Here is a 269,325-nt window from a genome sequence, read left to right as displayed (position 1 = left end):
AGGAGGAACTTTACCTGAACTGCAAAACCATCAGATCATCCGACCTGTCTTGACATCCAGCTTTATCCATGTATTTATATAATGTCTATTTTTTTTTTTAATCCCATTTACTGTCAAATGAGGGAAGATCTGAATTTCATTGCTTTTCCCTTTTCCACCTCCATCCCACCTCGCTGGCTGCCGGTGGTCCAGCAGTGTCCAGCAGTGTCCAGCATGGCCACAGTGATCTGGCAAGGATCCAGCAGTGTCCGGCATGGCCGTGGTGATCCGGCAGGGATCCATTCAGTGTCCACTGCTGGTTCCTGCAGGTGCCAAGGCAGAGCTGGGCCGACGCCTCCAGGGTTGGTTTTGGGGGTCTCCAGCAGCCGCCTCCGATGTCTCGCAGCAAAACCCCACAAACCCCGATGTTTACGGTGACAATACTTGAAAAGCCTGGATGCTGGGAGAGCAGATTGTTGTTGCTTTTCTGCTGGATGTGCGGAGTCCTTGGGCACAGGCTCCCTCTGGGTCTCTCCACCAGCGTTTGCCGCCTCACCCAGGGCCAGGACTTGCATTTCCACTGGCAAAGGGAGAGAAATCTCTGCTCCAGGGCAAGAGCAAACCTTAACCAGCACCCCCGGGCCAGCCAGCTCTGCTGTCGTGTCTCTGTGTTGGCGTCTCGTTGTTCTCTTCAGTTCCTTGCTGGCCCCCACAGCACATGTTCCTGTGGCCAGTGACAGGCAAATGTTTGTGAGTGTTATTTCTTTCAAAGACACCAAAGCTTATGTGTGTCCCTTTGTAGAGTGCCAGGAGGGGAAGGAATGCTGTAAATATTTCTCTCTGTAGTAAATATTGATGCGTGTGCAGGCTGCAGTGGGGAGGGCAGGGAGAGGAGGCCTAATGGAAATACAAGTGTTGGCTGCAGGAGCTTGGGAATGGCAGCAAAATAATTCCTGGTGTCTGCCCAGGCGGTGTCACACCAGACTGGGACCTTCCTTTGCAGCCAGTGTGTGTCGAAGGAAAATCCATTTCCATATCCATCCCCCTCCTCCACCATTCCTGCCTGGAGGAGCCCAGCAGGGCTCCCAGAGAGCTGCTGGCTTTTGGTGTCCTGCAGTCCAGCGCCAGACGAGGGGAGAAGCATGTAGAGAAATACTCAGGAAACATGGTTTAATTACCATTCAGTAAAAGCCATGCCAAGTCCACTTTCTTTTGGTAATCCACTTCTGTGAGTCTCTCTGAAAAGCAGAAAATACTGATGATAATAATCAACCTTGTGCAATAAGTTCTTGACATTTACAGCAGCCTGAGCACTGGATTTACTGAGACAGGGGGAGAGTGGCAGAAGCAGAGACTGAGAGGCAGAGCGGGGTTCCTACTGCCTGTTATCCCAGAGTTCCCTTCGCAGGGATCCTGCTCCTGCACAGTGAATCCCATTTCTAAGGCAGATAATGTGCAAAAGTCCTACTAAAGGTCAGGCACTGCGGAGCCCAGCACTGGGAATGTCACTGGAGCCCTCCCCAGGCTGGCCTGCTCTTTGCTGCAGGTACCACAGGACATGGCAGAGATTCAGGCTTCGAAATCCTGCAGGTTTTTGCTGGTTCTGTTCCTACTGTTCACAGGGAGGGATTTCCAGATCTGTTCTAGCTGTGATTGTTGGTTTGGGTTCACCAAATGCTCATGGTACTCTGAAACCCAAAGACAGCACTCCAAAAAGTTCCCAAACAGTTTCCAAACACCTCTGGGTATCAGTCTGGGGAGTTATCTCTGCAGGACTCACAAAATACGAGTACAGCCCAAAGCAAAGGCCTGGCTGTGCATCACCTGGGCCTCATGACCGTGTCCCTGCCCACCAGCCCTCGGGGTGCTCCTCTCTGCCTCTCTTTGAGAGGCTTTTTGTAGCCCTTTTAATCCTGCTTTCCTCCTCCTGCTCTCCACCTTGTGGCCAGGAGCACCCTGCAAGTCAAGGTTTTGTCATTCCCCACTCCCCTGTATTTTCTCAGCAGAAGTGGAGGTCCCCAAACACCCCCTGGATTCTCTGGGAGAATGTTAAGGAGAAAAGGGGACAACTGAGATGATCTTCTGTGCTGTGGGAAGATTAGAGCAGAGAGAAAAAAGGGGAAGCAGCAGGAACACTTTGCAAACCCATAAACTCTTACACTTCTGACTGAATTCCCACCTCTTCCATCATCTGGAAAAGCTTTAGGAGGATGGCAGAGGGAACAGCACAGCCCTGGCTGGAAGGGTGGCCTAGAAATACATTGCCAAGTATCTACTCACGGTGGTTGACATTAATTATGGATCTTTACAGGCAATTATATGGATTGAAGCAACATATCTCCCTGGGGCAAAGCTGGGAATCTCTTGCCCTGCTTGCATCTGACATTTCCATTCCTCCTTTGGGAAGAGGAAGCTTCAGATCTCAAAATGGCATTTTCATTGCACTCGCAGCAAACTGGACTCAAGGTTTGGTCAGGAGGGGGCACTTGCCTTAGATGAAACGATTTCACATCCCTCTCATTGCCCCCTTCCTCCTGCAAGGCCGCTCGGTGTTTGGAGTCTCCAGTTCACTCCGTTTCAGGTATTCCGACATCAAAGTGGGAGACGTCACTTTCCGGAATCTCTCTGCTGGTGTCACCGCTTGAATAATTCCGTTTAATCTTCCGCTCATGAGCTATCAAAGCACCCACTCCGAGGGGGAGCGAGGTGCTAATCAAACGCTTCTCCTCCTTGAAAGCCTTTATTAAAACCCCACACTCGAGAGTGGAACTCGCAGGCAAGGCTGGCCCCGCTGTGGAGCTGCAGCCACCAAAGCTTGGAGGATGTGGACAGCGAGTGGGCCACGCTTTGCCATAGAGGATGGATTCAAGGGAGGCAGGAGGGATCAGCACGGCCGAAGCGCTGCCAGCCCTGTGAAATCCAGCATGGATATCCATGGAAACCCTGGATATCCTGTCTGCAGCTGAGTGAGGACCCACCGTGGGGACCAGCGCTGAGAAACAAAACTGCTGCCACGGCCTCGCTGCATCCCAGCAGCATTCCAGGTGTGGAATTTCAGGTTTACCCCTGAAGGGTGGCCGTGGGGACAGCGGTGCCTCCCCGCAGGGCTCGGGGCTGTGACACGCTGGGGACGGCGAGCACAGCCACTCGCCGCGGTGCCAACAGAGACCTTCATCACAGCAGTGCCTTCCACACACTGTCTTAAAATCCTGGTGGCCCATCCCCACGTCAGTGTTCCCTCCTACCTTCCACTGGACTCCACAAGAAATGTCACAATGTGGGAAACGGTTTGGGTGGGCACGTGGAGGGCAAAGGCAAAATGGGGTCGCGTTCGGCACGCTGCTGGCTCTGAGCTCCTCGTGGGAGTCTTTGCGTGTTTAAGTCTGTGGGGAAAAAGGGTCAGAGCATCCTCTCCTCCCGTGGGCACAGCCTCCAAACAAGGTCTCATTCCCAGAAGTCCCACAGAGCCAGCAGGGATGAGGAAGGCCAGGTTGGCAAAGGGCAGAGCAGCTCCTGGCACGGTCCCTGTGCTGCTCCAAAGCCTCGAGCCCATTCCCTGGCAGCAGCCCAGCCACGTTCTCCTGTCACTGGCTGTTCTCCATCCAGTTTCCTGCACTGTCAGAGCTCACCTGTCACAGGGACTCAGCTCCCCAAACTAAACGAGACTAAAATAGACCTGACTCGAATAAGCTGGGCCGTCAGGGAGAGTTGGCGTGTGACTGTGCCCTGGAGAGAAGAAAAAATTTTCTGAGGAGGGTGAATAACTGACATCAAAGATGCGTTAAAATGCCACAGAGCTTCAGCCATCCTACTCCAGAATCACGTTTGCACCAGGAATTGCAAGGCAATAGTGCAGGGAGCTGTGACATTGTACAGAGTTGTGTGCGAGGAAGAGCTCGGAGCACAGTCCCGTCCTCGGTGAACGTCTGCAGTGAAAACACCCAGCCCGGACCCAAAACCAGAGACCAGTGGGTCAGAGGCTGAGGGCAAAGCACTGGTGACAGCTCTGAGGCCACCTGCACGGACAGGATGGTTTGATTTTATCCATGAGACATTCAGCAGGGAAATAATTGGAGTGAGAGGCCCGTGTGCGCTGAGAAGGCGCCGCTGGGCATCCGCTGAGCTGAGCAATTTCAGTGCAGTTTCGTCGGTTTAGTTTTGCAGGGGAAGAGGATGGGAGCCTTTGAAATTATTTTGATTGCCTGGAAGGCTTTGTGCAAAGCCCCTTCACCCTCAAAATTCAGGTGTTCTGGGCAGGCCATGGAGCAGCAGCCGGAGCCCCAGCTGCGGGTGGTGCCTGGTGCCTTCCTGGCTCCTGGAAGAAAGCTGGGGGTCTGTGGTGCGTGCCCTGCACCCCGGGGTGCTCTGCTGGGTGCTGGGACCGTGCTGGGGTCAGAGATGGGGAGGTGGAAGGGTGGGGCAGTGGAAGATGGCAGAGCCCGACTGCTCCTTGCTGGAAAAGCTTCTCCAGTCCCACCGGGGCGTCTGTGCCCATGTTGCTGAGGTGGCACCCGGAGGTGGTGTGGCCGTGCCGTGAGCATGGCAGTGTCCCTGTGCTTGTTCTTTCAGATCCCCCTTAGTCCCCGTGTTTCCCATCCCTCTCCTTCCTTTGTAACCGTGGAATAAAATCCTGGGAAAATTGACCTTTCTGCAGCGCTGTGGAACAGGCTCCAAAGGCCCGCAGGGTCCATCCGATTGCACGGACAATACCCCAAATATCCCAAACCCCCTGGGCCTCCCAAGGCTGCCAAATCAAACACGAGATCTCCTGTATGGCCTTTCCTTTGGGATTTTTAATACCTCTCTTTCGAATAAGCTTGGAAGTTTATGCAACAGCTTCTCCAGCCGCCGCTTCCATCCCATGGACTGGGCACACACAGGTGGAGCCGTGGGGAGGGAAAGGAGCTGATGTTGCCGCGTTATTTCACAGTTCAGGAGATAATGCAGTAAAATGTCCTTCTCTTACTGATGAGCTGTGGTGTTGATGGCACCTTGGGGGCCGCTAGGAGAGGCAGCAAGGGGAAGGGAATGTACAGGTACTAAAGCTTCTGGAGTCCCCCAGAAACGTCACAGAATGTAGAGGTATCAGCCATGGAACAGATTCTGATTTCTTCTTCCCCTTCTCCTTACAAACCAACCCCCACCAGTTTTAGGGGATTTGTGTATTGGCAGGAACAAGGAATTGATTTGTATCTGTGCCCATTCCACCGTGGCTCCTCCCCTCCCCGTTATACTTGACACACTGGAGTTCTGTATTATATTTTTTTTTAAGATGATTGTCTGTTTTTTGTTGTTTTTACAAGTGTTGTGGAAAAAAAAAAAGCAAATGTAAGAAAGTTTAAGTATTTAAAAATGTTCCAAGGAAATAAAAGGGGGTTTTGTTATTATTCTAATATATTATTGTGTACCTATTGTAAATATGAAACACTCCTATTTTGCAAGCCAAGGACTCACTTTGTACTGTTGTTATATATAAATAAAGTTTACTGGTTAAAAAAGCCCTCCTGAGTGGCTCCTTATTTTCCAACATGTGCTGTGGGGCATTTATTGTGTGAGGAATATTTATTTACTGAATCCCAGCAGCAAGAAATGGGTGAGTGGAAATCCCAGAGGAAGGGACCTTAAAACCCATCCAGTGCCACCCCTGCCATGGGCAGGGACACCTCCCACTGTCCCAGGCTGCTCCAAGCCCTGTCCAGCCTGGCCTTGGACACTTCCAGGGATGGAGCATCTGGAAATGACCCCTGAATGGTGAAAATGGGGTGCAGCTGGGCTGGATGGGGGTCCCCAGCCCTTGCAGACAGGAGCAGCCCTTAGGGACTGTGAAATTCCAGTTATTTCCGCTCCAGCTGGAGCAGGAGCAGCAAACCCTGCTCACAAATAAAAGGCCTGGGTGAGTTCTTCACGTTTCCCCTCTCTGAGATGCTCCTTCCTTGAGGTGAAACGCTTTTGCTTCCATTTCATAAATTCAAGCCAACATCTCAGCAAACGCTGAGAGGCATCTGCTGAGTAGCAGGAATCAGCGAGTGACTTCTCCAGCAGCTGTCTGTCAACTTTAATGACCAATATGGTCGCAATTACAGCAGTGAACTTTCTCTAACAGCCCAAAATTACTCTGGATGATGATAAGTGACAGAAAAATGGAGACCCTTAAGGAAGCATTAAAGAAGAAACATGTGGATACGGAACAGGAGGGCTCACTGCTTTTTCTGGAGGATCTCAAGGGGTTGGTTTTTTTCTTTTCTGAATTAGGTACTAAAAGGGTAAATCTAAGCCAGAAGGGGAAGGCCTGGCACACCGTGGGTCACAGCAGGGAGTGCAGTGCTGCCCCGAGGTGTGGTTTTTATGGACATTTGACTCTAAATCCGCTTGTTTTAGTGGGGGGCCGATGGGGAGATGGGAAGCTGCTCCGGTTTGAGGGGGAATGCAAATCCATCGTGTCAGAGCAGCACTCTGCTCCTCAGGCAGGTCATTCCAGCTTATTTCCCTCAAACTGAGACCAAAGCTTGACATGGACCTCAGGGGGGCAGTTTGGCCACATCCTGCCAACTCCCACTTGAAACCAGCAGATTTTAACCTCCCCAGATGGATCCCACGGGCTCTGCTGCTGGAAGCCCTGGACCCATTCCAGTGCTGTGACCACCCAACGTGGAGTGGAGTTTTCACATGATTTGTGAATTAGGGAATAAAAAAGAAGACTCTTGTTTTTCACCTGTGCCTTGGGTAAGTCTAAAGTTAAAGAATGAAATAGGAACTGAGGTTCTCAGATCTTTCCTACGGGCTGGGGGAGTTGGATTTTGCGTTTTACCTTCAGAGATGCTGATCCTGTGCTGGTTTACCAGCGGCCACTGTGCTGTAGGAAAGACCCTGGAGGCAGGACAGCAGCTGCCAGGGAAATCTCCACTCCCAGTGCACCCTTTGGGAGATTATTGACTCCTTCAGCTCAGCAAAGGAGAAAGAAATTCCAACATGAATCGACAGCATCGACCGTGGGGTCATTTGTATTTATCTGCACCTTGTTAATAGATGTAATAAGGATACTCAATTAAAAATTACATTTTATCTGGCATGCACTTCACAGGGCTTTATTGGCACTGACAAGGTCAAGTGATGCTTAGAAAAGGTTATATAAAATGCAGATGGCTTGGATGCCTTCATCATCCCCCACGTCCAGTGAAGAGCCGCAGCGTGGAAAGAATCAGGAGAAGAGCAGGTTTGGATCTTCCACGGGAAGTTTGGGGGTCCCAGCACTGAAACAGCAGCAAAATATCCTGGAGCTTCCCCTCATCCCCCATTTTGTCGCTGCCACCCCGTGCATCCCCTTGGCCAGCTTAGATTTCACCTTCTGAGCGTGTGGGACCGTCCTGTTGGTTAATCACTGTCACTCTGCAGATTGTGCAGCAGATTTTGGACATCCCGGTGCTGGCTTTTCCAGCCTGGTTATCAGGGCGAGCTAATGGAGGTGACACTTCCAATTATCAAATACAGTCGTGGTATTAATTTTGACCTGTTTAAATTTCAGCATCTTTTCCCTTCTGCGAGTGCTTAGCTAGAGGGTGACATAGAATTGGATGGAATCAGACAGTGATCTCAGACTGGCAATAACGGCCACAAAAATCTCCTGCTTTTTATTTATGCAGGGTCTGGTTATATTTAAGTGGCCAACTCATTTGTAATGGAAATTTAATTCCGTGTCATTGGACACTTCACTGCTTAAAATGAAGCAGATCACTGAAACCCACATTAAATCCCCTCCTCTCAACTCCAGACTCTCTCCAGGGGACATTTGGGGACCCCCTCGCCTGCTGGGGCTATAAAAATTATAATTTAATTAAAATTTAAAGGTAATAATAATAAAATATAAAACACATTACCCCAGGTGCCAGGTCAACCTGGAACCTGCAAAATACTGATGTTGTCCCAGTCTGACATCAACGTGATGAAAACTCATTAATTAATTTAGAGATCATCCCAAAGAGAGATCTTGTCTGTGCTCCAGTATATTGACAGGTTTGTGCAGGCAAGTGTACATAAAATAATGTGAAAGTATAAAAACAAAATATAAAGTAGATGTAGAGCATAATCCAATATGAGCTTGTCTCTGTCTATTTGGATCAAGAGTACACCCCGAGGTTCATGTTAAACTTAAAATTACAAATATTTATGCCAAAACAAAGGGTTTGTTTTTACTCCTAAATAATACTTAGGAAGATGGGAACCATTCAGGCTTTATTGTCACTTCATAATTAACTCCAGTGAAGGAATCTAATTACAAATGTTCAATGCTGCTCCGGGGCAATGTGTGTAGGAAAAGGGAAGGAGGATGGTCAGGCTTAAACAACTCAGGTAAAGATGAACTCCGTGGTAATATTTGATAATTAAGAATGTCTCTATCAGCTTGTCTGGCCATTAATGAATTGGGCTGTTCTTTTCACATTTGATTACTGGAGCTTTATGATGCCTGCTCGCCTTTATTGCTCCTGGGAATGGGCTTCTCTGTGGGCTGAGCACCAGGAATAACGTTAGAGAATGGGTTGGGTTGGAAGAGACCTTAAAATTCATCCAGTGCCACCCCTGCCACGGGCAGGGGCACCTTCCACTGTCCCAGGCTGCTCCAAGCCCCATCCAGCTTGGCCTTGGACACTGCCAGGGATCCAGGGGCACCCACAGCTCTTCTGGGCACCTGTGCCACGGTGTTGGGAGATTTAATTGTATTTTGAGAGCCTCAGCTGAAAGGCACCAGGGATTAAAACATTCCTTAGTCCTGCTGGGTGCCAGGGCTGGACACACGGACCCCTGATGTTAAAGTGTGGGAGGATGGCCGGGGGTCTGTGGGACGCCGGGCAGAGCTGCTGGAGCTGGCTCTGGACGCACGGAGCCCTGGTGCTGAGGCGCAGGTGGGTGGCAGAGCTGCCGGGTGATGCCAGGCCTGCCGGGGCTGGCTGGCTCCGCACGGCTGGAATTGTCATTCCGCTCAGCCGCCGCCGCCTGCCTGCAGAGGAGAAAGCGTTTTCTCTTTTGTTCGCACTCAATTAGGCTGAGCTTTGAGGAGAAGATAGAAATGCTTAAAAGTTCCTCTTTTTTGCCGTGTTCAGCCTTCACAAAGGGAAGTGTCGGGATGATCTCAGGGGGAGAGGCGCTCTCCACGCGTTTTTCAGGATTCTTTTGACGTTCATTTGATTTTTGCAGCGGGAACCTGCAATGTCTCTGAGCTCCCCACAAAGGCATCGCCTCGGGCTGTACAGGGGTTTATAGGCTGGGTCACGGACCTCATGCATATTTTATTTGTGCTCAAATGGCATCTTAGCCTTTGACAAGCCCGGGTCAGCGTGCCAGCACCCTTCTGGGAGGGACATGGCTCAAGGCAAGTCACACGGAACAAATGCACCAAACAAACAGATCAAGCACCAGAGATGCTCCAATCCACTCTGGGAGGGAACTCAAGGGATTGCTCTGTGCGTGGCCTGGCCTGTTTGCCTGCACAGGGAGAAGCAGGAGGATGGCCTGATGTTTCCAGAGGGTTGGGAGCGAGGAATGACGGCCCTGGGCAGCATCTCTTACCATGCTGAAGGATGGAATTCCCCTCACCTGCTGTAGATGAGTAAAAGAGATCCGTGTTTCTAGAAGGCCTCGCACCCTCTGGAGATGCCGTAATTCCCTGTACTCCTGTGGGAGCAGGAGCTGCTGGAGCTCGGTGTGTACTGGCACAGGGGAGGGTGTAGGAAATGTGTCCGCAGTGGCCTCAGCGCTGTGCTAATTGCAGGTCTCAAACAAACACCTCATTTCCACACACACACTAATGAATTGGCTGCCTTTTGATGGGGAGCTGTGGAGTGGGGAGCTCTGCGGGGAGCTCCCAAGGCTGCACCTCTGAAAAAAGGCAGAATTCCCTCCCTCCATCTGCAGAGGAGCTGCTGGTGGGGAGCCAATGCCCCCAGTGCACGAGCTGGAGGATTAGCAGGCTGGTAATGGATATGGGTAGAGTAATAATCTGTGGAGTGATTAATATGGAGATGATTTTTGGATTAATAAGGATGCAGCAGAGCTGTCTGCTCAGGAAAGATGTTTGCACTCTGCAGCTTGAACGCGGTGACCGTTACCTTAATGCTGTGATTAAATCCACGTTTAAGACACCTCATTAAATTAGAGTGTAAGAGTGAATTCTTATAACCCACAGCAGGAAATGTATTCTGGCCTGGTGGGTGAAGAATGCCAGAAGATCCCTGGAGCACCTCTGGGAATGTCTGACAGCTGCCAGCCCCGCACCCTGCACTGCTCCCGAGTGTTTGGCTGTCATCACCTTCACCTCAGTTTGGAACTCTGCCCTCCAGCAGGGATCCTGACCGTGGTCACACGGCCACAGTCACCCCTCTGCAGCTGCGTTACCTTCAGTGAACTCGGTTCAGCTGCAGAACGAGTCTTGAGCAGGAAAATCCACTGCGAACCACGGGTGTGGGGCTCCTGCCATGCTCTGAAGTGCACCGAGCTTTCCCACCTCTGCTGAGCCCTGAAAACGAGGGGTTCTCACTTCAAAAAGGGCTTAAACGTACAGGTGGATCCCTGACCTGTCTGCAAAGCACTGACCTAGAAGGGAAGGAGACTTTCAAGCGCTTTATGACCTCCCCTGCAGCTCGAAGCTCAGCTCACGTCCCCCTCAGTTGCCTTTCACTGCTCTGGGGATGAAAGCAGCCTTTGGCAGAGGGGATTGGAGAACCGAGGCACTGCAGATCCTCTCCTTCCAGCCCAGGCAAACGCTGCTCCGACCCTGCGGGGACGGGAGGGGACCCTGGCAGCCAGGGCCACCCCTGCCCACGTGTGTGCCCAGGCCCGCGTGCCCTGTGCGTGTTTGTAAAACAATCTCTTTCATTTTCCGCCTGGTTTAATTTTCTGCAGATCGCAGCTGCTCCTTGCCCAGAGCTCCTCAGCACATTTGCACAGGTTCCCGTTTCCATACGGGAGGGCTTTTCAATCCCTCCTCGCCGTGTGTTTCAGGGATAAACCCTCCGAAATACCGCGCCTGCCTGGGACAGGGAATGGGGTGTGGGATGCACGGACGGCACACCCGATGGCACAGCCCGGGGTTGTTGTGGCTGCCCTGTGGAGGAGGATTTCATGGGGGTTCGCTCTTCACTTGTTTTTGCTTTAACTCACTGGCTTTGTGTTTATCAAGCCCGAGCCGAGGTGCTTGAGGATTAATTGATGCTCGCCGCTGAGCGAGGCTCATTAAGCAGCAGCTTTGGGGTGCAAGTGGCCGCTCGCAGAGGCTGTAATGAGCAGGACAAGAGCTCCCGGACTGGAACTTCTCTCCCCCAGCATCTGTTACCACAATTACGGCCCCGGAACCACGGGAGCAGCCACCAGCACGCACAAAAGAGCCTCATTAGAACGAACGGCTCCGGCCACCGCCTCCCGCGGGGGGAACGGCGGGGATTTCTCGGGGAGCAGCACCCTGCAGTGGGTTAATCACGGGTGTTTGGGGAGCCTTTCCTGCCGCAGAACCTCGCACATCCCCGCGGCAAACTGGGCAGGGAACGGCTCTGCTTAAATCAGCGGCGGAACCTCGGGGTGTGGGGCGGAGGGGGGGCTGGCAGGGGGCTCCCCCCGGGCTGGGGCGGTGGGTACAGCAATTAGTGTCCTATTGTGATTAATATGGTGCAATTTGTGCGTGTGCTGTAATTACAGGGACAATTTATGCACGCAGTTGATGATAGCGGAGCTCGATTGCTGCGGGTCCCGGCTCCCCAGGGCACAGCTCCGTCCCCCAGGGGCGATGCCCGGTCCGTGCCCCCCGCCGTGGGACACCGGCCCTGTGACCGCCCCCGGGGCGCTGCCAGGGCGAGGAAGCGGTGCAGGGGATGCAGGAGGTGCTGGGGATGCTCCGGTCCCGCCGCTCCGGCTGCCATCTGGTGGCTTCCCAGGGATTGTTTTTCCCTGGATGCGCAGCTCCTGGAGCAGCTCCCGTGGACTCTGAGCTGGGGTAGGAGAGGAGCGCTGGCCAGGCTTTGGACGGGTGACAAGGATTTGCACTGGGTGGGGAGTGATACGGGATTTATTTCGGATTTATCTCAGTTTGCTTTATTAAAGCACTTTTCTGATATTGTTTGGCTCAACTTTTCCCTGTTTATGCCCCGAAAGTGCTCCTGACCCCGGGCACACAGACTCTGGCGTCAGCCCTGTCTGTCCAGCTCGGAAGATGCCGGTGATGACCTCGAGGGCAAGGGGTTTGGAATAATGATCTGCGATGTCCTCTCTTCCCAACCCAGCTGGGAGCTCGGATCCTGATTTGTAGCAGAGCAAATGGTAAACAAAACAACAAAAAAAAAACCCCCAACAATCCTGATCTATGTGCAGAGGCAGCGGGCTGTAAATGTAAAATGTAAATGTAAAATATCTGAAAGCTTGTCCTCACAGTGTCACCCTGCAGCTGGGACAAGGCTCTGTGCTGTTCTGCTTCTGAGGTTTAAGGCTTTTGCCTCATCTGGAAAAGAAGGATAAAATTAAGTGAGAACCTATGAACTCAGTGGGATGGTTCTCACCCCAGAGTGCTTTAGGGACTGAGGATCAGCCCTTTGAGTTGCCCTGATGCTCTGCAATGCAGGATCTGGGCTACAACGGACAGCAAGGGCTGAATTTTGGAGGTGTGACCCCGCTCCAGATGGGATGGGAGCCCCTCAGAGCACAGCCACGACCCTGCAAGGACCAGCTGCTGCTGTGGCAGAAAGAAACCCGTGAAATAAACGGGATAAAATGCATTTTAGCCACTCCATGGGCTGCCCTGAGTGTGCTCTGCTCAGGTGAGTGATGGGAGCCTCCCTCTTGAGTCTGAAACCCCCCAAATTCCCTGGAGGAAACATTCCCCCCGAAAGCACAAGGATCCTGCTCCCACCTGGCTCCGAGGTGCTGTTAACAGAGGCTCTGGAAGGCACAGACATCAGAATAAATGTGACCCTCTTGAAGATGGCTGATGATGCAAAGGTCAAAAGAAATGACTGACGAGGAGAAAAGTACATGCTAATATTTCTCCAAGAGGAGGAAGAATTGCACATAATGGGTGTAATATTCAGAGCGAGAGAGAGCACAGTCTGGTGACTGATGCCAGCATTTTAAAGGCACTTAAGCCTTAAATTTCCCCTTGACAAAAGTTATGTCACGTCACTCTTGCGCTGACACGGGCTATGGGGGAAGTGTCACAAAAACAGAGCCGGAGGAGAGGAGTGCCAGGGAAAACAGCAGGAGCAGAGGGTGAGCGCAGCTCTTCCCACCTGCTCCTTGGGAAGGATCCCCCTGAAAGGTGTGCTCAGCACAGCTCTGGGCACTCAGATTGAGCCTGTGCAGGTTTTTTGTTGTCCTTTGTCCGACAAGAAAGAGCCCCAAATTCCCCTCTCTGCCGCAGCAGCTGGTTTTGATCATTACCAACAGCATCACACCCTCAGCTCGGACATGGCCAAGGGTGGGACTCGTAAATCCTGAGCTTTGCTCCAAGCCCACAGTGTTTGTGTCAGAGTGTTGTGAAACGAGGGCCTGGGGCTGTGAGAAATTCAGGGGTTTAGGCAGAGAAGGGCACAGGGTGCAGGGCGAGGATGCAGCATCCCGAGGGAGCACCAAGCACCTTCCCCAGCACCTCAGCTCCGAGCAGGGAGAAGTTCCTGCACCAAGAAACCCTCGGGATTGATTGATCTCTGAACTGGGCACACAGAAACCCCAACCAGGGCAGTAACCACAGTGATAAACTTTATGCTTCTCTATCACAAAAAATAATTGTTCTGCCTGAGCATCATTATCCTGACATTTTTCTGCTCCTGTGTCTCTCACCGAAAATAAAGGTTCATTTCTGCTGTTATAATGAGCTACACTTTCAATAATTCACAGCGATTTTTTTACTGGGCTTTTTTTTTTAATCTTCATCACAAAGCTATAAAATTTGTGCCACTTTTCCAGGTGTTCCTGGAGGATCAGCAGCAGGAGAAAGGAAGTGCAGATTTGCTGCAGTTCATTTAGTGGGGTTTTCCTGTGCTCTTTTGGAACTACTATTATTATTATTGTTGTTATTATTATTATTATTATTACTATTATTATTATTATTACTATTACTATTTCCAGTGCCTACTACTGAGGGAAGACTTGGGTTCGGAGGAGACTTGGAATGAAATTTGGGCCCCAAAGATGCCCTCCAGGCTGCTGTTTTAGAGACAATATTTTCTATTCCTGATACCTGCAGAAGTCTCTGAAGCAGTGAAATCCTTGCACAACCATTCCAGGCTAAAAAAGTGCCTTTTGCCCCCTCTCCTCCTATTGTTTCTTACCGGGTTTGATGTGTGATAACTCCATGTGTGTAAATATACGTAGTTAATTTTCCATCTGGAAAGTTCTGCCTGTCTTCATGAAGACAATGTGGAACTTCCTTGACATTAATCTGGCAGCATCCCGAGTTATGGTGCTGTTCCTGAATGCTTTCTTCATCTCTATGAAATGATTATTTGACAGAACAGCCATTCAATATTGTTGGAATAATTATTATGCTTGTTTAATACATCAATTTGAGCTGTTATCATGGATTCTTTGAAATGTTGGATAATTACATAAATAATTAGGAAACAGTCTATCAGTGCATTTTAGGGCAAAGCAGAGCTGCTGATCTTTTATACAGACAGGACTCAAACTTGGGGAAGGAGGAGGGAATCCATGGCGCCATGAACTGGTGGCTTTCTGTGTATTCCCCCTGGCTGTTGGCTCCTCCTCATCCTCTTTGTGCCCTCATGGCACCGCACATCCTTAAAATCATGGGGTGATCTGGTTATTTCCACAACTTAAATGTGTTAAAATGGCTTTTCTTAAGCAGAACGGTGCCTTGTGTCCAGTACAAGCCAAGAACTGGGGATTCCGTGGGATTCCATGGCCAACAAAGCCACTCTTGGCCCTTCCCTCTGCCTCTGCTGCTGCCTGGCAGGAATGCAGCACCTCTATTGATCCTCAGTCTCCTGGGGGTTTATTAACACACTGTTAATTAGCACACGAGGCCGAGGGGAGCCCCTTCACCTGCCATTCCCAAACCCATCACCTCCATTTGCACTGGAAAGGGCTTTTTTTCCTTCTTTTTACAGAAGAAACCAGGGATGGGTGTGAAGAGTGGCGTGAGCAATCTGGAGAAAACAGAATTTCTTAATTTGGGAAGGATGGGGAAAGGATGGACCTGTGTCACTTGTGTCACCTGTGTCACTTGTGTCACCTTTGCTGTGCTGGCAGCCCAAGGATGGGCAGGAGAGGCTCTGCTGGATGCTGGAGCTGCAGCCCCAGCTGCCTCAGCTCAGCACATTTAGTGACAATAAATCAGAGGTTTGAATGAGGCTCCTTGAACATCATGGGGAGGATTCGAGTGAAGCTCTGGGTTCTGACTGAATTTTCCTCCCTTTGTTTAAACTCCTCTGCAGTGAGGGGAGGCAGCAGCACCCCCTCAGCTGTGAGACCCCAGCAGCCCTGGCCCCCTCCCCGTTTTGGGGGGGACATCTGGAGCTGTCGGCTGAGCAGCTCCATCACAGCTCCCCTCCGCTGTCACCGGGAGACGCGGCGGAACGAAAACAAAAGACGTGACAAATTTGTCCTTTTCTCTTTTATAATTAACCAAAATATCTCGTTGTGTAGCAAAGCGTGGCTCCTAATTAACAGACAGGCGAGAGGCTATTTTTAAAATCCAGACCCCCAGTAATTATATTTGCAGCAGAGAATGATATTTCAGTCAAACGCGACAGACAGTGAGCCAAGCTCCCATGTGAGGCAATTAATATTTCACACCTGCCAAGCAAATCAGTGGCAGGGAGGAGAGGGGAGGGCGTTGAGGCTGCACTGGGGGGGCCCTGCCTGCTCACAGAACACCAAAAATCCTTCACCTGGCTGTAGGGTGGCCGGTGAAGCAGCTCTGGCTGCTGTTGGGACAAAGAGAGTTGGCCAAAAGGGCCAGCAGGAAACAGAATGGGGAGAGGATGCATGGGAAGGCTGGGCCCTGCTGGAAAGGGGAGAGAAATAACCAGGAACACCCAGAATCCGCCCTGCCCTTCCCAGTACAAAGTTATTTTTCTTCTCCTGGCCCCTGGGGGCTGGAGGACGCCGCTGGCTCGGGCTGCTCTCCTCACCCAGGGCTCTGCTCCACGAGCTCCTCACGGCTGGAGCTGCCCCTCTCCTGTGAGTTGTCCACATCAGTGTGTTCGTTTTCCCTGTTATGCAGACAAAAGCTGTATTTTCCTTCCCACTGTTTGTGCAGCTCAGGATTAATCTGCCCGTTAATGGATAATCTGTCAGCCTTTGGATGCTCTGGAAGCTGGGAGGAGATTCACGGGCGTGTGATGCCATCTGCTTTATCAGGAGGGTTTGGAAACCTGACGTTCGATTTGTTCTGCAGGATTTGACGGTGGATTATTCTCCAGATTCCAAAATAATTAAGGAAATCAAAAAGCAGAAAGAAGGATGACAAGGAGGAGGAAGCAGAGGGAGGGGAGGCAGCTCTCGACCTGTGCTCTGGGTAGGACAGGCTGACAAACCCTGCCTGGGGAGGTTTTCTGTCCTTTGTTCCTGTGCTTGGTAATAAAACTCCACAAGCAGTGGCTGGGGCACCTCAGAGCCAGCAGGGCTGATCCTGGGGAACAGCAGAGACACAATTATCCCTTATTCCTGGGTAATTTTAAAGCTTTTGTGTTTAACGAAGGAGCTGGTCAGGGAAGGGGTTGTGTGGTCCAGAGTTTGCTCTCAAACACTCTGTGCAAGGTGCCCCAGGCACTGCAGCTCTGGAAATTTCCCTTCCAAATTATGGAGGAATCTCGCCCAGGCAGGAGCCTCTATTGACCTCCTGCCACCCTCCTAATGAGAAAAGATGATGGCTACACTCCAGGGGGAGCAAAAGCAAACAAACCTCCTCTCTTCCATAAAAACAAACCTGCAAACCTGTAACAATTAATCTGAGACCGGCCAGGAGAGGTCCCAGGATGGGGTTTGCATTTCCAAGGCTCTCTCTGAAGCACTCCTGGTAAGTGACGGAGCCTCAGCCTGCCCGGATCGATCGTGTGGCCTTTGCCACCCCAGAGCTTTCTCTAAATGATGCGGCGTCACTTCCCATCACCAGCCTCTCCCTGCGATAACAGATGGGGCTGGGGGGAGCTGTGTCCCACAGGATCTCAGAAAAAGTCCTTTTAGGTGGAAAAAACAGTCAGGTCGGAGCATTCCCCATCCCAAACTCCCCGTGTGAATTCCCGCAGTCCTCCCACTGCCCCAGCCAAAGCCACACTGAGCAGCGCTCGTGACCCCGCTGTGGCCACCACGGTGCCATCCTGGGCATGGAGGGGCAGAGGGGCTGTGCCTGGAAAGCTCCTCCTGGCCCTGAAACCCTTCCAGCTGCTCTGGGAGCACCCAGAGTCATCAACCCTCTGTTCCTGCAGGAGGTTCTGTGCCTTGGTCATTTCTAATGCATTTTTTATTCTCTCATAAATGTTTTTTTTTTGCTGTCGATCACCACAGCACTGAGAGGAAAGGTTCGGGATGGTGCCCACCATTTGGGTGCCTTTTCATGGAATCACGGAATTACAGAATTATAGGATGGCCTGGGTGGGAAGGGACATTAAAGCTCATCCCATCCCACCCCCTGCCATGGGCAGGGACACCTTCCACTGTCCCAGGCTGCTCCAAGCCTTGTCCAGCCTGGCCTTGGGCACTGCCAGGGATCCAGGGGCAGCCCCAGCTTCTCTGAGCACCCTGTGCCAGGGCCTGCCCACCCTCACAGGGAACAATTTATTCCCAGTATCCCATCCAAACCCACTCTCAGCGCCTCTTCAGTCGGACCCTCTCAACATGAGATAAACTGTAATTTGTGGGGTAAAACAGCACTATGATTTTAAACAGCAATTCTGTGGGATGTTCCCATTTAATGTGACTGTCCTGCGAGTCCCACCTCCTCCTGAGCTGCCCCTCGCTCCCCTTCCCAGGAGGTTTCACTGGATACCATCTACTTCCATATGCGCTTTGATTCCCAGTGATCCTGGAAGCTTTTTGTTCTATTATTCACTGTCGGTCTGTGTTGTCTGCGCTTATTATGAGCCATCAGAAGGTACCTGGGAGTCTGCAGCCTTCCCAGCCACTTCTATTGTACAAACACATCAATAAATAAGTGGTGTCTGAATTTAGCTGTGAGCTCGTAACTGTTAGCAGAGCCCTGTCATTTTTTCAGGTCATCTGGCACTGCAGTTAAAATAGTTTTGCTGTTGCACCCTTCTCTTCAGGAGAAAACCAAAGAAGTGGCTCTTAGATTTCTATTTCTTTTTTATTTATCACTCCTAAGAACAAGGACAGACTTCAAACTCCAGACAAAAGGAGGTTTGGAATGCAGGCCCTGGCGGTTTCCAGAGCAGTGGGTCAGGAGCAGCAGGAGTTGGTAATGACCGAGGATGCTCCCGTCCCCGTATTTGAACAATTCCTCCTTTGAAAAATGGAAAGCCTCGTCCCTCTGGGACCTCATTTCCCAGGTAGAAAACAGCAGCACTTTATTACCAGCAATTGCCAGGGTGGAGACAAGAGCCCTTTGCAGCCCCGTTCCCCTGGCGCTGCTGGGGCTGCCTTTCATCGCTGCCTCTGACGAGTTCTGCGTCTCCGATGCTCCAGCAACACCTGGCACTAATCTGGTGTTTACTCAGAGGAAAAGCCATCCCTTCATTTCCTAATTACAGTTTTGGTTTCTCCCTGAGAAGCGCCACCAAAGTTGGGGGTTTTTTTAGGCTGTACTTCCTTTGCATGGATTACAGCTGGAGGGGGGATCTCCCTGGAAACAAAGGCAGTTCAACTGAGATTTTTTTCTCTAATTCCCTGGGCAGAAGGGATGCTCAGCAGGATCCAGCCAGGCTTCTGGCAAGTGTAAGCTTGGGATCAACAAGGCAACCCATCAGGTGGTTGTGTTTGAAGTGTATTTGTAAAGACAATAAATGAAACACATCAAAGCAGCCAATGGGAGATATTTTTTCACCAAAAGTTTGGTCAAGAATTGGAAAAGGTGACCCAGGGTGGAGTCCCCCATCCCTGGAGGGATTTATAAGATGTGTGGATGTGGCACCTGGGGACATGGCTGGGAGCAGCAGTGCTGGGGAATGTTGGACTCGATGATCTCAAAGCTCTTTTCCAGCCTAAACGATTCCACGATCCCATCATTGCCCTTAAAACGAACAACGCCGCAAACAGCATTTATCTGGAATTCAATTTTAAATTAAACATCTCATCTATCTCGGATTCTGCTCTCTTGGGCCATCAACACGATGGACTTGCTGCAGCCCTGGCAGTGGGTGGAGAGCCCCAGCCGTGAGCCCAGCTCACACGTTCCTGTGACATCCACAAACGGGAGAAATAAATTGCAATTAGCGGGCTGCAGATCCGGCTGGAGGAGCCAATCTTCGCCCTGAATTACGAGACTTAGGCTTTAATGATTTTTATTGGTGTTTTGTGGTGCTGCTGTTTGTTACAGTGAAGCACTTGGGAGGGGGCAGCAATGGAAAGCACTCAGTGAAATCAGGTTAATGAGACTCTGCCACTGATGGATGGGGACAGGAATGTGACCGCTCCAGCTCTGTCCTGTCCTCTCTGTTCTCACATTCCTGCAGCTCCTTGCTGCTCCTGGTATATTCAACTGATTTTGGTACATTCAAACTAATGGGGAAATTTCCAGAAAAATTTTAACAGAACAGTTTTTGAGAATATCTTGGTACCTCAACACACTGAGAGTAGCTGCCTGAAATCACACTTCGTGCATGTGATGGCAGACAGGGATTCAGCTGCATCCCACAGAGATGGGTAATTCACTTATTTACTCTTCCCAAGGGATTATCATAAAATTCCAGACTGGTTTGGGTTGGAAGGAACCTTAAAAACCCCCGGGTTCCACCCCTGCCATGAGCAGGGACACTTTCCTCTATCTCAGGTTGCTCCAAGCCCTGTCCAGCCTGGCCTTGGACACTTCCAGGGACGGGATAGCAATTAAAATATTGGGTTTAGAATTAAAAAACATATATATATATATATATGGGTTTGGGTCTTTTTAAAATTTTTTTAACTTGAGCAAATTCTTGTCTCTTCATAACCCTTCCAACTGCATTTAACTGTGCCCTGCTATTTATCACCCTCTTGCACAGCTACTACTCACCCACTTACACAGAGCAGAGTCATTTCTCTGGGAGAAACAGCTGGAAAAACCCCTCAGAATCCCAGACTCTTGCTCTGCAGATCACACATTTTATTCCAAAAAAGCTCTTGGAAATCTTAAAAAAAAAAAAGGCAGAAAAAGAAGAAAGATGCATGGCTGCTGCAACTCTAACACGCTGTTAATAAAAGTGGTCTATTAAAACAAATTGCTCGGTATGATCATTCTGCTAAAATCAATATCTTCAAATAATAAAGCACATATGAAGTGCACACACGACTGCAGCCCGGCAAACCATCTGCTGGGGAGATTGCTGAGGAGTTTTATGCCTGAAACTTTTACTCCAAGACTGTTGGTTCAAATCTAATCAAGGCAACGCTCATTTACTGCCTTCTGTGTGCTCAGTGCTTTGTGGGCTATTCCCAGGTCTTTAATCCCGGTTTAAGGGGCAGGCTGCGATGTAAATCAAGGCACTTAAGTGTTTTTCCATGAAACTCTTCCCCAGAGGAATATTTTCCTGCAGCAATACCGGAGGTGGAACGAGTCAGGAGGAATTGCCTCGAAAAACAAGGCGAGAAGGGGCAAACCCAGCAGCCTGCAGGGAGCAGATGCTTTTCCCAGCCGCAGGAACGGGAGTTTGGGTGGGAAGAAAGGAATTCTGGCACAGGATGGGCACGGAGCCGGGAGATGCTGGGCCGGAGCTGCTGGCGTGACCTGGAAACAGTTGGTAGCACATGGAGCAGCACAGGCAGGAAACCACACCGGCTGCCCCAGCTCCAGTGCTAAATAAAGCCCTTTGTTGTCTTGGAAAGGAATCCCTCCTGGATTTGAGACGGGAAGAAGGAGGTCTGTGGAGATGATATCTGCCCGTGCCAGAGCTCTGCTCCCAGCGCGGCAGACGCGGCAGCAGAGGGACCGAGAAAATCCAACAACAGCCAGGAAACTCATCTAAAAACCCCCTCAAATTGGGCTTTTGGCACTGTGAGAGGACAGGCTCTCACTGCAGTCCTCGGAATGCCTGGAGGAGGAAAAAAAAGGAGGATTCAGGGAGATGTTTTAGCACCTTCCAGCATCCCCAGCACCCTCCTGTGTGGGAGGGCAGCGTGCCCAGGGCAGTGCCAGGGCTCTTCAGGACACTCTGGTGCAGAAATTGAGGCCACAACCTCTCCAGAGCCGCCTTCCCACAAAGGATGCCCTGGCAGGAGGCTCAGGATGGAGTTTCTGAAGCCCCACTGAAGGAAGCATTTCCTGCCCCAAGAGTTACAATACAATGATGTCACCGTGCAAATCCCAGCACAATCAAACAAATGGATGACAAGTTCTTCAGGAAATCACGATAAGGATGATACTACCAGGGCAGCTTTGGAGCTCTTTGCCCTTTCTTGGATGAATCCCATCAGTTCATTACTCAGGAACTGCCTGCTCAGAGCAGAGTTTGTGTCCTCCTGCAGGGACAGGAGCTGCCCTCGCTCAGCCCTGGGCAGGATTTGGTGCTGCAGCTCCTGCTAGCCCAGAGCAGATGTGATCCCAACAGCATTAATGAGGAGAAATAACCCAAACTCCACTAAATCCCATTTTATTTGCGGCTTCACGCTCTGCTCTGGCTGTCCACCATTCCCAAAAGCTGGATCTCCTCCTGCAGTGTCTCCTCCTCCTCCTGCATCAGCAGATTTTGGGGGCTGAGCGTGCTGGATGTCGAGAGGGGCTGTGGTTTCCAGGGAATGGGGCAGTTTGGTTGCTAAGGCTGAGGGCTGGGATGCAGAACTTGTGTCTTTTGGGGTTTCCCCGCGGCGTGGCCCTGCTCCAAGTGCTTCCACGTGCCTCTGGAAGTGCTGTGAAGAGTTATTACTCACTCCAGTTGAAGCGGGAAGGTTATTAAAATGCTTTGAAACTCGTGAATAGCAACGGGTAGGTGGGTGTAAGGCAGATTTATTTGATGTGATTTTGCACAGAAATAGCCCTCTAACACTGCACATCCTCTGGGTCAGCAGTGCTGGTGCCTTGGGCGGATGGTGGGAAAGGGATTATTTCATCTGTCCGAAATAGTAACTTTCAAGAGGTGAGGAAATGACTACACCGAAACCATTGTGTGCCATCTGCCTGCTAAAATGCTTATAGAAAACATGTTTCCTGGCATATAGCTTCCCAGCCATATGTCTATTGCATCACTCACAATTAAATTAAATCACCCTTAAACACTTGGACAAAATCCCAGCCCACGTGAAGGAGCCTTCATCGCTGCACCGTACGAAATTCGGACACTTGATCCCGTAAATGTTTGGTTGGAAGGGGCTCAGGCGTTGTTAACCTGATACAGCTGACGCTGAGTGCTGTGAGATAATTCAAGGGCATGTTCCTTGTTGTGGTCTTTCAACTCCTGGCTATAAAAACGTGTCAGGGCTCTGAGAGAAAGGAAATAATTCTGCGGGATTCGCTTGCAGCACGCTCGAGTCACTTTAATCAGGTTTGAACGGAGGGTTGTATCCATGAGAAAAGGTGTTGTCTCCCACTCATGGAATAAACAGAAATAACTGAAGGGCCTGGTCACAGCTGGATATTTGGGATGTTTAGGATGTGCTCGGAGGTGTGTACACAGAAACTTCCAACAACAAAGCCTGGCCTGCTCCGTGCTAGGCTGGGTCAGCTTTTTGTCAGCTGTGGGGGGAAGGAGGCTCCCGCTGCCACCACCCCGTGCTGTGTGTCCAGCACAGCAATTCCTGGGCTACAGGAATGATCAGGCTCAAAAACCTGAGTGGTTGGATGCATTGATGGATGGATGGATGGATGAAAGCATCCCTAGATTTGCCCACAGAAGTCCCGTGGGGACAGTGCATTCAGTTAAAGAATAATCTTAATAAGTCACTTATTTTGTGGTTTTGTGGCTCTTCCTTTGAGGAAATGTTGGATTTCCCTGTGCTTAGCTGAGCCACTATCCCAGGAGGAGCTCTGTGGGATGGTCTGACATGGACAGTGCATAATTAGGAACGAAATTCCACATCTTTGACACAGGGAATGACGTTCCAATCCAAACCAGCTTCCACTGGAAACCAAACCCACGAGCTTCCCGTGCGCGGTGTCTGCCAGACCCGGTCACAGCCTATTTTTAGTGCAGCTCTCTATTTTCAATCTGGTTTTGAAAGGTGAAACAAGCCCAGCAGCCAGGCCCGGATGATCCCGGTGGTTTCTTTCATCCCGAAGTAACCTGGGCTATGGAAGGTGTCCCTGTCCATGGCACGGGTGGAATGGGATGATCTTTAATGTCCCTTCCAACCCAAACCATCCCATGGTTCTAGCAGTCTGATTTTCAGTAGTGTTATTCAACCCAAATTCTCATTTTCATAGACAAAAACATATCTGTTATTTAAATAAGACTCTTGTCTCACTCTGCCTTTCACATTTCATCTCTGAATTCATTTTCTGGGCTGATATGCAATGTAAAACCTGGTTACACACTGAGTCAGGCGCTTCCCAATGTGCGTCCGTGTGTCTGAGGGAGGAAAAAAGGGAAAATTCTTGGTGGGAGCTGTTGCAGTCAGCAGGGCCGTGCCCACACTGAGGTTTTAGACCACGTTTCACTGGGGTGTTTTGGCCTTTAATAGAGCTGTGTGTCTCTGTCAGTCAGTAATGGATTACTGAACATAATAGAAATCTTTATATAGATGTTGGAGCCCTTTGCTGAGCTACAGATGTTTCCTTCCAAGAAACATTTTCCTGCCACGGAATCACAGAATGCTTTGAGTTGGAAGGGACATTTAAACACCATCTCATCCAACTCCTGTACTATGCTAAAAGCAAAAGCTACTGGAATTCTGTCCTACAATAAATGTGGAAATATTGTTTGAGGATTTCTTTGTAGGTAACACCATCTTAACCCTTTTTTTGGTGTCTTTTAATCCTTTTCTGGCTGTAGCCAAATGATGGCCATCCCTGCCCAAGGCAGGGACTTGGAATGAGTTTTGGGTCTCTTAAAACCCAAACCAGTTTCTGTGATTCTGTGATTGTAGAAGTGTTACAGGAGCATCCACAAAATGATAATCATGGAGTAAGAGCTTCCTCATCCTTCTTTCCACAGCTTTTTTTCCTGTCCACCTCATTTTTCAATTTCCTGTTCCCAATGACTCCTTTAATCACCTCATCATCCAGCTGTAAAAGAAAAGATGGAATTAAGACTGAACTGGAGCTGAGTTTCCCAAGTGTTCATCTTTTTTTTTTAATACCCAAAGGCCAAATTTTGAATTCCAGTCTGGTTTGGGATATCAAGGATCATCTCATTCCACCCCCTGCCATGGGCAGGAACACCTTCCACTCCCCCAGGTTGTTCCAAATCCCATCCAACCTGGCCTGGAACATTCCGGGGATGGACATCCCCATGTGAGGACACAGAGCATCCCTCACCCTGCCCTTCCAGAGCTGGTCTCATGTGTGTCTGCAGGGCAATCACTGCAGAACCAGAGAGCCAAGTTTCCCACTTGGTGAGGCCCAGCCTGGTAATAAAACTGCAGTCGGAGTTCCTGTGCTGCCTGCAGGGTTCCCACAGAGCAGTCCTAATGAGCTCGGGGAAGTTATTGCTCTCCTGTCCCTCTCCTGCTCCAGGTTCAACGCCAAAGCTTTTGCCTGTGGGTTTTTCTCTGCCCCAGACCTTCTCTAACCCACCTCAGCCGTGCTCCCTGTTTGACTGGAGTCAATTTAGTGCACCTAATGGAGTTACTTCTCTTCAGGTCAGTGATGATTTCGCATCCTTGAGTTCCTTGCTTAATTTGCTGAGAAAATTTCTGATTCTGAAGCCCATTTTCAGCATTCCCCCGTTTTCCACGGTGCTGGGACCCCGCTCAGGGCTTGCTGGGCTGGAGCTGGGGCTTCTCCACGTCCCTGCTCTCCTCGGGCTGTGTTTGCTTTGCTTTGAGGGAAGCTCAGCTGCAGGCTCGGCTGCAATCCCTGCATCCAGCTGGATCAGGCTGTGTCCCTGCCTTCCCTCGGACAGGAAAGCAGCAGCTCTCAGGAAAGAGTTAATCCCGGCGAGCCTTTGGGATCCTTTGCTGGGGAGAGGGCTGATCTTTTGTTTGTTTTGAAGCTGCTGGCAGGAAAGTGGGGAGGAGAAAATTACCTAAGTGATAGTGAGGTTGCCACGAACTATATAAAACTGGGAAATCAAAGCGGAGAAACTCCACCTCGCAGTTCTGAACCACAAGCACAACCCCTGAAGAGAAACCCACCCCACAAGTGAGTGAACTCAAAGGCTTGAACTCCAACCAAGCTGCATGAGCTCAGAGCTGCTGCGGGACTGAGAAGCCCGGCGCTGTCCCGGCCGGATCCCGCTGCCCCGGGAGCAGGGAGCGCAGCTCTCGGCAGCTTTCCCAGCCATGCAGTGGGGGCAGCTCCTGTGCATCGCCGCCTGCCTGGTGCAGCTGGCTGGTGAGTATTGATGCCCCAAACCCGCGGGTCACACGAGGCACCGGTGCGTGGGGCAGCTCCTGGGAGCAGCAGCTCGGTGGGGGGAAGATGCTTCTCCGGGAGTTTGGGATTGCAGTTCCACCCAAAAACCCTGCGGTGACATTTTACGGAGCATCAGCAACCCGGCCAGCACGCTCACAGCCATGTGCTGCGGAGAAAACTCGCAGCTGCTCTGAAAAGGACAGGAATCAGGATCTAAACTCCCTACAAAATTCTGGATAACGTGAGGGGATGGGAGTGCAGCAGGCAGAGTGCAGCCACAGCTCGAGCTGTCTCTCAGCCTGTGCTGGTGTAAATGAGCCACACTCCTGTTTTGTGGTTGGAACTAAACATTTGCTGAAAATCAAATGAATCTCCATAAATATTAAAATCTCCTATTGCAGCTCTTCAAATATTCATCACATGGAGCAATGAATAACAGCACCGAGATTTTCTCGAGGTACTACTTTTTAAAGGGTTATATTTTAGGGAAATATTATCATTTTTGTCCCAAACCCAACAACCATGAGGTAATAAAAAAGGACTAAAAAAGTGAAGCAGCACTCTGTGTGTTGCCTGGTGTGCTGGGACAGGAGCCAGGAGCCTGCGGGTGTCTCCTCAAATGTAATTTTTTCTTACTCACACGAATGTGAGCGACGAGATCCATTGCAGGAATTCGCTGGGTTTTGTTCTCCTGTTCCACAGAGCTCCTTTCATGTTCCCCAGGCTGCCCAGGTAAATGGCTCACCTGAGATGCCAGCTGACTCTCCAGTCTGTGTTAATTTTACAGGAATTGAAAAAACAACCAATTTTATTTAAGGGAAATGACATTCAGGACTGTGTGGTTGGGCTGAACTGAGCCAGGGTGTGACAAAGGTGTGAGGCAAACTCTGAGTTTCAAACCTTGAGTTCCTTGTACGAAGCAAAAGTGATGGAAAAGTGATAAAAAGCTTGGGTTTTGGAAGGACAAAGCTGCTGGGCAGCAGGCGCTTTAATGCTGCACAATGTCCTTGCACAGCCCCTGCCCAGCACTCCTGCAGGATATTCCTGGCTGGGAGGTGGAGGAGGTTGATTTTTCCTCCGGCAGCTCATCCTTGGGGCTCTGCTTGTTCCTCAGCTCCGTGGGGAATCCCAGAGAATCCATCAAAGGCTCCAGTTGTGCAACTCCCATGGAAATCCCAATTCTGTGGGTTTGGGCTCAAGTTGCTCCTGGCAGCGCTGCTGAGGGTGGGAGCAGCGGCCTCCTCCTACTCCCAGGACACCTTCAGCTAAAGCCACGTGTTTTATGGGAAAAAAACCCCTTGTGCCACACTGGGGCAGGGGCAGGAGTCCTACAAATGCTGCTGTGGATGTGGTGTGGGGAGGATGGAGTCTGGGTTCCAGGATCTGGAGCCAGGAGCAGCCTCGTCCAACCCCACAGGAGCAAATTCCCTGGGAAACCCAACCTCAAAGGCAGCAAATCCCCTGTAAATGCTCATTCTGGCCTTTGCCTGGTTCTTTGGGGTCCTTCCTGAGTTTCAGGGAGCAAGGAAGAGGTTTACACCCATCCCTGGTCTGCAGAGTGGGCTGCTGTTCCCAGACCCTCCCAAACTCCTGGGAGGATGCTGTGAGCAGCTTGTGTTGGAAAATTGGGGATGGATAAACCACAAGGAGAGCTGTCCTGTGCTTGGCTCAGAGTGAACATGGAAAAGGGAGTACGGACTGTATCTGTACCCAGTGAAAACACTTTATTTCTTTTACTTCACCTTTTATCTTTCTTTTTTGTTTATTTTTCATTCATCTCCCCCAAACTTGATTTTTAGAAAAATCTCTTTTCTTGCCATTTTCCAGCACTCTCTCTTTCCTCCACTCCTTTTGCATCACTTATGGAAGTTCTGAATATCAGGAAAGGAAAAAGAGACTTTAAAACTTCCAGCTGCTCGAGTTTAACATCCTTTAGAGGCTGCTGCTCCAGCCAGGAGAAATCTCAACCCCCGGGAAGGTGCCGGGCTCCCAGGCTGCACGAGAGGCCCCAGTCCCAAGGAAAGCCTTGGAGCAACAGCTGGGCTTTGGTGTGGCAGCTCGGGGGGCTCCCCCAGCCCCCGCCCCCGGCCCCACACCCACATCCTGTCTGGGAGAAGGAAAAGGCGGAGGGAAGGGATTTTTATCAGATATTTCCAGAGGGAAGAGGGCTCCACCCGCTTGAATTCCTGCCACATGGCTGAGAGCTGTGGAGATGGAAAGGCATGAGTAATGCCGGCTGGAGCCCTTGGAGGGGCTGCTGCGGGAGCCGGGGCTGGCTCCGGCTCCAGGACTCGGCATCCCACGCTTCCACAACTCCTCTCCTGCCTCCCGTGCTTCCAGAACTCCTCTCCTACATCCCAGGGTCCTGCACCCTCCTGTCCTGCATCCCGTGGTTCCATACCCTCCTCTCCTACATCCCAGGGTCCTGCACCCTCCTGTCCTGCATCTCGTGGCTCCCCACCCTCCTCTGCAGCCTCGGGATCGGCAGTGCCCTTGTGCCAGCCCGGGGCATCCCTTTGCCGTAGCCCCTGGAGCTCCTGGAGCGCTCAGGGAGCTTGGGAATAAACTCTGTTAAAGACAGAGCTGGAGGAGCTCCCCTGGCTTTGGTTTGTGTGTCAGCTGCCCAACGAGCCGAAGGTTGAGCACAAGAACAGAAGGTTGAGCACAAGGTTTGCCAGAGGTTGACAAGAGATCTGAGGCAGGATCAGTACAGGAGCTGCAGGTCCTGCCTGGAGATTCCCAGTGGGATTCACCTCCCCCGGTTTCTTTGCTGTGGGTACAGGATTGGGCTCCAGTGGTGGAAACTTTCCTCCTCTTAACTGAACCTTTTCCACTGCAGAGCTGTTTTGTGGCCCTGGCTTAGTGCTCAGGGATGGGCCTTGGAGCAAGTTTAACATTTATATCATTGCCTTTTCTTTATTCCATCTAAGATCCTTCCTAAGCCCCGTTATTAAAAGATCTTTAAAAAATAATTTACTTTTTAAACCCAGGTGGGTGAACACAACGGGTGCTGTGAAGTGCAATTTTCTTTCCCATCTCTGCATGGTTTTGCTCCTGCACGTGCTTGCACCGCCAGGTGGAGGTTTCTCCCAGGTTAATAAATAGCTTGGCTTAAACTCTAAACCCTCAATCCTAACAAATTGACGAAGTTTAATAAAGCCATTAAAAATGGATGGTGCAATAAATAACCCTCTTTAGCTGAGCACCACGTGGATTATCCAGCCCACATCTGGATCATTATTTATCTCATGAGCCCAAAGATTTCAAAAACTCATCCATGTTCTGTGGAAGAGCCCCTGCACATGCTCCAGGAAAGGCAAGAAAAAGAAATCCAGAGTGACAGCTCCTCTCCCAAATTACACCAAGCAACAGCCAGGCTTCCGTTTCAATATTCAGTGCTGAAAAGGCTTTGATTAGAAATACCCCTGGTGCTTTACAAACATCTGGAAGAGTTCAGAGGTGCTTGGGTGGCTGTGGCACTCGGGGAGGTCAAGCCCAGGCGCTGCATTGTTCTGCCGATGTGAAGCTTCCTGCTCATGGCCATGAAAACACGGAGCTGTGCGTAAAGCCTGGCTTTAGCTCTGTGCTGCTCGTTATTCTGGGCACGCAGTCCTGCCTCCTGCTTTTGATTTGTTAAAAGTCGTCAGGAAAACGTGGTGATTTAATCAGTTGGAACTGAATTGTCTTGGAGAAGAAGGAACTTCTCTCCCTGAAATAAAAGCTGTGCCAGAACCTGAATTCCAGCTCCAGACACCTGCACCGAGCCCTCAGCAGGGCCCCCCCAGAGCAGCTGCAGCCCAGGATGGGGTGGGATGGGATGGGATGGGATGGGATGGGATGGGATGGGATGGGATGGGATGGGGTGGGATGGGGTGGGATGGGGTGGGATGGGGTGGGATGGGGTGGGATGGGGTGGGATGGGGTGGGATGGGATGGGCAGCACCAGTGTGGGCAGCCCCACAGGTCCAGTCTGGAGCCCACATTTCCCCTCTGGCCCAGCCTCCCACGGCAGGACCATCGGAGCAGCTCTGCCCCTGTCACCCACGGCCAAAACAAACCCCAGTTACCTCAGGCTTTGCTCTTCACAAACCCTTCAGGCTCTGTGGACCTGACCCATGACGCAGAACAGCTCCTGCCAGGCCCATCCCAGTGCCCAGTCTCACAGTGCCTGGTGCCGTTTCCCTGGCAGCAGGTCCCGCCCGGAGCCGGCGCCGGCGGCTGCTCAGGACCTGCCAGAGCTGCTCCATCTCTCAGGGTGGTTTTGGAGGATGAAGTAACTTTTCTTGGAGCTGGGGCTCCCCTGGGCAGAACTACAAATGAAACAACACATTCTGTATGATTTTCTCTTTAGTGCCTGGATTAGAATCTTAAACACCAAGAGCCCTGGGGTAGAGGCTGACGCTGTTTGTTAAAAGTGGGAATAGATCTTAGGGAGAGAGGAGGTTAAGGAATGGGGAGAAATGCATTTTCACTGACTCATATAGCTCATTTCAGAAGGACAAGCTGCAAGTGTCATCTCTGTAACACAGCAGGAAGCAATATATAAACTTTAGGTTAGAACAGCAAACCACTCTCCAAACATTCTGCTTTACCTCCAAAGATGTTTTCGCTCATGAGTCAGGGCTGATCCCAAGCCAGTGGGAATGTTTCTATTTACTTTGAGATTGTGCCTGCAACTGTAAATCCAACTTATCTATCCTGAGGCACACAAGTGATCTCTTCCAAGGCTTGATTCTTTCCTTCCAGGATTATAAACCCAAACTACTATGAAATCCAGCTTTGTGCAGCTTTGTGCATCCACCAGTGAGCTGAGGATGGGGTGGGTTAGGGTAGGAACGAGCCTGTCCTTCTCCTCCTGAGAGCCCTGGAGCCCCTGCAAGGGCTGCACCAGAGTCTGGTGCTCACCCAGATGAAAAGTTTCATCCCTGAGCCTCTCTCCTGCCAGTTCAGGGCAAGAAAAAGCCAATTTGTAAGAGCAGCTAAACCTTTCCTGCTTTCCCACAGAGGCTCAGGGCTGGGCTGCGGGTTCAGCAGCCCCTAAGAGCTTCCTCTTCCCTCAGGCTGCGCTGCTGGGAGCCCGACAGCCACCTCCACACCGGCAGCCACCCCCACACCGGCAGCCACCCCCCCACCGGCAGCCCCCCCCACACCGGCAGCCACGGGCGTGAGGACGAGGGACACCAGCGGTGGGACAGCCAGCGGAGCCACCAATGCCACCACAGCCACCAGAGATGCCAGCAGTGCCAAACCTACATCTGGTAACCCCTTCCCTTGTTCCCCCCGTGATTCCCAGTAGCGTTTGTGTTAATAATTAGATTTATTAAGTGCACAGGCCCTGTGCTGCTGCTGGCTGTGGCAAATCAGTGCTGTACCTCAGTCACCGCGATGCCACCGAGCTCAGAGGGTTTAAGCTTTCTCCTGTGTACTTCTCTTTGCATTTCTACCAAGCTCAAGCCACAGTCGGGTCCGTGGCCACCAGCCTCACATCATCAGGGGTCAGTGGGCAGCTGAGCACGAGCCCCCAGCCCAACCCAGCCCCCACATCCCCGCCGGGCACCTCCCTGGAGGCACATGGGAGCTCGGGGGTCCCCACAACCCAGAGCCCCCTGACACAGCCCAGGGACCAGGCAGAAACCTCGGGCTCTGTGGCGGCCGGGACGAACTCTGCAGCCACCTCGGAGCATCCTCCTGTGCCAGCTGCCACCACAGCCCTGCACGCAGCCAGGGACAGCCCCAAGGTGAGGATGGACTGGGTGCCGTGGGCTGGGGGACCACGGGGAGGTTGGATTGTCCCCCAGCCCCCAGCAGGGCACTGATAGCACCCCTATTCTCCTTTCCAGCCTCCCTCCCCTGCCATCACCTGCCACAGTGCCAGGGACGAGGGTGACACTGGAGCCATCTGCCTGCAGCTCAACCAGTCCAGCACCTGCGTGAGTGGCCCGCGCGTCTCCAGGCGGGGAACGTGCAGCGGGACGGGGCTGCGAGGGTCCTGCAGCGGTGGGGGCACCCCGCACTCCTGGGGGGGCTGTTCGGGGTGGGCAGCGCCCATCGGTTACCCCTGGGCAGAGCAGCCGAGCTGTGCCAGGCTGGGGCAGGAGGGGACGGTCCCAGGAGGGTCCCAAAGGGGTGCATCCCAAAGGGATCACAGCAGTTCCAGGGGAAATACAACCTCCCCGTTGCATAAATCCTCCCTTTTTTTAGTGATTGAGCTCTGGGGTCAGCCCAGCTTCTAAAGCATCTCCCATCGTGTCTGACAGGAAGCTGCCTTTGTTCTTCTTCTTCCTCTTCCCTGTTGGGAACAAAAGTGCCTTTTTTTGTCTTGCCAAGTGCCTTAGGAAAGAAAATAGGGCACTGCAAGGAGCTGCTCAGTGTCCCCATCAACTCCTGAGGGAATCCCAGGCTCTCTGTGACCGTCCTTGGCCTTGTGCACCAAAAATGAGGCATTTGTAACAGCAGAGGGGGGTCTGCTGTGGGTGCGAGGAAGAAACCTTTCCCACTGGAGGCACGGAGGGTGGATGGTGCTGGGTCTTGCGAGACAGCAACGCCCTGGGTGTGAAATACATATAAAATATATCACTTTGGTTTTGGCACTGAGCCACACTGCTGCCGCTTAGGGTGAGTGAGTCTCACTTGGCTTTCCTCTGCAGATGAGTGGTTAAATGGCATTTAGGCTCGTTCCTGTTTACAGCGACTGCGCTCGAGCAGGAATCCACAGGGAAACTCCTGCGGGAGCCCGTGATTCCGATCTCAGATGCCATCTAGTGGGCTCCGATCCCTTCTGGGCACAGGGTTTGTGCATCCCGCGCATACAGCACACCCAGAGCATCCTACAGAGTCATAGCTCACATACCCCGAACTCTCCCTCCACGTGAAACAACCCAAACACCCCCAATTCCCACCGTGTTTTTTCTGGGAGCTCCCACCCCGCAGCAGAGCCCTGCCCTCAGTAACCCCGGGGTGGGAGCAGGCGGCTCGGGCTGGAGCTGGGAACCAGATAAGAGCAGTCCTAGAGCGGAGCAGCCAGGAGGGACCGTGTGTCCCTCTCTCCTGCTGGCCTTTCCCGAGGCAAATGAGCAATCAGCTGGCACCCGGCGCCGCTAATTGCAAAGGGAAACTCTGACACTCCGATGAGTTCTTTCCACAGCACAGAAAGGAAAATACACACTTGGGTCTCTTGTTCCATCTTGGCCTTCCTCCCCCCGAGCCAAGCTCTATAGAAACAGCTGAAAATGATTTGTTTGTTGTTCTCCCGTGGATGAGTTTCTGCATTTTCGAGCGCATTTTCGGGGGACGGAGGGACCCGAGCACGGTCCTGTGGCAGCTCCGGGGCAGAGGGAGGAGGGCACAGGACCGTGGGGTTCTCCTCTTGTGCAGCCCCAGTGGTGGGATTCAGCCCCGGGCAGGGGCAGCACAGGGCTCAGGGAAGCTGCCTCTGTCTCTCGGGGTGGGCACGGCCACTGTCCCAGCTGGGAGGGTGTCGGGGAGCCTGATAAGGGTTTTAGCAGCACTGGGCTCTGTCTGCAAGCCTGGCTGTGGCTGAAAATAGCCCCGAGGAGAAAGCCTTTCCTGTCTGAGGCCTGCAAAGCCTGCAGCTCCTCACTCCTCTTCCTCTTCCACCCCAGAGTCAGTTCAGCTCTAAAATGTGAGAAATTTGTGGTTTTTTACCTAGCCTTTGATCAGCAACCTAGCAAAAACATTGAAGACATTTCCTAAACAGGAAGGCTCAATGCTTCTTTGTTATTTGCCTCCTTTCCCAGCCCCTGCCTGCGACTCTGAAACAATAGGGCTCTTCAGTTGTTCCAGCCCAAAAACTGGGGAGACTTGCCATGAGATTCAGATCCTAAATTTAGCTTCGTTTAAATGCCATTTTCAAGAGTTGCTAATAATATCTCCATTTAATTTATTCTCGTTGAGACACGAGAAACGAGCACCTCCACCTCCAAGGTGTTGGGGCTCTGGGCAGTGCTGGAGCGGGACAGGAGGGTCTGACACCCAGCTCAGCTTTGCAGGGCACAGAGGAGACACCAAAACTCACATGGGACAGCACAGCACCTCCACCAGCATGGCTGAGGCAGAGAATTGCTCGGTTTGGTTGTTTAATGTCTGTCCTTTCTGAAAATTTTGCAGGAACACTTTTTAGAGAGGAAGGGATCGGATTTATGGCAAGCACTGTGTGAAAATGGAACCTACACCGTGGACTCCTCCTGCGAGATCAAACTCATTCCATCCAGCCTGGACAGGGACTGTTTGCTCCTCATCCTCAGAGGAGAGAAAGGTCAGTGGAAGCGATTCCTTGGCTGTGATCCATGGATAATGACCCTGTTGTGGGCAATGGGACAGGGATTCCTTGTGGGAAGGGCTGTGAGACAGATCCTGGGAGGAGAAACCTCTCTGCAATTCTGCTCTTTCTTCTGGGGTCCTGCTGCATCCCTGGAGCCATGGAACTGCCTCCAGGAGCAACCTTGGCTCCTCTGTGCACATCCGGGCTCTTTGGTGTGCCATGAGCTGCAGAGTGTGTGATTGATGCATGGAATGTACGTACCTAATGTGTGTCATGTGTGTCATGTGCTCTCCCGTTTCCAACCTTGCAGATCCTGACAAACTGCTGAACATGCTCCAGAAGTCTCACTGGGAAAAGGTAAATCCCTTAAGCAAATTCAGCTGCAAAACATGCCTGGCCCAAGTGGCTGGAGAGATGAGAGTTTTACATCAGTTGAGGCTGGGGGAGATGCTGACACTTGGGCCTGCCTCCAGTTTGGAGGTGCCTGAGGAGCGTAGAGATCCCTGGCAGTGTCCAAGGCCAGGCTGGACATTGGGGCTTGGAGCAGCCTGGGACAGTGGGAGGTGTCCCTGCCCATGGCAGGGGTGGCACTGGATGAGCTTTAAGGTCCTTTCCAACCCAAACCAGCCTGGGGTTCTGTGGTAGGAGCCAACCACCTGTGAGGCTGTGATGCAGCACAAGAGAACCAACACAACCCATGGGGGCAGAAATGCTTGAACTGGTTCTGTGAAACACTGCAGCATTTTCTTAGCAAAGGTTTAGACCTCATCAACAACTCTCAGGATGCAACTGGCACTCGGCTCCTTCCAAGGACCAGGCTGACATAAATGAATTCCTCCTCCCAGCGCTCCGCTGAGGCTGCTGCTGGCTCGTGGGGCTGAGCCCGGGTGTCTCTCAGGGTGTAAATTCAGAGCTGCAGCACACAGAGAGAGCTCAGCCGTGCACACAGGCACTCTAAACCCCGGGGTGTGCTCCAGAGGACAAAAGTTCCCTGTGCCACAGGACACTCCAGGCTGGGAATGAGGCTGTGAGGACGTGAGGGCTGCCAGGGCTGGGGCAGGGCTGGGGCAGCAAAGCCCAGCTTTGTTTTCGTGCGCTTTCCCAAGGAGGTGAGGAGCAGCATTGTTTGAAGCCTGTGCAGCAGATGCAAATGTTTCCTGTTTGTCCCACTCCCGGCTCTCTTTGGTGTTTGTTTTTTTTTTTTTTTCCCCCAGTTTGGAATAGAATCCCTTAAAAAGGAGAGCGCGAGGGGCCGCCGGGACTCTTCTCAGAAGACCCTGATTGCCCTGGTCACATCTGGGCTGCTGCTGGCGTTCCTGGGCCTGGCCGGATATTTCCTGATGAGGCGGCGCAGCTGGAGCCCCGCGGGAGAGAGGCTGGTCAGTGCTTACAGGTGGCAGAGCTGCAGGTAGAGAGGAGCCTGGAGCACAGAGGGGTCTGGGGGGACACAAGGGGCTCTGCAGCCACCCCCGTGTGTGTCCCCAGCTCATGGGACAGCCCAGCCCCGCGTTGGGGCCGAGTCTGGGACAGCCTGGGTGAGGCAAGGGGCAGGGGCACTGCACAGGGTGAGGGGAAACCTCTCCTGCCTTCCAAAACCAGCTCCTGCAGCAGCACCGCCCCTTTCTCGCACGTACTTCAGGTCTAACACTTATTTCTGCTCAGCAGCAAGAACTCATCCAGCAAGAGTCACCCTGCAGAGCCACTGAAACCCTAAGAATCTGTCATTAAAAGTGATGCCCTTTAATTTCCGCTCCTTGTTTGAGTCCCGTGTCTGTACCTGTGCTGTAATAAAGGCTGTTCCTCCCCATCAGCCATGGTAATAAAACATATCCAGAAAGAAAGAGGCAGAAATTTCCTATTTCCATTCTCCCCCATTCTCTCTCCAGGCAGGCTGACCCTGAGGGCTCCTCCCCACCAGTGACTTTTGTGTCCTGGGAGGCCATCAGGGTATTTCCTGATCAGAAAGGAGCTCCCAGAACACACAGCTGGGAAATGCCTGTGTCAGAGGCAGGGACACTGCCTCCTGTCCCTGATGGAAACCCCTGGCAGTGCCAGTCCTGATTCCAGGCGAGACGTGTCCAGCCCTCCCATGGAAAAGGGGCTGAGTGAACACCAGCCAGGAGAGTGCTGAGGAAATTCCAGCTGGGAATTGCCACCCCGGATCACCAGTGCCCATTCCAAGGCTGCATAACATCTGGGGAGTTCTTGTGAGAGGATGGAGGCAGCTCTGGGTGGCCCTGGACCCTCCAGAGGCAGCTGCTCTTCACGGCAGTAGCATCACCCAGCCCTGCAGAGGTGAAGCTCGGCACCCCTGCTGCACCTGGCACCAAGCTCTGCACCTCAGAGGAAGGGGAAGGGAAGAAAAAGAGACAATTTCCATCATTTCTATTCAATGGTGCTTCTTGCTTGGCCAAAGCGGCCAGCAGAGGTTCTGTCGCAGCGCCAGGTCAGCTCCAAAACCTGGTTAGGAGAAAACACCAAGCCCCAACAGCTTCTCTTTCAGGTGCAGGAGGAAAAGCTGCAGCACCTGGGTGGTTTTCTTCCTCCACATGGGTTCAGGCCCTCTGCTCCCCTTCTTCTGAGCTGTGGCTGTTTGACCCTCCTGCCTGGGGACTGTGGGCAGCCCCTGCCCCCAAACCAGCCGCCCTTTCCCTCCCCTGACTGTGTCCCTTGTGTCCCTGCCCAGGCTGAAGACCCCTATTACACGGAGAACGGCAGCCAGGGGAACACGATGCTGATGTCGCCCTCCCAGGAGCCAGCAGAGCTGCAGGAGAAGCCAAACCTCCCAAACCTCAACGGGGGCACCCAGGAGAACGGGACAGGCCAGGCGTCCTCCAAGAACAGCCACTCAGCCCGGCAGCACAGCCCCGCTGACACCGAGATGTGACCGGGCCCAGAGTCCCCACGGGAGCCACCAGGGCAGCGGAGGGACAGGGCAGGGCAGGAGATTTCTGTGGACAGATAGGGAATTGCAGACCTTCTGTATTGTTATTATTGTCTCTGTGAAGAACTTCAAAATCAGCCTAAAGCACATTGAGGGCCAGAGCTGCCAAAGAACAACTTCTCTGCCTCTGCCTCCTCCTCCTCCTCCCACTGACCACACAAGACACTTTTTTGCAGCTGTTCTGTGCTTTTGTTGTTAGAAGAACATCAGGACAAGTGCGAGTGCCCTTAGCCCTCCGCAGCTTTTAAGCAGAGGCAGAGTCTGACTCCAAGCAGCCCGAATTTCTGGTAGCAATATGTTAGGCTGACTAAAGTAGTTAAGTTGGGATTGCAGTGACAAAAGCCTCTCAGGTTTCAGATAGTTTGGGTTAACAGAGTTGTTTATAATCTCATCTTTATGTTTAAGTGCAGGACTTCTCCCTCTTCTAAGGCCATCAGGCATTTAACCCCCTTCCGGTGCTTTAGGCTCCTGTCCTATTTCCTACTCCAGCAGAATTTGCTGAAGCTCTGTAAAACTTTCCACATGGAATTGAAGGCTGGAATGTCAATAGGCCTCAACCTTGTTTCTTTGTGAATCCTACCAGAACTGTGTCCTGTAGCTGTTTTAGAGGAAAAATCCTTCCCCGGCCTCCTCTTGTCAGGGGCTGGGGGTTTGTGACGAGGCAGAGCCAGCAATTTATCCCTTGAGTGAGATGGAGAACTCTGGATAGGGCCATGGGGCTCTGTGGGAGCTGGCACCTGGGGCAGGAATTTGGGAATGAGAGGTGCCAAAGGGCTCCCAGAAGGATGAGTGGGAAATAAAATCCCAGCTCTGCAGTGGGTATTCCTCTCCCTGCAGCAGCAGCAAGTACACTAACAAGGAGCAGGATTTTCACTTTGGGAAGCACCAAATCCCAGGAGCAGGAGCAGGAGCAGGAGCAGGAGCAGGAGCAGGAGCAGGTCTGACCTCTCTCTGTGCTGATCCTGCTCCCGAGGGAAGCACTGCTGCAGCCACATCGAGCTCCCAGCAGCTCGGTGGGAGCCAGGGACCCACGGCAGGTTTGTTCCCCATCCCAAGCACATTTTTAGGGAGCCAAAGCCCTGATTATGCCAGCCCTGTGCTGCTGGTGCCAGACCAGGAGGGGTGGTAGTTCAACACGAACACCAACAGCCACCTCCACACCCAAAATAAGCCCAAAAATGGCCCTTGAAGCTGATCCACCCTCTCATGAGTGAATTCATCCCAACCTTTCCTCAGTGCTGAACACCTGAGGGGAGGGGTTTTTTCTGGTACAGCGTTCAAAGCAATGACAGCAACGTCCGTCACCACCTGGGGCTGGTTTTTTGTGGGGGCAAGAGTCGCTTAAACACAATTAAAATATTCCAGGCTGTTTGCTTTGGTGTGACTTGCTTCTCCCACATCTCATTGTAAATAATCCCCGTTGAAAAAGAAAAATAATGAAGTGCTAAAAACCGGCTTCTGCGTTATGTCCTTGGAAAAGCAGCGTGTTTATCCCTCCGGGATGTGTGGCTCTGGCTGCTGCCAGCAGGAGGGGAGGACAACGCCTCACAAAGAGGTTCTTTCCTAGCAGAAATCCCATGACTAAAGGCTCTGGTTTGCTCTGAGCACATTCCCCCTCTCCTGACAAACACGAGTGGCATGCAGCAGACTATTACACCTCGTTTGTTTGATTCGGTTTTTTGATGTTTGAGACACCCAGTTAAATCCTGGAAAAGTAAGTGAGACTCCAGAGCGTTGTGCAGGGCTGGGGCTGACCTGACAGCAGGGAAGCTGCACCAGGGCAGGCTCAGGGTGGACAGCAGCAGGAATTTTTCTATGGAAAGGGCGGTCAGGCCTTGGCAGGGGCTGCCCAGGGAGGTTTGGAGTGCCCATCCCTGGAGGTGTCCAGGGACGTGGCACTCCGAGCTCTGGGCTGGGGACAAAGTGGGCATCGGGCACAGGGTGGAATCGATGATCCTGGGGGGATTTTCCAGCCTAAAGGATTCTGTGGGAATGCAGGGAATGCAGCCCTTTAGTGCCTTCTCCCGTGGTGATGCTCGAGCTGCCCTGAAGGCAGGAGCTTTGGGAATGGGGATCTTTCCTGATTCCCTCTCCTCCCTGCGATGTCTGACCCTTCCCAGTGCTGACTGCCTGGCACAGGCACACCAGGAACTGCTCAGGGGACACTGCCCGGCCACTGACTCCTGTTTTGCTGTGTTTTGGGGCAGTCTGACCTCTGGCAGCCCGGCTGGAGGGGGAACAGATGCAGGAAAACGAAATCACTTTCCCAGGGAAAGCTCTTCCAGAGGCTTGATTAGAGCTGGGAGGTGGGACAGGGAGCTGGGGCCGGCTTCTCTCGGGGCAGTTGTTTATCTAATCAGCACTGTATCAAGGGCTGGAGATCTAATCAAACGTCAGGTGCACTTTTCACAGCTCAGGGTATGTCCTAAAGCCAGGCAGGGACAATAAAGTTACAGTCAAGTGCTCTGGCAAAACAAAAGGTTCCTCCAAAGCCTCCAGATTGAGGGAAATGCAGGGAGCAGGCAGCGGAGCAGGGCTGGTGCTGAGCCAGCGGAAAAGGCTGGAAAAGGCTGCACTTCCAGCTCAGGAAGTTTTTTGCCTGTGTGTAAACACAGCCAGGCTCAGCCCTGGCCCGGCCAAAAAGGTTTTTATTATTATTCCTTCCTTATCAGCCCCCTTGCATTCCTTCCTTGCCCCCTCCTCTCACCATCCCCTGCAGCCTCACAGCTGCTTTTTGAGCCATTTTGGGGGGTCTGAATCCATTTCAGCTTCCAACAGCAGCCTGATTTCCCATAAATGTGGTTCAAGGTTGATGCAAGTGCTGCTCCCTGGTTCATGAGCTCAGGTTCTGCTCCCACACAATCTTCAGCTGGTGGGGAGCCTCATATTGAAAGGGATGCTCTAGAGGAAAATAATTGGGATGAAAACATCCTCTGGGGAAGGATGGTGGGGAATACAAGGCGTTAAATACAAATACAAACACCAACACAAGTACAAATACAAATATAAATAATATAAATGTAAGTGCAACACTGCCATTAAATGCCAGGTCCATTTCCCAGCCTGGAACAGAAGCAGGAGCTCTGCCACCCACCCAAGCAGCCCCCAAATCCTTCTGCAGGCTGACATCAAAGATTTTTCCAGAAATGAAGGAACACCTTCCTGTCTGAACTACCTCAAAATTCTACCGTGAGTTGAAGGTGGCTTACTCTGCGCATTGCTGAAGCCAAACTTATGAAAGCAAGCAAGTTTTAATTAATTCTTATTAACCACATCCCTCGGTTGGATGTTCCATCCCGCTCACAGTAAAACCAGCACACCCCTCCCAGGTGAGCACTGCACCATCACAGCCAAGCAGCCGATGCTGGGGCGGGGGAGAGCAGCTCCTGCCTCTAATTGCTGTCACTAATTTCCCGTTCGGTGAAGCGGAGGGAGGTCAGAGCCCCGGTTTCGCGCACGCCGAGGATCCTGCAGGGCTCTGAGGAGGCACATTTGTACTCCAATGCTGCTATCTGCTGGCTGTGCTCTGCCAGAACGTTCAGGACTGGGCTCTAGAGGGCAGCTGGAACTCGGGGAATGGTGCCCAGGCAGAAGCAGCTCCCAAAAAATGGGTTCTGCCCCAGCACAGCGCCCGCGGTGCTGCAACCCAGCCCCGGGCTCAGTGGGACGATGGAATTACGGAAGAATGCTTTGAACAGCGGGACTTGGAGCCCATATTCCAGGAAAGGCGAACAGCCACAGTGACATTTCTAACGTGGATTTCACATCAATTTCTTCCCCATCCGATTGCTCAGGGCCGGGTCCTGCCAAACTCCTGTGGGAGTTCTCCCATTTTTGCTGCTCCATCCCCTGCAAGGCCACGCAGGATTTTTGGTCTGAGACAGGGAATTTGGTGGCACAGGAAGGCTCTGGTGACATCCAGTGTCCCACCTCAGGGGGCTGATGGAGAAGAAGATGGAGACGCATCAGTGGGGCCGGGACATCCCTGAAATCTGAGCCAGGGATGCAGCAGTGCCCTGGGCTCAGTCCCTCTAAGCGCCAGCTTTGAGCCAGGCTAAACCTCTGTCACCATCAGATTGCCAAAAAGACGTTTCCCAGAGCTGGAAAAGGGTGATGATCAAGCTCATTTCTTTTTTTCCCTCGTCTTCCAGCCATGGTGGAGGACCTGGCAGCGCTGGGTTAATGGTCAGACTTGATCTTAGAGGTCTTTTCCAGCCTTAATACTTCCATGATTCTGTCTTTGCTTTCAAGGTAAAAGAACAGCATCTGTGTAGAGCTTTTCCATGCCAGGAAAAAAAAAATTCAGCTCTTTGCATTACAGGCACTTCCCATGTGTTTGGAGCCTTTAATCTTGGCCTTCAGATCCATTTAATTTGCCGCTGTTTTGATTTGTAGTAACAGACGTAAATGAGATTATCCATCCCTCGAGATCGACTTTCGAAGGCAAATGCTGAGGAATTGGGGTCTAAAAACATTTTAATGTGCTGCAAACCCCGAGATGGGCAGAGGTCAGGGAGAGCCAGGACTGAGGTCCCAAAGGTCCCAGGCCGTGCCAGCAGGACCGTAGGGGGGTGCAGAGCTGTCCCCGTGTTCCCAGACTCCTCGTTCCTGAAGGACCCACGGGGCAGGAAGAAACACTTTCACAGCATGCAAAGAACATCCTGAGTGCTGTGGGGCTGGAAATTTTCTTTATTAACTTCAAAAAAGACAAGGATGGGTGAGCCTGGGGTGCTGGTTTTGGGTCGGTGTGGAGTCACACGCAGGAATTCCCTTGGGTTAAGATCTTCCTATTGAAAATTCTTTGTGTTTTTCTTCTGGAGGAAAAAAAAAACCAAACCGACAAACCACCACAATTTTGAGTAGTTTTGCTGTTAATTTTCTAACGGCAACTTCTGGTGTTGGGGAAAATGGGTTCCACTCCTGGTTCCACTGCTCTGACTGCAGAGAAACAAAGGTCTGAAAAGTCCTGTCCCGTTTTGTCCCGCGTAAGACACAGATGCCCCAAGGGCTCCTACGTAGGAAATTCATTCTCAAGTTACTTTTTTTTTATTCCTATAAATTAAGCAGTACATAACCCTTCTGACTCTTAGTTATTTGTTTGCTATTTCTGGTTCTTTTAATTTTTTTTTCCTACATATTTTTTTAATCTTCATGTTTGCATCTTCCTTCTTTCCTTATCTCCTGCTGCCCCAGAGGCTTATTGCTGCTTTGGCAACATGCTAACATGTTTAGGAATGATAAGACGTCTAATTAATCGTTTAATTAGCAGTACAAGGTCTTAATAGCTTATTAAAGGAAATACATTCAGAAAATTCTTTTCCTCTCCTTGCGCTGGTACAATATAATTTACCAGCAAATGATAAAACAGTTTGAAACGTTCAGATTCTAGAGAGGGAAGTGGGGCTGGGTTGGTGATTTCACGGGGGATTTTGCACTGCTAATGCCATTATTTTGTTGTTGTTGTTTTAAAACAATTTAAGAGATTAACAAAAGCGATTGGGAAGGAGCAGGCAGTGCAGGCAGGAGCCTGAGAGAGGAATTAGACACAACTGCTTTCCCTGTTCGTGCTTATAAACAAGTCCTGGGGAAGGCAAACTTGCTCTTTAAGAGGCTCTGGCTGAAATGTCAGGTCGCGGTCGGAGCCGGGGCAGCGCAGTCTCCTCCCGCTCCTTTGCCACTAAATTACTTTAAAATCATTATTTTAAACATCCTTAGCTCATAAACTCCAGCAGAGTCTGGCCCACCTCTAGACCCTGTGGCTGCCTCTTGCTCTCGGCAGTGAGAACCGCAGCGGTGAGAAATCCTGCGGTGAGAAATCCTGCTGGGACTGAGCCGAGGGAAACCAGAGCGCGCCGCCGCAGCTCGGATTCCCCGGGCCGCCGTGTTTTTCCTCTGACCCACACAAAGATTTCTTTCTAAATTTATCACAGCGTTCATCGGCAGTCCCACTTAGTGCAGATTAGGAGGCTGGGCAGGCAGGGCCCATCGGAATGAGGGCAGGGGAGCCTGGAAAACCACGCGGGGCAGGTGCAGCCGCATCCCCGCTCCCCCAGATTCGCCGCTCCCCCAGATCCCCTGGTGCACAGGATCCCTCCCGGCGGCCGGAATGCTGCTCACCATGGCAGCGCCCCACCTCCCGGCTGGGTCCAGGGAGGTTTTGCCGGTCCCTGGAGGCCCCAGCGCTGGCACCGCTGGGGAATTTCCACTGGGCTGCGGAATTCTGGCGGCGCTGCGCAGGGCGCGGAGGTGAAGCAGCACTTGGGGAAGGCTGGAGCGGGGCTTTGTGCAGCACCCCCGAGCAGCTGAGCATCCGTCCGCCTCCCCAGAGCTCTCGCGTCTCCCCGGTCTGTACCTGCACATCCTGCCCACCTTTGCGGTGGGCGGCCGGGGGACCGGAGCTGTGGGTTTGTGCCCCGAGAAGCCCCGCGGTGGGGACACAGACGGGTGCTGCGGTGGGTGCCGGCTGATTCTAGCTGCGCACTTTGCAGAGATGAAGCCCTGCCCAGGGAGTCTGAGCCGTGTTTGGAATCACGCAGGGAAATTATGCCGTTCCGAGGATGGCATAATTGGGAGAACGCTTGACTAGCGCAATTTTCTTGTGTGCCCGTCAGCAAATCACTTAATGTGTGCTGTGCCAGGTTTCCCAGCCGTTAAATGGGGAATGATTATCCCACTGCTTCCTAAGAGGGAGTGAGGATAATACCCACTAATGACTGTGGAGGTCCTGGAAGGTGGTCCTGGAGATGTGCAGTGGCACACGCAGGGGCTGCAGCCCTGCAAGGAACACGCAGCACTTCAAGCCCGACAGTCAGGCATTTATTTCTCCTCATGCTGCTTTTTTTTTTTTTTTTTTTTAATTGAGGAAAATCCCGAAATAGATTCGTGTGTTTGTGCCGGCTTTTCAAAGACTTCGCTGTCATCCCCTGGGATGGGACATCCCAGCTCCGATGGGGAAGAAGAGGAAAATGCCGGGGGAAGGCAGCTCGGGGTGGGTCTGGAGCGGACTCCTCACTCCTCCTCCGCTCCCCCGGGCCGGCCCCGGGATCTCGCTGCCTCCTGGGAATTGTAGTCGCTGCGGGGTGACCTTGGCCCCGCCGCCGCCGCCTCCTCTGCGAGGGATCCCGGAGGGCCGGGGGGCCCCGCCGCCTCCAGCGCCCCCGGCCCGCCCCAGCTCGAAGCGGCCCCCCGGCAGCGGGCCCGGGCCGGGGATGCTGCGCCAGGCGAGTACCGCGGGCGCGGAGCGGGGGGATCGGGGCCGCCGGGGCCGGGCACGGCCCGAGCGCAGTCCGCGCTCATCCCGCGCACATCGCGCTGTATCTCCGCGCACATCGCGCGCACATCGCGCTGTATCTCCGCGCACATCGCGCGCACATCGCGCTGTATCTCCGCGCTCATCCCGCGCACATCGCGCTGCATCCCCGCGCACATACCGCGCACATCGCGCTGTATCCCCGCTGCATCCCCGCGCACATCCCGCCGCTCCGCTCGCATCCCGCCGCAGCCCCGCCGCCGCCCCGCGCACATCCCCGCGCACCTCCCGCCGCATCCCCGCGCACATCCCCGCGCACATCCTGCTGAATCCCCGCGCACATCCTGCTGAGCCCGCGCCGCCGCCCCGCGCACATCCCCGCGCACATCCCGCGCACATCCCCGCGCACATCCCCGCACACATCCCGCGCACATCCTGCTGAATCCCCGCGCACATCCCCGCGCACATCCCGCGCACCTCCCGCGCACATCCCCGCGCACATCCCCGCGCACATCCTGCTGAATCCCCGAGCACATCCCCGCGCACATCCTGCTGAATCCCCGCGCACATCCCGCCGCAGCCCCGCCGCGGCCCCGCGCCGCCCGCGCGCATCCCCTGCCTGCATCCCGCCACGCTTATCCCCTTCTCATCCCCTGCATCCCCCCATGCTCATCCCTTGCTCGCTCCCCACTCCCGCCCGTCCCTCCCGCTTGTCCCCCTGCTCCTCGCTCGGACCGGGACCCCCCCGCCGCAGCCCCGGGCCCGAGGCGAGTGCGGCCGCGGCCGGGGGAGGGACTCGCGTGGGACGCGGCAAGGCCTCCCCTCTCCAGAGTGATGAGGATGATTTAAAATCGTGATAATGTTGATAATGACGATGATTACTATACTAATATCAATAGGAGCAACAATAAATAGGAATCATAATAAATAGGAATACTAGCAAGGATAGTAATAATAACGATAATGATGATGATAATAATAACGGTGATAATGCTAGTTATCATAATGCTAATAATATTATAATTCTGTTACATTCAAATAAAAGCTTATATAATATAATAATAATAATAATAATAATAAATAATTTGTTACATTTAAATAGAAGGATCCACAGGATAAAATCTTAGGCAACTCTGCCCAGGCTCCCTCCTTCCCAGTGGATAAGTGGGAATGACAGCCCGAGGCCAAATGGGAACATCAGGTGGAATTTAAGGGGTCTCTCATTTCCACGGGGGTGGAATGAGCTCCTTTACAGCTTCGTATTTTCCCTGCTTTTCTATTTAGCGATAATTGCTCCACACAGCATTGTAACTCCCATGCCATGCGTTGTTATGTTCTTGCTCCTTTTTTTCCCCTCCCAGAATATACGATGCAGTTTCTGTTTGTGGACTGTTTTAATAGCAAGGTGGCTGAGACAAAGTTTACTCAATAAACTTGCTGTTCCCCTTGAGCAGCTTTAGCTTAGATAAACGGGCTTTAAAGTCCCGGTCTAGCGTGGGACTAAGACTGTTTACCATTCATCATTGTTAGTTAATTGCTGTTTGCTTAAATATTTAGTTTGGATTAAGTTCTTTTATGCTCTTTTCTTAAAAAATAATAAATAAAGGTGTGTTTAGCAATGTGGTAAAAGGCTTTTTAGAAGGCTTTTTAAAGACACTGCAGGGGGGAAGCTCCATAAAGCTCTTTTTTTATATTTTGCATTTAAATTTTCTTATTTGTAGTCTGCTGTGTTGTTATATTTGTAATTAGCCAGGCTGAAGCAGCAAGGGCATTTCACTGTTCTCTGCAGTGGCTGCAGACAGTTTTATTCCTTATTTCAAAGAGAAGAACCCATTGAACCATGGAATATCCCGAGTTGGAAGGGACCCACAGGACCATCAGGTCCTGCTCCTGGCTCTGCACAGGACAGCCCCAAATACAGTTCTCAGCAGGGTTTAAAGCCACCAAATCCAGCTCGAGGCCTGCAGGTGGATTGGTTTCCTGTAAGAGGACAGCTGGAAAGGCAGTTTTGGGAAAGGCAGTTTTGGGAAAGGCACCGAGGAGGGATTCACAGCCCTGTGAGGTGTTAATGAGCCTCAGGATGAGGAGCTGAGTGCCGGGGTTCAGCCCCACAGCAGCTCTTTGCTCTCAGGTACCAGGTCCTGCTCCCTGCAGAGGTGAACGAGCAGGAGGAGCCGCTGGGGACAGAGGGGGGAGGCGTGGCAGAGAGCAGCAGATCAGTGCCTGCTGGAAAGGGCCTTTTTTGGTTCAAACTCCCGTGTTCCAAAGCAGCAGTGACCCAGTCGTTACGTAAACACGGGTTTAATTTTGGAACTTTAATATTTAACGGGTTAGGTTTCCTCCGCTTGCTCTCACACAGTGCCCAGCTGACAAAATGCTTCTCACCCACATTGTCGGTCACTAAAGACGTGTCCTGTGCTGGGTTCGTGTCCACTTGAGTGAATATTTGGTTTGGGGATAATTCTGTGTCTCAGTACTGCTCTGTCAGGCTGGGGCAGGGGTTTATAAGGTGCCATCACCACGGGTGGCTCCTCTGAGCTCTGCTCTGCCATGACCAGGGAGGACAAGGAACACCAAAGGGTTTTTCTGCACTCAGTGACCCTTCTGCACAGGCCAGTGAAGGTACCACAGGCGTCTCCCGGGAGGGGACAGAAGCTCTGCCTGTCCCCTGCTGCCAAGGGCAGTGGTGGTTTCTCAGCTGCGGTCCAGCCCTTCAGCCTTGACTGGGCTGTTCCAAAACCAGCAGAGAAGTCAGAGGAACAGGAAGCAAATTGCATTAGGAGTGCTTTGAAGGAAGGAGTTTCCATGGAGATGGGGAGCCGGGTGGGTTTATTTCGGGTTATTAGGAGGCAGCGGGTCCTTCCCAAACGAACCTGTGTGGTCTCCATCCCATGACTTCTGCCTTTCCTTCTTGCTGAGCTGTGTTGGCTTTGGTGGTTCCCTCCCTGCCATCCTCTCCAGTCGTGGAATGGCTGCAGCTCCAGCTTGGAAATACCCCTGGACCACTCTGAGCATTCCCTCCCAATGCCAGTGGGATGGATTTCCCTGTCTCATGTCTGCGAAAGGGATTTGGAATCACAGAAAGGTTTGGGTTGGAAAGGACCTTAAAACTCACCTTGTTCCACCCCCTGCCGTGGGCCGGGACACCTTCCCCTCTCCCAGGTTGCTCCAGGCCTCATCCAGCCTGGCCTTGGACACTTCCAGGGATTTACAAGAGGAAGCTTTTGTTCTCTGTGCTGCAGGAATTACATTGGTATTCTGGGAAAGAAATATTTGCCTTTAAACTGCCATGTAGCATTTCCCTTTTGTTGCCAATACTTTCTTACCTGGGTGGGTCTCCAGGGCAGTGGCCCTGCCACCTCATTCCCAGCCAGCTGCCGTTTCCATAAAGCACTGGGAGAGGGAATAATGGAGACTTTGCACCCTTTAAAAATGATTTAATGGTGCATTTCTCAGCGCTGGCTACGCTGGGCTGTGAAATGGGTAGGAACTGTTTGGGTACGGCCTGAAACTCGTCCCTGCTGTGTTTACCTGGCCTCCCACAGGTGCTCTGTGACCACAGCCCGTCACGCTGCGTGCCCAGCACAGTTTGTCACGTAACTGGAATGATGCAAACACGGGAATTAGCCCTGCCCTGCTGGGGCTGCACAAATCCATGCTGCCAGGAGCCTGCCTTTGCCCCACAGAGAACACCCAGGGAGGAGCCCCCAGGCATGGCAGGAGCTGCAGCCCTTCCCAGCCAGCTCTCCCTGTACTGCTGAGTAACGCCGTGTCCAGCACTCGGCGTGTCCGCTGAGGCTTGGTGGGCTTGGGGTTTTTTAACCCATCCCTTTGAACCTACAAATTCTGAATTTAATCAGATCATTTTCCCCCAGCCACTGCACATCAGCAGCTCCTTCCTCTGCTCCTCACCCTTTTCCCATGGATGTGCCTCAATGACTTTCTGTCATCTCCGCATACTCAATTTTTCAAAATGTTTGCAGAATTCTCAAGAACCTCCCAAAATCCTGGCCTGGTTATTTATGTAGATTTGGGCACTTCAGTTCTCATTGGTGAATGCTCCTCCTACAGCAGCTCTCCTCTTGGACAGCCTCATTGTAACCTCCCTGTTCCGAGGCAGGGATGGCTTTAGATACCCCAGATTCCATCCCTGGGGCTGCTGGGTTTGGTGTCAAGGCCGTGCAGAGCCAAACGCTCCCCTGGACCCTCCTGCAGCAGGGAGGGGAAGGAGTGCTCCATCTCCAGCAGAGGAGCTGCAGGTGTCCAGAACAGCCTTCCAAAAAGCATCTGTTACATCTCACCAGGGAATTCTAAGGAGAGAGGCTGGAAAGCAAACTCCTGGGAATGCCAGAGCTCCTGAGGAAGGCTGGGATGCAGGGCTCGGGCATTCTTGGCTCACTGCTGGCACATCCGATGGCTTTGTTTCCTCCTGCCACACCCCGTCTGCCTCCCTCCATCCCCCCGAGCTCCTCTCCCCCACCTGGGATGACTGCAGTGGGGCAGCCGAGATGCCAGGAGACACATTCCTGAGCATTTCCCGTTCCACAGACTCTCTGATGAATATCCTGGACCTTTCACGCTGCCATAGATGCACCAAACATCCTCCAGACGTGCTCTTGTCCCCTGCCCCGTGGCAGAACCAGCCCAGCCAGGTCCCTGGGGACGCTGCTGTCCCCCGGAGCTGTGCTGTGCCCATCTTCCTGGCACACCCCGTTGCCAAGGAGCCGACGGTGCTGGGCTTCTCCAGAATTCCCGTTCATCCCCAGCTTCCTCCCCCACCTGCCACTCGGCCTCTGCCACCCCGGCACTGGGAACAGGGACGCTGCAAACGCCGCCTCGCTGTGCTGGGACGTGCTCGTGGAGGATCCCGGGGACGGAGCAGGGTGTTACTACCGGGGGGTGCCAGGCACCTCTGCGAGATAGCTCAGGTTGCCATGGTTACAGGTGGAAAACTGGGCTATGGGTTACCTCGGGCCAGTGGCGCACGGAGCAGAGCATCTCGTGGCGTTTGGGGACACCTGAGCCAGCCTGAGCCGGGCTGGCGGCCACCAGAACCCCCTGAGCCCCCAAAGTACAGCTGAAAACTTCCCCAAACTTCCCAGGCAGGAGTGGCTGTGGGCAGCAGCCCCAGGGATGGCATCGGGCTGGGGCAGAGCAGCCTCCTGTGAGACCCTGGCAGAAGGAGCCAGTCCCAGCCCTGGGGCCTTTGGTCACTTCTGGGTGGTATTTGGGCACCCCACATTTGGGCATCCCAAATTTTAAGGCTGCAACCTGGTCCAGTGGAATATGTCCCTGCCCATGGAATGAGAAGAGCTTTAAAGTCCCAACCCAGACCATTCCATGATAATTTATTCTTATTTTCTTGGGTTTGTTTTGTTTTTTTGTTTTTTTTTTTGATAATTTGTTCTTATTTTCTTGGGTTTTTGGGAAGGGCTAGTATTAGATGCCAGCTTAGAGGCTTAAACCCAGTCCTTGCCATTCCTCAGGTGCTGGCCCTTCCTGCAGGATGAACAAGAATCCTCAGCTTTCCCTTCCCCTTTCAAGGAGTAAAACAGGCTGGGAAGGAGCTGGTTTATGTGAGGTTTTTTAAAGAGAAAAATAATTGGCAGGAACATGAGCAAAGCTGAAAGTATTTTCATCTGTTTTGGTTTGTAATGTTTAATGTTTTGGTTTCTACTTTACGAATTATACAAAGGAATCACTCAAAACAAAGTTCTCCCATTCTGGTAAGGGAAAAAAAATCTGTGGTGGGACTAATGAGATTAATGAGAATTGGCTAAGAAAGAAAAAATCCAAAATATCTTGAAAAATAACAATATCCATTTTTTCTTAGGAAAAAAAATGGAAACGTTCATTCTCTAATTGAGCTTTGTTTGCAAAATAATTCCAGGCTGGGAAGAGTAATCAACTCGTGCATAAAAATACTGTTTCAAGATTAATTTTTATTTTATTAATGGTAGCTTGGGTTTTAGAAATTACTGGTGGTTTTCAAATTATTTTTGCTATGGAAGTACAAAATAACTATCCTAAATTTGTGGGCCCTTGTTTTATGAAAGGCTATGGAGAGAACTGATCAAGAAAACACATTAAAAAAAAAAAAACTTGGCAGTTTGAGGCCAAAACAGCTGTGAAAGGATCCTCTCCTTGCCCCCTCTTTTTTCCAAGTATTTTAAAAGATAACAGCTTAGAACTCCTTATTTTTAGAAGCCTCTAGAAGGCTCAGCTGAGACCCAGAGGCCACAGTGGCTCAGCGCTGTACAAGCAAATTATTTAGGCCAGTTTATCCCCGGCCAAAATAATTTACAATCCCAGTTTCCAGGCTGAGACAAGAGGCAGAGAGAAACCTCAGCCAGCGCTGCCAGCACCAATCCCAGCAGGAACAGCAGAACGCCCCGGTCAGCGCCGGCGCCGGCGCACCCAGCCAAGCTGATGAATATGATAATCCCAAATATGATAATTTTCGGTAATAAAAAGCACTTCAGGATTTTTTTTTTTTTCTTTCCCCCAGATCAGTATAAATCATTCGTGGCAGCGAGGTTCTCGTTCTGGGCGTTCCCCTGGCAGCCGGGGCTGGGCGAGGAGCCGGAGCTGCTCCGTGTGTCTGGCAGCTCCCGGGCGCCCGTGGGTGCTGAGCCGGGGTGGGAGCGGGGCTGCAGCGGCTCGGATGAATCACGGCACATTTCCCAATCCCTGCCGTGCTTGGAAAAGCAGCCACGCCAGGCAGGGCTGGCAGACACACACGGGCAGTGGGATGTGCCCTCCCACCCGCAGGCAGCTCCAAGCCAGGCCCGGGGCTCTGTGCGCACCTTGCGGAGGGCACGGGGAGCAGGGATGCTCCCGGGCACGGGCTGCTGCTGGCCCAGCACGGTGCTGAACAGGCTGCTCGGGAATGCCTGAACAGATTCTTTCCCTGTTTGTTCATTTCCCAATTGGAAAATGTTGCTTTGTTACATTACAAGGTTGGCGGAACTTTTAATGGGAGGTTTTTGTGTACCCAGGGTGCAACTCCAGGGAGCCGGGAGCTGACAGCAGGAGGGACAAGCAGCACTGCGGGACAGCCAGAAACTCTGCTCCAGCATCAGCTGGGCTGCAGGAGACTGGGACTCTGCGGGACTGTCTTCTGGGGAATCAAACAGGGCTGTGCAGGGGAATTCCTGTCAGCTCGGGGGAGTGCCCAGCAGCCCACAGGTACCAACAGCTCTGCACTGAGTCTTTCTCATTTAATTGAAAACAAAAAAAGCCAAATCCTGGATCTGCATTTCAGTGCAGAACCCTAAAAATGTAAATTGAAATCTTTTCTGATCAGCTCTAAGCAGAAATACCGTTCCCCCCAGCACACCCAAACCCTCCTCCCCACTCAGAGCAACCTGCCAGCCCTGGACATGGGCCTGTCTCTCTCAGGGCTGTGTCCCGGCCTTCACCAGGACTTTCAGTTTTTATTTAAAACATCCCACCACGCTCAGTTGGACATTTAAATGAAACCCATGCTGTTCCCCCTGTGCCTGCAGGAGTTGTTCCTCAGGTAAATCCAAGACACTGAAGTTTGATTTCTGACACGGAAACTAAAAGAAACCCCAGAACATTCACTCCTGGTGTCTGATTAAACAGAACTAAGTTGTTATAGCTGAAGGGATATATTTTCTGGCTAAATATTTAAATAGGTAATTAATATCCATCCCTTTGGTGGGAAAAGAGTTGTTTGCCAGAGTTTCCTAGACTGAACAGGACAAATAAACTTACCAGGGTTTGGAAAACAGAGGCTTAAATCTCTTTATTTCACACTAAACATTTTGTGACGCTGCTCATGAGGAGCAGTCGCCTCCGAGTGCGAACGTTGTCCCGGAGGAAATAAAACCAGCAGGGATTTCTGGCACAGCCCCGCTGCGGGGCTTTAACCAGAGCCTGGCACGGGCCACGCTCAGCGAGCCGGGAGGGAGGGAGGGAGGGAGGTGCCGGGGGTTCGATCTTTAACCAGGGAGCCGCAGCCCTGCCCTGCAGAGGTTTGGGTCAGCGGCAGAGCAATTTGCAGCAGGGAGCGGAGTTAAGCCGTGCTGGGCAGCTGGGGCCGGAGCCAGGGCCGGCAGGCGGGGACGCTGCTGTCACTGTCACTGTCACCGTCACCGTCACCGTCACCCCCCGCGCCCCTGGCTTATGCAAGAACGGGCACCGAGTGCCCCCGGCCCCGCTGCGGCCACCCGGGCACCGAGCCCCTCTCCATTCACCGCCTCCTGTGCCCACGGGAGACGGGAAACCTGGGAAAAGCAGAAGTGTGGCTGTAATTGGGATTAATCTATTTTTAGCAGGCTGTCTGCTGCCCTGTCCACGCTCCAGCTGAGCTGTTTAATTCTGTCCAGCTCGACTCTTTCTGCAGTGGCACCCAGGACTGATTTTTCTTTTATTACAAACCTTGAATTTGTTTGGGTTTTGGTTTGGTTGGGTTTTTTTTTTTTTTTCATTCCATTGTTATTTTTTGTTTTGTTTTTCCAAAAACCCTTTCCCCCTCCCCCTTCCCCCCCCCCCATATAATAACTGGAAAATCCACACTAAAGTAATACAAAGGTTGCTGTATTAAAAAAAAAAAAAAAAATAGAAGGAAAAAAAAGTTATACAACGTTTACTATCGTTATTATTCATTTTACTATGGAGTTTGGAAACCTCGTCATAGATCAGGAATGTGTTGTACCCTGCACTGCACAAACAGCACAGAAGGAAAATTGCCTCTTACAAGCGATATTGGATAAAAACACGCAGTGATACCGAAAGGATTTTTGTTAAATAGCAGCAGGACAAGATGTTAAAGCCATCTCTGAGCGCCTCTCCATTCACTGGCCCCGCATTTAAATACCTGCCGAGCGTTCCTTTAACCTATTATGAGGTATTTGCAAAGGGAACTTCAAGATTAGCGCTTCGGAAACCACCCTGGAACACGGCTGGACCGACATCAAGAGACTCCTCCGGCCGCGCTGCCCGGCCCGGCAATGTTCGCCTTTTCCAAATACTCCTGGCCCGCTCCAGAGCGGCCCTGGGGACGCCCTGGCCAGGGGAGCGGTGCCTTTAGCAGAGCATGGGGCGGCGTGGGGGCTGGTTGGGGTTTTCCTCCCGTGGGCGGTCCGCGGCCTCGGGATTGGGAAGATGCTCCGCAGGGAAAACCAGGCTGCCCTGCCAAAGCTCCCCCTGCAAACCCAGCCCGGGGCCGGTTCTGCTCGGGGCACGGGCAGGGCGAGCTTGAATCCTGCCCACCGCACCTCTGCCCCCGCCCGGGGCTGGGGTGACTCACGGAGCTCCGGGTGCTGAGCCGGAGCGTGGCTATTTCCGTGCTCCCCCTGCAATCCCCGCTCCTCCGGCTGCGCTGTCAGGCACCTCAGCACCCCCGCCGCCTCTATTCTTAGCAGCTAATAGCTGAAATAATTCCTTTTGTCTCCGCGCTGCCGGCTCCTTGGATCGGGAGCTGAGTGAAAGCTGCCCCCACAGCCGCTCCCAGGGCTGCAGGAGCGGCCGGGGGTCCCGGGGGTGAGCGCAGTGCCCTGTGCCAGCCAGGAATTCTGGCGAGGGCTGAGGATCCCAAATACCCCGACCCCCGACTTCAACACAGGCCATTAAGCTGGGCTTTGAAGCAGCTGGGATGTTAATGTGGTGCCGCCACCTCTTTGAAAAGGATCCTGGCTCTTCCAGCTGGGAGTTTCCTAGACTTCACCGGAAAAATTCCATGTTTTCAGGGGGAGGGCCAGGTTTTCACCTTCAGGCTCCCATTTCAGTGCCTGCTCTGTGGCGTGGGCTCGGTTTGCACCGAGAATGCGAACGCTCCATGCAAATGTGGCTCCCCAATGCCAGCACAGCCGTGCCAACACATCCCCGACAGTGCCCGGGAACGATCCCACACCTCTGGCAGTGGCGGCTTCTGATCTCGACACCAGCTGCTCCTCACAATTCCCTTGAACCACCTCCCAAAGAGGACTGTGGACCCCCCACCCCGCTCTTTGGGGACTGTCAGCTGTGCACACCCAAACAGATGCACGGAATCGGCTTTAAAACTGTTTGGGAAGGGGTTTATTGCTCTTTATCTGCCTGCTGCTCTTCCTCCTGCTGCTTGGGACCCCAGGGAGAGCAACAGAGTGTTCCAAGTGGGACAGGGTGCCCAGAGCAGCTGTGGCTGCCCCTGGATCCCTGGCAGTGTCCAAGGCCAGGTTGGACGGGGCTGGGAGCAGCCTGGGACAGTGGGAGGTGTCCCTGCCCATGGCAGGAGTGGGACTGGATGGACTGGATGTCCCTTCCAACCCAAACCACTCTGTGATTCTATGGGCCGGTAAAGAAAGGACTCACTGGCCATTTCTCTAGAATGCACTAAAGAAGCTTGTCTGGAAAACAATAAACCTTCTGGAAAAAACTAAACCTAAATGTTTGTTGTGACTCTGCACCTCACCGAGGTTGTGTTTGGTAAGGATGAGGTATCACTGACAAACTCAACAAGACCTACCCCACATCAGCACTTGAAAAACATGTTATTCTGAATTTTAAAGCAGCTTTTAGGCCTCTGGGGTGGTAAAGTGAAGAAACTTTTCCACTGCCCTGTCCACCTTTGCCCGATTCTTTGCTCCTTCCATTCGTGCCCAGCCACTCCCGAGGGGATGTGCCAAGACTCCCCTTCTGTGGCTCCCGAGGTCGAGGGGTTACAGATTTACAGCTGCCCAGACTTGCTCCGTCCCGGGCAGGAATTCGTTTGGCATCAACGAGGCCTTTGGATTATTTATCTCAGCCTTTCAGTTAAACAGGAACATGCCCTGATTTTAACAATCGTGCTTCCTGAGCTGGGGGAAGGTGTGGCCGATGGCATTTAAACCGAAACCCGAGCCAAGGCTTCCCCGGCAGGAAGCTGGAAGTGCGGGCAGGACCACGAGGGTTTCCTTCAGCACTCAAAATACCCAGGGCCTTCCTCAGGTTATTTTAGCACCCCCAGCAGCAATAATGATGTGCACGAGGGCGAGATTTGGGCCATGTCAGACTCCATATGTTGTTGCTATTAAGGTCATCGTAGCGTGAGAGCAGAAAATCGACGGGAGACGCTGGAGAACTGAGGATGAGCCTTTAGGTACAGCCTGGCACAGAAGCAGAGCAAGCCCAAACTTCCTCTGGAAGCTGAGGAAACGCTCCCTGGTGGTGCTGAGGGAACTTTTTTCCGTGGTGCTGAGGGAACTGTCAATGACAGCCTGGAGGGTCAATCCCCTCCCTCCCTCCTCAAAAAATTGTATTTTTCCCCAGACATCCAGCCCAAACCATCCCGGTTGCAAGTTGTGAAATCTTGTTAATGTCTAGCACAATAAAAACTCTTTATTTTATTAATCAGCACTGTAAGCACTCGGGGCCCAGCTGTGATCGGCCATGGGGTCACCCCCAGTTTTGGAAGGGATTCCAACCCTGCACTGATCTCCCCTGCCTCCCTCTGACCACAGCCATGGATTATTCCCACTTCCCAAGCCTGCTTTCTAGCCCAGGACTTTGCACCCTCATAGGCAGCTCTTACAAAACCAAACCTCTGCCTCCTACTTTCAAAGTCTGGAAGGAAAAGAAAAAAAGCTAAGAAAAAAAAAAACCAAACCAGTACCAACACATGGAAATGGGCTCCAGTTAAACCAGAGAAGCAGCCTAGATTTTTATTGTGGAACCATGGCCTCTATTTCCTTACAGAAAATGTCAAATCCTGCCCAAGAGTGTCAGAAGATGACTTTATGTTTTAGGCCTCATCACTCAGTTCAGAGGGCCAAAGTTTTCCCAAGATTTCTTACACAGCAGATTGTTTCCCAGTGCAGACAGCTCTGAGTTCTTCTTGGGAGCCTGAGTGCCACCAGCAAGTACTCAGAGCCAGGTAAAGATAGAAACATTCCAGGGCTGCTGATTTTCAAACGAAAGCAAACCATAAAATAAATGCCACAATTCCCCTGAAAGCCACCAGAACAAGTCACTTGAAATAAATCAAAGCTGGCTTCACCTTCTTAATGCACCACGGGCCTGACAAAAGCGGTGTGAGCTGAAAGCATCAGTGAACTGCCCCATTTCTGAGGCTCTGAGTGTTTCATCTGGCTCTGGTGTTTCATCTCGCTCTGTCATGTTCGGAGCTCCGTGGATCTCGAGGTGGCCTCTGCCTGCCTGCACAGTGTGCTGCAAACCACCGGGGAAAAGCGGGAACGCGGAAAATCCGCCCTGGCCCTGCGTGCTGGGGCTCCTGGGAGAACTGGGGGTGACCACAGCAGCGCAGGCAGCTCCACATCTCAGCTCACCCCGGCCTGCCTGGGCGGGGATGACTCATTTCAGGAGCCTGTGCTCGCTTCGAGCCATTAAGGAAGGAGTTAATCCCTGCAGCTTTGGCCACAGAGTGGATGTGTAAGGCCTGAAGTCCCATGGGCTCGATTGCATAAGAAACCATGTATTGTGGCATTTAGTTGATCATGCACTACTTCTTCTGGTCACATGGAGGCTTGATTTCCCCTTGCATCAGCTACTACAGACTTTACATTTCTCGTACTGGTGTCTGTTCGGTTACCGGGGTCATCCCCTTCACCCCACAGCAGAGCCTGTGCTGCTCACCCAGCCCTGATCCACGGGATCTCACTCTGGTTTTTGTAGGATCCTATCAGAGGAACCGGGCACTTGTAATTTTTCTCATTTGTGTCTGTGCGTAACAGGTGTCATTTTCAGCGTAGTACAGACAAATCCCAAAATAGCTCAGGCTCTTCAGACGCGGCGAGGAGAAAAAACCGTGGTTACTTCAGCTTTGGTTGTAGTGAAAAACCCAACGCTCGCAGCCGGCTCTGAAGTCGGAATTAAAATGGCAGACGGAGGTGGGGAGCAGGGATCTCTCTGTATTCCGTGCTTCCTGACGGACTGCTCCTCGCTGCTCCGTGTGTGCACATGAACTCCCTCACACAGCGCTGCCTCCCCATCAGCTTCCCTGATTCCCAGGAGCTGCACCTACCACGGATCCTCCTCCACACTTCCCGGTGCCGGCAGAGCTCTGCTTCCCCTCCTGCCGGAGGCACCGGAGTTAATCGAGGGATTTGGGGGACAGAGGCAAGGAGAGAGCGTGCAGCTGCAAAAGGCTCCTTGCCTGGGGATGATGCCTGCTGTGCTGAAATGCAGAGCTGCTTGCGGACTGTCTTTGTCAGGGATTATTGGATTCTGGTGACTCCAGGAACGCAGTTATTAGTTCCCCTGCCTACGCCGAGCGTTTTGAATCTGTGTGTGTGATAACACTTATTAATACTGCTCAGATTAAGAAGATCCTATGGCTTTCCAGCACTTTCAGCACCTTATCTCACACCAGGCATCTGCCCAGCAGCTGAACCACGCTCAGATCAATGTCCTGTGGCCAGCAGAGCAGGGGCTTGTGGGGCCAGCAGTAGCCTCATGCCCAGAAGTCCTGTGTTTGTTCACAGCAGCAGCTCCTCTTAAGCTGCCTTGTGCTCCAGGGGATCTGTCTGCTGAGGATTTGCAGGACGTGGGCCTAAAATATTTTATTTCAGGAAGTCAAGCAGTGGTTCCTGTCACCGAAACAGTTAATCAGAAAGCACCAACTCTCTACTGCAACGTGTGTGTGCGTGCGTGTGTTTTTGTTTTTTAGAGCCAGCAAGATTTGCTTTGGTTTCTTTAAAGCAGAAAACACCAGAAAAGTTGGCTGTGGTTTCAGCTGCTATCGCTTGAGATTTGTACTGCTGACTACCAATCCTAAAAGAGTTAACCTGGCAAGTATGACTCAGAAGCAGAGAAGTGGATGCGAGGCTGAGAGCCGGGGAGGAAGCGCAGAAACAGAGGTGAGGAACAGAATAATTGCCAAAAAAAGGTGCAGAGTCCAGGAGCGACGTTCCCTCCGATCTGCCTGGCCCTGGCACCGCTGGCACGGGCTCCCTGGAAAGCTGCAGTTCCGCTCTTATAACACAAGGAGCAGGCTGGAGAATTTAGAGCTGCGTCACAGAGCTCAGCGAGAGAGTGAGAGAGCAAGCTCCGTCGATAGGTCTACCAGCAACAGCCCTGCTGCAGCAAGAGGGGAGAGAGGCAGCAAGAGAGGCAGAGAGGGCTCCAGGAAGAGAAGTGGCACCAACACCACGGACTGGGCTCCTGCCACCATCCACTGTCATTTGCACCTTGTTCTCGGGCTCGCTTGGTGTAGGAGGCTTCGCCCATTGACGATGCTGGAGACCCGGCGCGCTTAATCCCGCGGGGAGGGAGAGTGGGCAGACACCGAAAGGGTTAACGGGAAGGAAATTTCTGGAACCTTCTCTTCTGCGGCGCTCCAGAGCGAGCGGAGGGCTGAGGACTGCGCAGATGGTGCACGGGCACAGCTCTTCGGTCCGGTTCGTCTCCCTCACGTACGTACCCTTTGATCAGGATGGGGCTGGAGCTGCAGCTACGTATTTGGATTATTTGCAGGGCGTCCCTCTCCCCCGGCGTCCGTAAGTTCGGATCCCAAAGTGCCTTTATTATTATTTTGGCTGGGTAGGATTGCTCTGTTCTGCGTCAGAGCTGTTTTCTCAATGGAGCGACGGCACAGGTTGTACTAATGTCACTCTTGCCGGCATTGCTGTACTGCAGAGGAGGGTAGTAGTCGTGGGGGAGAGATGACAACTTTGCAAAGACTGCTGTTTTCCTGGTTTGTCTGGGCTTTTTATCCCCCCCCATGTCCCCGGAGGCTGGCATGTCGGCGAGGGGTTGGTGCAGGGGTTAACAGGCACCCTGCGATTCAGAGCTCCGAGGTTTGTCACTGCGTAGTTCGCAAAGTGGCAAACGGTGACGCAGTGATCATTGCAGGGCACGTCGTCCAGTTTTTAAAAGCACTGGGGACAGGTAGACGGGTGCCTTCCAGACGCTTCCACACCAGCTGAAAGGGGTTAAAGATGAGTCGAGCCGGGAAGCGAGCATTTAGGGATTAAATGTCATCATTTTGGCGTTGGAAAGTTGTTTACCTTGCTCTCTCGGTGTCTCCATGCTGGCAGGCGGCCAGCTCACATGTGATAGTCTTCCCTGGACTGCTGCATCATTAACGAGAGCCAGCGCGGGCTCCCATTGGCCGCGGCGGGCGCAGCGCCGGGGCCGCGCCGCCATTGGGCGCGCCGGGGATGGCAGGTGGAGCGCCCGAGCCCATTGGCCGCGCGGGGGGCAGCGCAGCGCAGCGCAGCGCCGGGCCGGGCCGAGGGGAGCCGGGCCGAGCCGGGCCGGGCGGAGGGGAGCCGGGCCGGGCCGGGCCGGGCCGGGCGGAGGGGAGGGGAGCCGGGCCGAGCCGGGCGGAGGGGAGCCGGGCCGAGCCGGGCGGAGGGGAGCCGGGCCGAGCCGGGCGGAGGGGAGGGGAGCTGGGCCGAGCCGGGCGGAGGGGAGGGGAGCTGGGCCGAGCCGAGCGGAGGGGAGCCGGGCCGGGCCGGGCCGAGCGGAGGGGAGGGGAGGGGAGCCGAGCGGAGCGGAGCCGGGCCGAGCCGAGCAGAGGGGAGCCGAGCCGGGCCGAGCCGAGCGGAGGGGAGCCGAGCCGAGCCGAGCTGAGCCGAGCCCGCGGCGGGCACCAGCTGCTGCCTGCTCCCTACTCCCTATTCCCTGCCTGCTCCTAATTCCCTGCCTGCTCCCTGCTCCCTGTTCCCTGCCTGCTCCCTGTTCCCTGCCTGCTCCCTGCTCCTCATTCCCTGCCTGCTCCCTGTTCCCTGCCTGCTCCCTGCTCCTCATTCCCTGCCTGTTCCCTGTTCCCTATTCCCTATTCCCTGCCTGCTCCCTGCTCCCTATCCCCTGCCTGCTCCCTGTTCCCTGCTCCTCATTCCCTGCCTGCTCCCTGTTCACTCCCTGTTCCCAATTCCCTGCCCGCTCCCTGCTCCCTGCTCCCTGCCTGCTTGTGTCAACCAGAGCGGCCGAGCGGCGCGGCAGGCACCGGCTACTGCCCTGCTCCCTATTCCCTGCCTGCTTCCTATTCCTTGCCTGCTTGTGTCAACCAGAGCAGCCGTGTGGCACAGCCAGCACCGTGCTTCTGCCCACTGCTCCCTGCCTGTCCCCTGCTCCCTGCCTGTCCCCTGCTCCCTGCCTGTCCCCTGCTCACTGCCCGCAGGTGTCAAATGGGAGCGTTCATCCAGCGCTGCAAGCACCGGTGGCTGCCCCTGCCCTGCTCCTTGTTCCCTGCTCCCTGCCTGCAGGTGTCAAATCTTAACATTGATCCCAGCACTCCGAGTATCTGCCTGCTGCTCCCTGCCTGCTCCTTGTCTGTTCCCTGCCTGCTTCTGCCTGTTCCCTAACCTCCCTGCCCATTCCCTGGCCTGCTCCCTGTCTGCTTCCTGCCCAATCCCTGCCCAATCCCTGCCTGCTCCCAGCTCCCTGCCCACTGCTCCCTTCCCACTCCTGCTACCTGCCCTCTGCCCACCATTCCCTGCCTGCCACTCCCTGCCCGCTGCCCACCACCCGCTGCTCGCTCCGTTCCCACCTCGGATCCCAGGATGCCAGGCGTCCCTCGGGCAGCAGGCAGGACAGGAGCTGGTCACTGCTGGGTGTGCTGGGTGCAGCCCTTCGCCCACGGGTACTGCTGGGACATCTTGTTTCCCTGTCCAGTCGCGATGATGACGATGACGTGTCAGAGCTGCAGCTCACGGGGCAGGGGAAAGTACTGGGGTTCAGGGCTTTTCTCCTTGCTTCCTTCTCCCTTGTGAGGTGCTGGAGTGTTGGCAGCACTGTGAACAAGCAGCTTGGGGCAGGGATTGCACCTGGAAATTATGTTGTGGGAATAGTCAAAAGAAGTGAAAACGACTCCTGCCCAAACTCAGCTTTTGCTTGCACAAGTGTGAGTTTGCCAGAGGCTCAGTAACATCACAGAGAGATGGAGACTGCCCTCAGTGATGGGTCTGCAAAGACTTGCAAAGGAGAGAACAGCATTAGAAAGCAAGGACTGAAGGACTGGTTAAGGATGAATGGGAGACTGAGGGCAGAGAGCAGCTCCAGAGAGAGGATGAGGAAGTGAAGGGGAGAACACTTTTCCCTCTTAACCATTTACTATACTATTTTTTCACCTCTCTTCTTAAAGCGACCAGCAGTGAAGATGGCAACTCTGCCTGGAAGTGCTGAGGACACAACCAGCCTTGAGCTTGGTCCTTCTGGCCGAGGAAGTCTCCCGATTATGCAGTGGAGTGGTAACTTTGCTTTCTCATACGACAGGGACCATTATTCCATAGCCTTTCATCATTCCAAAGCTTACCCAAGTTTCAGGATGTGCTAGCAGGAGTGTTTAATCTCTCTTACTCACTGGCTGACATCTCCACTGTCAGGGTTGGTTGGTTAGCAACAACCGCTGGGCTCAGCACCGGCTCGGGCACCGCACGGCCGCCGTCCCCATCACCTGGGCTGCAGCCCGGCCTGTGCAGGGTGGTCTGGGAGACAGGGAGACAGGGAAGGGCTGGATTTACACCCCGAACGGAATTTCGGTGGTTTGGTCGCGAAGGCCGCAGGCGCTGCGGATTTTTCCCGACTCCGTCCTTTGCGCAGGGCCGCCATTTCCAACGGCAGTGCGGTGCAGGGACAGGGAGGGAAGAACCCAACAGACTCTACGTGCCACTCCCCACTTTCTTTCCCTCTTTCCCATCTCCATCTTTCCTCCTTCCCCTCCTTCTGTGCCCGATTCCATAGGGAATTTCAGCCTCTTACTGCAGTCATCACAACCCCTCCTGACTCACTGAGCCTTCACTGGCTGTAGCTGGCTCCCTCGGAGCATCCTCACGTCCTGCAGCGCCAAATCCGCAGAGCAGGGGAACAACGGGAACAACAGGAACAGCAGCGATGACGGTGGTCCCTGCAGCCAGACAGACAGGCATAAATACTCCCACACCCACGAGAACAGGCCCAGGCAGCTGTAGAGGGGGTTCTGTACGGCCAGGAGCTGGACAAAGGCACGATGCTGGGTTGTGTGGATGATGGGTGGGTCGAGTCTGTTTTCCCCAGCATTGGTTGCATGGACAACTCTTTGTGGTTTTCCCCAGCACAGCTGTGGGGTAGAGAACCCCTTAATTTGTAAAGCTAGTGTTGTTTCATGGCTTTCAAGGAGGTGCCACTGGCTGCTGAGTGTGTTCAGTGTAGGGATGCATTTGGTTTAGTTCCTTTTTCCACCGTGTTTTGGCCACAGCGATGGTTTAACTGTGCCTAACCGCAGGGAGGGTAAGGAGACGGATAAAAGAGGAGTTATTTCAATGTTAAACTCCAATGTAAATCTCATTACTCAGGAATTGAGGTTACTGTCAGCAGGTAAATCTGTGGGTCTGGCAGGAAACAAGGCTAAGAAGGGGACAGGGCATATTTCTGTAGGACAGCAGTGATGGTGTGCACAGGGATGGCACTGTCACCGCGAGCTGTACCTGGGTAACTGTTCCATAATCGTTCTCTGCAGAGTGCCGCAAAAGGACTGGGGAAAGCTGTGATTTCTCCCTCCCTCCGACACTCGTGTGTGACACTGTGAGAGCTGATTCATTTTCCTCTATCTGGGTTTCCCTGCTCTGGGGAGTGGGGTTTGCTCTGCCTCGGCCTTGGTGCAGCATCGTGACGCAGCGCTCGGTACCGCGCCGACAAAACACACGCAGTTTTCTCGGGCGTTCTGACCGCTCAGGGACCGCAGGATTCGGGGAAGGAAGGGCAGGATTTCACATGCCCATGATATAAATTTAAAAGCATTACCTCTGCTTCTCTGCTAGCGGAGGAAGGCTCTGTGAGGGACGAGACAGCCATGATCTCCTCCTGCACTTGTTTTGCCGATGGTCATGTTACATCTGTGACGCAGACGAATTTTGCTGTTGGTCCCTGTCGGTGCTTTAGGGAGTGGAGCTGATGAGGGCACAAGCTTGAATATGGTTAGAAACATTCACTTCATATCGATGTCAAAGTTCAAAGCACACCTGGAGGGTCAGGAGTATCAGATCCACCTACTGACCCCCCCAAATGGTGGAGGAATTCGGATGAGCCACAGCAGCCCTGGCCATTTTGCTGCTCGCAGAGCAGGCTCGGAGCCTGCAGCGCTGCTGCTGTTCATTTCCATGTTATACAAATACAGCGTTGGGCTCTGTGTCAGGAGCTTTCTGATGCTGTGAGAAGCTTAAAGTCTACAAGCAAATGTTTTTCTTTTCTTATTTGGGAACATTCATTAAAATGTCTAAATGCCAAGTGTTCTACCCTCTCTCCTCTGACAAATCTCTCCCAGACCTATCCAGAAAATTCAGTGCTGCTGCGTAGGATTTTTAAAACTTTATCATGGTGTTTTCTTACAGTTTAATATGGGTGTGGCTAGGGAGGAGAGTAAGATTTAATTTGGTTGAATATCTCAAATGCTGATGTTAATGGACAAGGATGTAGGCAAGAGACAGGAGTTGTCCACATCCTCTTTATCTCTGTATATAGATAGCCCCAAGCCCAGGCTGTGAGGAAAAAGAAGGGAATACTCTATCCCATTCCCACCCACCCAAACAATTTTGGTGCAAAGGCAGCAGTAGAAAAGGCCCAGCTGGAATGTCACAAAATGGTTCCCCCAGCACTCAGAGATGCCAGTGCCATTTATCCTGGCACGGCTCCGAGAGCGGCACTGCGAGCCGCCTGCTGCAAGGTCATTCCCCTGACTCATGGTCAGCAACCAGTTGGTTCAGGAACTCCCAATCCACTTCTCTTGCAATTGTGCCCATGCCTGAACCTGGAGGGGAGGCTTGAAAATTAACATTACTGCAGTAGTGGGGGCACTGACTCCAAAAGTCCATAAAAATCCTGTGTCTCTGAAAGGTTTTAAAATCCGTATCTGTAATTTGTTTCTTTGCTAGCTCCAAATACTTTGCACTACCTCCCTCCTATCCCCCTTTTCCCCCAAGACTTCCTCTGGACTGCTGGGAATCAGGAGTGGCGTGTATTTAAGGACTCACAGTCTGTTCTAGGGAAAAAAACCTCGGTGTGTATTTGCATTTCTGTAGCTGCCAGGTGGACCCTGCAGGCTCCCTGTCGAGCCAGGGGTGTCTCTCAGGTGCTTTCAGTTTCAGCTACCTCAGCTCAGGAGCTGTCTTGTCCCCTCCCAGGTTTCCCCATTTTTCCCTGGTGTTCCTATTTGTCCATGTCACTCATATTTTCTGTTGTCTCAGGACAACATCAGCCATGGATATGCTTAGGGCTGGCTCTGGATGTCTCAGCCACACAGGCAGCAGTGGAGTGATTAATGCCTCTGAGCAAAATAACTTACTTAGTCCCCAAAGTTCAACCTGGGGGCACGTTCTGTGAACAGAGAGGGGCAGGGGGAGCAGTGCAGGCCAAGCAGGGCCTCCCGGAGCTGCCAGCCCACCTCACCAAGCCCCCAGCCGTGGGCAGCCTGACCCTGCTCACCATAAGCCTTCGCCTTCCCCACCATTATTCCCTGGTTTCCAAAGGGACAGAACCTGGCTGCCAATCCCGATGCCAGTGACGACTCCTCGCCCACAGGGAGGCAGATGTGATGGCTCGTCTGCTAAAAACTGAGCCAACACACTGTGATTCAGCCCTCCAGCTTTCCAAGGAAGAGCTATTTCTGAGTGAAGCTCATCTCTTCAGCTCCCCCCACAAATTCTCACGGTGCTCAGGAGTCCAACAGCAGCCACGGGGTTTGCATTTGGATATCCAGCTCAAATGCTTCTTAAACATCGACAGTGGCTCTTGGACACACGGTGATATTCCAGGGATGGAATGGTGGAAATCCTTGGAACAGGGACAAGCCAGCAGCTCGTGTGCTTGGGGGAGTCAGCCAGGAGTGTTTGGTCAGTGCTTTTCTCCAGCTCTTCTGCCAGCTCCTGGTACTGCAGGTAGTGTTGAACTAAAGGCTTGTTTTCAGAGGTCTGGCTTAAAGGCAGGTTGTACTTCAGTGAACATCTTCTGGCTGGGTTTGTTTCCTTCTGCTCCTCACTGGCACAGGACATTCTTTTGTCTCTTGAATGACACAGAAGAAAAATATGGCTTCCCTTGCCATTACCTAGAGGAGCTGCAGCGGTGGTGTTGGGGGAACACCATGTTCCTGAACTGACTGCACAAATCACAACAATCATCTCCCTGTGAGTGCTTTCAAGCCCTGCAATCAGTACTTTACATTCTAAAGTGATGCTTAGGTACAGAAGTTAGGAATGGAAAATGGCCTTTCTGGTTGCAGCTGCTTAGGTGGATCACTTGTTTGAGTGGAGGGAGTTTTGCAACGGGCTGCTCGCTCAAGCTCTGTAGGGCTGAATTTGATGGGTTTTCATTCCTACTGCCCTTCCCTGACCTCAGCCGTGTAAGGGCGATGCTTCTCTTCCCCTGTGTGAGTTTGCCTGTGAAAGCTGAAATCCTCCAAAGGATCCAGGGCTTCAGCAGTTCCTGTGCCCTCCAAACAGGCTGAGGGTTTGCCCAGGAACTCTCCTGAGAGCAAAGGCGGGGGAGAACTGGATGACTCCAGGCAGGCCAAAGCAATTTCAGATGAGCAGGGGGGGATCACAAGACGGGGAACTGCAGCACTAATATTTAAGCACACCTCTGATGGCCACCATGCTAAAACAGACACTGCTGAGTGCTCTGACAGATTCCCCTTAACAGGAATTGAAATCAGTGACTCAAATCAAGCAGGCCTGACAGTCCCATTGCTCTGAGTTAAAAGGGACACAAGGCTCCACAGGCTTTTACCCCGATTCTGTCCCAGTGTTCAGCCTGCCTTGGGGTTTTAGACACAGAGTTTTTAATTCCATTTGTACTGCAGTTCTAAGGCTGCAAGAGGAGGACTGAAGGAATAGGCTACGTTCCATTCAGGATTGCAATGTGCAGTTTTTATTGCAGTCTTTATAAGCAACAAAAAAAACCTCCATTATGTTTTAAACTCATGAGGGAGGTACCTGGTTTTGCTGCCCACAGCAGCAGTGGCATCTCCAGAGCCATCTCTTAGGCACAAATATCAATTTTCCTAAGCAGTGCAGCACCTACTCTGCCTTTCCTCAGCCCAGGCCCGTGCTGCTGACACACCAAGTGTTCCAGGCTGAGCACTGGCTCCAAGTGCAAGTCAGAGCACATTTGTCCATAGCTGACCCACGCAGCACCAGACCTGCACAACAAAGAGATGCAGTTACAGGCTCCCCACGCCGAGGAGGCTTTTTTAGAAACCTTAGAAGTTCACTCATTTCCATTCCCCTTACAGGTCACCACTTGTACTGTCACACCCCTTGTCCTGCACCTGGCCTTGAGCTGATTCATTCCTTCACTGGGAGGATGATGCACCGAGCTCAGATCCTCAGCATGTAAAACAGGGATTATTTTCTCCAGGGGAGACCAGAGCCTGATGAACCACGAGTTTCACCCCGTGATGTGAAAATGCAGGAGAAAATTTATGATGCACACTGAGATCTGTTTTGCTCTCTGTAAAAGCCCCAGAACTGCCTTTCTATGCAAAGTGCAGGTTGTGAAAAATCAGGTCTGTGACATCCAGGCTTGCCTTGTTCCTGCAGACTAAAGGTCTCAGGGTAGAGAGGAAGTTCCCCTTCACAGGGAAGGCAGGGATTCCCTTTTTGTCTTTGTCTCCTATGGAATGTATAAAGCAGTGTGAAGTCCACAACAGCCTTTGAGATGTTCCTCTGAAAGAAGCTACAGAACAGCACTGCCACTAAAACATCTGAAAAGGAGGAAAGCCACAGAATGACATTGTACTTTCCCTACTGTTATTTACTGGGAAGTCCAGACCACTGTGACAAAGCCAAGGACAGGGGACAGTACTTGCTGGTTGCCACGCAGCACATGTTTGAGACAAGCACTGCTTCATTTTCTTCCCTGTGAGGGTGGGCAGGCCCTGGCACAGGGTGCCCAGAGCAGCTGGGGCTGCCCCTGGATCCCTGGAAGTGTCCCAGGCCAGGCTGCAGCAGCCTGGGACAGTGGAAGGTGTCCCTGGCCACGGCAGGGGGTTGCCCTGGATGAGCTTTAAGGTCCCTCCCAACCCAAACCATCCTGTCATCCCGTTTTCCTGCCCATGTGCACGTTTCCAGCAGGGTGCTGTGGATCACAGCATCCTGAACCATTCCTTTACTCCTGCCCAGACACACTGAGAGCCTTGGAAAGGAGAGCACAGACAGATGAACCCTTCCCAAAACATGCACCTGCACCTTGGCAAGAAGGGCTGACACCTTCTGAGGAGCTTGTGAAGGCAACAGGACAAACTCCAGGTAGCCTGGAGGAGGGACAGCAGCATCTTAATTATGCTGAAGTGAAACCTGGTTTTATCAAAACTATAAATAATAAATGAGCCGTTGGTCTTCATCTGCTGCATGATATTTCTGGAAAGGTTGGTCTCCTTTGCAGAGGGGAAGATGTGCAGAAGTTTTCAGTCCTTCTAAGTCTCCTGCTTTGACACAAGTTTCCATTTTCAGCAGCACAAAATGAAGTGACATTTCCTCCAACCATTTTTCAAAACCCTAATGAGGATTTCTTTGTAATGCTTCCTACTGAGGCAAGGAAAACCCAAAGCAAACCTCACTCTGAGCCTGTTTCTCAGGGATGCTGCTGTGATTCTGTGATCCGTGCTGCACCTGCCTCTCCTCACCAGCAACTCCTGGTCCAGCTTTTCAGGAGTAAATCTCACCTGATAATAGAGGGTGCCTCATGAATAACTGTGCCAGCACGGCAGGCACTGGGGAGGGAACCTGCTTTCCACTCGTCTTTCACCCTGTTGCCCCAGATAATGGATTTAGAAACACCAGTAAATATCCAGACACGGGAATCTAGTCCAGTTATTTCCCCTTCCTCCACCCCTCTTTCTTGGAAGGACAAGCTCCTCTCTCTCTGAGCTTTCCCTCTGCTGCCTGGGAGTGTGCATTAGGATGGAGGCACTGGAGCAGGTTTTTGGATGTGGTTACAGCAGGAATACGCAGAGTTGCCAAAAACCCAAGGCATCAGTAAGTGAAACTGCCGACTGCAGTTGTGCTTTACTCCATTTCACATCGGCCTCTGCTCCAGCACAGGTCAGACACTTATCCAAGGGTTGATAGCTCCTGAATTATGCATGTGTGGAGCAGTTCAGAGGCTTCACAAGACCCCATCTATTCCCTCTGCTCTGAGCCATGGCCACTGCAGGTTAAGTGCACTGCTCAGCCCTGCTGCAGTTCCAGGAACCATCAGCCACTCATTTCCACACTCTCCTTCCTCAACAACTTCCACTGAACCATTTACAGTTCAATTTATGAACGCTCCCTTTTTGTTCTGACCCACACTCAAGGTACTTCTAATCCCATTTATTTTCATTCTGCCTGCAGAATTTAAAAGCTGTCTCACAAAAATCTGCAAGTCCTCGCTTATTTAAAGCACAGGGACTGGTGACAGAGGAAGCTCTATCAGGATGGTCACATTTCCTTTTCTTGTCACAAAAGCACCTGATCTGCCCTGTACTCTCTGATCAGTGAGTGACAGAAAGCCAGAACACTCTCTGTCTCGGACAGAATGAGGTTTAGAGCCTGGTTTCATCCGCAGTGAAATGGAAAAAGCATTCCTGTACAACACGAGCTTCCCACAGTCACCCCAACAGCATCGTGCTCTGCACCACCACGAAATACAACCTTGATCCCCACTTGCTGGGAAGAGCTTGAGTGCATTCCCCTGGCTAGGGCAGGGAACAACACTCACTGCCAGGCTGGGGCTTTCCTCACCACATACTCAATTTCTCCTACACCAGCTTCAACCATCCGCAAGATGCCACAAGAAAGTGTATCCATAAAGTAGCTAAGCCAAAGGTAACTGTCTTGCTGTCTAATAAAATTAAATAAATGAATTTTTCTCTAGGTACGGTGGAGATGAAGGATTTTCTCCCTCAGCCTGCAGCCATGCACAAGATGTGTCTTCCTCTGGAAGCTGGTTTCACATGGTGGCTTAGATTTTCCCACTTTGTATCTAGCACCATTTGAAATCAGTGTTCTAGGAGCAAGAATTACAGCGTGGGAGGAGACCAAGCACCTGCTCACTTCAACAACATCCTCTGCTCCTCAGATCTGCCCCTTTTCCAAAGGTTATTTTTTTGCCAGCCATCCACTTTGTAACATCATCTGATTTCTAGACACTTCTCCAACCACTGTATGCACGCTCCCAAGCCAGGGCCACGCCAGAACAGCCTCCTGCTCATGTACTTCTGCTTAATAAACAATGGATATGAGTTCAAGTTGTCCAGAGTAAAGTGATCCAGAAGTTGCATGAAAACCAACGTGGTGCTTCTTGCACCTTGACAGGCAGAGTGTGTTTAATATCCAAAAAGTAGGACCAACATTTAATTTACTGCCTCAGAGCAAAAGGATTTCCACTCTCTGCTCGGGGACTCCATCACCACAGGCTTCTCATTCCATAGCTCCCAGAGACTTGCTCTGCAATCACAGACATTCCCTCCAACAATTTGACCTCAGCAGTTAAACACAGAAGTGCCTTCAGCAATCCCAGAATCCCAGAACCCCAGACTGGTTTGGGTTGGAAGGGACCTTAAAGATCATCTTGTTCCAACCCCCTGCCACGGGCATCATGAAGATGCCACACAGCACACACAGAGCCCACTCCTTTTTCTACAGTTATTTTCCAGTTTGCTGCTGGTAACATCCAGCAGGTCTTTCACTTCTCCAGCCCTGCATCCCAACCACTAAAACGAAGTGGAACTCTTTTTGTTTGCCCTCACTGATGTCCAGCGTGTTCCCAGACATGGAAAAGCTGATCCCTGTGCGGATGAAGGTTTGGTCAGAGCACTGAGTAGTCATCTCTAAAGAATGCATAGCTGTCATCTACAAGAGGATCCTTCTCTGAGCCAGGAAAACGTCTCTTACACAGGCTGACCGATTTCTCTTGGTGTTCAGAGTCTCAGTTTTTGTCTAGCACCATTTGAAATCGGTTATGATGTAGGGGGAAAAGCAACAATAGTGGAAAACTTCCTTCCCCCACCCCCCAAGTCATAAACAAACACCATCCAGAGCACAACCTGGCCTCCCAAACACCAGTGGTTTGCTGTTCTCTGACCTGGAGTTCCCCCCACAGGCCGAACATCCTGCACAAAAGGAGGACAGTCAGCATCCCTTTCAAGTAAGGATGGGATGCTTCCACACAGAGAGAGAAGCATCTCTTCAAACATAACTCAGACTCTTCAACTCAAGCAAGCCAGGGCCTGGGTGTGACAGCACGGCCTCCCAACCTTCCGACCACTTCTACTCCATGTGCTGTTTGTTTGCCTTAACCTGTTCTTTACACAGATTTTTTTTTTTTTTTCCCTTTTAAATAAAATTGTGTGCTCTACGCTCCTGGGCTGTGTCTCAGGCAGACAGATCACCTGATTCCCTGCTGGACAACACCTAAGTGCTGCAAGTCTCTTCATTTCAGCCCCCAGCTCCACCTTCCCCACTCTCAGAAGTATTTAGATTCAGAGAATCAGAATGGTTTGGCTTGGAAGGGACCTTAAAATCATCCAGTTCCAAGCCCTGCCATGGGCAGGGTTTAATTTACATTGACCTTAAGCGTGACACTGAGAACCCACCAAGCACTGACACTTTGCACTATTTAACCCTAAACCAGGTGACTCTGGACCTGTTACCAGTAGATGGCAACAACACATCTTTACTCCCTGCAGCCTCTCCCTCAGCACAGAGCTCATGTGTTCACGGCTCTTCAACTTTCAGTTCCAGACTCCAAAATGAAACAATTCACGCAGCACTGAGTTTCAGAAAAACAGCACAGGACTCATAACAATTAGGCCAAATTAATGTGTAGTGTTTAAGTCAGATTCCTAGAATCACGGAGCAGAATCCCAGAATGGTTTGGGTTGGAAGGGACCATAAAGATCATCCCATTCCATGCCCATAGGCAGGGACACCTTCCACCAGAAACTCTGCTTATCCCCTCAATGCTCACTGCAAACCCAGAACTTCATGGTGCACAGTTGTTTAGTCTGGCATCATTTCCACACCAACTCACTTTGAGTGTCACAACCACAAACTGGGAAAGAAATACAGCATATGAGGTTATTTTTTCTATTCCACCCTCTGAAAGGCTTCACTCCATCAGGCAGCTGACTCCACACATGGCTTTGCCATGGAAGTTAAGTACATTTCAAGTGTGAAACTCCTACAATTCCTAAACCTAAACCCACCAAGGCTGTATTCCCTAGGGATTGCATTTGTCACACACTGGACAAAAGGGCCAAAACACCCTCTGGGCTTTGCCTCAAGTGTTCCACCAGAACAGCCCCAGGATCATCTTCCTCTTCTCCATCAACTTTTCACCAAGTTTTTCAGGAGTCAACACTGGAAAGTTTTGGAGGTTCTGGGAAATTCTCTGCAATTCTAAAAGAAAACCCCCAAAGGCTGCTCAGCAAATTAAAACACACCCCCTACACTACCACTGAGTAACTCTGTGCACGAGCTGCAAACTTCAATCTCAGCAGTTACCACCTGATGTTTGGGACATGAGAAATCACCTGGGTAACAATGGGAAAAGAGCTGCTCAGCACCATGATGAATGAAAGACAAACACTTACTGCTAAATAATTTAACATTTTTATTTGCAATATTACAAATCATCGCTAATCTTTACATCCAGAAAGAAGTGCAAAAATACGGCCAACTTTTACAGTGATTTCACTTGCCAGTGAAGTGCATTTCAGTGTGTTTTAGGACATTGCAGATGCCACGCAAAGCAAGCTGAGCTCCTGACCACCACTGCACTCACTCCCAATCACACATCCCAGTGTTTACAAACAACTCTCAAACTCAGATATCAGCCAGGCCACGAACAGCAAATCCTTCTGCAGAGCCAAAGCCCCTTTCTAACAACGACAGCCTATTATGAACTCTAATAATACAACTGCTGGGATTGTCCCAAAAAAGCTCTATAAAGCCCTAAACAGTTCTGTGCCACTCCAACAATCTGATGATGACAGGGAGAGCAGTGCCAAGCAGCCACAGACAAGCCAGAGTCGTTTCAGTGCTGCCTCAGGCATCTGAAGTGAGGCTATTTGGGTTTTCTGCGAAAACTGGTTCTTAGAAGCTGCCTGCATGTTGATAGTGAGATTCATGAAGCTAAAACCGGTTCTAGCTAAGGTCTGGGGTTTGCCAAGGAATTAGAAGTAGCAGTGAGTCTCAACTAATGGCAAACACTGTGGTGGGAGCTCCTGGAGTCAGAATCTGGACTAAAACCTTGATGAACAAACAGCAAACAAGAGACCACCACATCTACCAGCACCTCCACAACTGAGCCAGTCTGGTTTTCCTTTAACCTGAAAAGTGAGTGACAGGGAAAGGCTTCTGCTTCTGAACACGAATGTGATGCTAAATCCAGCCTTTCAGAGCTTGATTTGACATCACAGTCCACAGACAGAGGTTAGAAATGTGGAATATGTGACTTCAAGTAAAAAAGCAAGGATGGGGGAATCACACAGCATCCATTTCTGCCCTTCAAATCAACAGAAGATCTCCAGAACTGACATCAAGATTCCCTAAAAATCAAGCACCCTAAGGAACTTCCACTGTGCTCATGACAGGACATGGCCACCACTGAGCTCTCAGCAGTTCCTTTAATTAGGGAGCTCCTGTCAACAGGCAGGGGATGCCTTTGCTACAGAACCCTTCAGTTTCCTGCTCCAACAAATCCGCTGCAGTATTTGGTGGATTATAGCAAAGAATCAGAAATATACATATATGGCTTTTTTCCTTCTTAAAAGCAAAGGAAAAGCTATAAAACTCTGATTTCAAGGCACACTTTAATTCACTATATATACAACAACCACCTTGGCAAACAAAGAGGTAGAGTATATAAGATCTTGATTGTGATCGTTTCCAAATGACATCGCCTTCAACGGCACCAAACTCTTCAGGGAATGAGCAACAACACATTTCAGAGTACAAAGAAAACAACAGAACCATTTACACCACCTCAACTGCAAAAAGGGACAGGAAGGACAACCAGGTTTGAGTGATCAGAGCTCTACAGGAGAGAGGAGAATACTGGACATCTTCTGAAAGCAAAGAGGTGGCACTGAAGGCAGCAGGCAGCAGCAGCTGGCACTGGGACAGTGACATTCCAGCACTCCCACAGACTCTGGCATGCCACAGGTATTGCCTTTCCCCCAGCTCACATGCACAGAAGGACAATGAGGGGCACAGAAGGCGAAGCAGGATCTATCTGTGTTACCTATATACATACACACTTTTTATCCTATTAAGCATCTCCTCCTGCAGTTCATCAGCAGAGCAAGACACAGCACAAGGAACTCATCGACAGCAACTCACTGCAAGGGCAGTAATTTTGCAGCTCTGACAGGGATATTCCACCACAAAGTCCCTCCCACCCCCCCAACAAGGCCAGTCATGCTTTACACATCTTATATTCGGCAGAACTGGGAGTGCTCTCACGTTTCCTACAAACAAAAAAACAAGTCAAATCAGAGGTTTTAGATTTCAACAGGTTTTACATTTACACTGAAGCACATCCTTAGTTTTATCATTAAAGCAGCAGGTAAAGTCACAAACTGGGTCATTTTTTATCCTCTCTTTCCCAAGCAACTGCTGGACTGAGGAGATTCGAGCTTCATTCAGCTACTGAACTGTTAGGAATGACCCAAGGAGAAGCAGAGCCCTTGATCCAAAGGGATCGTTTCAAGTGATGACTGATATTACCAAAAACTAACACCAGAACAGGTACAGGATTCCCAGAACTCTACCAGCTGCACCCTGAAATTCATTTTCATCACAGTGTGTTGTTTATCTAACCAGAAATGAACTATTATTCTGTGTGGATTTTGATTCTGCACTCCACTAGCAGCAACTTTACAATACTTAAACATTCAAGAATTAAAATTCACAATAACATTCTTATGTATGTCCCAAGTTATTCAAGAACTCCTGTTTTGCTTTACCAAAAAACCCACTCCACACCAAACCTCGGTGCTATTACTCCAAGTCTCTAAAGAGTTCCACATTCCATAAGAAAACTTCCAGACTTTAACAGTGTTTTCACACACCAGACCAGTAATTCCTCGTATCATGTGTAAAGGTAAGATTGGAATGAAGAATTCTGTTCTATCTCCCGATTCCTTTTTTCTCTCCAAAAATAAGCCCAACTAACTCAGAAAATGAATCCTATCTTAATTAGAAACATCTTTCTTCACAGTGAAGATGATATTCCTTAATCTATACATTATTTTAGAAGAAATGCCAAGCTTAATCTTCATATAAAAACTCACCAAAAACACTGAAAATTCACTTGTCCTTTACAAGTCAATAAAATCAAGACTATGCACATGAAAGACCTTTGCATTAAGCTGGAATAAGAGAACCCGTCACCTCCTCAGAATTTATGCAGTGGAGAAAAGCAACACAAAAACACAAGATGCTGGTTCAAAAAATATTTGTAGTTCCAGCTCTGTTAAGGTAGCAACGACAAAATCCTGTCAAGGAACAGTCAAACTGAGCTGTCCTGTCTGCAAAGCGTTCTGTTCAAACAAGGTTTGAAGAGTCAGATTTTGGAAGAGCTTGTCTGACCCTACACAAGTGCAGGAGGAACCCCAACACTCATCACATACATCTCACCACTGGGCTGAGCTTTAGGTTAAAGTACAGGAGAGGACAGCAGCAGCAAACAAGCAACTGTGTTATGATCCTTTTTAGGGCTACAGAACTCTGAATTTGAAAAAGAAATCACCTTTTCATAAGAAGGCTTCAAAAGATCTTGTTAGAACCTTTGTTTATTCTCTTCTAGAAAGCAAAAATGCAGATGAATCAGTAATTGTGAGAGACGTGATCTGGTTTTCTCTGAAGGGATGCACAACTACCTTCAGAGTTGTAGTGTCCAAAGGTGGTTTCCAGCTTCTGATTACAGGGAATTGACTATCAGCTAAGAAAAGTAACTCACCACTGGAATGGGGGCAAACATTCTGCTGAGCATTGAAGGCAATACGCTACTCATTCCTCAAAGACAACACCAAGAAATGGGATTTACAATCACTGGAAGCTCTTACTGAGAGTGCTAGATGATAATTCTTTATGTATTACATCCTGTTCTCCCAAAATGAATGAAAGGTTAAGATATTCTTTCCTACAGGAAGCCAAGGTTCCCAGCTAGCAGGATTCCACACTCCCGAAATTCCAAGTAAACCACAATAAAAAAGACACTTAAGCTGCATTGCAAAAAGTCCAAATGAAGTGGAAAGTTATACCTTTTAAAGATTCAATTAATTCATTTGTGCAGTTTCTTCCATCTCAGCTGGGACATTAGTTTTTAAAATACATGTTTCCTTGCAACTCTCATCAACTGTGTACGAGCTGAACAGCAGAAGGGGAGAAAGGTCTAATTGAATGTCCCATCCAAGTGGCATTTTAAACACAAAAGAAAGAGAGGCCGAGGAAAGATTTGCTGCCATTTGGAGGCTACAAACCAGCAAGGATCAGAGGCCGGAAGCACAACAGCTCACAAAGGCTCAGCTGCATCAGGAACTCAGAACAGTACACAGGGAGATGGAGGCCTTAATGAAAGGAGATTAGATCAGGGTTTTCAGACACGAAAGAGCTTTAACAGTCAGATGTTCACAGAGAGGAAGATAAAGGGAAGCACTGGGCACAATAAGGCTTTTCATGCGGTCAAATATTCAGGAATGTCACATTCTTTAATTTTTGATGATGCTGGTTTAGATCCCTCCTGCTTTCTACACCCTGAGAAGTCTCTCCACGGATGAAGGCAGCAAGTGCTGCCCTGAACTGCCAAGAGCTCTTCTCTGGCCCATCCAGGCTGCAGAATATCCAAGCACTGGATGAAAAGCAGTGGCTCAAAAGCACCAAATTACTCAGCAGCACACTCTGGCCCTTGGACTGATACTGCAGTGCCTGTTCAAAAGACACTAAGGCCAAAATCTCACTGGATATAAACCACCTCCAGGGCTCTCCCTAATCCTCTGTGTGTACTTTATTACGAATAGGAACCACAGGAATCTTCCCACTGGTTTACTTCCTTTAAAGCATCCCTTCCTTTGTTTCATGTCCTCCAGATAAATCCCAACAGATTTTGGTAAAAGGCAACACAGTTTTGATGAGATGCTTATCCCAACATTCCGTGTGTACCACCTAACCTGCTCTGGATTGGGTCAGTGTTTTGTGTTACAAAATATTTCTCTGACAAAAAAGGTTTTTTCCAGAAGATAAAATCAGGTATCACAGCAAAAAGCAATGCACAAAGAGGCATTTAAATCTCCTGCCACCCCTCCATGAAAAACCACACATAAACCCCAGTTGTTCTGAAGATAAAGTTTAAAACACCCTACACGTCTCATTAAAAACAGAACACTAATTGCTTATGCACAAATCTAATATTTTACAGTTGATTTTGCAAGTCTTTAACAAGGGACACCAACACTGGGACTGCAGGAGGAAAAGAAAAACCTGAAAACCTTTTGGCAGCACAAGCCCACACAACCAATGCTCCCCCTGGCTTCAGCAGATAAACTGACATGTTTGAAGCAGATGGACAAAATACTTTCCTCGTCCAGTGGACATTGCCAAACACACACTTAAGAACGGGATTTTTCCTTCCTTGAAATTAGTGCAAGCGTTAATTAGCAGCTTAGCTGAACAGCAGATCCAAACCCAAAGTCAAATACAAGGTTAGGCTTTAGCTTCCATCAGCTGCTGGCAGGAGCTCACACAAAATCAGACATTTGAAAAAGAAAGGGCACACAAAGCTCAAAGAGCTTAAACATCAGCACAGCTTTGGCTCAGTCATTTGGAAATTTGCAATATTAATAAAAAAGGAAGCTTACTCACCCATTCTGTGAGAAGAATTTCTTGTAGACCCAGAAGGCTGCCAGGAGCACCACAATTACCACAATCACTTTAGGAAGAATTAAAAAAAAAAAAAAAAAAAAAAAAAAAAGCCTTAGAGTGATAAAGATCATCTCCAGCTGACAAAAAAGCATCAAAAAATTTTGCAGAAATAGCCTTGTTTTCATCTACAGGTCTACCCCACCTCTACACTCCCCTCAAAAAAACCCCACAACCCAACTAATTTTTGGAATAAGCCATGCAAATTCAATATTTGATGCTTTACTCAAGACTCTGCAAGATAGTTCAGCTCAAAACCAGTGACCACCATGATGGCAAAACCCCACCAGCTCAGGAACACGAAAACAGGAATGACAAGGCCCTAATGTCACTTTTTACGAGTTCATACAAATCTGGGTAACAAATGCAAGGACAGAAGAGGCACTGAACACTCCTGTTCACTGCAGAGTTATTCACTCACACCCCCAGTAAAACCAAGCTCTGAAATCTATCAAAGCTGCCAAGTTGTTGAAAACTGCCTTTGAAATGCGACCTCACCACATGAGAAAATACACATTTCACACTAAATTAAACTAGAATTGCTAAGCAATCTTTTTTTTTGAATCACGCAGCTTTAACCAACACTCCAAAATCACACTGCTGCCGTCCCAAATGACTGGAATCAAAAATGGATTTTCACATAAAAAATATAATTTGTGTGATATTTTGTTAAGGTTTTAGAAAACACTTACCACAGATGATGGCTATAATATATCCACCTAAAAAGACAAGGAATCAGTATCACAAGAGGAACAAAGGTGCTTCTTACCCAAACATTATTATAAAAATATTCACAGAGCTAATTCAAGTCATCAAGCACTTCTGTCAACACAATCTTTGAAGAAGGCCAGTTTAAATCATAACACTGATTTAACTTTAAATACGAATATTGTAATTAATTTCATCCAACCCTATTTTTCACATCAAAATAAAAAAGGAAGTTGCACTAAATTATTTCTCCCGAATATAAAAGGACTGTTCCCGTGGATGTATTTTCACCCTGGTGGAGTTTTTGCAGTCCATACTTACTCAGCTGGCAGGTTGGCACTGCAGGCACCCACTGGTTGTTTCCAATGTACTGAATCTGAGCCTCCCCATGCAAGGTGTACCCTGTGTAACATTCAATGGTAATGAAATCCCCCACAGAGTAGGAAGGTTTTTGTCCAGCTGTTACTCTGCCGTAACTTATGACTGGTGTGGAACCAGAACCTTCAGACACACCTGGAAAGAAAAAGGGGGAGAAAAGAAATTAATAAAAGATGTATTACTGCATGAGACATTTCAAACTTGTCAGTCTGCCCCAGTTTCAGCAATTGTGCATTTCACTCACAGGCACAGTGCTCTAAAGCACCCCAGGAACTCTGCTCCTGACACGTCACGGTCACCTCTGCAGAGCCATCAGGGAAGGAGCAGCCAGCATTGCACCTGACCTGCACAGACTCTCCTTTTCCATAGGCAGCCTTGGCTGGAGTCAGCACCGCGTTCCGGATCTTCGGGGCAGGACACACGTCTGCAGTAACTAACACAGCAATTACAAACAAGTTTAGTGAGAAGAAACTTCAGTAACTCACTCCACACACATACACATTCTCCCATGACAGCACCTCAGTCGTTTAAGTTTACCCTTAATTTTAAGTACAAATATTCCCTTTAGACAACCTCAACATCACCGTAGGTATTCATTAAGGCAATACAACCCTACAGTGTGGCAGCTCAGAAATCTGTACTGGTTCATTATTTCTCTGAGCTCTAGAATAATTTCTAGAAAGTAGGAGCTGAAGAGCTGCATTAAAAAAAAAACACACACAAAGACTTCAATTACTGCAGAAGGATACTACAGCTTTCCTCGTTGTGCAAACTCCTAATTCTCTGTATCCAATCTTTTCTCCTGTATTCCCCACCCTTTCTGCTGTCTTTACCCATGAAATCACTATACCACCACGATGCTCTATTTCAGCTGAAACACTTTCAACACACAACAGAAATCAGAATCTTACAGAAAGTCTTACTTTTCTCACAAGTTGGTTTTGGAGGAACCCAGGTGCTATCTTCTCCACAGGTAATTACCTCTGCTCCAACCAAGAAATAGCCTTGATCACACTCAAACACAACCGCGTCCTTGTAACTGTAGGAAGGTCCAAATCCAGATGTTTTTCTCCCATGTTCAACTCTGGGGTTTTCACATTTGACCACTGACAAGAGGGGAAACATTTGTAAACACAAACATCTGTTAACACTAACGTTGCAACAAACACAACATCCTTTCCCTACTTGCAAATTTCTTTGCAAAAATTGTGTTGCAAAACAACAAAAAAAGTTGTTTTGGAGGGAATCTGTTTGATTCCTACACTTCCACAGTAGCTGTGTTTTTAGGAAAAGGATTCTTCCTTAGCTTTTTACAGTTCCTAACCCGGCTCCGACATCCTTGCCCTTGACACAATTTTTCTGCGGCTACCCAGGATTTGTGGTCTCTCAGGTCCTTCACTTTGGCCTTGTCACTTCAACCAACAAGACACTTACACGGGTATTTTTCAAGCTTTAACTCAAATTTCAGTCATATTCTGTGTCATAATCAATCAATATCCACCATACTGACGTGACCTCCACTGGAACTGCACCAAACTTGGTACCAGAGGATTTGTTTCTTCTTTCCTAGAGGGAAAGTCCATTCTCCCCCCGCTGCTTCCAAAAAAGGGACAAACACTGTAATAAAGAATGAAAAATCCCAACAACCTCTGCATTCTGGAGGTGGTCCACTCCAAACTCCATTGAAGTGTGCATCAGATGTGCAGTGAATCGTGTCTGTGCCAATGAGGGAGAAGGGATCCTGACACCTGTAGGTCACTGAGCTCTGGTACACATAGTCAGCTCTTTCCTCATACCTCCCGTTGGCTATTTCGGGCGGTGGCATACAAGGAATTACTGTAAATAAAGCACAAAAATTGGCCAAACAGGGTTTTGCTGTGTTAGCTGGTTCATTTCAAAGAGCAAGCCTTGCTTTTCAAGTAATTTCATCGAAAATCTGACACAGCTACTTGAAGTCACGCTACAGAACCTCAATTTCAACAAGAAGTTGATTTTAATATGAGATAATTACCACAATAACTGATATTTTTCATCCCTGTTTTACCATTATTTTTTACACTGGAAAGTTGACATCACAGCTGATTTTGTATGAACTACCACCCTCTGAACAGAAAATCCAACACAGCAATGATTTACTTACTTTCACAGTAAGGCAGAAGTCCATTCCAGTCAACACCTTCATTCTTGATAACACAGGTAATCTCCTCATTACCCCGTAATCTGTATCTAGAGAGGTAAAAATTTCGAAAGAGGGGAAAATTAAATCTCTCATTTCTCCAACAAGCACCTAAAAATGGGTTTATAATAATTCTGTTCTGTGATTATGGGGACATAAAGGCTTTGCTGTAATGAGAACAGAATCTCGTTTATTTTGCTGACAGCCTCACTTTGAAAGCAAAACAGAAGCAAATGAGACATCACTAAGGGAACTGTGGAAATCTCACCATTTTCAGATATACTCTCTAATACTAAAGTCCTAAAATTACTAATTCTACAGGAAAAGGAGAAAAAAACCTCCTCAGTGTTTTTGACTTAATTGTTCAACAATGAACGATGATGAATATCTATTTATGCCCTCTGCCACAGGAGCATTAAAAGAAGTCACAAGAGGTAACACTCTAGTTCTGCAGAACCTCCCTAAAAAGCTTCGGGTTGATGCAAAGAGTAATTAAACCAGGGAATCAAAGTAAATTCAGCTGCAATTTCATTTGCTACAGGTAGAATTCAGATTTCGGGTCAGAACTGGAATAGGAAATTTGGGTTTGGTTCAAATCTGGTGTAAACATAAAAAAAAACAAACTAAAAGGATTCATTAACTTCACCAAACACTTACCCTTCTTTACAAGAAAACGTCAATTTTGAACCAAATGTAAGCTCTGTCGCATCAAAATAACCATTTTCCAAGTCTCCTGGGTACTTACATTTTCTCTCTGGGGAGATGAAAAAAAAAAAGAAAAGAAACAAAATCTACATTTTTGTAGTTACATACAAAGACAAAGTCTGTGGCATTTACTGCCCTTACCCGCACCAGCGTTTTCCAAGCTTCTTTTAAAATATGACAAAACCCTCATTCCCACTCACAAACCAACTGAAATTGTTACATATCAGAAGAAAAAAGGGGTACAAAAATCACCTGTACAGAACACGCCCGTGGGTGACCACTGCAAGTCAGCACCACATGTCCAGGTCAGTGACATCCCCGGGACTCTCACGTATCCCGGGCGGCAGCTGAACGACACCTTGCTCCCAACGGGAAAACTCTCCTTGTCCCTGGAGCTCTCGTCGAGCTCTGCGTACTGCAGCCGCTCGGGTCTGGGACACGCGTCTGGAGAGGCAGGAAAAAGCAACACGGCACCTTAGCAACGAGCAGAGAAACACGCCGAGGTGAAACAGCACGGGAGCCAGGCTAAATCAGAAGGCTTTAAGGATATATTTAACTCACTCCCAAATTTTTAATTTGGATTTGAACTGCAGCCAGAGTCCAGCTCTACACGTGTACAGGATACGTCACTTATTGTTTTCTCAAGTTCTTTCGTCATTCTACCCAGATAATGCACTTCCTTCTAGACCACAGTTTTTGTCTATTTGCCTTTTTTATAGTGAAATACACGACTTAACTCACCGCGCACCCTTCTAACTTGCTGCATGAAAAACAAACAAGCCAGCCCCGCTCGCAGAGCTCACCGTCCTTTCTTAAGGAAAAAGGAAAGCGAGTCTAAAGGACAGAGAGCGGAGTTTAAAATCGGCTCCAAGGCCAGTCTGGACGGGGCTTGCAGGAACCTGGTTTAGTGGCAGGTGTCCCTGCCCATGGCAGGGGTAGAACGAGACAGGTTTCGAGGTCCCTCCCAACTAAAACAGTCTCATAATTCTACAATTCGAGCCCGCCCGAAACCGCCCAAACCCTCGTGGTTCCACCGCCGCCCTTAAACCATTTCCTTCCTGCCTCCCCCTCCCTCGCCCCTCCGGGCAGGCCCCGAGGGCCCCTTCAGCACCGCGGGGACCGGAGCGGGGAGCAGGGCACGATCCCCATCCCGATCCCCATCCCCATCCCCATCCCCATCCCTCCTCCCGGCTGCTCCCGGGGGCGGCCCCCGCGGGGGCTCCGCGCCGCGCCCGCCCCTCCGCGCGCCCCTTCCCCACCGGCACCGCCCGCCCGGGGCAGCGAGCGGCCGCCGCTCACCCTGAGCCCGGGCTCCGCCGAGCCGCCACAGCAGCAGCACGGGCGGCAGCAGCAGCGCGGGCACCGGCAGCGGCCGCATCCCGGCAGCGGGACCGGGGCTCCGCTCGGCTCCCCTCAGCTCCGCTCCGCTCCCGGCGGCGGCGGCAGACGCAGCGCGGGGCCGGGTGCGCATGCGCGGCCCGCCCCGCCCGCAGCGCGAGGCGCCATGGCCGCGCCCGCCCTCCGCGGCTCTGTGGGGCCGGGGCACGGCTCGGACACAGCTCGCACATTTGCTCCGGTGCTCGTCCACGTTCCGCAGCCCCGGCTCTCGGTGCCGTTACTGCACGCAGGAGTGCAGGGTTAGGTCGGTTTCCGAGCACAGCCGCGCTGTTGTGATGAGTTAATTTGCACACTAATGGCGCAATCCCGGCTCAGGTCCACGCATGCTCGGGGAGGGCTGTGTTTGACCCGAAAGTGTGGTTTTTAGCAGGATATGTTTGACCCGAAAGTGTGGTTTTTAGCAGGATAATGAACCTAGTCCAGCTGTAGGATACACGGACCCAGATCATCTTGCCAAATTAGCGGTGTACACCTAGACACGTATCAGCACCTTGATTTACTTCATCCTCAAAACGTGTTCACTCGGGGATGTCCTTGGCTAAGGGATGCTCCTGCCTGTTCCAATCATTACATCTCCTTTTTTTATGGATTAGGATCTTAGGTACAAAAAGATCTTCCGCCAAAAAACGCCCTGACTTAAAGTAATCTTGAATATGTGGGCATATTCCACCTTCTAGAACACCCTCAGTGCATTACAGCCCCGGGTGCGAGAAGATCAAACCCTTTCCTGGGCAGCTCAAGGAAAGAGGGGAAAAAATCAAAGTGTATTTAGTTGTGCACCTGCCAAGATCTGAACACCTACGGTGATTAATTAAAAATAACAGCCAGCTCAGGATGGACACCCCTGTGCAGGGCTGCTTGCCTTTGGAAGTTCAAGCCCGTGTGTGGCGGAGCAGCATTAAAATAGAACAGCCACAAAATTTAACAGAACAGCAGAAATTACTTAAAGTTCTAGATAGACCTAGAAGACACAGAATTGTCATCATCAGCTTTTATTAGGTTAAGCATTGGTAAAGGAACACTGCACATAAGCATTTCTGGAAGGAAATAAAGATGTAAATACAGCTGTAATTAAGATATTAATTAACACGTGGTGACTTCCACCCCTGTTTTGGTGGGCACAGGGAGACAGGGAGAGGGGGTTATGGTCAGTACATTACACATGGTTTCTCCCTACCACAGCTTGGGGTTATCCACTTGGTTATCCAGTTTTTTGGGAATAAAGGAAATATTCTTCATCAGGAGCAGTGCACAGAATTCCCTCTGAGGCAGCATCTGCACTGTGTGCAGTCTGAGCCTCATTAGATCCTTACAGAAACTACTGGGAGCAGAAGAGCGTTAAAGATTTACAGTAAAATGCCCTTTTTTTGGCCAAAGAATTCCAGTCTCCACGTGAGCAGCGCTTCCTCGCTGCGGGGAAGGAGCCCAGGGCCCGGTTAGCAGCAGCAGGGACGCCCAGCCTAGGAAAGAGATGATATCCTGGTGTTATCATCAGAGCTTTCCTGTTGTGTAGAGATTCCATCACCACCCAGAGAGGGAGGAGGGGATTTCTGGGAAATGCTTTGTTTCAAAGAAATCACGGAAAAAACCCAAAAGAGCTATTGTTTGCACATGCCTCTTTGTAGGCAAAGTGCTGCCAACACCGTTGGCTGCAACAGATCCACCACAGAAAGTAGATTCACCTGTAAGTAAAAATACCATTGTAGTAAATGTGAAAGCAATAAAAAACCCCCCAAACCCAGTTCAGTATCCTTTTCTGACTCTACTACAGCTTTTTCCATTTTTTTCATCATCTGTGCAAATTAAAAGCAGCTTTATGTCAGCAGCAAGGGCTGGTCTGGAAGTCTGACCTGTGCACACCTTCCATCCAGATTATAGAAAAGGAAAGCCACGCATTGAGGGTGGTGTCGGAAAGAAATAGGATGTTTTAAAGCCCCAATATGTTTAAAACGTCTTTTATTCAGCAAAAGAAATTATTCTATCAGAAGATGGAGGGGAAAGAGGTTTCTACTTAAACGACTGTATTAGGAAAATAGTGACTGAAGGAGACAATGTAGTCAGCAATGTAAACAAGTGACAATGCAGTTATTGCAGCTGTAACTGATATTTTATGTAGAGGAATAGAAATCCATACCTCCTATGGGAGACATGAGCCTTTCTGTTCAGTTGCTGGGTTCAGGGGGGTTCTGCAATTATAGTTTTCATACGTACGATAATAGCTACGTGAAAAAGAAGAGAACAGTGAGTTGCTTTGTAAAAGAACACTCACATTGGTTTCCTTTAGGAAAGAAAAGCTTGACATAAAATGACACAACCACGCCATGGATTCCCAATTCTATCATTTGCGAGCCTAAGCTGAAGGTAAAAAATTAATAAGGCCTAAGCACACTGAGGCAAATATTTCAAGTGTTATCAAGTGTACAAAGCTTGGGACTTGGCAGCAAATGATAGGAACAAACGAGCCTTACCCTTCCTTCTGCTTGGAAATGATTTTCCAGACAACGCCTGCCCCCAGGAGCAGCACAACTGCCGCGGCTGCCACTCCTGAGGGAGAAGAGCCCGGGTTATTTTCACCGTGTGTGTAAAGCACCCGAAATACACAACAGGGTGTGTCTGCCAGGTAAGCAGAGGGAGCCTGTGCCCCTGAGCCACTGACCTCAAATGCAAAATGTTTGTAAGCTGCTTACCTAGGCCCACTGACCCAGACTTGGGGGATGCTGGAGGGAAGGAAAAACAGAAAAATCAGAAGATTGTTCTACCAAAATACAGCATTTCTCAACTGTCCCTAATTGCTTTACCGACAAACTTTTTAGAATCATGGAATGGTTTGGGTTGAAGGGAGTTTAAAGCTCATCCAGTTCCAGTCCCCTGCCATGGGCAGGGACACTTTCCACTATCCCAGGCTGCTCCAAGCCCTGTCCAGCCTGGCCTTGGACACTGCCAGGGATCCAGGGGCAGCCACAGCTTCCCTGTGCCAGGGTCTCACAAGAGACCCTGCTAAGACCCACAACACCAGATTTCTTAAAACCACACCTTTATACACTTCTTTTTAAACGCAGATAGGTATTTGCATGTTTAAAATGCATTTACATGTTTCTGTTTGATCTTTGCTTCGTTCCAGTTCCACTCACTCAGTTTACAGGCTGGCACGGGAGGGTCCCAGCTGAAATCCTCTTGGCACTGGGTGTGACTGATGCCTTCCAGCATGTAACCATCTTCACACTCAAGAGTAATGTTAGTCCCAGAGCGATAAGTATTTCCTTTAATGGCTCTTTTAACACCTTGGATATCCGGGAATTCACATCTGATCTCTGAAATTGGAAGCAATAGAAGGAGGACATTTAGAGGAAACACAAAATACGTGAAACACAGCTGTGGGTTATTTAGGACATTGCTCTTGAGTTCCGAGTGTAGCCAGGAATGAATTCTTATTCCGCAGGATAATTCCTTTCTTTGTGGCTGCAGAAGTGCCTCAATCCCACGTGAGATTCCAAACAACAAAGGAAGCACAGACTCACCTTTGCACTGAGGGAGGGGCTGGCTCCAGGCTCCCGACACCGTGCAGTTGATGAAAGCATTCCCAACCAGCGAATAACCAGGATCGCAGCTGTAGGATACAGCGGCTCCATAGGGAAAGGTGTCAGAGGTGTTGCCTTTGAGCCTCCCATTGCTGATGTTTGGAGGCTGCAGACATTTCACAACTGGAAAGTCAGGGAGAGACAAACAACGGGATGCTGAAGGAGTGACTGGGACATTGTCCCTCTGCAGCCTTGACTGTTCCCTTTGATTTTCTTCCCCTGGACTCAGCAACTCAGACCCCTGTAACTCCAGCAGGCCTTGGAAAGGCTAAAAACTTGAGCTTGTTCTTGTCACACATTCTGTACCCAGATTTAGACCTTCTACAAACCTTCCCCTAAGGCAAGACTTGTTAAATGTCCTTTGTTCTTAGCTCTCTGCAGCCACACACACCTTGGCAGACCGGAGGGGGATGGCTCCAGGCTCCAGATGGTGTGCAAGAAATGGATGCTGTCCCCAGGAGAGAGAAGCCATGCTCACAGATGTAGTTTACAGATGTTCCCGGAGTAAAAACTGCTTTTGCTGGGCCACGGAAAGACCCGTGGGTGATATCTGCAGGCTTGGAGCAGTGCAGCACTGAAAACAGAGATGTGCAGGTCAAAACAGAGCTCAGAGGGGCAAGAGGGAAATCTTGCAGGGAAGGCTGAACGCTCTCTCCCACAGCGCTGACTCCAACAGCCCTGCCCAGCGCTCTGCAAAGTTCCCTCAGAAACGCAGGACAGGTTGGGAGACGGAGTTAGAGATTAGTAAATCAAATCTCGCCTCTTCAGGTGAGAGACCTACCTGGCTTTGTTGTGGTATCAGGATGGTGATAACGTTCTGCCACTCCATCTAGATGCAGCATTAAGAGTTTAAAAATGTGATTGAGCAAATAAAATGCACAAATTGACCTTCATTCCCCATCATCCTGATGTTACGTTTCCAGGAAAAAATTCACTCCTCTCTGATTGTCAGTGTCCTGAAGCTACCAAATTCCTCACTTCCAGGGAATGAAGAGAATGTGGATTATGGATTGCAACTAGCAGTGTGAGAAAGTGCAAATCGTGCCAATACTTACAGCATTACCCAAGCCCTGGCTCATCTCCTGCATGTGAAGAGAGGCATAAATGAAAGGAAAAATTTCTGCTTTCTCATTAAAGTAGTTGGGGCAAACGGGAAAAATAAAAGCAACCTTGGCTTTGGTGAGTGGGCAGGAGGAACCAGGAGGAATGTGCAATCCTGACAAGCCCAAGCGCTGATTCTTACCCTTCTCACAGACAGGTACGGGTGGGTGCCACCTCCTGTCCCCTCGGCACTGGGAGGTGGAGTGGCCCCGCAAGGTGAAGCCCCTGCGGCACTTAAAGGTGACAGAGTCCTTGTAGGTGTAGAGGGACTTAGGGCCAATCACTCTCCCGTTGTGGATCTGTGGGACTGGGCACACCACCCCTGAAAGAGAAATTGCTATTTAGGGATGCAAAGCCTTGTGATGTTGTAGTTAACACATCCTAAAGTCCATTCTCAGTGTGCTCAGAGGAGTTTCACTGGTACTACTTAGAAGCTCAGAAAAGAATTTCAAGAACTGAGGGGTTTTAGTTCTTTCAGGTGCTGTAAGGGTACCACAGTGTTATTTATATAAACATACTTTTGTGCCTATAAACAGAATGGTACAAATACAGTCTAATAAATACATGAAATGGGGTAGAAATCTGTCAGTACTGTCATTCTCACGAATGCTTTACTGTCCCAACTTCGTGCCTTCCAAAGCAATTCCATCTGAAGGAAAGACTAATTGCAATGATCAACCCCTGCAAAACATCCCTGTGCTTTGGGTAACAGTACAGGATTTGGAAGATTCCACTTCAATCTTACTCAAAAACCCTCTCTTCTACTACAAAACACTTTTCTTCCTTGATTTCTTATGTATGCTTGTGAAACAAAAGGGACAAGTCCCTGCAGGCATGTCACAGCTCTCCAGTCTGCATTGCTGTGACAGATCAAAAGCTTACATCTGGAAGATTTTTAGAAGAAACCAAACATGCAAGCATAAAAAAAAAACTGTCCCAGAGGAGTATTATACTTTAATAGTATTATTCCTCTAGTTCTATTTATTTAAAGGAAATGCTTTTTCATTTCAAGGACTTAATTTGGGAATTCTGGCCCCAATCTAGTGGTGACCTACTTACTCTGACAGGTGGGAGGCGAACCAGTCCATGCAACATCTCGTCCCAAAACCTCACATCTCCTGTGGGACTGTCCAACCAGTCTGTACCTGGAGGCACAGAGAGAGAAATATCAGCTCATACCAAGTCCTTCAGCTTGGATTTTGCACTCCCCAGAGGATTCTTTCTGCAGCCTCCTGATTCCAGCTGATCACCAAGGTCCCTCTGCTGGTTTGACACATGGGAATGAAGGACACCAAGTTCCTTCTTCCCAGATCCAGGAGGAGCAACACTGATCCCAAAAACGCTGGGTTAGGTTGGTCAGGTGCTAAATCAGGACCCAACTGATTTCCAAAGGCTGGAGCCTCCTTGCAGCACGGGCTTGATCCCACTCCCAGCTCCTGCTCGAGGCCCTCTGAGAAGGAAAACTGAAACTGGTTTGCAAATTAATCTATTGAGCACATGAGGGAAAAATGAGACAGTTCTCCCTCTCTGGAGCAGGCAACTGTGGCGAAATTAGAACCAAAATTCCAATTCTGGTCTGCTGTGGGAGAACAGATGTGCAGAGGAGCAGGCTCTGATCCTTTACCCAGCACCAAACTCAGACACGGAGTCAGCAAAGGCAGCGTGCGACTCACCCTTCCTCACACGCGTGGCTCACGGTTGACCCAAAAAGGAGATCAGTCAGAACAACAACTCTGCCGTTCTTGGGGGTTTCTGGGTATTTACATTGCTTCCCTGGGAAAGAACAAGGCTGAGTTTAAACTCCTCCCTTGCAGTTGTGTAACACACTATGAGAAGGTATCTTAAGGTTCTGTCCATGCTCTGACACCAATAAAGCTGCGATTTTGAAAAGGCCCAAAGCGGCCCAGACCATGTGACAAGTAAAGCCATGTACAAATCTGTTCTTCAAAAATTGCTCTAAGAAACCCACAAAATAGACAATTTCCAACAAGCAACACCAAACTGATGGAGCTATTCACTTGTACAGAACTCTGGGGCTTCAGACCACGTGTGGTTTTGGAGGCAAGTCAGAGTTTGGGGCATTCTGTGGCGTCTCGAGTGTCCCGGCCGGCAGCTGTAGCGCACAGTGTCTCCAACAGCAAATTTCAGCTGAGTTTTGTATTCCTTGGCTAGCTCAGCAAAGGTGAGGTTTGGAGGTGCACCACAGCCACCTATCAGGGGAGAAAACATAGGGAGAAACGGGGGTGTCAACGACAAAAGTTGTTTTAAAATGCATTTTGGGTATGTACAGATATAAATTTACGTGCAAAATGGGGAAAAAAAGGGGAGGGTGAAGGATTCAGAATTTTGGGAAGGGTGAGGATGAGTCCTACAGGCAGAAACTCCCAGGCTATCCGTAAGTCCAACCTTAGAACTGCAGTGTACCTGCACACTGAGGGACAGGGAGGCTCCAGTTGCCAGAGTCGGTGCAGTAGATGGATGCCGCTCCCAGCAGGCTGTAGCCAGGGTCACAGCTGTAGTTCACAACCATCCCAGCGGGGAACACCTCCAAGTCCTGGCTGTCGTGGTTTCCTTTGTCAATATTTGGAGGTGAAGGGCATTGCAGCACTAAAGAGAGAGGACAAAACAGAACTGAGAAAAGGGCAAGGCCGAGATGCTGGGACAGGCTGGGGAAGTTGGGGTTGTTCAGGCTGGAGAGGAGAAGGCTCTGGGGAGATCTTAGAGGGGCTCCAGGAGAGCTGGAGAGGGACTTTGGACAAGGGTCTGAAGGGACAGGACAAGGGGGATGGCTTCCCAGTGCCAGAGGGCAGGGCTGGATGGGAGATTGGGAAGGAATTCCTCTCTGTGAGGGTGGGGAGACCCTGTGAGGGTGCCCAGAGCTCCTGTGGCTGTGCCGCCCCTGGACATGTTTGGAGCGGCCTGGGATGGTGGAAGGTGTCCATGCCATGGCAGGGGTTGAGATGAGCTGATTTTACACTTCTTTAACCCAGTGTCATAGGAGAAGAGTCACTGTTTTCAGGAGTCTGCCCAAACCCTCCAGAGGAGGGAGCAGTAAAGGAGAAATCACAAGGCTTCATCGCACAACAACTTAAACAAATTAGAAGCATCTGCAAAACTTACGTTTGCAAAACTCCTGGGCTTCAGACCACGTTAGGTTTTCAAGACATGTGATGGTTGGTGATATCTGTGGCTGCTGCACGTATCCAGGCCGACAAGTGTAGTTCACAGTCATCCCAACAGGAAACTCAGTCTGATTTTTATATTCCTCACTTAGCTCAGCAAATAACATCGGTGTTGGTGTGCCACAACCGGCTGCCAAGAAACAAAATGGGCATGAGAACTATGTCCTTGGCTGTGAAATGCAGCTAAAGAGAAACAGGTGCTTTGATAGGCACTGCTGAACTCCAAGTTATTAATATATCTTCTGTGTAGTCTGCATCAAGTAGCACTCAACATGTAAGGACACAGGCACCGATTTATATGCTCTTAAAAAAACCCCTAAATAAAACAATGCCCCCCCAAATATGGCCAGCATGGTGCCTTCACACATCTTTGGGCTGTAGAGCACAGAAATCTTTAATTTCAGTATTTAGAGCACCCAAGCCTGCCTCCTTTTGGGAAACTTGAGCAATGCCACCAGCTTATTCCCAGTGCCACCAAAGTGAACATAGCTCCTGTGTGTGGCTCCCTCTGTACCATGCAATCCTGCAGGCTGGCAAGTTTGCCTGATCCAGGCTGAACCTGGCACGGGACGGATGCTGAGCCCAGCACGGGATGGATGCTGAGCCCAGCACGGGATGGATGCTGAGCCTGGCACGGGATGGATGCTGAGCCTGGCACGGGATGGATGCTGAGCCCGGCACGGGATGGATGCTGAGCCCAGCACGGGATGGATGCTGAGCCCGGCATGGGATGGATGCTGAGCCCGGCATGGGATGGATGCTGAGCCCAGCACGGGATGGATGCTGAGCCTGGCACGGGATGGATGCTGAGCCCAGCACGGGATGGATGCTGAGCCCAGCATGGGATGGATGCTGAGCCCAGCATGGGATGGATGCTGAGCCCGGCACGGGATGGATGCTGAGCCTGGCACGGGATGGATGCTGAGCCCAGCACGGGATGGATGCTGAGCCCGGCACGGGATGGATGCTGAGCCTGGCATGGGACAGATGCTGAGCCCAGCACGGGATGGATGCTGAGCCTGGCACGGGATGGATGCTGAGCCTGGCATGGGATGGATGCTGAGCCCGGCACGGGATGGATGCTGAGCCCGGCACGGGATGGATGCTGAGCCAGCCCCACCTGCGCAGCGTGGATAGGGAAGGCTCCAGTTGCCCCAGGCCGTGCAGAGGATGGAGGGGTCCCCGAGCAGGGAGAAGCCGGGCTGGCAGCTGTAGCTCACGGAGGTGCCGCTGGTGAAATTTGTCCCCGGCTCGGCGCTGAGCGTGGCGTGGGCGATGACGGGGGGCGGCGGGCAGAGCGGCACTGCCGGGGCAGGAGCAGAGAGCAGAGTTTTAGGGATTTTACCTGGAGGTGGATCACCTGTACCACAGCAAAGCCTGTCACACCTGGCTCACCTGGATGGCAGGTGGGGACCGCGGGCACCCAGCGGCTGTCGGGCTGGCACTTGGCCCTGCGGCTGCCCCTCAGCACAAAGCCTGGGTGGCACTGGAAGGTGACGTTGTCCCCAGGGCGGTACACGGCCCTCTGGCCTTCAGCCACCTCTCCATCCTTGATGCTGGGGCTGGTGCAGGTGATCACTGGGAGGGAAAAGCAGCAGAGCTCGGGCTGGGGAAGCAGCTGCCAGAGCTGAGGGGTCCCCTTTGGGTTGGCGAGGTCACAGTTCAGGGGAGGCACTGTGGTCACTGTGATCACTACAGTGATCATCCACCTACTGCAGCGACTCCCTTTCCACTGTGGGTAACAGCATTTACAGCTCACCTTCACACCGGGGGTAAGGGATGCTCCAGGATCCCGATGGCAAACAGGAAACCGTGGTTTTCCCAGTGAGGACGTACCCCGGGTCACAGTAGTACTTCACTGACATTCCAGGGATGAACTCCTTCACACCTTTGCTGTCGTGCTGGCCATTTCTGATATTTGGAGGGGAAGGACACGGCAGCACTGCAAGGAGGGGGAAAAGTCCCAGCTAGCCAAGAGCTGGTACCACAAACTCCCCGTGTAGGGTAAGGCAGCCTTTTAACTTTGTTGTTTCCCATTAACTTCTGCCCAAGAGCTACAAGGGCTGTCACTGAATAGTATTTCCATCCTACCCTTCTCTTACCTTCCAGCTTTCATGTTTTCTGAGCTTATTGACATGAAAATGATAGTTTCTCACAACTTAGGCAGTACAGTGGTTTGTTTCCATCTGTGGCCCTAACAGCTTGCTCTGGTTTTTCTGGGGTTTTGAATGATATCGGGCACCAGCCTGGCTCCTTGGATTTTGAGGATTCACTTAAAGAACCCTCCATTTAACAAGGGTCTGAATCACAGAATCATTTAGGTTGGAGAAGCCCACCACTACCCCATGTGCCCTAGTGCCACATCCACATGTCTTTTAAATCCCTCCAGGGGTGGTGCCAGATGACGCCCACACCTCCCTGGGCAGCCTCTTCCGGGGTTTGAATGGGGATTATGAGGATGGAAGGACAGATATGTGCATGTTTTTCCTTTCCAGTCCTTGAGAGCAGCCCCTTTACCTCCACACAGGGGTTCAGAAATCAGCTCCCACCCTGCCCCTCCTCTGCACTTACGCTTCTCACAGGTGGGGACAGGAGGGTCCCACTTGCCCCCAAACTTGCACTGAGACTCTTGAGAGCCCTTCAAGGCATAACCAAAGTTGCACTCGAAGACAACGATGTCCTCCAGGCTGTAGGTGGTCTCCAACCCAGCCACTTTTCCATTCTCGATCTTCGGCCGGGTGCAGCCAATTGCTGGAAGGGAAGAGCACGAGGATGTGAGGAGCTGGGGATGTGAAACCCATCCTGGCTGTGGAGGGACACTGGGCAGGGACAGCACCTGCTGCTGAGCCTTGCCATCACTGTCACGGGCATTTCAACATTACTGACTCTTGTTCTTACACAAAGTATCATTGTTCAGCTCTTCCTGATCGTTTGAGCTCAGTGGGGACAGAAAGGGAAACCCAGAGAGGCACATGGGGCTCCTCCTGCCCGTGGCACCTCTGGCCTCTGCCTGTCCCTGGAGATTTGATCTGCTGCGATCAAACAAAGAGCCAGGAAGGAGGAAAGAGCCCAGGGACAGTCACACAAACACACCTTGGCAGCGGGGCTGGGGCCGGCTCCAGGTTCCCGCGGCCGTGCAGCGGATGGAGGCGTTCCCGACCAGGGAGTACCCCTCGGTGCAGGTGTACAGCACCACCGAGCCCAGCCCGTGCCTGTCCCCGGGGCTAGCACCGTGCTGCCCGTTGGCGATGCTCGGCGGGGCAGGGCACCTCACCTCTGCCAGGGACAAGGAAAGGCGGGTGAGAAACAGGGACAGGGCAAGGAAAACAGCAAAAATCCAACCTTCTGAAAGCAAAGGAGGGAGACAAGACAAGTGTAAGCAGTCAGGAGAAGGTGATATGTAACTTCTCCAGGACCTTTGCTTAGCTCTGTTCTCAATCAGAGGCCAACATCCTGGGCTTTTAGAGCTTTGACAAAAGTAATACATCAAATTAAAATGTAATGAAGACTGAAGTAATAATTGGACTTCCCCATCAGCATCAAGAAGGAAAAAATGTTACACTAAGGCACTACCCAAATAAGCATTTTATGCCTAGGAAAAAGATAAAAAATGCATTGTAAATTCTTCGAGTTGCTTTGAACACTGACGTTAACTGCTGTGAATAAATATCAGTCGTGTGAGCTGTCGGCGGGTGCAGGTCCCAGCACAGCCGTGGCTGTCCCTTGTGCCGGTGACAGCCCGGGATCGGGGGGCACGCCCAGAGCTGTACCTTGGCACCGCGGCGCTGCCCCGCTCCACGAGCCGCGCTGCCCGTCCGCAGAGCTGCAGGACAGGGAGGCGTCCCCGGCCAGGGACAGCCCCGAGGCACAGCTGTAGGTGACCACGTCCCCGAAGGAGAAGGTGTCCCTGGAGCTCCCGTTGTGTGTCCCGTGGGGGATGGCCGGAGGGGGATCACAGGTGATGCCTGTGGGGAGTACAAGGGGACGTTCAGCGCTGCCCAGGGGCTGCAGGGCACACACACTGCCCAGGAAGGGCACTGATGGAGAGGAAGCCACCTCAGCAGTGACACAATGACCCGAATTCTCCAGGAACGAACTTTGCACGCAAAAAATCACATGTGGGAGGGAAAATCTGTGCCCTCCTGTGAGTCACTTCCTTGCTGCCCGTGTCTGGAGTGCTGGGACCATTCTCACCTCCCTTCCTGTAACCATTGGTGACACAGAGAGAGACTGGCCACACCATTCCTACGAATGCCCCCCGAGAAATACTTACCCACTAATAGGGAGTTTAAAATAGTAATGTTTCCTCCCTGTTTGGACCAGAATAAGTAAAAGACCTTTGAAAACATTTTCAGAAGCATCCACAACAAAATGAAAAGGAAGGATTTTACACATTCAGTGACTTTAGAAATCTTTTGTAATAAAACCTTTGGCTTGAAAGCAGTTCCACATCATCTCACAAACCATCTCCAAGGGCCTGTTGTGGTGGCCTACTTACGTTGGCAGACAGGAGCATCCCCACTCCACGAGACACCTGTGCCAGAGACCTCACAAGTTCTCTGGGAGCCTCCAGCCAACTTGTACCTGGACCACACAGAAGGATTAATTAATTTAACAGTGAGATTTCTTGGCTTGAGATTTCTTTACAACCCTTGCAAGTGGCAGCCAAGAGCTCTGACTTGGGAACTGGGTTGTGTAAAGCTGAAAATCCACTTCACTCTCACCTGGCAGCTGAACTGAAGCAGAGCAAGACTCACCCTTTGTTGCAAGTGTAATTAATTTTGGACCCGAAGAAGAGATCTGTCAGGACAACAGCTCTGCCGTTCGCTGGGTTCCCTGGGTTGGGACACTGCTTCCCTGGAAGGGAACACCAGCCTCTGGTAGCCCTGAGCTGCTGCTCACATCCCAGCCAGGGATGTCACCACAGAGAGCAGGCAAGGAAACCCACAAAGCTGGGAAAACGTGGGAAACCAGCCCAGCCTGACACTGCAGTTTTTCCAGCGCTTGTAGGACGTACTTTTACAGAACTCCAGCGCTGCAGACCACGCCTGGTTCCTGAGGCAGGTGATGGCTGGTGACATCCCCGGGAGCTGGGTGTACCCCGGCCGGCACACGTACTCCACCCTGCTCCCCTCGGGAAACACTGTCTGGTTCCTGTAGGGCTCCTTCAGCTCGGCAAAGCCCAGGCTGGCAGGGGCTCTGCAGCCAGCTGCCAGGAGAGAGAACCAGCCCGGGTGTTAAAGAGCCAAGAAGAGGCAGATTTGGGAGAGCAGGGGATGGCTAACACCCTGTTGGGACACTTGCCCTGCTCGCAGACCGGCACAGGTGGCTCCCAGGCGTTGTTTGGTTGGCACTGGACCTCTCTGTGGCCACGTAGGGCATAGCCCAGGTCACACTCAAAGGTCACGGTGTCCCTGTGTGTGTAGGCAGCCCTGGGAGCCACGATCCTCCCATTCTGGATCTGTGGGACAGGACAACTCGCCACTGAAAAAAGAGAGGTGCAGGTGCTCAGAACAGGCCCTCAGGCAGAGCTGTGCAGCTGAGAAGCCACCAAGGGTTGCAGTTTTAAAACACAAGCCTGAAAATCATTTTCCTAGAGATTATGTTGTGCCTGCACCCAGCAATATCAAGCATCTCCAAGGGGAAAGGGGATCCTGGGACAGCAGGGTGACCCTCCAGCCTCCCCTACTCTGCCTGGCCTCAGCTGCACCTCAGGCCCTGAAAATCCTGGGGCAAGAATTCCAGCTGGCTGGAGTTTCCCAGTCTTTCCCAACATGAAGCAGCAGTGCTGGGAGGATTGCTGGGGGTCCCTGCACCCACAGGCAGCCCAGCCCCACCTCCACACGCCGGCAGGGGCTCGCTCCACACGCCGTTCTTGCCGTCGCGGGTGGTGCAGTGGATGGAGGGCTCCCCGTGCAGCGGGAAGCCGGGGTTGCAGGTGTACTTCACCGAGGTGCCGTAGTGGAACTCGCTCAGCAGCGTGCCCGTGTGCTTCCCGTTGGGGATGTCCGGAGGTGGCATGCAAGGGATGCCTGCAGAGGGGCAGAACAAGGCTTCTCAATTCAACAGCAGCACCAAATGCTGGAAATCCCTCAGTCTGTGGAGCAAAAACACTTGTTCTAAAGATGGAGTACAGTGACCTCCCAGGCAAGACCTTGTTGGCAGCAGGATCCCACCTCCCTGGCAGGGAGAAGGCAGAGCAGTAATCAAACCTCTGTGGAGGAAACACCTGCATGCTTTGTATTTTCTACGCCTTAAGGAATAAGAAAGCAAATACTTGTTTTGCATCACTTGTGTAAAATCCTGGTGCCAAGACATGGAGCAGGCACAGTCCGTGTGTCCCCTGTGGTTCACACCTCCCTGAAGAATCTGGGAAATGTTTTAAGACCCAGAATGTACCAGCAAATGTTTCTTTCTTTGTATGAAACTGTCCCCTAATCGGCCACATTGCTTGACCAGCAGAGAAACACCCAGGTGGAATTGCTGAGGAGCAGCACAGCAGCTCTTGGGTATTCACCAGTGCTTGGAGAGCAGGAGCAAGCCCACAGTTTGGGATTTGGGGATTCACTGCTGTCGCTCCTTAGGACTGACCCTTGGTCTCTGTGGGTCTGACAAAACAACCCCTAAGCTGAACATGTTTTCCCTTCCTCTTCTGCAATGGGTTCGTGGTGTCAGTCAGCAGCAGGATACTCAAGCACTGCTGGAAAAGCTCCAGCTGAGACATTGCTTTCCATAATCCGTTAAGCTTTGGGATCTTGTACCTTTTCCCAGACTGCTTTCTTATGACTTCCAAACCTTCTGATGATTTTCCTGCCCACAGAGCAGAGAAATTGCCTGTGAAAGCTCTGACTGGAAAGATGTGGCAGTCTCTGCTGGAAAATATTTCCCAGATCCATGCAAATCCCCGGAGCCATGAGCTACTTACGCTGACAGAAGGGAACGTCACCGCTCCATGCAACTTGCTCCCCAGCGATCTCACAGCGTCTGCTGGACTGTCCAATTAACCTGTGCCTGGTGTTAAAAGGATTGGTCATTCATCCCAAGCCATTCCATTCGGAGTTATTTCTCCTCCCAGCCACCTGGGATGTGGGATCAGCTCTGCTGGCAGCAGAGCTGTGGCCCTGAAGGAGAGGTTCTTTCCTCCATTTCACAGTATTTGTGTGTACAGACACAACAGCGAGCACCTTCTGTGCTCTGTAGGTACAGAGCCATTTACTGGGAGTGAATGAACAGGAGTTAAAAAAGGGGGCACTTACCTAATCCACCTCTAAAGCAGGACTTACCCTTCCTCACAGCCGTAGACCACTGTAGACCCAAACTGGAGATCTGCCAGGGAAATAATCTTCCCATTCATAGGCTCACGAGGGTGACTGCACTTTTTCCCTGGGGGAGGAAAACACCCTTGTTTTAGGCTCCTGTCTCTCTGTAGCACAGTACAACAGATGTAATTATTCCTCCAGTCACCTGCCCACATTCCCAGTTCCCCCCAACACGGGTTTCTAATAGCAGAGAGTTACATGGCTTTACTAGTCACATATTCAGAATAACATTGAGGTTTTGGCAGCATGGACAGAACCTGGGACCTGTTCCTCCTGCAACAATGGACACTAAATCAAGGAGTTATTCACTTTCACAGAACTCTAGTGCTTCTGACCACACTCCGCTCTCAAGGCATGTAATAGTAGGTGACATTCTTGGGACTTTAGCATATCCAGGGCGGCAAGTGTATTGCACAGTCTTCCCAACAGAAAAATCAATGGCATTTCTATGCTCCGCATTTAGCTCAGCAAACTGTAACCTTGGGGGAGCATCACAAGCACCTATTGAGAGAGAAAAGAGACATGAGGACCAGGCAGGACAGGCACGTCGGGGACAAGAGCACAAAGAGCACTATTAGGAGGAAAGGGGTTTGGTTTGCCTTGCAAAAATGTTTATTTTGGTTAATACAGCCATTAATCAACACAAGATATTTTCCAAAAGGATTGCAGAGGATTAGGTTCTTATTCCCAGGGTAGGCTTAAATCTTCCCCTCAAAGGGTTTAACAACATTTTTTAAATGGGGTTAGGGGACATAAAATAGCAGTGTACCCTGAGGCAGCTACATCATGATTTACCTGGAGACCTGTTTAAGGAGCTCTGATAGTGCAGTGGTCTGTCACACACAGGAGCAGGGGGCTGCCAGCTGCCATCCTCCTGGCAGGACACCCTGGCACTGCCCTGCAGGCTGTACCCATCGTGGCATTGAAATGTCACCGTTTGCCCAGGAGCAGAGAGAAGTCCGTGACCATCGATTTGCCTTCCATTGGCTACGTTTGGATTGATGCAGACAGTCACTGGCAATGAGGGCGTGCAGGAGGAGTCGGAGCAAAAGAAAACACAAAACCACAGGCTGTTAATATTGCAACAACAAACTCAGCGTGATGTCCACACAAACCTCCCCAGCCGTAGGAAGGCTTGACATTAATTGATTCCATTATACACTTTACATGGAATTAACCCTCTTGCAGGATCTGAGAGTTTGTCCCGAGGGGACAGAGCCCGGACTCACCTTCACAGCGAGGGCGGGGCTGGCTCCAGTTCCCCGATGCTCTGCAGGACACAGCGGGATTTCCGACCAGGTAATAGCCGGGATTGCAGGAGTACATTACAGACATTCCAGCGGTAAAAAACGCTTTGCCCTGGCCGTTGTGGTTTCCATTGGCGACCTCCGGAGGCATCGGGCACGGCCGGACTGCGAGAGGGAGATGGGAAATATAGCTCAGCGAAAGAACAGGGAGCAAGGGGAAGGCAGCCAGAGTGATGCTGCACAGATGGGTTAAATCCCTGCCTCATGCCCTGTTCCTGCCCGCAGAGAGCCCCTGCCAGGCAGGGCAGCCCTGGGGAAGCAGCAGCAGCACCCGCACTCACCCCTCTGGCACACGAGCACCGGCGGGTCCCAGGTGCCCCCGGGCTGGCACCGAGCCTCATAGGTGTCCTCTGTGGTGTAACTGGCATCACAGGAAAAGTGGAGAGTGTCTCCAGCTCTGTAGGTGCTCTGCACGTTGTAGACCTTCCCATTCTGCACCTCGGGTACCTGACAGCCGATCGCTGTGGGAACAGTGACAGCAGCCTTCAAACCTCACTGCATGGGCCAGAGCCTGCACACACAGAGCCTCCCCTCTGCTCACTGCCATAAGCTCTGATCCTACAGCACACCCAGCACCCTTCCTGCCAGCCCATCCCGGGAGTGAAGCATCCACACACCTTGACAGCGGGGCAGGGGCCGGCTCCACAGCCCGCTGTCCGTGCAGGTGATGGACACATTCCCGAGCAGCTCAAAGCCCTCCTTGCAGCTGTAGGACACGGTCACTCCCCGGGAAAACTTGTCCGAGGACTGTCCACTGTGCAGCCCATTGGCGATGCTTGGTGGCCGAGGACATGTCACCTCTGCAGAGGGAGGGGAAAAGCTCATGAGAGTTTGGGAGAGGTGATTTCAGAGAGCCAGCTCAGCCCCACTCTCCAGCATGTCAGACTTTGGGAGGACAGAGGGCTCGAACCGCAGGTACTGCCAGGTCCATCCTGACAGCAGCCTTTGGGTTGTCTCTCCTGCGATTTTTCTGAACAGAGAGTATTGAAATGATTCATAAAAACCCAGCTGGTCTCCCCCTAAAAGCTGTGTCCCACCCCATGCCTGTGCCTGGTCCCAGCACTGTCACCATCCAGCTCTCCATGGACATGCTGGAGCCAGGCTGTGACCGGAGCACAGGGAGGACGGTGCTGCCTCTGGATTCATGGATCTTAGCTAATTCTTTAAATATTATAAACCCGTATATTTCATTAAAATGGAATTCAGTCTCTCACTGAAGGTCGCAGTGGCAATGGTGAGGGTGTCCCCTGTGCTCAGAGCCACACTGAGAGTTTGTCCCGAGGGGACAGAGTCCGGACTCACCTTCACAGCGAGGGCGGGGCTGGCTCCAGTTCCCCGATGCTCTGCAGGACACAGCGGGATTTCCGACGAGGATATAGCCGGGATTGCAGGAGTACATTACAGACATCCCCATGGTGAAACCTGCTTTGCCGTGACCGTTGTGGTTTCCATTGGCGACCTCCGGAGGCATCGGGCACGGCCGGACTGCGAGAGGGAGATGGGAAATTTAGCTCAGCGAGAGAGCAGGGAGCAAGGGGAAGGCAGCCAGAGTGATGCTGCACAGATGGGTTAAATCCCAGCAGCACCCACACTCACCCCTCTGGCACACGAGCACCGGCGGGTCCCAGGTGCCCCCGGGCTGGCACCGAGCCTTGTAGGTGTCCTCTGCTGCATAACCAGGCAGACAGTCAAAGTGGAGAGTGTCTCCAGCTCTGTAGGTGCTCTGCACGTTGTAGACCTTCCCATTCTGCACCTCGGGTACCTGACAGCCGATCGCTGTGGGAACAGTGACAGCAGCCTTCAAACCTCACTGCATGGGCCAGAGCCTGCACACACAGAGCCTCCCCTCTGCTCACTGTCGTAAGCTCTGATCCTACAGCACACCCAGCACCCTTCCTGCCAGCCCATCCCGGGAGTGAAGCATCCACACACCTTGACAGCGGGGCAGGGGCCGGCTCCACAGCCCGCTGTCCGTGCAGGTGATGGACACATTCCCGAGCAGCTCAAAGCCCTCCTTGCAGCTGTAGGACACGGTCACTCCCCGGGAAAACTTGTCCGAGGACTGTCCACTGTGCAGCCCATTGGCGATGCTTGGTGGCCGAGGACATGTCACCTCTGCAGAGGGAAAGGAGGAGTCCTGCGGGTGAGCTCTTTGCTGGTTTGGGTGCTGCTGGGCCAGCTTGGGTAAAGTCAGAGTGATATCCCGAATTCTGCTCTGCGTTCCATTTGCTGGATCAAGGCTTTAGTTCTCTAAAGGTGCAGCTGCACCTGGAAGAAATTGCTGGCAGTAATGGCAGTCCCGACAGGACAACGGGCACATCACAGGGTTTGGCAGGGATCCACAAGGACGTGGAAGCAGCAAGAGCAGTGAGAAGCTGTGATTACTTCCCGTTCCTCAGTGAAGGTGAAAATGCCCCACATCTGCCCGGGAGCAGAGTGACAGGAATCCCACCAGGATTCAGATCCTGCCATCCCACGGGGTTAACTTCTCCCCATCCCTCTCGGAGCCCCAGACAGGGCACAGCCATCCCCATGTCCCACCCCAGCGTGTTTCTGTCTCTGCCAGCCACGCTGGCAGCACTTTGGTTGGGAAGGGAAGCCAGGACAGATCCATCCCGGCTCTGCCTTCCCACTGAATCTGAGAGGACAGAAGAGGGAGCTTTCCCCGCGGCCGCCACTGCTCACACCCCCGGGACGCTCACCCTTTTTGCACTGCGGCAGAGGGGGGTTCCACTTGGAGTCAGCTCCGCAGGTGCTGCTGCGGGGGCCCTGCAGGGTGTACCCCGGCTTGCAGGTGAAGGTCACGGTGTCCCGTCTGTTGTAGTAATAGCGGACAGGGTACACCCTCCCATACGGGACCAGTGGGGACCGGCACCGGGCAGCTGGGGAAGGGAAAGGAAATGTTTACCGACACAGCTGCCGGGGGTTCCTACCGTGATGGAGGGCGTCCGTGCAGCCTGGTGCCCGGCAGCAGTGGGGTGCACTGCAGGCTGCAGCTGGGGCGGGGGTCCCTGGGGCTGCAGGACCCTCCCTGTGCTCCTGGGGGACCCCCGCGGCTTCCTCAGCTGCCAAAAATCTGCGTGTCCAGGATCTCATGTCAACCACCCAGCGAGGTCCTGGCCGTTCTGCAGGCTCTGAAGCCCATCCTAAGGGCCCAATCCTGCCCAGGAAAACATTGGCAGGGCAGTCCAGGACCGACCCAACAGCAGTGCAGGGATCTGTGCTGCCAGGAGCACACGGCTGTGCCAGGGAGCTGGGTGGGGGTGCCCAGCCTGGGCTGGGGGTGCCATTCCCAGGCCACGGACGTGTGGCTCTGGTGCTGTCCCAGAGGGTCTCTGTCATCAGCAGAGGAGCTCGGAGGCTCCGTGATGCCGAGCTCCACCTGGGACCGGCGCAGGGCTTCCGTTTTCCCCCGCAGGGAAAAGCACAGGGATCAGCGATGAAGAAGAGGAGGGCCGTGGGAGGAAGGCCCCAGAGGAGCAGAGCTGCTGGTCTGCCTTACCTTGAGCCGCGGACGCGGTGCCGAGGAGCAGAGCGGAGCTGCCCAGCAGGCAGAGGGTGAAGGTGAGCACCATCCCCGGCACAGACGGCGGCTCCCGGGGGCACGGGGCAGATATGGGCATCCCAGTTCCCCCCACTGCCCCCGTGTGCGGAACGAGACGCTGCTGAGGGACTTCCCAGGGCTGTGGGACAGGAACCTGCGGGCTCCCCAGCACACGCAGGCACAGCCAGCACCCCCGGGGAGGCTGCAGGTGCCTCACGCTGCTGCTGCTGCTGCTGGTTTTGGTAAAGGAGGATGCGGAAAGAGGGGTGAAAAAGGGGCGAGTGTGAGCAGAGGCTCTGTAGCTGCCCTGTGCCCACGGTGCAGAGTGTCCTCCCTTAGCAGAAGTGGCCCAAGCTCTGTCCCAGGTCCCCAGGTGGTGGCACCTAAAGGGACACGGCACAATTCAGCTGCCCAGGTATGGGATGGGCAGAGTGGGGCATTCCCTCCTCCCATAAAAATGGGCCCCAAATCCTCCTGACCTGACCCTGGGCTCATCCCTCACCACTGGCAGGAAGAATTAAACTCCCCAGACAGGACTTTGTGCTGAAGGAGCAGCCCCAGCAGCTCCAGCTCCCCACCTCACACAGGTGACACTTTCTGAGCCTAAAACAAACAGCGAGACAAGAACTGCTCAAGTCCTTTTATCCCTTTTATTGACAGAGAGCTTCCAATGCTTACAAATCCAACATTCACACTTCAGAATTGCACTGGGTCGTTTGCACTCAGATTATAAAGTAGAATTATGTACAATTGATTGCAAATACAGTAAATAAACCCTCTCCATGGTAAATCTTGGTGACCACACCTGTAAAGCTCTGTCACAGCATTCACAATTCCTTTCATTTGGTTGTGGGGAGATAATTCCAAGCTGATCCCCAAATCACATGCTAAATCATTTGAAAAAAAAAATCACTTTGGAATATGCAGTAGGAGTAAATGTGCTGGGATTAAAATAGCAAAGCCAAGCACAACCCAGAGCTGTGAGGCTTTAGGTTGTGTCTGGTCCGTTTAGTCACTCCCGTGGCTTATGGTAAGAGAGAAATAAAAATAACCAGCAATGTGCAAGTGCTTGTTCTGCAAGGCTGAAGAAACAGGATCTGCAGTGGCCCTGTGACAGCTGAACAGGACAGTGCTCTGCTGGGAAGGGAGAACTTTGGGGTGTGTTTGGAACCAGGCTGACGTGTGGATGGAAATGGTTATTTGTGGGTTTCCTCCTTATCAGAGGAATGTTCCTGCTAGCAGGAAGGCATTGGGGAAAATGGAGAAACCAAAGGCCTGTAGTAGACACATTTTGGATGGTTCCTGTTCCCAAGTGCGCATCATGAGGAGCTCCCAGATGGGTGATTTACCTCTGCAGCACACAAAACCCCAAACCTCAACATTTTGCTTTACCAGCAGCTAAAATTCTGAGTGTCTCAGGCTTAAACAGTCAAAATTCCACCACTGTGTTGTTTTCCTTCTAAAAAGGAAACCTTCTAATCTTAACTCCAGTTTAGGACACCCCTTCAGCTTATTCAGTGATCCTTTAGCCAGGCTGAGTTACAAGCAGGAAAGGACCCCAATGCCTCAGCATGGCCTTTCCATCAGCCACACAAATCCTGGGCATTTTGTCCACATGGCTCCTCCCTCACCTCTCTCTGTGCTCACACGCCGTCCTCAGCACAGCCACGACTGGGTCAGGTCAGGCAGGATGAAAACAAAGCGCCCAAAAGCTGTGGGGTTGGTGTCCTGTTCCCCACGGAGGACAGGGGATCCCATCAGGGATTTGGCTTGATGTCCATCTGCACCTACTTGGGATCAGAGCAAGAGCCGTCCCCCAGCCCTGCCCTGAGCAGAGCAAGAGCCCAAAATCCTGCTGGACAAGGTGGTGTTCGGTCAAAGGCTGGACTCGATGATCCGGGAGGTCTTTCCCAACCTTGAGCACTGCGTGGCTTTCCGTGCTATCAGTACTCAGAGATAAGGCCGGACTCGCGCATCCTCCTTGGATCAAAGCAAGCACAGATCACTCTCAGGAGGACGTTCCCTGCTGATCCTTCAGCAGGGGCTGCACTTCCCACCTCAGGACACTTCAGGGACCCCCGAGTCCTGACCAGCCCCAGGCCCAGCGTGCCCTCAGTGGTGCTGAGGAGCCCAACACGTGTGGCACCCAAAGCGCAGGGATTTCTCGAGCTCCCTCTCTTGCAGCGTGAAGGCCTTTGGCGTCTCTGTGACTTCACACGGGGATAAGGGCCCTGATTTCTGGGCAGCATGGTGGCAGGGAGCTTCCAAACCACTCCAGCCCCACACAGCACTGCGAGGGTTTCCTGGCTGGGCTTTGCCAGCCGAGGGTGGGCGGTTGCTGCTTCAAGGCCACTTTCACAGGAGGGAAAAGCAGAGCACTGGGAGCACTGGGATCAAGTCCAACGTGTCTACAGGTGCCTTCTCACTGCGCCCCTTCCCTCACCTAGATGTTCATAACCAGCATTGCCAGGAGGAAGGGGAGGATTCCTACAAGACACAAAGAAGAAGTTTCAGTCTTTTCCCTCCCTGGTCCCCTTTAGCTCCCCCTTCCCTTTCGCATCCTGATTTAAAGCACCAACAACACCAAGATGAGCACAGACTGCAGCTTTGAAGCCGATTTCAAGCAGAACACACAGGACACAATAACAAAGGCAGGCAGGAGCTGGGTAAGGGAGGGGCTCAGGAATCCAGAATGTCAGAATATGTTGAGTTGGAAAGACCCACAAAGATCAAGTCCAACCCCTGGCTCTCCACTACTCACCAACAATGATCGTGTTCGCTCCACCTGGAAAGGAAATGAGACAAAACATGAAACTCTGCACCCATCCAGCACAGCAATTCATGAACACAACGTGCAGCGTCTCAGACTGGAGCCAGTGCACATGGAAAACATCAGCAACACACAGAACGGGACCCCTGCACAGCCCAGCTCCACAGGTTAAAAGCCAGATGGATTTATTGCAGGATCTCCCCATGGAATAAATCACTGAGGTGCCCAGTCAGGCCAGAAGAAACATTTCGTAACACCCAATTTCAGCGTTACACCAAACTGAGTGAACAGTTCTCACATCTGATTATCTTCATCTCTCCCTGGTACTGGAGACAGAAAGCTTTCCTCTTGTGAAGGTTTTCCCCCTAATTTCTGCTCTTGCCTTGCTCTTTCTCTTTTGTCAGAATGATTCCTGAATTGTGCAAGAGTATTGCACCTGAGGCCTCCCAGCCTGAGTTAGGATTGAAATGCTGATTTTTACAGCTGGTTGATAAAGAAGCACAGGTAGGAGCAGCCCAAGGCCACCAGCAAGGCAGCTCCACCAGAGCAGTGCCAGCTGCTGTTTAATGACTCTGTGCAGGGATTGTCCCTCTTACAGTATGGAGGTGCTGGATCCCAATCGACTCCATCTCCTGCTACCACACATGTGGCAGAAGACTGCTTCAATTTGTACCTAAGGAAAGAGAAGAAGTTTAGTACTTTGCAGAAGATGACCCAGCAGGGTTTTTCCCCACGCTCCCCACCACTGCACACAGGCAAGGGATTAACCAGAACTGTCCTGCTGTGAAATGGGACCTGGCCACAGCAAAGCCACTGAATGAGGGCGCTCATAGGAGCCAGGCTGGAGCAGCTCAGTGCTGTTTGTCACCCAACACACGTGTGTTGCCACACTGAGGCCCAAAATACAGGGTTTCACTGGAGAATTGCACAGGAGGGATGGTGCTGCCTGTGATCCCAGTCCCAGCCCCCCGAGCCGGTCCCTACTGAGCAGGGATCCACTCACGGAGGGTTGCAGGTGAATGTCACAACTCCTTCAAACGGGAAAGTCTTGGCATTTCCGACCACATTCCCGTGCTCTACCCTGGGAGCAGAGCACTGCTGTCCTGGAGGAAAAGAAAGCAGCACGGGAATTACTTCAAACCCGGAGATGGACACGACCCAAATTTCAGAGGGACATCCCAAGCATGTCCAGACCCCTCCCACAGTCAGGATGGAGATGCTCACGGGTACAGGATGGTGGGTTTGCAGCAGACCAGGATGCGTTCCTCTGACAGGTGACAGCAGAGGAACTTCCAGGCGCTAGCTCGAAGCCCGGCTTGCAGTGATACATCACTTTCGTCCCGAAAGCAGAGCTCTCACCCACTGCCGTTGTTGGGGAGGCAAAAGGGAATTCTGGGGGACGACCACAGCGGACTAAAGGGAGACAAACACAGGGCTGGTTACAGAAGATGCCCAAAGGCCTGGACTAACAACAGTGAACTGCAGCTTTGGAGCACAGAAATAAATTTGTCTGTGCTCACTTTCATCACAGGTTGGCAGAGGTGGTGTCCAGGTGCTGTTTGCATCACAGGTAACAGCGCTGCTGCCTTTCATGGAATAGCCAGGATTGCACTCAAAGCTCACTTGATCTCCATACGTGTACTCAGATCTGAAGCCAGATAACTTTTTCCCATTTGTCACTTCTGGATTTTCACATTTGACTTCTGGAAGTGAAGATAAGACAATAAGAATATTTATTACATTATTACCAGAGATGTGACGCGAGAAGCTTGCTGGGAGAACCACAGAATGGTCTGGGTTGGAAGATTTTCTGGTTCCAACCCTCTGCCATGGGCAGGATGTCACCTACTAGATCAGAACTGTCACTTTGACACGGGCAAGTCCCCAGTGGAGCGAGAGAACAGAGACATCATTAAGAACCTCTGAGCACTTCATTTCTCATTTGCAGAAGCCCTGGGCGTGGGCAGGGAGAGGGAGCTTTCTGTGGGCTGAAGAATCTAGTAAACCAAGCCCTGCCTCTGACCACAACCTGGCAGCCCACTGCTGGGAATCCTTTCAGGCTCAAATCCACCTTCTCCTATTTGGCAGCCCATCAGGAAAGCACATTTAACATTTATTTACCTTTGCATTCAGGGGCTGGACCGCTCCAGACTCCCTGGAAGTTCCTACCACTGTTACAGAAGATTGTGGCTTCTCCAATAAGAGATAAACCTTTGTTGCAGCTGTATCTTACAGCCATGCCAAAGGCAAACTCTTCATTCTCGCTGAGGAGATGTCCATTCTTAATTGCAGGCGGTGGTGGGCAGAGAATAACTGCAGGGGAAGGAAACGGTAAGAAATGAAAGAACATTTCCATCATGTAGGTTTAGCTTTGAGGAAGAGACATCCATAAACCAGTTAAGATCTGCTTACTCTCACAGGATGGAACAGCACTCCAAGAAACTTTCCCATTTCTCACCACACACTCTGCAGACAGTGACCCAACCAGGCGGTACCTGAGGAAAGGAAAGGTGCAATCTCTCTGAAAAAAGTGAAAAACCCTCGGGAGCTTGAGGAAGTTGAAGAGTTTCTAATTGTATTCTCTGGAGGAGGGGAACCCTAGGGTGTAATCAGCTGGCTCTCCTATAAAATATGATTTTGTCAACACCTAAAGAAATGTAATATATGACGAAGTTGAAGGAAATACTTGCAATGGGTGGATACAAACTCACAGGACCACGAGCAGGACCTCCTCTCACCCTGAGTCTGTTCAGTCCCGTCCGTGCAGCAGTACACCCAAACAGGAATTTATCTTCTGAGCAGATTCAGGTGTCACCGCTCTTCCTGAAGGCCTCTCCTTCCCTCTCACCCTGCTCCGGGCATCCCCAGGACACCACAGCCCTTTTTTCCGCAAGCCCTCGGCTACCACACAGGCAGCCTGACTCACCCTGACACACCCCTCAATTACTAATGAGCAGCCACAGGAAACGAGCACAATTCTTTGCAAAGCAGCTAACAAACAACCTGCAAAGTCCACACGAGGGCCCAGAAAATTGTTTGGTTTGACAGCAAATCAGGGGGACAGCCCGACCCCCGTGGTCCCTGATCTGAACACCTGAGAGCCAAGGAGCAGCCCCCAGCACTCAGAGCCTCTGAGTGTCCTCTGGCTGCTGTCACCCAGCCTCGACCCAGCGGCAGCCCGGGGTGACACCTACCCAGCGTGACAGGTGAAGGTCACGGTGGCCCCAAAGAGCAGGTCGGTCCTGGCGTGAAAGTTGCCATTCTCAATGTGCGGTTGCCCGCAGGACTTTCCTGAAAGGACAAGTGCTCGGCATTGGCTTTGCTTTATAGGATCAGAGTGGAATGCAGGTGACAGCAGACGTTCAGTGTCATTGCAGAATAGGTGACCTGATTATCAGGTCCCTGACTGCCCTCAGAGCCAAGTGCCAGCACTTGCAGAAGAGATACAAGATCCACGTTAACTTATGAGGAACTGAAAGAAAAGCAAGTAACAGCAAAGACAGAGCTGAGGACAAGTGAGAAAAAAGTTGGGGTTTATGTGCTTACCCAGAAAGGACAGAGAGAGAACCCATGGGCTCGGGACAAATGTCTTGGTCCATGGGAAAACAGCGTGAAGGGGATGGGAACAGGAAGAGACCCACCCACCCAATTCTGAGCCCTGAAGGGGCTTGGGGTGCTGCAAGGGATGTGCTCTCCCCAGTCCCGGAACCCACTGGTGCAGAAGGCGGAATTCCTCGACCAGGAGTTGGCGAGACAGGTGACATAGGGGGACTGCTCGCCGTTCCTCACGTAGCCCGGGCGGCACCTGTACTTCACCACGGCCCCCTCGGGGTAGGACTGCTCGAGGGGCGTGATCGGCTCCGCAAAGACGATCCTGGGCGGCTGCGAGCAGACACCTGCGGGCAGAAGGGTGATGACGGCGGGGCCGCGCAGCCGCTGCCCCATCCCCGTTTCCCCGCGGGTCCATCCCGCGGAGCCCCATCCCCAAGTCCCCCCGTGTCCAGCCCCTGTCCCCCCGTGTCCCCGCTCACCCGCGGCTCCGGGCAGCGCCAGCAGCAGCGCGCAGAGCCAGCGCAGCGCCATGGCCGGGGCCGCTCCCGGGGCCGCTCCCGGGGCCGGTGCTGGCTCCGCGGGATGCGCAGGGATGCGGAGCGCGGCTCGTTCCGGGACGGGCGGAGGGCGGCTCAGCCACGGATTCCCCTCGCGGCTGTTGCACGAAGAGGCGTTTTTTTCTCCGGCTACGGAGGGAGCTTTGGCTCGGCTGAGCCCCCGGGGCTGCGGGCAGGGTCCCCGGGACGGTCAGCGGGCGCAGCGGCTCCTCCGCCGGTGGCCGCGGCCGCTCCCACACCGGCTCTGGCCGCTCCTACGGCGCTGCCGCTTTATATCATTGGGGAATGGCACCGCTCGACGAGCGAGGAACGGCGAACCAGGGGCGGCTGGCGCTGGGGTCGGGGTTCCTTCCCCCCGCCCCCCGGCCCCTCCTGCCGCACCCGCCCGGTTCCAGGGAAGGAATTTATCCCCGGGCTGCGTAAGCCAGCGTGCAGTACACGCCTTCCCGTAATCAGCTCTCTGAACTCGGGGAGTGTCCGCCTTGGGAAAGTTTCCCGTTCTTCATCCTACCCTTGGGATTCAGCGCGAGGTCACCAAGGTTTCCTTGGAAGAGCCCTTGTCCTCCTGTCACGGTGCTGCACCACCCACACGTGCAGCAAAACATGCAACGCCGGGTGCGTGAATGGCCTGTGCGCTGTAAATCTGGTCACGCTCGGAAAAGCCGGGTGGCCACTGCCTCTCCCTCTCCTCTCAGCAGGACCCCACCTGCCAGCACAACCCCACGGGAATGCTCTGTATTCCAGTACGATAACAAACACAACAGCAGAGTCTGATAAGGGTCTGGCACTTTTGTTTCCCTGTGGCACTGCCCCTATTTCTCCAGAATAACCAAAACCCCAACCCAATCTCCTGCAAACACCGATAAAGCAGAAAGGTAAATGTTTCAGCTTCTGCTTTATCAATATTTTGTCCCCATAGCAAAGCAAAAGGGGAGCACAAGCTGAGCATGGAACACGTAGTTTAATTCTCTGAACACCCCGCTGCAGCTGCAGCCTGGTTTTTTAGGCAGAGAAAATAAAACCAGTGCAGGAACACTCAGGGTCCACCCAGGGAAAAGGTTCTACCTGGGCAGAGCTCACACCTTCCCTGGCACATGCCCAGGTGCTGCCCAGAGTGCACACGGGCTCCCACCCAGCAGTGCTGCCCCACCTCCATCATCGCCATTCTCAGAAAAGGCCAGACATGGGACACCAGTGCAACAACAGCAATTAACTGAGCAGAAGTAATTAATGAACTTGAATACATCCGCCAAAGAATGAGACTGCAAAAGGCTTGATTAGTAACTATGAAATAAACCCCAGAGCCAGGATAGCAGTATTCCTTATTTTACATTCCTTTTATTTACAGAACAGTTTTACTAGAAATACTGTAAATCTTGTACTTCTATCTGCACACTAGGAAAAGAACCCCAGTCAAAAAAAGTAGTTTAAAAATACAAATAAATCACATAAGATTGTGCAAAGAGGAAATTATTTTCCTAGTGGAAAGAAACGTTTACTGACTTTTTGAACTCTGGCTTTAAGAGCTGCAAAAATACTTTGTTCATACAAAAATAAACAAAAAAGTAGGTATTAAACCAACACAGAGCTGGGTTTGAAGTATGTTTGATTTTTCTGCTTCTTTGCCAAGTCAGGTGAAGTCAGACCCTTGACTTCAGGTCTCTTTATTGCACTAAGAACCGAACCCCTGACAGCACCAGGGATCGGTGTCAGAACTCCCCTTCCCTCCTCAGCCGCTGGATTTATCCTGCAACGGGAAACAAGCAGTAATCAGGGCGAGTCCCTCGGCCTGAGGAGGGTTTGTGGAGCCCTGGCCCCCTCCCCAGAGACCCCGGGGTGTTTGGGGTGCCCCGTGCAGCTCCTACCGTCGGGTGCCAGGCGCTGGGGCTGGCACAGGTGAGCGTGGGTGGGCACCGCGCACACGGGGCAGACGTGGCAGCCGGGGCTGTGCAGAGGGACCAGGTGGACCAGGCTCCCCTCCGCGGCCAGGGGACACACAGGGCTGCTGGATGTGTCCCCGTGGACAAGAGACAGGAGCTGCTGGTCCGTGCAGGGAGGGCAGACAGTGCCCCACGGGCTGTGGGGAGAGAGGTGAGGGTGAGTCCCAACGGGATCGTGACAGAACCTGCCCCTCTCCAAAGCACCCTGCACAGGCTCCAGCACCCACAAAAGCTGTTTTCCTTCACAATTTCACTTTTTAAACTCAAATAAGCAGTGATTTAAGAATGCAGATCTGGAACTGCTCCCCCAGGATTGGGGCCCACAGCCAGGCACTCACAAGAATAAATGAAAAAAAAAACCCAAACAAACACAGCAACAAGGAGTTCACACTTCCTAAAGCCAAAGCAAGCAGATGCATGTCAAACCATGTTGGTCTGTTTTCTCCTATGAATTTGCCTCTGTCAGTGGTGACTCTCTTAAGGAAGCTTTGTGAGCCTGAGAGAACACCGGTCTCTCATGGGCAAATGTCAGAAGATAAATAAATAAACTGAGCCAATAGGCTTACCTTGCTCACCTCATCACTGCTCTGGCCCGAAACCTAACCTTGCCACAGGCAAATGAACCATACCCACAAGTGGGAAAAGCCCTGGGCAGTGGGTGAAAAGAGGCTCCTGCTGTAGGGTCTCACTTGGGCTCTTTGCTGCTTAACCAAAACCAGAGCTCCAAAGAACACAAGGCTGAGCCAGGTGAGCACAGCTGAGGGGCACAGGCTGCTTCAGAGACACCCAAGGAAACCCCACAAGCACCATCTGAATAAACCTCACCCGGTTTCACATCTCTCTGCTCGAACAGGCCCCACACTTCTGCCCTGGCACAGGGCTGGGAGCAAATGCCACCAACATTCACACACTGCCACCTATTTCTATTTTAAGTAAAGCAGTGAACTCTCAGTTTTGAGGGCACTGGGCACACACTGCAGTGCTGCTGCTGAGAGGAGCTGGACAGGAGCTGCCTGCACTGGCCACACTCACCCCTTGTCCCGCCACTCCCCCGGTGTCACAGCACTGTTGCCATCCTGGCCAGTGTGGGCACGGAGCCAGCTCTCACAGATGAGACAGATGTGGTCACTGTGGAGAAGAACCATTGAGGATGTGCACTGAGAGCATGGATGTGCCTTCCAGGCCATGCTTCTGGGGCTTGGAGCAGCCTGGGATAGGGGAAGGTGTCCCCGCCCATGGCAGGGGGTGGGAAGGAGATGAGCTTTAAGGTCCCTTCCAACCCAAACCATTCCAGGATTCTCTGATAAGCACAGTTCTACTCCATTCTGAAGTGATTTTTGTCCAGGCCAACTGCGGCAACTGGGTATTTTTAGGTGGAAGACTGACCTTTTGTAGTCCATGGGCTGCTCTGCCTCACTCCACCACGGAGCAGCTTCTCCTGTGCCATCTCCCCTCAGCACATCCACAGCTTTGGCAGGAGAGCTGAATGCAGAGAGAGAGAGAGAGAGAGAGAACAACCTGAGTGTGTGGCTTTCCAAAAACACCTACTGCCCGACAGAGCCACTGCTTTCTAAATATCAAACACTTGCTGCCTCTAAAACAGCAACCACATGAATTCCAACCGCCAAACTCGCTCTCTCCACACAAAGATGCTTTCTCCCCCTTTCCCCTTGTTTTGCTTTCCATGGGCCCATACCAGGGGAGCAGGAGCAAGCCCTTGTTGATGCTGTACCTGGTGCCTGCTGCGCTTGGTCTGTCCCCGTCCCCAATGCTGGGGACCGAGTAGGTGCGGGGTTTTTGGGGCTGGGAGCTCAGCCAGTCCTGGCAGGCGGTGCAGCTGCGGCGCGCGGGCTCCGAGAGAGGGGACAGGTCACCGTGGAGCTGCTCCTCACAGCTGGGACACACGTGGCAATTCCCTGTGTGGCTGTGGATGAGAGATGCAGGGGAAATCCCTCCAGAGAGCAGCCAGCAAAGCCCGAACCCTCCTGTGAGGCAGCCGGCGCCCTTTGGACAGCGGGATGTTCATCGTGGTGTTTGAAAGTCAAAAACTGCTCAGAGATGTTCTGCACGGGTGTGCTCAGCACCAGTGAGACCCCTGGCTGTCGCCAGAAGTCTGACACAAGGTTTTGGGCAGGTGAACAAGCAAACCTACCAAAAATAGTAATTCCAGGGCTTGGGCTGCTTCTTCTCATGCGTTACCTCCGGGCGCATCACTGCATCCCTTCCCTTCATCTCGTGCTTTTGTAAACTCACATCATAAGAGCTGAAGAGACAGAGAGGAGAAAATTTGTAGAAGAAAAAGAAACTTAGCAACACGAAAAGATAGTGCTAAGCATGCAAATGTAATGAAGGTGCAGGGCTTGAAAGGAAATAGTCACTTATCCCTAGGGAAGGTTATGATTTACGAGGGGCAGCTTAGTGTCGCTTACTGCTTCTCACTCTCTTTCCGTCTCATGATGATCCCAGCTAGAATTCCAAGGACTACTGGGGGAACTAACAAAGAAGGGAAAGGGAGAGTGAAATCAACCATTGACTCCAGGTATTTAATAGCAAACAGCTTTGGGGCAGGAAAATGTACTTTCAGTTTTAAGCTACTTACCGATGCAACTCGGAATGAGGATGCTTGCTGGGGAGGGAAACAATGAAATGGGTGTTAAAAATATGAAGCCCAAAATGTGGTGCAATTACAGCAATTAACAGGACTTTTAAGAAATGGAGCTCTTACCCAGCCAGTAAGGGTTGTCTTCCAAAGGTTTGGTTTGGTTTGTCTCTGCTGTGGTTTTAACTAGAGAGAGACAAAGGAAAAGCACTCAAAATGCTGTTTTATGTGGTGCTCAACTCGCACATAATGTACATAATCGCTCAGTGAGGAGGCAACATCACATGGGCAGGGACAGGGACCTCTTGTGACACTCCAGGCCTTATGGACAGAGGGGATTCTGCTGTTCTACTTGGCTTTATTGCCTGGGTGTTGCTGGACACGAGATATAAATCCCTTCTAAGTTCACTCCACCAGCTTTGCAGTCACTGCTGCATTTCACACATGGTTAATTACATTTCTGCCTGTTCCTCTTGAAGGGAAAATGTAAAACCATGCCTGCTTGTGCAAGAAAAACTGCTGGGGACCGGGACGGTTGTGAGGAGAGGGATGAGTGCTCACCCCGGCACTCGGGAGGGGCCCCGCTCCAGGTGCCGTGGGTCCCGTTCTCCGTGGTGCAGCTCAGGGTGTCCTGTCCCACGAGCTCCAGCCCCGGCTCGCACGTGTAGGTTGTGACGGAGCCGAACACAAACTCCTCCGCGCTGTTACCACTGTGCTGCCCGTGGGGGATGGCTGGAGGAGGGGGACAGGAAATAGCTGTGGGAGGAAGAGAAAAGAGTTCAGGAGGTGACCCCTGGGATGCTCTTCTCAGCAGCCTGAGGGGACGCTGCTTCTGTCAGGCTTTCACAGGCAGAAGGCAGCAGTGATGCTCCCGGGGAGTCCCTGCTTTGTGACAGCAGCTCTCCCCTTGTGGGGATGCTGACCTGACTTCACTCAGTGAAGTAAACCAAAAAAGGAGCATTTCTGGGTTGGAATATTTGGTATTTCCAGTCAAGCACTGGGCAACTTCACTTACCCTGACAAGCTGGAAGAGGACTCCAGGCAGCTTTGTTTCCCTGTAGGACACACCTGATGAAAGGTGATGCTCCCTCTAATCTGTACCTGCAGGAGCAAAAGGCACATCCCAAAATCAGCTTGTTGTCACCAGCCAAGAATGTGCCACAAGGGGTGCTGAGGACTCGGTATGGGCAGAGCCCCACGTCCCAGTTCACACCCCAGTGACTCTGGCTACGCAACTGGGATGCAGTGGGCAGCGGCTTCACACTCACCCACGGTCACAAACCACCTTGGCTCTTGCACCCAGCAGGTGATCATCTGCAATAATTTGGCCGTGTTCTGGATTGGCTGGAATACCACAAGATTTCTCTAAAAAAGAGTAAGATTATCCTTAGGACACTGTGAGGCTGGGAAAAACCCCACAGACTTAATTTCCATGGCAGTACGGCAATGTCAAACCAGGCAGTTAATGGCATTTCATGTTAAATGGCATTAGAAAAGAGCAATTTTAAAATACAGATGTGGCACTTGGAACAGAGTGCTGGAGAAAGTGAAATGACACGGAGACACTCACTCTGACACAGCTCAGGAACTTTTGTCCACGTTAAGTTGTCCAAACAGGTGCTGGTGGGGGGCTGGTCTGTGGTGTTTTCATAGCCCAGGCGACAGATGTACCTCACCGTGGTATTAACGGCGTAGAAGTTCTGCCTTTGATCTTGTGGTGATATCCCAGCAAATGGCACGGATGGCGGTCGGGGACAGCTGCCTGGCAGCCACAGAGACAACAGAAACAGAGCAAAAATAACAATATTTAGCTTTCAACTATGAACATAAATCCGAGCGATAACGCACGAGCCTCACTAAGAACGTGGGTGCCCCAAACAGTGCCCTCCTCCCTGGCCTCTTCCACCAGGGAATTCTCTGAGGAGGGAAAGTGCAGCCAATTCTCACTGTAGAAGTTTCCAAGTCCCCAAAGCCAAACCTCCACCCTTGTTTAGCCCTTTGGTCACTCAGTGCTTCGCCCCTGCAGTCCTTCCCCTTTTCCATGTGCTTCCCAAGCTGTTCCTCTATATTTATTAACACACAAATGCCAGCACGGGGCTCCAACAGCCTCGGTGGCGTGTAGGAAAAAAGGGCAGCGAGAGAAGTGGCCAAACCACTTCATCCTGTGTCGCTGCAGATGAGGAAACCCCTGAGGCAGCGATTGCCAAAGCCGTGGATGTTTTCACAAGCAGCCTGCGCCCTCCTTGTGTCAGAGAAAGGGAAACGCTTACGGCCACAGAACTCCAGCAGGCTGGACCACTGGGAATTTGGCAGGCAGCGGATGGTGTCAGAGAGAAAGGGGAGCTTGGTGTAACCCGGGACACAGCTGTAGGTCACCGTGGAGCCCACACTGAAGCTTTCCTGGTGTTTGGTGTCCCCTCGGGGCTCGGCGTGGCTGATATTTGGCAGCGGCCCGCAGTCCCCTGTGGGAAAATAAACGAGGATTTAGCGGGGCTTCTGCTGCTGCTTTTGTAGCCCGGGCTGGGCACACGCAGAGCCTGTGGGAACGGGCGGCACACGGAGCAGGGCACACGGAGCACACCCAGGGGCAGCGCCAGGGGAACACAGACTCGAGGTACGTGGGAACAGAGCACACAAACCCGCACAGAGCACACACGGATGTGGGTATGGGGCACACACGGAGCACACAGAAAACACACGTGGAGCACAGGGAGCACATGGAGCACGCACACAAGGATCACACATATGCACATGGATAACACACGGAGCACACACACAAAAGGATAACACAGGGAGAACACACTCATAAGGATAACACACGCTCCCATGGATAACACACGGAGCACACACTCACAAGGATCACACACGGAGCACACACACTCACAAGGATCACACACACTCCCATGGATCACACACACTCACAAGGATCACACACGGAGCACACACACTCACAAGGATCACACAAGGATCACACACACTCACAAGGATCACGCACGGAGCACACACACTCCCATGGATCACACACACTCCCATGGATCACACACACTCACAAGGATCACACACGGAGCACACACACTCACAAGGATCACGCACGGAGCACACACACTCCCATGGATCACACACACTCCCATGGATCACACACACTCACAAGGATCACACACGGAGCACACACACTCACAAGGATCACGCACGGAGCACACACTCCCATGGATCACGCACGGAGCACACACTCACAAGGATCACACACACTCACAAGGATCACACACGGAGCACACACACTCACAAGGATCACGCACGGAGCACACACACTCCCATGGATCACACACGGAGCACACACACTCCCATGGATCACACACGGAGCACACACACTCCCAAGGATCACGCACGGAGCACACACTCACAAGGATCACACACACTCCCATGGATCACACACGGAGCACACACTCACAAGGATCACACACGGAGCACATACTCACAAGGATCACGCACGGAGCACACACTCACAAGGATCACACATGGAGCACACACTCACAAGGATCACGCACGGAGCACACACTCACAAGGATCACACACGGAGCACATACTCACAAGGATCACACACGGAGCACACACTCACAAGGATCACGCACGGAGCACACACTCACAAGGATCACACATGGAGCACACACTCACAAGGATCACGCACGGAGCACACACTCGCACACCCGAGCGCACGCCCGCGGACGCGCAGAGCGCTCCCGCACCCAGGGAACACCCACCCCCGGCGAGCCGGGCTCCCCGCACACCCCACCCCTCCGCAGGGGCTCACCCCAGGCCGCGGGCAGCAGCAGCAGCAGCAGCAGCGAGCAGCGGCGGCCGGAGCCCATCGCGGCCCCCCGGCACTGCCCGGGCACCGGAGCCACTCCCGCGGGGCTGGTCCGAGCTCCGCAGCCGGAGCCCCCGCCCGCCCCTCCTGGCCAGCTCAGCTCCGGGAAATCTCTGACGAAAGCCGTGTGTGAGGGGGGGAGTGGGACTGGGTGTGGGGAAAACGCGGTGGCCGCGGTGCCCCCTCCACCAGTCACGCCTGGCATCCCAAAGAGCGGCTCTCCGGGAACCCGCTGCCTCAGCAGCTGCTTCTCAGCGTTACTCTGCACCTTCTAAAGGTGAAGACCCCCCTCCTTCCAAAGCTGTCAAGTGCCAAAGGAAAACAAAAGACCCAAAGCAAAAACGGCAGGAAGGGGAATGAGTCCTGCCACGCCGAGGAAAGGGCAGCCAGCAGCAGCCGACCTGCACCTTCCTGCTTCCCTTTGTTATCCAGGAAACAGTGATGTTTCTGCTGAGAAGCTCAAACTTACCTCTTTTACTCTATTTTTTTTAAATTTCCATTTTATTTTCCTTTCCAGTACAATTTCATCCCCAGCAGATGTAACAAAGGCATTTGCAATGAGAGGCAGAGATGTTTTCCTAAGGGAGGAATCCAGCACCTTGGATAACGTATTCCTTTAAAATACTTCCTTGTAAGCACCATGACAAACTACTTGGAGACACCTTGGCTGCGTTTTTACAGTCACTGGCCTGAACGGGGATGGGGGCTGCGTAACGCTGAAGAAATCTGTTAACAGGAAAAAAACCACACCTTAAATTCTGGGGAATTCTCCTGTATTAGCTCAGGGCAGTGACCTTGGCACGGGGCAGGAGATGCTGAAAAGTCTCTGGCAAAGGCTTCGCGTGATGCCGAGCCCCCGCAGGGAGTGGCTCTGCTCACAGAACCAAGGGCTGCAGCTTCAGCTCAGTAAAATCCTCTTGCTAACAGGCTGGACCCTTGAGCCGGGTTGTTTTCCTGCTTGAGGAGGAAACAGGAGACGTCTATACCACCGGCCTGGCTCAGCCCTGCCCCTCTGCACCCACATTTGCTGCCCCTTTTTTGCCCCAGGAACCGGGGGAGCACCGGCTCCTCCCACGCAGCAGCTGAGCCCCACGATAGCAGCTCCGTGCCTGCCCAGCCAGCGAGGGCCACTTGCTTTATCTGGCCCGGACATCCCTCCCTGCATGGCAGGAATCAGGCCAAGCAGCTGCTGGTGGCAGAAGGACACGCACAGGGAGCAGCCTGACCCGAGCTGGTGCAGGGCTGGGGCAGCGGGAGCTGCCAGCAAGAACAGCGCTGGAGCTGCTCCAGGCCTCCCACAGAAACTCAGCCTCAGCTCCCAAAACCCTCTGGGACTGGCCCCTGGGTCTGCATGGGCTGAGCCACAGCTCAGGGGCTGCAGGGCTCAGGCCCAGGGTGGCTGAATGGGATTAAGGGAGGTGTAATTCCAGCTTCCTTTTCCAGACCACTTCCCAGAAACACATTCCCACACATTCCTGCATGGATTTGATTTCCTCCTTTACTACTTTTTTTTTTTTTTTTTTTTGGTATAACTGAGTTTAACTTGCCCTGAATGGCATTTAGAAAATAAATGTTCAGAGTGCTGATAAAGAACTGACTGAACATCAAACCTGAACATTGCCAGGATATACCTAAAAGCTGATTCCTTCCTGAAAAGAGAATAAAATATGACAAGGGAACAGCAGGGAGCTGAATTTACAGACTTTATAAACAACTACCATGTATCACTAAATATAAATAAAAACCCAGAAAGGCTTTGGGAGTTTTAGGTCTTTAAGGACAAAATTGGGGTAGGCAGCCAAAGGAATGAGCATGACATTTCCTGTCCCTCTGTTGCAGGGTGGCAGCACTGGGGAGGATATTTAGGAGCTGTATTTCTGTGTCTGGGAGTGCTTGATGTGCTCACAGCATGACTGAGCTGCCTCCCTCCCTCTGGAAAGCAGAAGTGGCTCCTTTACGTTACGAGATTAGGGATGCCCGGCCCACACGTGGCTTTATCTTCCTGTGGTAGAAACCAAAACTGCAAGGAACTTTGGGGCTGATACAAGAAGCTTTTCCTAAAGGAAGGGCTTAAACCACTCAGGATACAAAGATCAAACCATTTAATAACCGGAGTACCACGGTTTCCTAAAAGAAGTCAGCTCATAACTCTGCAGGACGGGGAAATCCGTGCTTTGCTTTTCAGCCCCACTGGCAGCTGGATCCACGGCTGGAATTCCTGGGAAGTTACGGGAGCAGCTCAGCTCCCCAGGGAGGCTGGGGCTGTATTTAGGGTTTGTTGTGGCGTTGCCAGCGAGCAGAAAACCTGCGGCCCTGGAAACACAGCATCAGGCTGGGCGTGACATAGCCGGGCCCCGGAGGAACTTCTGCCGGAGGTCTGAGCGTTTCTGGGACAACGCAGCCTCTGAAACCCTGGTGGGATGAGCAGGAATCACAGCTGGAGTCACGGTGCTGGAAGGCAACTGCTGTAAGAAAAACGCAGATGGGAGGAGCAAGTATGGAAATCAGCCAGTGCTTGCGGGAGTAACTTCCAATCGATTTCTTGGAATGCTAAAACATCGCCATTAAAAAGTTACATTTTATATGTGGGACAGACCTGACTGAGGTCATCCTTTATCTCAGAGCAAAGTGTAAGAGTCCTGATAAGTGTGACCATTGCATGGGGCACTTTTGGAACGGACGAGGAACAGTTAAAGATTTTCTGACTTTGACCCAAGAGACAAAAGCCAAGGATGGGCAAACTCAGCTTGACCCTGACACCAGAGAAACACTTCTCACCATCCCCCGGTTGGACACTGAGACCCTCCAGCAGGTGTTGTGTCTGCCCTGCTTACAATGACACAATTACAGCTCCCAGCACGTCCCACAGAGCCAACACTCATCCTTTCCTGGATGGAATCATCCTTTGCAGCAGGTGGGGAATCTGGAGGAGCAGCACCTCCGCCGTGTCCAGCTCCTCCTGGCCACCCACGACCTCCCTGTGTGGAACAAGGTTGGCATCAGCACCTCAGAGCAAGGACAGGAGCCCTGGCACTCTCAGGGCTATGTGGTACAAAGTTATCTCTTGCTTTTCAAAAGGCCCAAAAACTGAGTTTAAAAAAAAAAAAGAGCTGTAATAACGTGAGGGCAAGGAAGAATTGATAAATTAAAATGTATTTCAGATGAAGCAAAGCTTTTTTAGAATGGGAGGTCAGTGCAGCCAAAGCTGAGTTGTGAACCAGATGCCCAACCGGCAAAAAATATAAATTATACAGAGAAAACTTACGGAGAACAGAACATGACAAAAACCCCACTCACTTCCATGAAATGATGCAGCTTTGGACCATTTCAAGTTTTGAAAGCAGCCGGGTTGGGGGAGGATCCCCATGTACTTTGGAGGACACATGAATCCTTTGCTGGTCCCAAAATAGGATTTTGGGGATTTGTACAAAGGTAGAACAAATCTGAACTCTGAGGCAGCCCAGCTCCTGCTCACTGAAACAGAAATATGGGGGGAAAAAAAGAAAACTCTGGGTTTTAGGGCTGGGAGTAAGCAGGAAGTGCCACTGATGTCATCATCCCTCCAGGTCTGACCTGGTTTCCTGAAGAAAGAGGAAGACTGGGAGAAGGAAATGGTATTTTGGAGCGCCTTTTGATAGAGGCTGAGCTTCATCTCCCACATGGAAGTTTTCTTAGAGGGCTGGATTCCATTTCCCTGCGGACCTGAGAAAAGGAAATTCATGGGGTGAGCTTCATCGGGTGGCCTTTCGTAGAAATGTGATAGAGGAGAAAAATAAATGGGACTTGATTCAATGTCGAGTCATTTCAACTCACTTTTGGGAGGAGCTGTCCTCTCCATGTCTTGTGCTCCGAGTCTGACAGCTGAGCTTTTCTCTGGGGGACAAAGAGAGAGCATTGCTCGGGGCACTCTGCCTTCCTTGCAGAGACCGCTCCGTCCTTGCTCCAGCACTGCCTTTTCCCCCTTTAAAATTTCCTTACAAGTGACATTTGACACCTCCTGCACCTCATAACCACAGTATTTTAAGCTGATTCATCCTAAATACTGAATTAATAAGAAATACTAAATATATAAATAGTAAATATATAACTATATCAATATTCAATATTCAATATTAAATATTAAATATACAAATTTACAAATTTACAAATTTACAAATCTACAAATCTACAAATCTACAACATACAACATACAACATACAATATACAATATACAATATACAATATTAAACATTAAATATTAAATACTCAATACTCAATATTCAGTATTCAATATTCAATATTCAATATTCAATAGCAATAAATAATGAATAATAATAAATAATATGAATGAAATGATGAAACCACCTTTGCACTGGGGCGCGGCTCCGCTCCAGGCTCCGCTGGTTTTGTCCCTGCTCGTACAACGGATGCTCCCATTCCCGACCAGCTGGAAGTTGGGATCACAGCTGTAGGTCACCGTGGAGTTAAAAGCAAACATTTCAATGCCTTCCCTGTTGTGTCTCCCGTGGCTGATTGGAGGAGGTGGAGGGCAGGTAATTACTGCAGGAGAGAGGGACAATGTATGTGTGCTAAAAGCTTCGGTTTTAATAAAAATACTAAATGTTTGAGTCTAGCTAAGGTTCCTGGAGATAAACTTTGGACAGTGAAGGTGGGTAACCAGCACTAGATGGGTAAAGCACTGCTGCCTGTCTCAATTCTCTCTTGTTTGTCCCTGAAGTGTTTCTCTTCTCACACCTTTCTCCCTCCCACAACACGGCCCCAACAAATAAACAGCAGCTTGCCATGCCCTGGCTCAAGATTCCTGGAAATCTCACCCCATCGCCTTCAGTCATGACAAAAATGTTGATTTTGTGGGAACAAAACTGCTGAAACTGTGTCAGCAGCAGAATGGGCCTTTCTCAGCTGCAGCGTTAGAGACAGATCAGCCACAGAATATCAGCAGAAACAATCCAAAGAGAGGTTCGGACTGGTCATGGGGATGCAGGGTCTGCTGGAGTGAAGTAAAAAGGTTTAATCTCACAATTAAAGATGAATCTCACATTCACAAGTTGGAAGTTCGCTCCATTCAACATCGTTTCCTTTCAGCTGGCACCGGATGAAATTATTCCCAACTAATTTGTACCTAAAATACATGAGGAAAAATTCAGTGTAACTATCCAAAATCTGTGAATATTTCCCACCCACCCCCAGCATGAGTAGGATCAGGAGTGTAAAGCCAGCGGTGATGCTGACACTGCTGGTTACCAGCAGAACTCCTTCCAGGATCTGTGTTAATCTATTTTAGGCGATTCTCTGCTCTGACTCGGCATTTTCCACGGCAGGAATGGGAGAAGCTGGGGCTGGCACAGCTCTCCGGGAATGCCAGACAGCGCCGAGCTGAGGTGTGGATTCCCACACGGATTTGCTGAATCAGAGACTCCGTCCCTGCCGGTTTCCCAGCCCAGCAGTGCTGGGATTGATTCATTCTGCCGCCATCCAGGGCCTTTCCCACGCCGCTGTCACCTCCAGGACGAGGTGACGAGGGTGCAGCTCCCTGCCGAGCACACACAGCACCTCCAAAGGCTGGGGCTCAGCCCTGGCTGCTGCTCGCTGGGATCACTGAACTGGATCTGCCAAACCCCTCGGTGCTGGTGGGGCAGGGCAGGGTCCCCAGTGTCCCCCAGTGCCACCTCCTGCCCAACACCTGCTTTGGGGTGTCAGGTGCAGCTGTTTTGCTGAAGTTTTGCCAGAAAATCAAACACCTGCACATTGTAGGGGCACTTTCTCAGCTGATAAGGTGCTTTCCCCAGAGATCCTGTGGACTTCCCATCCCTGGCAGTGTCCAAGGCCAGGTTGGATGGGGCTTGGAGCCACCTGGGCTAGTGGAAGGTGTCCCTGCCCATGGCAGGGCATGGCACTGGATGGGCTTTAAAGTCTCTTCCAACCCAAACCAGTCTGGGATTCTGGGATTCAGATACATCCTTCATGTACAGCAGGAACCAGTGAGGGGCAACAGGGACCAATCCACATCTAATTAAACTGGTTTCTGCATTGGCTTGCTGGAAGCTCGTGGATCTTGTTCTGACACCTTCCCCATCTCTGAATTACCCTCCTGTGCTAAAGCCCTCAGCATCTGGACATGATGGAAATTATCTGATCTTAATTACATGAGCAACATCATCCCTCCACCCTGCTGTGGATTTCCAAAGTTTCTCTCAACCCCTTTCTCTCAAGAAGGGTGGGACATGCTGTCATTTTCTTTAATTACATCCTGAGGGAGAGAACAAACCCCTCTGCTATGTCTGGAGCTGGGCAGCACAAGCCAGATGATGCCAGGTGCATCCTGCTTGGGAGGGAGGAACACTGGCTGGAGTAGCAAGAACTTGACATTTCAGCTCAGTCCACTGCATTTGGGCCCTGATTGAAAGCAGGCAGCAGCCATGAGTCAGCTCCTGACTGATGGAAACTGTGCTTCACTGCACTTTTCCAGCTGAACTTAACTGGATTTTAAACATCCCCATGTAACTCTTTTTATTCGATACCTCTCAACTATCTTACGCTGAAATATTTTAAATAACTCGTGTTGAAGTCTAGAGTTATCAGCTGAGAGTGCAACCAGCTGGTGCTGCTGGGAATGGACACTTAAAGCTCCTCTGGGTGGCACTTGAAGGAAAAGGTGAATCCTGACCCTGGTCCCCTCCCTCCAGCTGTGTGCCACTCTGCAGCTGTGTCCCAGCCCCGCCCCGCCGTGGCAGTGCCCAGCACTCACCCATCCTCACAGAACACATCCACCCGCGCTCCCAGCTGCAGGTCCGTGAGGGGCCCCATCCTCCCCCCGGGCGGCGCTCCCGGGGTGCCGCAGGACCTCCCTGGGGGACACAAAGAAGGCTGAATGAGGCATCAGACACAGGCTTAGAGGGTTATTCCCAAAGGTTCCAAAGCATTTTAGTCCATGGGCGTCACAGCCGGGCTGGCAGGAGCGAGACTCAGCTGCAGGGGAAGGTGGGGATCCCAAAAGGCTCCACACTCACAGAGGTGTTTCCATCTCAGTGGATTAGGAAGAAGTTGCTTGACTGTGAAAAAATTTTCCTGTCACATCACCAGTCTTAATATTCCATGGGGGTCACCAAGAGGATGCTTTGCCCTCATTTTGAAGTTCAGTGCTAGAATAGCAGATTGGGATTTGTCCCCTGCATGTGCCACGTCCCAGTGAAAACGCCTTTAGGATTGTAAAAAGGTTGGAAAAGACCTGTAAGCTCATCGAGTCCAACCAAACATTCCCTAACATGAAAATCAAACCACATCTGTTTATGCCAGCAGAAAAATAAAGAAAGAACATCACTGATAGTTCTGCTGTTCAGTCTTGAATAGGGATGACAAGGAATATCCACCCAGCTTTGTGCTAATGGGGCTGTTGGGATGATGACAACCAGGCTGCATTTTGGGATGCAGGTTGGGAGCAGCCAAGGCTGCTTTTTTGGGGCATGGGGTGGAGCAGAAATACTCACTCCTGCACAGCTCAGCAGCTTCTGACCACGCCAGGTTCTCGAGGCAAGTGCTGGAGGGGGAGCTCTCCGAGGTGTTCTCGTAGCCGGGCCGGCAGACGTAGCTCACGTTGGTCCCCACAGGGAAGAAATTCCTCCTCTCATCCTCCTTGGACAGGGCAGCAAACCTCAGCCTGGTCGGGGCAGCGCAGCTCCCTGGCGGCCCAGGAAAGCCGGCCTGAAAGAGCTGCCCACCAGGAGCGTGCCAAACACACCCTGGGATCACGGGAATGCTTCTGGAAAGCTCCTGGTGCTCATGGCAGGTTAATTTGGGTTCCTTACCAGGCTGCCAAACTGCTGCAGGCACCAAAGCGGGGATGGAGCGGCGTTAGGAGCCCGGGGAAGGGGTTAGTAGGACATGGGGAGCACATGCACAGGCTGGGGGGGCACAGGACCCCAGCTCCACCCCCCGACTGACCCCTCTCCCAGCCCCCGCGGCCACCAGCGGCTCCGAGGGGCAGCGGCACAGGACAGCGGGTTTGGGGTTTGTCCCTCGGGACAGGGACGGTGCCAGCGCAGCGCAGCCCCAGGAGGGACAGGGATGTCGACCCGGGGCTGTGTTTCAGAGAAAGGAGGGTATTTACGGCCGCAGGGGTCCAGCAGCCTGGACCAGAGGTTGCCGGGCAGGCATTCCGTGGTGTCCGGCAGCCCCGGGATCTTGCGGGCGCCCTCGGCGCAGGTGAACGTCACCCTGGACCCCACCGGGAAGCTGCTGGGGTGCTCATCGCTGGATGGCCTGGAGTGGGTCATGGCAGGAGGGGGCCCACAGTCACCTGTGGCAGGAGAACACCTCCTCAGGTGAGGACCCCCTGCCCTGGCCCCTTCCCCGCCCCAGGAGGGTGGTTGGGATGGCCCAGGTGTCCCCTGTGGGGAAAGCCCCAGCCAGGGCTGGATCTGACAGCACCTAGCCATGGGTTGGTCCCCAGGCTTGGGGCTGGCATCACCCAGCCCCTGAGCAGCCAGGTGGGATCCAGGCAGGTGTCTCTGGTCCTTCCCACGGCCCCGTACTCACCACGAGCCACAGGAATGCTGAGGAGCCCCAGCACGGCCAGGAGCAGCAGAGGGTGACCAGAGGCAGCCCCGCAGGTCAGGGGGTCTGGGTGTCCCCCCCATGCTGGTGCTCCAGCCCTCATTGCAGCAGTTCCTGTGCTCTTCTGCTGAGCACCGCTGCTGCCAAGGGCTGAGTGCAGAGCTGGGAGGAGATGCTCTGCAGCAGGCTCCACCAAGCCTCTGGAGCGTGGAAACCTTCCCAGAACACACACGGAGCTGAAATCTCTGTCAGGAACACGGAGAGCAGCCGGGGTGGGGACAGCTGTCACTCACAGGCTTGGGGAGAGCCTGCTGGTCCTCCTGCCCCATCAGGCTCAAGCCTTTTATTTGTCCTGAGGCTGGCAGTGAGCACTGACCAGCACAGTTTTTCCAAAACTATGTTCCCAGAGGAGGAAGGACTCCGTTCCCGCCCCAGGCTGTGTCCAGGGTAGGAAAACACCTCCTCAGTTATTTGCTGGCAGGTATTACACCACAGATCAGCAGAGTCAGTGAAGCAAAGAAAAGCATTTTCCTTTTTGTTTATTGCCTGACTCATTAGTAATGAGGAACGGGTGTGAGCAGCATATCTGTGTCCTGATTAACCCTGTGACAAGTCCCGTGTGACATCAGCCAGGGCTGCTCAAACACCCTCAGATACACCCAGGATGCAACACCCAGCTTTTACCCACACTTGTGGGTGCCAAGCCTTGCACAGGGAGGAAAAAACCCCTGTCTGCAGTCCCAGGTAAGCTCAGGGTGGAGGGGACCGAGGTGTCACACTGAGAGGGTGCAGCCCTGCTTGTCTGGTGGTCAGAGAGCACTGGAGAGCAGGGATCTCTTCTCATGGCAGAACTCCTCACCTGGGGGTGGAGAAGCACAGGATGCATCCCCAAGCACCTTTCTGTGCCAAATTAGAGACACCACCTCTTCCCTGGCTGTTGTTTAGGCTCTGGTAACAAGTAAAGCGATTTCAGTAACTTCTAAAACACACATCTGGCAGCGATGCTCGTGCAGGAGGTGAAGGCTCCTCCTTCTCCCACCCAGCCTGGGCTGATGCAGCTCCCCGAGCACCTCAGGACTCACCCAGCTGCCAGGGCTCAGCTTTCCCCCAGAACCAGCACTGGATCATGCTGGAAATCTGCCCCATTTACAGCCAACATGACAGATCACAATTCCCCCCCTGGATAAATCCCCGGGAATAAGCACTGCAGCAGAGCCACAGGATCTGATCAGCATTTATTGAGGAACGGGGATTTGCTGCCTGATTCTCTGCACTTACAACTGGTTGAATTCCAACATCTATTCTCAGCATTTGCTCACCAGAAATAGGGATGTGGAGGATGAGACCAACTCAGATGTTTGGCGAGGCCAGGAACCTGTGCCCTGTTTTAAATCCAGGGATGGGGCAACAGCAGCCTTTAGAAATGCACTTCCCATGCACTGCCCTTAGCCAGACAAACAGAAATCAGGAGCTGGATGAGCAGGAAACCAGGAGGTTAAACACTTACTGCACCGCTGTTTCCAGCAGGGTGCAAATGTACACAAACCCCAGCAGAACCTTCAGAGCCAATCTCCGGACTCAGCTTCTCTGGGCTCCGCTCCCATTAGTCTCAGCTTACCACAGTTAAGGCAGTGACTTTAAAAAGCTAAATTTAATCTCTTTCTATGTCTCCTAATATGAAATGTGAAACAATTTATTAGTTAAAGAGGAAATCAAGCTTGCAGGTTAGAGCAAAACCCACTCTGTGCTCTGGCATGTAGCACAGCCTCCCATGCACTGGTGAGTATTTTTCTGGCTCCAGGCATGCAAACATAAACCATAAAATCACCCAGAGCCTACTTAGAGATGCTGCAACTGCACAAACTGTGAGTTCACCGAAGGAAACATGAGGGTTACAGGGGTCCAGTTTTGTTTCAGTTTTTCAGTTCCAGCTCTAGTTTTTTAATCTCCAGGAACAGTTTCTGTATTTCCATCAGAGTTTTCACTTCTTCTACAGGCACACCACATTCAAAGGTCGCTTTCATGTAATGAACCTCTTGACACACATCAGCATCACCTTCTTCAATCTGTTGAACAGGAAAACAAATGCCAGAAAAGCCTGTAAGAATGGACTGGAGCAGAGGGAGAGCCACCCACCCCTCAGCTCCACGGCTGCCCTGTCCCAACAGGGGCTGCATCCTCCTTAGGACCAGAAATTAAAAGCTTTTGAGAAGTTTGAGCAGTTTTCATGTTAGAAATCAGGCAGCATCCACCAGGGGCTCAGCCAGGCTCAGCAACCTGGGGCTCTGAGCACTGGAAAGGTTGAACCATGGCAGGGGTGGAACTGGATGATCTTTAAGGTCCTCCCAAACCCAAACCATTCTGTAATTCTGTGGTACTCACACACTTGGGCAGCGGTGTCCAGCTGCCATCAGGCAAGCACGTGGCGGTCCCAGTGTCTCCCAAAGGCATCATTCCATTGTCTGAAAACTGGTACCCGTGAAGGCACTCAAAAGTGACAGTCTCATTGGTCTGGTACCACTTTCTGCCACCCAAAGGGCTTTTCAGCCTTCCATAGGGAATTCGTGGTTGTGGACACACAACTGAAAGGAAAACCCACATTAGAAGGCAGCTCAGCCAGGGGTCAGTGCCATGGGGACAGAAAAAACCTGGGAGGTTCGGGAAGGCTGAGCAGGTGCAGAGGAGCTTAAATCTGTGGAGCTGTGAAATCAAATGCTAAAGCAAAAATACTTCTCTTCAAGAGGGTGAGGTCAGAGCAGCCCCTGAGAGGTGCTGTGAATTTGTTCTGGATTTGCTGTTTTCTGGCAGCATCTCAGCTCAGGCACCCCCACGATGGGGGTGAACATTTGGCAAGAAGGGAAGGAAGGGAAAGTCCAGGAACTCCTGACCTGTCTTAGAGCCTCCTTTACACACAGCTGTCAATAAAAACTCAACTATTACCTGGAAAACATCAGACTTGGGAAGGTTGTTTCTTCTGCAAAGAGGGGAAGGACGCAGGGAGCCTTGAGGACAGACAGAGCCAGGCAGTGCTGCACCCCAAGCCCTCTGCTCTGCCCCAGCAGGGAGATTTTGGGAGCACCCCTAAATTCCCACCACGTTTGCAGTAGAAGGACACGGTTTCATTCACCCCATACCACAGTTGGTTAGTGAATCCCTGCATCCTCCTGCCGTGGGGGTCTGGGACACTGAACTGAAAGGGAAATGCACATTAAAAAATCAAGGAATGGGAGGAGATGGAGGAGGAAACGCTCACTCACCTGGCTGGCAGGTGGGCACGGGAGGGTCCCAGGTGCCATCGGCCCGGCAGCGGCTCTGGGCAGCGCCACGCAGCCTGAAGCCCTCGTCACAGGAGAAGTGCAGGAGCAGCCCGTAGGGAAAGGTGAACCTCTGCGGGGTCATCCTTCCCCTCTCCACCACGGGCCTGGGGCACCGAACCACTGCGGGACAGAGCAGAGCTGGGAGTGGGGTCTGGCTGCTGCCCTGCCCCAGGGACAGTGGGGACCTGGGCAGAGCTGCTCCTCCCGACCCCCTGATGGCCTCCAGCTGGGAGAACCAGAGTCTGTCACTTCCAAATGGATCATTCCCCCTCCTGTGGAGGAAGCAGCACCTCCTGGCAGCCCTGCTGGCTTTAACCCATTGAGCTAAGTGCTAGCACTGCGCCCAGGGCCTGACCCCATACCCCGACCCCACACAGGTCTAACCACTCACCCCTGCACTCTGGGGCAGGTCTGCTCCATGCCAGGTTCTCCCCATCCTCGGAGGTGCAGTGGATGGATTCGTCCCCGATGAGGGACAGCCCCTCTGAACAGCTGTACTTGACTTCAGAGCCATAGGGGAACTGCTTAACCCCTATGCCAGAGTGCTGCCCGTTGGTGATTTTGGGAGGGGCATCGCAGACTGGGTGAGGGGAAAGGAAAAAGTCAGGTTTTCCTCATTCCATGAGGGAGGCAGAATGCAGGGAGGTAACAGGAGAGGCTGGTTCTCGATGTTCATGCCAAATGCTGCTCTCCCCACAGTCCTCCTTGCCTCTGGCCAGCTTTGGCCCTGGCCCTGCCAGTGTTCCCAGTCTGAACCCAACCCTCAGCATGGCCCCAGCACTGCAGCATCTGTGCCCTCCCCTTCAGCCCTTTCCCCTTCCTTATCCCCTCCTCTTTTCCATGAGAAACTATCCTAAACAAGGTCAGGGAATGGTGAGTATCATAAACACCTTGAAGGGTCCTTTGAGAAACAGCTGCAAGTCCCATTAACCAACGCGTTTAATCAATTTTGGTAGAAGATGGAAATGCTACAGCCCTGCAGTGCTGCGCCTCGGGCACCTCCTCCTCACTCCTCACACGATTTTCTCCCTGCTGTCCCTCCCCACGGATGGAATTCCCCCAGCTCCTGCTGTTCCCACTCACCCCTGTCACAGTAGGGCACGGGGGGTCTCCACATCCCGTCGGACAGGCACTGGACCCTCTCGCTGCCCATGAGCACGTAGCCGTGGTCACACCGGAATTCCACCTGCTGCCCAAAGGTGTATCCCTCTCTCCTGGGGCTGGCCTCTCTCCCGTGGGGGATGACCGGGGTGGGACACTGCACCTCTGAGGGGAACAGCAGCACCAGAGAGGAGAGATTTGCGCAGAGGGACTCCCAGCAGTGGTGCTTCACTGACCCAGCAAAGCTGCCAGGCAGCCTGATAGCGCTGCCAGACACCTCTAACCAGAGCTGGCAGGCTCAGGGGTGGTAATTACAGATTAACAACCATTCCTCTTGGAAGGCAGAAGGATGTGAGCGCCCTGTGATCAGCTATAAATTGTGCTGAGGGGATGGCATGTCATGGCTGCATCCCTGAATCCTTGTCTGAGCGGCCAAATAACCAGGGGGAGCTGCAGCTTTTCCTTTCCAGCCACGCCACCCTTTGAGCAGCGAAGTTATTGCCAGGGAGAGCCAAAGCTTCTCAACAAAGCCCTGCTGGCCCAGCAGCACGAGCAGGGGTTTGAGAACGGTGTCATTAAATCGATGCTTTGTTGGCAAAGCAAAGGAAGTGTGGTACTCACTCTGGCAGAGCCTTGGGACCGAGGACCACGTGAAGTTTTGAAGGCAGGTGGTTGCTGGGGACACTCCAGGGATCAGAGAGAACCCGACTCTGCAGGAGTAGGTCAGCGTGGTCCCAACGAGGAATTCGTGCCGGTGCTGGACGTCGGCGTGCTCCACAGCGGGAGGGTGGGAACACTGCCCTGGGCCAGAGCAGGGGACAGCACAGACCCTCAGCACTGCCCCATGCCAGGGCAGGGGACAGCACAGACCCTCAGCACTGCCCCATGCCAGGGCAGGGGACAGCACAGACCCTCAGCACTTCCCTGAGCCAGGGCAGGGGACAGCACAGACCCTCAGCACTTCCCTGAGCCAGAGCAGGGGACAGCACAGACCCTCAGCACTGCCCCATGCCAGAGCAGGGGACAGCACAGACCCTCAGCACTGCCCCATGCCAGGGCAGGGGACAGCACAGACCCTCCGCACTGGGAGCTTTCCCTTGGTGGAAAACCCCAAAAATAAGTGAGGGACAGCAGCACCCCTGAGCGTGGCTGTGGGGTGTGTGGGGTGAAGGGAAAGGGAAAAACAAAGGGGAAAATTCACCAGAGGATGTGAACTGAGGGGGAATCTTTATTCTCTGCACTTTTGTACCTCGTGGGTGCACCCTGCAGGAGGGGACAGCCCTGCCACGCTTCCCAGGGCGATCCCAGAGGGAATCCTGCCAGCCAGCACCGCTCCTGGTGATGCCCACCCTCCAAGCCCCACTCCAGGTGCTTTTGGGGAATTGGGAGCAGCCGATTGCACCTGGCAAAGGTCGGGAGAGGGAATCTGAGCGTACCTGGGACGCAGGAGGGCACCCGTGGGTACCACCTGCCGTTGAACGTGCACCGCGCCGTGGTGCTGGTGCCCAGCGCCGTGAAGCCGGGGTCACACTCCAGCGTGGCCGTGCTGCCATAGGTGAAGTTCTCTGCAGATCTCAGCTGCCCGTTTGCAATGGAAGGGATGGGACACTGAGCCTCTGGGGATCACCAAAAGAAAGGGGATTTTCAGGGGTGTCCTTACACAATCCCACCACGGTGACCAAGAGTCACGGCAGCTCTGTCTGGGGGGTGAGAGGAGACAAAGCCGTTTAAGGACTGCAGGGATTGAGGCAGAGGGTTTGGGGGTTCATAAACATCCTGAGGAGCCACCGGTAGGACCCCAAACCTGTAGGGTTTCCTTCCCACACAATCAAACACCTTTTCTGCCCTTCCCTTGGAGCCCTTGCTCAGGCAGGGCACAGACAACTCACCTGCACACTCATGTGGGTGACTCCAGGGTACAGCAGCCCCCTCCAGCTTTACAAAAAACAGAGGCTCTACAACAACTGCATAACCTCTGCCACACCTGCACATCACTGATGTCCCCAAAAAACCTCCTCTTTCCATGTCTCCCATGAGAAATATTTGGGGCTTATCACAAATAGCAGAGAAAACAAAACTCCAGCAGCTCTAACTGGGATTTCTTCATGCCTGGCAGTGCTGGCAGGTCACCAAGGCAGAGTTAAAAACATGTTAGGACATCCTGGCTCACATCCAGGTGCAGCAGCATCCCACACCCGCACCGTGCCCAGGCAGTGCCAGCGATGCTGCCTTTGGTGCCATCCCCATGGAAAATATCCTGTACGTGTCTCCTCCAGGCCCCAGATTAATTACTGGCACCTCGTTAGTAATGTTTGGCTTTGGGGAATGGATGGAGAAGCATCAGGAAGTAAAAGCAATAAACATTAAGAATAAAACCAGTGTGCACAGGCGGTGCTGGTGCAGGGAGGTGCGGATGGGCTGGGGAAGTTCCTCGCAAGGTTTGGTTTTAACTGAACCCCCAACTTCCAGACAGAAACTGCTGCTTATTCCCCTTCCCAGAGACATTCATTGCTCAGCAGATTTGCACTTCTCCAGTTCTCAGGTCAGCCTGGGGGATGCCCGGCAATGCCCCTGCTGCCTTGGGCAGCTCTGGAGGGTGCCCCAGGGCTGAGGCATCAGCCTGGGCATCACAGAATCAATCAGAGAATCATGACTGATTAAACTCGGAATGGAAGGGACCTTAAAGCCCATCCAGTGCCACCCCTGCCACGGGCAGGGACACCTTCCACCATCCCAGGGTGCTCAAAGCTCCGTCCAGCCTGGCCCTGGACACTGCCAGGGATCCAGGGGCAGCCACAGCTTCTCTGGGCACCCTGTGCCAGGGCCTCCCCACCCTCCCAGGGAACAATTCCTTCCTAACACCCAATCTAAACCTTCCCTTCTTCACCTTAAACCCATTCCCCCTTTCCCTGTCACTCCATTCCTGGTGAAAAGCCCCTCTCCAGCCTTCAAGGAGCCCCTTCAGGCACTGCAAGGCTCTATGAGCTCTTCCCAAAGCCCTCGTGAAAGGAAAGCAGAGCCCCAGAAGCCGAGAAGCCGAGGAGGGAGGCGAGGACACTCACCCAGAGTCCCCGTGGGCTGCAGCACGAGAATCACCAATGCCAGGAGCTGCCCCAGCCCGAGGAGCCCGGGCATGGTGCGGGATGGGAGCTGCCCTGGGAAGGAGAGATCCTCTCCCCCGAGAGCCTGCCAGGGAAGGGGAAGCAGCAGTGGGAAGTTGGGGACACGCCAGACACGCCACTGACACCACCCCCAGCCCTGCTGACCTGCCCTGGGCAGCGCTGACCACCCTGAGCTCCCCAGCAGGGATGGGCATGGCAGGGGAGGCTGCTCTGCCCCTGCCCTGCTGGGCACACAGGGAGCGAAGGCGTTTTACAGCTAAAAGAGCTCTGCAGCAGCCTGGCCACGTGTGTGAAGCACATTTACCCCCAGGGCAGGCGGGCTGGGGGCTCAGGCTGCTGTGAAAACACCCCCCACACCCCCCTAAGCTCATGGAACAGCATCTCATCAAGCAATATTTATTATATACACTGTATATATTATATATACTTCATATATATTATATAAACGCTTCCCTTTACGAGGGATGGGATGGATTATTGAAACCCAGACAGAGCTGCCGTTACAATTGCAGGTTTATTGTAATCCCTGGTCCCATCACAAGACACGTGGCCCACACAGCGCTTCCCTTTCACTGGATGTTGCAGGAAAAAAAAAATTAAAAATCAGCCATTTCTTTCTTTCTGTACATTTTGATTTGTCCTTGGTGCATGCACGGAGATGTGGCCCTGCTGTGGATCCATCCATCCTGCTCGGGAAGGAAACCTGGCATTTTTGCTTTGCTAGAAGAGAGGCTTTGAGGTTTTCTTGGCCACGAGAAAAGTAACTGGGCAGTGCAGGGGTTGTTCTCACTAGTGAGTGCAGCGTGGGTGAACTGGGCAGCACTGGGAGAGACTGGAGAGGTGCAGCAGCTGGGAGGTGAGTGGCTGTCACCACGTTCCTGTTTGTACCACAAAAATTCTCCTTCCACTCAGTTCCTTCCCAGCTGTGCACTGCCAGTGCAGCAAACAGATCTAAATGTGAAGCTTTAAAAGGCATGAGGTGATCTACAAACTTAACCTGGTGAGCTCTGAAAGGTGACTCACAAGTCACTTTGACTCCTCGTGTGACCAGATCTGTGGCCAATTGCTAAATTCTGTCCTGACTGCTTTAGCATTAGCACAAATTACAAAGTAATAAAAAATCCTCAGTTAGATCATGATTCAACACCCAGGGAATGGTTCTTACAATCCCAGTGCCACCAGTCAGCTGTAGGTGGGGATTTTTAGCTCCTTTTCAAGTTTCTGGATCTCCAGGTAGAGCTTCTGGACTTCCAGCAGCGTTTTCAGGTCTGACAGAGGGATCCCACACTGGAAAGCTGCTTTGTTTTGCAGAATCCTCTCACAGGTATTATGCTTCTTCTTCAAAAGAACAAAAGCAAAGGCAGGGTGAGACTCCAGTGCAGGGTGACAAAGCAACCGCCCCCGTGGAGCTGGAGCAAAGCTATTCCAGGCTGTAAATGGGGCAAGAAACAGGAAAAATGGGGCAGCTGGTGGTACTTACACATGTGGGGGGTGGTGTCCAGGTGCCATCAGCTGAGCAGGTGGTTTTTGAAAGTGTCCCTAAATGCCCATCACGTTTGCAGGTGAAGGACACGGTTTCATTCACCTCATACCAGAGCTTGTTGAAGTGAACCACAGCATCCTCCTGCCTTGGGAGCCTGGGGCACTGAACTGAAAGGGGAAATGCACACAAAAAGTCAAATAATGGGAGGAGATGGAGGAGGAAACACCCTGCAAACTCCCCTTGTGAGCCAGCAGAGCAGCCCCCGGGCTGTGCAGGCGGGGCTGGCACTCACCTGGCTGGCAGGTGGGCACGGGAGGGTCCCAGGTGCCATCGGCCCGGCAGCGGCTCTGGGCAGCGCCGCGCAGCCTGAAGCCCTTGTCACAGGAGAAGTGCAGGAGCAGCCCGTAGGGAAAGGTGAACCTCTGCGGGGTCATCCTTCCCCTCTCCACCACGGGCCTGGGGCACCGAACCACTGCGGGACAGAGCAGAGCTGGGAGTGGGGTCTGGGGACAGAGGTACTGGGGCAGAGCTGCTCCTGCTGCCGCTCTCTGCAGCAGCTTTGTACTCAGATGCAATAGCTGACCCTCAGCCACCTGCAGCAGCCCTCGAGGACACCCTGAGGCGTCCTGGTGTCACACAGGAGCTGCACTGGATCATCCACTCTGGGTTTGGAGCTCCTGGAGCAGGGCTTAACCTGATCCCACACTCACCCCTGCACTCCGGGGCAGGTCCACTCCACGCCAGGTTCTTCCCATCGTCCGAGGTGCAGTAGATGGACTCGTCCCCCACGAGGGACAGCCCCTCTGCACATTTGTAGGTCACGTTGGTGCCGTAGGGGAACACCCTGTCCCTTCTGCCAGAGTGCTGCCCGAAGGAGATTTGTGGAGGCGGCTCACAGACTGCAGAATAAAGGGAGGTGATAAGAAAAGAAATGTGCAGTTATCATCTTCAGGTGAGAATCAAAATCATTTCTGGGCACCCAGTACAAAGTTCCCTTCGTGGTTGGTGTGAGGCAAATTCACAAGAAGCTACTGCCTGGATTCTGGCCTCTTACACCAGCTCAGGGCTCCAGAAATACTGGGATATTTCCAGTAGTGGACTCCCTGCTCCTGGAAGTGTTCAAGAAACACATGGATGTGGCACTGGGGGCTGTGGGTTAGGGCATGGTGGCCTTCGGTCAAAGCCTGGGCCTGATGATGTTGGAGGTATTTTCCAACCTTAATGATTCTGATTCCACCTCCAGGGAGAGGACACCTGGCTCAGCTCCTGTCCCCAGGTGCTGCAGGCAGATCACCCACTGGTGCTGCTCCTCAGCACCGAGGCAGGAGATCCCTTGTCCCTGTGCATCACACGTACCTTTGTCACAAAAGGGCAGCTCAGGCTCCCAGCTCAGATCGGCCCCACAGGTGATGGACTCCGAGCCCCGGAGGGCGTAGCCCTCGTCACACGCCAGCCTCACCTGGGCCCCCACTGTGTAGCCACTCCTGCGATTGTAAACCTCTCTCCCATGAGGGATGTCAGGCTTTGAGCAATGTGGTTCTAGAAATAATGGAAAATAAAGGATGTTGTGTGTTTCCAGATGGGACTCCAGTCACGCTTTCTGTGGAGAAGAGCTCCCAACAAATCTGAACTCTGGGAAGAAAAGTGACCATCACCCAGGTGCAGGGCTCAGGCTCCTCTGTAACCCTAAAGCGTCAGCACAGGGAATTGTCCATGCTCTAATGCTGGCTGCCCTGGGAGGTGGAGCAGGTTTTTCCCTCCTGGCAAGGTTCTCCTGAGCTTTTGTGGATATTGCTGTAGTGCCCCATTGCTGGGTCAGGAGCTGGAGCAGTGTCAGTAATTCATGCTATTGCATTTTCTGCTGGGAGGGAAAATGCGTTGGGAACATCCTCTGCTCCCCAGCCTCGTGTCAGCAAAGCAGCCCCAAACACAAACCACACTCCCTTCCAGCTGGGTAAATGTCTCCCAGGCTTCTCAGGAACCTCCCAAGCCCCTAGAAGCTTCCAACACACCCTGTGCACTCCTCCGGACACCAGCTCCGCCTTGCCAAAACCCTGCCCTTTTTCCATGGGGCAATACAATGGCCCATTGGGATTTTTGCTGCCTGTACATTCCAAGTTAACCCAGGAGAAGTAGATCTGGGGCCACCTGGAGTGGGGAAAAACTCTCCATGGCTTCTAGCACCATCACCCCTCCACTCTGTCCCACCTGGAATGCACTCTGGTACTGCTGGGTCCCAGCTGCCGTCATGGGTACAGCGGAGGGTGATGCTGCTGCCATGGCTCTCGAAAGCAAATCCTTCACTGCACTCCACCTCCAGCCTGTCCCCGTACTCATAAACCTCTTTCACGTGCCATGGGTGCATGGGCTTTCCATTTGGGATGTGTGGATCTGGGCAAAGAATTCCTGGGAAATGCCAAACATCAGCAAGGGTGAAAGTGTGGCAAGGCCAGCGGGGTGACAGGAGGTTTGTTGTAAAGACAAGGACGGATGCCTTGTAGGACACAGACACATCATGACATTAAATCCGCCCCAAAACCATCCCTGGGCTTTCCTGGAGGGTGGAATGTTTGTGGTGCACCCTCCCCTTGGGTAGAACAAGGCACCCTCAACACCAAAACGGATTTTTCCAGAGGCTCAAGGGACTGGAAAGCAGAGCTGGCAAATAAAGCAAAGAAAACGCTGCGGCTGGGGAATAAATCAAAGGAATTCCAGACTCAGCAAAGGCCAAGCTGGGCCCCCGGAGCATCCCCTGTCCCCCAGGCAGTCCCCACGCCACGTGCAGCTCCTTCCCACATTCTGGCAGGTCACAGGGCACTCACTTTCACACGGAGGTGGGGCCGCACTCCACCCAAAATCCGGCAGGCAGGTGACGTTGCGGGTGGTTTCCCCCGCGCTGAACTGGTAGCCCTGCTGGCACTCGTAGGTGACCACGGTGTCCACAGGGAACAGGTTCCCAGCCAGCCTGGCCTTCACAGCATTCCTCACATCGGGGGGGTCATCGCAGCTGCCTGGGGGTGAGACACCAGTTTAGGGACAGTGGTGCATCACGGGGCTTGGCATGGAGGGAATTTGGGTAAAAACCATGGGCTCGCATTTTTCATGGTGGGATGCACTGAACCATCCGAGTTCGGGGAGGGTAAAGAGGGAATGCAGGGCAGACAAATGAAGACATAATTATTTTTTTTTTTTTCTTCTCCAGAAGAGAGACTTCTCACAAGGGTGACAGGAAAAGGGGTAAGGGCCTTAAAAAGAAGGAGGTTGGGTTTAGATCAGATATTGGGAAGAAATTCTTCCCTGTGAGGGTGATGCCCAGAGAAGCTGTGGCCGCCCCATCCCTGGAAGCATCCCAGGCCAGGCTGGAGCAACCTGGGACAGTGGGAGGTGTCCCTACCCACGGCAAGGGGTGGAATAAGATCAGCTCCAAGGTCCCTTCCAACCCCACCCATTCCATGACTGTGTGACTCCGGACTGCATGGCAATTTTCACTGCTGTAACAACGTTTAATTTCCAATCAGGTCCATACTCTCCGAGCAGGGGTGGGTCTCAGGGGCCGCTGTCCCTGCACACTCACTGCGCTGGCAGAGGGGCAGGGGGGGCTCCCAGAGGTCGCTGTCCCTGCAGGTGGAGGCACCGCTGCCGCTGAGGCTGTAGCGGAAGTCGCAGTCGAACACCACCGTGTCCCCGAAGGTGTAGTCGGGCCGGTACCCGCTCAGCAGCTTCCCATTCTCCACTCTGGGCTGCTTGCACGTCACCACTGTGCCAGGGAAAGCACGCAGGGAATCGGCAGTCAGGCTCCAGAGGGGAGATGAGGGTGTTGAAAACGTCCCCATCGCCTTCTGCCACCAAAAAGGCTGGAAACGGCCAGGCCACCCAGCAGGGTGACGGGGTGGGTTTGTTCACCTCGCTCCAGGTCACAGCAGCGGCTTTTAAGGCAAAGCATAAAGAGAACAGGGGGAAGGGAGCAGCAGGTACCCCAGCAGGTCTGGGAATTCTTTGCAGGTGTTCTGTGAGATGGATCACCTGCCCTGTGAGCACAGTAAAATCCCAGTCCCACGTCCCTGCTGACGCGGTGACCGTGAGGGGAGACCCTAATTCCTGTCACAGCTACCAAACTCAGAGGGTCCCATCTGCAATGGGTGATTCAACTGCAGCAGGACGAAGCAGAGGAGGTTCCAAGGGCGGAAACAGCAGAGCAGGAGCAGTGCAGGGGCTGGTGCTGGGACGTGGGAGCAGCTCACCTTTGCATTCCGGAGCTGGGCCACTCCACACACCATTCAGGTTATCCCTGGTTGTGCAGAAAATCGAGGCCTCTCCCACCAGGGAGAAAGATCTCTGCCCCCTCCTGGGGCTGTGGCACCGGTAGGTGACAGATTCCCCGTACACAAAATCATCCTTGTCGATCCCACTGTGCTGCCCATTCTCTATCTCTGGAGGGGGTGCACAGGGAATCGCTGTGGAAGGAGGGAAGATGAGCATGGAAAGGGAGAAGAAGAGAAAAAAATTTAATTCATTTCAAACCAAAGATCTGGCCAGAAAAAAGTGGAAACAGGGGGTGGCAGAAGGGTCAGAAATCAAGGGCAGGTCTTGAGGAGCTGCACACCAGCCCCAAGCTCGGACTGGGCACCGAGGGGGTTTGGGATATCCTGGGCTCAAAAGCAGCTGCATCACTTCCAGAGAGTGAATGAACATTTCTGCAGGAAGGGAAGCACAGATTAAAAATATCTTTCCGGGCTCCACCGTGCACTGAGACACCAAAATCCTCACCAGAGCAACACAATAGCTTCTTTATCCAGCCCCAGTCACATCCCAGATACTGAAAGAATAGATAATTAAGGCACTCTGCTTACCCTGACAGGTGGGGATATCTCTGTTCCATGTAAGAATCCCGTTTCTAACCACACATTCAATCTCAGAGTGTCCAATCAGTCTGTACCTGCGTGAGACAGGAGACAGGGAATTTCTCCACAAACTCACTCCTGAAGTGTTACCCATGACATCACCACCAGGAAGGTTTGGGCTCCTTTGTCAGAATTCCAGCAGATCAGAAATTGGCCAGCAGCGTCATTTTCTCGAGGACACGCTGCCTTTTGACAAAAGCATTTTTTAAATTTAAAAAAAAAGGACACATTCCTAAGGAAAAGCATCTACTTTATCAACTGCTCACAGCTCTGAGCTCAGTATTCATGTCTTTCCTTCAAAAAGACACTGAAACTTTGGGAATGGTTTGGAAAGAGCCAGGAGGGTGAACCTGAGTTTGGGAAGAACTGCCTCAAAGCAGGAGATTAAGACACTCACAGCCAGTCTTAAAGCTCCCAAAGGAAAGCTTAAAAGGTATTTCAGTCAGGGTCTGCAATTACCTCCATGGGGGAGGCTCTGACAGCACAGGCTGTCCTCTTGAGGGGGAAAACTTGGGGGAAAATGGCTGGAGGGGAAGAAGCCCTGTGGCCCAGGTGCTCCTGGCTTACCCAGTGTTGCAGCTGAAGTTCACTTTGGAGCCAAAAGCAAAGCTTTCGGCCAGGACCAGTCTGCCGTTGGCCGGCTCCCCCGGGTAGGTGCACGCCTTGGCTGGGGACAACAGGGCTCCAGTCAGCTCCCAGCTCAGCTTCTTGGCAGGAAAGCCAAAGACTCCCCCAGTTCTGAGCCAGGGGATGGATCAGAGACCTCCAGATCTTCCCTCCAACCCAAAGTTATTCCATGATTCACGATGCTGGCCGGGCCTGCCTCGTGAGCTGCTGCCTCTGGGGTTTGCAGTGACCCGCGACAGCACCTCTTCCCAGCTAAAGGTCAAGTGCTTTGTTAGACCCAAGAGTTCAAAATGCCTGAGCAGAAGGACATGCTTTGAGTCCGCAGTGAAGCACAGCCAGCACCAGAGCTGATTGCAGCTCCTGCCATCACCGCCAGCACCCCGAGGAACAAACCCGGTGCTTTCCATCAGGTCACTCATTGTCACCATCCCAGGGCTCCCTTTGGATCCTGCTCCAACCAAAGGAGCTGACAGCATCAGCAGACAAGAAGAAAAGCCACAGAACCACAGAACGGTTTGGCTTGGAAGGGACCTTAAAGCTCATCTTGTCCAACCCAAGGGCAGGGACCCCTCCCGCGGGAGCAGGGACACCAAGCCCACCCAAACCACACTCACCTATGCAGATGTCACTTGGCCCACTCCACATGCCGTTTGCTCCACAGATCAGGATGTTTCCAGTGCGAGCATTTCTCACAAAGCCCGGCCGGCAGACGAATTCCATCCTGTAGCCGTAGGGGAACAGATGAATGCCCTGGAACTGCTCCTTGGGCTCTGCCGACGGGGAGCGTGGCGGGGCAGGGCAGCGACCTGCGGACACGGACCCCATCAGACACGTGCAGGGGGGTTCCAGGCTGGATTCACTCTGGAGGTCCAGGGGAGGACCCTCAGTGGCCCACAGACTCCTCAAAGCCAGAAGCAAAGAGGAGAAGTGCAGCCTGTGGCTGGGGATGGCTGTGGCTGGCAGGGATCGGGAGGAGCTTCACCCCTCCAGTCCCGCTCCTCACACCTCACCCAGCAGATTCGAGGGCTGGACACAAAATACAGATTAAGCATTTCTTCTCCCTATTTAGTATAGATTATTGCACTTTTTCAGCTGAAATAGTTTTGTATCTGCTTCCCACAGAAAGGGAAAAAAGGGCAAAGGAAGATGGATTCTGATCACAGAGATTTACAGCATCCTTGAAAGGCAAAGGCAATGAGGAAAAGAGAAGGATCCAAGTCTTGTAAAGCCCTGGAGAAGGTTTTCCTTCAGGGGACCTTCGTTTATCCTGATGGACTCATTCACTTACTGTGGACAGTCACAATGAGAGCGGCAGTGAGGAGTGACCCAAGGACAGCAGCACAATTCCTCTGCCTCCTCAGCTCCAGGGCTGACATGTTTATTCCTGCCTGGAGATCCCACAGATGTTACCACATTCTTTTCCTGGGCCAACGTCTGTGAAGACAGCAGAAGGGTATTTAGGGGTATTTATACTCAGGGCAAGCACAGCTCATCTGCCCAGGTCTCATTTCTCCACCCCTGAGCACTTCCTACAGTCCCAGGAGGGGAGCAGGAGCAGGAGCAGGAGCAGGAGGTGAATTTCTTTTCTGGAAACTTAGGGGTAAAACACTTTAGTAATAAATCTCTTGGAAGTAAATTCCTAGTCAGATGAAATCCTGCTGGAGTCACCAGTTCAGTCCCCTAACAATGAATTACCCTGAGGGAGAGAGAGGCATCTAAGCAAAAAGTTCCATCAGTTCTGTGCAAACAGTATTACCTGAGTCAAGCAGTAAAGCTGACAAATCAAACCAAATTGCTTTACAAAATGGAATTTAAGGGCAATTTGCACTCACCTGGCACCCCTAGGGATCAGTAAGAGCCCTCTCTGTGTTATCCAGGGACATCATGAGCCCGAACCCTCCCAAAGCTCTGAAAGCTCCACGTGCCTGCTTTCCTCCTGGAAATGAGGGTCCCCCTCACTGCTCCCTGCCCTAAACCCAACACTCCCCATGGCTGTTTCACTCCTCTGCCTTTCTTCCGACCCTTGTCACACCTCCTGGTTTAATCTGGTTTCATTTACTGCCCTTCGTGCCTGCTGGAGTCGCACAGAAGCTCCAACCCAGGTCCCAAGAGCAGCACTCGGAGCTGCAGGGCTGGGAATTGTCTTACCTGGAGCTGTGGAGGCAGCAGATGGAGAGCCCCGGCGTGTCCAGCACTTGCAGGATGAAACAGGGACTGCTCTCCTCCAGCCCCTCGGGCTCCAGCCCCAGCCAAAGGAGGAGTTTGGAAACGCCCACACGCTCAGATATGGCCCCATGGCGAGAAGCTCCAATTCTGCAGAAAGCAGAGCTGGCCCGTTGACCCATAAATCATTAACTCCTCCCGAGCAAGAAAGAAGGAGTTTATTCCACCCACAGAGCAAAACTCTACAAAACCGAGTGCAACCCAGGCAGATGTTGAAATTGTTTGGTTTTCACGTGTGGAGGTGCCAAGTCTTTGAGATAATCCTCGCTGAGCTGCTCCACTGGGCAGCACCAGCACAGGGAGCTCGGGCACACTGTGGGGTGTCCTCAGCAGAGCTGCTTCACCCCAGGGCATGCCACCAAGAGTTCATCCCCTCTGACCTCAGAACCCCTTGGCCAGCATGCAAAAAGGGGTTTCTTCAGCCAGCTCCACTTAATCCCATTAAAGCAGCAGCAGCTGGAGCTCAGCAGCACCAGAGGTCCCTGGGAGCATCACTTGGAGCTGAACACTGGAGAGGTCCAGAAGGGTTTGGTTGGAAGGGACCTTAAAGCTCAGTTCCATGGAAACCCTGGAATTCTGAACTCTAGAAGCTCCAATAAAAACATCCTTAAAACTGAGGAGAGAAGGGGAACAGCAGTAGGGTTTGAGATTCGCCCTTTTTGACTCCAATTCCCAAACCCAGGGACAGCTGCCCACCCCTGCAGCCCCTCTTCCTCTAAGCACATCCCAGAGACTCCCCGAATTCCCCACCACCTCAGGAAACCAGCACCTGGTGGAGAGTTAGAGCAAACAATGGAAAAGAACAGAGGAAATGATCTGCATTTTTTTAAGTCTCTTTATTGTAAATAAACACTGACAGATATTTATGCTCAAGTGCACAGAGCACACAACACACAGCACAAGCTGACAGACACTGCAGCGTTTTAAACCTAAAAAAAAACAATCAGAAGGCAGCAGAGCAGCAAAGTTAACAAGCAGCTGGGCAAGACCCCTGTCACCAAACCCTACAGACAGAGCTGCAGCCTGTGACCAGCGCCCAGGAGCAGGGGCACAGCAGGGGTGGCACCGGCAGCGGTCACCCAGAGCCCTTCAGAGGGGCACGGGGTGAGGCCTGGGGACAGCCCCCAGGGCAGGTGGCTGCTGGATGTGCTGGTGAAGGTGCCTCTCCTCCCTCAGCAGCTCCTCAGCCCCTTGGCACCCGGGCCAGGCTCTTCCCTGTCACCCAGCCGAGCTGCCGGGAAGGGGACACCCGGCAGAGGTGACAGCTCTGAGGTCACAGCCAGTGCACACAGATCAGCCAGCCAGGCTGGGTTTAACTCTTTTGCCCCATTTTCCAGATTTTCCCACCACTGGCAGCAGAGAGGGAGCAGTTTCAGCCCAAGTGCTCCTTTCTCTCTGCAGTGACACAGAGGGACAGGTCCCACTGAAGGTGACAGCAGCCACCACCACCTTTGCTGCTGGGCACAGAGGGCCAGAGAGTCAGGGGGTCACAGAAACCCCCAACCGTGGGGAAATGCTCAGGAAGGTGCCAGGCCCACATCCACACCTCCAAACCCACCTCCACCTGCCCAGCCCACGCCACTGATGCCACTGACAGCACGAGCTGCTGCTGAGCCTGCTCCACCAAAAACATCTCAAAAACCCCATTGTGCAACGTTTGTTTATTCTGGGGTGTTTGCCCACACAGTGCCAAGGAAATCAGGTGGTTTCAAGGAAATCCCTGGCACAGGGAGCTGCCAGGAGACGCCCGCTGGCAGCACCCCAGCCCTGCACCCCAGCCCTGCACCTCGGAGGGCTCAGCAGGACCCTCAGGGCAATGATCTGCTCCCAAATCTGCTGCTGCTCTGCTCCAGACACGTTTGCTTTAAACCACAAAGCTTTTCAAGGCTAAAATGCAGGAGGAAAAAGCTTTAATCAAAGCACTGAGGCACAAACCCTGCAGAGAAGGACGAAATTCCATCCCACAGCCGAAAAAGGGACCCACTCCATGGGAATAAGGGACCCCCAGCCACTGACCCAAACTGCAAAACACCTGATTTTCAGCAGTGATAAAAAAAAGTCACGACCACCAACACATCAACAGCGACATTCACGAATCCCGGCAGGTAAAGATAGAGATTTTTGTCTCCTTACAATCATTTACTGCTCAGTGATATGAACATAATGAACTCTTCAGCGAGCCACCCCAGCATTTTGTGCGTAAACATCCTACAGTACGTTTTCCACTCCTTTTTTCCACAGAGCAGGAGGGGTTTGGTAGGAGCAGCCGGCCTGACAAGGACGGGGTTGTGCATTCAGAGCATTTTGGAGTGTGACAGCAAGCACTGCCATGGACAGGCTCTAAATCTCTTCCTTCAACATTTAATCTTTTTTTTTTTTTTCCTGGTTGATTTCTAAGCATAAAAACATTTAAAAGTCAAAACCAGACAGCTGCACCCTGGGGGGGAAAGCCAGAGGAGGAAAATTTAAAAAATTCAATTTCTCACCACCAAATTTCACCCCTCTGTGGCACAACTGCTTTAGATCAACACATTCTTCTGCTCCTCTGAAATCCTGAGGGGTCAGGATTAGTGCCTCGGTCCTATCTCAGTTTTATCAAATTACAGCTCTGGGAGTGTTTAAAACAACCAAATTCGAGCTCAAAATGCCCAGGTAAGCCTTGAACTCTGGGGTTGCTGAGCTCCTCCACAGCCAGGGCACAGTTTCCCTGCTGTGGGTATATCCAATGTTAATTCCCACATTTAAAATGAGCAACTTCTGGGGCCCAGAACTGCTCAGAGAAATCCTGGAGTCACCTGGGAACAGCAGGTCCAGAACAGCCTCCTGCTCTGCACCCAAATGTTCCTTTCTTCACCCAACCTGAGGGCCCTGCCCTTATTGCAAGAACAGCTGGAGTGGGGTGAAATGGAGTTTGGCAAAGTGCAAGTCAAGACTTGTGGGAGAGAACTGAAAATTTGGGGTTTTAAGGGATTTAAGGAAAGGACCGAAGTCAGACACAGCCACACGGAGCTGCAGCACCTGTGCCCTAAACTCTAAAACAGCTTAAAACTATGAAAGGCAGCATTGGGAACATTCACAGCTTATTCATAGGCAAGTTAAAAGCTTGTTGAGGGTCTAAAATTTGGTGTATTAAAAAGAAAACTGGTAAAAACCTTGTGCTGCCTGCAAACCCTGCCCAGGAGCACTGCTGGTCCCAGCCACGCTCCCGTTTTCTGGGGTAAGGGATAAAACATCCCCAAAATGCAGGAAAAATGAGCGAGAGGATGAAGTTTAGGTGGGGATGAGAAGCTAAAATAGGGTTTGAGGTGGGATTTAAAGCACTGGGAGCTTCCAGAGAGGGACAGGAGGGTTTATTGCCATCTGTCCCTCACAGGAGGCACCCCGGGGGATGGATGTGCTGACCTGGCAAGTGCAGGGTGTTACATCCAAGCAAAAGCCTCCCCAGGGCAAAGGAAGTGGCTCAGATTGGGGGATTCACACCAGCACTCACGGAGGGAAAGTCAAACTCTACCTGGAGCTCCCTGGACGGCTGAACAACAGAAAAAATTGTGTTTGAACTTGGAAATAACTTGGAAATGGTAATGGAGGAATAAAAGCTCGGGGATTTGGCCTGGAAATGCCTCTTCCAAAGAAAAGCTGCCTCAGTGAGTAAGAACATGATTATTTTGTCCTCCCACTGAGGTTAATTTTGGCACCTGGCCAGGAGGAAAGACGTGGGACACCATTTCAACACCCGGGAATGCGTTGGCTCACGAGCGTTAAAAGCAGCTTGGAAAAATCTCCACAATAAATATTCTCCAGCCTCGTGGACAGACATTGGAGAGAAAAGACACAGACAGGCTCTAAAAACACAGTTCAAGGCGAGTACTGGCTGAGGTGGCTCGTGGCTCACTGTGCTCCAGGGATGCTCCTGTCCCAGCTGCCGGGCTCCTCCCGGCCGTGGAATTCCCAGCCGGATCCCAGGTGAAAGCAGGGACCCCTACACAGCTAAAGTGGCCATTCTCTGCAGAGAAAAGAGAAATAGGAGAGGGTAAAGCAGGAGACAGCTCAGCTCAGCACACTGAGAGGTGAGTTCCAGCTCCACGGAATTGCTCCACACGGCAGCAACCACCTGAGGATTTCCTTCATCACTTCCATCCGAGCACACAAAGACCCATTTGGCTCTTTACATCACCCTTCAACCTCCTGCCAAGCCCCCCTGAAGGGTTCTCCCATTGCAGCCTGAGCCCACACAAGCTCAGAGTGGTGGAGAAGCTCAGGAGTCAGGAGGCAGGTTGGTTACTTGGGGTTGCTCCTTTTTATTTACCTTCTCCATGGGAAATCACACTTCCAGAGCCACCTAAGAACCCTCACAGTGACCATCTTGCATATGAACCACAGTAAATACTCAGAGTTTTGATAAAACTCCCTCCTCTGCCTCACTCAGGGCCCAAGAGACAGCAGGAACACACTCAGACAGTGGACGTGAATGACAGACCCACGATCCAGTGGCCCCTGCAAAATCCCTGTGAGCAGCAACACCACCACACCTTGTCCTGGGCACAGCTGGGACCCTGCCCTGCTCAGCCCCAGCGTGGAGCCATCCCATGTCCTGATCCAGGGATGGAGCAAGCTGGGCTTCAAACACACTTCAGCAGCAGCCAGCACAAGCACGAGCACCAGTAAGCCCAGTAGGAGCCCCTGGATCAGCGGGCTCAGCCCCCACTGAGGCCCCCCAGTCTCAGGTTTTATCCAGCAGAAGATTTCTTCTGCTCCATGAGTTTCTCTTTGCCCAGAGTGGTTTCCATGCAACACGAATCAAGAGAAATCCGACTTACTAACCCCAAAGAGAGCACCCAAAGCTGCTTGCAGTGGTACTCAGAGGCATGCATTTCCCACTGGAGGCTGCAAAGGAAACAGAGAAGCACAGCAGGGCTCAAAGTGCATCTTAAAGGAGATTGAAATAGGAAAAGCAGCAAAGCAAATGAGGGAAGGAGTGAAGCAGCCCCAAAATTTCATGTCAGCCCAGGGCAGGTTTGTGTGGCAGCAGGAGGTGATACAAGGCAGGGACATCACTTGGCTGCAGTAAAAAACTGGGACAAAGAGGGTGTTTGTAACTTTTCCAGTCAGGTTTTAGCCCAGAAGCAAAATCCTACCCAGAATTAACCCCCCTGCCAAAACCCCGTGGCACTGGTGGAAACCTGCCTGTGTGGAGCCTGATTCTGAAAGAGACTGGCACCAGAATTCCAGTTGAACGGGGGGGATTTTTCTGTTTTGGGCTGGTTTCACGGGGTTTTTTTGGCTGGGGTTCTTTCCTTAATCCAATCCAGGATGGATGATCTCCACGCAGAAACAGAGACTCTGCTCAAGATCCTGGGCACGGGCTGGATTTCAGAGAGGACCACGGGGGATAGTGGGGAGGGGGAGCAGAGGGAAGGTACCACCTGGACAGGGACTTCCAGCTGTGGCTGCTCAGCCCCTTCTCGAGCTTCCAGGCATGGCAGAGGCCCCAGCAGGTTGAGGGGTTTGCTGCCCAGGCTGTGGTGCCGCGGGCGCTTTACGCTGTCGGCGCTGGCCCGCGGGGTAAAGCTGTTCCTCCTCATCCTCACAGGGCTCTGCCTGCTGGGGAGGGCGTGCTGATCCCACACAGAGGGAATCACCAGGGATGAAAAGGGGGAACCACAGTTTAAAGCCACGTCACACAGCTCCAGCATCCCTCCCGGAACGTCCCCGCATCGGGCTGCGCCTTCCCCAGCTCTGCACCGGCTTGGGAAGCAACTTAATCCACCTTGGAGACAACTGGGAAGTGCTTTTTCAGCAGTTTTACTTCCCTTTGGGATCCTTGTTTTGCTTAGGTGGCTCTGTTTGGGTTTGGTTTGGGGTTTTCTATTTTGTTTCCTATTTTTTTTTTTCCCTCTGCACGATCCATTGAGGGGGGGAAAAAACCAAACAAATAGAAAACTCTCCCTTCTTCCTCTTTCTGCCCCAAAGCAGTCGTGTTACCCCAGCAAAGCAAAGAACAGAAACAGCCTCCAAGTGGGCAGCAATGATTTCCATGCAGGGATCACAGAGAAGTTGGAAAAGTGATAAATCCCAGGGCTGTTTGGGTTGGAAGGACCTTTAAACATCACCCAATCCAACCCCATGCTGGAAACCACGAGAATCCACACAAATCACACCCAATATCCTCAGTTTGGCATTTGACAGCTCCACAAACCCTCCAGCCACAGCTGCAGGCTCCCAGTTTCCCCAGTCCCTCGGCACAAAAGAATAACCAGATCCCAGCCCAAGAGCTCTTCATAAAATACAACAAAAAGCCTAAATGTACCAAAAACACCTAAAACCAGGTGCATTCAGACTTCCTGTGAGCCAGCAGAGCAGAGCTGGTTTGTGCTCTCTAATTGGGGGCGTTAATTAGAGGCAATCACTGAGGCTTTCCCTGGCAGTCTCTTTGCAAAACAGGGTTTGCAAAAGCAGGGACCTCAAATCTCAGCAACTTGCCCGGGTTTAGCACGGGGTTACAAGGTGGATGGTCAACAGCTATTTAAATAATGGCAGAGAGAGGATTCCAGAAAGAGAAAACTCATCGAGACAAGGAGAAAAATCCACCTTAACCCTTTTGCCAGGTCCTTTTGGAATGATCAGTAAGCATCGACAACAAGCACTGCCCTGAAAACAGAGAACGAGACCTGGAGTTTAAAATCTACGTCCGAAACTTGCCTGCTCTGCTTCCTACAACAGCTCTGAAAAACATTCACCCCCCTGGCCTGGGAAGCACTGATTCAGCCTACAATTAATTCTGCTTTTGGGGGTTATTTCTGAAGAGAATCCTTCTGCTCACTGAAAGCCACCAGCAGTTCTCGGTGTTTAACAGGGTTTGTGACTTATTTTGGAGAAGGGACAGAGCCAGAGGTGTAGCAGCAAAACTTACTGAGTTCAGGGAGGGTTTGTCCCGGTGGGTGTTCACTGCTTCCACATTCAGGGTAATTGTCTCCACTTTACAGCCTTCACCAAAGAGAAAGGGAATTTTATTTAAGCAATTTATTTAAAAAACAGCACAGAAAGTGAACAGGAATACATTTATGATTTTACTTATAAAATACAACACAGCTCATAAACGCACAGTTCACCCTACAAACAGAATTTCTCACTTCACTTTGTGGCTTTAAGCGTGAGAGCACAGCCCTAGGTTATTTGGGCTGCACAGGAAAGCCACTTTTAGCTGCCTGCAGCCCAAGCTTGGAGGCACAGCCTTCCTTACTCACAGGGAAAATCCAATTGTTTACAGGAGAGGCCAGGGCAGAACACCCTGCACCTCCACATCTGCTCCCCCAACACCCCCAACCCTCCAGAACCCTTTTCTATGTTAACCTTTTACACGTTAGCCAGGAAATAACCTGTTTATGTGTCACCAGAAGCTCTTATAGCATGGCCAGGTGCTGCCACACGTGGACACAAACCTGCCCATCACATCCCACACACAAACCGGGCCAGAAATTAAGAATTAAAAGAAAGCAGCCATTTACCGTAGGCAACAGGTGTGAGCTTGAGAATGGTGTGGAGGGGGCAGCGCAGGTAGGGCAGCTCATCTGGGACAGAGAAAGGTGTTATGGGGTCACCTGTGATGCCACAGCCCCCCTGTCCCTCCCCAGCCCCACAGCAGCAGGGATGTCCCTGCCCATCACAGAGGGGTTGGACTAAACCCTCTGAAGGGTCCCTTCAACCCAAAGCATTCTAGGATTGCACAGAAATTGTTCTGGGGACGAGAGCCTGTGGATGGCACCCAGCCATTCAGCCAGGGCAGCAGTGAGCCGCAGAAAATCAAAATACAGGAGCTGGAAGGGAGAGTGGAGCCCACTGATTGCAGCCAGCCTGGAGGGCAGCTGGCTCAGGGCTCCCCAGCACTTGGCAGGGCTGGGTTAAGGGTTGGACTCAACCCTCTAAAAGGGCTTTTCCAACTCAAACAATTCCGTAATTCCTGCCAGAGGAAACCTCTCCAGTGGCACACGGCTGGGAAAGCACCGCAGCAACAGCTGCCACGGGCCCACGGGAGATTCATTCAGAACTGCATTAAAAAGTTCACAAAGTTTGTTAGAAGTTTATGAACTTCACTGGAAGTTTTATTAAGCTCTAGTGCCACTCACTGGAGCTTGCAGCAGACTGGAGCCTTCCAGTCTGTGCAAGAAATCAGCATTTCCCTGGGACAGAGCACTCCTGCCAGCCCTTCTGGGCCACTGAGGCTCTTTAATTCATCAGAAAACCTTTTCTTTACATTAAAAACCAGTCCCCTACACACTCTGCAAGTGCTGCTGCTGCTGAAAACAGATCCAGAAACAGCATTGGAGCAGAAAAGCAGCAGCACATTTGTGTTTGACCCTCAGGGAGCTCCTTGCGCTGCTGCAGCGCAATGGTTAAAGCGTTGCTGAAACGTTTCCTTCCCTCCTTTTTTAAGCAGCTCCTCCCTTGTTAAAAAAAACCCCAAGCAGTCATTACAAGCCTCCCTCCCAAAAACCCTGTGAGGGGAAGGAGGGAGAGGAGCCAGCCCCAGCACCATCCCTGTATTTTTGTACCTGCACTCTTGTCAAGAAAATAAGCCAGGAGGCACCTCATAACTGCCTGGTGGGAGATAACAAGGACGTTGCCTTGCCTTTCCAGCTCCATAATTACCGGCTCCAGGCGCTGGACTAAGTCCTGGTAGGACTGGAAAACCAAACAGGAACTTGTCAAGGGGTTGTGTAAACACGGGGTTAAAGCAGAAGTGGCAATTAGCAGCGTCACATCCAGGGAAATATCAGTTAAAGTAGCAAAATGAGGAGGCTATGGCTGATGTGGTAAAAACAGTAAAACACCCAAAAATAAAACCCACAGCAGAAGGTGAAATGCACTGTCAGAACCCTCAGACCGTGGGAGGGATCGGATTACTGGTAACTCAATGAGTAGAGTCAGAAAAAAACCCAAATAAAATAGTAAATGATTCATTTAAACAGGTTGTGAAGTAAACCCAGAAATGACTCCAGGCCACACCCACGGTAATTTCATTTCCCAGATGGTTTCTCAATGACAATTCAGGCCTGGGGTGCAGAACCCCCTCGGTGTCTGAGGGCAGCATCCAGCAAGTGGCCAAATTAATGGACTGAAAAGCATATCTGCACACCACAGCGAGGGAAATCAATAAGCATTTCCCCCAAAAGGGAATTGGGGATCCTAATGTTTTCAGTTTCTCATACAAATGGCAGAAAAAGTTAAACTGAGTCAAGTCTCTCAATCCCACACGTAAATGTTTGTTTCACTGCACTCTGTATTATTGTATTTTCTTTAGGGTCCTCACCTCCCCTCCAGGATAACGATAAAGGTACTTCTCCTGATCCCTCATGGCAAACTCATCTGGGTACTTGGCTTCGATTTCTGCGTAGGTCATTTCTTCACAGACCCCCTGAGGGAAGGAAAACTGGTTACCACAAACCTTATTTCATCAGAGGGCCAACACCACAACAGGGAGGGAAGGAAAAGCAAGAAGCTGAGACCAGGGATCCCTTTATGGCATGGAAATTTTAGGTGTCGCATCTGACCCAGCCCTGCCCCCAGTGTGGGTACCAGGGTGGTTTGAAGAGGCTGGGCTTTGGTTTTGTCTCAAAACCTGTGTTTGCCAGGGATGAAAAATGAGCCCTCACTTCCCCAGCAACCACCCTGCAATTTCCTGAGAGAATCAGAGTGGAAGCAGCAACCTTTGCCCAGCCAGGAGGGTGTGACAGATGTCTGGGATGTTCAGTGTTATCCTCCTCCTCCACACCAGCTGGACTGTGCCCAGCAAGGCCTGGCAGCTCTGAACACTCTCAGCCCTGTACCAAACCACCCCAAACCTCATCATGACGGCTGACGTCCGTGATACAAGAACATGGCTATAAACCAACAGAAAACAGCCAATTTTATGGTGATTAACTTGGCTTTAAACACTATTCCCACCTAGAAAAGCCGAGGGTTTTAAGCAGCCTTTCACTCACAGCATCGATCTCGTTGAGGATCTTCCACTGCTCGTACAGCACCCCCAGGGACTCGGCCGTCTGGATCGTCCTCTTCAGCTGGCTCGTCCACACCTTCAGATCCACGATCTCCTGCTCCTCGATGAACTTCTTCAGCGCTTGGGAAAACTGGGGAGAAAAGCTCCGGGGAGGTTAGGAGGGGGCAGGGGGAGCCGCAGCTGCTCAGAGCATCGTTCGGGGCCGTGGTGGTCGCGGCAGGATCCGGCTGCGGGGGGGACGCGGAGCCCGGCGCTGCCCCGGCTCACACGGCACAGACCCAGCCCCGGGGGCTGCCGGGCACGTACCTGCTTCCCTCGGGCTGACAGACCAGAGTCCCCACCAATCTTGCCAACAAGGTTATATTCACTCTCACCGTGTCGGCAGAGGTAGATGGTGCGTGGCTGGACATGAATGTTCATTAGGTAATAGACGATTTTACTCTGGATGTAATCCTGGACTCTGTTGACCAGGAACCGCTGGCCCACATTGATCACTTTAATGAAGGAAAGATCTCTGGAGTCAACATAAAATAAGAACACCCACACGACTGGTTTTAAAAACGAGGCACGAGCACCTGCGGGTGTCACCCAGCTATTCCTCTGCCCCTGGCTGCTCCAGCAGGCAGGACGGGCTCTGAACTGCTGTGCTTAAAAATCCTTCCCTGGGAGCATGGGCAGGCCCTGGCACAGGGTGCCCAGAGAAGCTGTGGCTGCCCCTGGATCCCTGGAAGTGCCCAAGGCTGGGCTGGAAGGGGCTTGGAGCAGCCTGGGACAGTGGCAGGTGTCCCTGCCCACGGCTTTTAGAGATGGGCTTTTAGATCCCTTCCAACCCAAGCTATTCTGTGCTCACACTGCAGCACACAGAGAAAAATCCCTTCAAATCAAATCACTTGGGACCTGTGATTCACCTTCACACAGTCACACCTGCGGAGAGCAGAGGTGCTGGAGCATCCTGAGCCCCAGACAGCAAAGCAGCTCCAGTGCCCCAGGACAAAGTGTACCTCGGGGATTTGCTTACTTGTCATTAGCATCGGGGTCCAGAGGCTGGTAGGTGACCTTGTAGCACTCGATCCTCTTCAGGAAGTCGTCCATCACGTTCTCCCGGTGCCTCTCTGGATAGTCGGGGCTGGAAACTTTCACCTCCTGCCCAACAGACAGCGGCGCTTTGTGAGAGTTAAGCAAACTCAAGTGGGAACAAAAGCAGCGATGAATAACATTATTCCCCCCTTCTGAAACAAATCCACATTGTTTAACGCTGCCTTGAGGAAAAACCTGCTCCTGGAGAGGACACAAAGGGCGACTCTTAAGGCACTGAAGTGCTTGGCCCTGACAGACACAGCTGGCTCCAAGCTCTGCCCTCCCTCCCTCGCCAGGACAGCGCTTCAAGGTCACACATTCCCCGGCTCCATTTGATTTCCACATTCTCACATAACGGCATCTCTGGCTTTTAATAAACCTGCAAATCCCAGCTGCTTATTCCCCAGGTGAAACGTGAGAGGGAGGCGTTTGCAGAGATCCCCGAGAGCTCCCGGAGCCTGTGACCTTGCACCAGGCGCCCGAGTTCCCACGGCAGCCGAGCCTGGGAAGAGCAGCACGCACCAGGATATTGGCAGCAATGACCTCTGGATCATCACAGACAGACTCCACGAAAAACACCTACGGAGAAGGCAGGGAAGCACATTTCAGAGTCAAAACTCGAGAGCTCCTGCCCCAGGGAGCTGCAATGCCCTTGGCACAGCGACTACAAATTAAACACACAACTAAGCACTACCTTGAAAGCATTTTCCTTAGCAAAATTTAAGATCAGGTCCCGTCGCTCCCGAGTCGTGTTGGTCGCGTCAAACACCTGGCAGAAGATGAGGAAGGAGCACAGAGCAAGTTTGGCTTAAGACTTTTAAACCAGCCCCAAATCAGGTCCCCAAACACCCCGGGCAGCTTTGAACTGCCCCTGTGTAGAACTGTTTTTAGTGCAGAGGATCTTACAGCTATTTGCCCGCACTCCTCCAAGAGATAAGACTTCACATCTTCCAGGGCCACCAAGGCGCAGCGTCTGCAGGACAGAAATAGGGATGCTCACAGCTGACGGAAAGCATTCCCACAGCAAAGCTCCTGAGCCAGCAGGGAGGGATTCAAACACCTCCCTCCCACCCCTGCACCTTCCTAAGAGCCTCAGAGATCTTAGGGCACCTCTATCTCTAACCTGCTCTGTGACCTGACACTCGCAGCCCCTGAGCTTTGTGCCAGCCCCAAACTCCCACGCCCATCCCTGGCAGGATCCCTGCACAGGCTGTGCTCTTCCCTCCTGCTGCCACAGGCACTCAGCGACTCTGTGCTCCTCAGACACGCAGCCTGCCAAGACCCGAGTGCCCCCAGCCCACCCTGGACCGACTCAGCCCCTGACAGGGACTCACTTGCGGATTTCCATGGCCTCTTTGTTGTCGTGCCTGAAGAAGTCGTAGGACTTGTAGGACTTCACCGCCTCGCGCCGATACACCCCTAAATTAAACACTTTGCACACGAGAGAGGAGGGCGTGAGGCCACGGCCCTGACAGGTGTCACAGCACAGGGCAGGGATGTCCCCACACACACCCCCCCACCTTTGGTGGGCACACCGATCCAGTTGAGATAGCGGGTGAGCTTTTTGGACATGTAGGTCTTGCCCCGCGCGGGCAGCCCGATCATCACGATCAGCGTCGGGGAGTTGGTCATGTAGGAAGCCCATGCTGCAAAAAAAGAAATACAAACACCCCAAAACAGCATCAGTGGCACTGCAGAGCAGAAAGCGAGACCCAGGCCAGCGTCACCGCATCTCCCGGTGGATAAAGCACCTCCGTGCATCCCACAACGGGCTCGCGTTGAGTCCGTGCCGTTAATGAGCTGCTGTGACCACTCTGTGGTCTCCCAGGCGTTGCTAACGAGGCGGACGGGCAGCACCGCTGCTTAATGGGGCTTTTAGCGTTAGAAGCATTTACCGCCCGGGCAGGAGCCGTCAAGGGCGAACGAAAGATGTTTTTAACAAAACGATCACGTTCTCTCAGCAAACAGCCGGAGAAAGCTCCGAAAACGCCCGCGGAGAGGCAGATTTGGGGGGAAAAGCACGGGATGGGGATGGATGCAGCAGCCGGGAGGTTGGAGGCGGGCGGGACAGCGTAACCCCAGGGAGGGAACAGCCAGGGCAGGCAGCAGGACCGGCATCCCCGCCCGGAGCGCGTCCCGCGCGGGATGGACGCGGCTCCGGGGCAAACGCGCGCTTCTCCCCGCGCCGCCCGATCCCCCCGCCGCTACCGACTTCATTTAAGGACACGAAACGCGCATCCTGCCCCGCATCATCCACCCCCCCGGGGCCGCCGTTACTCACAGCACTGCTTCTCGCCGGCCCTGCCCCGCGGAGCCCCGGCGCAGCCCCGCGGCGCCGCCGCCGACATGGCTGCGCGCCGCCGCTCCGCGCCTCGCCGCATGCAAATCGCATGCAAATCGCATGCAAATGCAGGGGGGGAGGTCGCAGCCGGCGGAGCGGGGACGGACACCGGGCCCCGGGCCCCGCACGCGCGGGAAAAGGGGCGCGGCGGGGCGGGAGGGCGGGCGCGCGTCAGGCGCGCGGGGGCGCGCGCTACATGCAAATGAACCGGGCGGCGGTGGGCGGGGCGAGAGGGGGACCGGGGATGAGAGGGGAGCGGAGCTCGCGCCTCCATGCAAATTCAGGCGGGCTATGCAAATGAGATGGGCGGGGCTCGACGGGGAAGGGAGGGGACCGGAGCCCGCCCCGGCAGCTCGCGTTATGCAAAGGACTGGCAGGGGGTGTCCGGTCGTACGCAAATTAGACGGGCGGTATCCCCTTCTTTATGCAAATCAGACGCCCGGCGTGCTGTACGAACGGCGCGGGCGCGGGGGCCCGGCTCTATGCAAATGAGGCCATGCAAATGAACCGGCGCCGCGCGCGCTCCGCCCCCCGCCCCGGGCCGCGCTCTGATTGGCCGCGCGCCGCGGTGACGCCGCGTGCTCTCGCGAGAGCGGGGCGGGCGCGGGCCGGAAGCGGAAGCGGCGGCGGGCGGCGCGGCGGCGGCCCCGAGGATGCTGCGGCTGCGCTGCAAGGCCCGGAGCGGCTCGCACGCGCTGCCGGGGCTGTCGCCGCACTCCCGCCTCCGCGACATGCAGGCCGCGCTCGCCGCGCTCACCGGCGTGCCCGCGCCCGCACAGCGCCTCCTGCACGGCTTCCCGCCGCGCAGCCTCGACCTCAGCGACGGCGAGCGGCGGCTCGGCGAGCTCGGCATCCACTCGGGTGAGGGCCCGGCGCGGGGAGGGGGAGGGCGGGGGGCGGCGCTTTGCGGGCTCTGCTGCCCCGCCGGCTGCTGTTACGTTAATTAAAGAGGCCGTGGCACACACGCCCCTCGTCAGCCGGCGGTCGGGCCGGTTTCTGGTCCCGGGGGAGGCGTCACCGCCCGGCTCGGCGGCGCTTCCTGTTCGCTGCGAGTGCCGGTGGTGCTTTGGCCGCGTCTCGGGGCTCCGGAGGCAGAAGCGAGCGGGGCTGGAGGGGACAGGGACGGCGCCGCGCCAGGTGAGTCCCGCGGGGCCGTTGTGGTGCCAGCGGCTGTTGGCTGGGGCTGTATCCCAGCAGGATACCGAGATGGGGGAAACGGGAGGAGCTGTCAGAGGCCGGGTTGGACGGGGTTTGGAACACCCTGGGGTACTGGAAGGTGTCCCTTCGCGTGGCAGGGGTGGGACTGGGTGATGTTTAAGACCCCGAGCCATTCCATGATTCCATGATTGTCCTCTGTGATCCTCAGCAGTGACAGCACAGCCGTGTTGTTGTGTTGTAGGAGCAGCAGCAGCTTTTAAGTACCCGCTTTATGTCCCTCTCACCTCTCTCTCCTCCTTTCTGGCAGGCGACACTCTCATAGTCGAAGAGGACACATCCAAACCCGAGCCCGACTCGCCTGTGGTCACCAAAAAAACAATGTCCCACCCTGTCAGGGAAGCTGTGCCTGTGCTGGCCAGGAGGGTTGTGCCAGCAGACAATTCCTGCCTGTTCACCAGCGTGTCCTACGTGGTGGAGGGCGGCGTGTACGACCCCGGCTGCGCCCCCGAGATGCGCAGCCTCATCGCCCAGATCGTGGCCAGCGACCCCGAGTCCTACTGCGAGGCCGTCCTGGGCAAAACCAACAGGGAATACTGTGACTGGATCAGGAGGGAGGAGACCTGGGGAGGAGCCATCGAAGTGTCCATCCTGTCCAAGTTCTACCAGTGCGAGATCTGCGTGGTGGACACGCAGACCGTGCGCATCGACCGCTTCGGGGAGGACGCCGGCTACGCCAAGCGCGTGCTGCTCATCTACGACGGCATCCACTACGACCCCCTGGAGCGCCGCGTCCCCGCCTCGGACATTCCCCCCCAGACCATCTTCTCCACCAGCGATGACGTGGTGCTGGCACAAGCCCTGGAGCTGGCGGACGAGGCCAGGAGGAAGAGGCAGTTCACGGATGTGAATCACTTCACCCTGCGCTGCATGGTGTGCCAGAAGGGACTCACGGGGCAGCTGGAGGCCAGGGAGCACGCCAAGGAGACTGGACACACCAACTTCGGGGAGGTGTGAGCTCAGCATGAGGAGGGTGCCATCGACTACCTCACCGCTCCGGAATCAAATTCTGGAGTCCCAGATAAGCTGTTTGTAATCATAAAATTCCGTTCACAGAGCTTGAAAAGCGAATTAACTTAATGGTGGCCAACGCACAGGTTTGGGAATAGGGGACTGGGAGTAGGGATGCTAAGGGATGGCACTTGAGCTGGTGGTGGACAGTGGCAGCCACACCTTGAGTTCATAACCTGCTCTGTGTGTGTGTGTGTGTGTGTGTGTGATCTGAGCAGACAGACACAACCAGGCTTGTCCAACCCACCTCTGAGGTGCTGAATGAATGTCTCTGGACGATTTCAGGGTAATTCAGGGGATGCAAGGCTTTGGGACACACACACATCAGCACCACTTACACTGGGAATTAGGCTCTGCACACAGGAGCAGCTCTCAGAGGGGAAACTGCTCGTGTGGTGCATGATTTGTAATGGAAAGATCAAGTACAATAGCAAAATACAATTTGTAGTGGAAAGAGGATCTCTGAGCTGCCCTGTACCATCAGGAATAGACTGTGTAGTTTGTGTGGAGACAACTTTAGGGAGAGAAATGGCCTCTAAGCTTTAAGGTAGCCTTTAAATTAATGAGTAGATGGATAAGTGTTGAATAAAACTTATTAATCCTCCGTAGGTAGTTTTTAGTTGCTTGAAAAATAACTCTCAACCCCCTGGTGTTTACACTGCATCAGAGCATAGGCATGTTTCCTGGAGTACTTGGGATTCTTCTTCATAAGAGCATTGGAAATTCCTGCAAGAGGGAAGTGAGTAGTTAGGGAAGTGACTTAATTTGCATCTGTTAAATACATTGAATACTTTACTTGAGTAGAGCCAATCACGGCCATGGTGTCACTAAGCTGTTCCAGTTTCCAAATACTGTAAATGAGCACTTTAAGGTTGAGTTCTCACTCTTTGCTGGTAAAAAGTTTTGCCCTCTGAAGGCCAGAGCCAGAAGGGAGGCTTGAAATTTCATCTGCTTTCTGCCTTAATGTGTTTGATTTGTCACCGGTGACTGTGGAGTAGCGAGACTTTCATTGTGATAATGAAGGGTGCAGCTGAATATTCAGAACAAAATAAGCTGGGTGAAGTGCCCCACTCCTTGGACTGTTCAGAATCAGGGAAAATGAAATTGGTTTAATGGGATATCTTACCTCACAGTGGGGCTGTGAAGCTTAACAGCAAGTGCTTTCGAGGGCTTTTAAAAGGTGCTGTAAAGGTGCATATTACTGAAGGGGATTTATGGGGTGTTTTTTTTTTTCTTTGAAATGCCTGCAACACATCCTTGTTTCTTGAATTTTAAAATATCCTTTGCCTGCCATTCTTGTGTTACTGTTTTGAGTGACCTTCCTTGCACTTTTAGAAGGGGGAGCAAGAACGAGCATCTTCGGACTGAGGCAGAAATAAACCCCCTTTCCACGTGGAACCTAAAATCCAGTTTGAAAGGCCTCTGTTTCCTAAGGCACCTGATCAAACCGGTGCAGCAACACCACCTTTTCTGCAAAAATCACATTTCAGGTTCTCAGCGGAGGCTCCCACTTGGATCTTGAAATGCAGAAGGGTTTTACTGAAGAAGGAACATAATTACATAAGTGCTTTGCTGAATTAAGGCATGAATAATTAAACAGAAAGCCTAGAATCGCCAAGAGCACTATGGACCAGGTTTGTTTTTAATTCAGTATTAAAATACACATGAGCACTGTTGGGAGTTTCCTATAGAAAGCCATTTAGCTTCCAGTGTTAAACCCCGCTCTGCTTTTAGCCTCTCATTAGGAAAAGAAGATAAAAACCCCCAAAACCCAGCATTAAACCCAGCCCTGTAGAAGCTGACGCTTAAAAACCTCCAGAAATACCTGACAGTTCAAAGGAACTTGAAGATTACACTGTGTTATAACTACTTGAGCTGAAGTACTGGCTAGGAATGAGACCAAGAGACTGTCGAGCCCCAGGTGTGCTCTCGGCTTTCCCAGGGAAGCAGGGACGTGCCTGGGACAAGGAGCTGATCCTCACCCTTTGCCATCTGTCACATGGACACAATACCTACCTCAGAGAGGTGCACAAGGTGTCTTTGAAACACAAGTGGAAGATCCATATTTATTGTCTGCCTTGACTTTGGGGAGCAACCCTTAGATTTTAGCTTTGTGTCCTGGATGGATTTCTCAAAGTGTGTAAAACCCTTTTTTTTTTTTTTTTTTTTGGTATTTCTCAGTTGCAGTATTTGAAAAAAAAAAAAAAAGAGCTTTATTTAATCCAGAGTGTTGAGCTTTGCTGGATCATGTTTGCATTGGGAATCTGCTAGCAGAGAATCAGTTCCGTTGGAGGGAGGCGCGTCACTATCACTGCTTGGATGTTTTCTTCTGTTGCCTAGAAAATAAAATCTCTTTGGTTAAAAAAAAAAAAAATACCTGTAATTTGTGGTTGTAAAAGAACAAGTCATCTTTGGCACTGACTGTGAGAAAAACTTCTCCTTGTTCTCCTAAACTTTCCCAAACAAAAAGTATCTACATTGTTTAAAATGTAAAGTCTGGATAGATTTAAATTACAACTCCTTTTCTTTTTACAGATTATTCTTAGGGGTGGTTTTTTTAGTACTTTTTAACCAGGATTTTCCTGCCCTTAATGACACAGTCAGGGAATTATCACAAAAATGACATCCTTTAGTGGTGGGATGAATTCTGAATATCAGAATGGGACAAGATGAGCTTCAAGGTCCTTTCCAACCCAAACCATTCTGGGATTCTACGAAATATGACACCTGAGATATCAGGACTGTAAAGAGAGTTTTACATCCCTGCAGAATCTATTATGCATTGAAATATATAAATCATTAAACAGACTTTATTAATATTTGGGTCCAGTGTTACAAAGATCTACTCCGTGGATGCAATAGACTGAAAGACCAGTCTGGGGAGAAAATCAGTAGTAACTGGAATTTCTGAAGGACAAACCTAATTCCTAAGTTCTGGGTGAATCCTATCAAAAGAGCAGTTTCTGGGGAGAGCACTGAGGAAAGGAACATCTTGTTCCACGGTACATCTAAAATCAGCACCTTTCCCTGAGCACAGGCCCAGCAGGGGCCACTTGTGACAGGTTGGGGACAGTCCCCTGTAGCCATCCTGCTCTCCTGGAGACTTGGAGAACATCCCAGCACTGGAACTGGGATCTGTTCTGGGGCAACCAACTCCCTGTGAAACTGAAACCTCTCTGACCCCGCAGTGCTGCCTCTTTGCCCTTCTCCACGTGGGAGGGGACAGGGCTGAGTGAAGAGAGAGCAGAAGTTCTGTGCTGCTGTGCCCCGTGCTGGGGGAGCTTCTGAGAAATCAGACCGACACACGAGTGCTGAATCATCTGTGTTTGGCTGATTTCACTGCAGAACCCGCCCATGGGCCAGCCCTGGGAACCTCTCCCTGGCAAGGAAACTCTCCAGAAGAGGAACTAAAAGTAGTCAGCTTGCTGTTTTGAAAATTGCTGCTGCCACACAATTAAATGTCTGCCTGCATTTTACATCAAACTGCATCCAGCTCTAAGACTGCCGTCAGGCTTGCTCTGAAAAAAAATCCTTCAAGTTGGGTGAAATCACTCCTGCTGTTTCACCTGTCTGAGCACCAGATGTTTCCTGGAGCAGGAATACAACAGAGGAGCTAACAAAATCAGGTTGTCCAGGATTGCAGTGCCCTTGTCTTTTATTTTTAATTAAAGTCTTGAGGAAAGTGTTGGGGAGAAGAGCTTGAGAGCTTGAGAGCTGCCTTCTCATCTCTGGTGTTAATGGTAACCAAGCTATGGGAACACCTCACGTCCCTTCTCTGGCTCTTTTCTGTAAAGCAGAGATAACAAACAGAGCTCCTTGGCCATAGGAAGGTTTAATGACTGCTGTGCAACAGGAGGCATTAACTACGTGGTGCTTTCCATAACTGATTTGTCAGCACCCAGGCTGTACCTGCAATTTGGGCGAAGGAAAGTGCCCAAGAGTTCCACAGAGTCAAATAAACATCCTTACCTTGACAGGAATCTTATCAGTGACGCCATGTGGATGCTTCTCCTTCAGGGCCAGGCCTGAGTCATTTGTGCCCTCGTATTTAGGAACAGGGTGAGGCACAGCAGGGCTGTGAACCTGCCAAAGTCCTTCCAGGGCACTGGGAAGTTCTCTCTGCATCATTTGACTCCTCACATACCCTTCGTGCCATCTGTGTGAAATCACACCTTGTTTTGGGTTGGATCTATTTGTATTTGTTAGAGGGAGAGGAATGTGGAGAAAGAACAGGTTCTTTCTGGGCTTCTGATTCGGAGCAGCTCAAGATTTCTCCTGATGGATCATGACACCTTCCTGACCCACACAGGGCTGCAGGCAGCCAGCTCTGCCTGTTCTACTGCCCAGATTGGAGTCCTGGTGCTGTCAGGACATCCCTGCCCTGTGCTGGTGCTCACTCACACCCTGCTGGCACTGCAATAACAAAATAACCCCAGCTTTGGTTTCCTCCCTCTCTCAGAGCAGCCTCAGCACCAGGCACAACTCTACAAAACCCGCATGGCTCTAAAGCTTCCATTTAAAATTAAAATTAATTCAGAATCAAACCCGCTCCATTAATTAATTTCACATTTAAACTCTTGTTTAAACTGCTGCACCATCCAGCACAACTCCCGAAGCACTGGCACCAATCCTGCCCTCAATCCCTGGCTGTCAGCGCTCCGGCTGCTCCCGACGTGCTGCATCCCCATCCCTCAGCTGCTGCAGGCCAGCGTGGGAGAGCAGGAAGGGCTGGGGCTGGCTGGGGCTGGCAGCAGCCTCTGGTTCGTTGATTTGCTCCCCGGCACGTTCCCTTCTGGAACAGCACTCGGCTGGGCTCAGCACCGCCGGTGGGAGCCTCGACGCTTCCCGGCTCATCTGCTTTCCCTCCATCTTCCTGTGGCTTTCATTAGCTCCACTTCCCTGTTCTGTGGAGCAGGGAACATGTGTGGCAACACAGACTTTTGCTACAAATACAAATCTAAAAAAAATAAAAATCATTGTAGCATAGAAATGTGAATGAATCCCGCAGCTGTGTCAGCCCTGGAAATTCCCTGCAGGGTGTTTGTAGATGTTCAGTGAGCAGCACCTTGTCAAGCAGGTACAAGTCCGTGCTGTGTGTGGGGAATGGCCAAAGTGTTGTTTATCAGCTGGAAAAGCTCTGATTTTAGTAACAGAGCCCGAAGTCAGTCATAAGGAGGCATGGCTGCTGCCTCCCTGCCCTGCAGCACCACCCGGGCTGGGGGTCGGTGTCACCTCTGGGCCCCTCTTTGGAAGAGGCAGCAGAGGTGGTACCCTGGGGCTCAGAGTGGGAGATGCTGCTGAAGGAAATGCCTGGCAGAGTTTCTGAGAAGGTGTCATCAGGGTGAAGATGAGTGTGGTGGGCATCTTGGGGGGCTTTAGCTTTCACCAGAGCTCCAGGAACTGACCTCAAGCTGCCTGGGGAAGGAGTCCCCAGCACTGGAAGGAGCTTGCAGAGGGTTTTGGTGCCAGCAGGGAATGGTGCCAACTGGGGCAAAAGCAGCTGCAGGTCGGGACAGGCAGAAGGAGCCTCGGAGCTGCGCAGACCTGGGCACCCCATCCTGCAGCACGTAAATAAATCTGTGCTGAAGCTTCCCTTCCAAAACACTTTCTGCCTGTCTTCACAACCTCCTTCCTTTGCAGGCAGCAAACTTTTGGCCTCTGGGAAGCTGTGGTGAAATGCAAGTCCCTACCTGTCCTAGCCCAGGCTGTGTTTTCAGAGCCGAGGAGGAGCCCGCTCCTACCCCGAGCTGCGGGATCCCTGCACAAACCACCTGAGAGAAGAAACCTGTTGTGGGTGACGCGTTCCTGGGCGCAAACGCCCAGCCGGGGACGTAATTATTGTGTGCAAGGCTCGGGTCAGGGCTCGGCTCGGCTGCTCCGGTGTCAGCGAGCAGCTATGCGGCAGAACAGGATGTCGGATTAAGGAGTCTCCGGCGAAACCCGTGCCGAGGACAGCAGAGGACAGCAGGGAAGTGAGGGAGCTGGGTGGTACCGAGCAGAGCTGCCCGCAGCTCCCGGGCACTGCCAGCTCACACCCAGCGCTGGCAGCGCAGCAGCCACGACCCAGCGCTCTGGGGCATGGCACGGACGGGTTTTAGGGGCTCAGCCACGCCGTGACCCCAGCCTGGAGCAGGAGGAAAGGTGCCTTGCAGGGCTGCAGGATGAATTTCGCTCGCCCTGGCTGCAGGTGAGGGGCCAGGGATCGCCTGTCAGGACGTACCTGCGAGCAGCCACGGGCCCGGCACAGCCTTATCTGCAGCGGGAGCAGAGTTAATGTGTAACCTGGCTGTGTTTGCTTAGCCCAGAAAAGCAAAGAAGTCCTGGGACAGGCACGGCTGGGACAAGGAATTGGGCAGCACGGAACGACGGACGGCCTGGTAAAAACAACGAAACGGATTAATAATCATTTGTGTTCCTGCTTGTCCTTTGCTTTCTGTGCTTTTCGTGCTGGACGGGCTGCGGGTGAAGGGCTGGGGGGCTCTGGGTACCTGCAGGGCTCTGCTTTGGAGGGGTGAAATGCAGTGGGGGATTCACCAGCGAAGCTGGACGAGGTGGTTTGAAGGTGGTGGTGGTGGTGGAGGAAAGCTGGGGAAAGCTGTGCCCAGGACAGCAAACAGCTCAGGCAGCTGCTGGGGCGCTTCATTCTTGTCCAGAGAGGAGGAAATGCGGATCTGCCACCGTCCCCTTTGCCCCTGAGGTGCGATCCATCCCCTGGGCTGCTCAGGAGCAGGTGCCTGCAAAGGGGGATTTGCTTCGGGTTGTGTTTGGGGTGGCCGGACAAAGCCAGGGGCAGCAGGGGTCCGGCTGCTCTGCCCCAGGCAGCAAAACCGAGGTGTTTTAACCCGGGATGGAGAGCTTGGGGTGGTGCTGGCTGAAAGAAAGTAGCCTCTTGTCTAAAGCAATTAGCATTAATTGCTACCCAGCACCTCTTTGATGGCTCCGTGGGCTTTCAAAGGACAGTTATGAGAACGGCCACAAGAGCTGAGGGACCTGGCCTTTGGATTTAGATTAAAAAAACTTCTTCCAAATATATTTTTAGTGGGGGAAGAGATCAACACCGTTGAAACCCAGCTATAAAACAGCTTTTTGAGTACTGCGTCTTTTAAATCAAATGCTCAGTTGCGTTTTTAATTCGTGGCTCTTACTCACGAAAAGAAGGAACTGAAATCCTTCTGAATCATTAAAACTGGGGAGTTTCAACACTGATTTTTCCCCTTTCCCAAGCTGGATGAGTGTGCTGGAGCTGTAATCACATCAGAGAACTAATGGGCAGGAAAAGGAACTTCTTGTTTCAGAGCAGATCCTCCGCAGCACCCGGCGGGCTCGGGCTGAACTTTGCCTCCCGTGAGCCGGGGCTCGGTGGATGCCAAAGCCTTGGCGGCTGCTTTAGGTCCCTGCAAATGCTGTTTGAATGAGAGGAAATCCATTCTTTAACGGCCTGGTGGTGGTGGGGATCCTCATGGTGGAAATGCCTCCCTGCTGGCCCCAAGCAGCTGCACGCTCAACTTCCAGCAAGGCTTTCACTTCCCCAGGAGGGTTTTGCTGTCTGAAATTTGGGCGGGAGGCAGCCAGGAGCACTGCAACAACCATGGTCAAGCCTCCTGCTACTTAGGAGTCGATATAAATCTATAAATCTAGTTTTGATGTAAATCTAAATTTCACACTGTGGATGTTCAAGTGCACAGCAAAACCCTGCAGAGGCCTGAAGTCTCCCAAGCTCAGCTCTGCTTCCTGACAGCTCAAATCCCTGGCCATGAAGTGATCTGAATTCAAAGAATCCAGGGAACTGCTGTTCCAAAGCCACCACTTACTGCAACGTCATTTAAGCAGTAAATAATGCAAAGCTGAGACTGAAATATTAAAATCCTCCTGCGTGGAAGGATTAGATCTGTCAGGGTGTGGGTGTTGAAATCTGATTTTTGCGGCATATTCCAATTACAGAGGAATTCTTTCAGGGTCTAACGCTCTGAACAAGCAGCCAGTTCTGCTCACTTATCGCTGGATCTAATTCCCTGATCCTGCTACAAGAAATAAAAGCAGCAGTGTGTTCCTGCCTGCAGGTTACAGCACAAAGGGCTCCTCTGTCTTCTGAGGAGCAAATCCTCTCGCGTGGGTCCGTGTGTCTTGGAGGGGGTGTTGGTGTTTGTTTTGCTGCTCCCTTTTGCCTCCACAGCCCAGTTCCCTCCCCAGGAACGGGGTGGTGCATGTGGAGGGAACTAACTGGTGGTGCCAGGAAATTTCGGAAGCTCAGTGCTTTGCATCCATCAGTAATGACACCTTCCGTGGGTGCTCAGCCTCTCTCTGCGGGCAGCAGAGCTCTGTGCAGGGATAACTGTCCCCTGTGCCACGTGGGCCCCTGCCCTGCCCCTGTCACGGTGTTGGAACCCAAGTTCAGGGCGTTTGTCAGGCAGCTGCTGCCACACTGGGATCCCACTGGTGATGGGGGGTCCGGGCTGCATCCAGAGGAGCATCAGGGGGACCCTGCTGTGAGCAGGGGGGACATTGAGGGGCTGCTTGAACCCCCCTGGAGCAGCCTGGGCACAGCCCCAGCCTGCCCTGCTCCCCACGGGCTGCGCCAGCCGTGTGCCCAAACACACCCAGGCGTGCCCCAAAGGCCGGGGACACCTCCCCAGGGCCCCCAAGGAAGGGCGGCAGAGGAAGCTCCTGACAGAGCGAGGATGTGAGTAACCAGCAGCACTTGGGGCCAGCTCGTTCTCAAGTTCAAGCTGCAGGGCTGGCACAGGGTGTGGCGGAGGAAAGAGGTCCCATGAGTCGGGGCTGGGGCTGGTGCTGGGATCTCTGAGGCTGAGCTGGGCTTGCAGCTTCTGCCTTTGCCTTACCCACCCCTCTGAGGTGATTAGAGAGCCACCAACGTGAGCTGGCTGTGCAGAGATGACCCTATTCCAAATTATTTTGGGGAAAACTTCAAAGATTATTTTAAAAAGCCCAGCTGTGCCTTCTCCTGGAGACAGCAGCCTAAGATGGAGCACATTTCCTCCACCCAGCAGCATCAGAGCCTGCCTGTCCTCCCTCCCAGCGTGCTTGAGTCAGCCCCGGGAGAATCTCACAACTTAATGCTTCTCCTTTCTCCAGCCACCAGGGCAGCCCGTGCTATGCCTAGGAAGGAGCTGGGGATGGCTGGCTGCAGCTCCGGCAGCTGTGACAGCATGGTCAGCACGGCTTCCGACCACTCACAGCGGGTGAGTAACCCTGGGGTGCCCGGCCCAGCTCGCCCCTCTGAGCTGAGCAAGGGTTTGGGGCAGATCTCAGTTCAAATCCGCTCTCCATCGGTGCTTCGGGAGCCCCTGGAGGCCCTGAGCCAGCACCAGGACCAGATGAGTTCCTGCCCCAGAGCACTCGCAGCCTTCCCAAGCTGCCACGTGTGTGGCAGCAGCCGGGAGCCTTTGCTGCTGCAGGGTCTGCTCTGGGCCAGGCTGGGATCCGTGCCAGCGGCTCCTGCGCTGCCAGGGGTGCGGGGCAGACCCTTGGGTAACTGGGTCACACTGGCTCCGAGGAGAGTGACTTCACCTGGAGGAGACAGCGAGCTGAGCTCCTCCTGCCTGGCAGAGAGGAATGCCCCAGTTAAGGCAGAGATGAGTGTGGGCCATGGGTGTAGATGTGTCATTTTTCACTATCTCTCCGTTCAAGCTCGTTTGTCTCCCAACGCCGATTCCAAGATTGATGCACTAATTACATCCTGCCTTGCTGGGAGCATAATTGATATGTGTGAGAGCAGCGCTCAGTCCTGGCAGGTTTTCCATTTGATGTATTGCAAACCAGAACCAAACCCTCTGAATGTAATAGGGATGGAAAAACTGGTTGTGATAGTGCACAGTAAAAGATTTGGATAAGGTGCCTCTGCAAAACAACTCCACCTGGGATGATTCCTGCCCCGTGCTTGTTGATCTGATGCACATTCCATCCTGTCCTGCGCTTCATTTTGTTCATGACAGATTGCAGGAATCACCTTGATATCTGATGTTGCAATATCACATCTCCTGGTACTCAAAATACAACAAAAATTAAGCAGCTCTTGCTGAGGTGTGAATGGGAGAACAAGGAGAATTCATCACCTGCACAGAAACCTTCAGTATTTATGGTGTTTTCTAAGCATTCATAGAAGTGTCTGTACCTACAGATCTGTCACCCATCTGCTCACATTTCACAGTAATTTAAAGAACTGAAAGTAAGAGGCCAAGTTCCCAAGTTAAGAATAATCCACCTCCTGACCCACAGAGTAGGGTAATATAAAAAAAGGCTTTAAGTATACATATATTTCCTATTTTAGAGGAGGTTGTCTGGTTTTCTGGAGCTGTAAATACTCATCATTGAACAGCCACTGGCCAAGCAGCTGCCACAGGCTCTCTAAACTACCTAGACATTAAACAGTATAAAGTTATATGTATATAAAAAGTTATATAAAGTTACATATATATATATATATATAAATAAAAGAGAATAAAGTAAACCTCTCTTTCTTACCTGCACTGCTTCATCTTCTTGCTCCAGAGTGACAACAGCTATGACTATTTATCTGTGGAAGAGAAAGAGTGTTTGATGTTCCTAGAAGAAACCATTGGCTCCCTGGATGCAGAGGGAGACAGCGGCGTCTCCACGGACGACACCGACTATGGGGAGCCCTCCAAGCCTAGGAAGGGCCCTGTGCCCCGGGGTAAGCTGGAAACCCTTGTGCAGCTTGGCTGTGCCAAGGGAATGTCCTTGGCAGGGAGGGAGTGCCCTGGGTCGATAAGGCACAGGTGGTCCCCATCACGCTGCAGTAGCCACACGAGTCGGGCACCATCTGTGCCCTCCTGGTTCTCACAGGCGGGTGTGGAGCAAAGGCAGCAGAACCGCGGGGCACAGCATCTGTGCTCGTGGTCTGAATGGGCTCACACAGGCTCACAAGGCTTTGTCAGGCCCAAAGGATCCGGTTTCCCCAGCAGGGATGGATCGGTGGAGTCAGGGGAGCCCTGGGTGCCCGTCCTGAGCCGTGGCTGTGCGGGCCCAGCAGGGGTGAGGGGTGTTCTGTGGCCCTGTGCTGTGCGTGACTTCATCTCCCTCTCTTCCCAGATTTGGGCAATGGGGCTCCAAGCAGAGATCAGCAGTGTGGGGCTGAACAGAGGAGTGGTAAAAGCGTCTCTGCCTCCTCCAGCTCGGCTCCAGCAGCTGCTCTAAGCCCAGGTTATTCCAGTCTCCCGAGGAACAACCCTGCAGCAAATGGAGCTTCTGGCAGCAAAGGAAGTGTCCACACAGTGCCAGCAGGAAAACCTGCACAGGAGGTGCCCAAGGAGGGCAGGCTGGACCAAGCCAACACAGGAAGCCACACGAAGTCCATGATCATCCAACCGCCAGACCCCTTCCAGGATGACCTGGAGTGGTCACGCAGCCCTCGCTCAGATGCCAAAGGGGAGGCGGCCAAGGAGACCAAGACTTGGACTTCGTGGGGCCACGTGGGGAAATCCACATTGGAGGAGGCCCCTCAGGACCACGATGCCAAGCGTGGGCCTCCAACTGCCCCCAAACCACGGAAATTGCCACCAAACATCATCCTGAAAACCAGCAGGAACAGCCCCGTGCCGCTGGCCACGGAGCACAACCAGAAGGTAAAAGCAGCACCTCCACCCTCAGCCGCCTCTCACCCCAGCCCTGCCAGCGACAGCACTGCTGAAAAGGGGAATTCTGGGCACCTCGACCCCAAGGAGAAGGAGAAAGCCCGACGGGAAGCACTGGAGAAGCTGGGACTGTCCCAGGACAGGAGGGAGCCCAGCGCCCACCTCCATCCCCACCCCAGCGAGACGCCGCTCCCCATCCCTGGGCAGCCTGCGGAGGGCTCCGTGCCGGGGATCCGGCAGATGGCCTTCAAATCCAACACCCTGGAGCGCTCCGGGGTGGGGCTGGGCAGCTCCATCAGCAGCACCAAGGAGCAGAATGCCAAGAGCAGCAGCAGCTCCCTGGGCAAGATGTCCTTCATCGAGCGCCTGGCCCCCAGCTTCCTCCGCAGCGGCCGCCCCCGGCCCGCCTCCCTCGGGGCAGGGAAGGACTTTACCGGCCTGAAGGAGCAGGAGGAGCAGGACAAGAGCAGCAAGAGGAGATCCCACCCTCTGCCCAGCTTCCCCAGGCCGCCCCGCTCCGCTGTGAGCGTGAAGATCTCCCCAAAGGGCGCGGCCGACGAGAACCGGCGCGAGGCGCTCAAGAAGTTGGGGCTGCTGAAGGAATAGCTCACGGGGCTGGTGGAAAAGGGGCTTTTCACCCCAAATCCAGCGGCCTTCACTGCCTGGCCTCGGCCATGAGCATTTTCTGCTGCCACCTCCTGCCCCAGAACCTTGGGAGTGCTGTGGGAGCTTCACGCCAAATAAAGGAGCGCCGCGTGTACAGAGTATTTTGTATAGAGCAGATGTATATGAGCTATTTATACAAAGCATCTCTCAGCATGGACGGGGTGGAGTCTCCTGCAAGGGCTTTAATGCATTTGGGGATTCATCAAAACAGGGAAGCCATGGAATTAGGGATTTGGCGTATTTTCAAAGGGGTTGCCTGTGGATAAAGCGTCTCTGGGAAGAACTGCCGGACTTTGCTGCTCCTTTAGGACTTTTTTGGGGGTTTTTTTTATTAATTTTATCACAGCCTCTGAGGCCTGAGCACTCACCTGCCACATGAAACTGCCTCCCAAAACCACCACTGCCTGCTGGAGGGGCTGGAGGGCTGCACAGACATCCCACTGCTTCCTGTGCCATGCTCTGCTCTCCCATCCAGCCCTGACCACCCGAATCCAGCAGCTGGAAGACTTTGAACTGCAGGGAGGGGACAGCTAAGGAGGCAAGAGGCTGTGCTGGTGTCAGATCCAGGAGTGCTGCCAAAATGGGACAGATGCAAAGCTGGGACAGCCCCAACTCCTTCCCTTCTGAGCTGTCCTGGCACCTCTCAGGCCCGGCTGATGCTGCCAACACCTCACTGCTCACCTTGGGGAACAGAGGTGGTTTGTGTTCCTAATAAACCCGTGTGTGATCAGAAAGTGCTGTGTGCTACAGATTTATGTCGCAGTCAGGTAAATCTAAATGCTGGAGTTGTAAAACAAAGAGTTCTGAGACAAAGGATGAGCCAGGTCAGGTCTGTCCCACCTATAACATGGAATCATTTTATCAGCACAGGCAAAGTCTTCCATGGAGCCACCTGGGACAGTGGAAGGTGGCCCTGCCTGTGACAAGGGGTGGAACAAGGAGAGCTTTAAGGTCCTTTCCAACCCAAACTGTTCCATGATTTTGTGATTCCCAGCTCTCCCTGCAAGCCCAAAGAGGGAGTGTGGAATTCCCGGTGCTCCCGTGTTTGCTGGCAGGCTCGAAGCAGCCCGATGTGCAGCCAGGCAGCAGCAGAAGTTCCGCCCAGCCCTGAGCTCCTCGGGCTGGGGACTTTCAAGTGCAAATGGTTGGCTTTAAAGGCAGCAAGAGCACCGTGTAGAGAGGAGATGCCAGGGTAAGCACTGAGTGAAAGGGTCAGCCAAGCTCCTGCCTGGGTGAAAGGTGCATTTTCATCCCTGTGCTCCTCTCCTCTGACCACTCTGTCTCATCCAGGGCTGATTCCAGCTATTTAATGCTCTATCTGACTGCTCAGCACCTGCATGATGCAAGTCCCAAGGGAAATCTCACCTTGTTTATCTACTGAGAAGGGAGGGGAGCATTAAGGACTCTCTCAAAACATTTTTGACCTGAAACAGAACCTAAACATTTCTTAAAACCAGATTGTTTTGGAAACAAAAGGTTTCTCTTCCAGTCCTTGGCTTTAGTCAGAACCATTGTGTGCTGGTGCCATGAAAGCTGAGTTCTGTTCAGATTTCCAAGGAGGAATCTCAAAGATCTTCCAAAGATCGCTTATCAGTCTGTGATGTGGTGATCTTCACAAACAGGAGCTGTGCACGCTGGTATGAAATGGAAACAAAAGAGAATAAATTAAAACAGCCACAGAGCAGCAGGGTCATTCCTCTGGGAATGAACTCCACATTTCTGTGCCTCTCCTGCTGCTGCTGCCAGATCCTCTGGGCTGAATTGCTCACCACGGGCAAGCCCCGTTCCAAGAGCAGGCGTTGCTGTTTAATCCTGCGAAGAGAATACGGAATTTTACCTGCTGGATCTGTCGGTAGCCCTTAGAAACCGAGCTGTTTATGCCCAGGGGCCAGGACCTTATGCAAGAGCAGGCCCGTGACTGTGCCTGGTGCCACCCAGAGCCGAGCCCTGCTGCTGACAGAGGGATCCTGCCCCTGCCCCTGCTCCTGCTCCTGTCCCTGCCCCTGCTCCTGCCCCTGCCCCTGCCCCTGCCCCTGCTCCTGCTCCTGCTCCTGCTCCTGCTCCTGCTCCTGCTCCTGCCCCTGCCCCTGCCCCTGCTCCTGTTCCTGCTCCTGCCCCTGCCCCTGCCCCTGCCCCTGCTCCTGTTCCTGCTCCTGCCCCTGCCCCTGCCCCTGCTCCTGCTCCTGCCCCTGCCCCTGCCCCTGCCCCTGCTCCTGCTCCTGCCCCTGCCCCTGCCCCTGCCCCTGCCCCTGCCCCTGCTCCTGCTCCTGCCCCTGCCCCTGCCCCTGCCCCTGCTCCTGTTCCTGCTCCTGCTCCTGCCCCTGCTCCTGCTCCTGTCCCTGCCCCTGCCCCTGTCCCTGCCCCTGCCCCTGTCCCTGCCCCTGCCCCTGCCCCTGCTTCTGCCCCTGCTCCTGCCCCTGCCCCTGTCCCTGCCCCTGCCCCTGCTCCTGCTCCTGCTCCTGCTGGGAGCGCGGCCACCTCAGCTCCACCTGGAGCACCTGGCAGTGGCTTCCTGCAGCCCAGCTGCTCCTTTTGCCTTCTGCTGCCGGCGAGTTTTCTTCTGCTGATGTACAGGTTTGCATCAGGCTGGCCAGTCCCAGAGGAATTCAGTGAATTGCTCAGCTACAAGCGAGTGTTTCCCTGCTTCCCCCGAGTGCAGCTCACCAGGCATCGGTGCATTCCTCGGGTTCTTTCTGTGGGTCAGCACCATCCCCCCCCGTGCACACCTTCCGTGTGCGGGGGCGAAGCGGTGCAGTTCTGCTCTAGGGTGCCCTCCCCTCCCCTCCTCTCCACACAGAGCAGCTCCAGTGCTGCCTGTTTGGAGAGGGATTAAAAGCCTGGCTGTGGGTTTTGTCAGCCTGAGCCTGTTTGGTATTCACAGAGTGTCCTGGAAAGGTGCTGGTGCTGCAAGGTCAGCGATGGAAACGACTGAGTGCAGCTTAGTGCTGCAAGCAGTTAATTAACATCAGTAAATTGTTTGGTGCGATTGCCTCCACGGGTCAGGCCCTCTCTCTAAAGAAAGCCTGCGTTAGTTTGGAAATTAAATTGCCTGTAAGGAACAAGGGCACTTGCTTTGTCATCAGCATAAAATCATGGAATGGTTTGGGTTGGAAGGGACCTTAAAAGTCATCCAGTTCCACCCACCTCCCACCATCCCAGATTGCTCCAAGTCTGGGTGGGGGACAAAGCAAGAACACAAACAAAATCTACCCCCAGGTTCAGCCAGAGCCCAGTAGAGCTCCTGGGTTCTGGTCTGGGGACCCCCAAAATCAGACTTCATACTTTGGCAGGGGGTGGAATGAGACGATCTTTAGGGTCCCTTCCAACCCAAACCATTCCATGAATCTAATTCTGGGCATATTTGACTCAATTTGTGCCCAGAAGGCAAAATCCCAGCAGAGCCCAGACACAAAACAGCCACGAAGAGAGATCACAGCCTTGCAGAAGCAACAAGTCTCAGAAGAGTTGGTGAATGTACTCTCAGTGTCTTCATGCAGATTATCCAGACTGAGTTTATGTGGCAAAACAATGTTAAAAACAACAAAGAAAACGCCCAGCTTTGCATTTTGCACGGAATATTCATCTAATTCCTAACTATCAGTCCCACCCTGGCTCAGACGTGTCATTTCCATGTCTACATGAGCCTGTCAAGACCTACTGGCCCAACTGAAACATCCTTGTGCACATCTTTCATTACAAAGATCAAATTCAGGAGCAGCGGCTGGTGGAATTCTGGCGGTGTCAGGGATCATCAGCTGCACAGGCCACAGCAGGAATCATTTGTGTTGGTTAATAACAGCCCTTGTGCCTCTGGGGCGGTGTCAGGGGAGCCTTGGGGCTGAGAGGTGGGGAAGGAGGGTTGGAGGCTGCTGAACCGAGCAGGAAAACACCAAACCTGGGCTCCAGGATCAAGCTGGGCTTGCTCCAGCTCTGTGGGAGATGGCTGGAGATGTCTGCGGCTTTTTGACCACATTCCAGCATGGTTTGGGCAATAACCAGGAGCCGAGGCTCTGCCCTTCCCCACATGGAGGGAAGGACCCTCTCCAACTCCACCAGGCTTCTCTCCATTATCTTTTTTCTCTTTTTTTGCCCCTGGCCTTTGTTTCTAATGGAATTGTAAATGGAAAAAGGCCAAAGCTCGTCACTGCAGCTCCCACCCGAGCAGGGCTTGGCCCCACAGATCCAACAACCTGCAAAGAGGAGCCCGGCCAGAGGCATTCCAGCCTTTTACTGCTGTGCCAAAGCAAGCAGGGTTTACTGGTTTGGGTTTGCTTTCCTCTGTTTGCCGGCAGTGCAAAGCTACCCGATAATATCTTAAACCAGAACTAGACCCGGTGCTCCTCGTTCCTGCTCTTAAAACCCGGTGGGTTCAGGCAAGGATGGATCACGCTGGCAGGGCAGTGAGTGAGGATCTCCACTTCCCGAGAGCTCAGCTCGTTTTTTCCAAACACCCTCGGATTTGGAAGTCCAGGAAGAGACAGAGAGGGGCAGTGTTGTTCCTTGCAGAGGGGTTTATGTGCAGCAGTGACATCCCCGGCTGGTTCCAAGCAAGAGTTTAATCATTAACCGGGCACCGTGGAGCAGGCAGGGGTTGTTATCATTCATTAATTACAGCTCTGAGCGTGGGCAGGCCGTGCTGAGGTGCTGACAGGGATGGAGATCTGCACAGGGATGGAGCACACGGGATGGAGCCTCTGCCTGTCCCGGTGCTGCTCCCGGGGAGAGGATTCCCCCTCCAGCTCGGGCTTGCCAGAGGAAGGAAGAGGAATTTCCTTTACGGGCACAGGCCGGAAGAATAAATTCTAAGAACTGTAACTCTCCTTTAGCAGTGGAAGGTGCGAGGCAGCGGTGCTGCCCCAGGAGGGTCTCCTGTAATTCCGTGGTTTTATGATTCTCCAACACTGAGTATTCCTGAGGGGGTCCCACCATCACCTGTATCCAATTTCTTGCTCGCACAAGGCCAGTCCTGTTGCTTTGCTGCTGGCATGGCAATAAATGCCCTCAGACAGAGCAGTTCTGCCGGAGCCCAGCCAAGAGTGGGGAATTTATGGGGCAGGTTTGGTAGGAAGCACAACAGTTGCTGCAACAGGAGCAATCATATCATGATTAATGGCACAAAACTGCTCGATGGAGATTTATCTTCAGCCAGGGAGATTCCAAAGTGCTCCAATGATTGTGTTAACACAGAAAACAACCTGCTCTTCACACCCTGGCTGACCCAAGAGGGGAAAATCAAGACTTTGGACTTGAGAACAAAGTGGTTCCTCTAAATCTCCCTCTGAATCCGTCACACTCCTCACACAGGGAATGTTGTCCTGCAGATCCTGGGACACAGGGAGTGCTGGAGCCAGCCCACGAGTGCCACAGGTGGGTTCTTGCTTGCAGCCCATCATTTTTAATTGAAGGCAAAGCAGACCAAAGCCCCTGGCAATAACTGACCTGCCTCCATGGTTTGAAGCTATCAGCACATCCACACTTCTCTCAGTTACTGGGGTCATGCAGAAGAGGAATTGTGTTTATGTTCCATCTTCAGACCCTGTGAGCTGAACCCACCTCGTTCACATTTCGGGGCCTGGTTTGTGACAAAAATTGAAGCAGAAACCATCTTTTTGACCCTAAAACAGGATCAAAACACAGACATGAGCTCAGTGAAGGTCCATTCAAACCACAGATGTTTGAGGAACCTTTCACAAAGTTCTTGATGTGAAGTTCTGCCTGGAAGTGGCTAACACCGTTTCACTACAGCTCTCTGGGGACAGGTGCTCCATATTAAAGCATTCTGTCTGCAGAGCAGGGGAATTCCTCTCAAACTCTGCGGTTGCTGCTCCTGACCCCTTTTTCCCCCTTCTGTGATGTCACCACATCCCTATATAGCTAAAAAAGACCATTTTTGGGTCCCATCCTCACTACATTGGTGGCACCTCTGCTACTCCCCTGAGCATTTTGCCCATCTCCAGCTTGCTCAGCAATGCACATCAAGACCTCAGAAGATTTTTAGTGCACCCATTTTAAACTCTGCACATCAATATATGAAAAAAAGAATTAAACATCAAGAGAAAAGCAAAGGCAGACTGAGCTGCCAGCTGCAAAAACAACTTTATTAAACTCAATTCAAGCTGGAGGCAGAGGAGGAGAAAATTCCCAGCACCAGAAGCATCACAATCTAAGGTAGGTGAGCCTCAATTTGCCCAAAAACACTGGTTTTTGGAGAACAGTGCTGTTGTAGAGTGATTATAGGAGATAGCTTGAGAGATTTCACCATAGAATGTAACAGTTCTGAAATTTAACATAATTATTTCTATAAAAAATAAAGGTAGTGATTTAAGGTGATTTTTCTCCCCATTGTGGCTTTATTATTTTTTTCTTTTTAAAGCTATAAATTAAATTACTGTCCTTTTTGGCCAAGAACACCCAAAAAAATGATGTGGACAAGGTAAAATGCATCCCAGTTATGGATGGTGGAAGGATAATGGTTTAATCAGATCCTATAAACATTTTCACAGTGTAAGACTGAAATAAAGACAGGAAAAAACCAACCACGCGTGGTTTACTCCTGGGATTTCTCCAGCTCTTTCTTGTCGCTTTCTGCTTTATATTTAATGCCTATTTGCTGGTTAAAAATGTTAAAAAACACCTCCTTGCCTGAAAACTAACATTAAATGAGATTAAGATGGAGCTGAGGGTTCTGTCCTGCAGACCACAAGTGAGGAAAAGAGGAAGTGCACTGCTGGACATCAGAAAAGATTAAATAAGCATAGGGATCATATTTTTACTGATTTCTTGATGAAAAAAAAAGGCCATTCAGCTCTCCCAGGGCATTCTTGTTAGCTCCTCCTTGCTTCAAGTCCTCCGGTCTGGTGGGAATTTATGGCATTGAGTGAAAATCCCCGTTTTTCAAGCCACCCCACTGTGGGCTGGGGTGAGGGAGCTGCTGAGGCTCTGCTGAGCCCTCTGCCCCAGGCGAGCAGAGCTGGGGGGACCTGAGCTGCCTCCCCTGCCCCAGAAACAGGAGAAACCTGGGGGGAAGCGCCCGGTGAGGATCCTGGGCCAGCAGGACCCCCCAGGCTGCGCCCAGCGGGGAAGGGGCATTTCTGCAGCCCTGCCCCACACTTCCCTCAGCAGAGGGGAGGCAGAGCTGGGTGTCTGCAAGCTGGGGAGGTGCCCAGTGTCTCCAGCACGGGCTGTGCAAGGGACTGGTTGTGCTGGTTTGGGCTGAGCCGTGGCACTGGTGCGAGGCTGGGCTCGTCTCCCACCCTCTGCAGCCCACGAGCAGTGGGGTTTGTGGGCATCCAGCCCAGGACTCAGCCCGGCAGGAATGAGGCTCCTTATGGCTTTACGAGTTTCCTTGTTCACGTTCCCTGAGTGCTTTGAAGAGCTCCCAACGCTTGAGCAAGTGTGAAATAAACCACGGGGTTTGCACTCGCCGAGGTTTGGGCAGCGCTGGGGACGCGGCAAACCTCAGACAAAGAATTCCAGAGCAAACGCCGCAGTGAGCCAAAGTTTTTAATTCAAACAAGGAAGTCATCCCTGTCTGCAACAGGAACAGCCAGGCACTGTTTGTGTTCGGATCTGGAAAGGGGCAACAGCAATCTGTGCAAAGATAAATGGCAGGGAATAAAAATTAAAAAGGGGGATGATTGGAGGGGGGGACAGGAGATGTTTAAGGGTGTTGGCATCCCTGAGATCTGCAGCTTCTCCTCCTGTTTCTTGGGATGAAAAAAAAGAGAAGGGAGAAGGGAGAAGGGAGAAGGGAGAAGGGAGAAGGGAGAAGGGAGAAGGGAGAAGGGAGAAGGGAGAAGGGAAGGCTCGGTGCCGCAGCAGGTCCCTCACGCATCTTTTGGCCGTCACTGCCCCCTCATTGCCAGCGATGCCTTTAGCAACCACCCCATCCCCACAGGGTTCAAAGCAGGAGGGAGAGATATGCATAGCACCATTAGCGCCTTTTTTCCTTTTAAAATTCCCCTATTTTTGGCCTAGGACAGGTCAGAGTCTCGGAGCCACCGCCCTGCCCTGAGCAGCCGTCAGAGCAATCCAATGGCTGCCACAATCTCTCTCTTTTGTTTGATAATGCAGAAATCAGCAAAATCCCGTCCCCAGCGTGAGATTTGTGAAGTTGGCCGAGGGAACACTCGGGAGGGCTGGACATGGTGCTTCTCTTCCTTTTAGCAGCTCTGCTGCAAGGTGAGTCACCGCGTCCTCAGCCCCTGATAAGAGCAGGTAAAGCTGGAACCGGGGACATAGGCTGTGCTCTTCTGGCTAAATCCTGCCTTGGACACCAAACACCTCCACCTGCAGTGTGCAAACCAGTCCAGACACCCCCCTGCCCAGTCCAAATCTGCAGAGAGCCAGCAGATTGCGGGAAGTGCTGGGAGAAGAATCCCAGCTCTCCTGCAGCATCCACAGGAAGAAGGAGGTTGTCAGATCAGGCAGAGTTTGCAAATGCCAGAGGTTTTTCCCATTAATTTCTGCCCTTGGCCTTTAACTCCAGGGCTGGGAGGGGTCTAGAGTGTCCTGTAAGAAGCATCGAGGGTCCCCCCTCTGTGCCAGTGGCTCTGTGACACCAGTGCCCCTCAGGTGGGTAAAGTGGCACTCGGGGTGGGTAACACAGCACATCCAAAGTAGATTTCCTGAGCCAGATGTCCCCTGGTGCAACTCAGAACCACAGCCTTGCCTCAAAGGAGCAATGCTGGCTCCTCCTGGTTGTCTCTGAGTAACCAAAACCTTCTGTTTCTGTCCCCAGAAGAGCCCGTTTCCAGCAGCCTGTACGGCTCCAGGTTTTTGACAGGAGGGCTCGGAGGCTCCATCACCCACCGGTGCTTCTACTCCCCCACCCCAGCCAACAAATACGAGCGGAAATTTTGGTGCAAAATGGCAGCGACCGGGGTCTGCTACACCATCATCTCCTCCAGCAGCTACACCTCGAGCGAGTACCGGGGCAGGGTGGCCCTGGGGGACAACCCCCAGAACGGCACCTTCACCGTGACCATGACAGGGCTGAGGAGCAGCGACGCGGGCACCTACAGGTGTGGCATTGGCAGCACCAACGACGGGCTCTACGTCAGCCTCAACCTGACGGTTCTGGCAGGTAGGATTCTCTCCTGGGAGAGGTTTGGGGTCATCGACACGCAGCAGGCGCCTCAGCTTTTTCTGTTAACCAGATGTTTGTAATTGTGGGGTGTAAAAGCACCCAGATTGGGCAAAAGGTATGTAAATGTGGAAGGAAACCCTCTCCTGGCTGTTGGAAACCCAGGTTTGGAGATTCTGGGGAAGGGCACAGAGGAAATGTCTGAGTGAACGGGTTTTGGAGAAGTAAAGGAAATAACTGATGGGTTTTTAGGGTGTGAGATATGTGTGTGCGGATATTTTTCAGTTATTATAAGCTAAAAAGATGAATCTTTATTATCCTGGAGCAGAGCTCAGGAACATGGCCTGAGAGAATTTGTAGAGCCAAAAGGATGGGGCAGGTTTTTGGGGGTTCTGCGAGCTGACAGTCCCTGTCCTGCTCTCTCCCTACAGATGCCACGGTGGCGAGGCCAACCCAGCTCATCCGAGGGGAGCTCCGTGGCTCTGTCACTGTCCTGTGCCCCTCTGGGGACACCCGAGGTGACAAGAAGAGGTTCTGGTGCAAAGTGGGCAGAAGCAGCTGCGGTCTCATCGCCAGCTCCGATGGCTACGTGGACAGGAGGTACCAAGGCCGAATCCTTATCACCCCTCAGGAGAGCTCTGGGGCTTTCAAAGTCCTGATGAATGACCTAAAGAAGGAAGACTCGGGGCTGTACCTGTGTGGGACACAAGGACTGAGGGGTCAGGAGAGCCCACAGGAGGTGGTTCTGCAGGTGGCCACAGGTAGGACAGGGCATGGGGGGTTCACAGCGCTGGGTGAGGGGCATGAAATGCTAATTCTGTCCCTCCCCTGCAGCCTCCACCATTCCCAGGAGACCCAAATTCTTCAGCGGCACAGTCGGGGGCTCGCTGTCCTTCCAGTGCCACCACGACCCCAAGGGGACCTACGAGAAGAAGTATCTGTGCAGGTGGAAGGGAGGGAGCTGCCCGGTGCTGCTGGACGACGAGGGATTCGTGCTGGAGTCCTACAAAGGGCGGATACAAATCTCCAGCAGTGACCCCGAGCGCGGGACCTACACGGTGGTGCTGAGGCAGCTGGGGGAGGAGGACGCAGGGTGGTACTGGTGTGGGGCCAGGAGTGGGCACGAAGAGCTCACGGCCTCCCTGAAGCTGCTCATCCACAAGGGTAGGTGGTGGCAGGGCCTGGGTGATCCCCAAACCATTCCACACCAGGAGAAAGCAGCAGCTCTACATTTTCCCCTCGGTTATTAGAGAGCAGCTGAGGTGATGGTGAAGGTTATCAGGAGTGTGCTCATCAGTGAGAGCTGAGCTTTCGGAGGAAATCTGATGGGTTTGGATTATATTATCGATTGTTTATGATGCAAATGCCCTGGGATCTGACATCCTGGTCCTGGCACGTGCAGCACAGAGACATGTTTGGCTCTGAAGATAAGCTGAAGGTTATCTTGCAGTTTGAGAAACTGCAGAGTGTAAATACACAGGTCCATGGAACTGCTCCTCTGGCAACGGCAGAAAGAGCGGGGTTAAAGCAGGAATGGTTGCCAGGTATTAAGGTTTTCATTAGAACTCCCAGGCTGCTTTCTGTAGGACTCCAAGGAACACAGAAATGCCTGAGTCTGGTGTTTTTTCACATGAGATGCAAGGTGAAATGTGTAAATCTTCAGTAAATCTAACAAACCCGTTGCCTCTGCAAGAAGGTGGGTATTAAAGCCTCAAAATAATGTTCTGTGCAGAAATCTGCTCCTCACGAGACCCAGGAACAGCCCCTCCTGTGAGACCCTCATCAGCAAGTCCTGCTGCCCACAGCACGCCCAGGCATGGGAGCATTGCAGACCTGATGGGCACTGTCCCCAAGGGCACCACGATGGGCACTGTCCCCAAGGGCAGCAGCACCCTGCTGCCCACTGCCACCCCGGGCACCGCTGCAACCTCCCCAGGTGAAACCTTCCAGGAGAGGTGAGTCCTCAGCCACATCCTTGGTGTTTTACAACCTGTGCCCCATTCCCCAGAGCCCTGTGGAGGCTGTGCACAGCTGAAAACACCTCCAGGAGACACGAGAAGCTGGAGAAGGTGAGGTTGCCTCATGTCCATGCACACTTTGAACTTGCCTCCAACCCGCCTGTGGAGCAGGTGCCAGAGTCAACAGCTGTGCTCCTGCCTGGTTCCCTGTGCTCAGGACGGAGACAGGACCTTGGGAAGCGTTGCTGAGCTTGAGCAATAGCCCTGGCGAATGTGCAGCTGCTGCAGAGCTCAGTGCACCTTCCCCAGCCCCGCAGCAGCCAGGAGCCCACGGGCAGTGCTGGGTGCTCGCCGCTGTGTCAGGACTGAGCTTTGGGCAAGGTCCCTCAAAAGGCTGGGAGCGTTTTGGCCAGGAGTCATTCCAGGTTGTTCTCCACACCGGTGGCCGTGTCTCACCCCAGTGCAGATGGTTTCCCAGTGGATTTGCTTCCTGTGCTCCCTGTGAGCAGCTCCAGCCCTTCTCCCCCCGCTGTGGCCACCAGCCAGCCCTCCTGAGGGGATCTGGTGCAGATGCACCAGGTACTGCAGGATCAGCCAGACCCAACCTGGGCAAAGCCCACAAATCCAGTTCAATATTGAGATGGGCACCTCGGATTTGCATCCACCCCCCTGAGCCCCAGCATGGGAAGCCCCATCCTCCCCATCCCCAGCTTCCCCCAAGCCACATTTCCCTGCCATCCTGACAGAAAGAGGAGGGAAGACACCTTCCAAAAACGTGAGGGTTGTAACAACTCGCCAAAAGGACGTATGTCTTGTGAATTTGTATTGTGCAAACAGCTCATTTTCCTCTGGAGGGGCTAATTCAGCTGGCAGCACTAACCCCACACAGCAGCTGCAGGAATCACTCCCTCATAAGCCAAACTCCAGATTGAATGATTTCAGCTCTCCTCCTTGACTCTGTTGACTTTTCTTTGATTCAGACAGAGTTTAAAACTCCTTGAATACCCTTTAGTGTGACAACAACCACCTGCATGAACCACGAAGGTGAATCCAAACCCAGTTTAATCCTGGTGGTTCATCTCCCCAGCTCCTCGGGGGAATCACGGCTGCTCCCAGTTGTGTTACCAGCTCTGCTTTTGCTGATTTGCGTCGCCATCACCATCCTCACCCTGGCCAAAATCAAGCTTCTAAAGAAGCCAGGTAAGCTGGCCAGGCAACACTTTTTGGGGCTGCAGTGGTTGTTTTGCAAGGGCTGGAGTCTGACCCATGGAATATTTCCATCTCTCAGACACGTGTCCGCTCTGCAGCCCGACAGCGCGGCTGGACCTGCAAGCAAAGTCCTTGAGAAGTTGTTTGGTTTTGTCTTAAATGTGCTCAAACACAAAACAAATGAAGGAAATGGGAATCCTGGAGCCCTGCTGAAAGCAAGGCTGGGTTTTGTGTGTAGAAGATTGATGGCCCCGTGAGTGATAGAAAATCCTGAAGGGAGGGACCTGTGTGGTGCGAGTGGCTTCACTCTGGGCAGCTTCTGGGGCCAAATACAGCTCATTCAGTGCAGAGCTGACAAAGACAGGCCCAAAAAATCCCTTCTAATGACTGATCTGCAAAGATACGTGCACCTATCTTAATCCAGACCATATTATACCCATAGAAATAAATTTAGGGACAAAAAACCTTCAGCGATGATAGCGGTGAGGGGAAACACATTTTTCACAAGAAGGAAACTGTGAAATAATGGCCTAATTTGGGGTCTGGCAGGCTGGAATACTTAAAGAGGAGCGAGTGGGGGTATTCCCTGCGGTGCATCCGTGTGTTTTGTTTTAAAGGAGAAGCAGGAAGCACCACGGGGAGCCTGGAGCCAGCTTCGGCCCGTGCTGGGCTGAGTCCTGGAAGGGAGGAAAGGATGGAGGAGAACCCGAGCCCAGGAGAAGTGCAGGAGTTCAGGATGGGCTCTGGCAAATGTAGGTGGGTGTTTGCTGGGGCTGGCACTGCAAGTGTCGTCTCCCTTGGTAGGAGAGAAGAAACCCAAATTTTAAGCGGGGAATTCGTGGCTCTCCACAGGAGAGGCACCAGGTTTGCAGTCCAGGAAAGACAATCCACAGTCCAAGAATCCCATTCTGCTGCCAAACTCTTGCCTTTACTCCTTACCAAGAAAAGTTAAGCCATGGATTTCAAAAGACTTGGATTAAATCCTGTATAAAGTTTATTTATTGTAGGGCTGATTGTAATTTTTAATTGCAAGCACTAAAGCTGTTATCGCTCTTCCTGCCTATTTCAGTAAATTCTGATTGCTTATCACCTTTCTCAATATTACACAGAAGAAATTATTGTTCACTGTGTTGCAACCATGTCATTCTTTTTTGTTTTATTGCGCAGGACAATCTCTGCTATCCTTGGGAATATCAGGATGACCAGCTTCTGTGTAAGAGTCTGTCTCAGACTGTTGATGCTTTTCAGAGAAAATCTCCTGCAAAAATCATCTGAGCAAATATTTGAAAGTGTATCTAACCCGTAGGAATTCGTATCAGTGAAAAGGACTCCACTGGAAAAAAAAAATAGTGGAATAGTGGCTCAGAAATTTGGTGATTTCACATTCTCATTATGATGCACTCAGAGCCAAAAGGGGCCTTCTGGTCCTAAATATAAAGACTGGAAAGGAAAAAGTGTGTCCCCCCTAAAACCTTGAAAATAAACTCTCAGTGTTCCGTGAAAAACTCCTAAAAATGAGAATGAAACCCAGAAATTATTTGTGCCTTTTGCTCGCAGATGTCTGGGTTGGGGTAAAGCCTGGGAGAATTCTCTTAAGCTGAGCAGGAGGGTGACTCCAGAAGTCCCCTCTGACCTGGGTTTCTCCAGCTTTCTGTTCTCAGAACCCCCTAAAATATCACTTAAAATACCAAGTTTGGCATAAACCCAGAAACCCCTATGGAATCACTTCTGCAAATACCACAGAGAGGCAGTGCCAGGTCACAGCTTCTCTTCTGTTTCATTATTTTACAGCTGCCCTATGGGGAAAAGTTACTTTTCGAGGTGCCTGATGAAGACTGGAGCCAGAACCTTCTGTGAAAGCCCCATGTACCCGAGCTGGGAATTTTCCCTATGGAAAGCCAGGGCGGAGCTATAAAATGCCAAGCCCCCAACAGCTCCCATTGCTCTGCTCAGCACCCAAATCCCCTTAACTGAGAGCTGAACCCCCAGACTGCCCAAATTGCTCCGTGTTTTGCACAAGAGAGAATAAAATTATGCACCTGAACCCGGCTATTTGGGGGTTATTTCCCTGAGGGAAAGGTAAAGCTGGGGAGGGGTGGGGAGGGAAGGATCTTTGTGGCTTCAGGGTTGCTCAGTGGGAGGCAAAATATCGGAGAATCATGGAGTGGTTTGGGTTGGAAGGGACTAGGTTGCTCAAAAAATGAGAATTTTCTGGTTTGTTTTTTTTGATTCTGATCCATGGAGTCATTTTCCAACACATAAACCACGTCTGATTTCAGTTTCTCAGACACCCACATTCCCAAGTGCTATTTTTCCTTCACCTCTTCTGCAGGGATATCCACAGCTTCAAAACCAGATCAGCTTCAGCCCAAGCACAGCCCAGCCCCGAGCAGCAGCGTGGGTTTTACACTCAGATCATGGTTCATGCTGCAATCTGCACTCCCCAAATAAAAGCAATCCGAAGGTTGTTTGTTTTCTGGAGATGCCAAAATGCTTTGGAACCTGGGACTTGGCAGGAAAACGCTTCCTCGTGTGCTAAAGCAAGGAAATACTTTTCAAATATATTTGCATGAGGCAACAGATTGGTTTTACTGGAAACCTTGAGGGTGAAAGGGGAGGTTTGGTTAAAAAAAAACCTGTTTGTTCGCCTTGGATTAATTTTTCCTTCTTGAGATGCACCAGCAGTTACAGGTTCCAGTGCTTCTGCCAGGATTTCCTCTGCCCATGGCCATCCCACCTTCCTCTGCAAGGTCTTAAATACACATTTCCATCCCTCTGCAGGATCCAGCAGGGAAGCTGATCCCGAGGGATCTGGCCTGGCAGAGTGGGAGCTCCAGGAGAGCAAACACAGCTGAGTCCACTGTGGTCCAGCCAGCACAACTCCATGGCCACGAGGCAAAAAAGTAATGCCAGCATTACCTGGGAAATGTTTGGAATGCCCAGGGAAGCAGCACTGGTGGGAAGCTTGGAGGGGATCGGGGTTTGCTCCCATCCAGGAGAGGTGGTGGTGGCTGTTCTCCTGGTCCAAGATCCCCACCAAGCACAGCAACAGCCAAAAGCTCCTTGCTCACCCCAAAAGCTGTGCATTCATGGAAAGAAAAGAGCTCAAAACCCTCAGCTAAACAAAAGATACTTCCAAGGCTGGCTTTAAGATCTGGCAAATCTGTCAAAGATCCCAATTCTGGGTCAGGATCTTGCTGCTCCCAGACACGGCAGGAATGCCTGGAGCTGCCATCCTGTCCAAACTCATCAGTTTTCCCTGAATGGATGAGAAAAGCTGCATGTGACCCCCCCCCCAGTTAGAAGGAATTCCTGCTTTTGCATCATTAAAACAAGGCAAAGCAAGGAATCACAGCTGCCCAAGCAAAAAGCTGGTGCGGGGTACCCAAAGGACCCTCCATGGACTTGACCCCACAGAGCCACCAGGCTGCTTCCCAAAGGAGGCAGAGGTGCCCTGGACCTTTCGTGAGAGCCCCCTGCCCTTGGGGTGGCTGTGATCAGGAGGGTGACAAGAGAGGGCACCCTGCAGGGACAGCAGAGCTGGGCTGGGCATTGGCTGCCCGGCCCTGCCGTGGGCTGGGGCTCACCTGGCAGCGCTGCTGGATGTTGTTCCTTTAAGGCACAACAGGTGGAAATGCAGGGCTGAAAGTGCAGCGAGTATTTAAACCAGGCTGGCAGTGCCAGAGCCCCACGGGGACCGGGACACCGCTCACTCACAGCAGGTCCAGGGTCAGCCTGAGAGGGAAAGCAAGAAGTGCCCAACACTGCAGGAGGAGCCCTGAGTGTAAGTAACGCTGCCTCGTCATCTTTGGGAATGCAAAACCTCTTGTAGGACCATGTTGGGATGGGGAAGGAGAAGAACACAAGTCTTGGGCCACTTTCGAGGACCCTTCCTCACACGGGAGGGAAGCTGCGGTTTGGAACCATTTCATGTTCAGGGCTCACTGGTGAGAGGCTGATTTCTCCTGAAAGAGCCATAGGAACAGGCTTATGGCAGTCATGGTTTCTTCTCTGCAGTAGATTTTTAATATTTAATTTCTTGGGGGGAGAAAATTATTAATTATCATTACAATATTTGCATTAAGTTTTAACACAGGAATTAAAAGTTAGTAAATATTACTGTAGTAATCTAAATTTTGCCACTCAGCCTGAGGTCATTACAGACTTTTGAATGCCAGCAGGCAGATTTTGAAATTTCAGAAGAGAATTGGTGCGGTTCTGTCCTAAAGGAGCTGCTTCAGAAGCTCCCTGAGAAGCTTGTACAGTTAACAGGAAGATAAACAGAAACTGGAGCTTGAGTGAATGGGCTGGACATCCTAAAAGTGAAATCAGAGAAGCCTGGCAGAGCCCTGTCCCATCCAGGCCAGGGGAGGTGTGGGCTCCTGCACACCTGAATTCCTACTCTGCAAAGGGAGCATTCCTATAGATTCAATACATTTCTGAGTATTCTGATAAACATCCCCTCATTGCAACTGTTAATGAATCCACCCTGGCACCATCAATCCCTCCAGGCTGAGCTGAACAAGTGCTCTTGGGCCATGGAATGTTCCTGCTCCTTGCAGGAAGAGGAGAATTAAACCAAAATTATTTAGTAGTGCTGGAGCTGGTTTCACTTTCCAGCCCAAGAAACAGATGAACCATGAAGGTCTGATCTGGAAAGCAACAAGTTGGTGCGTGGGGAATCCAACAGCTTAAAGGAACATAAAATTAGGTCTCAGGTTAGTGTAGAGTGGATCCAACAGCTGAAAGGAACACGGAATTGGGCCAGCAGCACAGTCCCAGCTGGGATTTCAGTCACCGCTGTGAGAGCTGCCTGTTTATTCTATTTCATTTCTTTTCTGGAGTTTGTTGCTCACATGTTTAACTGACAGAAACAGTTCAGAGCGTCCTAAGCACTGCAGGCATTCCTAAAAACTGCTGATTTCTTGGTAAATCCTGATAATCTTCAGTAAACTCTGCCTGGGTGTTTCTGCTCACAGCATCACAAAACGAGCCCCTCCCATTCATTCTCTCCTCATTGTAAAGGGGGTCTCTGTTTGGAACTGGAAACGTTCATTTTCTGCACGTGTTGGGTCAGCTTGATCTTCTATCTGGAAGGTGATTGCACATTCTGAACCCTGTGAAAATGGGGTGGATTGGGGGCTTTTCCCCATTCCACTCCCCCCAAATAAAACTCACGGCAAGGCAAGGTAAGCAGTGACCTTGATGGGCGGTTGAAGATGTAGAAAATCCAGTCCTGTGCAGGATGAAATTTGTTGCTGTGCCCTTTTCCTGGGCACAGAAGCCTCCAGCACCTCCTCACAGCACAGCTCTCCCTACAACCATTTGCATCTGCACAGCTTCCCCACGGGTCAAAGGGATTTGAGTGGGAAAATATTTCCAATATATAAAATATATAGAATATATCACCTCAGTATAGAATGTATTACCTCTGTGTTGTTATTTCTCAACTATTTGAATAGCAGCAAACATTCCAAAAAACACCAGAAGGGCTCCCAGGCTGGAATGACAAATGTCACAACCAAACCCTGGTGTTTTGCTGGGCCCATGGCACGGCCTTGACACGGGTCGTCGTTAGGAGCAATAGTTAATATCTAATGGGCCAGACTGGGCTGACCCCTGGAAATCCCCACAGAAGGAATTCAGCAGAATTTGGGAACTGAGCTCTGGTGTTCCACACCCAGACAGAGCAGCTGCTGGCTCAGGTTTGCCCAAGTCAGGGCTCAGTCCTGGTGTCTTCCAAATCATCATAAATCTGAAGATAATTCTCCCTAGGGCTGACAGAATCCCAAAAGCACAACAGAAATGTGAGGAAAGTCCTGTAATGGATGAGATTTGGAAGAGCCAGCCTGGCCAGAGAGCATTTGCTGCTGGAAACCTGGAAAATATCAAAATTTAGGCATAAAATAGCACTGGAGAGGAAGGGGATGGTCCCAACCAGGTTGTCCTGGAAATGCCCTTCCCTACCCCACAAAACAACGTGGTCTGTATCCCAAGAACAGTTGAATTTTTTGAAGAAATCAGAATAACAGATTATTTCAACTTTGCCAAAATGGGCAAGGCTGAACTGGGGTCCTGCTTGCACCACAGAGTGAGGGCTGGGGGGCACTGAGGTGACCATCAGCCAGCGGAGCTGCTGTGAGCCCAGAGCAAATATCAAGGCCCTCTTTGTGCCACGTTGTTTACTTTCTGCAGAATTTGTTATGTTTGCCTTGCTGGCTACTTCTGGGATGTGTTTGAAAGAGAATTTTTCATGCTCAGTGAGTTAATTATTAGCCACCTACCAGTGGCCATTGAGCAAGGAGAAATCACAATACAAGGAAGAGGCACAACAGAACACCTTTGATCTTAACAGGGAAATAAAAGCTTTTCTCTTCTGCTGGGAATTACCCTTAATAAAATTGTCACTCGATGCCTTGAAATCAAATTCCTCCGCTTGTTTATAAGGGTTTTCCTTGGCACCTCTCATCAGCTCCTGTGGGTGCCTTCCGTGAACTTGGAATGGGCAGGTGGATCAGGAGCTGTGCTCAGGAAATGCCCAATAAAATCTGATTTTTGGAGGAGCAGAGCTGAGGCAAATCCCTGCAGCTCACTCAGTTCCTCAGCAGCCGGGGAAAGAAAAAAAAATAGAGGTGAAAATATCACCATTTTTCCTCTTTTGTGTGTCCTTGGACAGAGCAGGGAAACAAAGAGCAGCCACCAAATACAGGCTTCAGGCAGGAATTCTGTGACAGAGGGAATATTGGAGTGTTGGGATGAGATCCATGGGCAGTCCTGTTGCCATGCAGCATCACTGGCAAGAACAGAGTTACCAACTCCCTCTCTCCTATTCAATTCCTTGATAGGAGCAATTAAAAACCGCATTTCTCCCAACTTCAAGTAGCCCCAACCCTCATATCCTCAAAGCACGAAGACTATTAGATGGTTAACATGTTGCAAGTGTGATTATTCACCACATTCTTCCACATCTTTTCCAGGGAATGCAAGAAAAATGACTCTGCTGGCGTTGCTGTTCCTGCTCGCCTTGCTCCCAGCGGGATCTGCAAAGAGCAGACACCTCCCCAAGGCAAGCAGTGAGTGTCACCTGCCCGGGGCACAGGTCTTGGGGTGGCCAGGGACAGGAGGTGACATTGGGAAGGGAGGAGGAGGGTCCGGAGAGCATCTTTATCTCACAGGTGCCCCTCGGTGCCACGGGACCCCGCGGGCACCTGCTGCTGCCCAGCCCTGGGGCCGCCCCGTTGCCCTGGGACACGTGGCCAGCGTGGCTCGTGGGGCACTCACACCCGGCCTGTCCTCCCCTCGCAGTCTCCAGCCCCGTGTTCGGCCCGCGGCAGGTCCATGGCGTGCTGGGCGGCTCGGTCACCGTGAAATGCTTCTACCCGGCCACCTCGGTGAACAGACACGACAGGAAGTACTGGTGCAAGGAGTCGGGCTCCAGGTGTGTGACCATGGTGTCCACGAACTACGTCGCTCCGAGCTACCAGGACAGAGTCTCCCTCACTGACCACCCCGAGGCAGAGAACTTCCAGATCAACATCTCGGCGCTGGGGCTGGAGGACTCCGGCTCCTACCAGTGTGGTCTTGGGGTCAATGGCAGAGGGCTCTCCTACAGAGTCACTCTCACTGTTGCTGAAGGTAATCACAGACTCCCTAAAATACCATTTTCTTTCAGTTTTCCCCCCTCTCCCTTTTAAACAAGGCTCCACCGATGGCCTGCCCGGTGTCTGAGAGCTGCAGGTGCTCGGTGCTCTCAGGAAAGTTTCATTTCAGCCCCTGCCTGTGTCTCTGTGCACAGCCCCACCTGTTCCTGAGGCGGCTGAGCTCTTCTACGTGAAGCTCCGCAGCACCTGGACCGTGTCCTGCAGCTTTGGGCCGGAGACTGCCGACATGAAGAGATACCTGTGCAAGAAGGACAAGGAGGGCTGCCGGACCATTGTCAACAGCTATCAGGAAATTGATGATGCCTTCAAAGGCAGAGCTCTGCTGACTTTTGAGGAGCCTCTAGGCTCATTCAGTGTCACGATGACCCAGATGGACTGGGAAGACGCAGGCTTGTACTACTGTGGGACCAGCGAATATGGGAGCGGAGGAAAATCGAAGGAACTGGACGTGTTTGTCTATGAGGGTGAGCTGTTCCCAGTGTGTTTTCCCCTTCCTCTTTCTTTCTCTTCAGGAGCATCACCAGCAGTCTCACTTCATTTAGCAAGAACTCAAATTTCTCTTTGCTATTACCCTGTTCTCTCATCTAAATACTTCTTTCTGTTCATTTAACCACCTGTAATGTACTAAACCATTGCTATATAAAGCTTGTATCCAGACTTCGCCTTCCCAGCAGTGGGTAGCTCTGTTCCCCAGCCCAAAACTCCAGGAGACAAATTCCAACGCCAGTCAGAGGCAAGCAATCTGTCTCTTCAAGCCTCTACTTCCTTAAATCCCAAACTGACAGATATAGATGCTCCCTCTAGCAAAGGGAAAAAAGCTTTGGAATGTCTGTCCACAAAGCCAACAAACACCCAGAGAACTTGGGGAAAAGCAAGGCCTGGCTGACCCTTTAGTATCAATTCCCACCAGTGCCAGGACAGTCTCCTGCTGGGTGCCCCCCTGAGCTTTGCCTGGCCTTGCTTTACCCACAGCAGTTTTGTTTGATCTGATAATGTTGGTTTTCTTGGGAGAGTGCCCCATGGACACAAGTGAGGCGTTTGTAACTGCTCATTTCATTCTCACCAACAGACAAAAACTTCCCTCAGTTAAAGACCACGGTAACCGGGATAAAAGGAAGTTCGGCAACTTTCGAGTGCCTCTATGATCCTCTAAAGAAATCCACCACGAGGATCTGGTGCAAGTGGAGAGTCCAGGGATGTGACAAGATCATCGACAACACTGGGTACGTGAAGTACTCGTACGAGGGAAGAGTGGCCATGTTCGAGAACCCCGGAAACAAAACCGTCACCATCGTCCTGAACCAGCTGGAGGCCAAGGACCAAGGCTTTTACTGGTGCATGTCAAATGAGCTGAAGGAGCAGCAATCATCAACGGAGCTGAAGGTTGTAGACGGTAAGAGCTGTGCACTGGCGGTTCTCTGCCTGCTCAGGAGGTACAAATCCACCTCCTGAGCACCCCAAGTGAGCAATCTGGCGTTTTGGGAAGAGACGTGAGCTCCAAGCCTGAACTCACGCCAGCAGCTTTACAACTGAGACAGAAAGGTTCCGTTTTGTGGGAATTTTCACAGAAAATTCTCATTTAAGTGTTTCTTAAGCCTTGCAAGACAAGAACCATAAACACCCTCTTTAGCCTTAATTTAGCAACGCCAGGAGCACTTTCCCTTGGAGCTCCATCCCCAGCAGCACCGTTACCTGCTGGCAGCCATCCCCACCACCGAAACCACTCACAGCAGCCCTGATGTCCCGTTTGCCCTTGCAGGAGAGCCTGGGCTGACTGGCAAGAAGGAAGTGGAGGCACCAGTGGGCTCCCGGCTGGGTTTGACCTGCTCCTACCCCTGCAAGTACTACTCCTACGAGAAGTACTGGTGCAAGTGGAACTACACCGGCTGCCCCGTGCTGCCAGCGCAGGACCAGGGGCTGCCGGGGCCAAGTGCCACCTGTAACACGTCCAACAAGACGGTCGTGCTGAGCTTTGACCCGGTGACGGAGGAAGATGAAGGCTGGTACTGGTGCGGGGTGAAGCGCAACGGGCTCTTCGGGGAAGTCATGGCCGTGCAGCTGCGGGTGGCCGCAGGTGAGCCCCGGGCAGGGCTGCTCCGCTGGCCCGGCTCTGACCGCGCTCCCTTCTGCCCGGGGAGGTCTCTCCATCACCGCTAGGCTGCAGCACCGCAAAACAGAAGCGCTGCCGCCCAGCATCTCCCGGAGGTGCCAGCAGCGCCCTGCTTTGCACCATCTGCCTTCGGTGCTTTCATCCGCTCCGTTTTGACTTCCCAGTCATGAAACTGATGCCTTTTCCTGGTCTTAAAATCAAGAGGCATACACGGTTAAAAGGGGAAAAGGGATTTTACCTTGGTATTTATTGTAAGGATCCTTAGGTGCACACGTCCAGGTCATGTGCATCGAGATGCACCCCGCCGAGTCTGTCTCTGTGTCTTCCCCCCTCCCAACATTGGGTATAACATTATAGATTTTACTAATTAGCAGATCTATCAAAGATTCCCCAATGAGAGGCTCAAGTCAGCCCCCCTCCCCAAGGAACCTTCCCCTGCATGGTTCTATCTTGGTTTACAGAATATGTTCTGGAGAGGACCTTGGGCTCTGGGGCACACTGATCCCTGGCTACGAAGCTTCTAAAATGTTGAGTCTCTCAGCTTGATAAACAAGTCTAAGAATGTCAGCAAAAAGCACTGAGAATACAGAAGTTGTAAAAAGGTATAACAGGGGTATAAAAGAAAAGGCAAAAATCTTCATGGCATCAAAACATCCAATCTAAAACTCACTTCTTTCCATGCATGTTTTACTTTTAACCCCCGAATTATTGCTATTCAGTTTGTACCATCATTGAGTTTAGGCAACACCTGGCACCTTTCAGGTGAAGAACTGATCCAGTGCAAGGATCTCGCTCCAGGGAACTTCTTGTCTTAATAAAAACCAGGAAACCAGTAAGGAGCAGGAAAAGCTGACACCAACAGCAAGGGGCTTGGTCTCAGCTTTGGTGGAATATCTTGGAATTGAAATGGTTTTGGGGGAGGAACATTTTTAGAAGCAGAGAAAGGGAACAGCTCTGGGTATCCCATATTTAGCCACCCTAAGTGGGTGATGGCCAAAGTGAAAAGAGAAAGAAACAACCTTATTTCATTGCTTTTGATGGGCAAGGAGCCAGGAGTAAAAGCAAAGCAGGGATGCAAAGTTTGATCTGGACATATTAGAGGCAGAACTTAGAAATTTGAGCCTTTTTACTTAGAAATGCAAGACTTTCAAAAGTTCACAGGCAGAGAGAGCCTGCTTGACATTTTCACAGTAAATTATTTGGTGTGAGATCGTTTCAGATCTCAAACCCCCATTTTGAAGAGGCTCTCATGGAAAGCCAAAACCCACAGCAGCTCCACGTCTACGAAACACATCCAAATAGTTTTTGTGTCCAATTCTCATGCCGTTGCTCACTGACCACCCTCCTTCCCCGGGGCACACAGGGAACGATGCCAGGCACAGCCCAGAGCTCCTGGATGTTGGCGATTCCAGCCCCGAGTCCGGAGCTGCTCCCCCGGGAGGAGCCTACAGCGATGCCGAGGTGCGAAAAGGAGCTTCCCCAGAAAGGTTGGTTCTCTCCCTCCCCTGCCGTTTATCATTTTTGTGGGGTTTGGATGGACCCGTTGTGGTTGCTGTGTTTGTGCACCCTGGCTGTGTTGTTTAGCAACACAAAAATCATCTTATCCACAAAGAACTTTACTCTAAATGTCAGAGAAGATAAAAAATGACAGCAAAGGGCAAGATGACTCACGATTAATCTCTACTTCAAGCAAATAGTATCAGAAGGAAATTATTAGAAATTCCAGGTACAAAACAGCTATTTGAAAGTACTTTTGTTAATATTAGATAATTTTCCTTCACGTATTTATGACCAAGCTGCTGATGGAGCTGTTTCAGCACAACCTCTAGCCTATATTTTTATTTGGTTTTTATTAATTATATGTGCTAGGATCCAGTTCATTTATTGAAATGCATCATGCTCACTCAGAATTACCATCCTACCCAGATTCAGCCTGCTGGATTTTCACATGTATCATCCTCAGTGAGATCTCCTTCCCTCTGTTCCAGCTCTGATGAAAGCCACGGCTCCAACACTCTTGCCTTGGTGCTGGGCCCTCTTGCTGGGCTGATCCTGATCGTCGTGACAGCTTTTGCCATTGTCAAATACAGGCAGATGAAGAGATCTGGTGAGTCCCTGCCTTTCTGGGCTCCCAAGAAACTGCAGCAGCACTAAGTTAAATCAATACCCACGTGCTGGGCTCAGCTGCTCTCCTGGTGCCACACCAGGATGGGCAGGGGAGGTCCCTGCTTCTCCAATGACCCCATCCAGAGAGCTCCAGCTCCCTGCTCCTCCCACTGAGCCCATCCACAGGGCTCCAACTCCCAGAGCGCCCAGGCTGAGACAGAGCCCAGCCCTCCCTGGGCTTTGCCCATTGTGCCACACGGCATCGCCTGGCACGGAGCGTTTGGGTTTGAACGTGCTCCCACCCAGTCTGAGCGAGACCTGAGGGATTTTCTCCTCCCTCTCACCAGACCTGGTGTCCGTGGGGAGCTACAGGACGAACATCAGCATGTCAGACTTTGAAAGCGTCAGGGACTACAGCGCCAGCAACAGCGCCTGCGTGAAGGACAGCCAGGAGACCCCCATGGGGCAGGACGGTGAGTGGCTGACCCCAGCCCTGCCCCGGGCTCAGCCCTTCCTTGCTGAAATACCCCACAAAAGCCACAGAAACACCTGCCAGCCCCTGCCCCCTCCCCAACACCTCCCTTTCTCTGCCTGCAGAGTTCATCACCACCACGGACACTCTGGAAAGCGCTGCCGACACAAAGAAGGCAAAAAGGGTAAGAGGAGGCAGGAGAGAGGCCACTGACCCGGGAGACGTGGCCACAGCCCTGCAGTCTGTGCAACAGGGTGTCTCCTCCCAGGGGCTTTATTTACACCCAGCAATGTAAAATGCTCTCCATTTTACCCCGATCCAGCACCTGCTGTGGACCAGCCCCCGTGGGTGGTCTCACCCCTGTCCTGACTCCCTGTTTCAGCAGAGACAATTGCAGCAGTCACTTTGCTTCAAGAAATAAACCAGAGCAGCCCCAGGCAGTGTCAGGAAGGTTGGGATTGTTACCAGAAATGGGAAACATTGGGATAAGCAGATGGCTGGAAACCAGAGCACATCCCACTTTTCAGTGGTACAGGGGGCACAGGGAGGGCTCTGCCATTGCAAGGGCTGCTCCTCAGATCCCTGCCTTCCCCTAATTTTCTCTGCCTCTCCCTGCCCTCTCCTGCCTCTCCTCCCCTCAGGTAAGATCATGGTCCAGTGGCACCACTTGGCAGTGGCTGAAGGTGCCAGAATCAAGCCTGTGTTTTTCAAAGTCCCTACCAACAGGTGAGGTGTAGGTGTTGTAAGTGCCAGGAGCTGAACTGGAGCAATAAAGGAAGTTCGGGGAACCAGTAAAGCCCAGCAGGTGTAGGACAGGGGAGCTGGATGCCAACACCCAGGGACAGGCTTGCCACGCATTCCCAAACCTAAAAACATTTGGGGTCTTCCCAGGGGTGATGCTCACACCGGCACCAGCGTGACCCACTGGATTGTCCCACTCCTCCAGTGTCCCCGTGTTATCCTGAGATATCCCCAAAATGCTGCCCTCTCTCCTGCTGCCCATCCCCATCCCCTGACTGTGTCCTCCTGTCCTTCCCAGAGCTCCAAGGAGGATGCTGACCTCGCCTACTCCTCCTTCCTCGTCACCTCCGACAGCATCGCCCAGGACAGCTCCAGGGGGGACAGCACTGTCCTGGACGTGTCCCCCAAGCAGGACCAGGTCTGAGGGGGAGGTGGCAGCGCCTGGGACCAGCTCTGCCTTGAGGATCACGATGTCAGCCAGCAACACTCTTCATTGCTGCCACAACTTGCTATAGCTTGACCTCTTTTTGCTTAAATTCAGCTTCAAGCGGTGATTTAGGAGGAATCGTTTGATGCCAGAGGGGGCTGGGCTGGAAGTGCAGGACTGAGTGAGGAGGCTGGGCCGGGGAGCAGCAGGAACTCGAGCGGCTCATCCCACCAGCAGCCCCAGTCCCAGCACTGAGGTCTCACGGGCCAGAAGGAGCATTGGGAAAAAAAAAAAAAAAAAAAAAAGAAAATAAAAAAAACCCATTTTGTTTTAAAGGCAGCTGGAAAACCCTTCAGAACAGCATCTGACGCTTTTGATTCCTCTAAGCTTTTGCGACCTGTGGGCAGCACCTGCAGGCCAGACACGGTCTGGAGTTTTTTGTATGCACGAGCAATAAAGAATCCAGTGGCTTTCAGCAGACTGGGGAACTCATGGTCTGTGGGGTATCACAGGAGAGCCCACCCAGAGAGGCACAGAAAGGGTGGGAAAAGCTGAATATTCCACAGATAAAGCGGTGTAGGAAGCTGTAATGACCAAGAGGTGACCACGGCGGGCTGGGTTCGCTGGCAGACACTGAGTTTCATTGCGGATAAAACACAAATTATTCCTGAATTGTGCACTTGCCGTGCTGGGATGAGCGGGGCAGCAGCTCCCCCCGCTCAGCGGTTCTCACACCCACATTGCCCCGGTCAGCACCTCCCTGCCAGCCCCCAAAGGGAGCTGAGGGCTCACCTGCACCGTCCCCAGGGCTGCATCCCTGTGGGAAGGGGTTTGGAATCGGGAAAGGCGTGGAGGGGCCGGGACACGTCCGCACCCGCCCGGAGCTGCTGGAAGGGAGGGAATGTCTGACTCTGGTGCAACAGGAAAGGCGAGAGCCTGGAAAGCGTCCCCGGGGGGGGCAGCAGCGACAGCAGAACGCTCGGGTTTGGAAATTTCTGAGAGGAGAAAACCCCTTTTGCTCTCCCTTCGCAAATCCTCTTCCTCCTCAGCCTGCCCGACGGCGTCCTCTGCTCAGCTCCGCTCCTCCCTCACTGCCCGGGAGTGGCCGGGATGAGCTGAACTCCGGGAGAGGAGCAGGGGCTGAGCATCCCGCAGCCCTCCTGCACCCCTCAGCCCTGGCAGCTGCCTGCTGCGACCCCCGCTCCTTCCCACTGCTGGCATCGCCAGCTGGCATCCCGTTTCCGAAGGGGAATGGCCCTGGGCTGCTGCCGTGCCCTGCGGTGGGTACAGAAGTGTAAAATCCCTGGTTGAGGTGAAAGCAGGGAGCCTGGCATGGACTGAGGCGTGCAACACACGGGGTGTGATCAATGGATAGGATGAACTGTGATGGTTCCAACATAAGCTGAAGGTGTGGAACAGAACCCTCAAGCTGTGATCCAGAGCCCAAAAAGATCCATGAGGAACTCACCAGGCAGCCCCTGTGTCACCAGGTGTCAACTGATTTCCTGCGGTCAGGAATCACAACTGATTCCTGTGGTCCCTCCCTGCAGTCCCTCACTGCATCCCAGCATCATTCCCGGTGGTTGTTCTTCAACGGAGAGTTGTGGAAAATCCCAGGTGTCTGTCTTTCCTAAAAGAGTGATGGAGCTGAAAAAGCAGCTCTCCTGAGCACTGCCAGAGCATGGGGAGATGAATTCACCTGTTCGTGCCCTGACACCTGGACAAATGAAACCCATGAGAAAGCAGATGAACAGAATCAAAGCCCTGAGAAGCTCCCCTTTGGCATAAGCCAATATTTGAAGGAGGACAGTGAGCAGTAAAAGATCTTCCATCCGAAAATGAACGACCAAATGTCACTCGGCGTGACACACGTGCTGTAGGGAAATGCTGGTGCTGTCCCCCAGCCGGGATTGAGGGTGGCACCAGCAACATCCAAAGAGGGAGAGAACAGACCAGAGCTATAAACAATGCTCAGTAAAAATGATCTTGGGGACAAACTGGGAGGATTTAGCAGCACTGAGGTCTGAGTTTGGTGTTTCTGGCATGCCCAGAAGGACACATCAGCCCTGGGATGCCGGAGTGACAGTGTCTGCTGTGTAAGGACACCACAGAGAATTCAGAAAGTTTCACCAACAAGAATCATGTAATTCCTCAGAATTTTGACAAACAGACTCAGCACAGTTTCAAGTGGGGTTTATTTACAGTCATGGCAACCGATTTCCACAAGACTCACTACTGGCTGTCAGTAAATTGCACAATACACTCAAGAACCTTTTTCTATTCAGCAACTCCGTATCTTGCACAGAAGTTTCTTTACTGATAAGGCAGAAAATATCACCTCAAAAGGAAACACGGATTTCTGAGGCCTGACATACCTGCTGGGACCTATTCTTGGAACCATTTCTCACACTGTGCTCCTCATTTCAGCCAGATCCATCAGTGGCAGCAGCCCTGAGACTGAGGTTTATGCAACATCAGCTGCACCAGAGTCCTCCCAGCCAGCACTCAGCGCTCATTCCCCACATTCCCTAGACAAAAAAAATCTATAATTTAAACAATAATTTTAGGGCATGATCACAGCTTATGTCTGCCAGCAAGAGAAACCCTGCTAGGTTTTCCCTTGGAGCATCCTTTGGTAGCAGTCAGCGAGGGCGATGCTGATTTAATCAAACTCGTTATTTCCGTCTTAATGAAGACTCTGCCACTGTCCCTGGCTGGCAAAGCTCTCCATGTTAGCCTGGATGCAGCTGGAATTGCTGAGGGGCTGTGCTGATCCAGTGATTTACTGTCCCTCTCATCTCTGCTGTGTGCAAAGCCCCTGCAGCTCCTCAGCCCCGGCTGTGGGTCGTTAACGCCGCCCACTAACGAGATTTCTCCATCCAGTCCAGGAGGATGTCCAGCTCCCCCAGGGACTTCATGGCTGCAGATGTGACATTCAGCTACAATGACATAAAGGATCGAGCTGTAAGCAGAGACCAGCAGTACAACCCAACATAAAGAGAATTTAAATATAAATTTAAATGGTGTTAATTACCAGGCTCAGTCATCAACTCACCCCTTCGTAGTTTGCAAGTATTTGCTTGAATTTCTCTGTGGATTCCTCCCCACACACGCAATTATTCTGCTCATGCTGGAAACATAAGATTAATTCATTAGTCTGGGCAGTTAATTTTTAAAAATGAGATTTCAGTTTCTCATTTTGCTGGGCATCATAGACTGAGACTTTGTGGAACTGTGGGAAAGGCTGCAGGTCCCTAAATCAGACTTTAGCTAACAACAGCTGACTTGGCAGACTCAGGAACAGGACAAATATTGCTCCTGGGGACCAGTGGGGGAGTTTGCTGGTGAGATATAAAAATCTCTCAGTGGACAGAACGCTCTTCACATCACTCTGCTTTGTGTTCTCATTAAAACCATTTCTATAAATAGAGACTTTGCAGCTTTATGGAGCTCTCAGGCTGGTTCATACATGAAACAGTAACAGAAGAAACTCCACTGGAGCAGTACCCAAGACTTACACACTGCTCGAGCTTCCTCCTCGCGCTGAGGAAGGAGTTGGCGATGCTGCTGATTTTCCTGTTCACAAACAAGTCCTCGGTCCTGCAGTGCTTGAAAACTTTGTCCACGTAGAAGGTGAAGAGGTGATGAGTGATGCAGCATCTGTCTGAAGACTTTAAGAAATGGATTTAGTGACTGAAAGGCCTTCCAAAGGGGTGTAACCTGCAGTGACTCTCTGGGATAAAGCATCTCTAACAGGAAGCCTGTTGTAGCTGAGCACAGCAGGACAGTCTGACTCAAAAAAAGCTTCTTCAGTGGTGCTTGATTGAAGCTGACAAAATATATGGGAAATCATTTTAGGCTGGTTTTCCAGGAGATCCATCCTCAGCAATTCTCACGAAATAAAAGCATCTGATTTTGCAGCTGGATATCAGAGGCTGAGGCCTGGAGCAGTGGCCCTTGTCTTGTGCTTTGGGGTGTGAGAAAGCTGAAGAATACTGATTTCTGATAGATTGCACTTCCCAAGGTCACATTCACCTGCTTTTGGATCCTTTAAGGGCTCCCCAGCCAGGGCCACCTACCTTAACCTTGTGTAGGGACTGTGGGTGGGACAGGATGCTCAGGGTCCGGATGGGGTCTCTGGATTGCTGCAGAGAGGACAGAGGTGGGCATGGACCTGCTGGCTCCAGAGGGGCTCCAGGAGCTGCCAAGGGCTCCCCCAGCTCCCCAGGACCCTGGGGAATACTCACAATATTGGCTTTAATTGCTGTGAAGCCAGCCCTGATCTCTGTCATGCTCATGGAAACCCTGCAGGCTCCGAAGTGGAAGATTTTGTCCCCAGCTGTCGGCATCAGATTCACCCAGCAGGACATGGAGAAGAGGCAGAGGAACAAGGGGGATCCTCTCATGTCAGCTGCCTGGGAGACCGGCCCAAGGAAGAGAATATTCCTCATTATTTTCCCAAATAACACAACTGTGATCCATATGAAAATAGACACATTTTATGTAAAACTTGTACATCTGTATTAAAAACCCCATGCTCATTAGGGTCTCTTACCCATTTCTTTTTTGCTCCCCCTGAGCAAGAGAAAAAAAATCAAATGAAGTCAAATATTGAACAGAAGAGCTCAAAAAGCAGAGGAAAATTAAATAAAACATCAGTTGAAAATGCATCTAAATAAACAGAGGTCTTCTGAAAAAACGTTTTCAGAAAAATAAATACAGTGAAATTCAATTTTTAGAAGTCTACTGACACAGAAGCAGCAGGAGGTGCTGAAAGGAGCAGACCCCAAAGTCTGATCCCAAAATAAAGTGTTTTCCCTCTGGAATAGCAGAAGTCAAACACAAGTTTTGTTAGCATTGAAAATTAAGGTTATTAATGAAAAAAAATACTTCAGAGAAATTATAGGAATATTACATTATAGGAATGCAAGGAAATACCCAGAAGGACAAAGAGCAAAGGGATAAATTCAGGATCTTACCTTGTTCTTCGGTGTGGGTTCGCCTCTCTCACCGCTGTCTGACCTGGAGGGCTCCAAAGGACCCGTTTTTATCCCGGTACCAGGAGGAAATAACTCTTGGATTAACTTTTGGGATTTTTCTTGCTTTTCCTGGCATGTATTTCCCTTTGTAATTTGCTGAATTAATGAGCTCGTGCAAGGGACCAGCTCCCTCTCCCACAGGTGTTTCCCTCACCTACGGAGGCGGGAACTCTTGGCATCACTGCGTGGGTTTTCTTTTGGGAAGAGGGATGTGACCAAAGGAGGGACAATCCTGGGGGTCACATCCCCAAAAGTCCCCAGCGTGGAGCAATGCTGACAATCCCCGTGGAGAGGGGCTGTTCCCAGCTCACCACAGAGGTGTTGGGATGGGGGGAGCTCAGAGGCATCACCCCACAGGGTGCCGGCGGTCCCAGCACCCCAGGGCCTCTGGTAATGGACCTGGTAGAAGTGGTGAAACCAAGTCCAGGGCTTTCCTCCATCAATGTCCTGGCACAAGCGGCCTTCCCCTGCCACTTTCAGGGAATCCTGGTCCCAAATCCAAGAAATCTTTCCCCCAGGTTCAGGGAATCCTGGTCCCAGTCTCCTCAATGGCTGGACACTTCTCCATCCCGTGTCCCCGGTGTCGGAGACGCAAAGAAACACAAGGTCAGGGATTTTGGAGGACACAGTCCCACCCTGCTGGCAGGAGAAGCTGTTTCCAGGGTCACAGGTGATTTAGGTGATCATTATTCACAGTCCAAAGCTGTCACCCTACAGGACAGAAATGTCACTGACACTTTCCGAAGTCCCCCAGCCCCGTGGCACAGTGACACCCGCGATCATCCCACCACCAGCTTTAATTGCTGATGCAGCCCAGGTCCTCAGGCAGAGCAGGCACATTCTGTTCCCAGCATTTCAGCTCCGGGCTGTGCCCAGGGAACCAGGGTTTGCCAGCTGGGCACACTGTCACACAGATGTGGCAGTGCTGGTGCAAACCCCGGATCCCTGCGCTGTTGGTTCCAAGGATGGTTTGGTTGTTCCTGTAGCGCCTTTGGAGGGAGCTTTGTTCAGTCTACAAACAAAAATGTGCAGCTGAACAAACTCCTTGGAGTTCCTGGGGCTGGGAGGGATGGCCAGCTGGACTTAGAGGGCACTGGGGTGGCAAAGTCGCCCCTCTAATCCCAGAGGCAGCCTCTGGAGCGGGTTCCTGCTGGGAGCAGCAGCCCCTGTTGCAATGCAGGTGTATCTCGTGCCTGTGGGCCAGGGCTGTCCTGCACAGATCTGCTGGTGACTAATTTATTTATTGATAACCAAGCTCAGTCTTGAGCGTAGATCTGTCACCAGGGGAGGACTAGGCAAATGGATTTTCTGCCCAGGCTAGTCAGGGTATTGCACATGGGATTGCTGAAACTGCCCCAAAAGCGCCCACCATGCCTCCTTCAGCCCGCTGTAGGGCAGCCTAAGGGCAGGGCCCAGGCTGCAGCAGGCCGGACTTGCCCTGGCTGAGGTGTTGGAGGGATCTGGGGCAGCACAGGCCTGTCAATCCCTGCCTTCCTCCCCTAATTCCCAGCTGCTGCCTGGAATTGCAGCAAAAGTTTCGCTGGGAGCAGAGGAAGTGGCAGCATTCCCGGGAGCCCGGTGCACACCCAGCCCGGTGAGGAAACAAGGGAAGAGGCAGTGAGTTCTTACTTCATTATGTAAATGGCAGATGACATGAAAGGATTTCTTGCTTTTCGGTTTTTTTCCTTTTGGTAACCGAACTGACGCCCAGGATGGGTCAGCCAAGTGCCAGAAGGCAAGAAAGAGGTGTGGATTAAAGGCTGTGGGGGAACTGGAGGAGAGATGCTGGGAAGATACAGGAACACGAGGGAGATGTATTATCGGGGTCCAGGGCCTTGTACAGATCTCTACATGGTCCTGGCTGTGTCCCTCGGCCTCTCTGTCCTGTCACCGACCTTTTGCAAAGCAGAGGAAACAGCAGGACCCTCACCACAAGGGCAAGAAGGAGGAAAACCCCATCGGGGTGGGGGACAACCCAGAGAGATTTTCATTTTTGGGTTTTACTGTCTGTGAAATGGTGGTGATGGGGCACCCCAAGTGCTGGATGTGGGGGATGTCCAAAAGCCTCTCATTTCAGAGCAGGTGGGGTGGAACCAGCAGGGTTCCCAGAATGGTTTGGGTTGGGAGGGATCTCACAGACCATCTCGTGTTCCACAGGCAGGGGACACCTCCCACTGTCCCAGGCTGCTCCAAGCCCCATCCAGCCTGGCCTTGGGCACTGCCAGGGATCCAGGGGCAGCCACAGCTGCTCTGGGCACCCTGTGCCAGGGCCTGCCCACCCTCACAGGGAAGAATTCCTTCCCGATATCCCATCTATCCCTGCTCTCTGCCAGTTTAAAGCCATCAGCATGTTGGACCAAACCCAGATGGAAGCAAATCACCCCAGCTTGGCTTTCCCCAGGCTGTCATCAACCTGCCAGCTACAGCAGCATGAAAATACCCTCAATAAAACAGCAAATCATCCCTCTTTTGCTCTGGGAAGGAAGAGGGAAAGAAGAAAGAGGGATTTCTGAAACTCAGCATTGTGACGCTGCAGATGAGCTCAGTAAAATGGGAAGTGATTCCCTCAGGCACTCTGGGAACAGTTAAACCCTTCGGGCACCGCATGCTGGGAATGGGGCAGGGAGAGCGCTCCTCTCCCCGGGAACACTTCCAGGCTGCCCCCAGCTAACGGGGGAGGGCTCCTCCCTCGGGATTTTATGGCAGGCACGTTGTGACAGGGCACCCTAAGAGCAGTTACGACCCAAATAACAAGCCAAGGCAGCAGAGAGGGTTGTGAGCCAGCTGCCCTCATGCTCAGGAATTAAAGCTCAGCCCTGGGCATCACTAACTTTTCTGAGAAATCACCTCTGCGAAGCCCATGGTGAGCAGCGCAGTCGCACATCACACAGGCACCAAGGGGCTGAGCCGGGAGCAGAGGGAATATCCCCAGTGCGGCTGGGAAGTAACACTCAGGGGAAGGAGCCTCTGGGACCCCGCTGTGTCCCCACAGCTCCCAGCGCCGCGGGGACGATGCTCAGCCCCGCCAAGCACCGCTGCCACCGAGCAGCGTCACTGCTCTGCTGACAAAACATCTCCAGGGCAGCAGAAAGCACCGGGCTGCTGCAGACCAAGGGCTCGGGGGAGTGACGAACCCAGGAGGAGATCCTGGAGAGCCCGGGGGCGTGACAGGGACGCGACACTGACTCAGCCCCGGCCGGTTACGCTGGGAAACTCAGCTCCCAGCCCTGCTCCATCCATCCCCTGTGCACACCACTGGTGTTGCTGGGGGTCACTGCAGTCCTGATCCTGCCCTCGCCCAACTCAATTCGTTCCCAATAATTCATTTCAAAGAATTCATTTCATCCTAAAAAAAATTTCTAAAAATCCTTAAAAAAATTGTCGTCGAGCTGTGCTGATCTGAAGGCGCCCCGCTCTCGAGCACTGGTCCTAGATCACGTTCAACATCAGGTTTCCAGTAAAGCGTTTCAGGGTGATAAGGCACCAGTTTCAATAGTGCCTTTCAATGCACTTTTTGTGCTCTAAGAAGTTCTGATAACACTCGACAGCCCAGCCTTGGTTTGACATTCTTTGTCATCGCCCCTATTTCACAGCAGCTTTAGGTAAACCATCACTTCAGATATGAGGCTGATAATGGTTTTTCTCAGGTCCCCAGAGCCGGAGAACCTGAGTGAGAGAAATGCTCCCACAAATTTTAATAAAGGAAGAATTGAGCCTTGATAACAGCATCCAGCAGCAATATCTGGGCTCAGGAACCTTCCTGATCTCCTTCAGGAAAAGAGCTGCAAAAACCAACTCAGCCACGTGAAACAGAAATGTTTGCAGGGTGTTACAGTGCCCTGATAATGCTGTAGCTCACCAAAACCCCTGTCAGAGAATTGTGATTCCAGCGGCAGAAGGAAATGTTTCCACTTGGTTTTTACTCACTGGAGTAATTTCTTGGACACTTGCAGTAGTGTGATTTGTGAGCCAGCCCTGCCCTCAGCGTAGCTGGGTGTCAATGGCAAGGTGAAATGCAGTGCTCAGCACCTCAAAATTCAAGACTTAATTGTGAAGAAATCCCTGCCGCTCCAATCCAGAGCGGAAACCTCGTTTGAACGAGTGCTAACCTGGCACGATCCTCCTGAACGCAGGCGCCGACAGCAGCACCCTCCAGGTGCCACCCCTGGTGTCACTCTTTCCGTGAGCTCGGCACCGACGTTTGCTCTCCGTGATGGCAACGCCCTATGCCAGCCCTGAAAATCAGACTGCTCTTCTCTCCCTTAATTAGTGCAGCTCGTTATGGGCAGAAAGCCTGGCCAGGGCCAGCACCAGCCCTGCCTTCACCCACCCACCCTGCAGTGCTGCTAACAGAAGTAAAAAAAAATTGTTTTTCTCAGTAAACTCGCCAAATGAGTCAGAAAAAACTCAGTGAGGAGCTACTGCTGGAGAGGTACAGCGTGTACCCTCTCCTCAGTCACGTTTCAAGCCACAACCACTTGAATAATTCTGAAAATCAAACACTGGGTGCTGCCTCGTAGGAAGCAACAGGCTGAGCGTGGCTCGGCGCAGGGAAATGCGCTTTTTATTCAGCCAAGCTCCAAGAGGCATCCAAAGCCCAGGGAGCAAAATTCAGCTGCTTTCCAGGATTCTTCCCGAGAGCTTCACGGTGCCCAGGACTCTCAGCAGCTTTAGGATGGGCAGAGCAGCTCCTTTCTCAGCTCTGGGGGCCTCAGGGACTTTTGGAGAGCCTGGAATATGTCCCTCACCTCAAGACAATGTCCCTCATCCCAAGACAATGCCTGAATCCTCCTGATTTAGGGCACCGCCCCTGGTTGTCCCTCTGGGGCTCTTCCTGCCGTTGTCAGACACCAAGAGCCCGGCCCAGGCTGTCCCCAGGTGCAGCAGGAAGGGGACAGTGCCACGTCCCCCAGGGAGCATCACCCCAGTGCTGGGGGTGACCCTGGGCTCCCCCTGTCCTGGCTGGAGGTCCTTGGCCAGGTCAGGGACACGTCCCAGCCATGCAGGGCTGCACGTCCCAGCGATGCCACCTCCTGTGCCACCTCCTGCCCGGAGCAGATGTGACACTCACCCTGTGACTCACCGATGGCACTGCTGCTGCTGCTGCTGCTGCTAGGACAGGATTTCACCCCGAGAGGGGAAAGAAATTGCAAAAAAAACCAAAAAAAGGTGCTTTTCTGTTTTTCCTTACACCTCAAAGATTCACCTCTGAGGAAGAGGAAGAGCGTGGTGGAGGATCACAATCGACAACTGTTCTGCAGAAAATTCATTTAGTCACCAGGGTGGGGGACGTGGAAGGTTAGATAATTGTTTCCCCTGCTCTGGCAAAATGTGAGCTTGTATTTTGGTTATCATAAATGGCATCTTCCCCAAAGGGAAACGCATATTTCAGGCTTTTAGAGTCAAATAATACAGCACAAAAAGCTGCTTTTTTTTTCAACTATCCAACACTCAGGTCCCAGCTGCCACCTCTGTCTCTGTGTGAGCACACCCAAAGTGCCCTGTGCCCAAACCCAGGCTGTTCATGCTCTGTGTAATGCCAACGACCAGCCCATGAGGGCTCAACTCACCTCTGCCCAGTTCAGGGACAACTGGAGAATTAAATTGTCTGGGCCAGGGTTTGCTGGGATCCCCATACCCATCACCCAGCTCTCATATTCCTCCCATCCTTATTTTCGGAGAGCTCAAAGCTGCTGTGACAGCAGAAGTCACGCAGGGCATTTCACAGAAATGCAGAATCACCCAGGCTGGAAGAGACTTCAGGATCATCCAGTCCAACAATCAATCACAGCACCTCCATAACCACCCTTAAATCATATTCCCAAAAGTGGCTTTTGATGGAAAACCAGGCTTGGCTGAGGCCGGAGCAGCTGATGGATCTGGCAGTCCCACGCAGCACCCGGGTTTACCCCGAGGGTGAAATGTGCTGACGCTGCAGGCAATAAATGACACCTAATAAAGGAGAAACTGAGAGCTGGCTGATATCAGCCCCGTTTTTGAATGATCCAGGGAGCAAATGAATCACTCCAATAGCCACTCAGGTTCAGCTTTCACCAAAACTGAAAGCTGTGTTTCAGTAAATTCGCTGTGGATTCTGTACGCAACCGGCTCCCGGCGCCGGGTTTCGGTTTTGGGTTAATATTGCCCCTCTCAATTTCACAACCTCACTGAGCCAAGGCTGGTTTCGGGATGGATGCACGTGAGCTTGGGGAGTTCTGCTCCAGCTCTGGCCCCAGGGCAAGGAGAGATGAGCAGAAGGGACAAGCAGGGAAGGCTGGCACATCACAGCCACTTGGCTCCAACAATTCCTGCCTTATTTGATAACACATCCTGTGGGAAGGGGAAAATCCAGGAGAACTGGGCACTTTTTGTTTGCCTCTAGGTGTAAATTCTTGTAAAATCATGCTCTGAAGCAGGGTTAATTTTTCCAGAGGCTCATCCTCTTACCAGTTATCCTGGATAGCTCTGCCTGATGGGGAGCACCAGCGCGGCCCTCTGTCCCCTGACCTCGGGGAGCACTGAAGGCTCTGGAAAATGCCAAGCACTTCCTCACTGCACAGCCCCTTTCAGCCATCAATATAAACCAGGGGCACTGCGAGGATTTTGAGTCTTCATTTGACTTTATCTTTTCCGCAGACGCTGCCGGACACTCCCGAGGCGCGGGGATGAAGGGCCCATCCCTCCTTTCCCGACAGCAGAGGAAGTTTGCTTCAGATCATTGTTTCTTCTTCTTCTTTTTTTTTTTTAATCTTCTTATTTTTAAACACCATTTTCAGTGAGGGGTTTTCCACCATTCAACTTCATCTTCCACTTCTCAGTTACAGTCCTCAAAAGCGACGGGGAGAGCAAAAACAAAACACAGACACAAATGCCTGATGCTGTTAATGAAGTAAATCTTCCTCAGACTTCCACAGAAAGATAAATCCCAGGGAAATTGGTGAAGAGGCTCAAGGAGAGCAGTGCTGAGCAGGAGTGGAGTTGACACCCCAGTTCCCATGGGGAGCAGCAGGATTTCAGGAATTGCTTTTCAGTGGTTGAACTCCACTGCTTTCAGAACTCAATTTCAGCCCCCATGGCAGGGGGTTGGAAACAAAGGACCTTTGCAGTCCATTCCAACTCAAACCACTCCATGATTCCATGAGTTTCTTTGGGTCTCCATAAGCAGATATCTGTCAGGAGAAGGAGGCTGGATTACCTGTTCCCTCCCTAAAAAAACAAGAGAGAACAGAAGGGGGATCTGAAGATTTCCAAAAGCCTCCGAAACCTCTGAAAAGCTCGTCTGGTGGATCATGTTTTGATCAAAAAACCACAGCAAAGCCTTTGGAGCAGAAAGATACAGTGGCAGCACGTGGAAAATCCCCTGACAGCACCGAGGACGCTGCAGCATCCCTCGAGCTCCGAGGATGAGCCACCATCCCCATCCCCGGCCAGCGCTGAGCCGCAGTTTGTGGGCTGGCAAAGAAAACCCAGGATTTCCAAACCCTCCGCGTGAGCGCTGCACAAAAACCACCCCGAAACCCCACGGTGTGAGTTGCCAGGCCAGTGTTGGCTCCAGGGCCTCGTGCTGCTGTGGAAAGTGAGTGGAGCTGGCTCTGAAATTCACCCTGGGGTCACACGGAGCTTCCGAGCAGCGGCTTTGCCTTACCTGATTTCTCAAACCTTGACAAGGAGTTTCTGTCTTGTGACCCCTCAGCACAATAAATACGCTGGGTTTGTGTTATTGGTCAGAGTGTTGGTGCTAAACCATGACAAAGTCAATATTCTCCAGAAGATCCACCCATCTTCTCCCCAAGTAATACCAGAACAAGAAAAAAGAAACTCCTCACAGCAGCACTTATGCAATGAGCTGCTCAGGGCAGGAGTTGCTCAAAATTGCTTCTGTAGAAGGCTCAAAAAAAACCCCAAAGGGCACTGGAAGTGATATTTGGGCAATGGATTATATATTCAGGGAGCTTTTTTTGCATACCTTTACACTTTTTAATTGTCTGCGGAGAAACTCACCTGAGTAAACCTCACTTGGAGCACACAGTCCCCACTGCTGAGACTCCAGTGCCACGGTCCCATTGGTTTCTCTAAGGACAGTGCTGTGAGCATCATAAAATTCCTGTCAACAGCTGATTTCAGGGCAAAATAAAAGAGATAAAAATGTAACAACACCTCTGTTTGCTTTGTGGAGTGGGGAAAGTCTCATGTGGGTGATGGCACCATCACTGACCTCACCCACGACTCCTCACACCCCTCAGAGAGGGGCTTAAAATGGCAAAACTCATGGAAAATTGGGAATAAAGCACAGCTGGCTCTTCTAGGTTGGCAGAGGGCACCCTGGAATTCCAGGGGGGATATTAAATAGGGATGTTATTCAATCTCTGCCTTAGGCTGCAGCAGAAATGCAGATATTGGGAGGTTTATGCAGGCAATTAAAAAGTGCAAATATTTCTCAATTAAGTTCATCACCAAAACTGAATCTGCAGAGGGGAGAAAGTCTCCACCCCTTGATTCTTTCATGTGCCAGTTCCAGAGAGTTCCAGCTTAATTTAGAACACGTGGAAGTTCTGGACCTTCTAAGAACTTCTTATGTAATTCTCTCTCTGTGTCGTATCAGAAATCACATCAAAGCCATGATTGATTCATGATTAATAACCTATTTCTGGACAAGATAAACTGGTGACATTGGTTAAATTCCCAAAGAGCAATTTGGGATTTACCTGTTGAGGTCGATGTGAGTCACGCTGTGAGTCCCACCAGGTTCCCACATGTGAAATGTCCAACATCACGCTCCGCCAGCTGGAAAAAATCTTGAAAAAAACATGAAGCAGTGCACTTGATGCTTCACCAGGAACTGTTAGTCATCAGCACTGGGCTGCTGAGAGAGTAGATGCCATCGCTTCAAACACAGGGTGAAGGAAAGGCCACCAAGGCCCTACTTCCCCCGCGAGCGTCACTGGCAGCAGATCATCCGGATCTGAAGGGATGAGAAATGGGGAATTTCTGAACAGGAAAGAAAGGAGAACACCACTGTGACAGCCTGGAAATGTAGGGGACCCTCCAAGTTATGTCTAGAATAGACAGTGCAGAAAATCACAGAGTCACAGATGACTGAGGTTGGAAAGGACCTCTGAGATCATCGAGTCCAACCTGTGACCGATCCCCACCTTGTCACCAGACCAGAGCCCTGAAGGCCACGTCCAGTCATTCCTTGGACACCTCCAGGGATGGTGAAGCCCCTCCAGGGATGGTGAAACCCCTCCAGGGATGGTGATACACAATGTTCCTCTGTCCGAAAGCAACGGCAGAGACCAAGATGGCAAAAAAAGTCTTAAAATTCTCACATTAAACCTTGCCAAGGTAAGAAAAGCCCCTTCAATTATCAGGGCCAGGTGCCACCCTGCTCCAATGATGGGACCCTGAGGATGTCTGACCCCAAGCCGTGCCCAGGACCATGTCCAGGACCATGTCCAGGACCATCCTTTCCTCATGGCACGCTGTGGGAGAAAGTGTTTGCCCCCAGGCCTCTGTTTCGGTGCAGAAGCAGCGTTTGCTGCCCCGTTGTTTCTTGTGAACTCTCTGCTCTCAGAAGTTTGTGGGAGGTGGGGTAAAACTGCACGAACGGCTTTTGAGTAACACATTCTCCTTCCTGAAATGATCTTCTTGGCAAAGATGAAAGCTGTTTCCTAAAGATTCAGAGATACACCCACGCGGCCCGGACACTCTTCAGGCAAAGGTGCTTTCTTCATTCATGAGCGCCGGTGTAGTAGCGCAGTCACCGCCTTTCCACAGCGCTCAGCAAGGCTGACTCAGAGCGAAACTGCCCCGTCAAGATCTCTGACGAGGCAGAGGAAACGCAGGTAAACACAGCAGAGAATCGCCCTGCGCAGGCCAGAGTTTCCTCTGCGGAACGGGCACGGGTGCCTGACGCTGCTGCCAGCCCCAAAACACAGCCCGGGGTTCCAAAACGGGGAGGAGGGAATTGCACAAGAGCCGGAGCGCTGGGCGCGCTCGGGATGTCAGACGTGACCTCACGGACAGCCCGGGGTGGCTCGGAATGAGAGAAGCGTGGAAACGAGCGCTCAGCCCCCGGGCAGGGTGGAAGGAGGCTCCTGGAGCTGCGGGGCTGATCCAGCTCCTGCTGGTGCCGGGGCACGCTCCCAAAGCCCCTCTGCCTTGCATCCCGTAAAAATACCAGCAGCTAAACCCACAGCTGGCCCTTCCACTGCAGGGGAGTGCCTGGGGCTGCATCCTTCCCTGAAGGGAGCAGGATTAGCTCCAGGATTTGAGGACCACAGGATCCAGGATCACACAAACCAACCTCACGCATCAACTTCCATGCCCTGATGAAGCTTCAGCAGCCATCTAGGTCTTGGCACTGAAGATTTATTGACCCCTGGCAGGTTGAAGTTAATGCAAAAGAAGCAAAAGCATCTCCCCGTGTGGGATCCCAAGGAAAGGTGGGATCCTGGCTGTGGGAAGTGAGTTTAAGACTGATTCTGTCTGAGCTTTCTGCCCTTCTCCTTTCAGATGGATTCTGCTGGTGGGAAAAACCCCATGGCTGTGTTAGAGCAGGGGAAGAAAAAAGGGCCACCAAAAACATGACCCAGGCCATGATTCAGCTGCAGTGATGTCCCTGCAGTGGTTCCCCGGGAGCAGCTTCCCCATCGCCTCTGGAAGAGGTAACACAACAGAAAAAAGGAAAACAAATCACAAAATCCCACACTTTCCCTGCCTCAGACACTCCAGCTGCTGATGTTTCATCCCCTTTGCTCTTACACGTGTGCATGCCAACCATTCCTCTCTCCTGCCCCCAAAAATAAAATTAAAAACTCTCAGTGTGCAGGAACAAACAATTCTTTGCATTTTTCCGGTGATAAATTCCCTCTCAGAGGTTCACAAGTTCAACTTGAAAGAAGATCAGTGCCATGAAGGAGATGAGAATTTAAGGGATTGTTCCCTAATGGAGGAAGGCTTCCCTACTGGGAAGAACGAGCACTTTTAAAATAGCATGAGGGATTTCAAAGAAAACCCCGTGATTTCAGAAAAGTCGAATTTATCTCCCTTCTCACTTTCTGCGATGCCAAATTCCTGAATAAATAAGTGAAATCTTTATCCCAAGGAAGCAGGGGATGTGGACTAAAATAGATATGGAAAGAGAGGAGAAAAGAGAGGGAAGCGGAAAATGGGGAGACGTCACAGGAATTCTCTGAGGCTCCACAAGGAGAATTTTTATCACAGCCGGGACAATCAGTCCCAGCTAAGACAGCTGCTTGGATGGGGCTGCTGTCCATTTCTAGGAAACAAAATAGGATTTAAAAGCCTGGAAAATGAGTTTTTATGACCTGCTCATGCACTTTAACACCAGGCATCAAAGTAGCGGCACAAACCCTGCTCCTCCCCTGGAGGATCCACAAGGGACCAGAGCAGGACTGGAATCCTCCACTGGGATCCCCTGATCCTGTTAGCTTCCAGCTGAGTTTTGGGAGCACCAACTGAGCTTGCTGAGCAGTGAAAATTCACACTGGCTTCAGCAGAAATATGCATTAATGGAAGAAAATTAAAATTAATTAAAAATGAAGATTTCAGATGATTATGTGCATTTGCAGATTAGAATGCCAAAGGAAGAGACAGAGAATTTGTACAGTTCGTGAAAAGCAGTTCTGCTGAGTGATGCTCTCTGCAGGTTTGATACTGAGATTTAAAAGCAACAACACTTTTTTTTTTCCCCTAACCATATAGCATTCATCTAAAAATAAAAAATGGAACTGTTAGAATGAAGTAACCTCACACAGCACCTTGGCTTCTTCGTGTCTCTGCAGCTTTCCTCCTCAGCCACAGCTAAATTTACAAGAAACAAGCAATGTAAAAAAAAAATGCAGAGTCTAAGCACAAAAAATCGATGGGGTGTGAGTAGAGGAGGGGGGTCAAAGAACAGGAAACCCAAGTTGACGGGAACCCAAGTGACATTTGGGCTTAATGAATGACTTAAAACCCCAATATTGCTCGTCAGGAAATGGGGAGAGGAAATAGACTGATGTTTTGAGAGTATAAATTAGGGGCTCCATCAAGGTGAAAGCTGCAGATCTGCTTTATACCCTCCTGTGGAATCCCTCCGGGAGCTGCAGCAGAGGGAAGCAGCCCTTTCCCACAGCATGAGGACCTGCTCCAGGGGCACAGCTGCGCCCATCCTGCTCCTGCTGCTGCTGGGCACGGCGCCTGCCCGCGCCCAGCCCTCCTGCGTCCACTTCCCCGACCTCCTGCCTGCCAAGCTCAGAGAGCTGAGGGTCAAGTTTGAGGAAATTAAGGATTATTTTGTAAGTATCACCCTGCTGCTTTCTCCTCGTTCTGCCTTTTTCGCAATGTTCTGGGATCTGGAGGAGGGGGAAGAGCTTCCTCCCAGCAGAAATGATTTGGCTGCGTTGCGTTACGGGTGAGCAAGAGCAGCTCGGTTTCACTGCTCACTGAGAGAAAATCTGCAAGGCTTTTCTTCCTAGTTTTAATTACAATGAACTCGAGATTTCATAATGAACCTTTGCAAACCTTTCTAGCCAGGCTTCCCCAGAAATGTTGCAAACCAAGTTAATCACTGAATTAATAGGAAGGAAATTGTCTTTTCTTTAGGGCACCAAGGTCCAGCCCTGCTGAAGTCAGTGCCAGGTGAAAAGGGAAACCTTTTGCTGCAGATTCTTTCTTTGAAAGAACCACAAAAGCCTGCACTGGGTATTTTATGAGTGGAGGAGCAGAGCAGTAACTGAGCACCTGCTTTGGTGCCTGTGCAAGGTCGCGGCTCTGCATCACAGGAGCCTCAGGGCTGCTGAGCAATCAGCACTCGGTGCACTCAGAGCATCTGCCATGGCATCAGTACTGATAGAGACGGCTGGTCACAGCTCTGTTGCTGTTTTAGTCCATGTCAGTGTGTTTTAGCAATAAAACAAGATAATTCTCCAGATTGAATCTCAAGCTGATGTCATGGCTTGTATTCGTTACCAAACAAACACAGCCAAGACTTCAGATGTAGAGCTTGCTGTGAACCTCCCAGATAATGTTGAGAAAGAATATTTTTAACCTCTCAGGACAGCTTTGAAGCCTTTGATGCTTTGGGTGGTGCCTGCCCACCCCACCGCAGTTGGTGCGACAGAGGCACCTCGGGAACAAACTCCCACTTTCCCCATCAGCTGGAGGCTTACAGGGGTAACAGAACCAGGGGGATTAAACCCTCCTGCCCTGGCAGAGAGGTCGGGGTGGCTCCCAGGGGCTGCCACGGCTCTGACTCCTCTCTGAGGAGCGTTGCTGTCTGCAGCAGCACCTCACACAACACCACCCTGCGCAGCTGAGGCGAGCGAGCGGCTCCAGCTCAGCCGGAGCAGTTTGACATTAACAAAATCAATGGCACCAAAGGTTGTGATTGCATTTTCCTGCTGTCCTGACCTGACAGTCCTTGTGCTGCAAGGATGAGGACCAGAGAATTGGTGACTCCTGTGCCTGGTGTCACGGTGCTCTGCACGCTCCTGCGCTGGGTGCCCTCTGCCTTTGCTGCAGGGAGACCCTAAATGAAGACAGGGGAAGGATCATTTGTTAGGGCAAATTGAAAGAATTGACTGCCTGCCTGAAAAACTCATTTTTAACTCCATCCTCCCCCAGCAATCAAAAGATGACGACCTCAGCATCCAACTGCTCAGCTCCGACCTGCTGGAGGAATTCAAGGTAAGAATCGCATTCCCTCGCGAGTTCCTTCTCCTTCCCCATCCTTCCCCGGCGTTTCATAAGAGGGGAAGCCAGCTGGAAACTGGGGCATGCGCTGCTGTCACGCCAGGCTGGCTGTGCCACCCTGCAGGGACACGTGTGGCTGCGGCGGGGCTGGCGCTGCTTCCCCCGCGGCCAGCGCGGCTCCCACGCCCGGCTCTGGTTTGTACAAACGCCCACACCCCGTGCTGGTGGCCATCCCCAACCAGGCTTCCCCCTCCTGTCGCCCCAGGGGAGCCTCGGCTGCCAGTCGGTGTCAGAGATGATGGGGTTCTACATGGAGGAGGTGCTGCCCAGCGCAATGAAGACCAGCACGCACCACCAGCAGAGCGTGGGCGACCTGGGCAACCTCCTGCTGAGCCTCAGGACCATGATGAGGCGCTGTGTGAGTGGGGCTCGGCAGCACGGGGGTGGGCAGGGTGGGCAGAGGGTCCCCAGGAGCAGGGCAGGTGCAGGAGCAGGGATCCAGGCAGGCAGGGCCCTCGAAGATGGGGTTTGTGCTCACCATCAGTTAAATGAGGATGGTGCAGGAGCACCATGTGCAGCCAGCCCTGCACGTCAGAGCCCGGCTGAAGAGACAAAGAGAGGGCAGGAGGAGGTCTGACCCTTACCTCGATGCTGGGGCTCCCAAAATCACACCTGCTGCGGCCATGAGTCCATCAGTGCAGTCAGCCGGGACAAACCCTGTCCCAGACACAGGGACACAGGGCTGGGAACGGCCTGAGGGTCCAGGCTTGGGTCACTCCGGCTCCTTCCATCAGAGCCCGGTGCAAAGCAGCTGGAATTGCTGCCCCCGTGGCCCCACAGGGGAAGGGGAAGGTGGGGAGCAGCAGTGACAAGGGACAGGAGGAGGGGACAGCCACCACCACACCCCTGGGGAGGAACCCCTGGGCTGAGGCCGCTGCTCGTGTCCCTTTGCAGCACAGATTCTTCACCTGCGAGGACAGGAGCAGGAGCATGAAGCACATCAAGGAGACCTTCACTAAGGTAAGGCCACGCTCAGGGGCTGGGCCGGGATGGGAGGAACCTGCTGCCACGGCAGGGCAGAGATCTGAGAGTGGAGAACAGAATCCCAAAAAGTCTTTAACCACATAAATTCTTGCAGCAGAGGAATCCAGAGGGCAGTGGTTGAAGGGTGGGAATTCCCAGGGGATCGGGCAGAGAAGCTGGAGGTGTCCGTGGAAGGAGGACTTGTCCAGGCATTGTACATCCCATATCTGTGACAGTCACACTAAACACACCCGGCTTTCCCTGCAGATGAACAAGAACGGAATCTACAAGGCCATGGGAGAGTTTGACATCTTCATCAACTACATCGAGAAATATTTGATGATGAAGAGAAGGAATTGAGAGCACCTCTGGGTCTGCATCTTCCACACCAAATCCTGCTACTTGTTCAAAAATCACTTTAGGCTGCAAGAGCTCAAATGAAGTTATCTCAGGGTTCAGGTTAATAACTTCAAGCTTAATATTGTATTTAAAAGTTATTTTTTTAATAATTGAATTTATTATTTATTACTTCAAATACCTCAGTGTTGATGTTTACAATGTGTTTTGAAGAAAGGAGTGATGAGCTTGTAAATTACTATTTATTGTTCGATATTTTAATACTGTTTATCATAGTGCTATTTTATTCATAGCTTCAAAACATCCAAAGCAGCATTATTCTGGAGGGCAGACAATGAGCTGAGCTTATCCTGAGTGCAATTCCACTCCTGATTAGAAGCAATTCCAGCTCTCAGTTCAACAAAATTTAATTTTAAGCAAATGATCCTCTCCTCCTACCCTATCTCTCTGTTTATTTATGCAATCAGGTGCTTTTATGTTTAGGAGGAGAACAAGCCACAGCAACAGCTTGGTTAACTCCACCTTAGACTTCAGCCTGTAGGTTAGTCCAGACTAAATTTTAAAAATTAGTAGTAGGAATGAAATGTTTGGTTCTAATAGAACTTGACTTAAATATCGCTCAGCATCTGCCTTCCAGAGCTGCTGGGTCGGCCACTCTGAACTTTCCAAAGTTAACCTTACTATTTTCCAGTCTCTGATTGGGTTTTGCTCACTGTTTTACTGTTGTTAATCTCCTCGTAGAACTTAGAGGATATTTTAGTTAACCACCATTTTAAGGTGGCTTGGGTAATTTGCATTCAAATCCATGCTCCCAGCACTGCCGATATTGGGATTGGATTTTTAATCCCCACGAGCAGTGGGAGCAGCTCCAGTGCCCCAAAAGTGGCTGATTTTAGGGCTCAGCTTCCTCCTCACCCCGGCGTGCTGCGCTGCCCCGGGAGGACACTGAGCCCGAGGAAAAGGCCACAACCCCAGAGAGGCTTTTACTTCTAACATTTAGGAGTGAAAGGGCCCCCACCCGATGAAACACTGCCAGTTTGGTGTTTGCCGTGCAAGTCCCGGCTGAGGAGAGGTTCTTTATACCGCATTTACTCTTTGTGGACATTACGGAGGCGGCCCGCCCGCCCGGGAGCTCGGCATCCCGGAGCAGGGCAGCAACGCTGCTGAAAGCGCGGGCTCAAGGGCAGCCAAAGCCTGTAAAACTTAAATTAAGCTTCTTCCCAGGGCACATTAAGCTCCCACTGAGCCAATTCTGCGCTTGTTTTTCCCCCAAACACCTTGACATCGATGTTTGCGGGAGAAGCGAGGACAGCCCTGGAGCCAAGGGCAACATCGGCTCCTCTCCTGGGGGGTCCCACGGCCTCTGTCACTGCGTGAACTTTCGCCTATTTATCTGTATGAAAAGAAATCCTTTATTTTTGCTAATAAAGACTTCCTGATGAATCAAGCCTCTGTCCTGTTCTTGCGAGCTGTTAACGGGGCTGTACATCAGCCCCAGTGCGCGGATGCTGTGCCCGGTGTCACCGCGCTGGGAAAGAGCCCGGCGGGCACAGATCCAGGTGGGAAGGACCACCAGGGAGGAATTGCATGTGTTAACGACCAGGGAGGTGAGAAAACCTGAGGTCCTCACATTTAAAAGCAAATTTCTCACAAAATACCTGTTACTCATCTCTTACAGCGGAGAAACGCCAGCCCCGGGTAATTCGCGGGTCTCTCCAGGCTCTTCAGCCTCTAATTAGCAACTGCTTCAGGCAGCGTCCTTTTTAGAGCAGCATTTAGAGCTCTAAATCGTGCCCAAATATCACTGATAATCACCAGGGCTTTCACCTCGCTTCCCCTGATTTACAGGAGAGAGCACCGCTGCCTTCCTTTGTCTGCCGGGATGTTTTTAACTCCGCGTTTGTTCTCGGGCAGGACCAGACCTTGATTCCCGATCAGATCGTAGATACCAGCTCAAAACCAGACTAACACAAATTAACACCAGAACTGCTCGTTTCGCGCAGGCTGGGGGTTGTGTACTTGTGCAGGTGGATGCACGGGCACATCCCGGACAAATCTGAGCGGGAATTTACAGCTCTGTTTTTCCTAAACCCAGAACTCAGCCAGCAAAACCATCTCCAAATTCCGGCTCACCGACAGCCCAGGCACCTGCCAGGGCCACATTCCTATTTCACTTTCGAGCCTCTTTCATTTTCGCCTCTCTCAGCCCTTCACTTGCAGGTCCAGCAGACTCCAGGCGCTTATGGCAGTCGGAGTTTCCTTCCTCACTGGATTAGGAACAAAGTTTTTCACTCAATACAACAATTTCAAAGTCTGCTTCTGCCCAGACTCCAGTCTGATGTGGGTCAGTGGAATCGCTGCCTTTGCCCCAAGAGATCATTGATGTTCTCAGCCAAACCTGCACTTACAGCTCAAAGCACTGCTCTCTACGTCTGCTGCACACGCTCCCCTGACCCCTCTGCACCTATTTCCATCCCTTTTCCATAAGTTTTCTTCCCTAGAGAGGCAGGAAGCAGCTCTCAGAGCCGCTGTCACCAGCTCACAGCAGGAGATCGAGGACCCTGGGCCGAGGAAAAGGACAACATCAGCTCAGCTGTGGAGAGTTTCTCAGTAAAGCTCAGTCAGTCTGCTTCAATAACCACAGGAAGGAGGCAGATGGATCCTCGTGCAGCACAGAGAGAGAAGGTTTCCTGTTACCTGATGGAGTTGTTTGATTCAGAAGGAAAAGGAGGCAGAATAAGCCAGCGCTCCGGCTGGGATGGATGATCGGCGTGGGACAGGAGGTGGCACAGCAGAGAAATGCAGCTGAGCCCTTCTGGTGATGCCTTAGGTTTTAACCTTTATATTTTTCAAATTCTGCGCTGCTTGGTGTGTGACTCTGAAGTTTCTTGTAGCCTGTTAATTTCTGCTCTCTCATGCTAGGTAGACACAACAAAGCCTCTCCGGCCCTGCTTTCCAACGACACCCAGACTGTCCTAGGCCAAAAGTATAAACCAAAGAGCTGCAAAGGGGGGTAAGCTGAGGGGAAAAATGAAGCTTTAACTGGAGAATGAGCCCTGCTAAGCAAATGAACCTAACCTATAAAAGAGTGAAGGACTCGTGACCTGGGGTCCATTTTGGGTCCATTTTTGAGAGTGGCTTCAGGGTCCCCAGGGGGTACCTTTGAAAGCCTTTCAAATAAATACCTCTTTTAACCTTTACTGCTGTCTAGTCTCTGTTTCTAGGAGGCCTCTTAAGGCATCGCTGACACTGGGCTGGGAAGCTGCGAGGACCATGGGGAGCTGCTGCAGGGCTCCCAGCACAGGGCACAGCCAGGGGACCTTTTGTGGTAGATTCCTTGCAAGCCACATGCAAAGTCATCTGTGGCATTTGTCACCGGAATCACGGGGCTGTCACGGTGCAGCTCTGGTGGGCAAAAGCACGCAAAGATCTCTCTGACTAAACACGTGCATCATATCCCAGAAGTTTTAGGAGGGGTGTTCTGGAAATCCCAGAAGAAACCATCTGGGAAAGCAAAGGCAGCATGTGTGGGGAGAACTGACATTTCCAGGGGAGGAGCAGCACCGTGAATCATCCACACCGTGTCCTCCAGCAGCGTTTTCCCATTGCTGGAGCCCTGTCCACAGCAGTGCCAGAACACATTGCTTAAAGAAACAGCAGAGAAAACCCCAAATGGCAGCTTGAAGAGCTGGGACACTCAGGGCAATTCATCCAGGTGACCTAATTCCATCCAGAACGCTGGCGCCAGAATCACCCAGTGTCTCTCCAGGCTGCACCCTGATATTGGGTGCAGGCAGCAGCTCTGCAGATCCCTTAGATCTCAGCATCAACTAAGCCAAAAATATCAGTGTTTGGGGGAAAAAAAACCAGTAAAACCCAGCCTTTTGCTTCTCCTGCCTCCCCAAAAGGCACGGCTCCTCATCCCCCAGGGCTTAGTGCTGATGTAGTTCCTGCCAATCTCAGTGGCAGTCTGGGTGTTACAGTAACAGCACAAAGCCGTGGCGGAGATCAAAGGTGGTGGTTTCTGGTTTTGTTATCCCACAGAAGTTGGGTTTCCTTGCTGGGTATCCTCGCCCTGAGAGCGCTGCCTGATCAGCAGCCCCAGACCTGAGAGCCCAAAACACGTCCCCGACCTGACCTCGGCTGCCCCTGCTCTGCCCCAGGGCTGAGCTTCCCACCGGCCCAAATTCTGCATCTCGACCTGGGGCTGCCTCAGAGCCTTCTGCTGCCTGGGGGAGCTGCTGCTTCTGCTTTTGCTTTTTGTCTCTTTAGAAACTTTCCTCAAAGCTGTCCCGGTGCTGGACAGCCCGTGCTTGTGGTCAGGAAAGTAATGAACCTTCTTTGTCATCTCCTGTTGGCCAACGCGAGGAGGGCAAATCCCAGCTGAACACCCGGGTGGAAGTGTGTCCAGAACACAGCAGGACAGACAGACATCCCTCATGTACCAAACCTTGTCACGACCCTTCAGCCTCCCAGAGTGCCACGAAGACCAGGGACAAGTCTTGAGGTGATAGGAGGGACCTTGAGCACAAAAGAGGCAAAATCAAAACAAGCAAAGTCTGCTATAACTTCTTTTGAATTATTGAAGCTTTCAGAACTTTCCTCATTTTGTTGTGGCTGTAGTTAATACTTGTTATTTAACTCGAACTGGCTGCACCACTCAGGCCCACGCAGCTCCTGCCTCTCTGTGTCCTAGATTTTGGCAGCACGTGACTGAAATTGGGGTTTTTGTCATGAAAGAGGCCAGGGGGAGCAGCAAAAGCAGGGCTGCGAGCCCTAGCTGGGAACGTAAATCACCGAGGGGAGTGGGGAATTGCAGAGCTGCCAATTCCTTACCTCAGGCGGTGAGAGGCTGAGTAATTACCAGAGCTGGGGATTGCTGAAGATGCCACAGCCACACTGGTGCTCATCTCCATCTCCCAGGGCCAGCCGCTCTCGGACCCCGCATCCCAGCCGGGAGCTTTGGAGTCACCCACCTCCTGTTCCAGGGGGATGGCGAGGGGAAGCCGGAGCTGGGCAGCGCTGGGACTGCACCCAGAGCTCCCCAGGAACTGCACCCCAAGTTCCCCATCACCAAAAAGCCCCGGGTTACCCACGGTTAGCGGGGATGCATCCCAGCAGGATGCATCTGAGGCAGGGAAGGGATCCAGCCCTGACACACCAACCTGGAGGAAGCCTTGCCCCATCCCTGCTGCTCCCAGACCCTGTTCGGAGCAGAAAGAGAACCGATAAGTGCTGGTTACAAGGCAAGCAAAGCCACACAATCCTCGAGGCTGGCTGGCGCACGGAGCAGGGGCTGTGTGGGACCGCGGGGCCGCTTCACAGCGGGTTCTCAGCAAGGTGCCCGGTTTCACCGAAGCTCCGCTCGCACGGGGCCGGGCCCTGCCGCAGCCGAGCCCCCGGCGAGCCCGGGCAGCCCGGAGCTGGAGGTTTCACAATGACTCAGGGCTGGTTCCCCTGAGAGCAGCAGAGCCCGGGCGGGCTGGGGGAGCAGCACCCACAGGAACAGGCGCCGCTCGCTCTCCCCTCCGTGCTGAACCGCTGGATCCTGACACAGCCTGGGGCTCTGGGGAGGGCTCAGACCACAAATCGAACCCCAGGGACGCTCATGAGCACAGAATGGTCTGGGTTGGAAGCGACCTTAATGATCATCCTGTTCCCACCTCGTGCCGTGGGCAGGGACATCCTCCTCCATCCCAGGGTGCTCAAGCCCCGTCCAGCCTGGCCCTGAGTATTTCCAGGGATAGGGCAGCCACCACCTCTTTCAGCAGACTATTTCAGCGTTTTACCACCTTCGTTTTAAAAAGCTCCTCCCCTATATCTAGTCTAAATCTACTCGAATTAAAACCATTATCCCCTGTCGTCTCACAACGAGCTCTTCTGAGCTGTTCATCCCCACCTTCCTTAAAAGCCTCCTTTAAGTATCAAAAGTCCACGAAGCAGCAATGACAACGTGAGGGCACAGAGATGCACCAGCCCTGTGGCATTTCTGGTGCCAGCCCAGCCAGCGGTGCATTGACCTGTGACAGAGCGTGGGACACAGGCACTGGCGCTCCCGGGGCTGTTGGGTGGCGATGCAGGGGAAGGAAGAGATGGAACTGCTTCCCATCCCTGCCAGATTCCCTGCACCCTCCAGGTGCTGAAATCAGAGCACTTCTCTGGGCTTTCCAGTGGAAGAGGAGATGGAGATTCCAGCCCACAGTGCAGGGAGAACACCTCAGGGTGTTGCTCAGGGGTGGCGATTCAGAGGTTTGACACAGCCAGTTCTCATCTTCTGCCTTGTGACCTGTTGCCTTTGGCCTCTTGGCAGGGTCTCTCCACCATTTCATCACACCCTGAAGCAACCAAACAATCTCCTTTGCTCCAGAGCTGGACTACAAGGTTCCTTTCCTGGCAGTAACACCAGATTTACTTTTTTCTGAGCTGAAACTTGGTTTCCTGACTCTTTTGCAATGCTGAGCCCAGCTGCTGTGACTGGCACATCTCACACAGCCTCTCCACAACCTGCTGGGTCTCATTTTCAGAGCACTGAGGAACAGCTTTGCCTTTCCTGGCTGGAAAAGGCGCTGCAAAAGCCTAGAGCAGGATTCCTGTGGGCCTGTTTTACCCCGATGGGGCAATTTCTGGAGAGAACCTTACTCTGAGCAAAAATCACATCTCGTTCTTTTGCTTTCACAGCCAGATTTCCATCAGCACCTGCCACTTTACAGCCAGCCCTCAGCAGGATCCCTGCAGCCCCAGGTCTGAGCAAGCCAATGGATCTTTCATAAATCCACCGTTTTCTGAGCATTAAGCGATTTAGCCATGCTCATGCCAAGCCTCGCACCAGGAAATCCTGACATTCCCCTGATGTGCCTGGTCCTAATGCTTAGAAAAATACAGCCATCGACTGATTTTGCACTGAATCTTTGCCTTTTTGAGGTGTCCAGCTTGCCAAGGAGCCGTGCCCAGGGTACAAATCGACCCAGGGCAGACAGGCAACCAAGCCAAAGCCTCCCTGTCTGGCAGAAGGTGGCAGCTGGCTGCCAGCAGACTGAGAGCAGCTCTGCAAGTCCTGAGAGCCCAGGCATGGAAAAACAACTACTCCCAGTGGTAAATAAGTGCAATAAATAGTAAATAATCCTCATCATCACAGAACAAAGGGCAGTAGTGAAACAGCAACCAGCCGAGGGCTCCTCGAGTGCCATTGCACAACGCGCCTTCCTCCTGCTCATCCACACGAGCCACAGGACATTTTGTCCTCCTGGGGCTGTCCAGAGTTGATCAACACCACGGGAGCACAGCAAACCACGACTGGAGGAAGGGGCTTCACCTCCATCCTTGCAAGAGCAGCAGACACTTCTCGTGTTGACAGACTAAGAACAGAGATCTTCGTGATTCACCCCTCTGGTAGCAGCAAACACCGATGATCTGCCTGGAGCAGAGCCAGACTTTTGATCAAAATCACCTCAAAAGCGAGAAATATAGAGGGTTTTTTGCTTTTTTTTCCTTAGCAGGAAGCTTGATGCTAAAAATAAAGCAGGTGGGGTGAGGAGAGAGGGGTTATTTTTCTACTAACTACTAAAAAATTTCAAATGTTGCAGTGAATCTTTCACAAATTCCTCTGGAGTCAGCAGCTCGCAGGTCCCCACAGGTTTCCATACTCTGCTCCCACTGCAGCTGACTCCTGCAAATAACTGTGGCCATCACCTCCCACAGGTCCCAGACCTGCACCTCAATCCAAGATTTTATATCCTGGCTGCCCCTGGGTTGTGTTTCCCAAACCACAGAACCCCAGAATATTTCTGGAAGGGACCTTAAAGCTCATCTCCTTCCAGCCCCTTGCCACAATGTGTGAGTCCATCTCATCTTCCCCAAACCAAATTGGATTCCTTCCTGCTGCTTTTCCCACCCTTACCTGATCCCAGGGGGCACAGAGCCCACAGCACTCCAGCAGCTCTCCTCTGCCCTCTCCGCTGCTCCCCAGCCCATTTCTTTACAGCGCCTTGTGAGCAGATCTGCCCCAAAATTTGGGTTTCAAGTCTAAAAGCAACGAGATACGGCCCTGGGTGAGTGAGCCTGTTCTCACCAGCCACCCACACTGCCCCAGCTATTCCTTTTAGTATCAACAGCTTTACAGAAAACAGAGCTGGGGTTTATCCACCCAGCCACTGAAAGCAGTGACAGAAAGAGAGCCTGGGTGCAGCAGCATGGAGGGCAAATCCCCTCCAGAGGGACATTTGTGCTGGGGAGGGAGGGAAGGTGGAGGGTGGATGGGGTGACACCTTGTGCACCCCTTCTTTTCCAGGAGTTGGGACATTCAGGAAAGCCTGGGAAGCTTCAGGACCACCCTGGGAGACCCTCTCTCCACTGATGGCTTCAATACCAGTGCGAAATTGAGGGGAACGGAGGGGAAAAATCAGCCATGGGTGCCCACTCTGCTCTTCCCTCCCCAAACACACACAAAAAACATTTCAAGCCACAAATCATCCCACCGGAGTTGAGATTTGTGTCAGTGAGCACCGTAATTTCCAGAACAGGATCTCAGTAACAGAAGAAACCTGAACCTCATCCCCCTGACACAGCCTCGGGGTTCATTACCAGGATTACGTTTGTTTAGACAATCTTCTGGGTTTTTTTCCAAAACGTTGAACCTGCGCAAGCCTGCGAGACCTTGCGGGCACTGTGCGATGGAAAATCCTGCCCATGCCTCACACCCTGCCCGTGCCTCACACCCTGCCCGTGCCTCACACTCTGCCCGTGCCTCACACTCTCCCCGTGCCCCACACTCTCCCCGTGCCCCACACTCTCCCCGTGCCCCACACCCTGCCTGTGCCTCACGCCCTGCCAGTGCCTCACACTCTGCCCGTGCCCCACACTCTGCCCGTGCCCCACACTCTGCCCGTGCCCCACACCCTGCCCGTGCCTCACACTCTGCCCGTGCCCCACACTCTCCCCATACCTCACACTCTGCCCGTGCCTCACACTCTGCCCGTGCCCCACACTCTCCCCGTGCCTCACACCCTGCCCGTGCCTCACACCCTGCCTGTGCCTCACACCCTGCCCGTGCCTCACACTCTGCCCGTGCCCCACACTCTCCCCGTGCCCCACACTCTGCCCGTGCCCCACACCCTGCCTGTGCCTCACACCCTGCCTGTGCCTCACACCCTGCCAGTGCCTCACACTCTGCCCGTGCCTCACACTCTCCCCGTGCCTCACACTCTGCCAGTGCCTCACACTCTGCCCGTGCCTCACACTCTGCCTGTGCCTCACACTCTGCCAGTGCCCCACACCCTGCCAGTGCCCCACACTCTGCCCATGCCTCACACTCTCCCCGTGCCTCACACCCTGCCCGTGCCTCACACTCTGCCAGTGCCTCACACTCTCCCCGTGCCTCACACTCTGCCAGTGCCTCACACTCTGCCAGTGCCTCACACTCTCCCCGTGCCCCACACTCTGCCAGTGCCTCACACTCTCCCCATGCCTCACACTCTGCCAGTGCCCCACACTCTGCCAGTGCCTCACACCCTGTCAGTGCCTCACACCCTGCCCGTGCCCCACACCCTGCCCGTGCCCCACACTCTCCCCATGCCTCACACTCTGCCCATGCCCCACACTCTGCCCCTGCCCCACACTCTGCCCGTGCCCCACACTCTGCCAGTGCCTCACACTCTCCCCGTGCCCCACACCCTGCCCGTGCCCCACACCCTGCCTGTGCCTCACACCCTGCCAGTGCCTCACACTCTGCCAGTGCCTCACACTCTGCCAGTGCCCCACACTCTGCCAGTGCCTCACACTCTGCCCATGCCTCACACTCTCCCCGTGCCTCACACTCTGCCAGTGCCTCACACTCTGCCAGTGCCTCACACTCTCCCCATGCCTCACACTCTGCCCCTGCCCCACACTCTGCCCGTGCCCCACACTCTGCCAGTGCCTCACACTCTCCCCGTGCCCCACACTCTGCCCATGCCTCACACCCTGCCCGTGCCCCACACCCTGCCCGTGCCTCACACTCTGCCAGTGCCCCACACTCTGCCAGTGCCTCACACTCTCCCCGTGCCCCACACTCTGCCCATGCCTCACACCCTGCCCGTGCCTCACACCCTGCCCGTGCCTCACACCCTGCCCATGCCTCACACCCTGCCCATGCCCCACACTCTCCCCGCGCCCCACACCCTGCCTGTGCCCCACACTCTGCCCGTGCCTCACACCCTGCCCGTGCCTCACACCCTGCCCGTGCCTCACACCCTGCCCATGCCCCACACCCTGCCCGTGCCTCACACCCTGCCAGTGCCTCACACTCTGCCCGTGCCCCACACTCTGCCCGTGCCTCACACCCTGCCCGTGCCTCACACTCTGCCCGTGCCTCACACTCTGCCCGTGCCCCACACCCTGCCTGTGCCTCACACTCTGCCAGTGCCCCACACTCTGCCCGTGCCCCACACTCTGCCCGTGCCCCACACTCTGCCAGTGCCCCACACTCTCCCCGTGCCCCACACCCTGCCTGTGCCCCACACCCTGCCTGTGCCCCACACCCTGCCCGTGCCTCACACCCTGCCCGTGCCTCACACCCTGCCCGTGCCTCACACCCTGCCAGTGCCTCACACTCTCCCCGTGCCCCACACCCTGCCTGTGCCCCACACTCTGCCTGTGCCCCACACTCTGCCAGTGCCTCACACCCTGCCCGTGCCTCACACTCTGCCCGTGCCTCACACTCTGCCCGTGCCCCACACTCTGCCCGTGCCTCACACCCTGCCCGTGCCTCACACCCTGCCAGAGCCTCACACTCTGCCCGTGCCTCACACTCTGCCAGAGCCTCACACTCTGCCTGCTGGGTGTGTGTGCAGCAGCCACGTTTCCTCTCCTGAGGAGAGCAGGCATCGAGCACCAGGCCTGGGCCAGTGCCAGGGAGGGACTCACTGCTGCGGAGCTGGGCAGCCCAAGAGGCTCCTCCTGGCTCAGGTTCGCAGCGGAGGCTGGAGGAGGTGGCTGAAGCTCCTCGTGGCTGTTCCCAGCTCCCCTCTCACAGCATCTTTGTGGGATTTGACCCCCCTGCAGCCCCTCTGCTGCTTAGAAACACAGTGGTTTGGGTGGGAAGGGAGCTTAAAGACACCCAGTGCCACCCCTGCCACACCTCCCACTATCCCAGGCTGCTCCAAGCCCATCCAGCCTGGCCTTGGCCACTGCCAGGGATCCAGGGGCAGCCACAGCTTCTCTGGGCACCCTGTGCCAGGGCCTGCCCACCCTCCCAGGGAAGGATTTCTTCCTGATGTCCAGCCTAAACCTGCTCTCTCCCAGCCTGAAGCCATTCCCTCTTGCTCTGGCAAACAAAGCAGGGATGCACCAGAGAGCCCAGCGAGCCGTGGCAGGACCATCCATCCCACTTCCTCCCCAGCAGGAGATGATGAGGGTGAGGAAGGCACGTGGGGACCTCACCACTTCCTCCTCTCCCGCAGCCAGCACCGGCACGGGCAGCGGCAGCAGCTCCCGCAGCCCCCGAGGTGACAGCGGGGACCGGGCACAGCCGCTGGCAGCCGCAGCACCCCCGACACCGGACGTGCAGTGTCCCCTGCCGGCACCCGGGCGCAGCACCCACGGCCACGTGTCCCGAGTGTCCCACACCATCATCCCACACCGCCCCACACCGCCCCACACCGTCCCACATCATCCCACACCATCCTACATCATCCCACATCATCCCACACCGCCCCACACCACCCCACACTGCCCCACATCATCCCACACCATCCTACATCATCCCACATCATCCCACACCGCCCCACACCACCCCACACTGCCCCACATCATCCCACACCATCCTACATCATCCCACATCATCCCACACCATCATCCCACACCGCCCCACACCGTCCCACATCATCCCACACCGCCCCACACCGCCCCACACCGTCCCACATCATCCCACACCATCCTACATCATCCCACATCATCCCACACCGCCCCACACCACCCCACACTGCCCCACATCATCCCACACCATCCTACATCATCCCACATCATCCCACACCATCATCCCACACCGCCCCACACCGTCCCACATCATCCCACACCATCATCCCACACCACCCCACACTGTCCCACATCATCCCACACCATCCTACATCATCCCACACCATCCTACATCATCCCACATCATCCCACACCGCCCCACACCGTCCCACATCATCCCACACCATCCTACATCATCCCACATCATCCCACACCGCCCCACACCACCCCACACCGTCCCACATCATCCCACATCATCCTACATCATCCCACATCATCCCACACCGCCCCACACCACCCCACACCGTCCCACATCATCCCACACCATCCTACATCATCCCACATCATCCCACACCATCATCCCACACCGCCCCACACTGTCCCACATCATCCCACACCATCATCCCACACCACCCCACACTGTCCCACATCATCCCACACCATCCTACATCATCCCACATCATCCCACACCATCATCCCACACCGCCCCACACTGTCCCACATCATCCCACACCATCATCCTACACCCTCCACACCACCCCACACCATCCCACACCGTCGTATATCATCCTACACCATCCCACACCACCCCACACCGTCCCACACCATCCCACATCATCATCCTACACCACCCCACACCGTCCCACACCATCGTCCCACACCACCCCACATAATCCCACACCATCCCACACCGTCTCACACCATTCCACACCACCACCCCACACCGTCCTATATCATCCCACATCATCCCACACCACCCCACATCATCCCACACCATCCCACCCCATCCTGCATCATCCCACACCATCACCCCACACCATCCCACACCATCCCACACTGTTCCACACCGTCCCACACCATCCCACACCATCACCCCACACCATCCCACACCATCACCCCACACCATCCCACACCATCACCCCACACCGTCCCAAAGCCCTAGCCCAGGGCGGGTGACACATGCTGGGGAGGGAACTCGCTCTGCAGCAGCCACCAAAGCTCGAGCAGCTGTCCCCAGGTAAAGGGATGTTGTGCCCCTGGAGAACATCCTGCGGAGCTCAGCCTCTCTGGGGGAAAAAAGAGCAATTTTAGGACACGGGGAGAGCAGCAGGAGAACTGGGGGGACTCTTCACAGCCACACAAGCAAGGAGGAGAGACTGGGTGACGCTTGAAGTGTCTTTAATCCAAAGGACCGAAGAGCAGACCGGGAAGATTAGTATAAGCCAACAGACAAAAATAATTAAAAAAAAAGGAAAAAAAAAAAGGGATAAAAACCGGTTTTCAAAACAAATTAAAATTCCATACAGTGTCTAAAAGATTGCCTAAAAACTAAACATTGCCTTAAAAAGTTGTTTTTCCCCATTCAAACACATTTAACGAAGTGAAACATCGTGACAAATAATAATAATAATAATAATAATTCATGGACTAAAGACTTCAGAGCAGCCGCCCTGCTCCCAGCAGGAGCCACACTGGGGGGGCAGCAGCTCCCCCAGCCCCAGCCAGGGAGGGGTCAGCGCTGCCATCCTGGCTCAAGCTGTGCCACCTCCACCCCTCTCCTGCCACCCACTTGTCCCCAGGGCAGCACCTCCCCGGGGCTGGGCATGGGGTCAGGGGGGACACACCTGTAACACATCCCTGCAGGGCTGGGGCTGCAGGAGCTCCTGCCCACCCCCTGCCCACCCCTGAGGTCAGAGCTGTGTTCCAGGCACAGGTCCAGGCCACGGAGGGGGAGCCACGAGCAGCTCCAGGCTCAGGGACACGACACACACCCCACGCACGGACAGACGGACGGCGCTGCCAGGCAGATCCAGGCTCCAGCTCAGCTCAGGGAGGGGTGGGGCGCTGCTTTTTGGCTCCTGTGCTTTAACAGCAGCAGTTCTGGTGGCCACAGGGACCCCCCCTCATGCCAGCAGGACAGGGGGGAGGGCAGCTCTCCTTCCCTGCCCCGCTCCCAAGCCTGGAGCCCGTCTCTAGCCAGCATCCACACAGGGAACACTGTCTGGGTTTCAGCTCTACAGTAGTTTTTAAAAAATATTTATACGTTATATACCCTAAAAAGGTCACCACAGGAGTTTCCATGTCTTTGGAAGGAAGGAGAAAAAAAAAATATATATATATAAATCAAAACTGTTTCACAAAAGAAAAATAAAAATCCAATTATTGGCGGCGTTCACCTACAGGACAAAAATCCCTGGCTGCAGGTGTGGATCTCAGGGGGGCTCTTACCACCTGCTCCAGAAAGGTCAGAAACACAGGTGAGTAGCTAAAAATAACTAGTCTGGTATAAATGTCTGAATTCCATGCGCTCGATAGAACAGTCTGTTTCTTTTTGTCTTTTTTTTTTTTTAAAAATATATATATATAGTTATTGCTTTCTCGAGGGCCGGCGGGCGCGGGGGCCCTCAGTGGGGGAGCGCGGCGGGCTCGGGGGGGTTGGCTTTCTTCCTCCTCTTCATCAGCAACGGGTTCGAGGAATCCTCGATTTTCTTGATCTTGATTTGTTCGTAGTCCACTCTCATGGTGGCCAGAGCACTGGTCATCTCCTCCTGCGGGCAGCGGGCACAGAGCCATCAGCAAAGCCCCCCCAGGGTCCCCAGAGCCTGAGTGTCCCACTGCCAAATTTTCCAGCTCCCTCCCAAGCACAGCTCTGCCCCAGAGCCAGCACGCTCACACCAAACTGGAATCGTGGAAGTGATCAGGTTGGAAAAGCCCTCCAAGATGATTGAGCCCAACCATGTTCTGCCCTGTGAGGGTGGAGAGGGGCTGGGACGGAATTCCCAGAGCAGCTGTGGCTGCCCCTGGATCCCTGGCAGTGTCCCAGGCCAGGCTGGACAGGGCTTGGAGCAGCCTGGGACAGTGGCTGCTCCATGCATTTGAGGTCCCTTCCAACCCAAACCATTCTCTGATTCCATGGTTAACCCAACACGGCCACTCCACCACTAAATCCTGTCCCCAAGTGCCACATCTGCACAGTTTCTAACACTTCCAGGGACGGTGAATGTTTGCAGTAAGACAGGAGAGGACAGTGCCCAGGTGACAGCCGGGTGCAGAGCGCTGCGGACAGGGACAGAGCGAGGCTTTACCTTCACATCCTCCCACAGGTCCTTCTCCTCCTTCAGCACACGGCTGGTGTGCAGCGGGGTCTGGGGCACCTGCATGGATTGCTGCCGGGAGAGGGGAGAAGTGTCAGCTGGGAGCCCCAGGCATCCATCCCATCCCATCCCATCCCATCCCATCCCATCCCATCCCATCCCATCCCATCCCATCCCATCCCATCCCACTCCATCCCCACACTCACCATGATCCAGGGGTGGTTCATGAACTCCGTTATCGTCATGCGCTGGGTCGGGTCTGTCTTCAGCAGGTTGCGGATCAGCTGCTTCACTGCAAGGGTTTGGGCAGGGTCAGGAGCCAGCAGCTCCCAGAGGGCTCTCCAGAGCTCCAACCCCAGCCCCAAAACCCCTGCACACCCCTCCTGTGTGCCACACACCTGACCCTGCACAAAGCCTGCAGCAAAAGCCTCTCCAGCAGAGGTGACGACGCTGCAGCCCTGAGAGGTGACCCCAACACACCCAGGCTCCCCCCAGCCTTCAAAAGGAGACCTCAGCCTGGGGACAGCCACCGCAGGGAGCACATTTACCTTCCTCTGACACTTCGGACCATTCAGGATTGGGGAACTCGTACTGGCCCATTCGGATTCGCTTCTTCATGCCAGGAGAGATGGCCAGGCCGTGGTTGGAGTAGAAGGGGGGGTACCCGCACAGCCTGCACCAGGAGAGGGAACAGAGTCAATGTGCCACCCCAAAACTCTCCCCAGGAGCACCTGCAGGGCACAAGGCAGTGCCAGGAGCTGAGCCCGGCAGGAGGGAGAGGAACCCTCAGACTTACAGAATGTACATGATGACACCGAGGGACCACATGTCACAGGACTTGTCATACTTCTCTGGGCCCAGCACCTCTGGGGCTGGTGAAGACAGAAAGAAAATCCTAAATCCAAGCGGCAGCACTGGGTGAGAGGGCTCTGACGTCCCACGGAGACACCAAGAGCCGCCCGCAGCTCCGGGCACTCTGGGAAGCGCTGCCTGGAGCAGTGCAGTGTTGTCCCCAGCTCCCTGCGGCAGCTCAGGCTCCAGGCTGGATGCAGAGGTGATGGGATGGACGTGGCACCCTCCAAACCCCACCCAGCCCTGCAAACCCCCGAGCCCAGACCCCCAGGCACTCACCCACGTAGTAGGGCGTGTAGCACGGGGTGGCCAGGGAGTTGTGCGTGGTGGTTTCCTTGGCGAAGCCGAAGTCGGTGAGTTTCAGCACAGCGTTGGGCCTCTTGGAGGTGTACAGGAGGTTTTCCGGCTGGGAACACACAGGGAAGGAGGAGTGAGCAGCAGGGCTGGGGCAGCCTGGCCCTGGCACAGCCGAGGGGGGCCCAGGGTGGTACCTTCACGTCCCGGTGCGCGATGTTGATCGAGTGCAGGTACTGGATGGCTTCCCCAATGCTCTTCATGATCTCTGAAGCCTCTGAAGGAGCAAAGAAACCATCAGAAGCCTTCACAACCAAGTAAAAAAAGGGCACCACTCTCTGGGTAACTCCACCAACCAGGAGTCAAAGAACCTGGCTGAGGTCGAAGGGGTTTTCTCTCCTTGAAGTCCCCCTTGCCATGGAGCCTCTGCCACTCTCCATCTCTGGGTAAGGAGCCTGCAACTCCTAGCAAGCCCCAGGGGAAGGGATGGGGCAGAGTCCAGCCCCTGACCCTAATACCAAGGAGGGGCTTGCACCATTTAGGACACCCAATCAGCAAGGAATCCAGCTGGGAAAGGCTTCCCCTTAGGATGGGAAGTCAAGGGGGCAACAGGCTCAGAGTTTGGGGTGTGTGGTTGCTTTTCCTGGCCACAGGAGTAGAGGGAATGAGATCAATGAGATCCACAAGAACCACAGCCAGTGGACTTCATTTTTTGAGGGAGATGGGTGTTTCTGAGCGGGATGGACAGGGTGTGGAACAGCCCCTAACCCTGCTCTCAAGTGCACATGAAAAGCAGGGCCCTTGCACCCACATCCCTCATTCCTCAGTGCAAAACTCTGCTGGGGATTAAAAAGGGCATTGAGGGGATGGGCTGGACTGAAACCCCAGCAGGATGTGGGCTCCATACCCCGCTCTGTGAAGGCCTGGTCTCCCCTGTCCTGAATCCGGCTGAAGAGCTCCCCGCCATCCAAGCTGGAAGAGAAACGTGCAGTGTTACACGCTGCGGGTCCATCTCACACTGCCACAAGCTGCCCCAAACCCTCTGCTGCTCAGCCAGGAGCTGCACGAGCTCAGCAGGAAACAATCCCCTTATCCAAGTCCTTGGGCTGCTGCTTCTGAGGTGTTTCAGAGCCTCCTCCTTCCCGAAACGAGCAGGGCAGCGGCTCTGTGCTGGCAGAGGCGCGGGCGGACGTGGTCACCCCAGCAGCCCACAGAAACACATTTACAGTAAAGGCAGCAAACGTGGCTCAAAGTTGGTGAGAGCACTCCCAGCACACGTGGCCTCCTTCTGCTCACATGCCAAGTCCCTCGGCAGCACCATAACCCAGCACAGAAGTGCTGAGCAAAGCTCAGGGGAGGAGTGAGACATCAGCAGTGTCACAATGGGCTCCCCAGGCTGGGGGAGGCAGAGGCTGGGCCCCACTGCAGCACAGCAAGGTCCCATGTGAGGAACCATTGGTGGGGTTCCTCCCCAGGTACCCTCAGGGAAAATGCAGCTCCCAGAGAGATCAGGACTGAGATCCGGGAGAATTCTCCATGAGAGCGGGGATAAGGGCACTTCCTGCCCCTGCCTTATCTGACTCAAGCAGAAACAGTTTGGCTTTCCCAGGCCCGATAGCATCTCCTTGACATTCACTCGACATCTGCAACAGCAATATCCTGCAGCCCCCGGGGCCCTGTGCTGCACAGAGCCCGTCAGGATGGATCCAGAGCCTGTGAGGATGGAGACACACCCTGCTCCTGCTGGAAGTCAAACCCTGCCTTGTGACGGGCGTTACCCCAGAGCATCCCTCGGTCACAGGAGACCCTCCTCCTACCCCTCAGCCACTCTTTCTTTCCCCACCCCACAGCCCTTTCCCATCCCTGGCTGCCCAGGGTGGTTCTCAGGTGCCTGTTCCCCCACAGGAGCTGCTCTGGGGGCTGCTGTGCCGCCTGCCCCAGCGCTGCTCGTGGTGCTCCTGCACCCGCTGCCCCCCCAGGCGATCTACCAGCTTGCCAGAGGAGAGGTTTTGGCAAGGAAGCTGCATTAAATCACAGCTGCGGTTGGGATGTGGTTTCAATACTTTCCCCTTCATTCCTCCTCCTCGTCCCCAGGTTAATACCAAGCACCTACCCAAACCAGAGCCGCTCAGCTGCCGCTGCAGGAGGTGCCAGGGCAGTACCAGAGGTGCCAGCTCGGCTTGGCTGCCGCCCCACGCATCCCCCGCAGGCTGTTGGGCTGCCAGGAACCCGCTGCCTACTCCGGCTTTCGATGGCCAAAGCCAGTTTGGTTATGACCCACCTGTGAGAACCACAGGCCCTGAGCCTTGCAGAGCCGAGCGCGTTTTCAGAATGACTCAGAGCCGGCGCAGCCCCTGCCGTGTCCCCGTCCCTCCAACGCCAGCTCCTCTGCCCGGGTCGGCATCGCTGCGGCTCACGGGCTGCATCCCCCTGGCATCCCCGGTGCTGGAAGATGCCCACCCCTCTTTTGGCACCACCCCACCGCCCTGCAGGGCCGGGTGCTCCTCGGTGGGCACTCACCACTCCATGACGATGAGCAGGCACTTCCTGCCCTGGTAGAGGTTCTCGTAGACGTCCATGATGCGGACGATGTGCGCGCACTGCGACGCTCGCCAGTGCAGCTCCACTTCCCTGCGGGCTTTGGGGCAGTCCTGCAGCATCTGTGGGAGAAGAGAGACCCCATCAGCCCTGAGCCACCCCGGGGAGCTGGGTCATGACCCCCGGCTGGCACCGTGGCCACCCGAGAGGACGCGGGGGCGAGGGCCGGGAGCTCCCCGCGGGCGCGGCGAGAGCGCTCTGACAATGCCTCCATCCCCATCTAGCGGGAACACTGAGAAGACGATTGCCCTCAGCATTTTGTCCTTCCTCCCAAGGCTGGTAAAAGCTTATTCCGGCCACTTCTCACCTCCCTGTGCCCCACCAGCAAGATCTACTGCATTTACGAGCCAATTTCTGCACCTTGATACCTCCACCGCTGCACCCTTGGGTGCCACCAAGCATCCTCGCTCTCCCCTTTGCTGTCCCCCGTTATTTCCCATCCATCAGCCTGCTGCTCCATGGAGCCCTCCTGACCACAAAAGCTCCCTCACCACAGATTCAGAGCCCAGCAGCACCCGTGCCTGGGGAGCAGGCAAAGCAAACATCCAGATGTTCCCTAAACAGCAGCTCTTCAATAAGCCCCCTGCCCTTCCCAAAGACAACTCACAGTTCCAGGTGCAGGAAGGATTTGCTTGTCTGCCATGGACTATTAATTACAATGTTTGTCAGGACAAACAACCAGCCTTAATTATTGTGCTCCTAAATATAGAACAACAAACATTTCTATCTTGAGCGCAGTTCATTTTCCTTCCTGTCTCGGGCAGCCTTCGGAGCCGGGCTCAGAGGGTGTTGCTCCGGAGCAGCTCTGCACATCGGAGCAGCAGTGGGGATGTGGAAACACACCCCCACCCTGCAGGAAACAGCAGCTTTGGTCATTTTTACCAAGATTTAGACAGAAAAGCGTTTCTGACCCCGCTGACCTCTCCCAGACACACTCCAGGAGAGGAGAAGCATCAGCCCTGGGATGCTCTGCAGGACCAGGGTGGTGCCCAGCGCAGCGGGGATTTCACAGGAACAAGGTTTAACCCCCAAAAACCACACGCTTCCCATTGACAGATTAAACACTCGCTGGTGGTGCTGCCCTGGCAGAGGAACAGTGATCTGCACCCCTGCCTGGAACTGCGCTCGTCCTTCGCCACAGGGAAAGGCACAGACAGGATGTGCCCTTCAGCCACCCACCCCAAACGCCATCCCCGGGGTTGGGTCACACCTCTCCCACCTCCTCAGCTCTCCTGCTTCCCGAGGCAGAGGAAACCTGTGGGAACCTGTGCTGGATGTGGGGTAGGGAGGCTGCTGGCACCAAACCATCGGAAGCTCAGCAGGACCAAAGCGGCCAAGCTTTGCACAACTCCTTTACCGAGGCACCGACAGCCCCGGGGCAAAAGGAAGACAGGGCAGGAGGTTGGACAGGCCCTCCTTGCTCCTCTATTGCTTAATTACCCTAAAAACTGGATCCTGCAGAAGCCAAAACCAGAAGCAGGAGTAACACCAGCCCCCCGAGGAGCCACGCAAAGGGCCTGGAGAAAAGCCTGGCTATTTGCAGCCCCACTCAGAAGGGCCTGGCGTGGAGAGCCAGGAAGCTGAAGAGAAAAGAAAAAACAAAACAATTTGCAATTATGCACTGGGAAAATGGACCAGCAGGAAGCAGCTAGTTAACATCATTCTACACAAGACAAACAGCAGAGGTACAGCAAAATACATCCCATTTTTAGAGGTCACTCCGAGTGCTTTTATAGGAGATTAATTGGATTTCTAATGAAGTAGGAGGCAGCAGCCTCCATTACCTGCACCAGCACAGCCCTGATATTTGCTTTTGTACCCAGACAACCTCCAGGAGCAAACAGCAGCCCCGGAGCTCTCGGAACACCCAGCTGTGATCCAGCTACTCCCTCTGCTCTCCTGCTGGCTGGGCATGGAGAGGTGATGGAGAGGCTTAGATTAAGCCTCGTTAAGGGAATGATTTGGTTAATTTAGGAAATGTTCCCAGTGGCAGCAGCATGAGGGGGAGTTGAAGGCCAGATGCAGAGGCTGCGTGGGGAAGGCCATTGCTGCTGCAGGAGGGACGTGGGCATGGCCAAGCCATGGCAGAGGCAGCCCACAGGCCCAGCATCACCTGCTGCACCCCAAAACCTCCTGCCCTCAGCACAGGCACCGGCTCCCCGTGCCCTGGGATGCCGGGAACGTGCCGAGCATGATGCAGTGGTGGGGCAAGAGCAGCGCTTCCACCAGTTTGTCCTCTTTAGGTGGGAACCAGCAGCTCCCACAGCTCCAACCTTCCCTCCCATTCCCCAGCCCCAGCCAGCAGTGAAACCTCTGGTGGGTGATGCCCTGGCACTGCTCCGCTCACAGGAACTCCACATCCAGCATATTTGGGGGTTGGCAACACTGCCCACAGCCCTGATGCAGCTCCGGTGCCCAGGGCAGCCTGTGACCGTAGCGAGATTTATGCTTCTTGGCTCCCAACGAGGAGGCTGGGATGGGAAAATCACCTCGTAACTGCCCCCATCCCACCCCAGCTGATTTTGCAACCCAGTAATCCAGAACACAACCAGGGTTAACCCTTCAATGGGAGCAGCCAGGACAAGCTCCTGGAACTCCCGACAGCTGCTCTGAGTTCAGCTTTTCCAGCTCTTGTCTCCTGTTTCCCTTCCAAAGGAGGGCTCCTTGGAGATCAAAGCCTTCATTATTTCAGACGCAAAATGCTGCACTGCCTGCCTGCTCCTGCTGGAGAGGAGGGTTCGGGCAGCTGAGCCGGGCAGTAACCGGATCCCTGAGTTACACAAGTGTCCCCGGGACAGGGCACAAGGGCAGCGCTGCAGAGGAAGCTCTGCCACCACCTCGGAGCAAATCCGGACAGGGTTCAGACATGGAGGAGCTGCATCCCTTCCCCATTACAGCTGTTGGGTGCTTTAGGTGCTCAGATTTGCAGCCACTGCACATCTCCAAACATCAGCTCGTCGTCACAGAGCATCCCTGTGTCCCTTCAACGTCACAGGGCAGGACAGCTGTGCCAGCCCAGAGCTCTGCCCCATCCCATCTCCGCTTCCCACTAGGGCACCTCCCTGCAGGAAAGGAGGGAAACCAGGGAAAGAGCCACTCCACCCCCCTGGCAATTAGGGAGGAAATTCAGCTTTCAGCTGCATTCCAGCTCCCCTCTCAGCAGCTTGACACCTCCAGGATTTGGGCAGATGGTGTTTGCTGCCATCCTGTGCCTTGGCTCAGCCCAGCTCCCCCAGGAGCCTTTATATGCCACGAGAGAAATTAGTTCCGTGCCCAGCTAAACACCCTCATTAGCTTCATTAGAGCCCTCCATTCCGTGCCCAGCTAAACACCCTCATTAGCTTCATTAGAGCCCTCCATTCCGTGCCCAGCTAAACACCCTCATTAGCTTCATTAGAGCCCTCCAGCCGAGGGCTCCTGCACTGCTCCCATCAGCGGATGGCACAGCCCAGCCCAGCCCAGAGCCCAGCCCAGCCCAGCCCAGCCCAACGTGTCCAGGACCCTGAGAGCAGCAAAGGCTCCTCAGGAGCTCCTGCAGCAGCTCTGGGCTTTTCCCCACCTTGGAAAGACAAACCCTGGAAGCAGCTCTTGAAAACAAAACAGCTCATCAGGGTTTCTGCAGGACAGCACCGTCTAAGCAAACCCAAACCCAAGTCCAGGCTCCAGCCTGGGCCTGCAGGCATCAAAAAAGAGCTTCAGCTCCAAGGAAGAGCTCGGCATCACATGGAGCTGAATTTCCCACCCATCACCTCAGGACAAGCACAGCAAAGGTGGATGGGCACGAGGAAGGAAGGAAGGAAAGCTCTGGAGCAGAGCAGGGGGCTGGAGCTGCCCACGCTCACGTTCCCTCTCCGAATGTGTCCTCAGGCACCACTGATTCAGTCTCTTCAGTCTCGCCGCCTCCTCCTGGGATGATGTTCCATGAGTCACGACAGGAAGCTCCCTCCTCCCCTGGCACGGCAGGAGGTGGCTGAGGACACTGTCCCACCGTCCCTCCTCGCTGTGGGTGCCACCACAGCCCCAAACGCTGCTGCCCCTAGGCCAGCCAGGAACACTCAGATGGGCAGGATATCCCTGTGCAAGAGCTTGCCCAGGAAAAACTCACCTCCCACGGGCAATTTCCATGGAAAGAGAGGATCAGGCACACACTGGGGTGTTGAGCTGTCCATTTTCCAGGGCTGCCCCACGCTCACCCCGGGCGCTCCAGCTGCTCTTGCAGGCAGGGTGGTTTTATTTCCGTGTGTATTCTGATCCCACCCGATTCTCCTCAGTGCCCAGCGGAACAGCACAGGCCATGCAGCACCCACCCCTCCACCAGGGCCTGCAGGAGTGTACCCAGGCCCCAAACCACCCCCAGGAGCTCCCCTCGGGACCTGTCTGCACCACAGGGGTTAAAATAAACTCTTCTTGAGTTGCAGTAAGAATAAACCTACAGCGAAGAGAGGCAGGCTGTCATCCCCCAAATTATCAGCAGGGAAGCAAAGCAGAGCTTGCCCCTGCCTGGATCACACACACAGGCTTTGGATTCCCCTGACCCGGCTAGCACAGGGCAAGGAGCATTTTTTCCTAATAAAGCAAAAGGGTTTCTCTTCAAAGGATTTTCCTCTTCTAATCTTCCCCTGCAAACTCACTGCCAATTGGCGCCAGCTGCTTTACACATTTGTAGGGCCGGTGCTGGAAGCTTCGCACAGGCTGTTCCCACCTCTGCCTGGATTGAACCGAGCCTGTAATGCCAGAATATTTGGGGAGCCCCAAATGAGGAGGAGGCCAGAAAATTTGGGGAGCCACAGGTAATGAACCCAAAGCTGTCCCAGTCCCTGCCAGACACGGCTGGGAGGGAGAGGGCAGCAGAAGGACATGGAAGCAGCAAAGCTGGTTCCGCTTTTGGTGTTCATGAACTACGAAAGAGAAATAAAATCACAAGTCCCAGAGCCCCTAAGAGGAACTGTGTTACCAAACAGAGGGAAATTCATGGTTGAACCACAAGGCCATAACAATTAAAGGTGCAGCTCAGGAAACCTCCCCCACATCATCGTGGCTCTTACATAAACCTTTACATTAACCCCGTCCCCGCTGCTTACACCCACCACAACCTGCCTGGCTGCCCTGGTGACGGGACTTTCCCAAGCTGGGCTTCATTTCGGCTCTGCCCACGCCCAAAGAGCCACAGATTGAAGCCCCAACACAACAGGCGGAAGCCTCATCCTCACATTTGTTTTGCCCGGGGAAAGCCAGAGAGCAGAGGTGACGCGTCCGGAGGAGGAGGAGGAGGAGCCGCACGTGGGTCCGGCAGCATCCTGCCCGCAGCGTGCCCCGTCCTGCCATCCCAGGATGACTGTTTGGAGGGGTGGCTCTGCTCCCTGATGGAGGTGGCTTCATCCAAGGCGGTTTGCACGGCAGGACAGCACCAGGCATCAGCTACCCACCTTCCAGAGGGACGGGGGCCAGTGCCACCAGAGCCGGGTGGATGCTGAGGCTTTGACCAACACGAGCGTGGCCAGCTCCATCCTCCACGTTCTCTCGCCTCAGGGAAAATGGAAAGGTTGGAGAAAGGATCCCAGCAAGGGAGAATTATTTAGATTAGAAAGAGCTACGAACAGAGGAGCAACACAGGAGAGGCAAGCGAGGCCGAGCAAACGCGAGCTGACACACACACGCTCGAGCTGCTCGGCCACATTCTCCCAGCCTGAATGATCGCAGCGCTCCGAGGAAGACCTGGAGCCACCATGGCGAGCTCAGGGAGAGCTTCCCCACTGCACGGCCCGAGACGAGCAGCCAGCCAGGCATGAAGAGGCAGCGTGAGCGAGGGGAAAGCTAAAAACCCTGCCAGGAGCAGCCGGCGCGCGGAGGAGGCAGATGTCGTGGCGGGGGCAGATGTCGCAGCGCGCCCGTCCCTGCTCCTGCGGGCGATGTTGCAACGGGGCGGAGGATGGCGATGGGGCGAGGGAAGAGGCAGCTCTTACACGGTGCTTTCACAAGAGGCCTCGCTTGCCCGCCACCGTTGCACAACCCCGGGTCCCCTGAGCTCTCAGCTGCCCTGCCCGCGGCTCCCACGGGGGTCCGTGCCCGGTGGGGGATGCTCGGGACCCCCCGCCCCGCAGCCCCCTGTGCCCGGGGCATCTGCTGAGCATTTCCTCGCCCGCTCTCCCCCTGCGACAGATGCAGCAGCCATTCAGCCTTTTCAGGCGGCAACAAAAGCCTCTCGAGGCACACAAAGGCGAGGAGCAGAAGAGAGGCCTGGGCTTAAATAAGAGCCACCTGCCAGGGGCCCGTGCCCCCCGCGCGAGCGGGGCGCTGCCCCCCGGCCAACCCCACACTGCACAGCCCATTTCCCACCAGCAAAAATGTTCTTGGCGCATCCTGGAAATGAGGCGCCCAAGTGGGTACCCAGGAGTAGCACCCTGGATGCTGAGGGGAGGGTAGCAGCGTGGTGGAGGCATTGGGGATGAGGGTGGAGGGAGGAGATGGAGGTGGGCGGGAAGGGGCTGCGAAACTCACAGGAAGAAGTCAGAGCAGGTAAATGGCAACAAGGCAGCAGCACGAAGCATCCCCGCTGACTCACACTCAGCAACAGGCTGGGGCTGGTGTTTAAAGAAGAGAAATAAAGAGTTTTGGCTTCATTTATCTGAGAAAAACAAAATTAGGGGCCTATTCAGTCCCACGTTTTTGTTTTGGGATCCTCCTCTTCCTTCCAGCCCTCAGCAGCATCGCTGGGTTTTGCTGACTCACCCGAGGCTCATCTCTCCAGGAGGCACCGGGTGAGGAGCCAGGAGCAGCCCAGGCACGAGCCACGGTCACAGGGTCCCACGTCCTGCTGTGCCACAGGTCCCAGGGAGCACATCTGGCCAGAGTGATGGAGGCAGCACCCTGCCAGGACCTCCCCATGGATCCCACAGGGACAAAGGGGTCACAACGGCCAAAATGCTCCAACCCATCCCATCCCATCCCATCCCATCCCATCCCATCCCATCCCATCCCATCCATTTCTAAAGACATCCCCGATGTCACTGCCCACCAGGAGCCACCACAGCACTGGGTTTCAGCAGGACAGGGACCGACTGTCCTGGGGCCAGAGGAAGCCACAGCCCAGCCCTGAGCGGAGCCATTCTGGGCGGGGATGCTCAGATGCTCTCTGCAAACCAGACCCCTGATCCCACATGCCTCTGCTGCCTCTGCCGGGGCCTTTTATCCACGCAACACAAAGTGAAAGGAAAATAAGGAGCCACTGGAAGGGTGGAGATCTTCTCAGCCACAGTCAGCAGGGTCTGCTCCACACACACCACCTTCACTTTCCACCTCTTTGCAGCGCTGAGGGCCGGGGTCAGCTCCTCCTCCCAACCCCTCTCCTTGCCAGATTTGCTATCGGAGCTGACAACGCCGAGAATGGAAAAGCACACATGTGCTTTTATGGGAGGAAGTGGTTGATATTTGCAGGTGTGATTAATCTCGAAGTAAACACTGATGTAAACCATTAACTCAGGGCTGACCTATGTCCTTTGTGCTTCCCTCCCACAGGCAGAGCTTGAAAAAACCCCTTATCACCAGCACTGCACGGTGCTGCCTCCTCCAGCCCTGCACCCCACAGCCAGGGGCTTCTCCTCAGTGTCAGAGAGACCACACAGCACTCGGAGCATCCCTTGCTCCACCAGCCTCACCCCGACCCTGGAGACAGCCCTGCCTGACCCCACCGCTACCTCAGACCCCAGGGACAGCTCTGGATTCCCCACAGCTACATCCCAGAACTGCTTTTATTTTTGGACGTGTCCACCCGTTCCCTTAATGTTTCAGCTGGAAGTGATTTTTGGGGAGAGGCCCAGACCCACGCCTGCAAGCGGAGCAGCCATGAAGCCCTGCCAGAAGAAGCCCCACAACACCCACAGCTTCCCGGCAGCTCCCGGCCTCGAGCTCTGCCCAAAAACGAAATTTCTCAGGGCTCAGCCCATGGGCAGGGCCCCCCACGGGACAGAGGAGAGGCTGCCACCCACCCCCCCAGCACAGGGATCCTGCCTGCGGCCTTTCAACACAGAGCAGCATAAATAAATACATACATATGTACTTAAAGAAGGGAAAAAAACCAAACTGAAACACAAAGCTGCATCAAGGCCAACCCCTCCTGAAGCACCACTCGTCCCTGGCACTGGGAGCAGGACGGCCTCGGGATGTGTTTCCTCCACCAGTGCCAAGCCTGGAGAGGGTTTCATTTACGCACCCCCGAAGCTCGGTGACGCCAGCACCGTTTTGCATCATTCTGTCCTTCCTCAGCTGTTTATTTAACACAGTTTCACCCCTGTCACGGGCTTTGTCAACACCAGGGCACAGCAAACACCTTGCTGAGATAAGCCCGGGCTGTGCAGCCCAGCTCCGTAGGGATCCAGAGCGGAGCATCCCCCCGGCTGCTGGCACCACCACCCACCTTGGCAGCCCCCGAGCAGTGCCAAGGGGCTGGAATCACAGAGAACCCGCACCAGGCACGATGCCCACAGCAGCCTGGAGGCTGCCAGCGTGTTGGGAGCAGGACTGTGGCTCTTCCCGGTGTGGCACACACAGCTCCCGTGCTGGGTGGCCGCTGCGGGTTTGTTTGGAGCAGGCAAAGGCCAGGCCGGGAGCAGCTCAGGGGTTTCATAACAGGGCTTTGTCTGCGCAGGTGCTCAGCAAGGAAGGGACCCCACGGCCACCAACAGCCCTCCTCTTCCTCCTCCTCCTGCTCCTCCTCCTGCTCCCCTCACATGGCACAGCAGACACGAACCTCTGTCACCACCAGCTCCCACGCACGAACCCACCCTGGGATGCCTGGGGCAGGGAGAGAGGCAGCAATGTGTGCCAGGAGAGGGGATGGCAATGAAGTGGCAGAGGGACACGAGGGGATTGCACCCCACTGAGTGATCCAGAGCTGGTTGGGGGCACATGTCCCCTTCGCCATCTCCCCAAACACCCCCAAAGCTCTCACTGCAGCCTCCCAGGCTCTCCTTGCCTCACAGGCCACTCTCCCCCTCCTTCTCCCATCACACAGAGGTTGTACAACCCCAGCACCCAACAGGACCTGCAGAAGAGCTGGTGGAAACCCCCGTGGGTGAAGAGCCAAGCAACACCCCAGACTCGAGACCCAGCACTACCTAAGGTCATGCATTTCCACCTTACCCACAGCAACCAGTATTTTAGGGGAAATCCTGGGCTCTGAAGCAATGCAGTGAAAACCTGAGAGCCTCCTGCCACCTCAGGAGCCGAGCAGGGCACTTCTCCTCCAGCAGCCATCCCGAGACTCCTTCAGCCAGCAGGAATACACAGTTGTGTTTCTATTTTAAAAAAAGCCCTTCTCTGCATCCTGCTGGCACCACATTAAAGCTCTCAGGACACGGTGGCTATTCTTAGCTCCCTGCAGGCTTTTGGCAGCCCCAGGAGCCTCCACGGCACCTGTTGGCAGCAGCCGCGCTGCCCTGGCGCTGGGGAGGTTTGGTGAAGCTGGGACAGAGCCCGGAGCACCAGCGTCCCAGTCAGCACCATCACCTCAAAACAGCTCTGCCAACAAGTGTGCAAAACTCACCATGAAGTGCCTGGGGAGCACAAACTGCCAAAAACACCAGATGGGAAATCTCCCCCCTGTTGGCATTACCAAAGCTGGGCTCAACACAGAGCAAGGAGTTGTTGAATCATGGAGTGGCTTGGGTTAAAAGGAACCCTTAAAGATCATCTCATTCCAACTCCCTGCCATGGGCAGGGACACCTTCCACTAGACCAGGTTGCTCAGAGCTCCATCAAACCTGATCCAGCCTGGCTTGACAGCAGAGGTTTTGTGCTCTTGCATCATTCCAATACACAGCAAAAACCGTGTGGAAAAGGCACGGGAAAGAGCCACTGATCCTCCCATGGATGCTCAGTACCCCACTGCTTGACAGTGTTTACCAGCAGGCTGCTTGATTTCCTACCAAATACCACAGGCAGTAAGTGGTTTGTGGACTCATTTTGCCCACTAGATTAAAACGGAGAGGGGATAAAAGGATAAACGCACGGATATTTAAACAAACCAACAGAAAAATCTCCTCCTGCAGCTACTGCTGCTTGCTTGGCAAACAGCCTGGTCTTCTTGGGCATTCCCATACCCAGCTTTTAAAAAGAAACCTCTCCCCTCAGCCAGCCTTACACACACCCTCATCCCGGGGCAGCGTTATCCGGGACCCCGGGGTGCGGGGGCAGCCCCAGGGCACGGGGTGAGCAGGGGGCAGCTGCTCCCTCCGGGTCGGCCAGGGGCTCCTGGGCCCTGCTTTGTATGAATTTAAGCTTTTTCAATCCCACTTATTCACGAGAAGAGCTTAGAGCTGGGGGAAGCCAAAGAGCAGACAGGGCAGCCTTTGTGTGGCTCGGCCGCCCACCCCAGGGCTCGGGCAGCCCCCGCGTCTCCCCACGCAACCCCGGCAGCAGAGCCTGGGGCACTGCGGGGAGCAGCGGGGCTGGCACGGCCCCTGCAGCCCCATGGAGCCTCCAGTGAGCAGAGCCTCCTCTCCTGAGTGAGAGGGAGAAATGAAGCCTTGAGCAGCCCCTGTGAACAGCAGCCACACTGCGCTACCCCGGTCTCTCACACAGGGAAGGGTCCAGGGCTGCTGGGGGGATTGGATTCGAGGTGGCTACGAGATCCAGATGTCCAGTGCTGGGCAGGAGTTAAGTCACTAAAACCCTTGAAGCATCAGCACCATGTCCCAGGCCAACCCTCCTTCAGTGATATTTGCATGGTTGCTTCAGGGCAATCTTTGAGGAGAAGGAAACATGAAAGGAATGCTTTGGTTAAGGCCAGAGGTGCTTGACCTGCTAAGAACACGCTGCCCTTACTGCCAGAGCCTGGCAAAACTGAGCTAACGGGACACACAGAGCTGCCTAAACCCTCTCCTTGCTCTCATTAACTGGACCCACAGGGCCAGATCCCTCCCTGCCCTGCAGCTCCTCCAGGCAAGGCCCAGAAAAGGGAATATCACCCCAAAGCACTGCACTGAGGCAGACAAACACCATCTTCCACGAGCTCCCCTAGGCTGTGGCGGAGGGAGAAGCCTCAGACCCGCTCTGAAGCTCCCGGGAAGCAGCTCTGGCTCCCACCCAGCACCCGCCAGAGCTGCAGCTCAGCAGCACCCAATGACCACATTTTAACCCGTTCAGAATCCCCTCAGTATCTTCCTCACCCAGGCTTCATCAGCCCAGCACTGACACGCAGAGCTGGCTGTCTCCTCCAGCAGCAAGGAACTGGGGAATGGGACCACCAAGACACTTCCAAAAATCCCAGAGGACATGGAGCACTTCCCTGCTGAATCCCACTGTCCACAGAGCATCTCATGTCCTGGCAGAGTTGTTCTCTACAGCAACTCTTCCTTACATCAAGAGACACTGGGAGTCTGAACTCCGACGTGGAACAAGCAGGGTGGGAGGGATGGACAGGGAGATGTCAGTGTCCTGCTCCAACAGAGCTGCACAGCCCCTCACACCAGGAGCAGGGTCATTCCTTGTGGGAGACACTGAGGACAAAAGTAAAGGGCTTCCCAAGCCTCCTCCAAGCTCCTGGGCCAGCAAGGGGGAAGATGTTCTCTCTCCAGGAGCCTGAGCAGGCATCCAGCAAGGGCTGCAACACCTCCAGGCTCCCCAAAACAGCCCTGTTCCTGTGCCAGCGCTGCTCTGCCGGAGGCACGGGAGGTACCCGGCCGAAAATGCCAAATTCACAGCTCTGATGACTTCCAGGAGATAACCTGAGTTTAAACTTTCTGGTAAGCCCGCCCTTCCCAGCACCAGCAGAGCCGCTTGCGCAAGAGCCGCCTGCCCGGGGCTCTTTCTCTCAGCAAATCTGCCCAGAACAACGGGCAGCCAGGTTGTGAAATGGCCCGAGAGGAAGAGAGTCACAGCAGAGCCCCGAGGGGACCGGGCTGGCCGGAGGAGGCTGGGACAGGTGACAACGGCTCCTGCAGCCTGGCTCGGGGAGCCGCAGGGCTGTGGGAGCCAGCACACCACGGTGACAGCTCAGTGACACCCACGGTGGCCCCTGCCCGTCCACTAAACAAGTGGGAATAGAACAAGTTTAAGTTGTTCCTAGCACTGAGCTGGGAGCTGCCATAAGGCTCACTGCCGCTGGAATTCAAAACACATCCCTGCTCCAGACACCTCCCCTGCTCTTTATTTTATTTACTGCTTTTGTTAGACTAAGCCGAGGATAACATGCATACTTTCGGGTTTGTTTGGACCTGATTGCATCTGCTTTTCCCCCAGCCCGGCCGAGATACCCAGGATTCCAGCCCCATTTCCAAGCAACACCCCTTGGAGCCGGCTCCCGCCCGCACCTACGGGATGAGCTGCCGCTACTGGAATTGCAGCCTGACGGAGACGCGCTGCCAAATTTCCACAGCAGCCCCGGCTTGTGTTCCAGCCACATTTCCCTGAAAACACACACTTGGCAGGACATGCAAGGAGCCTTTGGAGAGGCTGCCCCAGCTCGGTGCCACGCACCAGGGCCAGAGGACGCAGGAGGAGAGCAAGAGTGGCTGTTCCGATCCCGAGTGCTCAACAGAAGATGCTCCCAAGCCAGGAGGTGCTGCAGCCCTTGGGAAAGGGACAGCGCAGAGTCCCAGCCTGCTGTTACACAGGTTTAGCCTGATCCAGAGTGTGAGGCACACAGCAGTGACCCCAAACCTGCCTGACCCCCATCTTCTGGGGCCAGAAGACCTGGAGAGGTTGAGTTCAAGTGGGGCACCCACCTGCAGCCAAGAGCACAACACGAGGCAGCAAACTCAATTATGGTGACAAAGGAAATTAATCCATCCCTCCCCGATCCCAAATCTATAGGCCAAACCGGATAAGGACACCAAGAGCAGAGCAGCAAAGTCCCAGCCTGGCTGGGCGCCCCAGGAACATTCAGATCTGGGTTTATATTTTGGACTTTATCTCTGGTTTAGGCTACAGCTTGCAGGGCAGCCAGGCACAGAACCACGTGCGGCCCTGACGCCAACGGCCTGAATAATCTCATTACATATGACGGCAAAGGCTGTGCCAGCTGCAGACCTCCTGAGCCAGAGCACTCACCTGCCCTCCCCACTGGGACAGGGCACTTTGGCACAGCAGTGCCCTTATCCACAAGAAGATGCCACCATCCTCCTCGGCAGCACCAGAGGGACAATGGAGCCACAGGAGAGCTCCCAGAGTGCTCAGAGTAGATCCTGCGTCCCCCTCCCAGTGACACTTTCTAAGTGATATTTTTGTGGCTCACAGCATCTCCAGCAGAACTTTTTGTTTCAGGTCATCTCAGGTCCACCAGCACTCAGGGCCGTTAGTCCCCACCCCAGGCCACAAAGGAGCAGCGAGTTAATGCAACCATTAAACCTGCCAGCCGCTGTAATCCCCACCTCAAATTGGTAAAATCTTAAAAGGCTGAAATCTTTGAAATGAGTCAGCCACGGGGTACAAAGGAACAACAGTTTAAAAGGCTGCTACAGCTCTCTGCATTCAGACCTGCTCTTGCATGCTCTGCTCCAACCCCCGCGCTGCTCCCCATCCATCCATCTCCTGTGGGGAACCAGCCCCAGAGCTGAGAGTCCTCCCCAAAAGGAACCTGCAGGCACCGGTCACGCTCACAGCCCTCGTGCCAGCCAGAGCTGAAAGGAGATGTTTTCAGAGAGCAAGAGAATCACCGAGTGGTTTGGTTGGAAGGGACCTTGAGGGTCACCTCGTTCCAACCCCCCTGCCGTGGGCACAGACACCTTCCACCAGACCAGGTTGGTTTCTCATCTTGCAGCAATGAAGACGGGACCCACTTCCAGTGGGATACAGCTCTCAGGGGCTGTTAAAATCCAACACTGTCCCCCCAGATATGACCACGATGCTGACTCAGAGTGACTGCCCGGGCTGCAAACTGGTTTTTTGGGGAGTGGTCAGGCCAAGCTGAGTTCCCATGCCAGCCTCTGGAGCTGGTGGAGGGATCGCCCTGGTTCTGCTTCCAACTCTCCCTCCTCCAAAATAGGCCTGCAAGATCAGCCAGGTCCTGAAGACCCTCTCCCAGCTGCTGCCTCACCTCTGCAGCCCACAAAGGGCAGAGGAGCTGAGCAGCCTGGGGTGGGCACAGGGCTACCTGGGGGCACCTGGCACAAGCCAGAGCCCTGGAGCTGGGCTGTGGCAGCCGCCCTGGCCCCACAGCCAGCCCCGGCGTGGCGCAGGGGAGGCAGCACGTTATTCTTGGAAACCAGGAGGTGAGGTCATGCTGCCTGAATGCTGCAACTTGAGGCCAGACGCGCGGGGCCAGTTGTGCTTGGAGAGGAGCCTGACTTCTGCAGCGAGGGCCGTCTGCAGGTCGGGAGGCCGCTTGTGCTCCGAGCAGGAGGAAAGGGTTTCTTAAGGAAGGAGGGCTCTTCCCTCTCAAGTTTCTCAGCAGACAGCAAAACCACAGCAAAAGGATGGGTTAGAAAAGAGCAAAGCCCTCGGACCACCCTGGTGTGGGGCACAGGAGGCCACCAGGAGGGCTCAGGAGATGGCAGATCATAAACCCAGAGTGATGCTGCTCCTGTGCCACAGGATCAGCCCAACGGCCACTTCCAACCCGGCCACTCCTCCAGATGCCTCCCACGTACCTGCACCGCCCTGAAACCCAGCAAGAGCTCATCCATCTCATCAGATACCAGAGCACGGCCAGAGCTTTCTGGGAAGAGAGAAGTCACCAACTTGATCCTTCGGGCTTCCTCAGCAGGAACCTTCCGGGAGTTTTCATCACTTGTGCCCACCCATCGTGATCAAAACATGCCAGGAGACCTGGCTCAGGCTGCACGGCTTCAGCTATTACTTATAAACTGTTTTGGTTGTTTCAGAGCACGTGTCTGGCAAAGCCCAGCCTCTGCTCGGCATCCCTCCCTGCCGAGGCAGAGCCATCACCTCCACAGCCCCCTGAACCAGCACTGTCCTGCAACGAGGCTTTCCCAACGTGTGTGTGAAGTGATGGCACAGAAGGCACAAATCTTGCCAAAGGCCAGCACGGCTCAGTACGAATGACAAAATCATCACTTTACCTGGTGGTATTTGGCTATTATTAAATCACACATCCAGGGGCTGCGTTTTCATCCTGCGAGGCACAGGCAGCGCAGCTCCTCAGCCCGGCGCCGCCTCTGACGTTCAGTAAATCACTGCATCTCAGTTCCCCACCTTGGAAAACGTGGGAAACGTCTTTTGCAAGACCTATGGCTGATGGCATTGGGTTATTATTGAGAGGAAGAGCCCCGCCACTTCCTGAGCACGTACCAAAGAGAAAACCCCTGCTCCCGGGTCTTATCAGTCCATCACAGTCATAGTTCTGACTGCTCAGAACATGTGAAGTGTTTAAAAGAGACTATGGCAAATCCTAAATTGTTTAAACAAACTCAAACCCCAAGTCAGTAGACTCCTTTGGTCAATGAGATAATAAACCATCGCTTTGGAAAAGTCCCGGTGATGTCACTGCAGTTTCCACGGCTTTTCAACCACAGCTTGCACAGAAGGCCACAGCGAAGACATTTCTGATTACATGAAATACATGGCAGAGCTAATAAAAAAAACATCTCTCCACTGAGAGAGGGGCAGAAGAACACCAGACAGAGCAAGCTGCTTCCCATGAGCATGAGCCCAGGATCTCCATCTACTCCCTCACTCCAGGGATATTTTTCCAGATGGATTTTTGGAGGGACACAGCATTTGATCTCAAACGAAGCTGTGGGACGCAGGGTGCTTTGGCCACCCGAACTCGGTCGTCCACAGAGCTGCTCCGTTCTCAGCTCCGAGCTGCCTGCCCTAATTCCACGATAGACACTTCCCAGAACACTGAACCATAAGCACCATCCTCCTTCCTCCTTCTCCATCAGGGGAACCATCACTCACAGATTATCTGATGAGACCAAGAGTGAGACCAAGAGTGTTTCGCAACCACGCCCCAAAGCACCAAGGATGCTCCAGAAACAGGGGCAAATCCACGAGCAACCTCCACGGCCCTGAGCTCCTCCAGCCCTTCCAAAACTCACCGAGCCAGGTGAGGATCTCCTGCTTTGAAGCCAAAGTCAGCAGCGAGGTTTGTTCATTTGTTTTAAAGCAAACCTGCTCCACAAAGAGCTCCGTCGAGCGATGTGTACGACAGAGAAAAACTCATCACCTGCCATTACCAGTCCCCACTCTCCAGCCTGGCTTAGCTGCCATTTCCTCGTGGAATTAAGGCAGCCAGCCCAAAGATTAGTCTTAAAAGTGGAATTTGCAGTAGGCAAAGAGCCCTCGCTCCCAGCCCCACCACTGCAGCCTGACCACAGGAAACCCTGCCAAGTCAGGCCAGCAGTGACCTACATACAGCAGCCTCCACAGAAATTACAAGCCTAATTTTGCCTAATAATAAATCACACCAAGGTACAAGGAAGAAAGGGGTAAGGAACCAGGCAGTTCAGCTCCATTCATCACCTCTCCCTGGGCTTTCTGTTCCCACCCTGCAGCAGATCATCATGCTTCAAACAGGGTCAGGTCACGGGTGACTGGAACCATCCGTGGCTGCTTCACACCAGATAATTCAGGGATGCCACGCTTCAGGTACCAAAAATTACAGTAAAATTACAGTACAGAAAGATGAAGAAGAATCTATAAGAAAAGCAGAGGAATCTCTTGTTTTCACCCAGGTACTACACAGCAAGCAGAACTACCATCCATCGCTTCGCACACAGCATCATCTCATTTAATGATGTGTCTCTGCCATGGACTATTGCTCTGGAAGGAGAAGAAAATTGGCCTTAATGTTTTCACTGCTGCTAGAACACTGTCTCCAAGCTGAAACTCTCCTGGAGCACTGAAAAGTTCTCTTCAGCAAAGTGACTCTCAGCAAAACCCTTACCTAAATCCATCTCTTGATTTGGGAGAAAGAGCTTTAGCAACACAAAAGTTGCTCACGACTTCCCAAGAGGAAGCACAACCTGACCAGAAGACACCATTCCCATCAGGGAGAGACACAACTGCGTCTCACCCTCCAGTGAAGGATTGCATTGTTATACAAGATTTTGGAAGAGCAACCCTAAAGAATGACACTCCAAATGGAAAGGTTCACTGCACAACCAAAGCAGGCAGCAGACAGATTTCAGCTGTGGCTCCTGGCAATGGGCCATCAGGATTCTTTTAAGCATCATCTGAAACATGACAACTCGATGCAATCACTTCTGTGGATCCTGCTTTAGGTCATCTTTCCACTCTGATGAAGCCCATGAGTAATTTGGACCCAAATACCTCTCCACAGGTCTCTAGCAGAGACGTCAGCCCGGCTGCGTACCCGAGGAGGGAATGAAGTCAGCACACATCATGTCTAGGGCAGTCACCCACACCAAGTTTGGGCTCGGCAGCTCGGTCCAAATACCCCAATGGAATAAGCCAAGCCTGTAGCTCACACTCACGAGGGCAGGACGGGTACCCACGGGCTCATCCCAGAGCCCAAACTCCCAGCGTAGCAGTTTTGAAGGTGCTGGAGGGAATCACTTACAGTAGCAGCTGTGCTGCTCTTTGAGAAGCCAGGGACACGTCCAACCACTCAGCTGAACTCGTCCCTCCCTGTCAGGGATGCCAGAAGAGGCCAGGACAGGGGACAGGCAAGACAATCTCTCTTCCTAAAAGAGATTCAGTGTCAGATATACCTCACCCCGCAAGAGCCACACAGACGCTCTGTGTCACCCTCTTACATCCCAGCTCGGAGTCCTGCACTCCAGGAGGCTTTCCAACAAGCCAAGGAACCTGTGGGACACGTGACAGCAAACCCTGACCCCTCGCTCTGGCACGGGCAGGGTGACAGCACCAGTCCCGTGCCCCAGCCACGGCGGGCACAGGAACCTCCGGCCTCGCTCTCCTCCTCCATCCTTCCCCTTTCAGGGCTGCGAAAGGGAAGTGCTGGGATCTGTGCTTTAAATACATGACTCAACTTCAGAGGCGAGGAGGAGCCCGTCTGTCAAAACAGAAGAGGATTTCGCTAATTTTCAACCCAAAGAGATGACAATACAATGTCGCCCTGGAGTACAACGCGGGTGATGTACTCACGAGCAACGTCTTTGGTGTTTCTGAAGGAAAAATCAAACTTTTCTCACCTAACTGACCCCCCTTCCCTAACCACAGACATTCAGTACCTTGCCCAGCCCACCACCTCTGCAGCACAGCTTGTGCCCCCAAAGCCCCTTGTTTGTTCCCTCACTCAGGTTAGGAACCCCAGACACCAACAGAGGGGCAACTCTAAACACAAAGGAAGTGGGGTTATGGGTTTGGGTGGGAGTTACAGGTTTAGGTGGGGGGTTACGGGTTTAGGTGGGGTGTTTTTAGCCTCCCCAGTTCTCGAGGTAACGCCAAGGACTGGAACAGCTCATGTGTGGGCGCAAATTGCACGGATGCTGGAGAACACGGCGCTCCCACCAAGCAGACAGCCTTGCTCCCGCGTCACCCGGCGTGCCAGGAATCCATTCAAACTTCCCCAAGCCTCGCTGGCAGGGAGACACGCTCCCCTCTTTGCTCGAAAACCTCGTTTGGAAACAAGGAGAAGGATTTTATCACCTAGTGCGAGGTCAAATACACCTTGTAGCCACTGTTTATCTACGCCTGTCAAAGAGAAGCAAGTTAGGGACAAGGGGTAACATCGTAACGCTGAAATATTCCCTGTGGGAAGCGGGGGAAGACAGTCGCTCGGTGTTACAGCCGGGAGGGGACATCGAACGGGGACAGTGAGCAGCTGCCGGTGCTTACACCACACACCACGAGCAGCCCACGGAGGGAACCCCACGTTCCGCGATGTGGCCCCCACACTCGGGGATGCAGACCCCGGCATTCCGAGATGTGCATCCCCCAGGGGGATCCCAGCCAGGCCACGGTCTCTTCTCCACTCCTGACCCCCCCCCCCTCACCCCCCCCCCTCGGGCTACCAACATGTCATTTCGCTTCGTTTCCCACTACAAAGCGGGAAAGCCGCGTCTCGCTGCTCTTGATGGGGGGGGGGGGAAAAGACGAGATTAAAGCGCGGCCGGAGGGGCGGGCGGCAGCTCATTGTCCGGCCGGCCCCGCTGCCGCCGCTGGCCCCGCCGGGACCCCCTTCCCCCCGCAGCAGACACCTTCCATCACTGTCAGCAGCGCCGCTGCCGCTCCCCGGCCCCTCCCGGCCGCCTCCGGCCGAGCGCCCGCGCGGTCCCCGCGTCCCCCCCGGTCCCCGGCGCGGGGGTCCCCGCGCACCTTGAGCGCGAACTTCTCGCCGCTCTTCTTACTGAAGATCTCCAAAACTTTCCCGTTGATGCCGAGCCCCAGCACTTGCGTGGTGACCTTGTAGTCGTCCGTGATGGCATTCTTCCGGATCTGCAGGCCGCCCTTCCCCGGGAACGGCGGCGGCCCGTGCGGGGGAGCGGCGGGCGGCGGCGGCGGCGGCGGCTGCGGCGGCGGCGGGCTGGGGAAGCCGGCGGGCGGCGGCGGCGCCCCGGAGAGCATGGCGGGCACCGGGCGGGCTCCGGGCGGGCTCGGGGAGGGCTCCGGGCGGGCTCCGGGCGGGCGGGAGGGCGGCGGAGCCCCGCGGGCCGCGCGGGATGGGCCGGGGGTGCGGGGGGTGAAGCAGCAGCGCCGCCGCCGCCGCCCCCCGCCGGTGCGCCCCGGCCCCGACAAGAGCGATGGCTCCGGTGCGGCGGCGGCTCCTCCTCCTTCTCCTCCCGCCGGCCCGGCTCTGATGTCAGCGCCCCGGCCGCCGGGGGAGGGACGGGGCGGGGCGGCCCCGGGGCTGAGCCTGCGCCCGCCGGACCGGCCCCGCCGCTGCCCGAGGGGCGCCGGGGGGGGATGGTGCCCCGGGGGTACGAGTGACCCCCGGCCCTGCCAGCGAGCGCGTCTCCGCTCCCCTGAAGCCGGCGGTGGGATGGCAACAGGTCGCAGCGTTGCCGGTGACCCCCCAGTGACAACAGGAAAGACTGTTCACAAGCGCGTGGAGCGACAGGACAAGGGGGAGCGGGCTCACGTTCAAAGAGAGAAGGTTTAGGTTGGATATTAAGAAAAAAATTCTTCGCTGTGAGGGTGATGAGGCCCTGGCACAGGGTACTCGGAGAAGCTGTGGATGTCCCATCCCTGGCAGTGTCCAAGGCCAGGTTGGACGGGGCTTGGAGCAACCTGGGATAGTGGAAGGTGTCCCTGCCCATGGCAAGGGGTGGAATGAGATGATCTTCAAAGTCCTCTTCCAACCCAAACCATTCTATGTTTGTATGATTCAAGCAGTACCAGTGTCCCCCCTGCACCTGGCATCTCCTCGCTGTCCCGAGAGCATCCCGAGGTGACAAAGGGCTGCTCTGAGCATTGGGTGAGCGCTGGTGTCCAGCATCTCACCCACCACCGCTCCATCTACAACCACTGCCCAGGAAGACAAGAGAGGGAACCAACACCACAGCACACAGAGCATCAGGGGATGGGAGTCCAGTCCAAAAAGAGTAAATCCTGTCCTGATGATAACAAATTAACCCCTATTTCCATGTTCATCCCAGAATCCAACAGAGATGAGGCTAAAAGAGAAGAGATCCGCTCCGAAGTGCAACCTGCCCTTGAGCTGCCTGACATCCAGTACAATCCAATGAACATTGCTTCTGCTAGAGCGCCACAGGAAATCAAGATATTTCATTTATGGATACAAAAAGCACACTGATAGTCCCTGTTTTCTAAGTACAGAACATGTGGTTTTTGACATCCATCCCTCTTACCCAGCTCTACCGCAAAAGGCAGGGAGTGTGCCCTGGGGAAGGGATGAAGGAACATCATGGTACACAGGATCTACACCATGTCCTCCACAAGCAGCTGCCACCACAAGAAAGAAGAATCCAGGTCCTAAAAAGGGACAGGACAGTGAAGGTCAGGACAGGGAAGGGCAAGCTGTGGCCTCTGTATGTCCCTACACACAGGCAAGGCCACCCCGGAGCAGGAGGCATCTGCTCTGCCACCTCAGCGCCTTCTGAGATCAATAAAATCTTCTCAGGTTTTTTTTAATCAAAGCAATAAAACTGCTCCCGGTTTTACACAGGCAGTTCTTACCCCGCAGCTGATCAATAGCGGGGTGAAGCAGCGGATCCAGCTAATCAAAGTATGTCATTAGCAGCAAGAGACTGAGCATCTGTCAGGAGGTGGCAGTGACAGTCACCAGATGGGAGAGTGAGTAAACCTACACCAGGCGCTGGCAGCTTTATAAATAAAACTTGTCGAGCTCCCAGTGCATCTCACTGAGTCCTGAGTTTCCCTGAGAAACGTGGAGAGCAGCAGAGGCCTCCGCCTGCTCCCGGCTAAGCGTTGGCTGCAAGAACATTTCCCACTTGGAAAATGGATTCATTCTGGGACTCGCAGCATCTCCCAGAATTTGATCCTGCATCCTTCACCCCAAGGGGCTTTGTGGGGTGGGAGTTAAATCCAACAGACCCTGTAACAACAGATCAAAGCTGCTTCAAAGCTGCTGCTCTGCGGGGTTTTCCCACCTTTGGCATCCCCTTGCTTGGGCTCGCCTCAGCACGTCTGGGGAACGGAGCCTTTTGAGCCAAGTTTTTCTCCACAGAGGAATCTGGTCAAAGGAGAATGATTGACCCATTTCGTTGCTCTGTTTCCTTTAGTTTCATTCATATTTGCTTTGTAACCCGACCCTTCAGCTATTTCAAAGATAAACATCAGTCCAGAGGAGGCACAGTTTGGGAGCCTCGGGTCCTGGGTTTCCCATGGAATCCTCCTTGGTTACTCACCCGAGGCGAGGGCCGCACTGGCTCCTCCGTCACAGCCTGGGCCCCCTGGAGCTGGGACATCAGAGCCCCACTTCCCTCTGCCTTCAGGCCTGGGGGGTCAGGAAACCACAGTAATTAATCATAGAATCATGGAATGGTTTGGGTTGTAGGGGAGTTTAAAGCTCATCCAGTGCCACCCCCTGCCATGGGCAGGGACACCTCCCACTGTCCCAGGCTGCTCCAAGCCCCGTCCAGCGTGGCCTTGGGCACTGCCAGGGATCCAGGGGCAGCCACAGCTTCTCGGGGCACCCTGTGCCAGGGCCTTCCCACCCTCACAGTGAAAAATTTCTCCCCAATACCCAATCTAAATGTCCCATCTTTTAATTTAAAACCGTTCCCCCTTGTCCTGTCACCAAGCCTCTTAGCACCTTTTAACTATTTCTAATGCTTGTAGGGAGTTTGTGCTTGCACTATTTCAAGTCGTGCTTGTTGATAAACTTCAGGTTTCTCTCATGAAATCCGTGTCACAAGGACAGATGTTTCTTTCCATCATTACACCTTTTACGAGGTAATTGCAATGACAGCATCTTCTGCTGCAGTCGATGGGAAGCAATGGGCCCTTCGGTGTGAATTTATTAAGAAATAAAGATTTTATTAAAGAAATAACCACGGAGGAGCAGGCAACAGATGGCCCAGTGTGACCATAAATATTTGATTTGCAGTTCTGTGCCCCTTACAGCAAACCTGATCAGTGAAAGCTCGCTGGGCAGCGGAGCCTCGCTGAGGCAGAATTATAGAGATTTCTCCATAATGATCCCATCTGTCCTACAGACGGGATGGAGGGTGCCAGCTCCCCGTTCCGGGGTGCCGGGGACTCTCTGCCCTGCTCGGAGCTCATCGCCACGAGCAGCCACGAGGTGGCCCCCGGGCCCCGCCGAGCCCCGCTCCGCCCGGGGCTGCGGCACCGGAGCCGCGCCGAGGGGCCGCGGCCCCCAGCCCTGCTCAGGGTGGGACCCTGCTGTGCCACCTCTCCCCGAGCCTCAGAGGGAGCCGTCCCGGTTCGCCCCACGTCACGCATTCCCGAGGGAGTTGTGTCAGAGCAGGGTTAGGCTGCACATCGGGAGAAGGTTCTTCCCCCACAGGGTGGTGGGGTCTGCCATCCACCCGCTCCCCTTCCCACACACCCCACAGCAGAGCGAGAAGCACCATACGGGGTCCAACGTGGGAAGAACCCACCAAATCTGGCTGCTTTTTATCAAAAAACACGAAAAAACCACAAAGCAAACCAACTCAAAAAACCGCCTATGAACACCAAACCCAGCAGCAGTGACCTCCGATCCTCAGCCAGGAGAAAAATCATCCGGATGAGAATGGGAACTGATTTTTCCCTTCTTCTACTCCCATTTCCAGAGTGAAAAAGCACTGGCTGGCAGCAGGCTCAGCCTTTGCATCTACGTGACAGAGGTGGCTGATCCATGAACGTGCTCTCCTCTCCATGGCGAGTAATGGACCAGATTGTTATTTGATTAGAGCAGAGTTACCAGGAAAAAATAGACCGTGAAGATGAGCGTAATGATCATTAAGGCTGTGTGCATCCTGTTCTTCTCGCTGGGTGGATTTGTGGGAGCACGAGGCTGATGAAAAACTATCCCACTTAAAAAATGGTAATTCCTTTAAATAATCCTGTGTACTTTTAGGAGAGGAGTAATAGAGTTGAAAAGATGTTGTTAATCACCATTACAACTGTGAATGCCACTTGTAAAGCAACGGAAGGACTGAAATAAGGACAGGAGGTAGCACTGGAAGTTGCACGGAGGTTTTTTCCACCGTTCCCGGAGCTCCAGCTCAGCTCCCAGCAGCTGCTCCCAGGAAGTGGCTGCATCCCAGTGCCTGGAAGAGATCCTTGTGCATGGTTTGCAAACCTATTTATAAAGCACTGTGGGATCCTTCAGGATGAAAGGAGCTATTCTAACTCGGATTTATTTCCCAAAAATGCGACCACAAACTTTCTCCACTGCACCACTCAGGACGAGTCTGAGCAAGAGGGTTTTTATGGAGACCCTGTCTCCCAGCCCTGCCGGCGCACGGGATGTGTCTGCCTGGCAGCATCAGCCCCTTGCCAGGGATATTTGCCACGGGCACCACCCTTCCGCGGCAGCAGGGGATGGAGCGATGCCCCTTGGCACATGGTGGGAAGAGGCAGCAGCTCCAGGGCCGGGATTCCCGCCGGGGATTATCACCCTTGGGCTCCGGCGTTGCTCACATTCCCGAGCGGGACGGCTCCCCAGACCCTTCCCGCTGGACATTCCCGAGCTGACACACAGAGCCCGTGATTGCGAGACATGTCAGGAAATACTGCTCGGGATTAGGAGTGTCTGCCCCGTGGGGATGAGGATTTTCCTGCCCCTTTCCCGGCCAGCTGGGTGCTGGGCACACGGCGCAGGGCAGGGGACACACCACGGTCCCCAGACTCAGCAAGACCTGAGGGACAAACCAGAGTGTCCTGGGTGCATCCTACAAGTGTCCACCCCAAGCAGTGACCCCCCAGCTCAGGGAGGGTTTAGCACAAGGAAGTAGAACACTAAAAGCACCCAAAACCCCCCAGCACTGACCCCTTACTCTGCTTTTCTCAACACAGGGATTTTTTTCCACCTGGAAACTGGATCCCAATTCATTCCCCACCAGATGATGCCAAATGTACTTCCCTAAGTCACAGTCACAAAAACCACCACTCAGAAATGTACAGGCCCTAAAATAATTGGCTTTAAAAGGGATGGAGCCCAGCTGACGATGGAACCCACAGATCCCACACCAGGGAAAACATAAGGCACAGGCTGGGGCAAAGGGACCTGGTTTTAAGGCCAGCACCCTGAGCTCCACTGTCCCTGGATGGGAGGTTACCCAGGCTGCAGAGGGATGACAAGGTAAGACCCTGGAGCAGGAGGAGGATCTTCACACCAGCTCCAACTCAACCTGGCACAACCCCCATGAGCCCTAAATGTGCCTTCTCTCCGTGCCACCTCCCAGACCACTTCTGTCTGCTGGCATCCACATATAACCCAAATCCCTGCTGCTCTGCCAGCACAGAGGAGGCATTTGTGTGACAAGATTTTGGAGATTAGCCCCATTAGCATAAACAGCTCCTGGGCTGGCCCTAATCCAGAGGGACATATGCAGCCCATGTGCTGCTGCTGCTGCCCTGGCTGTCCCGAAGGCCCTGTGGGAGATGGGAACAAGATTGTCACCCATGTCCCCGTGTCAGGGTGGGCACCCACAGATCCTCTCAGCTCAGCCCAGCCCCTGCAGCGCGATGGCCACGCTGGGTCAGGGGCTGGGGGACAATCCGAGACGTGGCAGTGACCCCACGCTGCCAGCACAGCCCTCCCGCCCCGCACAGGTGCTGCCTGGGGCTGGCAGGGCTTCATCGGGGTTTCTGCCTAGAGTGGAAAAACACTTGGGCCACCGAGCGAGAGGCTAAAAGTGGCCGAGGTCAGGGCGAGCAGCTGCCGGGGCCGTGCTGGAAGGGCCGAGCTCAGAAAGGGCCGGAGCCGCCCCGGCGTGCTGAGCCCGAGCCGGCGGGATTGCATTGCACAGCCTGGAGCTGGCATGTGGAGCAGCCAGAAATAAACCTGTTTGTGTAGCAACTGGAAACACAGCAACGGCAGCGAGGTGAGGTGGGACTCTCTTTTCTGGGTTTTTGTTCGGGTTATTTTTTTGGGAGGCCAGAAATATTTCTTTCTTTGGGTGGGAGAGATTTGTTGTGAAGAGGTTTTTGCTTGGGATGAGAGGTCCCCGGAGCATCCACAGCCTGCAAGTGGCAGCAGGGTATCTCCATGGAGGTCTGGGACTCCCAGCAGCATCTTCATTGCCCTTTCCTGTACCACAGGCTTTAGGATGCTGGGGTGTGTGGAGAAAGGCTGGGTACAGCACAGAGCAGAGCCAGCAGGATGCAGGGACAGGCTGGACCAGGTGTATCCCAAGATTTGGGGGACATCACTGACAGTGCTGCATTCCAGTCCCTTTCCAGCTGTTACTGCACCTTGTGGACAGGGAAAGGGAGTCAGGAATGATCTGGGCTTCTTCAGATGGGCTCATAATCCTGGAGGACCCAGGATTATGGCCACAGAGCCCTGCAGTGGCAGGATCCAGGAGGACAGAGCAAGCTCCGAGGTCAGCAGACAGAAAATAGGGAAGATGGTCTGATTAAAGTGTCCAAAGCAGTTTTCTATAAAATAACCTTCCTGCAAGCACAGGGCAGAGCACAAGGTCACCCCGTGGCTGGGACAGAGCAGCAACAAAGCTCCCACCTCCCACCCCTGCTGCTGGTGGTGCTTAATCCCCTGGCAGTGCCATGTGGGAAGAGCTCTGCAAACGGCATCAGGGAGGCTGGAGATAGGGAAAGGACTGAAACTGGGCCCACCAAAAGCTGCATTTGTTGTGCCCTGTGGGAAGGTAAAACATCTTTCTGTAACGCTGCCAGGAAGGGCCATGGAACGAGACCAGAGCCTGAGAAAGCAGCTCATAAAGGCCAATTTCCCCACGGTGTGTAACTAGACCCAGCAGTGTGGGTGATGCATGAAGCTCTGGGTTTAGTTTAATAGGGAAAAAAAAGTCATCAAAGAATATTTAGAAGAGTTTGTGTCATTCTGGTGCATTTCCCATCACGTGGGGATGTGTCAAAGGATCACGCTTAGTCCTGCAAGTGCTGAAGAGGGGCCTGGAAATAGTTATAGCAAAGCATGTGATCCATTAGACAGGGGAAAAGAAGAAGAAAAGCCAGCTTGGACATTCTGGCTCTCTCTTACCTTTCCTGTCACCTTATTTCTCTTCCTGGAAGCACAGGCTGAGAAATGAGAAATGAGATGACGAGGGAGGTGAAACGCTGCAGCCAGGCCATGTCACCAAGGCCTTGTCAGCTCAGCTCCACGCAACTGGTGCTGCTAAAACCTCCTGAATCAGCACCAGCTGGCTGGAAAAGGAAAGCTGGGCTCTTTGCTCCCCTCTTGCACCTCCCAAAATAACCAGCAGCTTCCCTGTCCTCACCCCCTCCAACTGCACACACCCCCAGCTTCCCCAGCACTCAACGTCCAGCTGGCGTGTCCGACCTCGTGCTCTCCGTGCCCCATAAGTGACCACATTGAAGGGGCATTTTTGAAGCTCACCGGGCTGTAAACGTCAGAAAAGTGTTGGAAAACACAGCTCCCCCCTCCCAGTGCCCAGGGTCCCGTGAGGACGTTGTGAGGGGCTGCAGGGCACCTCCAGCAAGGAGGAAAATCATCTCAAACCACCCCCACTGTTTCCACTTCTATCTCATCTAAAGAAGAAACAGAGCATAAAAAGGTGGGCAGCACATTTCTTCAGGCTCCTTCAGAAGTCTGAGGAGCTGCAGGGGCTGCCCAGCTCCAGCCTCTTTCTGTCCTGGGCCCAACAGGAGTCAGCAGCATCCAGACCAAACTATGCCAAGGGCTGAGCTCCACACAGGGAAACAGCAATGAAGGGAATTGTGCAGGGGATCTACAGGGGCTCTACAGCTCCTGCCTCAGAGAGTCAGCTTCAGACAAAAAAAATTATCCCTCTCTGCTTGCTTGCCTGTATTAATTCATGCTCGTGGCTTTGGGAGCAGAGGAGTTCTGGTGTAAATTACTTGCACGACCTTTCCTGTTTGATGACTTTACAGCTGGCTGCTCACACCTCAAATATAATTTCATTTATGCCATCCATCATTAGCACCTGCTGGAGAGCCTGGCAGCTCCTGTCGTTGGTGCTGCTGTCGCCGGGGGCTGTGGCAGTGGCAGGACACAGGCTGGGCACACAGGGTCACTGCCCTGCGCAGCCCCGGGCAGTGCAGGACACGGCCAAGGACCCTGGGCATTCTCTGTCAGACCTGGGATAGGATTGAATAAAATCCTTTTGTCCTTTCCTCCTTGCTCACCCGTGTCAGAACGAGCTCTGTGGCTCCTGCTGAGTGTGCCAGGGTGAACAGCATTTTTTCAGTTCCTTTCCCTGCCCTACAAGATCATCCTCATGTGGATGCCCACCACAAAGCCCTTGAAGGCCACAGCAGCCAAACTCCACTCTCCCAGCAGCTTCTTGGTTACGATTTCTTGCATTTCCATGTCCTCAGCAGCTGCCTCGCAGCCAGAACACCACCCAGGGCAAGACCTGGCTGAGTCATTTCTCATCCGGAGAGCCCCTTGCTCACATCCCCCCTGCCTGACACACTGCAGCTGAGGTGTTCTCTCACTGCAACTCCAACTGTGAAGGAATTCCTACTAAACCCAGCCCGGTTTGTGGCTCTGGTCTGTACAACCGCCTCCAACAGCCCCTTCTGTGGGCTAATCAGGCATGTGCTTTATTGCTCTCAATCCCTTCTCGGCTATGCTTAATTACACTTAATTATTGTAATCACGGTCTCTGCCTTCCTACCTACAACCCACCAGCCCAGCAGAACAATCCTCGGCGATACTGCTGCGCTTGTAAAGCCGAATTCCAGAGCTTCCGAGCCGGCAGGAGGAATGCAAACCCTTACATGGCTCCGCTCCTCTGCCAGAGGCTGGGGCTGCCTCTCCCTCGGCTTTAGAAAGCTCCTCTCAGCGCTTAAGAATGGACAGACTTAATTCGGGCAGCTATTCCATCCCCGCAGACAAAGGAAACAAGCCGGAGCACACTTAAGGAGCAATTATTTAAATCCCCCTGTCTGCAAGAGGCGAGGGGGGGGAAGCTGCTCGTGCCAACAATCCCCTCTCCCTGCGGCTCCCCAGAGCCACATCCCAAACTCTCCTTCGACTCCTTATAAGTTCAGCTTTCCCCAGATGTCTCAGGGCACAGCTGTCTGCATCTGCACCCGGTAGATCCCGTTTATCATTCCCCCATAAACACTGGGGAGAGAGGGATGGGACCACAGGAAAAAATCCGGTCAAGAACATGTGCTTTGTTCCCGGGTTTTACATCCAAAATCCAAGGGAAGAGAGCGATCTTCAGAGGGAAAGGCGCTTCTGAGCATCTGCGCACGTGGCTGTCCCAAAAAGTGTTTGCAAAGCCCATTAGGCTAACGTGAGAAGAGGAAAGAAAACAGCCCCGAAGCTGCCACGAGGAGCTGAGCTTACAAAAACCATCGGATGAACCACCCCAGCACCAGCACTCCGAGCTTGCTCGCTGATGCTTAAAGAAAACCTAATTAGGGGCAAAATCCTCCTCTTTGGTTCACACAGCCCCTTCCATGAGCAGGGACACCTTCCACTACTCCAAGCCCTGTCCAGCCTGGCCTGGGACACTTCCAGGGATTCAGGGGCAGCCACAGCTGTGCCAGGGCTTCGCCACCCCCGGTGAAGTTTTCCCCCAATATCCAATCTAACCCTGCTCTCTTCCAGTTTGACGCTCTTCCCTCCTGTCCTGACACTACAATAATTAATAATAATTGGAATACACCACACGACTGATGAACTCCAGGCTTCTGCTCCCCATCTTTGTGCAGATTCAGGTTTTTACCAGCATCCCTCAGCACGATTTTGTCAGGCAGAAAGAGGTGGACGCAGCTTTGGTGTGGGATTCCCCAGCTCCTCCGCTGGCACCAAACATTATTTCCCCTCCCAGCGCCCGGCGCAGCTCAGACAGCAGAATTTGGGAGACAATACCGTATCATGTTACATCAACAAGCACTAAGCAGGGCAGATAAGATTATTTTTTTAATCTGAGGTGCTGTGCTTGAGAAAATGACACTCAGCCCCTCTCAGAGAGTGTCCCATGGACTCACGGCAGACTGGACACAGAGCTACACATATTTCTATACATGTTCCACAAAGACATCTAAATCTCACCATATATTTTGTTTTTACTGTTTTCAGCTTGCGAACTTTTAAAAAATCAGATATTTGCCATTCACCCACATTAAAATGAGGCAAAAATTCCCTCAGTGTTGTCTGCACACTTTGTGTGTGTAACACACGTGGTTTAGTCACACAGGTTGTAGCTGGAGACCTTTTATTGCAGCATGATTTCATCTTCAAACCATCCCAATATCCACTTGTGTACAGTAAGTTACCCATTTATAGGTTTCTAATAAAAGCAAATCTTCCCTAAGTGGCTATTACTGGATTTCTCCTTTCAGCCTGGGGATAAGCAGGATTCTGGGCTTTAAAAAGCTCTCTAGTGAGCTGAATAAGAAAGTGACACTGAAGAATGTCATGGCAAAACTCTGGTGTGTTCTAATTACAGCACTGTTAACGAGAGGAACATTTGTCAGAGCAGAGCTTCATCACGTTTAGCACAGACACAGAAACCTCCCACTCACACAGTGACAATTTTCTCTCCTCTCTAGGCAGATGCCACAGGAGGTGGTGCCTGCCAGCACAAGGTAAGTTCCACCATCTGGAAAAAATTATTACTTTTTTTCTTGTTTTCCTTTTTAATCAAGGACTTTGAGGAATCTGCACACTCGATTGCTAAAGAAAATTATGCATTTATTTTCTTTTAAAAATGACCCAAAGTACAACTTTAAGAAATCTGCTCATTACATTTAGATACATAGTTTGAGACTGACTGATTTCCAGAGGGTTCCTCCACAGTGATATCCACGTGCACTTCCAAAGTTTTCCTCATTCCCCACCCTATTACACCTCATCACAATATTTATAATAAATATTGTGCAGATTCTGAGGATGCTGACATTCAGTTTGAACATCTGCAATGTGTCAGAACCCCTGAACAGGAACTTGGTTGCAGCGAGGCAGATGGAGGCTGGTAAAAGCCTGAGTGCTGCGTGGGGGGCTCAGGGGCTGCACAAGCTGCCTGACCCTGCCAGCCCCTCTGCTGGTTTGGAATAAAACGTCCAGGACAACGTTCAGCTCTTCACAAGGAGCCTTGGATTTCACCTGGTACAGGGGCAGTTACAAAGCTGAGCGGCATCGGTGGCATTTCAGAACACGAGGGCTCTCTGGTGGCATGGAGGAGGTGTATTTATTCCCTTCATTGAATTAATAGAAAAATAAAAATCAAGTGGTGTCTGTGCCCTTGTGGCTCTGCACAGGTCCCTGACAGGAGGGGGCAGCCGGGGGGGATTTGGGATCTTATCGCAGGGAACAGGGACAGGAGGAGAGGGAACGGCCTCAGGCTGGGCCAGGGGAGGCTCAGGGTGGAATTTCAGCAGGAATTTCCTCATGGAAAGGGTGGTCAGGCCTTGGCAGGGGCTGCCCAGGGAGGTTTGGAGTGCCCATCCCTGGAGGTGTCCAATGACTGGACATTGGTCTGGGTGACGAGGTGGGGATCAGGCACAGCCTGGAATTGATGATCCTGGAGGGCTTTCCCAGCCTCAGTGATTCCAGGATCCTGTGAAGCACCAAATACAAACTCACACCATGCAGCTCCCAAACCTGCCAGGAACCCACAGCTTCGAGCACCCAGCACCTGCAGAAGCCACAGGATTTTTCACTAAAGTCTTTGAGCACGGTTTGTTTTCAGTCTCAGCTGGTGCTGCACACAAGTCCCGCAGATCTTTCCATATTATTTTGGCTCTCCACTTCCACAACGGAATTAAACTTTGGCAGGCAGGGGATTTGTATCATTTCAGCAGAGATCTCTGGGTGCAGCATCAGCCTTTTGCTTGTGTGCCTGGGATTAGCAAGACATTGCTGAGATCATCATATATATGTTTCACAGCCAGGATAGCTATTGGTATTAAACAAGAAAAAAACCCAGGAGAGCTGCAGCCTGCAGTGAGCAGCCCTTTAAAAAGCACCCTGTGCTTGTTTGAGAGGTAGTTTTGAAGAAGATCACTGCAAAGAAGTTCTACAGCTGCTTAAAAAGATTTCAACCGCATGAAAATCCTAGCAGGTAAAAAAGATTGTAAGCAACACACTCATTATTCTCCTGCAAAGGTCGTGTTAAATCTGCCTAATTAATCTGCTGGGAATTCTTAGGTCACTGGTCAGCCAGGATTCCCATTCCAGCCAGCTGGGAGGATAAAAAACACCAGTGAGGAGGGTCTGTGGTACCCAGAAGACCTCTAGATTTGGGCTTGGGTCTTTCAGATGTGCTGCTCCTGCATTGTTACTGATTTATATAAAAATACTGCTGAGCCAAACAGGTGAAACTGCAGACAGTTATTTGCACCTCTCACAGGGCAATAAAACATTATAAAGGAGCATTTTAAAACAAGTTTGGGTGACTTTTAGGAATGCAATGCCCGATTTTCTGTAAACAGAAGTGTTTTGCATGTGTTCTGTGGTAACTCCTGAGGAGAATGTCTCAGGTGCCACTGCTGGCGGATCAACAAAGCAAAGCTACCACAAAAATAAAAAGGGCTCTTAATCTATTCAGACATTTTTAGTTTTGGGATACTTTCACCATTCTCAGCAGTAGCACAACTGATGACAGTGATGGACTCTGGTGATTTCAGGCCCCACCAGTGTTTGGCTTTCCCAGAAACAAGTGTGGCTTTGAGGCTTGGCCGTATCTGGTGAGCACAGCCACCAAGACTGTGACCGCCCCTGATAAATGACACAGCCCACGGTCCAACCCGCCACGTGGGGCTGGAAAACTCCTGCTCCAATTCACAGGGAACTCAACAAGTCTAGGGTTTGCAGGGATGGCTCCTCAGAGGACATTTATTGCCTCACCTGGAGGGCTCTCCCAGTTTGGGAATTCCGCATCAAACAATTCACCAACAGCAAACGTTTTCTAAAGAAATTGGGGATTAGTCATTGGAAACAAGACCCCAATATTCTCAGCTATGTTTCCTGGGCTAGGAAGATGTTTCCAACCCAGTAAATATCTGCTGAGGCTGCTTCCTTTTCTTTCTCACCCAAATTAGCAATTCACTTAACTACATATTTGATTTTCAAATATGGCAGTCCCAAGTAAGATCCAGTCTTAAACAAACACCTCCTGCAGTCAGGGCATGCTGAACACTTTTTCTAGATGAAAAACCACGGGTTTGCCAGTTAATTGCTTTATCTGCAGCTTCACAGCCTCAGCCTTAAGCAAAACTACTGAGTTCTGCACCAGAGCTGCCACAGGAGGCATTCCCTCACACTCACTTCTTCCCACAAGTCACAGAATTCATTATTCTACACTTGGCACTTTAGAGACAAAATGGTTTTAGAACCAGGACCCTGCAGTGTGTCCTGAGCCCTGTTTGTACAGCTCCCAGCACACCAACACCGCTCCTCCTGCCAGGCTCCAGCACCACCATCACCTCATATTCTCTCTGTAAAATACTTCTCCATGCATCTTTCCTACCAAGCTTTTGCTCCTGAAAGGTTCCTTTCTCCTCACTCACCTGGTGTATTTTGGTAAAAGAAATGTAAAGGGCAGAAAAGGAAGAAGAAGATCTCTGGCTTCTGAAAACGTGCCAAATCTATTACAGATTCTACTAAAATCAGTGGTATCTTCTGCCACTTCCCTCCAGAATCCACTTCCCTGGTTCTTCATTCAAATAAAACTTCACTCAGCCAAGCAAAATAAAAAATGCCAGCCCTGTATTGTTGCAAGTGACCCATGAGCAGCCCATCCATGCTGGTTGCTGCACGGATAAAGGCCAGACTGTTATTTTAATATCATTACTAAGCTAATTGAGTTGACACTTGTAAAACAAAGCAGCTCAGAAAAGCTCCACACACAAGAACCTCCATTTAAACTCCTGGGAGCCTCAGTTTAAAGTCCTTTGGAGCTTTGGCTGTGTCTTTTTGAGGTTTTCTGCAGGCCTCCGCCCAGCGCTGTAATGACCCAGAGAAGCCAGAGCAGCCCCATCTCCTCAGGGGAAGGGTCTCCTACTCAACATTTGCTCACCTTATCTTTAAAATCACCCCGGTAACTCCTTTGTTTGCATACTGAAAGTCTCCTTCCTTTAGCGTTCAAAACCTGCCGCAGAGAAAGTAATTACATTTAAAACCTTCTGTTCATAAAAGCTCTAAATTGCATTTAAAGTCCTGCTCAGGCACCTGGCAAGGGATCAGATGGTTTTGGAGATGGACTCGGGCCATGAGGCTCCAAGAAGGAACAACCCCAACAAGCTGTGGTTGTGACAGGTCACACCACCCTGGCATGTTCTGGGAAGATAAAGGAAGAGGAAATACAAGCTCATGTAGTTCAAGAGTGAGAAAACGTAGGCACCCAAAGGCCTGAAGG

General features: G+C 52.8%; 13 protein-coding genes and 2 long non-coding RNA genes across 31 annotated transcripts; 7 read left to right on the top strand and 8 right to left on the bottom strand.

Moving 5' to 3' along the window:
* Positions 1-24,695: 24,695 nt before the first annotated feature.
* CD34 (CD34 molecule) lies at positions 24,696-38,253 on the top strand. Of its 4 annotated transcripts, none has more exons than XM_048328156.1 (9): positions 24,696-24,858; positions 25,316-25,552; positions 30,634-30,831; positions 31,022-31,311; positions 31,414-31,503; positions 33,701-33,848; positions 34,165-34,211; positions 35,069-35,233; positions 36,541-38,253. In XM_048328156.1, exons 2-9 carry the CDS (start codon positions 25,501-25,503, stop codon positions 36,739-36,741), a joined length of 1,191 nt encoding a protein of 396 aa, XP_048184113.1. In that variant the 5' UTR covers positions 24,696-24,858; positions 25,316-25,500; the 3' UTR covers positions 36,742-38,253. The 4 variants fall into 4 exon arrangements, with proteins under 4 accessions (XP_048184113.1, XP_048184112.1, XP_048184114.1 ...); XM_048328155.1 differs by having other exon boundaries at positions 25,212-25,552; XM_048328157.1 differs by lacking the exons at positions 24,696-24,858; positions 36,541-38,253 and adding an exon at positions 35,517-35,695 and having other exon boundaries at positions 24,904-25,552.
* Positions 38,254-43,592: 5,339 nt separating this feature from the next.
* On the bottom strand, positions 43,593-44,289 carry LOC125338125 (collagen alpha-1(I) chain-like). Its single transcript, XM_048328482.1, has one exon. The coding sequence runs from the start codon at positions 44,287-44,289 to the stop codon at positions 43,807-43,809; it is 483 nt and encodes a 160-aa protein (XP_048184439.1). The 3' UTR covers positions 43,593-43,806.
* An 11,364-nt stretch (positions 44,290-55,653) lies between these two features.
* LOC125338124 lies at positions 55,654-59,174 on the bottom strand. Its single transcript, XR_007208199.1, has 2 exons — positions 58,999-59,174; positions 55,654-58,913 (listed from the first exon to the last, which is right to left on the bottom strand). It is a non-coding gene; the product is annotated as an uncharacterized LOC125338124 (long non-coding RNA).
* LOC125338123 lies at positions 57,801-66,608 on the top strand. Of its 2 annotated transcripts, XR_007208198.1 has the most exons (3): positions 57,801-58,404; positions 61,080-61,185; positions 66,198-66,608. It is a non-coding gene; the product is annotated as an uncharacterized LOC125338123 (long non-coding RNA). The 2 variants fall into 2 exon arrangements; XR_007208197.1 differs by lacking the exon at positions 66,198-66,608 and having other exon boundaries at positions 61,080-63,199.
* LOC125338120 (membrane cofactor protein-like) lies at positions 62,776-82,281 on the bottom strand. Of its 4 annotated transcripts, none has more exons than XM_048328475.1 (12): positions 82,136-82,281; positions 81,089-81,280; positions 80,789-80,885; positions 80,096-80,181; positions 79,603-79,791; positions 78,879-79,061; positions 78,200-78,388; positions 77,899-78,090; positions 77,562-77,588; positions 76,813-76,879; positions 75,216-75,321; positions 71,537-73,418 (listed from the first exon to the last, which is right to left on the bottom strand). In XM_048328475.1, the coding sequence occupies exons 1-11, from the start codon at positions 82,212-82,214 to the stop codon at positions 75,231-75,233; spliced, it is 1,392 nt and encodes a 463-aa protein (XP_048184432.1). In that variant the 5' UTR covers positions 82,215-82,281; the 3' UTR covers positions 71,537-73,418; positions 75,216-75,230. The 4 variants fall into 4 exon arrangements, with proteins under 4 accessions (XP_048184434.1, XP_048184432.1, XP_048184435.1 ...); XM_048328478.1 differs by lacking the exon at positions 75,216-75,321 and adding an exon at positions 74,702-74,754 and having other exon boundaries at positions 82,136-82,280; XM_048328477.1 differs by lacking the exons at positions 71,537-73,418; positions 75,216-75,321 and adding an exon at positions 62,776-62,863 and having other exon boundaries at positions 82,136-82,280.
* A 929-nt stretch (positions 82,282-83,210) lies between these two features.
* Positions 83,211-142,942, bottom strand: CR1 (complement C3b/C4b receptor 1 (Knops blood group)). Its single transcript, XM_048328348.1, has 88 exons — positions 142,801-142,942; positions 141,941-142,086; positions 141,267-141,458; positions 140,593-140,692; positions 139,975-140,060; positions 139,366-139,578; positions 138,699-138,881; positions 137,947-138,135; positions 137,333-137,530; positions 136,481-136,663; positions 135,835-136,023; positions 135,417-135,596; positions 135,122-135,291; positions 134,827-134,979; positions 133,582-133,891; positions 131,956-132,135; positions 131,141-131,320; positions 130,502-130,684; positions 129,810-129,998; positions 129,359-129,538; positions 128,484-128,683; positions 128,020-128,167; positions 125,656-125,844; positions 125,036-125,227; positions 124,297-124,396; positions 120,487-120,526; positions 117,492-117,819; positions 115,954-116,145; positions 115,254-115,445; positions 114,952-115,048; positions 114,699-114,784; positions 114,245-114,439; positions 113,810-113,869; positions 113,684-113,710; positions 113,514-113,577; positions 113,237-113,347; positions 112,817-113,008; positions 112,471-112,566; positions 112,117-112,212; positions 111,010-111,221; positions 109,067-109,336; positions 108,749-108,931; positions 108,230-108,326; positions 107,448-107,530; positions 107,157-107,348; positions 106,556-106,738; positions 106,260-106,448; positions 106,039-106,138; positions 105,632-105,708; positions 105,027-105,050; positions 102,849-102,868; positions 102,224-102,404; positions 101,424-101,603; positions 100,654-100,836; positions 100,318-100,497; positions 100,024-100,206; positions 99,339-99,521; positions 99,003-99,182; positions 98,644-98,826; positions 98,210-98,428; positions 97,724-97,915; positions 97,379-97,478; positions 97,021-97,106; positions 95,933-96,127; positions 95,400-95,579; positions 95,113-95,304; positions 94,853-94,952; positions 94,594-94,679; positions 93,866-94,060; positions 93,189-93,371; positions 92,667-92,846; positions 91,855-92,037; positions 91,491-91,673; positions 91,216-91,398; positions 90,034-90,225; positions 89,338-89,520; positions 88,932-89,123; positions 88,587-88,686; positions 87,973-88,058; positions 87,056-87,235; positions 86,594-86,641; positions 86,204-86,386; positions 85,753-85,935; positions 85,366-85,545; positions 84,922-84,951; positions 84,703-84,778; positions 84,369-84,453; positions 83,211-83,694 (listed from the first exon to the last, which is right to left on the bottom strand). The coding sequence occupies exons 2-87, from the start codon at positions 142,026-142,028 to the stop codon at positions 84,372-84,374; spliced, it is 13,206 nt and encodes a 4,401-aa protein (XP_048184305.1). The 5' UTR covers positions 142,029-142,086; positions 142,801-142,942; the 3' UTR covers positions 83,211-83,694; positions 84,369-84,371.
* On the bottom strand, positions 119,634-126,415 carry CD55 (CD55 molecule (Cromer blood group)). 2 transcript variants are annotated; one of them, XM_048328479.1, is made up of 11 exons: positions 126,084-126,415; positions 125,656-125,844; positions 125,036-125,227; positions 124,297-124,396; positions 122,588-122,670; positions 121,893-122,087; positions 121,362-121,421; positions 121,122-121,250; positions 120,846-121,022; positions 120,431-120,526; positions 119,634-120,013 (listed from the first exon to the last, which is right to left on the bottom strand). In XM_048328479.1, the coding sequence occupies exons 1-10, from the start codon at positions 126,202-126,204 to the stop codon at positions 120,447-120,449; spliced, it is 1,326 nt and encodes a 441-aa protein (XP_048184436.1). In that variant the 5' UTR covers positions 126,205-126,415; the 3' UTR covers positions 119,634-120,013; positions 120,431-120,446. The 2 variants fall into 2 exon arrangements, with proteins under 2 accessions (XP_048184436.1, XP_048184437.1); XM_048328480.1 differs by having other exon boundaries at positions 119,634-120,010.
* Positions 142,943-143,692: 750 nt separating the features above from the next.
* Positions 143,693-157,127, bottom strand: PFKFB2 (6-phosphofructo-2-kinase/fructose-2,6-biphosphatase 2). 6 transcript variants are annotated; one of them, XM_048328472.1, is made up of 16 exons: positions 157,048-157,127; positions 155,470-155,595; positions 155,284-155,380; positions 154,856-154,922; positions 154,644-154,718; positions 154,472-154,528; positions 153,891-154,015; positions 153,179-153,386; positions 152,856-153,002; positions 152,183-152,287; positions 151,425-151,554; positions 150,381-150,443; positions 149,786-149,859; positions 148,299-148,490; positions 147,697-147,759; positions 143,693-146,878 (listed from the first exon to the last, which is right to left on the bottom strand). In XM_048328472.1, the coding sequence occupies exons 2-15, from the start codon at positions 155,579-155,581 to the stop codon at positions 147,733-147,735; spliced, it is 1,479 nt and encodes a 492-aa protein (XP_048184429.1). In that variant the 5' UTR covers positions 155,582-155,595; positions 157,048-157,127; the 3' UTR covers positions 143,693-146,878; positions 147,697-147,732. The 6 variants fall into 6 exon arrangements, with proteins under 6 accessions (XP_048184429.1, XP_048184426.1, XP_048184424.1 ...); XM_048328469.1 differs by lacking the exon at positions 157,048-157,127 and adding an exon at positions 156,685-156,746; XM_048328467.1 differs by lacking the exon at positions 157,048-157,127 and adding an exon at positions 156,231-156,443.
* Positions 156,931-160,708, top strand: YOD1 (YOD1 deubiquitinase). Its single transcript, XM_048328481.1, has 2 exons — positions 156,931-157,151; positions 157,756-160,708. The coding sequence occupies exons 1-2, from the start codon at positions 156,944-156,946 to the stop codon at positions 158,460-158,462; spliced, it is 915 nt and encodes a 304-aa protein (XP_048184438.1). The 5' UTR covers positions 156,931-156,943; the 3' UTR covers positions 158,463-160,708.
* Positions 157,434-185,090, top strand: LOC125338116 (polymeric immunoglobulin receptor-like). 3 transcript variants are annotated; one of them, XM_048328464.1, is made up of 11 exons: positions 157,434-157,597; positions 174,098-176,962; positions 178,868-178,975; positions 179,535-179,879; positions 180,311-180,640; positions 180,714-181,043; positions 181,612-181,834; positions 182,925-183,037; positions 183,664-183,802; positions 184,214-184,259; positions 184,838-185,090. In XM_048328464.1, exons 3-11 carry the CDS (start codon positions 178,939-178,941, stop codon positions 184,901-184,903), a joined length of 1,629 nt encoding a protein of 542 aa, XP_048184421.1. In that variant the 5' UTR covers positions 157,434-157,597; positions 174,098-176,962; positions 178,868-178,938; the 3' UTR covers positions 184,904-185,090. The 3 variants fall into 3 exon arrangements, with proteins under 3 accessions (XP_048184421.1, XP_048184423.1, XP_048184422.1); XM_048328466.1 differs by lacking the exons at positions 157,434-157,597; positions 174,098-176,962 and adding an exon at positions 179,283-179,368 and having other exon boundaries at positions 178,893-178,975; positions 179,538-179,879; XM_048328465.1 differs by lacking the exons at positions 157,434-157,597; positions 174,098-176,962 and adding an exon at positions 179,283-179,368 and having other exon boundaries at positions 178,893-178,975.
* On the top strand, positions 163,755-171,528 carry C24H1orf116 (chromosome 24 C1orf116 homolog). 2 transcript variants are annotated; one of them, XM_048328474.1, is made up of 4 exons: positions 163,755-164,703; positions 167,610-167,716; positions 169,026-169,188; positions 169,587-171,528. In XM_048328474.1, the coding sequence occupies exons 2-4, from the start codon at positions 167,630-167,632 to the stop codon at positions 170,732-170,734; spliced, it is 1,398 nt and encodes a 465-aa protein (XP_048184431.1). In that variant the 5' UTR covers positions 163,755-164,703; positions 167,610-167,629; the 3' UTR covers positions 170,735-171,528. The 2 variants fall into 2 exon arrangements, with proteins under 2 accessions (XP_048184431.1, XP_048184430.1); XM_048328473.1 differs by having other exon boundaries at positions 163,756-164,893.
* A 1,589-nt stretch (positions 185,091-186,679) lies between the features above and the next one.
* PIGR (polymeric immunoglobulin receptor) lies at positions 186,680-197,038 on the top strand. Its single transcript, XM_048328463.1, has 11 exons — positions 186,680-186,830; positions 190,024-190,119; positions 190,352-190,681; positions 190,842-191,171; positions 191,777-192,100; positions 192,467-192,781; positions 194,181-194,304; positions 194,806-194,924; positions 195,271-195,396; positions 195,521-195,579; positions 196,435-197,038. The coding sequence occupies exons 2-11, from the start codon at positions 190,038-190,040 to the stop codon at positions 196,558-196,560; spliced, it is 1,935 nt and encodes a 644-aa protein (XP_048184420.1). The 5' UTR covers positions 186,680-186,830; positions 190,024-190,037; the 3' UTR covers positions 196,561-197,038.
* Positions 197,039-198,739: 1,701 nt separating this feature from the next.
* LOC125338102 (interleukin-20-like) lies at positions 198,740-215,327 on the bottom strand. The gene is made up of 9 exons (XM_048328453.1): positions 215,019-215,327; positions 210,308-210,386; positions 209,604-209,716; positions 208,050-208,808; positions 200,811-202,313; positions 200,643-200,708; positions 200,082-200,234; positions 199,619-199,693; positions 198,740-199,502 (listed from the first exon to the last, which is right to left on the bottom strand). The coding sequence occupies exons 5-9, from the start codon at positions 201,012-201,014 to the stop codon at positions 199,425-199,427; spliced, it is 576 nt and encodes a 191-aa protein (XP_048184410.1). The 5' UTR covers positions 201,015-202,313; positions 208,050-208,808; positions 209,604-209,716; positions 210,308-210,386; positions 215,019-215,327; the 3' UTR covers positions 198,740-199,424.
* IL10 (interleukin 10) lies at positions 213,719-217,839 on the top strand. Its single transcript, XM_048328454.1, has 5 exons — positions 213,719-213,904; positions 215,232-215,294; positions 215,566-215,718; positions 216,255-216,320; positions 216,591-217,839. Exons 1-5 carry the CDS (start codon positions 213,743-213,745, stop codon positions 216,681-216,683), a joined length of 537 nt encoding a protein of 178 aa, XP_048184411.1. The 5' UTR covers positions 213,719-213,742; the 3' UTR covers positions 216,684-217,839.
* An 11,991-nt stretch (positions 217,840-229,830) lies between these two features.
* On the bottom strand, positions 229,831-254,959 carry MAPKAPK2 (MAPK activated protein kinase 2). The gene is made up of 10 exons (XM_048328111.1): positions 254,711-254,959; positions 235,430-235,569; positions 233,817-233,881; positions 233,107-233,186; positions 232,895-233,021; positions 232,560-232,635; positions 232,312-232,436; positions 231,970-232,055; positions 231,755-231,835; positions 229,831-231,217 (listed from the first exon to the last, which is right to left on the bottom strand). Exons 1-10 carry the CDS (start codon positions 254,957-254,959, stop codon positions 231,074-231,076), a joined length of 1,173 nt encoding a protein of 390 aa, XP_048184068.1. The 3' UTR covers positions 229,831-231,073.
* Positions 254,960-269,325: the final 14,366 nt, after the last annotated feature.

Source organism: Corvus hawaiiensis, chromosome 24, assembly GCF_020740725.1.
Source record: "Corvus hawaiiensis isolate bCorHaw1 chromosome 24, bCorHaw1.pri.cur, whole genome shotgun sequence".
NCBI lineage: Eukaryota > Metazoa > Chordata > Aves > Passeriformes > Corvidae > Corvus > Corvus hawaiiensis.
The sequence above is the reverse complement of the archived record's forward strand: the minus strand, read 5'-3'. Positions and strand labels throughout refer to the sequence as shown.

Bases quoted from the DNA above. Each gene is read 5' to 3' on its own strand.
- PFKFB2 (XM_048328467.1), bottom strand. From the start codon at position 156,330: ATGCGGCGAGGCGCGGAGCGGCGGCGCGCAGCCATGTCGGCGGCGGCG. The intron at 154,529-154,643 runs GTAGTGCTTAGT...CCTTCTCCGTAG, and splicing joins CTAAGGAAAATGCTTTCAAG to GTGTTTTTCGTGGAGTCTGT. The intron at 148,491-149,785 runs GTAAGTTTTGCT...GTGTGGGATCAG, and splicing joins ACAAACCCTCCCTGAACTCA to CACGCCCTCCCCAGCAGGCA.
- LOC125338102 (XM_048328453.1), bottom strand. From the start codon at position 201,014: ATGAGGAATATTCTCTTCCTTGGGCCGGTCTCCCAGGCAGCTGACATG. The intron at 200,709-200,810 runs GTGAGTATTCCC...TCCTCTCTGCAG, and splicing joins CAGCAATTAAAGCCAATATT to CAATCCAGAGACCCCATCCG. The intron at 199,694-200,081 runs GTAAGTCTTGGG...TTATGTTTCCAG, and splicing joins GGAGGAAGCTCGAGCAGTGT to CATGAGCAGAATAATTGCGT.
- MAPKAPK2 (XM_048328111.1), bottom strand. From the start codon at position 254,959: ATGCTCTCCGGGGCGCCGCCGCCGCCCGCCGGCTTCCCCAGCCCGCCG. The intron at 232,056-232,311 runs GTAAATGTGCTC...AAACCCTTGCAG, and splicing joins GTCCGAAGTGTCAGAGGAAG to TGAAGCAGCTGATCCGCAAC. The intron at 231,218-231,754 runs GTAAAGCCTCGC...CGCTGCCCGCAG, and splicing joins ACCTGTGGGAGGATGTGAAG to GAGGAGATGACCAGTGCTCT.
- LOC125338125 (XM_048328482.1), bottom strand. From the start codon at position 44,289: ATGCGAGCGGAGCGGCGGGATGTGCGCGGGGATGCAGCGGGGATACAG.
- LOC125338116 (XM_048328464.1), top strand. From the start codon at position 178,939: ATGGTGCTTCTCTTCCTTTTAGCAGCTCTGCTGCAAG. The intron at 178,976-179,534 runs GTGAGTCACCGC...TTCTGTCCCCAG, and splicing joins TTTAGCAGCTCTGCTGCAAG to AAGAGCCCGTTTCCAGCAGC. The intron at 181,835-182,924 runs GTGAGTCCTCAG...TCATCTCCCCAG, and splicing joins GGTGAAACCTTCCAGGAGAG to CTCCTCGGGGGAATCACGGC.
- PIGR (XM_048328463.1), top strand. From the start codon at position 190,038: ATGACTCTGCTGGCGTTGCTGTTCCTGCTCGCCTTGCTCCCAGCGGGA. The intron at 194,925-195,270 runs GTGAGTCCCTGC...CCCTCTCACCAG, and splicing joins CAGGCAGATGAAGAGATCTG to ACCTGGTGTCCGTGGGGAGC. The intron at 195,397-195,520 runs GTGAGTGGCTGA...CTCTGCCTGCAG, and splicing joins GACCCCCATGGGGCAGGACG to AGTTCATCACCACCACGGAC.
- CD34 (XM_048328156.1), top strand. From the start codon at position 25,501: ATGCAGTGGGGGCAGCTCCTGTGCATCGCCGCCTGCCTGGTGCAGCTG. The intron at 33,849-34,164 runs GTCAGTGGAAGC...CCAACCTTGCAG, and splicing joins CATCCTCAGAGGAGAGAAAG to ATCCTGACAAACTGCTGAAC. The intron at 35,234-36,540 runs GTCAGTGCTTAC...GTCCCTGCCCAG, and splicing joins GCCCCGCGGGAGAGAGGCTG to GCTGAAGACCCCTATTACAC.
- IL10 (XM_048328454.1), top strand. From the start codon at position 213,743: ATGAGGACCTGCTCCAGGGGCACAGCTGCGCCCATCCTGCTCCTGCTG. The intron at 215,719-216,254 runs GTGAGTGGGGCT...GTCCCTTTGCAG, and splicing joins GGACCATGATGAGGCGCTGT to CACAGATTCTTCACCTGCGA. The intron at 216,321-216,590 runs GTAAGGCCACGC...CTTTCCCTGCAG, and splicing joins TCAAGGAGACCTTCACTAAG to ATGAACAAGAACGGAATCTA.
- C24H1orf116 (XM_048328474.1), top strand. From the start codon at position 167,630: ATGCCTAGGAAGGAGCTGGGGATGGCTGGCTGCAGCTCCGGCAGCTGT. The intron at 167,717-169,025 runs GTGAGTAACCCT...TTCTTGCTCCAG, and splicing joins CTTCCGACCACTCACAGCGG to AGTGACAACAGCTATGACTA. The intron at 169,189-169,586 runs GTAAGCTGGAAA...CTCTCTTCCCAG, and splicing joins GAAGGGCCCTGTGCCCCGGG to ATTTGGGCAATGGGGCTCCA.
- CD55 (XM_048328479.1), bottom strand. From the start codon at position 126,204: ATGAGGGCTGGAGCACCAGCATGGGGGGGACACCCAGACCCCCTGACC. The intron at 125,228-125,655 runs GTAAATACCCTC...CTGGGCCGCCAG, and splicing joins GCTGCTGGACCCCTGCGGCC to GGAGCTGCGCTGCCCCGACC. The intron at 120,527-120,845 runs GTGAGTGGGGTT...TGTTCCACACAG, and splicing joins AGCTGCATCATTTCATGGAA to GGAGGTCGTGGGTGGCCAGG.
- YOD1 (XM_048328481.1), top strand. From the start codon at position 156,944: ATGCTGCGGCTGCGCTGCAAGGCCCGGAGCGGCTCGCACGCGCTGCCG. The intron at 157,152-157,755 runs GTGAGGGCCCGG...CCTTTCTGGCAG, and splicing joins CGAGCTCGGCATCCACTCGG to GCGACACTCTCATAGTCGAA.
- CR1 (XM_048328348.1), bottom strand. From the start codon at position 142,028: ATGTCAGCCCTGGAGCTGAGGAGGCAGAGGAATTGTGCTGCTGTCCTT. The intron at 115,049-115,253 runs GTGAGTGTCTCC...ACTCTTTTTTAG, and splicing joins AGTTCCTGAGCTGTGTCAGA to AGAAATCTTGTGGTATTCCA. The intron at 108,932-109,066 runs GTGAGCGGGGAC...TTCTGCCCGCAG, and splicing joins GGCGCTGCCCGGAGCCGCGG to GTGTCTGCTCGCAGCCGCCC.
- LOC125338120 (XM_048328475.1), bottom strand. From the start codon at position 82,214: ATGCGGCCGCTGCCGGTGCCCGCGCTGCTGCTGCCGCCCGTGCTGCTG. The intron at 77,589-77,898 runs GTAAGTATGGAC...TTGTCTTTTTAG, and splicing joins AGTGCCAACCTGCCAGCTGA to GTGGATATATTATAGCCATC. The intron at 75,322-76,812 runs GTGAGTAAGCTT...TCTGCTGTTCAG, and splicing joins AAATTCTTCTCACAGAATGG to CTCGTACACAGTTGATGAGA.